Below are 253,035 nucleotides of genomic sequence, written 5' to 3' on the forward strand. Positions count from 1 at the left end.
ACTCCTTTTTGTGCAAAAGCCTTTTGCCCCAAAATGGCCCCTTATTAATTATGCAAATGAAACATGGCCACATTCTACTCCGCACTTCATTTTCATAAGCTTTTGTGGAAGAAGGCTGCAGTATAGATGTAGCCTATGTACTGTGATTTTTAAAAACATTTCTTTTGTGCTGTTAGTTTATACAATACTATAGGGAACATATGTAGGATTTGTTCAGCATATAGGCCTTGACAAACACGTGCTCATCTGCTTATCTTTATTGTGACAAAGGTCCTCCTTATCCCTTCTTAACCTTGGTGGATCCTGCACTTTCAGGACAATTACTTGCCTCACAGGCTCACAGCAGCCCTCAGTTTAGACACCAGCTTGCTGGTTGTTGAGCTGCTCTCATCATTGGCCAAAATAGGGGAAAAGAAGAGAAACTAAACTTCATAGACTTTGTGGCCTTTCCCAGAAGTACAGGGTAGGAAACCCTTGTACTAAAACCAGTCTCTTTCTAATACTAAAATGGGAAGCTCTGAGGGGAGCGGGAAGACCTGGACCCACCCTCTACTCTAGGTTCCAGCCCAAGTATCCTGAAATAGCAACTGTCTGTAATGTTTCTGGTGACAGGTTTCTGTGAAGGCTAGGACTATAACAGCGTTTAAAAGATAACCTCCATGAATTTATCTAGTTAAGTCCATAAATGGCTACTAGCCAGTATGGGTAAGGAATGGTGTCCCTAGCCTCTGTTTGTCAGAGGGTGGGGATAGATGGCAGGAGAGAGATCGCTTGATCATTACCTGTTTGAGTCACTCCCTCTGGGGCACCTGGCATTGGTCACTGTCAGCAGACAGGGTACTGGGCTGGATGGTCCTTTGGTCTGACCCAGTATGGCTGTTCTTATGTTCTCAGGTATAACAACTACAAATCCCTGGGCTACTTCCCCTTAGCCTTCCCCAACATCTTCCTTAGCAGAGGTTCTTCTTCATGGTATCTGCTTCCACTTTTTTCTCACAGGCTCTCAACTACACTTTCATAGAATACTAGGACTGGAAGGGACCTCGAGAGGTCATCGAGTACAGTCCCCTGCCCTCATGGCAGGACCAAATATTGTCTAGACCATCCCTTATAGACATTTATCAAACCTACTCTTAAATATCTCCAGAGATGGGGATTCCACAACCTCCCTGGGTGTTTGTATTTATCTAAGTTATATTTACCTAGTTTACTTTCTCTTAGTAGCTCCCACCTCACACACTGAGCAAATGGATGGGAAGCCTTTCTAAACCAGTCCCAACTGGTTCTTAATTGCACCCCCCCCACCCCAAGGTGTTCTGATTAGTCTGGCTTCCTTGAGTCTGGAAGCCTCCTAATTGATTCCAAGTGTTTTAATTGGCTTGATTGCAGTCTATCAGATTCTAGCTGGTTATGGATCAGCCCTTGTTAGTATACCCTGGGAATTATTTAATCTGGGGCTAATACATTTCTCTTCCACCACTTTCCTGTAGTCTTCTGGCCTGTCCCCAACACTACCCATATTGAAGACACCGTGGACTAAAAGCTAGCAAATTCAAACTAGATATTTGGTGTATATTTTAAACTAAGAGCCCATAATTGTCTATGGGAAAAATAAAAGGGAATGCAGAACATTGACTGACACTTACTAAGAACATGTAATCTGTGATGAAGATATTTAGACTAAAGTTAAAGCTGGGAGGAAAAAATAAGATTATGGTGTTGTACATACACGGGTAACTGGAAAGGCAGAAAAAGTTGAGGAGTATAAAAAGCAGATGGGAGGGTTCCATGCTGGACATTCACTATGGTGAAATTCTGGCTCAGTGGAAAGGGTCCAGGTATCTAGGTGCTGTGTGATAGAGGAAATTGGAGTGAGAGTGAACCTTCTTTACACCTTTGAAAAATGGCAAGGAAGGAACATATTTCATTGGTTTGCAACTGAGTGTTGATAAAAAGGTTAGGTAAGTAAACAAGCAAAATCAAGACTAGTAAAATGTACTCTAGTGAATTAAGTCAAAGCTGTGATTACACAAACTCTAGAGTAAAACTGTAGCCCTGTCAAAGCAAATGAAACTGTTTGATTACTGACTTGAGTGAGACCATGATGTCACTCTCAGTGGTTCCATTACTGAAGCTTGTAAAAATGTATTCTGGACTAAATATTGGTACAAAGATCTCATTCATTCACATGCATATTTCATTTAAAAAATTTAGGAAAATTCCATATTTATCATTTACTACAGCATTTCTATATGACTGATCACTATAATAGCTGTGTTATCTTTTGTATAGAGGGGGAAAATTTGATTTGAATTTTGCTCTCTGACTCTAACAAAGAAAGCCACCCTGAGGAATTTTAAAATAATGTTTACCTATTGATACTGGAACTAATTTTGTCCTTATGGAAGACCAACTCCCATTGAAGTCACTAGAGTTAAACTCTTGCATATTTATTAATGCTTTAGAATCATAGAATCATAGACTCATAGGACTGGAAGAGACCTCGAGAGGTCATTGAGTCCAGCCCCCCGCCCTCAAGGCAGGACCAAGCTCCGTCTACACCATCCCTGACAGATGTCTATCTAACCTGTTCTTAAATATCTCCAGAGAGGGAGATTGCACCACCTCCCTTGGCAATTTATTCCAATATTTGACCACCCTGACAGTTAGGAATTTTTTCCTAATGTCCAATCTAAACCTCCCCTGCTGCACTTTAAGCTCCTTGTCCTGTCCTCAGTAACCAAGAGGAACAAATTTTCTCCTTCCTCCTTGTGACACCCTTTTAGATATTTGAAAACCGCTATCATGTCCCCCCTTAATCTTCTTTTTTCCAAACTAAACAAGCCTAATTCATGAAGCCTGGCTTCATAGGTCATGTTCTCTAAACCTTTAATCATTCTTGTCGCTCTTCTCTGTACCCTTTCCAATTTCTCCACATCTTTCTTGAAATGTGGCGCCCAGAACTGGACACGGTACTCCAGCTGAGGCCTAACTAGTGCAGAGTAGAGCAGCAGAATGACTTCACGAGTTTTGCTTACAACACACCTGTTGATACAACCTAGAATCATATTTGCTTTTTTTGCAACAGCATCACACTGTTGACTCATATTCAACTTGTGGTCCACTATGACCCCTAGATCCCTTTCCGCCATGCTCCTTCCTAGACAGTCGCTTCCCACCTTGTATGTATGGAACTGATTGTTCCTTCCTAAGTGGAGCACTTTGCATTTCTTTTTATTAAACCTCATCCTGTTTACCTCTGACCATTTCTCTAACTTGCTAAGGTCATTTTGAATTATGTCCCTATCCTCCAAAGAAGTTGCAACCCCACCCAGTTTGGTATCATCTGCAAACTTAATAAGCGTACTCTCTATCCCAATATCTACATCATTGATGAAGATATTGAACAGTACGGGTCCCAAAACAGACCCTTGCGGAACTCCACTTGTTATCCCTTTCCAGCAGGATTTAGCACCGTTAACAACAACTCTCTGACTACGGTTATCCAGCCAGTTATGCACTCACCTTATCGTGGCCCTATCTAAGTTATATTTGCCTAGTTTATCAATAAGAATATCATGCGAGACCGTATCAAATGCCTTACTAAAGTCTAGGTATATGACATCCACCGCTTCTCCCTTATCCACAAGGCTCGTTATCCTATCAAAGAAAGCTTTCAGATTAGTTTGGCATGACAAGTTCTTCACAAACCCATGCTGGCTATTCCCTATCACTTTATTACCTTCCAAGTGTTTGCATATGATTTACTTAATTACCTGCTCCATTATCTTCCCTGGGACAGACGTTAAACTGACTGGTCTGTAGTTTCCTGGGTTGTTCTTATTCCCCTTTTTATAGATGGGCACTATATTTGCCCTTTTCCAGTCTTCTGGAATCTCCCCTGTCTTCCATGATTTTTCAAAGATCATAGCTAAAGGCTCAGACACCTCCTCTATCAGCTCCTTGAGTATCCTGGGATGCATTTCATCAGGACCTGGTGACTTGCTGACATCTAACTTGTTTAACTTGTTCTTTGTGTATCCTATCTTCTAAACTTACCCTCTCTCTGCTTATATTCACTACGTTAGGCACACCTACAGACTTCTCGGTGAAGACCGAAACAAAGAAGTCATTGAGCATCTCTGCCATTTCCAAGTTTCCTGTTACTGCTTCTCCCTCCTCACTAAGCAGTGGGCCTACCCTGTCCTTGGTCTTCCTCTTGCTTTTAATGTATTTATAAAAGGTCTTCTTGTTTCCCTTTATGCCTGTAGCTAGTTTGATCTCATTTTGTGCCTTTGCCTTTCTAATCTTGCCCCTGCATTCCCGTGTTGCTTGCCTATATTCATACTTTGTTATTTGTCCTACTTTCCATTTTTTATATGACTCCTTTTTTATTTTGAGATCATGCAAGATCTTCTTGTTAAGCCAAGCTGGTCTTTTGCCATATTTTCTATCTTTCCTACACAGCGGAATAGTTTGCTTTTGGGCCCTTAACAACGTCCCTTTGAAATACTTCCAACTCTCCTCAGTTGTTTTTCCCTTCAGTCTTGCTTCCCATGGGACCTTACCTACAAGTTCTCTGAGCTTATCAAAATCTGCCTTCCTGAAATCCATTACCTCAATTGTACTGGTCTCCCTTCTACCTTTCCTTAAGATCATGAACTCTATTATTTCATGATTACTGTCCCCTATCCTGTCTTCCACTTTAGGAATATTAAAACATTAGTCATTAACATTATCATCTTCTAGATGATACCAAACTGCACAAGATACTTAAGACCAAAGCAGACTATGAAGAACTTCGAAAAGATCTCACCAAACTAAATGATTGGACAACAAAATGGCAAATGAAATTTAATGCTGTTACATGTAAAATAAAGCATATTGGAAAACATAATCCAAACTATATACACACTATGAAGGAGACTAATTTGGCTACAACTACTCAAGAGAGAGATGTTGGAGTCATTGTGGATAATTCTCTGAAAACATCCACTCAGTGTGCAGAGGCAGTCAAAAAAGCAAATAGAATTATTAGGAACAAAAAACAGGATTGTGTAGCACTTTAAAGACTAACAAGATGGTTTAATAGGTGATGAGCTTTCATGGGCAAGACCCACTTCCTCAGATCAAATACTGGAAGAAAATTGTAACAACCATATATACCAAAGGATACAAATAAAAAAAATGAACACATATGAAAAGGACAAATCAAATTTCAGAACAGAAGGGGAATGGAGGGAGGGAAGAGGGGGAGGTAAATGTCTGTGAGCTAATGATATTAGAGGTGATAATTGGGGAAGCTATCTTTGTAATGGGTAAGATAATTAGTGTCTTTATTCAAATTTGAGTGTAAAGTGTTGAATTTAAGCATGAATGACAGTTCAGAGGATTCTCTTTGAAGTGAAGTCTTAAAAGGTCTTTGAAGCAGGATGCAGGTAATTAAGTCGTTGCGACAATGTCCTTTATGGTTGAAATGGCAAGAAACTGTTTTTTTTTGTGATCCTGTCTAATATCTGTTTTGTGGGCATTGATTCTCTGGCAAAGTGTCTGAGATGTTTGTCCAATGTACATAGCAGACGGACACTTTTGTCACATGATTGCATAAATTATTTTTCTGGATGCGCAGGAATATGTGTTATTGATCTTATAACTCACTTGGTTGGGTCCAATAATGGTATCAACAGAGTGAATATGTGGATCATTAGCTCACAGACATTTACCTCCATTTTACTTTCATAGGCGCTACACTAGCGCTCCGTTAGTTCGAATTTAATTCGAACTAACGGAGCGCTTAGTTCGAACTAGGAAAACCTCATTTTACGAGGATTAAGCCTAGTTCGAACTAGCTAGTTCGAATTAAGGGGTGTGTAGCCCCTTAATTCGAACTAGTGGGAGGCTAGTCCTCCCCAGGTTTCCCTGGTGGCCACGCTGGCCAACACCAAGGAAACTCTTCTGCCCTCCTCCCGGCCCCGGAACCCTTAAAGGGGCACGGGCTGACTACGGTGCCCGTGCCAGGTGCAAGCCTGCCAGCACCCAGCCAGCAGACCCTGCACCTGGCATGGATCGAGCCACCTACCCGATGCACCCCAGCCGTCCCCCTCTTCCCGGGACCAAGCTGGCGGCTCCCGGGAGCTTGCCCGGGACCGCAAGAGGCGGGCACCTGCCTGGTCTAGTGCGGACATCGTGGACCTCGTCCACGATCTCCGCACTAGGCACAGGAAAGTGGCCGTCTAGGGCAGAATAGCTGCCAGCCTGGCCACCCAGGAGCAGGTGTGCAAGAGAATCAAGGGGGTCCAGTGAGACCCCCGACCCTGATCCCTGAGCTTACAATGGCCGTCCTGGGTCAGACCAAAGGTCCATCTAGCCCAGTAGCCTGTCTGCCGACAGTGGCCAACCCTAGAGACCCTGGAGGGGATGGACCGAAGACAGTGACCAAGCCATTTGTCTCGTGCCATCCCTCTCCAGCCTTCCAGAAACCTTGGGCAGGGACACCACTCCTACCCCCTGGCTAATACCACTCCATGGACCCAGCCTCCATGAATTGATCTCACTTCCCTTTAAACTCTGTTCTAGTTCTAGCCTTCACAGCCTCCTGCAGGAAGGAGTTCCACAGGTTGACTCTTTGCTTTGTGAAGAAGAACTTTCTGTTATTAGTTTGAAGCCTGCTACCCATTCCTTTCCTTTGGTGTCCTCTAGTCCTTCTTTATGGGAACTAATGAAGAACTTTTCTTGATGCACCCTCTCCACCGCACTCCTGCTTTTAGAGACCTCTATCCTGTCCCCCCTCCGTCTCCTCTTTTCTAAGCTGAGAAGTCCCAGTCTCTTTAGACTCTCTTCATATGGGACCTGTTCCCAACCCCTGATCATTGTAGTTGCCCTCCCCTCTCCCAGCCTCTCTCTTCCCCTCTCCCACCTCCTTTTCCCAGTCTCCCCCAGTTTTGTTCAATAACGACAGATTCCATTTTTTAACACAATTGTCCTTTATTTTGTACATCAAGAAAAGGGGCTAGGGAAGGGTAAGTGGAAGGAGGTGAGGGAGGAATGGGGTACGAGCCCCCGATGGGGAGGACTGGGCTGGCTCTGCGGGCTTCTGGGGGTGGAACCTCTCCTGCAGCCCCCCAATTGCCCCCTCTCCCCAGATGGCAGCCGGTCTGATGGCCGAGTGCTGTGATGTGCCCAGTGTGGGCACTCAGGGCACTCCAAGCCAGGACTGCTTTGAGAACTGTCTTTCCGGGGTGGGGGTCGGGTCCCTTTAAGCACAGCTCTCGGCTAGCCTGAGGCAGCAGCTCCACGCTCTAAGTCCTCATCTGATGACCTGCCGGCACTGCTTCCGGCCATCCTTAACCCCGGTTCAGGGTCCACTTAACGTGGACATGCTAGTTCGAATTAGCAAAACGCTAATTCGAACTAGTTTTTTAGTCTGGATGCGTTAGTTCGAATTAGCTTAGTTAGTTCGAATTAGCGCTGTAGTGTAGACATACCCTCAGATATTCCTTATCCTTTCTAGGATCTGACCTGGAATTATGCACTGAGGATTTGATAAGGCTTATCAGGTCGCTGCAGGTTTGCTAGAGGGCTGTGTCTAGACTGGCCAGTTTTTCTGGAAAATCAGCCGCTTTTCCGGAAAAAATTTGCCAGCTGTCTATATTGGCCGCTTGAATTTCTGCAAAAGCACTGATGATCTCATGTAAGAAATCAGTGCTTTTTGCAGAAATACTATGCTGCTACCATTCGGGCAAAAGTCCCTATTGCACAAAACTTTTGCGCAAAAGGGCCAGTGTAGACAGCTCAGATTTGTTTTCCGCAAAAAAAGCCCCGATTGTGAAAATGGCGATCGGGGCTTTTTTGTGGAAAAGTGCGTCTAGATTGGCACGGACGCTTTTCCGCAAAAGCGCATCATTATAACGCGAACTCCGCGCCAATCTAGACGCTCTTTTCCAAAAATGCTTTTAACGGAAAACTTTTCCATTAAAAGCATTTCTGGAAAATCATGCCAGTCTAGACATAGCCGAGTTGTTTAGGGCAAGTCCATCACAATATTTGCACTGCATTATCCTCTTCTATGGGAGAACCTCAAAGTACTTTTACAAACATTTAACTAGGCTTCCCAGAGCTCTTGTGCAGCAAGTATTATTACAGGTGGCTAAAACATAGCCTATGGTTTGCAAAATGTCACATATAAGGGACAGAGTTGGGAACAGAGAAAATGAGCCCTAGCTTTGTTATGTCCAGATAAAACTGACCTGATGCAGCAGGTGCTGATGGAGATGTACAAAGCTTTCCTACCTGCTGGGGAAAATCTGGCCCAAGTCCTATAGAATCTGGCCTAAGAGCACAAATTCATTTTGCAACTGTCAAATACCTCTTTCTATATTTAGCTTGTTGCTACATTTGTTTTAATTTTCTGTTTTTCATAGTCCAGATTATCATAGAGAAAGGAACATGAAGTGAAAATCTTGTCAAGGTACAGATTGCCTCCTTTTAAGTCACAGCTGTTGCAGGGGCTTCCACTTATTTTTGTTACTAATAAGCAGAACCACTTAATATTTTTTATCTATGTTATCTTACCTCCCCAGGTAATCAGAATTAATATTACCAGCTACTTGCTCCAAATCCAATCAGTAGCTCATCTTTTCTGAATAGCTGAGTCTTCCTTTCCCCTTTGTACAATTTTATCTGCCACTCCCCAGATACCTTGTGTTGTTACAAATAGACACTCAGAACAGCAAGTCCACAGCTTTTCTTCCCTAAAGGCAGCTTATTGGTTTTAATTCTGTTGCAGGATGGCGAGGCATGAGCTTCAGCAAACTGAGGATGTACTGCCTGCTTAGCAATACTGCAAGAGCAGTGCGTGGGTAGTATGAAGCAGTGAAAAACAGAAAAGGAAGGCGATTCTCTTATAAAATAACTCCTTGGTAATTTGAGTGAGAGTACAAGCATGTGGGAAAGCAGAGCTCCACATTCTACCTGTCTGTCATATAAAGCTATATAGTTCATGTCCATTTGTATAGACTGTTCTTCTGTGGTATAGCCTGAGCTGGTTTTTTTCCCCTTTGAAAATGTAAAATCCCTTGATTCTGTTTATTACAGCATGTGAATACTCACACTTTGAAATACAGATCTGTTGGGAAAACTCTTGTGGTGAAAGAGGGGAGTGTGTGTACGTGTGTGTGTGTTCTGCTGTTATTTCATAAGCTGTGGTGTTAGAATTGGCATCACTGATGGAATATTCATGGGGGGTATGTCTACACTACCCCGCTAGTTCGAACTAGCGGGGTAATGTAGGCATACTGCCCTTGCAAATGAAGCCCGGGATTTGAATTTCCCTGGCTTCATTTGCATAAGCAGGGCGCCGCCATTTTTAAAACCCCGCTCGTTCGAACCCCGTGCAGCGCGGCTACAAGGGGCACGAACTAGGTGGTTCGAACTAGGCTTCTTAGTTCGAACTACCATTACTCCTCATTCCACGAGGAGTAACGGTAGTTCGAACTAGGAAGCCTAGTTCGAACCACCTAGTTCGTGCCCCGTGTAGCCGCGCTGCACGGGGTTCGAATGAGCGGGGTTTTAAAAATGGCGGCGCCCCGCTTATGCAAATGAAGCCCGGGAAAGTCAAATCCCGGGCTTCATTTGCAAGTGCGGTATGCCTACATTACCCTCCTAGTTCGAACTAGGAGGGTAGTGTAGACATACCCTGGGATATCAGCTGAGCAGTTCATAAGTATTTTAATCAGATGTATGAATATATTCAATACACCCATTAGTTTAAAAAAGGTGCAGCCATCTCAACCCCCAAAGGCTCTTTCTTGATCCGGGATTAAGGCCCAGTCCAGTGCCCACTGAAATCAACAGAAATACTCCTACTGACACCATTAGATAATGGATTGGTTACATTCAGAACCTTCCACCCATTAGCTCTGCATGTCTCCCTGCAATACCAAGTATACCACATACAATAGGGAAAGTAGTGTAGGAAACTGGATAGTGCACTAAATTGGGATTGAGGAGTTCTGATGCAAGTCTCTGTGCCTCAGTTTCCCCATCTCTAAAACAGTCATAGTGACATGTTTTGTAAAATGCTATGAGAGTCACCTATGCAAATTGTTATAAAAGACTTTGTCATGGGGCGGACTCACTGCTGCGGCACCCTCTGCTGGTTGCTCTAGGGAATTAGTTCTTACTCGGCAGGATGTCCCCTCCTGGTGGTCTCTCACCCATCTTCACTCCATACTCTCACTCCAGACCAGGGTTGGACAATAATTTTTTGCCAGGGGCCACTTCAGAAATTGTTTGAAGTGGCCCCGGGCTACTCTGGAAGGGGTAGAGCCTCAAGAGAAAGGGGTGGGACCAGATTACGTCTGGTTTCCCTACTCTCATACCATGATTGGTCTGGAGATGGGAGAGCACCTTTGCCTCCCTCCCAGGTTCCCCCTAGGTGCCAATGCCCCTGGCGTGGAAGGAGACTTCCTGCGCTCCCCACCCCTAGGCCCTGATTGGCCGGGGGTGGGGGAGCAACAAGGCTTCAGTAGGGACTTTGTTCACTGGTAGTGCCCACTACAGTGGTCTCTTGTCCCTCTTCCAGGGATGTATCAGCAGTCCTCAGTTTTGTCTGCCATTATGGCCCCAAAGCCTAGCCCTTCTGATTCAGAGGCAAGCCATAGTCTGTATCAGCCACATCTTGGTGGCAAGGTGTGGTGTAAAGGGAATTGGAGGAGGCTAGTCCCCTACTTCAGTTCCTGACCCAGGGACACTCTGGTGGCATCCTTGTCCTGCTCTCCTTTACTCCCCTTTGCTGCAAGTTCCCTGGGCAATTTCCCCTGTGACCATTTACACCCTCCTGGTCCTTGTAGCTCAGCTAGCAGCCTGGCAGGCATCAGGCTGGAGCCTCCCTCTCTAATCCCCCTGAGCCTGCCCAGTACTGTTCTCCCAAAGGTGCTTCTCTGGGAACCAGGTCGTACACCTTCTCTGGTGAGGGCCTAACTAACTCTCTCTGCCGAGCAGCTCCTAAATACAGGGCTCCCTCCAGCCTGCTTTAACCCCTACCAGCCAGTGTGAGGCAGACACCCCACCACAGGCTTAGATACTATTATTAGTTATAGGCATCTATTCTCACTGGGATTAATCATGAGGTCAGTTAACTCAATGGAAGGGCTTGTGTAAACAGTGAGCATTAGTGTACAAATCTACAATGCACTAGTGTGTTTCACATTAACTGTCCACATGTGGACCTTACTATTCTCTATTAAAAGTTTCCTTGTGCACACTGATCAACTCCCACAGTAGATCAGTGCATACTATATAATTTTTAATTCATGATAGAATGATCCATGTGGCCAGCAGGGACTGGCATTCTGAGATTGATTCACTGGAGGTTGATTTAGTTTGGCTATTGAAGACCTACCAAATTGACTGCAGATCATTGTGCAGTTGATCTCTGTGCTCTACTTGACGAGAAGAGTAAAGTAAGTTGACAGCATTGTTTCTGCCTTTGATTCCCTGCGTGTAGACTCCATGGTAACTTGATCTTAGCAACATTGACTTCAGGTACATTATTCACATAGCTGGAGTTAGAAAGCTTAGGTTGATTTTCCACAAAAAGATAGATATAAGTTTAGTGTGCAGCATGTTAGTGCATTATAGATGCTGTCCACTACCTCCCCGTGTTGTCAAGCCCTCAGTTAAACTTGCTTTCGATATTTTTGGGAATTGGCAGAGTTTTTAAAAAAATATTATTACTCACACAGCTCTGGTTTTCACTTATTTTTTATATTCTATAAACATATTTTGTCCTCAAATTATATTGTTTTCCCCTTCCCTAATGTTTATATTTGGTATATTTGAGTTTCCATAGAATTATATTTTTCAGCAATTTATTCAGTTCCTCATTTTTAATGTTCTGGAGCTCTGTCAGGATCTTTCTTTGCTTTTGAGATTTGTTGACTTGTCCAAAATCAAACAGCTTGTGTCTAATTTTAGCATTTAGGTCTCTCTCTTTCATAATCAAAGTAGAGACTTCTGAATTTTTCTGCTAGCATAGTCTCACTTTAGTCTAATCTCTAAGCACTTTCCAAACAAATGCCTTCTATTTGTGATCAGTATTTTAGCTTAGACACCCTTATTTTGTATTACATCTTTTCTCACCCTAAACAAAAAGTACCCTTCATTGAGAGAAGCTTTTAGGGGGATGGTTCTTAGGAGCTTATCAGTATTGGCCAGTAGAGTTAAGGCTTCTCATAAGTGCTATAAATAAAGTGTATGTGGAGTGGCTATGTAAAGATGTTTGAAGGTGAGGGTACGTCTAAACTATATGGCTCCGTTGACGGAGCCATGTAGATTTGTTTTTTTGGCAAAGGGAAATGAAGCCGCGATTTAAATAATCGCGGCTTCATTTAAATTTACATGGCTGCTGCGCTGAGCCGACAAACAGCTGATCAGCTGTTTGTCGGCTCAGCGTGCTAGTCTGGACGTTCCCCTGCCGACATGAAAGCCTTTTATCGACATTCCCTGTAAACCTCATCCTACGAGGCATAAGCGGGATGTCGATAAAAGGCTTTCAGGTCAGCGCGGAGCGTCCAGACTAGCGCTCTGAGTCGACAAACAGCTGATCAGCTGTTTGTCGGCTCAGCGCAGCAGCCATGTACATTTAAATGAAGCCACGATTATTTAAATAGCGGCTTCATTTCCCTTTGCCTATCTGTCTAATCTACATGCTTCCATCGACGGAGGCATGTAGTCTAGACTCACCTTGAGTGCTAACAGCCTCCTGAAACTACAGGCTGGCCAGAACAGAGCTGGTGTAAAGGCTCTTCACCACTTTTCCCAGGTCTTGGTAAAAAAAAATAGTTTGTAGGAAGAGTACTGTACCTACACTATTGCAGCTCACTTCTTCCCAGGGCCTTGAAGTCGAATGAGGCTGCTCTAACTGAGGTTCTTGCAGAGCTCTGCATATTGATTAAAGGAGGTGAGGTTCCTTCTCTGACCCTTTTTTGCTAGGTAAAACGGCTAACATGGATTAAAAGGATCTTAAAGCCCCATTCTATAAGGGAAGGATTCACCTGGTGCAGACACTTCAGATTTATGAGGACTAGTCTCCCTCAAGCTCTGGTGTAAGGGATGTGCCTCAGGAGTACCTGGAGGTGGGTTTCATGTGTGAGATGTGAGGCCACAGCATTCAGCATATGAAGGTTCTTGGACAGGACAGTGGTTCATACCACGGCCCTATAATTTAGATGGGTTCCTCACAGCTGTAGTTACACCAGCAGCCCTGGATCAACCCAGGACTGGGATTGTACAAAGATTAAAGCCACCTTAAGGTCCCACTCCCTTGGGCTGTTTGTTCTGTGCTGCACCCTTAGAGACACAATATGGAATCTCACCCAAGGACTGCTGCACTCCTTCCTCTGCTTCCTCATGCAAAAAAACAAAACAACTGAGAATCAGGCCCAATATTTATGATAAGCTATTCATCTACAATACAGTGTCTCTGTGTGTTTATGAAAAGGTTTCATGGAACTATGTTGAGTGATAAACAAATTGTGAAAAAGTGTGATTTGTTTGTGCATAACTTATTACCAGAAAGAAATGATTCAATTAATCTAAACTGAGTTTGCAAATATAATTTCAATCAGCTATATTGCTGACATACTATGGCTTCAGTCTCATCTTACTCATACTTCCATTGAAAGTCCTCTGTGCTCATTTAAAAATGTTTACAACTTTCTCAGTCTTTGGCAAGGTTGAATTTGGCTCTGATTCTGAAGCTGAACTTCCCAGCCCATATACAAGGGTATGTCTACACTACAAAGTTAGTTAGTTCGAATTAACTTTGATAGGCGCTACACTAGTGCTCCGCTAGTTCAAACTTAATTCGAACTAGCGGAGCGCTTAGTTCGAACTAGGTAAACCTCATTGTACGAGGACTAAGCCTAGTTCGAACTTACTAGTTCGAATTAAGGGGTGTGTAGCCCCTTAATTCGAACTAGTGGGAGGCTAGCCCTCTCCAGCTTTCCCTGGTGACCACTCTGGCCAACACCAGGGAAACTCTATTGCCCCTCTCCCGGCCCCGGACCCCTTAAAGGGGCACAGGCTGGCTACGGTGCCCGTGCCAGGTGCAAGCCTGCCAGCACCCAGCCAGCAGACCCTGCACCTGGCACGGCTTGAGCCAGCCATCCGATGCCTCCCAGCCCTCCCCCTCTTCCCGGGACCAGGCTGGCGGCTCCCGGGAGCTTGCCCAGGGCCGCAAGAGGTGGGTACCCGCCTGGTCCAGTGCAGACATCGTGGACCTCGTCCACAACCTCCGCACTAGGCACAGGAAAGCAGCCGTTTAGAGCAGGAGAGCTGCCAGCCTGGCCACCCAGGAGCAGGTTTGCATGAAAATCAAGGTGGTCCACTGAGACCCCCAACCCTGAGCCCTGAGCTTAGAATGGCCGTACTGGGTTAGACCAAAGGTCCATCTAGCCCAGTAGCCTGTCTGCCAACAGCGGCCAACCCTAGGGACCCTGGAGGGGATGGACCAAAGAGAGTGACCAAGCCATTTGTCTCGTGCCATCCCTCTCCAGCCTTACACAAACTTCCGGCAGAGACACCACTCCTACCTCCTGGCTCATACCACTCCATGGACCCAACCTCCATGAATTGATCTCACTTCTCTTTAAACTCTGTTCTAGTTCTAGCCTTCACAGCCTCCTGCAGGAAGGAGTTCCACAGGTTGACTATTTGCTTTGTGAAGAAGAACTTTCTGTTATTAGTTTGAAGCCTGCTACCCATTCCTTTCCTTTGGTGTCCTCTAGTCCTTCTATTATGGGAACTAATGAAGAACTTTTCTGTATGCACCCTCTCCACCCCACTCATGCTTTTATAGACCTCTATCATATCCCCCCTCCATCTCCTCTTTTCTAAGCTGAAAAGTCCCAGTCTCTTTAGCCTCTCTTCATATGGGACCTGTTCCAAACCCCTCATCATTGTAGTTGCCCTCCCCTCTCCCACCTCCTTTTCCCAGTCTCCCCCAGTTTTGTTCAATAAAGAGAGATTCTATTTTTGAACACAATTGTCCTTTATTTTGTACTTCAGGAAGGGGGGCTAGGGAAGGGTAAGTGGAAGGAGGTGAGGGAGGAATGGGGTATGAGCCCCCGATGGGGAGGACTGGGCTGGCTCTGCGGGCTTCTGGGTGTGGAACCTCTCCTGCAGCCCCCCAATTGCCCCCTCTCCCCAGATGGCAGCCTGCAGCAAGTGCAGCTGGTCTGATGGCCGAGTGCTGTGATGTGCCCAGTGTGGGTACTCCTGGCAGTCCAAGCCAGGACTGCTTTGCAAGCGGGGCACCCCTGAGAACTGTCTGTCGGGGGTGGGGGTCGGGTCCCTTTAAGCACAGCCCTCGGCTAGCCTGCGACAGCAGCTCCACGCTCTAAGTCCTCATCTGATGCCCTGCCGGCACTGCTTCCGGCCATCTTTAACCCCAGTTCAGAGTCCACTTAATGTGGACATGCTAGTTCGAATTAGCAAAATGCTAATTTGAACTAGTTTTTTTAGTCTGGATGCGTTAGTTCGAATTAGCTTAGTTCGAATTAGCACTGTAGTGTAGACATACCCCAATGTATCTTGAATATGGGAACATGCAGACTATACACCTACCTTTGTATACAGTTCTAAATAGATGCTTATGGGTATAAACTATGACAAGAAGAAATATCTTAACTTCCAGTTCCTGAAAAAAGGAAGGCTACATATATCACATATCACCGGAATTTTGAAGGAATTATGTGAGTAGGATATCATACTTCTTTTCTCAGTATTAGAAGGACTTTTAAAGTTTATCAAAGGAAAGGGGTGTTATGCTTTTACTACAGGGGCAACTTTTGCCTTGTAGAGGGCAGAAAACTTGGCAACCCAAAAACTGACCTCTTTGTCACTCAAACATGTCCCCAGTAAAACTGCACTGAACTGACACTGCTTTGCTTATCACCTGCATTTCTGTGGAAGGAGACTTTAGCCTCAGTAGAAAGTGATTCACTTACAAAAACAAAGTTTGCTCTGTGAATTCCTGATGTTTCAAAATGCCACATGTGACAGGATATTCCCTTATTTAGAAACTTCCCCGATTCATCTGCCTTCAGAACTAAGAAGGCCCTACTATGCAGCTCATGTCATATGGAGTTTGTGTGTCTGTGACAGAAACTACTTACAGATCAGAAGAAAGCAATTAAATATTTGCAATGACTCTCTCCCTTCTCCTAGTTTTTTTCTCTCTTATGCATGGAGCTATTCAGCAGCTGGGTAAGTCTATGTTCTCTCTCTGTTGTATATGAGAATATGAAAGTTCTTCTCTTCTCATGCTTTTCCCAGGTCACTTCAAGGCTCTTTGGTGCAGTGATTATTTTTTTATGTTTTTATTTATAAAATATTAAATTGACTGGTTTATGGAAACAAGATAGGGGTGCAATTCTGTGTAGCTGGGTTGTGAAACACTGTTTTTATAAAGTCTTGTATCTCAACAACATCTTGTCTACTTATCTTTAAATGTCTCACAACTGTTTCCTATAGCTAGAGAGACCAATTCTGACTGAAGAGTCACCTTACATTTACACAGTTGCAATTCCTTTGATTTCAGTGTCATAACTTCTGATTTAAATGAGGAGGAATGAAAGGAGAATCAAAGACTCAGAAATTAGGTTTACAATAAAGGGAATGTGTTTAGAACATTCAGTAGTGCTGCCGTGCTAGAGGCAGGGCACATTGTCTCCTCAGTTTCTGACCTCAACTCTGCAGCCACACAACGCAGGCTGGTCCTACTCCGTGGAACAGGGCAGGACGAGAATTTGACACAATGAGTTTTGAATGTATCAGGAATGTATGGTTCAGCCAGGAAGATTTGACGAGGAATTGATATTTCTGAAAAAGTGAAAGGTTCAGTATGGAGAATTGGAAATACTCTGTGGGAACCATTAAAAAATTACTGAAATAGGCAGTTGATTGGTTTTCACATTATTACAAAAGTAAAATCATGCCTAATGTTGGAAAAACTTCCTCTTTTGGAAGAGCCCTATCCTTACAAAATGAGAAATACAGGGCTTCTGAAAGAATGAGTCCATTTTTTTGGAAACTGTACCAAAAAAGTGGACGTGTTCCCTGGACAAGGCAGAGTTTTTCTGGGATACTGGAGGTATCCCAGAAAAACTCTGTAGTGAAGACATAGCCTGAGTCACACCTGATTTCTTTTTCCTCAGTTATCAGTGCTGCAGAAGAAATTATTTCTTTCTGCATAAGTTTACAAACCCTATAGTTAAGTGGTAAAAGTCTTGCTTCCTTCAGCAGAAAAAAAAATCTATTCTTCTGCTTATAAATCCTTCTGCCCAAAAAATAATTTTTCTCATGTTGTTTTATAGATAGTGGAATATTTTTAATATATAATGAAGACCACAAGCGCTGCGTTCAAGCTCACAGTTCTCGATCAGTCAGAACTGCCATTTGCAACCAGGACAATGAGTCACAGAAATTCAGGTGGGTCTCTGATCACCAGCTTTTGAGCATGTCATTGAAACTATGTTTGGGAGTGCCTTCAAAGAAAGACCAGGTTGCAATTACTCTCTATCCTTGCAACAAGACAAGTGAACTTCAACAGTGGGGATGCAGAAATGAAACCCAGGTTTCACTTGAAGGAGAAGATTTATTTTTTCATTCTGGTAGCCGAGAAGAAGAAAATATCATACTGTCCAAGGAAGCAAGTGTAAAGAGCAAATGGAAGATTTATGGAACCACAGATGATTTGTGCTCCTGGGGCTATGAAGGTAAAGGTCTAATATTAATCCTTTTATTGTTTTTATGAATTTCTTTGTGTATTTATTAGAGCATATGCCCAGATGCACCCATCATGGACTCAGTCAAATGGAGTTTGAATATGGATATATAAGGCCTTAAGTCAAATGATTTTCCAGGTTTGTGGCTAACTTGAGAAAGTTAATGCTATCAAATAAGTGTTGCTAACAACACAAGGACAACTGTGTGATTACTGGATTTGCCTACTTTCTAATTTGCACAAAACTCAACAACCTTGACCTGCTCCCTACCATGCCTCTTATCTGAGGCCCTGCCCCCCACTTACTCCATTCCCTACTGTCGCTTGCTCTCTCACACCCTCATTCACTTATATACTTTCACCGGGCTGGGGCTAGGGATTAGATGCAGGAAGAAGTGAGAGCTCCAAGTGGGGATGTGGACTCTGGGGTGGGGTAAAAATGAGAAGTTCAGGGTGTGGAAGAGGGTTCTAGGCTGAGGCAGGAGATTGGGGTGCAATCTCTGGGGCCAGGGATGAGAGATTTAGGGTGCAAGAGGGGCTCTGGGTTTATGAGTGAAGCTGAGAGGTTCTGAGTATGGTAGAGTTCTCCAGGCTGAGGCAAAGGATTGAGGTGTGGAAGGGAAGCATAAATTCTGGGCTGGGGGTTTGGTTTTCATGGTAAAGCCAGAAATGTGGGTGTCCAGAGTGTCGGTGAGGGTTGGAGTTTGGAATGTGGATTTGGGGATGCAGTTTGTGTGTGTGAAGGGCCTTGGGGCAGGGGTACAGGAGGGAGTGTGGGGTGCAGGCTCTGGATGGGATTTTGGGTCTGGGAGAGGGTTCCAGGATAGAACAGAAATTTGAAGAGTGGAAAGGAGCGTAGGGAGTGGTATCCAGGGGGTGCTTTCCTTTGGGGGATCACTAGATTTGGCAACATGCCACTCAGCTCCCAGGCAGAGGCATGGCCAGGGAGCTCTGCCTGGTGTTCTCTGTCTCAGCCTGCAGGCATCATCTGTACAGCTTCTATTGGCTGTAGTTCCTAGCTAATGGGAGCTGTATAGCTGGAACACAAGGCTGGGGCAGCGTGCAAAGAGCCCCCATGGCCATCCCTCCACCTAGGATCTGAGGGAAATAATAATGCTTCCAGGGACTCACATGGAACCAGGTAGGGAGCCTGCCACCCAGACTTCCAATGGCCCGGTCAGTGGTACTGCCCAACTTCCTTTTCAATCAGACATTCCACTCAAAAATGGGGCATTGGCAAGCCTAGCAATTGCATTGTAGATAGAATGTGTAGGGAATGATGACTGGTACAATAACATGTAGATAAAATTAGCCCTGAGCCCACCTTACACTTCAGATTGTGATTTCCTGCACTGGTGTCTTAGTGGTTGGATCTGCCTTGTTCTTTGACAAAGAAGCATGGAATTACATTGTGTGTAAGTACTGTATATCATCACCACCATATTGTTAGTTTATTCAGCTATTCTTCATGAAAAACCTCTTGCTGCTCACTAACTTACGTTCACTGCTCCCATGAATCTTGGTGGCCCAAAAGGCAATTTTCTCTCATGCTCTCACTGGTTATGAATCTAGATAGAGAGAACACATTGAAAGATTAATTTATATTTTAACCCAGCTCATATGTGGAATAGAAACCCATCTTAAAAGAAATATTTTTAAAAATTGAGTGAGTGTAAACAAGTTATTTCATTTACCTCACATGCCAGAACTCCTGGGGGTTTGGTCTTCAACTGTTATAGCTAGTGATAGTAGTTACTGTGCACCGGGCCCACTGACAGGAGGAGAGAGGGCAAAGGGAGCAACTTCCCCAGGGCCTGGCAATTCAAAAGGGCCCAGGGCTCTCAGCCACTGCCAGGCCCATTAAATCACTGCTGCAGGCCGAGAAAAGACCTTGAGCAAATGTGTAAATAATCCCTACTCGAGAAAAAGCTTGAGCTGGTTTTTAACTCTCGTTAATTCAGTGGGATTTAGGTTTTCACTCAAAAAGGGAGGCACATGTTTTGGTCTGTTGTTCGCTTGAGATGCTTTTGTCAATCAACATTTCTACTGCTCCTGCACTTTCCAGGGTTCTTTTTATAACAATAGGCAACAAAGTGTTGAGAGATTTTGCCTCACATTGCTAGAAAGTTCAATTATGTGGGGTCCAATCTTGCAGTCTTGTCTCAGTCACAGCGCCTACTTGCTGTAAGGGGAGCTTTCTGTCTGTCTGTTAGTTTTAATACCATATTCTTCAACATACAACCTAAACAAAACTGGGAACAGAAATTGCCACACTGGATCACATCCCAAGTCCATCTAGTCCAGTCTTGTGTCTCTGAGGGTATGTCTACACTAGCTACCCTACTTCGAACTAGGGTGGCTAATGTAGTCATTCGTACTTGCAAATGAAGCCCGGGATTAAAATATCCTGGGCTTTATTTGCCTGTTTCCGGGCGCTGCCATTTTTAAATGCCCGGTATTTTGGATTCCCTACCCATGGCTACATGCGGCAAGGGCTAGATAATTCGAACTAAAGCCCCTAATTCGGACTAAAATTACTCCTTCTGCAATGAGCTTCATTTTTTCCCCTGTATTTGTTCAGTGATCATGGTCACTTAGTAGCTGATGATTAGCTGGAAAACTGACTATTTATCACTCAGACTTATATGGTAAGTAAATTAATTAATCATTTTCATTTACTTTAATTTTTTTCCTTATGTGATTTAAGTTTAAACATAAATTTAGTATTTTTAACTATTTATATTTCATTCAAATTTAAATGTATTTCTCCATAAAAAAAGACATACATACACACATATATACATATACAATGAGAAAGAAAGAGTAGTAGTATGATGATGGACAAATAATTTCTTTGGGTGCCCCATAAAATGTAAACATTGATGTTTAAAAGAGCATAATACATCATGCTCTAGGGTTTTACTGATTATTTCTGTCGAAACACAGTTTGTAATAGAAATTTAATTCTGTAAATGTTAAATCAGAAAAGTTTTTATGTCAAAGCTAATATTGTTTTATAAACTAATTAGGCTAATTGAGTCTGAGAACTTGCTGAAGTGCATTTTCAATAGGAGGAAAGAACATTTTGAAAGATGACATCGACTGTAATGCTGTTCAAAATGCATGCTCTAGCAAATGCTATATATAAGGTAGTCCCTGCTTGCATTAATATGTTAATACTTCTGTGTCTTTATCATGTTGCCTCCTTAGATATCTTTACATTGATAGGAAATGCCAATGGAGCTCCCTGCGTTTTCCCTTTCAAGCTTAATGACAAATGGTATAGTGAGTGTACAGATGCTGGCAGGACAGATGGCTGGCTTTGGTGTAGTACAACCACAGACTTTGATGTAGACCAATTGTATGGATTTTGCCCATTAAAATGTAAGTTCTGAATTAATATATTTTTTGCTACAACACAATATTTAACAAACCAGCAGTAGTCATGGTCTTGCTAATGTTGAACAGTCTAGCAGATAAAAGTTCAGTATATGACTCATTTCCACATCCTGTTGTTCTTCACAAAGAACGAATACAAAATGTTGCATATATGAATAAAAAAGGGTGCAATTTAAGAATAAAATAGCATGCACTTCCCCTTCCATAAAGTCTTGCTGAAAAGTATTATATTAGAATGTAACTCAGTTACACCGTGCCCCTGCAATGTGAGAAAAACAATGAGGAGTCCTGTGGCACCTTAGAAACTAACAGATTTATTAGAGCATAAGCTTTTGTTGGTAAAACCCACTTCATCAAATTAAATGGAGTGGAAATTACATACCATCCTGAATTAGTCTCATTAAACTGGTCCTACAATTGATAAGTATTCTCCTTCTTTTATTATACTAGCACATATATATCCCTGCCTTTGTACTTTCCGCTCCAGTCAGTTTTATCGAGAAAAGCTTATGCCCAAATACATTTATTGAATGCTAAACACTCTTTGTTTTTGCAGATACAGACTAACATGCCCATCCCTTCTGAGAAACTGTTATAATGGATATGTGCACAAGAATAGTTGCAGTCAGTGTCGGATGCTTAATTATGAATTTACTGACTCTTGAGAAGTTACTATCTCATGTTGTAATACTATAATTTATATATTTTTCTAACTTCTGTGTGTTTTAATTAAACCCACTATGAGATCCCTTTAGTCTCAGCTTGTCTGAACTATTGCAACCTTCTCCACCCTATCTTCTGCTACCTGTATCCTCTTCCACATATGCAGTCTTAAGTCAACTGTAATGGGATAATAGGGAAGGTCCTCTCATGGATTGGTAACTGGTTAAGAGATAGGAAACAAAGAATAGATATAATTAGTCAGGTTTTAGAATGGAGAGAGATGGTGTCCCCCAGGGTCCTTTATACTGGGACCAATCCTATTGAATATATTAATAAATGATCCGGAAAAAGGGATGACCAGGGAAGTGGCAAAGTTTGTAGATGATATAAAACTGCCCAAATAGGTAAGCCCACAGCAGACTGCAAAGAGCTTGAAAAGGATCTCACAAAATAAGGTGACTGGGAAACAAAATGGCAAATGTAATTCCATGTTTATAAATGTAAAGTAATACATATTGGAAAACATAATCTCAATTGTGCATATGAAATGATGTTTGCTATTGCCCACTTACCCAGGTTAGCTGTTATCACTTAAGAAAGAGATCTTGGAGTCATTGTGGATAGTTCTCTGAAAACATCTACTCAATATGCAGCAGCAGTCAAAAAGAAAAAAACCCAGAATGTTGGGAATCATTAAGAAAGGGATAGATAACAAGACAGAAAATATCTTATTGTTTCTTTATAAATCCATAGTATGCTTGCATCTTGAATACTGTATGCAGATGTGGTCTCTTCCTCGGAAAAAAATGGAATTGGAAAAAGTTCAGAAAGGGCAAGAAAAATTATTAGGGATATGGAATGGCTGCCTTATGAAGAGAGCTTAATAAGACTGGGTCTTTTCATCTTGGAAAAGAAATGACTTAAGGGATATAGGATTGAGGTCTATAAAATGATGATTGGCGTGGAGGAAGTAAGAAAGTGTAAGGGGGCTCACCAAATGAAATTAATAGGCACTCATTTAAAACAAATTCAGTGAAGTATTTCTACACAGAATACACAATTAACTTGTGCATCTCTCTGCCCCAGGATGTTGTAATGGCCAACACTATTACAGGGTCCAAAAAAAAATAGATACATTCATGGAGCATAGCTCCATCAATGACTATTAGTCAGGTTGGGCAGGAATGGTGTCCCTAGGCTTTATTAGTCAGAATCTGGGAATGGGTGATAAGGGATGGATCACTAGATGATTAGCTGCTCTGTTCATTCCCTCTGGGGCACCGGGCATTGGTCACTGTCGGAATGCAGAATACTGGGCTAGATGGACCTTTGGTTTAACCCAATATGGCTGTTCTTATGGTCTTCAAATTGTCTGCTGCTAAAATGTTTCCTCTCATATGGCTCTGCCTACATCAGTCCTTTAAATCCCTTCACTGACTTACCCCAGACTTTTCTATAAACACCAAGTTTCTTCTCTTCACTTTCTCATCCACCACCTTACAGTTCAGGTTTTACTTTCTGTCAGTTCTTCCAAGGTTCTCTTCCATTGTTGTGCCTTCTTCCATTATGCTGCTTATCTTTGAACCTAAGGCCCTCTCCTATGGATTCAAAATGCTTTTATATCATTATTTAAATCACTGATTACGACATACTTGTTCCATTCCCTCATGTGAGTGCTACAAACATGCAGCATAAAATAATTCTTTCCATCTTCATTTGAGCAAACTACAGTATTCCCAGAATTGGTAACTGAGAGTAAAATCCACCACCAAGCCCTTCTTTCAACTTTTCTTTGGACTGGCTTTGTTTACTGTTTGATTTATTTGTTTTTATATTTTCTGAACACTCACAGATTTACAACAGCCCTCTCAAAACAAAAGATCCGAAAGAGGGGTAAATTTACAAATCAGAGACATTACAGTGGTCAGTCTTTTACAGCAGGAAGTTTGACATTTAGATATTCCTTAACCTCATAAAGTGTATTAATTTAGAAAATATTTAGGGTTCAGTTTAGTTTTGGAGGCTGCTCACACAGATTCCATTGCTCTCTGAGGTGGATGTGTGCATAATTCCATTAAGAGACGAACTGATCCCTATATACCTTTTCAGAGATCTGTACTCGGAGGATTCCTTTGCTAATATTCCATGCAAATATGGCACCTTTTGATTCTGTTGATTATATTGCAGTCTGGAGACTGAAGTAATCCGCACTAACCAAGTATTCTTTCCCACTCCATACATGGTAATAATTGCCATAATTGCTGGTGAACTGGCACTACTATCTTGTCTCCTTGACCTGCCTGAAATATTCCCATATTTCCCATGACCCTGGCAAAACAACGTTTTATAAAAATATCAGATTCTACTTGACTCCATAATTAATTTTATCTAGTTAGTAATTACTGCTTGTAACCATTCTGTATCTTTTGTTTCTCAGCAGGTAAAGACATGACCAGATTTTGGAAGAAAGATCCTTCAACAGGTTTCCACTACCAGATAAACTCCCAGTCAGCTCTAACATGGCACCAAGCAAGAAAAAGCTGCCAGCAACAGAATGCAGAATTATTAAGCATCACACAGATTCATGAACAAATGTATCTAAGAGGTAAAGTAACAAACAACTGCAAAGCCCCAACTTGCATTCTGGGAATACTTGGCATAGTATTATAGCTACATCCTTGTATAGACTTTTTGGAGAGGAGGGATGGAGGGAACTTGTCTCATGCCATTTTTAGTCGTTATTACTATTCCCAAGAGTTTATATAAAGGTGATTACTCTTGTATGAATGAATGAATGTGCTGATGGTTCCAATGACGCCAAGAAAATTGATATTTTAGGTTATTTGGAACTTTTGTCTCTGAACAGAAGAGCAGTTCTTACCCTCCAGTTTGGAGCAGGTTAATAATGAAACGACCATTTGTTAATGTATTGTACAAATAGCGTCTAGGCTGAATTTACTCAATGGAATCTTGCTCATGTTCACTTTGCAATTGCTGCCATAAATAAAAGCTTCATAAGAAATATAACTTTCTGTCAAAATCTCGGGGCTAATTAACTTCTTATTAGCAGTCTGAAATCTCAGTATCATATACATTAATAATCTAAAATGTACAATTTTTTACAGATTAGTGCTGTCCAAAAATATAATAGTGCACGTAATTTCTTGTTTAGAGTTAACTGAAAGTATGGGTTCTGCTCTCTGGACTGGACTTAACAGGCTGGATTTGAATAGTGGCTGGCAATGGATTGGAGGCAGTCCTTTCAGATACTTAAACTGGGCTCCAGGTAAGTATAAATCTTCTGACTGCTAAATATTTGAAACCAAAATTCTGTTTTCATATTCCCACGCTGGCTCTCAGTGCTGGTAACTCTTTTTATATATGGGGAAATTTACTGACAGCCAAGGGCAGTAAAAATCATCTGAGATGAGATCCATATAGATCAGAGAATAACATTTTTACCTAATCCGACAAAGCACTTAAGCATTCAATAAGCATCCAATAGTATACATTCAATTTGTCCTGAAGTGTTTTGCTGGGTCAAGACCTTAAAAATGGAAAATAGAAGTTGAAGCCCTGAAAATCTGAAAGAATCTTCTAATTATATTATACTAGCTGGACTTACCTGACATTGCCCGGGAAACCAGACAAACAAAATTTAGAAAAACAGAAGCTGGTCCTGACAACCTCCAGCCAGACCGCAGCTGCCAGTGCCTGACGTCTGGCCATTATGCTTTTCTCCCATTCTTTTCTACTGCTGCCTAAAGCAAAATCTCTGACTCAAAAAAGAGGCATTTGCAATGTTGAGAATAAGAGCTCTTTGCTTGGCAAACTTAGATACAAAAGTCACAATAGAAACTGTGTCTCTGTTTTCTTCCCATGTCATGAGTCTTGGAGCCATTAAAAGCACAGTGGAAGGGAGAGCCCCCAAATCACCCTGGCTTGTTTCTCCACCATTGCTGGAAGCATATAGAGGCCCCTCTTCAATAGTGTAATGTTTTGCTTCCTATCAGATGGTATTTTTGCTAATTATCCTTGCAGAAGCTAATGTTTTTTTGGTAGCGAAGTAGGGGATAGGCATGCTGGGTCTGCAAATTCTCATCCATGAGCTGAGTATAGGGATGTCTCAATCAATGGGGCTGGCCCTACTGAATCTGAGAGATTTCAAGGTGACACTTCATACTCTTCGCCCATCTTTTTTGATGAAACTATGAGTCAACTACCTGAGTCTGCTGGCACCTCTATAGTCCCTCCTCCAGCATCACCCCCTTGACCAGTTGCCCCTCCCATGGACTGCATCTCTCTGCCCCCTCCACCTCCGGATCATCCAGTATCAAACCCAGGACCAGTGCCCAGATTTGAGGGATCCCCTCCTGCCTTGGATTAATTTCTCACCCACCCAGCATCATCCAGTGCTGCCCCTTGGGCCAGTGCCCCTCAAAGGAGACCCTCCCCCTGCCATGGGCATCATTTCTCACTCACTCCCTGCAGGATTGTCCAGCTCCACTTCCTTCATCCCCCTACAATCCTGCCCTCCCCCCATTCACTGTCAACGGTCCAGCCCCCCCCCCCCGGACAAGCCCACCCACCAACAATCCAGCCCCCAATCCAGCCTTCCTCCCACATCCCGCAATGGTGCAGCCCCTCCAATCCTGCCCTCCCCCCATTCATTCCCAGCCCCCCCAGACCAGCCTGCCCCCCAACGATCCAGCCCCCCAATTCTGCCATACCCCCCACTTGTCCCCAGTGGTCCAGCCCCCCCTATTCATACCCTCTCTCCCCCACCCCCGCTCTCACCTCTGGGTCCCCGATGCACCTCCTTCCGGACATTTTTTCAAAGTGGCAGCTGAGCCGTAACACCAGTTCCACCACCTCCACCTAGAGCGAGCCTCAGCAGCAACCCGCCCACCCACTGGTCGGCCGCCGGGCCCCGAGCCAATCGCACTATTGAAGAGGGGCCTCCCTATGATTCCAGCAATGGTGGGGAAGCTGCTTCTCCCCTCACTGCCAAGCTCTGTGCAGCCCCGGGGACAGGCATCGGTCTCTCATCTCTTCCCTCGCACAGTACCTTGAAACCTTCTCTTGGAGGAAAGGTTACCCCATGGAAAGTTTGGCTGCGGTACGTCTTATAGTGTCCAAGTTATTAGAGCACAAACATACAAACATTCTCCTTTATATATTAGATTTTTTTCATGTCTTTGAAAGTATGCTTATTAAGTTTGCAGATGATACCAAGCTGGGAGGGGTTGTGACTGCTCTGGAGGATAGGGTCATAATTCAAAATGATCTGGACAAATTGGAGAAATGGTCTGAGGTAAACAGGATGAAGTTTAATAAAGATAAATGCAAAGTGCTCCACATAGGAAGGAACAATCAGTTTCACACATACAGAATGGCAAGTGACTGTCTAGGAAGGAGTATGGCAGAAAGGGAACTAGGGGTTATAGTGAACCACAAGCTGAATATGAGTCATCAGTGTGATGCTGTTGCAAAAAAAGCAAACATGATTCTGGGATGCATTAACAGGTGTGTTGTGAGCAAGACATGAGAAGTCATTCTTCCGCTCTACTTTACCCTAGTTAGGCCTCAGTTGGAGTATTATGTCCAGTTCTGGGTACCGCATTTCAAGAAAGATGTGGAGAAATTGGAGAGGGTCCAGAGAAGAGCAACAAGAATGATTAAAAGTCTAGAGAACATGACCTATGAAGGAAGACTGAAAGAACTGGGTTTGTTTAGTTTAGAAAAGAGAAGACTGAGGGGGGACATGATAGCCATTTTCAGGTGTCTAAAAGGATGTCATAAGGAGGAGGGAGAAAACTTGTTCATCTTGGCCTCTGAGGATAGAACAAGAAGCAATGGGCTTAAACTGCAGCAAGGGAGGTTTAGGTTGGAAAAAGTTCCTAACTGTCAGGGTAGTCAAACACTGGAATTAACTTCCCAGGGAGGTTGTGGAATCCCCATCTCTGGAAATATTTAAGAGTAGGTTAGATAACTGTCTCTCAGGGATGGTCTAGACAATATTTGATCCTGCCATGAGGGCAGGGGACTGGACTCGATGACCTCTCGAGGTCCCTTCCAGTCCTAGTATTCTATGATCCATCTGTTCCTGAATGCTACTGAGCATCAGACCCTATTGTCTGCTCCCATTGATTCATGTTGTCCTGGAGATCCAGAACAGGAGAACAAAAGGCTTTCAGATATAGTGGGTCTAGTGTAATGTGCACCTCGCCCACTATCCAAGTCCCGTCCCCAAACAAGGATCATTGGTGTCAAGTCCATCTCTTCAGGGAGGCACAAGAGGCATGTAATGCTCAAAGCCTGACTTGGGCTTTACATGGCTTTAGGGATGTAAAATCCTATTTAACCAGTTAACCAGATAAAGTTGTGTTTAACCAGTTAACTGTTAACAGAAATCCTGCAGGCAGTCCAGCCAGTCTGGAGCGGCCCCCTGCCTGTAGTGTAGCAGATGGGGGCTGCTTGGTCCAGGGTGATGCTTACCAGTTAACCAGATACATCCATCCCTACATAGCATCCAGTGAGAGATTGGTGGAAAGTGGAACCTTGAACTAAAAGTGGTGGGAAATGATGATGATAATTGATAATAGCCAGAAAAATAGAGACATAGATATTTGTTTTTATTTAGATGGTTGCATGTGGTCAAGGACAGTTGGTAGAAAGTTATATTGTGTATGTATATTGGAATCTTACATCCTTAATCTTATATTTAATATGTGTTATTGATAAATGAAATCCAGTTTCATTTATTCTGGTTTAAGAAGAATCCATGTTATGTTTTGTTTTTGTGTTTTTTGACAAGTTATATTACTATAGCATTAAATAGCATTTTATCATAGCATACTCCTTTGCCCCCACTCGGCAGCTCTCACCTGCTAAATACATTACACCACCACTGTGATAGATAACTGCTAAATCTTGAAAAACAACAAGTAGCCCTTTGGGACTAACAGACTAACAAAGATATAGGATCATGAGCAAAACCCACTTAATCAGATGAGTTTGAGTAGAAATTTCATAATAAAGATATATATAACAACTAAAACAGTTACCTGTCAATTGTAGGATACATGTTAATGAAGCTAATTAAATAGGCTGGATGTGTCCCATTCATAATTAGTGGTTTTGGGATTAAGTAACCCCCATATTTATTTCTAATAATAGCACAATAATTCTACTCTGAGAGGTCAGTTTAGTGTATTTTAAGTTTTACAGTGAGCAAATGCTTGTTCAAGAATCTATAGATGACTACACTATTCCAGCACTTTACATGTTGAGTATAATTTTTTCCTTTGATTACATGGATGTATGAGAGGGCAGGATCTAGCTCATTAGCTATACTGCTAAACATCATAACAGAATATATTTTGGCTTCTCTTGTAAGCTATATCACTTACATACATTTCTGAAAGGTTTGTATGTGCCAACTGTATTTTTTGTGCCTTTCCCATAAATTCAGTATTTCTTGCTTTTCTGAATCATATTAGGATGGAATTTTTAAGGCCAGAAGGATGATGGCCATGACTGAACCTGTAGTTCAGATGTTATTGCTGTTACAGAATACTACATAGAGATGTTTCTAAGAATGAAAATTTAAGTTTGGCTAGAAACTGGGAAATAAATGAGAATGTCCTGGTTAATATTCATCCAGAATTAAGCTCCCCAGGCGTGATTAGAACTCAAGACGCTACTTGGCATACAGTGATATTCTATTTTTTTGTGTCTTTCTTTCAAAGGAAGTCCCTCTTCAGAGTCTGGAAATATCTGTGCAGCATTAAATCCTGAAAGAAATGCTAAATGGGAAAACAAGGAATGTGACTGGAAACTTGGCTACATATGTAAAAGGGGAACCACAATTTCAGATTCTTTCAGTATTCCCTCAGGTAAGTTGATCAATAAAAATACAGTTTGTTGACCTTAACTGTAGTTTTCCAGTCTACAAAGGTGAGCAGATGCTAAGTTAAAATGCATTTTATTTATATGAAATTATGAATTATTTTCAACTGGCTGGAATTCTTTTCCAAACATACACATATACTATTCAGCTTTGCTGATTTTCATTTTGCAGCTACTCTTCCCTTTACCCATTTTCATTTTGCAACAACCCTTTACCCTGTTTAAACATCATAGGCTGGATATTCAGACCCACTGGCACAATAGTGAAGACAGGGGAGATAAAAACATCCACTCAGTCTGCGGCGGCAGTCAAAAAAGCAAATAGAATGTTAGGAGTAATTAAAAAAGGGATAAAGAATAAGATCGAGAATATCTTATTACCTTTATATAAAAACCATGGTATGCCCACATCTTGAATACTGCATACACATGTGGTCGCCTCATCTCAAAAAAGATATATTGGCATTGGAAAAGATTCAGAAAAGGGCAATAAAAATGATTAGGGGTTTGGAATGGGTCCCATATGAAAAGAGATTAAAAAGACTTGGATTTTTCAGCTTAGGAAAGAGGAGACTAAGGGGAGTATGAGAGAAGTCTATAAAATCATGACTGGTGTGGAAAAAGCGAATAAGGACAAGTTATTTAATTATTTCCACAATATAAGAACTAGAGGTCACCAAATGAAATTTATAGGCAGCAGGTTTAAAACAAACAAAAATAAGTTTTTCTACACTCAGCATACAGTCAACCTGTGCAGCTCCTTGCCAGAGGATGTGGTGAAGGCTAGAACTTTAACAGGGTTCAAAAAAGAGCTAGATAGATTTATGGAGGTTAGGTCCATCAATGGCTGTTAGCCAGGATGGGTAGGAATGGTGTTCCTAGCCTCCGTTTGTCTGGAAATGGGTGACAGGAGAGGGATCACATGAGGATTACCTGTTGTGTTCCCTCCCTCCAGGGCATTTGATATTGGCCACTTTTGGCAGACAGAATACTGGGCTAGATGGACCTTTGGTCTGACCCAGTATGGCCATTCTTATGTTCTTACATAAAAGGAATTTAAAATCTGCCTTTTCCTCAGCATTTTTACTAGTCATATGCTTCACTGAAATATTCACTGTAGTGAACATAAAAAGGTGACAGCTCAGCTAAATCAAATTCAATTATTTTTTTCATAAAGGGCAAGAAAGTAAGAAATGAAAAAGCCAAGGATGAAAACAGTGATACATCACAGGATTGGTGCACAAGTTATTTTATGGGAACGGGCTTTTCCTTGTAATTTTTCCTTTTATCCATATTTGGGAAGTTCAGTTGTCCCCTATATGGTCTGATGTTTCTTAGTGAAAGCATATATTTAAAAAATAATCCAAAGGTATTCACTGTTAGATTACAAATATTTTTGATGATCAGGTAATGATGAATCAGTTATTAAATAATATAGAAAAAGATTATGAGGTCAATATGTACAGATTATTTAGTTATGTAAAGATTTCACATTAAAATACTAGTTATATTCAAATGTGTACATCTTACAAACAATAAAAACACACTCTTTTTAAAGTGTTTTTCAAATGTTCACATTTTAAAATGTCATTTGACTATACTGATATTTTCTTATAGCAGATTGTGCATAAAATATTAGACCTGACCTTCAGAGCTTTGTAATTAAAGAAAATACTGTCTGTTTTATGTATTTTGTTTGGTTTTAAAATTATGCTGATACATTATTGTTTAATTTTAGATGATTTGGGGCCTATTAAATGCCAAGATGGATGGTTGTCATATACCGGTCACTGTTATATGATTCACAGGGAGCCCAAAATATGGAAGGAAGCCTTGACTTCCTGTAGAATGGAGGATGGTGATTTGATCAGTATCCACAATGTTGAAGAACATAGCTTTATAGTGTCTCAGCTTGGGTTCAGTAAGTATTTTTACAGGGAAGTAATTTGCTTATGTTCATATGTATAATGTTCCATTTGGCTGGTTTATGTTAGCATTATTGTTTAAACTAAAATGTTTGCACCCAAAGAACATAGAGATCACAGTTCCCTTTATATATAGAGGGGATATATTTTATTTGATAAATTTAAAGAAAAAGAATAGTTGTAAAATATAATTTAAAAAATGCAAATAACATTTCCTTTCAAGGCGAACAAAACATTTAATTTGAACTAAAATAAAATTCTTTTGCATTTTTGATTTGATGAAAATGTAAAAAAATAAAGTTTTACCTAAAAAATGTTCCTCGATTTTCCAAAATTATCAGTAAACTGAAAATTTGCTATTTGCCTTTCTATTATGAAAGTATATACTGTACTGTGAATACCAATTTTTCCCTGTTTTTTTAAGAGCTGTAGCACAAGGTAAGCAGAGTACATACATACTGTTGAAATATTTTAAAAGTAGAGTTAGGTGAATAACATATTTTTGATCACTGGCAATTGGGAAAATTTGGAAGGAAAAATTAGTTTGTAATTGGATCATTTAAAAAATGTTTTCAGCAAAAAAAAAATGGAATATTATTTCAGATTGAATCAAACATTTCACTTCCGAAAAATATTTTATTTCCATGTTAACAACTTTTATCAGTTTTTGAATTTTTAAAATTAAAAAATGTAAAATTTGAAATGAAGTTTTTTCCAATCAAAACAAAATGTTTTGTTTCAAAAATGTCAAAAATAAATATGTGGGGATTTTTATATGTTTGGTTTTTTCACTAAGTGAACAATTTAGTGAAATCAAATTTCCAAAACACATTGTCTTCACTAAATCTGCATTTTTCACCAAAATAACTTTTTTGGCAACGGAATTTCACTCCACTCTATTTACAGTCTTTGTTAAATGTCTGAGCAATTTTTTTTTCTTGTTGGGTAGGCTCAGTGTATGAAAAAGAGAAAGTATGCTTTTTGAAGATTTTAAAGTAGTTTTATTTGCATTACTTTATCCCAAATATAGTGGCAATGTGTTTGGACCAAAGTCTGGAACCATATTATTGGAACAGATGGGTCCCAATTATTTGTCCAATTGCTGTTGTTCAGGGTTCATCTACACTGCAATGCTATTTTGGTATACTGGAGTATCCCATAGCTATCCTGCATCTTCATATCAAGCCTGATATTTTGGGCTCGCTATTCCAACATCCCTGTAAACTTAATTCTATGAGCAATAAGGGATGTTTTGGAATAGCACTTTATTTCAAAATCTGGCACTGTGTAGACAGAACCAAACAAGGAAATAAGCTATTTTGAAATAGCATTGAAATAAGATATGCAATTTGTGTAGCTCAAGTTGAGTATCTTATTTCACGTTACAGATCAGTGTAGACGACCCTAAGCAACCAAAGTTTTTAATTAAGCAGCAAGAATTCACTTCTTTTTGTCACACATTAAGATTCTTGAAAATAACTTCTTCATTCCAAAGTAAGTTAAACTTTATCCTATAGAAGGATTATTAACACACAAACTGTTTTTATGTGTCAGAGCCAACAGACAAGCTGTGGATTGGGCTTAATGACCTTAAGGTTGAAATGTTTTTTGAATGGAGTGATGGGAGTCCTGTGACATACACCAAATGGCTCCGTGGAGAACCAACCAGAGCAAACAACCAGCATGAAAACTGTGTAGCTGTGAAGGGTCAGGTAACACAATCCAATCAGTATTAACTCTATTAACATTGAAGGTAGCTTTCCAATACACACTTGGTTTAACCCCCTATTTCATTACCTAGCCGGGCCAGATTAACAAGTAGGTACTGCAGGGACATGTTGAGCCCTAGAGTGATACAATTAAATTAGAACTGGAGAAACCATGATACACTAGCTAAATTATTTGAATGGTGGGAGAGATGCTAAGAATTTGCATCTTATTTCTAATAAGGATATATTTTAGCACCATCTTTGGCCATTGTTATGCTTTTGCCTGATAAATTAAAGAGTCTTCTACTACCCAGAAGTTTTTCCTCATGTGGGTACTTACATATTGCCTTTTCTCAGATAAAATAAATACACTAAGGTTTGCTTTATATTTGGTGTAGTGTCTTTCACTAATGTTTGGTGAATTATATAATTATTGTGCTTTATCGTTCATAAGGATAGTACTAGTTAGGCTGGTGGAGGACATGTCTTCCTATTTGTTCAGTGGCACTTCATGCAGACAACACATTTCACCAGCGCTTTGAGAGCTGCCATGGTTGCCAAAGAGCCTATAGGCAGAATTCAAGGTGCTGGTATGGCTGATAAATACCTATTTGGTTTGAGTCCTGCCCACTTGAAAGATTGTCTCTCTTTTCATGTTAAACTATGATGCTTGTAACTGTTGTAGACATTCAAGTTTGCACAGTCTATGTTGTGTCCTTGACTGACTTCCTTCACTGCCCACTTGGACCGGTAAACTAGCTTTGTTGTATTACAGAGCACTCTCTAAGGCCTGCTTATTCACTGGAGGGGGTGGTTGGCCAATGGGGCAGGCATTCTGGTAGAAACAAGTCAAGGAACTTTGTATCAATTAAAATTGAATGAGTTTAACAGCTTTGCTGGTGGTTGAAATATTGTTAATATTTTGTAGGAGCATTGTCTGTCAATGGCAATTTCTGTACAAGTTATATTATGTAAATTAACATTTTAAAAAATTTAAAATTGCACACATCCTTAGATTCAAACCACAGGTTGGGTCTCCCTTGTCCAGCCCCCTTGGGACCTAACCAGTCCTGAATGAGGGGATTTGCTGAACCAGGGGAAGTCTGTCTCCTCATGGTCCATGCTGCCAACAGACTAGGGCTGCCTGACCCAGCTGCCGCCCCAACCCCAGGGCTTTCTAGTTGCCATTGTCCCCATTGCTGCCAGGGCTGGAGTGGCACAGTCAGAGCTCTGTAGCCACTTTGCTCCATGACTGAGGCCAGAGCTCTGCAGCTGCTTGGCTCCATGGCCGGGGCACCGTGTCTGCAGAAGGGGCTGGGGCCAGAGCTCCACGTCTGCTGCTGGAGTTGTAGCTCCCTGGCCACAGCTGGAGCTCCCCAGCTGCTGGAGCTGGAACTCCTGGCCATGCTGCAGCCACCCACCCCCGACACTGGGCTGTTGGAGGCTGCTGGCTGAGTCACCGGTCCCCCCTACTGTGCTCCTGCCCTGCTGCCAGATCTCCCTGTTCCTGGGCTCTCTGGTATGGGAACATCTGTGGTTGTGCCAGACCATGGATGTTGCCAGCCAGACCAGAGAGTCCTGGTTAAGGGAGATACAACCTGTAGTGTAAATATTGAATTAGATTGTTATTACCATAGTGCTTAAGACCCTAGTGGTGGACAAGGCCCCCAGTATGTTCTGTGTTGTACCGACATTGAACAAAGACTGTCCTTGTTCAAAGGAACTTACAAACTAAATATGAGAGAGAACAGAAGGATACGAACAAATCAGTGGGAGAGTACAAGGAAGGAAACCATGGGACAGTATTAGTCACCATAATAGGAAGTGGTCTCAGCACACACACCAGCAGCTAGATAATTGTTCTCTTTCAATACACAAGAAGCTAAATATTGACTATAAGTTTAAAATGACATTTATTTCATACTAATGAATAACAAGAAAGAACAAAGAGAAAACCTTCATAAGTGTGCAAAGTGCTCGTGTCTGCTTTGTAGCAGACTTGTCTGGACCTTCATGAGCTCCTTGCCTGCTGAAAGAACTTTCTGTTTCAAAGTATAGGACAGATAAAGGAAATGAGTAGCTTTCTAAAGACCTTTCTTTCTCCCACTATATTCAGGATGGCTACTGGGCAGACCATCTTTGTGAAAGGAAGTTTGGTTACATCTGTAAAAGGAAACAGTTGTCACAAGTAATTCAAGAAATGGAAAGAACAGAGGCAGGCTGCCAGAAAGTAAGTAGGCAATGAGAGTACCATTAGTTTTCAAAATCAGTGGGAACTTGGCTTGCAAACAACCCAAATTAAATTATATGGATTTCCAGGAAGTTAAATTGTACTGTTAGGTTTCACTCTTGATTACTCTGCCCCTCATTATGTCATCTACAATAACTGTCTTTGAAGGAGCCTAGAAGTTTTGCTGTAAAGAGTTGCAATTTATGCATATTGATTATTTCTAACCTGAAAAAATAACTACTTCAATTAAGACAAATCCGGTCAGAATTCATTTTTTTATTTGTATGCATGTTTCCATACTGATAGCTGGAGCCCTCCTTGGGGGAAAATGGCACCCTGGACAAACTTGTATTTTGGTGCCCTTTCTTTGAATTTGGAAACAGTAATAGGGGGTTCAGGGATCAGCTGGGCTGTTAGAGAGAGGAATTTCTGAGCCCAGGGTCTCCCCTGACCATACCTTCCCTGACAACCTAGCATGAGGAAAACAGCTGTGCAGTTATCACCAATGACTGCAGGAAGGGGAGACACAAGCAGCATTGTTCCACATAGCTGAAAGTTGCCAGAAAAGCTTGAAAAGTCATTAGATAGCACTGTTTAAGTACTCAAAAGGAGTCAAAAATTTGATGAAGCAAGATTTCCAGAGAATTCAACAAATAATTTTATATGTATCTAATACTGAGTGCCTGGGCAAGTATAGTCACAAAATCATTTGCAAGCAGCTCAACAGTTAATAAAATTTATTTGATGGCCTTCTTTCTATAAGTCAATGTCACTGCATCTCAGTTGCGCATGTGCTCAGAAGGAATCACATTCCAGGGCTTCTTAGACTGAGATGACTATACTCAGCTATTAAGGAAAAGAAGTTTGTGTAGACTAATTGAACCAAAATACTAATTACTTATTTGCTACACTTTGTTGAGAGCATCACATTAGTCAGGGCTTGTTTTTAACCCCAACGTGTTCTTCTTGGGTGCTATGTAGAAGATAGCACACCAGGAGATGCAGGGAATGATAGCTAATGCAGTGGGCAGGGTGGGGGAGCCAGGTAAGAGGGCAAGGAGAGAAGCAGAGATGTAAGGTGTGTTGGGCTCTAGCATAGATATGACTTTCTTCTGAAAAAGTCAACAGCAGAACTAGCATTCATGTCCTTTCAGGTCTGTCCCAGTTTGGGAAGCTGTGAACATTTTGCAGCAGAGCAAGCACAGATTGAGATTACTCCGTTTTCGGCATATTGTATTAGGGCAATAGTACTGATGTCATTTTACTCGTGGCTAGGCAGACAGAGAAGACCAACCTAATCAAACATCCCTATAAGTTTGGCTGTAGTGATTCTTCAATTCAGTTTACAAAACTGTTATCCCTAATGAAAATGCTGAGAGTAAGTGCTTAATTAGAATGCTGTGCCTCTGATGATGACATTTTTTCTTTATTCTTTATTATGTGTTAATTTGGCTTTAATAATAAATTCTTAATATATTATTAATATACTTCAAAATGCTTAGAGTTCATTCAGTGTGCAGTATACCACAATTGGTCAAGAACACATGCAGATGCCTGATGGTTATTTTACAGGGCTGGAAAAGATATGGCGCATACTGTTACTCTGTTGGACTGATGCCTGCAACATTTTCAGAAGCAAATAAAATCTGTGAAGGGAATAAGAGTTACCTAGCTTCTATTGAAAATAGGTATGGTAATGACTTTTACTTTTACATTTGTGCTAAGGATGAAAATAACTTTATGCCTTTTCAGCTTTAAACAGCCTAGAACTTCTTTATCAAATCTAATGTGTCAAATAAAAAAGGTCTATTCTGAAAATAAAAAAATCAAGATGAAAGTTAAAGTTACCTGCTCCTTGATTTAATAAAATGTCCTTCTAAGGGAATTAGACATTTTTGTTTTGGGAAAGTGCTTTTCTGCATTACAAAATCACCACCTCATGCCGTAGCTGCATTGCTAATTTTAGTACCTAATGCTCAGTAGAACGCCCCAAAATGGAGGCAAAAGCAAACAAATTTCTGATTTCCTCTTTCCCATCCTATCAATCAGGACTTCATGGTTTAGTGAAAAGCAATAAAGAGGAACTCTGTTGTTATAAATTAAGAATATTACAAAGTCCATATGCTGCCTAAATCATGTTAGTAATTATAGCTTGTTTTGATTAAAAATAATGCTACCATGAAAACAAAACTCAATTTCTCTTTGGTTTATTATCCTTTTTTATAGGTATGAACAAGCCTACCTGATTAGTCTGGTGGGGCTGAGGTCCGAAAAATATTTCTGGATCGGTCTTTCAGATGCAGAGGAACAAGGGACTTTCAAGTGGACTAGTGGTGAAGCAGTTCTGTTCACTCACTGGAACTTAGCAATGCCCGGTATACACTGCAGTGCTGTGTGATGTATTCTCTCTGTATTTAAATATGTTCTTAAAGATTGAATGTTGAATTTCCAATGAGATTTCATTCTCTGTCCCAGGGTTCCTCAAACTTCATTGCACCATGACCTCCTTCTCACAACAAAAATTATTACATGACCCCAGGATAGGGAACTTAAGCCTGGGCCTGACTGAATCCCAACTCCTCAAAGAGGGGAGGCCAAAGCGTATGCACATCAGACCCACATGGGTGGCCTGTAATCTGATCCCCGCTACCGAGGGCTAAAGTCTTTGGGCTTGGGCTTCAACCACAGATGGGGAGGGTTGGGCTTCAGCCTGAGGTCTCAGCAAGCCTATGACCAGTCCTGCAAACCCCGTTAAAATGGGGTTCAACCCACTCTGTGGTCTTGACCCACAGTTGGAGAACTGCTTCTCTATCCCTTTGTAGATTTTACAGTTGTTGACACAACGTGAGGAACATCCACACTGCAAGCATGTTCTTTCAACAGTAAATCAAAAGAACAGAGGGCTTTTTGCACAATTGGTAATCCTCATTCTACAAAGAAGAAGCCTTTTGCGAAAGAGCTCTTTCGTATAAAGGTGTGTGTGGATGGGGAAGAGGGATTTTTTTCAGAAGAAGAGGGAAGTGAAAAAAGCACAGGTGCCCTGGTAGCCATTCTGTCCATAGCAATCACTGCTTATATGCGAGGTAGCATCCAGGCAGTATGGACGCTTTTGAAAAAGTGCATCGCTTTTTCAATGCACTTTTGAAGTGTGGACATTCTCTTGTGCAAGAAGTTTTTTTGGAAGATCTCTTCTGAAAAAAGCTTCTTGCACAAGAAGCCTGTGGTCTAGATGTACTTATGGCCTAATTAAATCTCCCGTCCTCCTGTATGGCCAGACTTTCAGAATCCTTGCCATTTTTATTATAGGCAAGGAACACAGACCACTTCCTAGAGCCTTGTGTCTTGAGTTGGTCTCACATTTATACCTCTAACTTGGGTGATACTTAGCACTGCATAGAAGTAGCCAAAATAGAGAACTAGTAGGTACCGTGTTATGTTCAAAGTTAAACAATTGCATAACTAGAGATTATCATACTTTGGTTGTTACATTTGTATTGCTAGCATGAATATATGGACACTTCCTTGCAAACTAATATCTAGAATAGTTTGTTGGGACTTGATCCAATGGGAAACACTCACAATAGCTTCAATAGATAGCTAATCAGCTAGTTCTTTAAATCATTTTGATACTAAGGATTTTTGGGGTGATTTAATGCTCTTTACTATATAGAGAGATAACATTCTGCAAACCATTTTCATAACCAGAGCAGAACTCTTTATTTACACTCACATTTAAAACCCTTTACACAATTAGAGTAGCAGATGGGCTTAATCCAGTTTTGAATGTCTTTGCAGTAAATTCTCCATCTTTTACCACATCAAATGTATTAATGTAAGTAGAACTTTAATTTCTTTAAGAGTAGAGCCCTAAGCTCAACCAGACTGTGAGCCAATCAGGGCAGGGACTGTCTTCAGTGTTTGGAAGACACCTAAAACATTAGTCCACTGTGTACACATTACAACACTATTTAAACGTGTCAGACGCTACTTAATACATTAATAGTGTTTCCCAACAGTGGCCATGGGCCTACTTTAAGAAATCTTCTAATGGATTGCTCTGGAATTTATTTATAGGCCCCGTAGCCATGGGGCCTTTTGGTTCCCATTGGCTCTGTTTTGCTGTTTCCAGCCAAGGGGAGCTGCAGGAAGCTTTCAGATAAACAAACCAGAGCAGCACATTAGCAGCTTTCTCAAACTGAGCCTGCAGCCCACTTTGAGAAAAACCACATTAATAAGGATAAGTCTATACAGTCACGCATAGCTCCAAATAAGCTATGCAATTTGGGCTACACAAATTGTGTAGCTTATTTCGAGAGAGAATACTATTCCAGTGTCTTCCTTATTCCTCATAGAATGAGGTTTACAGGAAGCCAAAATAAGATGCCTGTTATTTTGAATGTATTTTGAAATAAAAGGTGTGTTGTTAAGGCACGCACAATGCTATTTTGGGATAACGAATGTTACCCTGAAATAGTGCCACTGTGTAGACGTATCCTAATAATAATAATAATTAATAATAAATATTAATTTATTATTTATTATTATTATTTTGTCAACTAGTTTGCACTATTTTATATCTCATTAAGGAAAAAAGCCAGGCTGTGTTGCTATGAGAACTGGAATGGCAGCTGGATTATGGGATGTACTCAGTTGTGACATGGTGGAAACATTTCTCTGTAAACAATCTGCTGAAGGATCAACACCACCTCCTGTTCCTCCAGCAACTTCTTCCCCCACGTGCCCTCCAGATTGGGAACCAAGTGCTCATAGTAGCTCATGCTTCAAAGTAAGTACTAAACTAATCATGGAAGGTGAGAAGCTTCACTCTTGATTTTAAGGAAAGGAGGGAACTCAGTTCTCTGTGAATTACCTGGGACTAGACTAAGCAAAGCAAGCTCACTTCAGATCACTGAACTCAGTCCTGAAGACCCATGCCCACTGAGGAATGGAAGAAGTTCCATGGCCACTGAGGAATGGAAGAAGAGCATGTCCCCAGTAAGGGTGCATCTACACTGCACCGTTATTTCGAGATAACTATGTGAGTGTCTGTATAGCTATTGCATAATTCCAAAATCTGTAAACCTCATTCTACAAGGAATAATGCCTATTCTGAAATAGCTATTTCAAAATAAGGCATGTGTAGACTCTCTGCTATTTCAAAATAGCCCCTCCCCAGGACCATTCTAAGTTATTCCTTCCCAGTGCCTCCGGGGCTCTAAATAGAGATAGCACGTCTATATTAGGGAAGACTGCTTTGGACTAATTTTGAAGCTTCCCTGCAGTGTAGACGTACTATTTCAAAATAAGCTACTTTGGAATAGCTTATTTCAAAATAAGCATGTAGTGTAGACACACCCTAATATATAGGGCTCGCCGAACCATGGTGAGCCCTGCTCGCCAGCCATGCTGTCCGGCGATCTGTGCATGCACAGATCATTCTGCACATGCATAGATCGCCCGAACCTAGCTCTTCAGGGTTACAATCTACTCGCCACGAGCGAGTAGATTGTATTATTTGTCGAGCCCTGCTAATATATTCTGACTTGGGGATACACAAAAAGGCACTTCTTTACATGACGTGTTGGAGAGTTTGAGTGAATATTTCTGTGGAGTGAGTAATGGAGAGTGAGAAAGGAAGCAAGAACTGATGTGGAAGGTGATTTGAAAAGATGGGAGAGATTGAAGGAAAGGAAAGAAGTTAAAGAACACTGACCAGAACAGGAAAAGAAACGAAAGAAGTGGAATGGATTAAGAAAGTAGAAAAAGACAGAAATATTATATACTAGAGGAAAATAAAATTTCAGTAGAAAATCCGGGAGGCTGAAAATGAGTTAAGGAAACTAAAGGGAAAAGGAGAGAATAACAAGAGCAGATCTAATCTTTCTGAAAATTACTTAATAAAAGGGTAGTGACAAAATATTGGATTAAATGATACAACAACAAATTTTGGCGTCAGTGGGATTATTTGAGTCATGCTCACCACTGTTGATAAAGGGTTGCATATTGCACACAGGATGGAGTGTGATATAAGCTGGGCTCTACCACATTCATGTCTATGAAAGACTGATCATGAAATCTGATCTTTTGTTTGCTATACTAGTCCAATTTCATGGGAGGTACAAGAGCTTCTTAATTTGGGGATGTTGACCCAAAACAGAGTTGCAGGAGGTTGCAAGTTTATTTAATGGGGGTTGCAGGATAGCCACCCCTATTTCCCTTCAGAGCTTGGCTCCCAGTCAGCAGCTACTGCTTTCCAACTACCCACCTTGGAAGACACATACAGCGACTCAGAAGTAAGGGTGGAAGTACCAAAACACCCCTCCCCCACTATAGCCATGCAACTCCCCTCCACACACAAACTCTTATTTCAGTCAGGACCTTTACAATTACAACATTGTGAAATTTCAGATTTAAACAACTGAAATCATTAAATTTAATATTTTTGAAATCCTTTGATTGTGAAACTGACCAAAATGGACCATGAATTTGGTAGAGCCCTAGATATAAGGACAAATGACATGTGGTGTGGGAATATACACGTTAAGTTCACCCCAGGCACGAGAGAGTCTAAGGTTTGGCCATTGTTAAGAACAGGACAATGCTCATATTTGGATAAAATCTCTCAAGTATGCTGGTGGGTTAATGTTTAGAAGGAGCTTTGAGTGCCTCAAAAGAAAAGTGCTCAGTGTCAGATGTCTGCTAAAAATACTTTCGTACTTCTTTTGACCTATGAAATGACTTAAGTTAGAAGTGCGGGACTGGTGCGAAGTGTGTCCAACATGCTTTGGGATCCTATAGAATAAAAGGTGTTAAACAAATGTAAGAACAGTTTTTGTTCTAGTGCTAGAGATTAAGGAGACCCTGTTGTGTTTTAGTTCTGTAGTTTTTGTTTTTTTTAAACAAATCAGCCAAAGGTAATTTTGATTCTGATTCCATTATCCCCTTATTGGTCATGTTCTATGCTCACTCACTGCTCAAACCTCTTCTTTTCAGGCCTAAGCCACCCTACTCAACATACCCTGATACTCCTCACACATTCATGTTTCTCATGTCTGACAATTCTCCTTCCTACCGATATCACAAGGTATCCTTGGCACTTTCACAGCTCCTATGAGTTATAAACTGAATTCTTCCCCTCTCTGTTGTTCTAGCAGCTATAGATCCACCCCTTTATTCCTCACTTCTGTGAGTGACAGATCTCCATGCAAAGTGGAACAGGCACATTTACAAATAGCGCACTCTGTAACCCATTACCTGTACATGACATGCTCTTTGACTTGTCTAGCTGTACAAAACCCCATTTTAAGGGGTTTAGATGTTGTGTCTCGATTTTGTAATATAATGTAGTATAGAGGATTGTTTTAAAACTATAGTCTCTTTAGTGCTTTTGTCAGAAAACACAAGAACAAAAGAAAACATGGTTTGAAGCTCGAGATTTTTGCAGAGAAATTGGAGGAAATCTGGCCACGGTCCAGAGCAAGGAGGAAAATCGTATAATAAAAACTGCAATAAAGTAAGTTTCATTATATTCTAATGGTATGTCAAATAATAACAATCTTCTGTGTTGGTAAACATTATCAAATTACTAATATTCTTAGTGGTAACATGTAAAAATAATAACTTGGGTATTCACTGGAACTTCGTAAATCAATTTCGTGATATCATTTGGGAGATTTGTTCAATAAAAAGCTACATTTACAAAAGGAATAGAAAATAGGGCCAATGTGACTCATCTTTAATCAATGAACCATTTTGAAAAAGGAAAAAAAGCAGCTCTGAATTGATATTTTTTTTCTGTAAAGAAGACACGGTACAGAAGAAACACAGGTTCAGATCAGCAACATTTATAGTTTTAGTTCATCAGCTTCTTCTATGGAATCATGTCACAATTCCCTGGTTACTTGTAGCTTCCTTGAGATTACGCTGGTTTAGGTCTCAGGCCTTGAGCCATCACTTTTGTCAGGATGGATCTCATGATCCTCTCACTCTAAACCAGGACCTTAGGCTGCCGTCTCTTGCAATGAACTCAGCAGATCTAAGTTCAGTTAAGCACTTGAAGATCTATTTTCTCAGCAGCAGTGGCAGAGTTATCCAGGGATCATGCAGCTTTCACTAGAGCAAAATATTCTTTATTCAGGACAAGAGTATTACACATAATACACAACTTAAAAACAATAAACCACTTCTACACATGCCTTGCTTATCACATAGAATCACTCATAGGTTTGAATGACTTCTTGTTCTTTTCACAGGGCCTGTCCAGGGCTGGCCTTACCATGAGGCGAACTGAGGTGGCTGCCTCAGATGCCAGAGTGTGGGAGGGTGCCACTGGGACCCAAAATGTAGAAAATTGTGTCTGCTGCTGGTACAGCGAGAGGACATGGGGGCATCATTTGAGCTCTCCATCTCAGGTGCCAAAATGTTATGGGCCGGCCCTGGGCCTGACTGTCTTGTTTCCAATTTCCAGTCTGCCCATTCTTGGATAGAGTGTGAATCAACATCTCCTCTGGTCAAGGCTGATATTTTACATAATTTTGGCACCTTTGTTATGGTGCACTTCTTGAACCAGATCAAACTGGTTTATGCTATTTCCAGAGGAACTAGCAAACACTTGTTACCTGCTTTTTACCCCATTGTCTTAAATTCCTTCAGTAAACATCCTTAATCTTACCCGCTGAGCCAAGGAATAAAGTGACTGACTAGTCATCCCATAAAGAGATTGATGACATTTATAAAGTTAATACAATAGTCTTTGAATACTCTATCATTCCAGGGCATTGCACTGGTCATATCATATACTAGTGAATTTGATCTGAAGATACTGGCAGCTGTAAATAATTTGAACTTGCAAGTTGAAAGCATCAAAATGTCAATCCCTCTGATGGATAGTGAGGTTTTTCCAGAGAGAGTCTGTGAAATCCTATACAGGATCTCGACCCAAAGCTCACTGATGTCAGTGGAATTCCTTCTGCCGCTTAATTGGGCTTAGGATCAGGCCCCATATTCTAAAACATTATATTTTTATTACATAAACTATCCTTATTTCTATATTTATATACTCTTCTCTTCCTGTAATATATCCTAGAAAAGGTGGATCCCTTTATGGTACTTATTGGATTGGTATATTTTCTTTGAATCCTGATGAAGGATTTGCCTGGAGTGATGGCTCTCCGGTGAGTAAATTATTTTTAAGTCATTTTCTGAGTTCATGAGGAATTTTCTATATTCTTATCTCTGTCTGTTCCTCTCTTCTCCTCTTCCTCTCATAGGCCCTGATCCTGCCAACACTTACACTCTTCACTTTAGTCCTCTGAGTAACTCATTGAAATCAATGGTACTTTTGAACACTGATCACTATGAAATCAATGGGATATTCAAGGGAGTAAAATTAAGCATGTGTGTAAGTTTTTTTTCAGGATTGGGGCCACAGAACACTTTACTCTGATTTCAGCATTTACATGAAGAAATGCTTCTTTTATTATCCCCTACTCCAACCGCAGACTTCGTGGTATCTGACATTTATTATAAAATGTACAGTCATCCCCCACTATTGCCAACACTACCTTCCCAGGATATTTACAGTCATACTCCTGGTTAAAGATCCAAAACAAGCAAAAAAAAAAAAAAAAAAAAAAAGAAGAGGATCATGTCTTAAGACAGGCTTCGTTTGACTGCAAAAGGTCTCATATTCTAAAACTGTGAGCCCTCCATTCACAGCACCCTTCTACAACTCCCAGAAAGTCAGCCTTAGGCAATGTGGCAGTGAGGGAGGTCTAGGCTGGATATTAGGAAATACTAGTTCACTAGCAGAGTGGTGAAGCACTGGAATGGGTTGCTTAGGGAGTGGTAGAATCTCCAGCCCTAGAGGTTTTTAAGGCTTGACAAAGCCCTGTCTGGAATTATTTAGTTAGGGTTGGTCCTGCTTTGAGCAGTGATTTGGACTAGATGATCTCCTCTGAGATTTCTTCCAACCCTATGATTCTACGAAAGGCAGCAAGAGAATTGCAGTGCTACAGTAGGGCAGACCACGGTATGGGGTGTCTGAAATGCACATATCCCAAAGAAGTATGGGACATGCCTATTAGTAAAGTATTTATAAAGAATTGCATTCAAGTTGCTAAAATAAAATTGTTTAGGTTGCAAGGTCAAACATTTGAAAGTAAGGAAATGCTAATTTTACAGTGGCCCACACAGCCTTTCACTGTTGCCTTTTCTTATGCACTGCCTGAGACAGGGCTCCTGTGGAAAACATGAAGATATAGTAATTATCCAGTTTCCAGTGTTTGAATTTAAGTTAAATGCCTGTAACATTCTTTTAAGATTATTTTAATATGTTTAATTTCCAAAGGAAAAAAACATTTCTATTATGTGCACCTCTAACAGTGGGGCCCCATTATGCATCCGGTGATTATATATCACCAGCAAGGACTCGGCCCTGAACCTTCAGCATTATTCCACAGTCCTCATTCCCCAAACAAGAAGATGTGAGATAGGATGAATGCTTATGAGAGTCTTAACTTGAAGTGACTATTTCCTGAGCAGGGGCCTCATCCCTGCTTGTTTTAGAGATGCACGTAACTATTCCTCCCCAGGGAGATTTTAACATATCTCATCATTTATGGACCCAGGGAGACGCACTCTGCTGCTGTTATTGTATGCAAAATACAGAATGTGCAGATCAAAAGGAGGGCAGGTAAACATTTTTGAGCCATCCATATTCTGGGCTAGCTGTGGGGTGCTCTAGGTTACAGCAGCCTTACCTGGCTGCCTATAGGCTGTTCTGCATTGTGCAGAATGTCAGTTCATCAGTAGCAATCAGAGCTGTGAAGAGTTCCCTCCCATCGCCACCATGACCCTTATGATGGGGTTTGCATACATTGGGCGGGCACTGCAGCAGTGTGCAAGGGGGACTCTCTACCAGTATGCCTATAGTAGCCATGAGAGAGACAGTTCTATCATGCAAATGGTCAAGTGAAGTTTATGCAATACATACAGAAATGCCACCAATAAGACTGAATGAAATTTGCAGCCAGAGAAGAAAGTACACATCGCTGTTCCTACCCTAACATTGTGTCTGAGGCTCAAACTGTGGATGGAAAAGCTCTTCACAACAAGAAATACTTGATCCCAGGTCATCTTAATCCACCATTGGCTCACTGTGTGATGCATGAAACTACGTTCATCCTCACGAGGACTGTGCAAGTTATTTTCACTACACCCCTGCTCTCCCAATCCCATTGAGTTAGGGTATGTCTACACAGCAAAGTTATTTCGAAATAACAGCCCTTATTTCGAAATAACTTTCCTAGCATCTACACAGCCAAACCACTATTTTGAAATTAAATCGAAATAGTAGAGTGCTTATTTCGAATTCGGTAAACCTCATTCCACAAGGAATAATGCCAAGTTCGAAATAGCTAAATTGAAATAAGTGCTGTGTAGATGCTTATTTCAAAATAGGGGGCCTCCAGCTTTCCCAGGGTACCCTGGTGGCCACTCCAGCCTCAACCAAGGACACTCCACTCCCTCCCCTCTCTCCAGAGCCCTTAAAGGAGTAGACTCTGGCCACAGTGCCTGGGCCAGCTCCAAGCCTGACAGCCCAGAGCCAGCAGTCACTGTCCCTGACCCAGTGGTCCCAAAAAATGAGCCACCAAGCCACTGGCAGCCAGCCCTCCACCAGTCCCAGGAGCAGTCTGCCAGCTCCCAGGAGTCTGCTAGGGCCCAGAGAAGGTGGGATCCTTCCTGATCCAAGGTGGAGATCATGGACCTTATTCAGGTTTGGGGGGATGCCCCCAATGTCCATGATCTCTGCACTAGATGGAGGAATGTGGCCATCTATGGCAGGATATCTGCCAGCCTGGCCACCAAAGGCCACATGAAAACCCAGGAGCAGGTTTGCATGACAATCAAGTTGGTCTGACAAGACCCCCAACCCTGAGCCCTACGTTTCCCCTCCCCCCTTCTTCCCCTTGCTTCCCTCTTCCAGCTCCCTCCTCCCAGGTTTCTTCCTCCCCTCTCTCACCCTCTCTTCTCCCCTCTCCTGCCTCCTTTCCCCAGTTTCACCAGAGTTTCATTCCCTCCCTCCCCCAGATTTGTTAAATAAAGAGAGTTTGTGTTCATGAAAATATGTGTTTATCTGACATCAGGAAGGGGGGTTAGGAAGGGGTAAGTGGAAGAACGTGAGGGAGGAATGAGGCACAAGCCCCCAGTGGGGCAGACGAGGGAGGCTCTTAGTGCTCCTCAGGTTGGAAGTTCTCCCACAGGGCCTCCTGGATACTGACAGCCCCCCAATGGACCTTCCAAATAGCAGCCTGGAAAAAGTGCAGCCAGGCTTGCAGCAACATGTCCAAGAGAAGCACCAGAGTGCCATGGGGCAGCTCTGGCTCCATGTTTCAGAGTGCTCTGGTGTCCCAAATGAGGGCAATCAGAGCACACAGAGACAAAATGCTTTACTGTCCTCATCGAGGTAGACAAGGAAGCAGGGAAACCTGAGAACTGGCTGTCCAGGGGGGGTAACTTTAAACACAGACCTCAGATATCCTCAGGCAGTAGCTCCACACAATAAGTCCTGAACTGGTGTCCTGCCAGAACTGGTTCCGGACAGCCTTAAATGCAATTCAGAGTCCACTCAGTGTGGATGCACTATTTCTAAATGCATTTTGTATGTGGATGCGTTATTTCGAAATATCTTATTTCAAAATAACTATTTTGAAATAAGATATTTTGAAATAACACTGTAGTGTAGACATACCCTAAAAGAGACTAAATCTGTAAAACAAGCCCAGGTTACTCTTAATTGACAACGCAGAAAACACCGTGTCCCCCTTTAAGGCAAAAATAGTAACTAAGCTGTTTTCTACAACAGGTAAGGTACATAGACTGGAGAGAACATTCAACAAATCGGAAAGGAGACACAGACTGTGGAGTACTTAATGGATACAGTTTTTCCTTACATTGGGAGCACGCATCCTGCAACGTTCTGCATGACTGGATTTGTCAGATAAAAAAAGGCAAGATTACTTCCCCCTTTAAATGAGAAAACTCAATACATTTGTTTTTTTAAAAGTCCCTTTGGTGGGCTAATTAAAAGCAAGAGGTGAGATTTTGAAAATTACATTTTTCTTAAGGTAATGTGAAAAAAAGCATGGGCTAGATATCACATCATATTTAAGGCTGGATTTTCAAGTATGCTATTCAACATGCATCTGTGTATGTTCCTAAATAAGATTTATAAATAACTAATGTGTTTGCATAGGCCCTATCAAAAGCAAATTCAGCATGTGACTGGTAAATATTTTTATAGGTTCATGCCATAAAAGGTAATATTTTTAATAATTATGTTCTTTGAAACATTAGTCTTTTATACATAGATATGTCTAACCAAAAAAACAAAACATAAAAAGGAAAGATTTCAGAAATAACCATAGATCGAGTATCCTCTTTTGTGTATGGATAGTTGCATTAAGTGGCACTGGAAGAAACTACAAATAATTTTGGATTAGATCAGAGAGTATGGACTGATCTGCATGGGTGAGATAATTTCTCTGGAATCTTTAGTTCTTTTCTAATTAAAAACCTGCTTGTGGTAACTAGGGTTTTGGGGTTGGTTTTTTGTTTTTGTGTTTTTGGTAACACAAGTATGTCTAGAAATATTGATGAAAATATTTTGTAATAGTTTTGTAATAGTTTTTACATTTTAATTAATTTTCTAGTACAAGATACGCATAATTATAACTTGTATATTTATAGACATTACCTGAAAAATCCACACTTACACATTTTTAAATGTAACAGTTGAGTAGTGTTTTGCAAAATGACGTGAGGGGAGGAAAATAAACTGGTTTCCTTAATTTAAACATAAATGACTAAGAACCCCTTTTGGTTAAAGGGTGTTACACTAATATATCCAAAGTTTTTTTTTTTTTTAAATCTTTACATAGTTAAGTTATCATACTAGAACTTTGTAAAAAGTTCAATGAAACAGTTGAAACCATTCAAAACTGGCCAGATCTCACTTCACACTCAGATCAGAGCAGGAGGTTTGTGTTTGATTTTCCAGGCTTAATGATCTTTTTGCCAGTGTTTGATGGGAAGGTTTCTTTTCTATAAATATTGTATTGAATCTTTAGCAACTCTCTCATTTGGTCATTTTAGATAAGTCTGGTCAGAGAGCTCTTTAGCTAGGAACCCAGGCAGCCTCCCAGGTGGATGTTTGGACAGCTTAGGGAATTAAAAAGCCATTTGTTTGTTAAGCAGGTGAGGTAGCCCAAGGAGCTAAGTAGCTGGGGAATCAGGAAGCTTTAGAGATCAAGAAGCCAGGAGGCCAAAAGATGGGGTGCCCTCATGTCCGCTAGGTGGGCAGCCCTGGGACCTAGCCTGATGGAGAATGGGGTATTCAGGAACCAGTTAACTGGGGGTTTCAGGCAGACAGGGAAGCCAACCAAACAGGAAGCCAAGGAGCCAGCAAGCCTGGGAAAGTTGCTTAGTCACTCAACAAAGTTTCCTATCTACCAGATAGGTAGCCCAGGAGCCTCACAGCCCAGGAGCCCAACAGCCCAGTAGCCCACTAGCAAGGCAGGCATTTTAGGGAGCCAGCAAGGTTGGCAAGAAATCCAGCATCCTTGTCTGGTTCCTATTTAAAGTAACTGTTGGTGGAATAGACACATTCCCTCAGAATCAGCATTAGAGCTATCCCGGCTGAATGGGCACATGACAGTAATGCTCTAAGCTCCCCTCCATTCTTAAATAATAAATCAAGTGCTCCTCAGGAAAGCAATGGCCAAAAGTCATGGCTATCTGATTCTATAGTCAGTGGCTGATGACCCATGTATTCATATCTTAGCAACATTCAGGCACGATGACACTGGAGTAAATGTAAGGAAAACTGTATCTAGATTAAACTTAAAAAACAACAAATGGTCTGTATCAGAGGGGTAGCCGTGTTAATCTGAATCTGCAAAAGCGGCGAGGAGTGCTGTGGCACCTTATAGACTAACCGAAGTGTTGGAGTATAAGCTTTCATGGGCAAAGACCGACTTCGTCAGATGCATGTTTCGTGCATGCATCTGATGAAGTGGGTCTTTGCCCACGAAAGCTTATGCTCCAACACTTTGGTTAGTCTATAAGGTGCCACAGGACTCCTCGTCACTTTAACAAATGGTCCGGTAGCACTTTAAAAACTAACAAAACACATAGATGGTGTCATGAGATTTCGTGGTCACAGCCCACTTCTTCAGATGACCAATAAACAAAAATGTATTGTTTGGTTCTGAACATCCAACACTATGGTCATTTGAAGAAGTGGGCTGTGACCACAAAAGCTCATGATATCATCTATATGTTTTGTTAGACTTTAAAGTGCTACCAGACTATTTGTTATTTTTTAAGTTTATCCTATACAGACTAACTCAGCTATCCCTCTGAAGCTTTTGAATCTAGATTGTGGTGAGCAGGCCCATCTGGATGTTAGATCAATTTTCTGCTGCAGCTGATAGAATTTAAATATGACCTTTGAATGGACCTTCCATGATATTTTTCCAATTGAAAAACATTAACATTGTGATGGTGGCTAAAATAGATTAGTTAACACTACATCACTAGTTACTATACAAAATAAATATTTCTTGAAGAATATGTGTGAAATATATTTCACGTTTAGATTTTCTCTTCTTTTGCAGGAATATCATTAAAACCAGAACCAATTAGCAAGTATGGTAAGCATTTTTTTTAAGTTGTGTGTGCGTGTGCATGCATTAACTCTTAGTAAAACTGCTATTATAGAATACACTTTTTGTGCTACAACTGTAGTAGTTAAGGATGCATTATTTACTTTCCAGAATATGAAATCACTAAAGACGGATGGATTATATATGAAGACAAGCAGTATTTTTTCAACAGAAATGAGTTTCCTATGGAAAAAGCACGAAAGTTCTGCCAGAAGGATTTTGCAGATCTTGCTGTAATTGAGAGTGAAAGCGAAAGAAAGTTTTTATGGAAAACTGTAAGAATAATTGTTTGTTTCAGAAATAAATAATATAGCATGGCAGGAAACAAGAAAAGATACTTCTGACGTTCAGTTTCTGAAACTTTGGAAAATATAGATTGAGATGTGTCTTATTGATAGGAGTGGAGCTGTTAAATTTTTTTGGATGAAATTTGCCTGCTGTTAAATTTTTGAAACTTGTCCAAATGATACCTGATTATTGCGAAAAATGTCACTAGATATGTTTGCATTCCCATCAATGGACCCTTGAGACAGTCCCACATAAGTATATGACAGGAAGCCTGGAGCCCCTCAGTTCTATTGACATCTGTGTATTTGACTAGCAATTTGCACTAACACAGGACTGAACAAACACAACTTCTGTCTCACAACCCACCAAGTAAATGAGTAAATACCACTTTCCCCATTTTATAGTAGTGAAAATTGTGGCTTGAAAGTTATTACAGAACTTTGCAGTATTTAGGCATCTAACTAAAAGTGGTGCTAAATGTCTGCAGTCCCTAGTGACCTTAGATGTCCATGTAAGCTATGGTTACTCAAAGACCTCTCTAAAGCAGCCCATTTAGGTCCTGACTCAGGAAAATACTTAAACATGTGATTAATGCTCCTCTGTTTAGAATAGTATTTCAGTACATGTTTATCTTTAAGTAAATGGTTAAATCCCATTGATTTCAATTGTCTTCTCTTTAGTAATCAGTTGAAAGAAAATTGCTACTAGTTTTGCCTAAAACTTCTTTGTGTCATGTAAAGAAACTATTTAATGAAAATGGCATCTTCTTATCTTAGGGTATCTCCCAGCATGAGTCCAGATCATATTTCATTGGTTTAATAGTGAGTCTTGATAAAAAGTTTAGGTAAGTAAATATGAACATGTACCTTTTCTCTCTCTCTCACACACACACACACTGCCATCAAAAGTTGTGAAGGGTCTATTAATGCTACCATTTTTCAACTCAATTATAGTTAGTTGTGTACTAATCTTACAGAAGACTGTAAGTGGCTGACGAAGTAGAAAGTACTATGGCAATCAACTTGTTTCCTAAGTGAGATATAGTCAAATAACTACCATCTTTTTAGCGGTGCAGAATCCTGTATAACACTGACCTTGATTGTTGGTGGGCCCTCTGATACCTGGTGTATGAGACTCTGTTACGTGAGCTAAAAGGCCCATTCTCTTAGTTAAGGCTGCAACAGACTTATCAATCGAGGGGCTACTAGCAGGGGGACAGAGCTTGTATGAAGCAGACATGGGTTAAACCAGCTCTCCATGATGCTTCATCATGTCACTTCTTTGCAGCTCACTGTGGTATCAAAGCTGCCAAATGTTGTCATCATTTTGACAAACCCTTTTCCTCGTTCCTGACTCCCATTGAAACTCCATGTCTCTCTCGAATCCAGTATAACCCGAATCCTTGAAGGTTTCATGAGTTCCCCCCTGCTGCCATATACAGAGAGAGTTTTTTCCCCAGGCCCATCCTTCCGACTGGAACCATTCTACATATCATATCTCTAAGTTATTGCCATATTTGATAGTCATTATGTGTATTAAAACTGATTGAAAACTATTTCCCAATTTATTTAATGATTTCTATCAATCAACAGAAATGGAAAAATATTTTTTATTTTTTCATTATTTACCAAACTGTAATATTTATGTTTATGTAATTTATCTCAACAAAGGAAAATCAAAGTCAAGAAGTACAAATTCCTGACCTCTGATGTACATGGTTTTAGTCATGTAACTTTATAGCTAGAGGACATCATCCATCTAACATAAAATGTAAAACAGACATAGAAATTACGAATGTACCCTTCTGGATTCTAGACAAATAATGTGTGTAATGGATCTATGTGCCCCTTTCTAAAAGCAATTTGATTAATAACTACTATGACATCTTTTCTCTTAGCTGGCTGGATGGAACCCCAGTGAACTATGTAGCCTGGGCTCCCAATGAACCCAATTTTGCTAATAATGATGAAAATTGTGTGGTCTTATCACCCAACGGTAAGTGATAGGACTAGGATCTTAGATTTTATTTTTGTATGTACAGAATGAAGATTCCTCTGTATTGTTTCTGGCTTGCTGCCACATCATGTGGCCTTTTGGGACTAGTCTTTTAAAGGGCATGTCATCTGAGATAGGACTGATGCTGGATAAGCAGGAAAGGCCTACTGAAAAGCTGCCACACTGCACATTTCATTCCTCAGAATTTTACAAGTTATGTACAAAAAGTATCACTATATGCAGAGCCTTTGGGATGGATGGTAAAAGCCATCCAGTAGGTTAAAAGGCAAGGGCACATATTTGTACAATGATAAGGGGAAATTCCTGATAATAAAATGGTCTATAACATCCACACACAACAAAGAAAGTTTCAGAGTCAAATTTTCCTCTGTTACATCAATGGGGGCTACATCAATGCAAGTGAGATGAGGATCAGACCTTCTGTTTTTAAGATGTGGTCTGAAATCCCCCTGGCACTCAGTTTATTACCTTTACAATTAAGAGACTAGAAAATCCTGTCCCGACTTTAACCTCTGGCTCCACAGAAACTTAACTATTTGAAAACAGTTGGCAGGAAATGACAAAAGTTCCATTTCTAATGTATATTTTCTTTCATTGTCTTTTAATAATCTATCTAAATATGTTCCTGCCACAGATTCTCCTGCCAAACATCCAGCTATTACTTCTCTAGCTGCATCCTTGGCATTTCTCCTGTTTCAGCTCCATGTGAAAGAAAGCAGAATTAAGATTGATACAAACAGTTTATTGTTTTGAGCCGATTCCTTCTCCCTCTTCCCTCCCCCCACTTTCATGTCCATTTTAATTGCCCTGTCATGGTGTACTGGCTAAGTAGCTAAATGAACAGAAGTTCCTGCCAATAAAATCTACCTTTGTAAATACCACATGAGTGGTATGTACATTTCCAAAGTAGCTTAACTGACAATTGATTTTAAGATGAGTCTATATTGTACTTTCACAGGACATACATGCTGTTTTAAACAAAAATAGGAAGTGCCAGATTATCATTCCATTTATCAATATTATTCATTCAGGGTACGTCTAGACTACATGGCTCCGTCGACGGAGCCATGTAGATTTGTTGTTTTGGCAAAGGCAAATGAAGCCGCGATTTAAATGATCGCGGCTTCATTTACATTTACATGGCTGCCGCGCTGAGCCGACAAACATCTGATCAGCTGTTTGTCGGCTTGTGCGCTAGTCTGGACGTTCCCCCTGTCGACATCAAAGCCCTTTGTCGGCAGCCCCGGTAAACCTCATTCCACGAGGAATAATGGGGCTGCCGACAAAGGGCTTTGATGTCGGCAGGGGAGCGTCCAGACTAGCGCGCGAGCCGACAAACAGCTGATCAGCTGTTTGTCGGCTCAGCGCGGCAGCCATGTAAATGTAAATGAAGCCGCGATCATTTAAATCGCGGCTTCATTTGCCTTTGCCTATGTGTCTAATCTACATGCCTCTGCTGACAGAGGCATGTAGTCTAGACACAGCCTCATTTACTTACTATATTTAATTTTTTTCAGGCTTCTGGAATGACATAAATTGTGGATATCCAAGCCGTTTTATCTGTGAAAGGCGCAACAGTACTATTAACACAACATTTGCTCCTGAACCTCTAGGAGGCTGTCCAGAAACTTGGCTTTTGTTTAATAATAAGGTATGTAACACATATTTTCAGTAAATTGTATTTGGCAGAGTTGGTGAACAAAGAACGTCTTTTTATGGTTATAATATTACATTGGACAGTGATTATTTAAATCTGCATGCTGTTTGGAAGGTTGGGACATTTTGGAGATATTATACTAATTTAAACTCTCAAGAAATAAGTCGGTAGGTTGAATTACTTAAGACAAAAGAACTCGTCAGGTTTTTGCTGATATAACTTTTACTTTCTCCGTTCTTCTGCTCCCCTCACCTCTAGTGGTTTATGTCCATTTTAGCAATTGAAATTATCAGTGGTCTACTTGAAAAATAACATAAAACAGTCCTCTTAACCACAGACGGGTGGATGTGTTAGTCTGTACCTGAAAAAACAAAAAGGAGACACATGGCACATGCCGCTCTCAATCCTCCAGGATTTGGGTGAAAGGGTCTAGTGAAGACAGCTATTTTGAACTGACAGGGGCACTCCAATCTATGCTGGTAGTCCTGATTCCATGAGGAGAACGGGAAGTCAAAGGAAGAGTGTTCTCCCTTTGACTTCCTGCAGTGTGGAGTGGACAGTGCCAGAAATCGAGTTAAGGTACTTCAACTTCAGCTATGCAATTAACATAACTGAAGTTGCTTATCTTAATTTGACCTTGTCCCATAGTGTAGCCATACCCTAAGAAACTAACAGATTTATGAGAGCATAAGCTTTTGTGGGTAAAATCCATGAAAACTTATGCCCTTATAAATCTGCCAGGGTATGTCTACACTAGCTCATTAGTTTGAACTAGGTAGGGTAATTAGGGCAAGCGGAGTTGCAAATAAAGCCCGGGATTTAAATATCCCGGGCTTCATTTGCATGTTCCCGGGCGCCGCCATTTTTAAATCCCCCTTAGTCCGAACTCCGTGCCTGCGGCTACACACGGCACGGAGTAGGTAGTTCGAACTAAAGATCCTAATTCGAACTACCGTTACTCCTCATTTGCAACTCCACTTGCCCTAATTACCCTACTTAGCTCGAACTAACGAGCTAGTGTAGACATATCCCCAGTCTCAAAAATGTCATGGGATGCCTCGTTTTGTCCTCTTATCTAGTATAAATTAGAAAAAAATATTTTAATGTTTATATATCTATATCTATATATATAAAATCTCCATGAAGCTTTCCAAATGGCTGGATTCAGAATGAAACAGGAAAAATGCTAGCATGTTTCAGTATAGGTTTATGCATAGCATTGGCTAGAAATTTATCTTTGGTGATTGAGAGAGATTCTTGGGCTGGTGTTCTTTGCTTCTATTTGTACTTCTGAATATTGGTAACAGGAGCAGAATCCCTTGATGATCAATTGTTCTGTTTATTCCCCTCTGGGAGTTGTCCACTATTGGAAGATGGGATACTGCTTTAGATGGACCTTTTGTCTGACTCACTGGCTGTGTCTAAACTGGCATGATTTTGCGCAAAAGTGGCCGCTTTTGTGCAAAATCTTGCTGCTTGGCTACACTGACTTTGTAATGTACAAAATCAGTGGTTCTTGTGCTAATACTCTGATGCTCCTGCTCAGGGATAAGCCCTCTTGCGCACATATTCTTGCGCAAGAGTGCCAGTGTAGACAGCAACGTTAATTTCTTACACAAGAAAGCCCGATGTCTAAAATGGCCATCAGAGCTTTCTTGCACAAGAGAACATCTATACTGGCATGGATGCTTTTGCGCACAAGCAAATCTTTTGCACTAAGGCACATGCCAGTATAGACAATCTCTTGTGCAAATACTTTTAATGGAAAAACTTTTCCGTTAAAAGTATTTGTGCAAAATCATGCCAGTCTAGATGCAGCCACTGTGTCCATTCTTATGTTCTGTTTTCTTTCCACTTAAATACAATTGCTGCTGTTACTTTACAAACCCTGTATTACTCTTGTATTCTGAAAATGTTAGGTGATGAGCTCTGTGAAAATGCAGATAGTTCAGGAGCATGAGTGATCACTAGAAAGAGTCACAAGTGGGAGCATGAGAAACATTTGAGATCAGTGTGTGCAGCTGAATGACTATAACTGTAGAGCAACATATACACCCAATATTTACCACCCATTTTTCTCTTTTCCCAATTTCACTTTCATTGAGGCTGTGTCTAGACTATGGGTTTTTTCGGAAAAACAGCCGTTTTTCTGAAAAAACTTCACTTACGTCCACACTGCTATTGTAGTCTTTTGAAAGAAAATCAAAAGAAAATTGAAAGAACACAGGGGTTTTTCCAACATTGGTAAACCTCATTCTGTGAGGAAGAATGCCTTTTCTGAAAGAGCTCTTTCAGAAAAAGGCATGTGTGGCTGTGGAAAAGGGAGTTTTTTTGAAAGAAGAGGCTTCCAGAAAAAAGCACAGGTGGCCACTTCATCCATAGTAACTACAGTTTAAATGTGAAATAGCATCCATTCAGTGTGGACGCTATCTTTCGAAAAAGCAGATAGCTTTTTCAATGCGCTTTTGCTGTGTAGACGCTGTCTTTCGGAAGAAGTTTTTTCAGAAGAACTCTTAAAAAGCTTCTTTCAAAAGAAGCTTGCAGTCTAGATAAACACTGAGAGTGGTAAAGCCAGGGGAAGGAAATGTGAAAGGGGCAGAAAGATCAAGTAGTGATCATTGTGTTTGATTTTAATTTATTCCATAGTTGTGACACTAGACACTGTCTTATATTTCATAGTGTTTTTGTTGATATTTTATTACCTGACAGGTAGGGAGCAAATAAAGCCAGGATCATGCGTGTTCCACAGTCACACAATTAGTCATGGTATTCACTCCTTGCTCCAAAGAATGAGCTTTCATTTCTACCAGAGTGCCACATAATTTAAAATGGAGATTGAATATGACTGCATTCTAAAGATAAGATAGAACAGATATTAGTTTATCTACTTCCCTCCCCCAACAACATACACATAATTTCCAGTTATTCATGAGGGCTATTAAATAATTACATGGAATTGATGCATTTGGAGGCCAATATTCTTGGCAACAAGACTACAATATTTAGTCTTCTCCTCATAATATTGTACAACAACTAATTATTTTCTCAAAAGCAATAATACATCTCTGACAAGGAATAAAACTACCAATATATGGCTACATCTAGACTGGCAATTTTCCGCAAATGCTTTTAACGGAAACATTTTCCGTTAAAAGCATTTTCGGAAAAAAGCGTCTAGATTAGCACGGACACTTTTCTGCAAAAGCACTTTTTGCGGAAAAGCATCCGTGCCAATCTAGACGCGCTTTACCGCAAAAAAGCCCCGATCGCCATTTTCGTGATCGGAGCTTTTTTGCGGAAAACAAATCTGAGCTGTCTACACTGGCCCTTTTGTACAAAAGGACTTTTGCCCGAACGAGAGCAGCATAGTATTTCTGCAAGAAGCACTGATTTCTTACAGTAGGAAATCAGTGCTTTTGCGGAAATTCAAGCGGCCAGTGTAGACAGCTGGCAAGTTTTTCCAGGAAAGCGGCTGATTTTCTGGAAAAGCTGGCCAGTCTAGTCACAGCCAGCGTGTATTATGCAAGCCATTCCTGCACCATCATCAACCTTATAAAACCCTAGTTCAAGCCACCATCACTAAAAGAAAGAAATTTGGTAATCAATAATCTGAATCATAGACTAATGATTCTAGCTAGAATCAAACACTGCAGTGTTGTGCTGAACATAAATATGGCTATCTAAGTATTGTGGTGGTTGGTCTCACTTCATTTCACTCGTCTCCTAACCCTGCAATCCTTTAGTTCTCCATTTTCTTCATTCTCCCCATTCCTCTTATTCCTGTTCCCTTACTATCTTCCTCTCCTTGACTGTGTCCAGACTCAGGGGTTTTTTCGGGAAAAGTAGCGGCTTTTCTTTCGACGGCGGTAAACCTCATTTCACGAGGAAGAACGCCTTCTTTCGAAAGTGCTTCTTTCGAAAGAAGGCGTTCTTGAATGTAAATAGGGCTTCTTCGAAAAAGAGCATCCAGACTCACTGGGTGCTTTCTTTCGAAAAAGCGGCTTGCTCTTTCGAAAGTTCCGCGTGCAGTCTAGATGCTCTCTTTCGAAAGAGGCTTGCAGTCTAGACATAGCCCTTCAGTTTACTTCTCTTTCCTCATTCCCCTATTTCACATCACCTATCTCTTCTAATCCTCTACCTGCACCCCAAGTATCCTTTCCCCAAAAGTTTCTACATTTCTGTAACTTAAAGTGTCTTGTATATTCCCACTATCAACAAACACAGCGAGACCTAACATAGCACATGCCCATCACCATCATCATTATCTTCATCTGGTTTCCTGGCTTATGCAAATTACTGTGTGAGCAATGGCAGTATGTACACATACACACCTTGCATAGCCCAAATAAAAGCTGCCAGACAAGGGGAATATGGGAAGACACGCTATACCAAGAGAAATACGTGCCATAGAAGAGTACAGGAAATTGCTATCCATCTAGTCAGGGAATGCCACCAATACCTTCCTGTTAATTTAGTTTGTCTAGTAAATATTGTATATTTATGGTTACAAAATACAACCCCCATTGATGCTTTTTTCTAATCTGACTGCCAAAATAAAAACAATTGATAATGGAACTTCTAGCATTTATTAATTGTACTGTTTTAGCTTCAGAATAATTTAAATTTTATAAAACACTACAGGTTGGACCTTGCTGGTCCGGCATTCTCAGGACCTGTCAGGTCCCGAACGAGGGGATTTGCCGGACCAAGGGAGGTCCTCCCCTCCTGGCCCATGCCGTCACCGGGTTAGGGTACCAACCTGCCCCCACTGCTGCCCCATCCCTGTGGGTCTCTCTAGATGCCACCAGCCCTACAGCAGCCGGGGCTAGAGTGCCATGGCTGGGGCAGAGCTCCACAACCACCTGGCTCCATGGCTGGGGCTGCAGCTCCATGGCCCGGGCCGGAGCTCCACAGCCACCTGGATCCACAGCCAGGACGGGAACTCCACAGCAGTCTGGCTCCAAGGCTGGGACTGGAGCTGTGCAGTCAGGGCCGGGGCCGGAGCTCCACAGCTGGGGGCCAGTGCTCCCTGGTTGTCACTGGAGTTGGGGCTGGAGCTCCCTGACCGCTGGAACCAGAATGAGGCTGAGGCGAGAGGTCCATGGCCAGGGTCAGAGCTCCCTGGCTGCTGCTGGGGCTGGAGTTCCATGGCAGCCACTGGGGCCAGAACTTCCTGCAGTGCCGTCTGTCTCCTCCTCCCCCCCCCCACACACTGGGCTCCCAGCTGAGATGCCGGTGCCCCCTATGGTGCTCCTACCCCGCCGCCAGACCTCCCTGTTCCTGGGCTCTGTGATCCAGGAACATCCGTCCATGCCAGACCACAGATGTTGCAGACCAGGGAGTCCTGGTTGAGGGAGGTATAATCTGTAGGATAGAACTATAATGTAACAGAAGAAGGCTTTTAAGATCTGCAGAAATGGATGAGGATTGGCTTCAGTTTCACTAGAACTCACCAGATTTAGGCTTTTCATGTGGAAAAGTAATTAATATCATGTCTGTTTTATTCTATTATATTGTTTTCATACAGTAGATGGAAAGCAATAATTTCTCCTATGAAAAGCACTGTAACAAAATCTGCATATTCTCACTGTAACAAAATCTGTCATAGTGGGACAAGATGTACATTAACAGCAAACCTCTAAGTTGTTACAATTCACAATTTTTCAGCCCATGTTTGGCAAAGTTGAAATTACAGATCCTAAAACTTTGCTAGTCTTCCCATCCTTGCTTTTTTTCTATGGGAAGATGATTAACACACGAATAATTAGTCTGATACACATATAACAACTTCCATTTGGTTTGCAGCCTGGAATGAAATATTCAGTTGATTCTTTTCTTTTCCAGTGTTACAAAATATTTGGCGCCAATGAAAATGAGACATTGATGTGGCATGCTGCACGAATGGCTTGTATCAATTTGGGAGGAAACCTGGCTTCCATACCAAATAAAGAAGTCCAAGGTATAATGTGTGAACCCTTCTACTTAAACATTAACCAATTTCCATTCAACAATTACAAATGAAGGCAAAAATGTAAAACTGTAGTTATACATTCTACTATTTTTGCCCATTGTATAAATGTAACAAAAATTGTAGTTTGATAAGAAATGGACCTTGGGATCCTAGGAACCTAAAAACTGACACATCAGATTAAACCAGTTAATCCTGCGTCCTGTTTCTGAGACTGCCCCAGTATCAGAAACATCAGAGGAAAGTGCCAGAAATCTCACTGTATGGTTACAGAATAATCCTCCCACCAGGAAATCACTTCCTAATCCCATCAATTATCGGTTGGCTTTTCCCTGACGTGAGAGTTTATATCCATTATTACATACAAAAAACAGAAGTTAGGAAATGTCAAAAGTAAGATTGCCTGAATTCAGACTACATGATCATGATATAGATTTAAGATATAGATTTAAATTAAGATCAGTAGATTTCTGAACTTGAAATCTACTGATCTTAATTTGGCTGCCATGTGTGCCTTCATTACGATACAGCCTTTAATAATACATACAGATTAGGGATGTAATAGTGTAGTTGATTAACCAATAAACAAAGCATATCATTTAATGCTATAGACTACACACATTTTCCCCACCCTTTGCCTGTAAATTGTTTAGTAGGCTGACCAATACCTTAGCTCAGTTCCAGCTTGTACTAGATCTGGGAACTATCCTGCAGCAGCTCTGCATTTAAAGTGTATCAGGAGCCAGGTGAGCAGGCAGCCCGGTTCAGTCCTGGCTCACGCCAGGTCAGGGATCTCAGACCCTCCCCCCATTTAGGGCAGGTCTACACTAGAAGTGGGACATTGGCTCAGCTGCACCAATGCAGCTGTGCCACTGTAGAGATTCTGTTGAGGACGCTTTGTGCTGATGGGAGAACTACTCTCCTTTTAGCAAAAATTGTTTCCACCTCTCATGGAGGTAGAGAAATGTCAATGGGACAGTGTTATCTGCCACCTAACCCTGGTGTAGACAGTGCTTAGGTTGCTCTAACTTGTATGGCTCAGGAAGGTGATTTTTCACACCCTTAAGTTGCACAATTTAAATTACTTTAAGTGATAGTGTAGACCTGCCCTTACTTTCAAGCAGGTGGGATTTTTGCAGAGAAATGTTTTTACCATGACCTTAGTTGTGGACAAATGTTCATTTATTCTGTCTGGAGAAAACTGTGCTGAGTTTCTGTTCATTTAAAATACTTGCTTCTTTTTAGCCTTCCTCTTCTACCATTTAAAAGAAGTCATGACTGATACGTGGATTGGATTGAATGATATAAATAGTGAGTTGTCATTTCTATGGACGGATGGAAGTGGTGTCTCTTATACAAACTGGGCCAATGGTGCACCTACCTACAGACGCACCTACTCTCACTATTATTTTGATTATGGTAATCCTGCTGGTGGTGATGAGGATTATCAGGAGGTAAATCATCATTAAGTAGCCATGAATGATTGTAGAAGTGTAACTGTACTATCTTAGAATCATAAAATCATAGAGCTGGAAGAGATCTCAGGAGGTCATCAAGTCCAGCCCCCTGCCAAGGCAGGACCAATCCCAACTAAATCAACCCAGCCAGGGCTTTGTCAAGCCGAGACTTAAAAACCTCTAAGGATGGAGATTCCACCATCTGCCTAGGTAACCCATTCCAGTGCTTCCCCACCCTCCTAGTGAAATAGTTTTTCCTAATATCCAACCTAGACCTCCCCCACTGTAACTTGAGACCATTGCTCCTTGTTCTGCCATCCGTCACTACTGTAAACAGCCTTTCTCCAGCCTCTTTGGAACCTCCCTTCCGGAAGTTGAAGGCTGTTATCAAATCCTCCCTCACTCTTCACTTCTGCAGACAAAAAAACCCCAAATCCCTCAGTCTCTCCTCATAGCTCATGTGCTCCAGCTCCCTAATCATTCTGGTCGCCCTCCCCTGGACCCTCTCCAATCTGTCCACATCATTTTTATAGTGAGGGGCCAAGAACTGGACACAATATTCCAGATGTGGCCTCACCAGAACCAAATAAAGGGGAATAAACACATCTCTAGATCTGTTGGCAGTGCTCCTCCGATTGCAACTTAATATGCCATTAGCCTTTTTGGGTACAGGGACACACTGTTGACTCATATCCAGCTTCTCATCCACTGTCATCCCCAGGTCCTTTTCTGCAGAACTGCTACTTAGCTATTCGGTCCCTAGCCTGTAACAATGCTTGGGATTCTTCCATCCTAAGTGCAGGACTCTACACGTGTCATTGTTGAATCTCATCAGATTTCTTTTGGCCCAATCCTCCAATGTGTCTAGGTCACTCTGGACCCTATCCCTGCTTTCCAGTGTATCTACCTCTCTTAGCTTAGTGTCATCTGCATACTTGCTGAGGGTGCAATCTATCCTCTCATCCAGGTCATTAATAAAGATGTTGAACAAAACCGGTCCTAGAACAGATCCTTCGGGCAATTCGCTAGAAATCGACTGCCAACCTGACATCGAGCCCTTGATCACTACCTGTTGGGCTTGACAGTCTAGCCAGCTTTCTATCCATCTTAAAGTCTATTTATCCAATCCATATTTCCTTAGTTTGCTGGCAAGAATATTGTGGGAGACCATATCAAAAGCTTTGCTAAAGTCAAGATATATCACATCCATTGACTTTCCCATATCCACAGAGCCAGTTACCTCATCATAGAAGCTAAACAGATTGGTCAGGAACGACTTACCCTTTGTGAATCCATGTTGCCTATTTCTGATCACTTTCCCCTCTTTCAAGTGCTTCAGAATGGATTCCTTGAGGATCCCCTCCATGATTTTTCTGGGGACTGAGGTAAAGCTAACTGGTCTGTAGTTCCCTGGATTGTCCTTCTTCTCTTTTTAAAAGATGGACACTACATTTGCCTTTTTCCAATTATCCGGAATCTCTTCCAATCTCCATGAATTTTCAAAGATAATGGGCAAAAGCTCCGCAATGACATTTGCCAACTCCCTCAGTACTCTCGGATGCATTAAATCCAGATCCATGTATTTGTGTATGATTAGCTTTTCTAAATAGTTACTAACTTGTTCTTTCCCCACCAACGGCTGTCCACCTCCTTCTCATACTGCGTTGCCTAGTGCATTTGTCTGGTAGATGACCTTGTCTGTGAAGACAGAGGCAAAGAAAGCATTGAGTACTTCAGCTTTTCCCACTTCATCTGTCACTACATTACCTCCCTCATCTAGTAAGGGCCCCACACACTCCCTGATCACCTTCTTATTGCTAACATGCTTGTAGAAACCTTTCTTTTTATCCTTCACATCCCTTGCTAGCTGCAATTCCAATTGTGCTTTCGCCTGATAATTTCCCTGCATTCTTGAGCAATGTATTTATACTCCTCCCAAGTCATCTGTCCAAGTTTCCACTTCTTGTAAGCTTTCTTTTTGTGTTTAAGCTCACCAAGGATTTCCCTGGTAAGCCAATCTGGTCTCTTACCATATTTGCTTCTCTTGCTGTACTTTGGGATGGTTTCTTCCTGTGTCTTCAGTAAAGGTTCTTTAAAATACTGCCAGCTCTCCTGGACTCCTTTCCCCTTCTTGTAAGCATCCCAAGGAATACTCCCCATCAGTTCTCTGAAGGAGTCAAAATCTGCTTTTCTGAAGTCCAGGGTGTGTATTTTGCTACTCTCCTTTCTTCCTTTGATCAGGATCCTGAAATCTACCAAGTCATGATCACTGCTTCTCAGGTTGTCACCCACCTCTACTTCTCCTACTAGTTCCTCCCTGTTTGTGAGCAGCAGGTCAAGCTAGGCATATTTTTTACCAGGTGCCTCTTCTTGTTCACCCCTCCTCCCATTTTGCAGGTGCCTCTTCTTATTCACCCCTCCTCATTTTAGGAGGAGTAACGGTAGTTTGAATTAAGAGTTAATTCAAACTACCTAGCCCATGCCGCGTGTAGCCGTGGGCAGGTTGTTCGAGCTACTGGGCTTCATTTGCAAGTTCGAATGACTACATTAGCCACCCTAGTTCGAACTAGGGTAGCTAGTGTAGCCATACCACTATTTATTTTCATTCTGGACATCCAACACTCTGGTCATCTGAAGAAGTGGGCTGTGCCCATGAAAGCTCATGATACCATCTACATGTTTTGTTAGTCTTTAAAGTGTTACCAGATTATTTGTTGTTTTTTTAAGTTTACCCTGTACAGACTAACTCAGCTACCCCCTGAAGCTTCTGATTTTATTTTAACATCTAGCATCAGTTCTGGAAACAGTTGATCTGTTCCTGGCTGAATCTTTCCAGAAATACTCAGCCAGAGGCAGACAACCATTATGGAAAATTTCATCCAGAATGGTTAAATTCTGGCAAAGTCATAGAATAGGGTTTTCTAATGAGATGTCAGTGCAACTTAATTATTGGCAAAGCTTTCAGTTATGACTGCAATATGATAACAGCTATACAGCCTGGGGGCACCATAGTGATTTTGTGAACACCTAGTGCAGTTGTACACATTTAACACATCTACAGAATAATATTTTTACTATGTAATTTTACTAAAATAAGTTTCCAACTGTCTTCTCTTTCCTGAAAAGGCATTTTAATGATTTTCTATATAATAAAAAAATTGGAGCTAAATAAACATTCAATAGCTATTCTATCTAGTCTATCACCTTGATCCTTACAGGACTCTTTCCTACTACAGCGGATAGAATTATACTTTACAAATAACACTGTTATTAATTTTCCTCTTTTCTTATGAGTAAGTAATCTGTGAACTAATCATATTAATATTTGTATTTGTAAGTTCTTGCAGTCCACTACTTCTGGCATTAGACAGTTCAGAAGCTGTAAAGAGGTAATGAGTCCATAACCATGCCTCCATAATAGCTAAGAAAGAGGGGCACTCTTAGGAGAAAGATATTTAACGAGTGCGGAACTTTCTGAGGAGATTTAATAATATCTTCATTCCATCTCTATTCTGGCAAGCTGAAAATTAGGAGGACCCCTTCAGTTAAGAGTGGAGAGGAATAGCTGAGGCAAGCAAAGTTAAGTGTGCTGCAGCCATCTGTCTTATACATTAATTGCAGTGGCGAGGAGCTAATATTGCTTCTAAAATAATCAACAGCAGCAGATTCTATATGCCAGGGAACATTGCCTGGGATTCATGAACACGCAAGAGTTTGCAAAAGTTTGGGAAGGTTCCAGCCACAATAGAATTGTGAGGAGCTATAGAAATATTGACATTGCAATACTGAGACTCAAATGTTGGAGTCTTGTAATGCACATGTTTACAGAACATGAGGGAGTAGGAGAATTTGTTTGCTAATAATTTTTTCTTAATTTTGTATCCTTTTTTCCCTTAGAAAGACTGTGTCATTATGACAAAGGAAGAAGGAACATGGACAGATGAAGACTGTGAAAATGACAAAAACTATATATGCCAAATGAATACAAGTGAGTTCTATTTCACCAACTTTCTAAATTAAAAAATAATAATAATTGAAAAGTAATGATGGCTTTTTAGCTTTGCTGATGGGTTCACTTCTGGGCGAAATATCACCAATTGGAAGGTATTCTGACCCTCTGAGGCCTCCTAAATTCCTTCTTTTCAGGTGGTGCAGCTCTGCATCCATGGTAATATAAAGCTTCATGTTAAGGGTGTGACTACACAGTACCCTTACCTCGAAAGAAGCTATTCAATAATTCTTCTTTATTTATGATTGCAAAGAAGCATGAACTCAAATATCCATCTATCCAAATGCATACCCCTGCTATGGCACAGAGCCCCAAACCTTCAGTGAAACTCTTGCTCCATTGAAGGGAACGGAATAATTCACTGGAGCCAAGATTTCACTCTCTAGTTATATCTGTTAAAAATCCTATCATGGTGCCAGTGTAGCACTTCAGTGTAGCTATTCACTACAGCTACAGAAGGGGTTTTCCTGTCATTGCAGTAAGTCATCCTTGCCAAAAAGTGGTATGTAGCTTGACGGAGGAATTCATCTGTGAATCTAGTTCTGTCTATCTTGGAGCTTAGAACAGCTTAACTACATCCCCCAAGGGCATAGGTGCTGACTCTAGGGGGATCTAGATCTGGAGCATCCACAGAAAAAAATGTGAGTGCTTAGCACCACTGGTGAGCCCCATTGATCATCTTTTTCTTCTTCGCCCAGCACTTCTCTGCCACTGACGAGCCCTTCTGACCATTTTCTCCTTCTCCTCCAGGATCAGCCATTCAGCAGCAGGCAGGGGCCTTGAGGAGGAGGAACAGGAGCAAGGACAGGAAGAGACAGAGCAAGGGTGTGGCACACTCAGGAATAGGAGAGGAATAGGGTGAGGGCAGAGTGGGAGCAGAAAGAGGCAGGGGCTGGAAGTGGCAGGAGGAGGTGGGATCTTGGAGGAAGGGATGGAGCGGAGTGAGCCTTAATTTTAACTGATTTTTTTTCATTTATTGTTAAGTGAAATCCATCAACCTGATTTTTGGTTGTTTTTATTTATTTAAAATTATTATAGACCCTGAATTACTTCATTCTGCAACAACAATTCCAGCCTCTGGCTTTATCCACTATGGTGACAGTAGCTATGCAATCACCCATTCCAGAATGACATGGGAAGAGGCAAGAAAAACATGCAAGGACAAATCTTCAGAACTTGCTAGTATTTTAGATCTTCGCAGCCATTTATTCTTATGGTTACAGATGTTAAAGTATGGAGAGCCTGTATGGATTGGGCTTAACAGCAATGTGGTAAGGGTTGGATATTATTGTATTACTATATATAAAATAAGCTTTCGTGTTATTTGCGTAAATATTAGTTGCTTTTATTGTAATGGTGCCATCAGATCAATATTTCTAATTTACCTGACGCATGGACTTCTAGTATTCCTGTGAGAGTGCCTCAAAGACCCCATAAAGCACATGGGATGAATAGGAGGATCCATAGTAAAAGTCCTACTGGGAAACAGTAGATGGAGAGCTATATAAACTTGGAGGGGGGGCCACATTAAAATCTGAAGTTATGGAACGAGGAATTTTGACCCCCAAAATTTCTTAAAATCATAATCTAAAGAAATGATAATTAGCAAGGTTGAATAATCAATAATTGTGTCTCTTGATAACTATCTGAGGAGTGATCCCACATTTACCTCAAGTTCTAACCAAGCTTTGGAAGACACCACTACTTCAATGGGAAAAATAATAATGAATAATTTAATATCATGACACACCATTGAACATAACACTGTTTCCCAGTTTTTAGTTTGTGCTGCTTTAAATAGATCACCTGCCAATGCAAATATCCATGTATAAATCACATTATATATACAATCAAATTATATGATCTATTATCTTGTTACATTCTGTGTGGTGCTTACTTGTTCCTGTACTCTGAAAACTAAAGGAAGTAATGCTCATTGTTCAACTCAGTTCATATGTTGGATTGTGCTGTGCACATTTACAGTGCAAAGTAAATACTGTTAGCTTCCCAAAAACTAAAGAAGTATCACTTTCCTCATGTCTCATGTGTCAGGCATTAATTCACTGTTCTGATATGTGAGGTGTTATAAAAAATACATAGAGTATTTCCAATGAAAAACTCAAATAACTAACTTCAGTGCAAGTCAGACAATATATTAGTTCATTTGAACTGCTATTTATATTATCTTAATTTATATTGGGTTTAGATGGACGGCCATTATAAATGGACTGATAACTGGATAATCAAATTTACTAAATGGGCAACAGGGGAGCCAAAATTAAAAATAGCCTGTGTCTATCTAGACCTTGATGAAACCTGGAAGACAGCATCTTGTAATGAAACCTACTTCTCTGTCTGTAAACAGTATGATGGTAAGCAATTGAACTTAACAATGTAAAGAACTCAAGGCTTACTGCACTTGTCTTCAGTACTAATGTGGCGGTACATTACTTTGAAGACTTTGGCACTTTAAAGCCTCAGTTGGTGTAAATGGGAATAGCTCCATTGGCCTCAGAGGTGTTATGCTTATTTACTCCAGCTGAAGATTTGACCCTTCATTCTTTTCCAGCCTTAAGATATTTTCCTCTTTATGTGGAACATTCTTGGGTCACACTGGTTACATAGGTTATATTGGCACTGGGCACTCATCATGATGAGCCATCCAGTAGCTAATTATGAAAGCTCTAGAGGGAGGTGTCCCCATGGCAGATGGAATGGAACACATGGGAGAGGTTCACCTCAGGGTTATCATCCTGGTGGTTATCATTCTACGAGCTGGTATGCTTTAGGCCACTGTCCCGGACTCAGGAGGGGGAATCCTGTTTGCTGACACCTTAAAAAAAGTTTTATGGGCCTGTAATTTTTCCCTCACAACACTCTTAAGGCTACAAAATATCCCCTCTTCCTGATATGGGTTACAGAATAAATGGCATTGCTTTACAGCAGCTGTTGAGTGATATGCCTGCTTTGATCCACATATGAATAGGCCCACCAATGGAGGGCAGGGCAAAGGGGTCAGTTGCCCCAGGGCCTGGTGATTTAGTTGTCACCACTGCTATTGTGGCCTTTAAATCCACTAGAGCACTAGAGCATTAGGAGGGGACCTGGTATGCTCCTGGTGGTGCTGAGGGCTGGCTGTCCCAGCCCCACCCCTGCCACCTAAGGGCCCAACCCTTCCAGAAATGTTGAGCCGCCCTCCCTCACCTTACCCTGGGTTCCGGCAAGTCTATCGACCTTCCTGCATATGAAACGCACAGTGGTGAGCCCAGCGACATCATCAGGAGTAGCATACATGATTAAGAGCTATATTCAGTATATGGTATTCTGATAACCAGTGCCTAATGTGACTAAATACAGAGCACAAGCAATAATACAGTATGTTGTTGCAGCATTAGCTCAAGGTAATAAAGTGAAAAGGGACATTCCGGATAGATACCAATATATTTAGCTATGACTATAGCAGGGACAGGCAGCATTTTCCTAGCATTATTCTTGGTGAGCGGTAGTTACTTACAGCATGCTAGATGTGCATGCTGCGTAATTTTAAGACTAATTTTGGGTTATTCATAAAAAGAAAGTACTGATTTCAAACCACATGGTTTCTTCCCAGTTGTGGCTCCTCCTGACCCTCCACAGCTGCCTGGCAATTGCCCTGAATCAGAAGAATTCAGATCGTGGGTTCCTTTCCATGGTCATTGCTACTACATTGAATCATCAGCTATGAAAAGCTGGGCCCAAGCATCCCTGGAATGCATTCGATTAGGTGAGTGACTTTCAGTGAGAGAAAAGACATAGTGAAGGGCAGTGTGCCTTTCAGAGTTCCTTACCTGCCAAAAACCTATTTATTAAAATGAGTTATTTTAAGCATACAGCACACTTCTCCCCACTATGCTTTGTGCTTGGTTCTGTTTCTCACTCAGTTGGGGAGATGAGACTAGGCTGATATGTTTGACTTTCTCATGTTTCCACTGTCTGTATTTCATGCATGTGCAAAATGCTATCGTATTTGTGATCCTGATATATACTTGTATTTGTTTAATTTTAAAAATAAAATTACAGAATAAAAAGGCACTTATTGTATGCTATAGGGATTTTCAACAGCCACTGAACATAGGGGGTACACTCTGGTTCCCCTCCAGATCAAACCATTTGTTGAATTAGTGTACTTTCCAACACAGACTCAGATTTTAAAGCCAGAAGGGACCATTATGATCAACTAATACAGCGGATTACAGTGGATGAGAAGCTGGATATGAGTCTACAGTGTATCCTTGTAGCCAAGAAGGCTAATGGCATATTAGGCTGCATTAGGAAGAGCATTGCCATCAGATCTAGAGAAGTGATTATTCCCCTTTATTCAGCACTAGTGAGACCACATCTGGAATATTGTATCCAATTCTGGGGCTCCCCATTGCAGAAACTTTGTGGATGCATTGGAGAGAGTTCGGTGGAGGGCAAAAAAAAAATGATTAGGGGTCTCATGGTTTATGGGGAGAGTTTGAGAGATCTGGGCTTATTTAGTCTGCATTAGAGAAGAGTGAGGGGAGATTTGATAGCTTTCAACTACCTGCAAAGGAGCTCCAAAGAGGATGGAGAGAATCAGAGAATCATAGAATACTAGGACTGGAAGGGACTGGAAGAGAGGTCATCAAGTCCAGTCTCCTGCCCTCATGGCAGGACCAAATACTGTCTAGACCATCGCTCATAGACATTTATCTAACCTACTCATAAATATCTCCACAGATAGAGATTCCACAACCTCCCTGAGCAATTTATTACAGTGTTTGACTACCCTGACAGTTAGGAACTTTTTCCTAATGTCCAACCTAAACCTCCCTTGCTGCAGTTTAAGCCCATTGCTTCTTGTTCTACCCTCAGAGGCCAAGATGAACAAGTTTTCTCCCTCCTCCTTATGACACCCTTTTAGATATCTGAAAACAGCTATCATGTCCCCCCTCAACCTTCTCTTTTCTAAACTAAACAAAACTAATTCCTTCAGCTTTCCCTCATAGGTAATCTTCTCTAGACCTTTAATCATTCTCGTTGTTCTTCTCTGGACCCACTCCAATTTCTCCACATCTTTCTTGAAATGCGGTGCCCAGAACTGAACACAATACTCCAACTGAGGCCTAACCAGCGCAGAGTAGAGTGGAAGAATGACTTCTCGTGTCTTGCTCACAACACACCTGTTAATGTAACCCAGAATCATGTTTGCTTTCTTTGCAACGGCATCACACCGCTGACTCATATTCAACTTGTGGTCCACTATAACCCCTAGATCCCTTTCTGCTGTACTCCTTCCCAGACAGTCTCTTCCCGTTCTGTATGTATGAAACTGATTGTTCCTTCCTAAGTGGAGCACTTTGCATTTGTCTTTATTAAACTTCATCCTATTTACCTCAGACCATTTCTCCAATTTGTCCAGGTCATTTTGAATTATGACTCTATCCTGAAGATTAGTCACAACCCCTCCCAGCTTGGTATCATCTGCAAACTTAATAAGCGTACTTTCTATACCAATATCTAAATCGTTGATGAAGACATTGAACAGAGCTGGTCCCAGAACAGACCCCTGCAGAACTCCACTTGTTATGCCTTTCCAGCAGGATTGTGACCCATTAATAATTACTCTCTGAGTACGGTTATCCAGCCAGTTATGCACCCACCTTATAGTAGCCCCATCTAAATTGTATTTACCTAGTTTATTGATAAGAATATCATGCGAGACCATATTAAACGCTCTAGATATATACCACATCCACCGCTTCTCCCACATCCACAAGACTTGCTATCCTATTAAAGAAAGCTATCAGATTGGTTTTATGTGATTTGTTCTTTACAAATCCATGCTGGCTGTTCCCTATCACCTTGCCACTTTCCAAGTGCTTACAGACGATTTCCTTAATTAATTGCTCCATTATCTTCCCTGGCACAGAAGTTAAACTACCTGGCCTGTATTTTCCTGGGTTGTTCTTATTTCCCTTTTTATAGATGGGCACTATATTTGCCCTTTTTCAGTCCTCTGGAATCTCTCCTGTCTCCCATGATTTTCCAAAGATGATAGCTAGAGGCTCAGATACCTCCTCTATCAGCTCCTTGAGTATTCTAGGATGCATTTTATCAGGCCCTGGTGACTTGCAGGCATCTAACTTTTCTAGGTGATTTTTAACTTGTTCTTTTTTTATTTTATCTTCTAAAACTACCCACTAGCATTCACTATGTTAATTGTTGTTCTCAGTGGTGACAGATGATTGAACAAGGAGCAATGGGCTCAAGTTGCAGTTGGTGAGATCTAGGTTGGATAAAAGGAAAAAACTGTTTCGCTAGGAGGGTGGTGAAACACTGGAATGAATTACTTAGGAAGGTGGTGGAATTTCCTTCCCTAGAGCTTTTGCTGGCTTGACAAAACCCTGGCTGAGATGATTTATTTGGGATTGCTCTTGTTTTTAGTGGGGGTTGGATTTGATTACCTCCCGAGGTGTTTTCCAAAGCTATGATTTTATCCTTGCCCCTGCCCCAGACCCCCACTCTGTCTCCTGAATGTGACTCCAATTAGCTCTTTGGCTTCAATTTAGGCTTCTGACTTAAATTTGGCTCAGGCACTAGCTTTTGACTCCCATATCTTACTTGTGACTTTGCTCCATGTCAACCTGTAGGCCAGACTACTGATTCAGCCATCAGGCTAGATAATCCACAATTTGGTCACTGACATGCAAGGTTATGGGCTCCAGGAGGAGGGAGCATTAGCTATAGCTATATTGAGAAATCTGGTTGTGACTCAGCACATTCAACTGCTGAGGCAGAGGAATGGAGAAGTCAGCCAATCAGAAGGCATTGTGAAAAAGTCTTGAGGATAAATTAATTTCTCTTTGGTTATGTCTAGACTATATGGCTCCGTCGACGGAGCCATGTAGATGAGTTTACTAGATATAGGGAAATGAAATGGCGATTTAACCACTTCATTTACATCAAAATGGCCACCGCACTGTGCCAATCAGCTGTTTGTCTGCACAGCGGGGCAGTCTGGATGCTCCACGGTGGACAATGGAAGCCTTTGTCGACCGCTCCAGTAAACCTCATTCCACAAGGCATAACGGAGCGGTCAACAATGGCTTCCATTGTCGACCGTGGAGCGTCCAGACTGCCCTGCTGTGCCGCCAAACAACTGATCGGCACAGTACGGCGGCCATTTTGATGTAAATGAAGCGGCGATTATTTAAATTGCCGCTTCATTTCCCTATGTCTAGTAAACTCATCATGGTCAGAACATTTGCTTTGAGTTGTGCAAAGGTCATCAAATCATCTGCCTGGTCTAGACATACCCTTATAGTTGTGAAGGGACAGGTCAATATACTAGTTACTCACCTGAATTATGATTATTTGTTTTGTTAATGCTTTCCAGGGGCTACTTTGGTTTCAGTAGAAGATTTGGCTGAATCCAACTTTCTGACACACAGGATACAGGCTCTTGAAAGCAAAACACAAGGGTTTTGGACAGGAATGTACAGAAATGTGGATGGTAATTTTTATTGTCATTTAAATTAATATTTGTCAATAAATGAAATCTGAGGAATTGTTTTTTCCCTTGATGTACTATTCTGGTAATGCTTTAAATAGGACTGCAAATGCTTTTTAGATGTCAGTGGGTTGACCCTAGGCTTCCTTTAGTGACTTTGTCCTAAGAGGCCTCTTGAGTGAGCAGATAACCCACCTGGAATGAAGTGTGAGAGAAGACTTGCTAGACCACAGGAATATAAAGGTAAATCTGATTAACTCCAACCAGTGCTTAAGATATACAAAGGCCCTAAGATATGTCAAGTTTAAGAGGCCTCATAGCATTAGCAAAAAAAATATTTTGGTAATATTTTGGTGTTTTTTTTTATTTAGAGGCCCCTCATACTCTCAGGCCCTAAGTTGTATCTTGCTTAGCTTGTGAGTAAATCCTGCACTGACTCCAACATAGACAACACAAAACCATGGTCAGAACATTTGCTTTGAGTTGTGCATAGGTCATCAAATCATCTGCCTGGTTGCTGGTTCCAGTCCCTCCCATGAAGACAAATTTCTAGATAGTCTGAAAAGGCAATTGCTCATTATTTGGCTACTTTATTCAGGTTTTTTTGTATTAGAACAGTAGTTTGAGTGCAAGTGCAAGGTCTTCACCAGCTGAGTTTGAGTTAGTATTGTTCACTAGTATACTTGAAGTGAGGGAAGAACTTCAGACTTCAAGCTGTGTGTTAGATTTCCTGGCTGGTGAAGGCAAGGAGTGAAGCACCATATTCGATATTGATGGCGATTGTCAGTGTCTGTTAAGGAAAGGAAGCCACCAGATTGAAGAACACCTGCATATACTTTTTGGTCATTAAAATCATTGCTTGAGTTTTACAATTTTACCAGTCATTGGGCAGCTTCCAGCCTTCCTTGTTTGAGTATGGTGACTGAGAAATGTGTGGGAACATACTGTGTCAGATGTTCCTATTTCTTTTATCTCCATTACTTTTTCTTCCTGCTATTCTCTTACATCTATTCAGTTAGCCTATTCTGACATGTCTAAATTCATAATGAAGTCATCATTGTTTCTAAATATTGCTTTTAATGCTGCATTTCTTTTATATTACTTATTCTATTATGTATAGTTGAAAAAGTGAATAGAAATAAAATGGATAAAAGTTCTTTTCTATGTCAAAGGTTGAAATCTTTCAGCCACTGGGATTCTTACCTCTTCTGTTAACAGTTGCTAGTTTGTAGTCAAAGAAACATAATTAGCACATAAAATGCTGAACTATGGTCTGATCTTTCCTGAAGCACCATCCCTCCAAATCCATTTGTAGCATTGTGATGAGGTTTACAGATCCCATATTGAACCAGGCTGAGGAGTAGAGCAATGCTAGGCTAAGAAGGCCTCACCCTTAAACAGGTGCAGGCCCTGCTCCTGAAGGAGGAAGAATCTATAAAGTAACTTGTAATCCCGGAAAAGCAGGGAAGGAGCTGCAGGTTACATCAAGAAGGAAGGCTGGAGTCAAGAGCTGTGATAGGAGTGACTACAGATTTGTTAAGACTGCAATAGCAGAAGGGATCTGTATACTCTACTACCCCCAGGGAAAATGTAACTAGGGGTAGACCAATTGGTGAGCTGACTTAAAATTTTTAAGTCAATAAGGCATTACAATGGACACGCTAATTTTCTTTTAATTGGTTATAATCAATATATTTTTTTGGACTTTAGGCCAGTGGTTGTGGCTAGACAACACTGTAGTGGATTTTGTCAACTGGAATGTAAAGATGCCCACTGAGAGTGAGCACTGTGTTGAAATAGCTACGTCATCTGGGTACTGGAATAATATTCTGTGCTCTTCCGAAAAAGGATTTGTTTGTAAAAAACCAAAGAGTAAGTAATATGATAAGATATACTAGGTTTACGATTTATTTTATAACATTTAGACTGTAAATATATGCTGTGTATTGTCCTATATGTGATATGTCATGTGAGTTTGTATGTAAACCATATTTATAGTATATATGTAACCACTGACACTAAAGTTAGGTCTGCATTGCAATGTAAACAAAGAACTTTGTAGTCTTCATAAAAGGAAGCATTACAAAATTCAGAGTAATGTGTTTAAAGAACTTGTAATTGAGATCTTTTAAAGACAGTTTGAAATTTTACCCTGGAGCAGCATTCCCATTTCTTTATTTTGGAATGTGAATATACGCAGTCCTCTTTGCCCAACCAAAGATGCATGAACTGTTAAGGAGTAAGAAATACCCAGCTTATACATGCTTTGTTAGACTTTAAGGTGCTAGACTATTTGTTGTTTTTGACGTTTTTCCAGTTATAGACTAACTCGGCTACCCCCCTGAAACCAGCCTAAATCTTCACGCAGAAATTGAACTAAACCTTTTTTCCCAAACAGCTAATGGAGGCTTCCTTCTTGCCGCTGAATAGTATGACAGGAACTCTGCTATTATTAAAAATTGCTTTGCTTTTTTAAAGAATCGATAAGGAATCAATGTCCATTGCCCCCGCTGTAAACCTGCACTCAGAGTCATGCACGTAATTGCATAAGAATGCATCTAGTGTAAATCTAGTGATTGCATTGCAAACAATAGAGTATGTTCTATTTAAATACTAGACCTGATTCTCCTTTGCCTTGCATAAAGAAGAGTCATTTATGCTTATTCAATAAAAATGTAAAACTCGGTCATTCCAATTGAAGTTTGAAACCAGGCTTTCATTGTGAGCTCGATTTCAACATCTTCATTTTAAACTGTAGTAACTGATGTGTTTTCAAATTTTGTTGCACAAATATGAAAGGAGAATAACTTTGCTCACCATTTCAAAAGTGAGAATTTGGGAATTAAGAGTATTATTTTCCCTCTTCCCAAATGTTACATATTTTTGGTTCACATTTCCAAAACAGTCATAAAGTGCTGTGGGGGGGAGAGGGGAGAGAGACCCACATCCATACAATGTATAAACTGCCTGTATGGCTCTGAAGGTGTCATGTGGGTCATAGCCACATGCTGACTGGACTGCAAGCAACCCATGGGTTGAGAATCATTGCATCTAAAATATAACTAAGGCACTTGGAATGGGGCAGTTTTAACTAATGGAGCATTTCCTAGTCAAGACATTTTTAAGAATCTCAATCCTTATTGGCTAGAACCAGAGAATCCTGCTAGACAAGCCAATTTCAAAGAAGGTGCTGTGTGAAATCAAGCTTAACTACTATATTTCGTATGTTTAGCAATTTACAGTTAAGCTTCACAGAAAAAAAAAGAAAATATGTTACACCTACAAATCAGTTTGTGTGAATAGTATTTGAATATTAGAAATAAAAGCAAACATTTAAACTAGTCTCAGGAGTAGCTGTGTTAGTTTGTAACTGTGGTACATCTACACTTGCTCCCTATCTTGAGATAGGGATGCAAATGTAGTGTACCGAAATTGCTAATGAAGCGCCAAATTTAAATATCATATTTTATGAGGAGCAACAGTTATTTCGAGAGAAGGGTTTTCTCTCGAAATAATGCCACTACATGGGGCGTTTTATTTCACAATAATGCAATTTCAAAATGGCACCTGGACATGATTATGCTAATTAAGCACGGGATATTTAAATCCCGTGCTTCATTAGCAATTTCGGTAGACTACATTTGCATCCCTATCTCGAGATAGGGAGCAAGTGTAGACATACCTTGTGAAAATAACCATTAGTCCTCTGGCACCTTAGGGCTCATCTACACAGCAGGGCTTAAGTTGAATTAAGCTATGCAACTTCAGCTATGTCAGTTGTGTAGCTGAAGTTGAAATAGCTTAATTTGTTTTTTGGTGCTGTCTACACAGCAAGAAGTCAAAGGAAGTACACTCTTCTTCGACTTCCTTTACTTCTCAGGAAATGAGAGTTACCATAAGTCAGAGTAAGAAGTCTTCCAGTTTGACATTAATTCAAAATAAAGGCTTGTAGTGTAGACGCACGCTATGTTATTTTGCATTGATGTTGCTGTGTAGACATACCCTTATAGATTAACAAAAATATGTAGAATAATAAGCTTTTGAGGGTAAAACCCACTTCACCGATGATCTATCAGCTCATGATTCATGTGATGAAGTGAGTTTTATCCATGAAAGCTCATAATTCTCTATATTTTAACTAGTGTTGTAGTTCAGTTACATTTTAAACTGTTGTCACCCACTTAGCATTCTGTTAATTTCCTTTACCAAACACATTGTACATTATGAAGCTAATTGTAGTCCTTTGTATTTTTCCCAGTATAGATTTTGTAGATGCTAAATAAATGTTTTATTTTTCTCTTTAAAAGTTCTGGAAGTTGAACCAAATGAGAAGCCTCCAAATAAGAAAGGTAAGACTATAAGAAAAATAACAAGAAAGCCAAAATATAGCAGAGATATAAGTGGTTTTGACAATCTCACCCCCTAATTGATAATTGGAGCAGAAGTCGTATTGAAAGTCAGTAGGACATTTACTCCTAAAGAATTTAAGAGCTTTTAAAAACCCCATCTATGGGTGTTCATGGTTGTAAATGTTCTGACATAAACTTGCTATAAAACATGTTTCCAAATAATTAACAGATCCTATCTCATTCATTAAAGGTGTAACTTTGTTAAAATGAAACTTTCTGATTGATCAAATCTGTTGCCTGTGGGCCAAAACCTGGGGTCCGATGATGTCTGGCTCTTAGATAGATACAGGAGTGGATTTTAAAAGTGGTTTTATGAGCTGAGGGCCCCCCCCAAAAAAAGATCTCTGGGCCATCAAACATGCCCCCTTTACCACAGAGCCTTGGGCTACAGACACTAAAGTCCCTGTGTTCTGGCCCTGCCTGGAAGGGGGAAAGGAGGACACAGCTCCACACGCTGCTGTTTCCCCATCCCAGACTGGACTTGCAAGCTTTGAGAAGCTCCATTTACAAGCTTCTCTCACCTGCAGGCTCCACTCTTGCAACTCCCATTGTCTGGTAACTGAATCCAATAGGATCTGTGGGGGCGGGAGGGAGGGGGGGAAACAGTGCCTGCAGATGAGTCAGAGCAGAGCACAGGGCATCTGCCCCCTTTCGTCTCCTGGCCTGCACCACCAAAGGGGAGTTGCTCCGTGTAAATGCTCCACCCCCAACTCCCTGCCCCAGCCCTGAGTCCTTTCCCAAAACCCTAACTCCTGCCCAGACCCTGTACATCCTCCCACCTCCAAATGCCTTGGCTCCAGCATGAAGCCCTTTCTTACACTCCTAATGCCTTATCACCAACTACACCCCATAGCTTGCAATCACAGTCAGAACCCTCACCTCTCACCCCCTTCCTCAACCCACAGTCCCCTCCCAAACTCTGAACAGGGGACCCCAAAAAACATAATTACCCCAATTCTCCAGGAGAGTTAATTTGGTCCTGGATAGGTGTTCTGAAGTAAAGGGGTAGATGGAGTCTTGAATGTCTCATACAAGAGCTAGGAACAAGCACAGACTTTGCACATAGGAGAGCCCAGGGATACACTTTCATCTATATCCTCGGGATGTAAATTGTCCCAAAGACAACTGCAATGAAACAGAGCTGTGGCACCAAACCTCATCTCATTGGCCCACTCAAAAATTACTGAGCACTAGAGAGGCTGAAGAGAAGAATTCCTTCTTAGATAGTGGTCCCCTGGGGAGTGGATTATAACCTTTCCTCCAGGCACAGTCTAGCCCTGATTTTTTATTCAGACTCTGTTCTGTGTATTTTTCCTACTCCCACTAACTAAAAGGTAGTTGAACTGCCATAGGGACTGACTATGGGCATCAGGATTTGGATCTGTGTATTCAGGATAGAGCTGTTCAAAGGATGAGGAAGATGGATTGTATTTGTGATTATATTTGATATGTGGCCAGACTTCTCCCTGTTGCTGTTCATGAAGGCCATGATTCCTGAGTATTTAGAAAACTACCAGGCCATTTATGAAAATGCTCAGAAATCTCCACACTTCCAGGAATTTTTGAACAAAAGAATTTTAGTGGAAAAAATGCATCCCGTTGGGATATTTTTCATTACTTACTTTCCGATATTTGCTGTTGGTTACTGAATACTTATTGTATGCTGTTTGCCTGGTCTAAAAGTTTGTCACTCAACTGGGAACAGAAACAAATACCATGTGACCTAAGCTACCAGTCATGGGGCACAAATAATTGTGAACACATCATAGACAACCCATAAGCTAAAAATGGTTAATTCAAAATATTCAGAGAATTTTTAGGAAAAAATATACATTCCTAATCTCCAAATTTGCTCTTATACCACCTCATTTGCAGGCTACTACACGAATAGGCCTGACAACAGAAGACACAAAGGGGGGCAGTTGCCTTGGGACCCAGTGCTATAGTGGCAATGGCTAGAACGTCAGGCCCCTTTGAATTGTCGCCAGAGCACTGCTCTGTATGCTTCTGAGGGTGGAGGTGAAAGTACTGTATTCTAGGTGGTGCGGATGGCTGGCTGTCCCCAACCTGGCCCTCCTACCTGAAGCTCCAACCCTTCCAGGGTATAGAGCTGTTCCCTTCACCTTGCTCCAGGGCCCGCGGTGGCTGTCAGCCCCATAGTTCACACTTACCTATTGGACAAGAGGCATGGCTACATACCAGCAATCTCTTGACATTGCTCTAAATTACACTAGATCCCTATTGACAGAGAATTGGTTCCCGGTTCAGGATGGGAAGAATATTTTCATCATCAGATGAGCCCAGTACATAATTGGGTACAGCTGAAGATCACATAGTAATAAGGTTTAAGGCCAAAAGGGACCAACAGATCATCTAATCTGACCTCTTGCACATCACAGGCCACTCTAAAACTCCATCCAGTTACCCTTGCATTAGAACCAATAATCTGAATTAGACTAAGTATAGTGCGTGAGAGAGGCAGAGAGTGGGATGTGTCTGACACTACGCAATGGTAGGGAAATGAATCTAGACAGCAAATCTGGTCCATTTGTTGTCCATAGCCAAATGGCTTTCATCTGTTATAATCACTGAGATGCCTAGCAATTGCTCTATGTTCATTTACAGACCAAGAAGAGGCTGTTGTACCTGCTCACATCACAACTTGGATACTAGTGATTCTGGCAATTCTTATTCTCATTGGCGCTGGCCTTGTAGGCTATTTCCTGTACAAGAAAAAGAGACCAAATCAACTGCAAAGAGATGGTCAAGGCACAGACACGTTGTTAAAATGCAGTGATGCTGTTTCAAAAACAAGTGATAGAGAGGATTCTGTACCCACTGTTGAGCACATGGAACAAATTATTCTATAGAGTAATAAAATATGTGCCCAATTTTGGTAATATTAGCCAACTAGAATGGAAGAAATCTTAAATCAAAGCTCATTTTTTCTTGTTTAAATAGTAGTCTCTTTGTATATGTACTTAGCAGAAGCATTTATTCCTATTATAGTCAGGTATCATTCAAGATCTTCTCATATACAAGTAGGTTTTACCAAAAGGAAGATGGAGGGCTATTCAAGTGGGTAAATGGATATAATTAAAACAACTAAAGCAGAGCAAACCAGTGTGAACAAATATTTAGGAAACTATGGTTTCTAGTCAGAACTGGATTGCCATGAGATATAATAAATGGTCAAAGTCTTAGAGGAGTAGTAACGTTAATCTGTATCTTCAAAAACAACAAGGAGTCCTGTGGCATCTTAGGCTATGTCTAGACTACACCTCTCTGTTGACAGAGAAATGTAGATTAGGCACATCAAAACTGCTAATGAAGCAGGGATTTAAATATCCCGTGTTTAATTAGCATAAACATGGACACCGCTTTTTTTTGAAACGGAGCTTTTTTGAAAAAAAACCAGCAGTCTAGATGCGGAAAATAAACCCTTTTTCGACAGATCCTGTAAACCTCATTTTTTGAGGAATACAGGAACTGTCAAAAAAGGGTTTATTTTCAACAGATCCGCATCTAGACTGACATTTTTTCGAAAAAGCTCCATGTTGAAAAAAGTGGTGGCCATGTTTATGCTAATGAAGTGTGGGATATTTAAATCCTTGCTTCATTAGCAATTTCGACATGCCTAATCTACATCTCTCTGTCAACAGAGAGGTGTAGTCTAGACACACCCATAGAGACTAACAGATTTATTAGGGCATTAGCTTTTGTGGGTAAAACCCACTTCATCAGATGACAGCCTATGCTCTAATAAATCTGTTAGTCTTTAAAGTGCCACAGGACTCCTCAATGAATGGTCAGTTTATGCAAGTATTATGTTTGTGGAAATAGCAAAGCACTCAAGAAAACATTTGTCTAAATCCGTTGTAAACCTGAAAATAATCCAAGAAATATAACTCCAACACTTAAGCTCTTTTCTATTGATGGAACTGTACTTTTTCTTCAGTCTTAGTAGTGTTGTATAGTATCACTTTTTAGATAACTTCAGGAGACTTAAGTAGCCTGCTGTTTTCACTTTCTGTTATGTATAAAGAATGAAACCTGTCAGAAATCTCACAGAGGGTTTCATTGTCTGTTTCTGTAAGACTTGGAGCCTCTTTAAATTATGTGAATTAAAATGTCCTCCCAAAAGTTATGCATGGGTGAAAGCAGAATGGAAAGGAGTTTTCCTTCGTTCAATTTAACACATTTTCTTGGCCTGAGGTCCAGATCTAGGCATGAAAATAATACGGTGGGCCATGAATGTAGGGCTGAGATAGGAGTTTGGGGTGGAGGAGTGGGTGTAGGCTCCAGCCCAGTTCTGTTTACCTCAGGCGTCTCTGGAGTGGCTGTGCAGTGGGACTAAGGCATTCCTAGCAATGGCCAGCATGTCTGGCGGCTGCTCCTGGCAGGTGTGGATGACAAGTTGCTCTACAAGCTGCTGCCATTATCAGGTACCAACCTCCCAACTCCCATTGGCCACAGTTCCCTGCTCTCAGCCATTGGGAGCTGTGGGGGCAGAGCCTGCAGGTAGGGGCAGTGTGCAAAGACCCCCCTGCCCCTCTCCTGCATCCTCGTGGGCTGCAGGCACAAGCCAGCTGCTTCTGGGAGATGTGAAAGGTCATGGTCAGGGTAGACAGGGAGCTTGCCTTAGCCCCTCTCCACCCCTGGATTGATAATCCTACAGGCCAGATTAAAAACCGTGATGGGTGTAGTTTGTCTACCCCTGTCCAAGAGACTGTTCCAAAACTATAACCTTAAAACATTTATTTTGGTAAAAACTTTCAAAAAATAACTTCAAAATCAATCATTTGAACTGTTTGACCAGGACTTGTGTTACCTTTCCACATATCTTTTTTCCAGAAAGATAGCAGAGTAGCAAGCTGGGGTATAAAACCATCCGGAACTAGTCTGCCATGCACCAAGGGTCTGCTCACCATGCTGTCATGCACCAGAAGATCATTAGTGTGCTTTAATCTACTTTGGTTTTCGGTATGGGATTTACTAACAGGATTTGCACAAATTAACTATTTGTGTAGACAAGGCCTTATTGATGGCAGATCCTAAATATTTGAGCTTTTATGTATTTGCTTGTCTTAGCTCTCTAGAAACACTTTTGCCAGAGTGTGTTTGTATAAGAAACAGACTTTTTTTCTTTAGTTCCAGCTTCTGCTCCTTCACCCCCCTTTAGTTCTGGATTTTATATAAAAATCATGTAAATAAAGAATTGTTTCCTGAGTTAACTACTGTCTCTTTTGTATCAGATAAATTTGTTATATGTTTGCAGCCATGTTAGAGTTGGTTCAAGATTGCTTAAGTATTCCTTGCTGACAGTAAGGGCAGATCTGCACTAACGCATAAGTTGATCTAATTTATTTTGCTCAGGTATGGAAAAAACTCCACTTCCAAGTGATGCCTGTTTTATGTTATCCATACCAGTGGTATTTCAGTGGAAGATACTTTTGTTTCTTGGCAAGGTGGAGTAATTATACTGACGGGAGAGCACTTTCCTATTGGTATGTACATCTTCACCTGATGTGCTACAGTGGTGCAGCTACACTGGTGCAACTGTTCCAATATATCACTGTAGTGTAGATATGCCCTGAGCTTTCTCATAAGAATACCTGTCAAAAACACACTTCTGTGTTTGATTGGCTAGGAGACCCCACCCCATATTGATGCACAGTGATCTGGTCTTAGTTACACCATCTTTGTCATCTCCCATTTGGACAGCAGTAAACCTACATAAGAACGGCTGTACTGGGTCAGACCAAAGGTCCATCTAGCCCAGTATCATGTCTGCCGACAGTGGCCAGCACCAAGTGCCCCAGAGAGGGTGGACTGAAGACAATGATCAAGCAATTTGTCTCCTGACATCCCTCTCCAGCCTCTGACAAACAGAGGCCAAGGTCACCATTTTATCCCCTGGCTAATAGCCTTTTATGGACCTAACCTCCATGAAATTATCTAGCTTCTCTTTAAACTCTATTATAGTCCTAGCCTTCACAGTCTCCTCTGGCAAGGAGTTCCACAGGTTGACTACATGCTGTGTGAAGAAGAACTTTCTTTTATTAGTTTTAAACCTGCTACCCATTAATTTCATTTGGTGTCCTCTAGTTCTTCTATTTAGGGAACTAATAAGTAACTTTTCTTTATCGGCTCTCTCCATACCACTCATGATTTTATATACCTCTATCATATCCTCCCTCAGTCTCCTCTTTTCTAAACTGAAAACTGGCGGTCAAGCCATCAGCCTTTAGGAAACTCCAGATAGTACAGAACTAAACTCGGTTGAGAATTTACTATCTCAATTGTTTTTAAACACCAAATGCATTTGCCATAAAATCAAAACTTTAATTTTAATTTCTAATTTTGAGTCTGTTGATAGTTTTCCTACTTTTGTTCAGAAAAAACAAAATAATTAATTTCAGTTTGGTTTGACTTGACTTGAAATATTTTGGTTTGTTAAACTGACCTGAAATGTTTTAAGTCAGTTCAATATAAAACTTTTTTTTCAGGGTGGTGGCACATTTCTTCATAGGAGCAATTGTTTGAGAGCATCAGGAATCTACTCTTTTTTCATGGATTGGAGTATGTGGCCAAATTACATTTCCCATGATGTTCTGTAATTTCCTCTCTGAGTGAATGGCATGCTTAATTAATTATAGGAGTTGTGATAGGGTGCAGTCAGAGGCGATCCCTTGGGGGTACCTCCTGACGTGCTGACATGGCCACTGCCACTTGCTCTCTGGGGCCCCTCAAGGCCCAGTCGTGCTGGGCCAGTTCCGCTGGTCCCCCCAGACAAGCCCTGTGCTGAGGTCCCTGCCCCCACCGAGAAGCAGTACAGATACTGAATCTCTTCAGGTACAAGGTGAGTGCAGTTTGGGTCCCAGCTTCCTGGGATAGCACTCCCCAAATGGGATCAGATCCTAAAGAAGTAGGTAAGCCACCTTTAACAGTGAAAGGGGGAATGTACACGGTGGTTGCCCCTCCCCACCAGGTAACAATTACTTACACTGGGTTTGATAGAAAATAAAAGTAATTTTATTAAGTAGAAGCAGTAGGATTTAAGTGCTAATAAGAGAGAACAGGCAGAACAAAGTAGGTTACAAATCAAAAGAAACAAAAACACTTGACTAATTCTACACCAAAACCTTAGTATAAACTTTTCCAGACTCTACTCCCTACCAACTCCTGCTCAGACCTAAGGACAAAAGAGATTATTTAACAGTTGCTCATCATGAGGGTAACGCTCTCCATGTTCCTCATTCACACATTTGAAATCCCCAGAGTATTTCCCACTCCATATGTCTAATTTCACACACAAAAATGATATGCAAGTAAGATGAACAGAACCAGCAGATCATGACATGAAGACTGATGGGTTACATGAAATAATTCGCTCAAAGCACCTTTGAGTTAGGAAAATTCATGTCCATAAGTCTATTCCATAAAGCATGGGGGGGAGGGGATCTGTCACAGGAGTCACATGGTTGCCCATGAATCATGGGATGTACTCCAGCCAGGATGTTCTGCCTAAAGAGGACAATTACAGCATCAGACAACTGAACTACAATTCCCATGAGGCAATGTACCATCATAGCGAGATCCAGTTTGAAGACTGAAATGACTCTCAATAAAATATTTTGGATCATTTCAACAATCTAAAATCAAACATTTTAAGTTGGGAACATCAACATTTTTCATTTTCATCAAAAATGCCAAAATGAAAATATTTTGCCATTTCTGAATGCAGTTATTTCAGAACTCTTAAGAAATAAAGCTATGGAAATATTGGAATTTCATTCAGGACAGAAATTCTATTTTAATTCACCACCATACAGAACACTGCATCATGTCTCCTCAGCAACAGGTGTTACTGCATGCATGTCAAACATGCCTTCTCTCTCTTCATTGACATCCCATTGACAATTATGTCAAGTTTAAAGTTCTTATTTTCAAGGCTCTTGGGAGCCTGCGGGCCTGCATATCTGAAGATCTTAAAGCTCCAGGATAAAGGCCCCTGTGGACAAGTTTACTTCTTAAAAAATGGAAGTTCCTAAAATAAGTGTCTAAAGCTCAGTGGGCCAGGAGACAGAGCTTTCTTGTCAGCCAGTCTAAGACAATGGAATCATTTCCCACCCCACCCACTCCTAGAACTAAGGACCATCACAAACCACCCACTTTCTGTTCCAAGTACAAGTATTGACTTTCTTTAATATAAACCGACTACTAAACAAAACCTTATGCACACCATTCTTCCCATGAGCAGAGGCTGAGACAGAATGAACTACAGGTGACAGTTGCATGATGTGCTATTGGAAGTTGCTCAGATTCTGCAGTGAAGGGAGACCTATAAGAATACAGAGAATAGAATAGATTTTGTTCAATGTTTGAGTCAATTCAAAACTGTCAGTTAAGCAAGGTTAGCAAATAATTTAAAATTAGAGTAGGGACTGACCTCCTTCTGGAATGGAGACTCTTGCTTTCATAACAATTCCCTTTCCGAATGTACACAAGCCTTACATAGCGATCATGACCATGATCAGCCAAGGATTCGTGCACATCCCATCATTATACTTATTTTTTTACCCTGATTTCTTCACCTTGTTCTGTTTTGTGTCAGCCACCTGCTATATCTGATCTAGCATATTGGAATCCAACCTAGTTGTAGTGTTTAGATGTTACACAATATAAATGTTTAATAATTCTACTAATAACAGTAATGTAGTGCATTTCTGTCAATCAGTCACCTATAATTAAAGTCAATGATCACCAGCTTACCTATGTCAGACAAGAATTTTGGCATAACGTTACTTTGGCAAAGTGACAGTCAACAAATATACGTTCAGAAAAGTCTTGTTGAGCTGGTAAATGATCTGGAAGTGCCTGCATCAATCCAAGGAAGTAAATGCATTTATCCTAGGACTAATGCATGTCTGAGTGGAAAAACTTAAAATGAATAGTCTTGCAGTACCTTAGGGTATGTCTAGACTACATGGCTCCATTGATGGAGCCATGTAAACTAGTTTACCCAATGTAGCCAATGAAGCAGAGATTTAAATAATCCCTGCTTCATTAAAATAAAAATGGCTGCTGCGCTGTGCTGACAATCAGCTGATCTGGCACAGTACGGCAATCTAGATGCGACAAGGGAAGCCTTTGTCGACCGCTCCTGTAAACCTTGTTTCACGAGGCATAAGGGAGCGGTTGACAAAGGCTTCCCTTGTCTACCAATCCGCATCTAGACTGCCACGCTGTGCCAGATCAGCTGATTGTCGGCACAGCTCGATGGCCATTTTTATTTTAATGAAGTGGGGATTATTTCAATCCCCACTTCATTGACTATGTCAGGTAAACTAGTTTACATGGCTCCATCGATGGAGCCATGTTGTCTAGATATACTCTTAGGGTATGTCTACACTACCCTGCTATTTCGAACTAGCGGGCTAATGTAGGCATACCGCAATTGCAAATGAAGCCTGGGATTTGAATTTCCCGGGCTTCATTTGCATAAGCCGGGCGCCGCCATTTTTAAATCCCGGCTGGTTCGAACCCCGTGCCGCGCGGCTACACGCGGCACGAACTAGGTAGTTCGAACTAGGCTTCCTAGTTCGAACTACCATTACTCCTCATTCCACGAGGAGTAACGGTAGTTCGAACTAGGAAGCCTAGTTCGAACTACCTTGTTCTTGCCATGTGTGGCCACGCGGCACGAGGTTCGAACCAGCCGGGATTTTAAAATGGTGGCGCCCGGCTTATGCAAATGAAGCCCGGGAAATTCAAATCCTGGGCTTCATTTGCAATTGCGATATGCCTACATTACCCTCCTATTTTGAAATAGGAGGGTAGTGTAGACATACCCTTAGAGACTAACAAAAAATGTAGTTGGTATGGTATCATGAGCTTTCATGGGCATAATCCACTTCTTCAGATGAATGGAGTTTAAGAGGTCCCATTTTCAAATAGATAGCACACGGAGGGCATGGAGGGAAGAGGAGGAAAAGGTGGGGGGAAAGAAATTGTCAATTAGAGTGTCCATGCTAAATGCAGCTGAAAATAATAGTACCACTCTAAGTACCCTTTGTTTGTCTTTCAGCTTAATTTAGCATGGACACTCTAATTGATGACAATTTCTTTCCCCCTTTTACCCTTCTTTTTTCCTCCTCCTTCCTCCTACATCCCATTTCTGTGCTATTTATTTGAAAACTGGACCCTTTGAACTCTATTCGTCTGAAGAAATGGGTTGTGCCCATGAAAGCGCATGATACCATCCGCATTTTTGTTAGTCTCTAAGGTGCTGTAAGACTATTCATTGGGTTTTTTTAAGTTTTTCCAGCTACAGACTAATACAGCTACCTCTCTGAAACTTTCAAGCATGTTTGAGAGGGCAAGGACCAGTATTGCAGGATGATAACATGATGGTAGCAGATACAAAGCAATGTATTCAAATTGGTAGAGTTATTATTCTACTTTACAAGCAGTTTATTGGCACTTGTGGTTTACATGGTTTAAAATTGGACTTACTTGACATTAAAAATGGGAAAAATATTACAAATCCCTCTTCCTTTTTTAAACATTTTAAAAGGTGAAAATCTGGATTATGCATGTTTCTTGCAGAAACATTTTCAGGATGTTCATGAGCCAAACTAGTCTTTACTTTAAATTAAACACTGACCTAGTAATCTATTCCCCTTTCCTTAGAAGACAAACTTTAATGTTAACTACTGAATATTACTCAGAGTCTGTGGTGGGTAGTAATGAGTAGAGCTGGAAACAACAGTAAGACCCTAAATGCATATTTCTTTTCAGTGGTGCAGCTATTCAATAAACTAGAAATATCTTGTACATGTTTGGTTTATATATTTAAAAAGTATTCCCAGGTGTAATTAGAATCCCATAAGAGTCTAATATTTGCTATGCTACAACATACTAAAATGATATTCTGACAATGTGTACATGTATGTAGTTAAGCAAAAACTCTCTTTCCATTAGAAAAAAACCAAGGAGTCCAGTGGCACTTTAAAGTCTAATGAATGTATTAGGTTATTAGAGCATAAGCTTTCATGAACTACAACTCACTTCCTCAGATGCTGAAGGATAAAAGGACACAGAGTGTGACATCAGTACTTATTAAATCAGCGTGGATGTGGCTTATCTCCAATTGTGGTGAGAAGGTGAGTCTACGTCTACACTGCAGGCTTTTTCCACAACAACGTCCGTTCTTGCACAAAAACTTGCAGAGCATCTACACTGCATGCGCGTTCTTGTGCAAGTAAATTTACAGTAAAGCGTCTGAACATAGGGCTTCTTGCGCAAGAGATATTCTTCTCTCCACAAGGAATAAGCCCTCTTGTTCAAGAGCTCTTGAGCTCTTGAGCAAGAAGGTAGAGTAGATGGGCAACAGGAGTTTCTTGTGCAAGAAATCCCTATGGCTAAAATGGCCATCAGAGCTTTCTTGTGCAAGAAAGCATCCACACTGCCATGGACGCTCTTGTGCAAAAGCACATGGCAATGTGGACGCACTATTGCGCAAGAATTATTGCGCAGAAACTCTTGCGCAAAACAGTTCTTGCGCAAGAAGCCTGTAGCGTAGATGTAGCCTGAGAGTACCTGATTAGGAAATTACATATGTGAGAACCACTCCCTGTGTCTGTTTAATCCTTGGTTTAGGGCAGGGGTGGGGAACCCTTTTTTGGGTCAAGGGCTGCAGACCTACAAAAAAGTCAGTCGGGGGCTGAGAGTTAACGGGAGGCGGTGGGGGCTGGAGTGCTAGTTCAGGCTTCCCATTACTGGGGGAGGCCCTAAGCCTTGGGAGCCAGATCCAGGCAACCCAGGGGCCACCCCACCCATGGTTTACGGTATGAAATTTGCATATTAATTCCAGCTCAGAAGTTTCCCACTGCAGTCTGGTTTTGATTTTTTTCACTGCTGAGAACGGCAATTTGCAAGCCCTAAACTGTGTGTCCTGAAAGGTTAAAGTGCTCCCCCAGAGGTTTTGTATGTTGCCCTTCTTAATGTCTGATTTGTGTTCACTTATTCTTTTGAGTAGAGACAGTACAGCTTGTTTAATGCACATGATGGCATATAGTACATTAGTAGATGGACATGTGAATGAGCCTTTGATAATATAGCTGATGTAGGTAGGTCCTGTGATGGTATCACTAGGATGGATATGTGGACAGAGCTGGCAATAGGGTTTGTTGCAGGGATAGGTTCCTGGATTAGTGTTTCTGTTGTTGGGTGTGAAGATGGTGTTGAGTATTTGTCTCAGGTTGCGTGGCTGTCTGTAAGTGAGGTTAATAAATGTGTTAGTCTTTAAAGTGCAACTAGACTCCTTGTTGTTTTTGCTGAAACAGTCTAACTTAGCTACCTCTCTGAAATCTTTCCACTAGCTATGTCTGGAGGATATTATCAATCTTTGTGATTGGAAGCTTCTGGGGCAGAGACGGTCATTTTGTGTACGTGTAAGTTCCTTGCACAGTGGGTCCCAATTCCTTCTACATCTATCAGCAGCAAATGCAATCCCACCTGAGGGAGCTGTCACAGTATAACTATTAAGTAATAATAATTAATAGCAATCAGTGTCTGATTTAATTAAAAAAACTAAACAAGGGAGTTTGGCATGCTGTCATGGTGCAATTTCATGAGCTCCCATCTTAATGAATACAGAGATATTGATTGAAGTTAAACAAATGTTCTTTACGGACAAAACTTTTAACAGAAAGTGAAAAATCTTGGACAAAGCAGATATTCTAGAGAATGCTGGTGACCGTTGTTGAGGGGATGGACAATATTAAATTTGCTTGTTACATTGAGCTATTTTTGTCATCATTTCAAAAGGTGAAATTCTACCAGCTTTGTCTTTAATTTCCAACTCGCTGTATACTGAGCTTCCATAAAATGTTATCATTCAGCAATTTATTCAATTCCTCTTTTTTTTATATTGGTCTTGCAGACTTACTTAAGGAAATGCCTTTCTTTCCCTTTGAATTTTTCGCAGTGTAGCCAAATCAGACAGACTGACTAATTCTTATATTTAAGCCTCTCAATTACAATAATAGCAGAAATTGAGGAGTTTTCCAGCCACTACAGCTTCCCTTCAGTTTCTAAATAAATATATTACTGTACTTGAGATAGTTATTTCACATCTCACATCTTTTATAATTGAATGTGCTAGCCTCTCTTAACTTTAATGAAAGGAAATAAATGGGTTGGGTTTGTCTAGATTGAGGTGGGGAACCATATTCCTATCAGGGGCCACTGACGGCAAGAAAAATCAGTCACAGGCCACACACAGCATTGGGAGGGGAAAGGAGAGCAGATGCTTGCAGTTTCCCCATGGCTTTAGGATTATGGTTGCCAAGTTTCCTCCTGCTGGCCCAGATGCCATTGCCATGAATGGCATGGCATTCGGCTGCAAAAGGTGGCAATCCTATGCTTGTGACAAGGCCAAAAATGAGGGGTTTAGGTGTAGAGGGGCCAGGCTGGGGCAGAGAGTTGAGATGAGGGAGCAGGGACAAAGTCTCTGACTGGTGGTGCTAGCTCTGGGCTGGGGCTTGGATTGAGGGAGTTGGGGTATAGGAGGGAGTTCTCATCTGGGGCCAAGGATTTGGAGCATGGGAGTGGGCTCAGGGATGGTAGGATTGCAGACTCTGGGAGGGAATTGGGGTGCAGGAGGGAACTCAGCGCTGCGGAAGGAGGTTGGGGTACAGAAGGGAATATGGGGCACTTACCTCTGACAGCTCCCAGATTCGGAGGCAGCTCACCTGTTCCTGGAGAAAGGGAGACAGGTGACTCTGTGCACGGCCCTCACCTGCAGATGCCACCCCCACAGCTCCCATTGCCTGCAGTACCCAGCCAATGGGAGCTGTAGAGGCAGTGCCTGCAGGTGAGGGTAGGATGTGAAGCTTCCCAGATTGCAGGTCCAGACCCACAGGGGGAATAAAAAATCTGTGCTTCCAGCCTGTGGTGCGGAGACTTGCCATAGGCTGGATGAAATTACATCTGACTTGTGGGTCAGAGGTTCCCCATCCCTGGTCTAGAAAAAAATTATATATCTGGCATAACTATTCCAGTATAATTATATAGCATCCCATGTGGGTACTGATTCTAGAAGTGTTCCTTTTTCCAATTTAGTTTAATCTGCTTTATACTGAAAATGTGATGTTAATAAATTGCATTGTGTAGACAAGAAAGTAATTTAGTCTGACAAAAGTTTTCAAAGTCTAGTCCTCATACACCTACTATGGTATCAGGGTTGACCTGTACCGTTAGACTCTACTCTTTCTACATCTGTCACCAGCAAATGTAGTGTGAAGAGTCCCTAGTTCAACAATATAACATGCAGAACTGTTGAGTATTTGACTGCAGGGAATTAAATAAATTGTATGACTTTTCCTGAAGAATGCACTTGGAAGTGCTATCTGAGTCCCCACACCGGAAAGCTAGAAATTACCTTTGAAATGCACTGTTTCCAAGAAACCTTTTGGCCAGATACCAAAATGTGTACACTTATGTGAATAAGCTGGCACATTTGACATTCTAATTCAGCAATCTTTTCTTTCACAGTTAAAATTCTGATTGTCCTGCAGGGTGAATTTAACTGCATAATGCCGTAATGTTCATTCCTTACCTTCCCGACAGGTGGAATGTGAGCTACTACCAATTTTCCTGGAATACTGAAATTGTTTTCTCACGATATAGCTAAGGGATAGAACTTAAAAGTAGAAACTGAGCTGGTTTCTGGTTTCTGCTGCAGGCTTGACTCTGTTAGCTCCCTAATATCTATAGAGATTTCATTGGCTTGAAAATACAACACATGATCCTTCTGTAATGCTAACATTCTCCCAAGAACCTGCACTAAATTGTCACAACTTTGTTTATCACCTGCATTTCCATGGGAAAAGACTTTGCTCTCAGTAAAGAGTAATTCACTTTCAAAAGCAAAGTTTGTTCTGTGAATTCCTATTTCAGAATGCCACATGTGACAGGATATTTCCTCATTTAGAGCCCAGGGCTTTCTTCTCATCTATCAGCCTTTCAAAACATAGTAGGATCTACCACCCAGCACTTTACAAAAGGAATTTTGACAGCACGTAATTGTAATTCATCACTTAGTGGAAAGGAAGAAAGGAATGAAACATTTGCCATGATTCCCTCCACGTGGCTTATTGTCCTCTTTCTCCTGCACAGTGCTTTGCAGCTGCTGGGTAAGTTCCCTTTGTGGGTCTCCTCTAAAGAGTAAATATTAACGGTCTTCACTTTGTTGTTAGGCATTTTGATACTCTTTGGTGTAGAGTCTATCTACTCTTTCTTTGTTATTAACCTACAGCTTGCAGGGAAAGTTGCAGATCCACACAGGATGCAGGGAAGGCACAGAGCTTAGTGCAGGGGTGGGGAATTTAATGTCCAGGGGCCAGATGCAGCCCACAATTTGCATGGATCTGGCTCCTTAGACTTGAGGCTCCTCCTCAGCGTTGGGAGGTTGCACTCCGCCCCCCTGTGGGGCTGAAGCACACAAAATCCACTAGCTTGGTCCCACCTGGGCTCTGGTGTGAGAGGGAAATGTCAGGAGTGTTTTTTCTTCTTTTCAGCTGGGAGCCGCATTTGTGAGGGTTCATTTTTTTGCTTCTCATTGTGTGCAGCCCCCAGCTGATTTTTTCTGTGAGTCCAGCAGCTCCTGACCCAAAAAAGGTTTCCCACCCCTGGCATAGTAAGATAGCAGTAACATGTACAGAGAGAGAGAGGACAGGAATTTTAATCCTGAATGTCCAACAACCAGATTATTGATTGTTATGCAAATCACTTTCCCTGTCTTCCCTTGCCATTAAACCTCTAGTGCAGTGATCACCCATAGTACAATTGCTTTGTGGAGCCATTTTTTTCATGGAAGCAGTTATCTAGGTCTCTTTACCCTCTTTGAGGAAGAGACTAAGGGTATGTCTACACCACAGAGTTTTGTTGGAAAAGGAGCCATTTTTCTGACAAAACTTGAAGAACATCCACACTGCAATCATGTTCTTCCACAAGAAAATTGAAAGAACAGAGGGTTTTTTCTGGCATTCTACGAGGAAGAAGCCTTTTTGCGAAAGAGCTTTTTCAGAAAGAGGCATGTGTGGACGGGGAAGAGGGAGTTCTTTCGCAAGAAGAGGAAATAGGAAAAAGCACAGGTGCCCTGGTGACCATCCCGTCCATAACAATCACAGCTTACATGCAAGAGAGTATCTATTCGCTCTGGACGCTCACTTTTCAATGCACTTTTGCAGTATGGACGAAAGAAGCCTACAGTTTAGACATAGCCTACGAGAGCAAGGAGTTGCTCCCTTTTTCTGCCCTGCAACATTAGGCTGGGTTCTCATTTCTGATCTGGTCAATGTGTTTACAGATGAAAGAATAAATGTAGATAATAAAGGGAACATCGACACTGCAATCAGAGATGTGAATTCAGCTTAGGGAGGAAGACAGTGGATGATGGGTGAAATGAGACTGAATGAGGAGCCGGTGGAGAGTGGGACTGGTAGGGCAAGGAAATAGGTAACTTCAGCCAGTTGAAGGAGAAAGGAAGTGCAGGAGGGAATACAGCTCTAACAAAGAGCCGGGATGCATAGAGGATAACTGGGATAGGCTGGCTAACAGCCTGGGATAAGAAGCCAAAGAAGAGGAGGACAATTAGAAAGGACAAGGAGACTGGGGAAGGAGACTGGCTTGGGGAGCCAGCAGGAACAGGGAGCATGGATGAGGATACGTGACTGGAGACTGGCAAGAGATGGGGGATACATCAGAGGGTAGTGGAGGGAACTGGGAAGAGCTGGATAAAGAAATCTGGAGCTTGGGGTTGCCATCTTCCCACCTGGATGGACCAGACATGATTGGCATCCAGTCAGGAAAGTTGGCAACCGTAAGCCTGATGGGGGAGAATTGGACTGGGAGAAACTGGTAGAGAGTGTCTGGAGAGAGAGAACAGGACTTTTACAGCAAGGAGACTAGAACTGGGACCAGTAGGCCTAAGGAGTGGGGGACTGGGCCAGTTAAATGAGGAGAATGGGACTGAATCTAGGCATCAGCATTAGGACATGAGATTCAGGGTTCACGCTGGGGGGCAAAAGACTCTGTGCCCTCTAGAGCACACGCACCTTCAGCGCCTGAAATGGAACTCAAGATCCTTCAACCTGACTGTTTCTCCATTATCAGAGGCAATTGCCTGTGGGCATTGGTGAGCATGAGTGACAGAATCTGCCTAAAAAATGATAGCTCATCTGAAAGTTCAGCCTTCCCCTTTCACCTCTGTTTAAGATTATCTTAGATTTTGTGAGCAAAAAAATGCATTTAAAATATCCACCCTCCCTTACAAAAAATATAAAAAATTTAGAAGGCTATAAAAATATACACTAATAGAATTCAACTCCTGTGATTTTAGTGTTGCCTTTGCTTTAGAATTGATGGGATTTTACATTTGATATCATACTCTGGGAGACTCTAACAGATTTTATATGTTTCTTCCCTTTCCAGGTGACACAGAAAAACTTTGGATTACAGATTCTTTGACAGGTTTCCACTATCAGGTTAACTCCCAGCCACTTGTAACATGGCATCACGCAAGGAAAAGCTGCCAAGAACAGAATGCAGAATTGTTAAGTATCACAGAGATTCAGGAGCAAACATACCTGAGAGGTAAAGTAACAAAATAATCAAGAATAAAAACTCAAGGTGAAATCTTGGCTGCCTTAAAGTTAATGGAAAAACTTGCATTGATGTCAGTGGGGTTTCACTCCCTGTGATCCTTCATTTTTTGTGTCTGATTTAAGTATATCTCAATGGTCTGAAGAACTTTTCCAGTGAGGCAGCAGCATTACATTTCATTTGAAAAGAATGAACTCCCCATTAGCCTGCAACACAGGAAGAGTGACCATAACCCTTTTGGTAAGCATAGGCTATAACATTGGCTATAACAGTTGGCTATAATAGTTGGTGCTATCTTGCATTCCAGAAAAAACAAGAAATGACATTCTGGTTAGATTTTGCATCAGGTCCTGGTGGGAAGGTTGTCTCCACATCCTATGCTTCCTCCAATTCCTGTGCAGGGGTAGCTATTGTCTGATCCACAGGAATTTCCTGTAATCTTTAGGATCCAAAGATTTACTGTAATCTTTAGAACCTATGAAGGTAATTATCCTAACATGGGTGCATTTTCCATGCTTAAACTTCCAATAACACTAATAGAGTTAATGTTTTAAGCTCCTTGAAGAATAGTTATAAAGCCCATGAAAAAAAGCCTTAATTAATCCCTCCCTTTTGGAACTGGACCAAAAGAGTAGAGATGATTCTTTAATGTACTGTGTTTGTAACTTTTTTGCTTGGTTTAAACCATAGACACTCTCACAGGATCATTTTGGAACAGTTCTTACCCTAATAAAGAAGCTTTGGTCATCTTGATCTCATCAACCTTAACCAAGTACTGAAATGAAAAGTTAATTTATTGTTTTTGTTAGCCAGAAATCTCAGTAACCTTGACACAGATATGCTCACGTATATAGTCTGTTCCAATTTTCATCTATATAGTTTAATAATGGAAAAAGTGGTATTTTTATTGACTGGTTCTGTCTGAAGAAATTTAAGTTTCCTATTTTTACTACTTTTTGGTTCAGAGTTTCATTTAATTTCTTTTTTAATTTAGAGATCACTAAAAATATTGATTCTGCTCTTTGGATTGGACTTAACAGTTTGAATCTCAACAGTGGATGGCAGTGGATTGGTAGCAGTCCTCTCCGATATTTGAACTGGGCTCCAGGTAAGTAAATCTATTCATAATAATCAAAATTGATCTTCTGCTAGTGAAAAGTGATATAGCTCCATTGAAATCACTGATTTACACAAATTGATGGTTGGGCCCCATCATTTTTAACAGTAAAATTCTCAGGTGCACATTATATATTTCAACGCCACTATTTTTTATCATTTTAAGCATAGAATTTGTCCATAGAAAATGAATATTATTTGGAGTTAATAATCACCATATAGACCTGATCCTAATTTTTCCTTAAAAATGTAACCCCAAAATGAACAAAAATATAAATCAAAGTTTCCAAGACCAGCAAAATATTTAGGAAATAAATTCATTGTATCTTCTTCACACCTTCTAAATACTATCCATCATTAGAGTCAAGCTGATAATTTATGAAAAGTTTTCAATAAATTTTATTTAGAAAGAAGGGGGCTACTGCATCCTTTCTAGCTTATGCCAGTGTAACTGGAATAATGCAGTAGAAATCAAGCTCTTTGGCGCTTACTAGTCCATTACATGTTTTCTATTTTTTATTTCTAGGGACAATTGCATGAAAACACAATTGTAGCTTATGTGTTCATTTGCTTTTTATCCTTTTCCTTGATTAAATCCATAGTCCAATACTTGTGCTGAGGGATGACTCGGGGCGAGGGGGTTCCAAGCTGCTTCCACGAAAGAAGCTTGCCCATGTGAGCTTCCAAAATAAGAAGCCGCTCGCAATAGATTGTTCAGATGTTTCAAATATGGTCGGTCATGTGAACTGCTAGGCTTCTTCTCAATGGGACTGGACTATACCCATGGGCTCTGCTGGGCTCATTGAGGTTGGGTCCTTCTTGATTAAAGAACAAGAAAAATTAGCAGATCTATCTCCCAAACGCCTCTCACTTGTGGCACCAAAATAAGACAACATTCATAACAGCTTGTGGGGAGAGAGAAGGGTAAATCCACACTTTCTTATATGTCCAATGAAGTCATTAACAATGTTCATTTAAATGATCATTACCGGGTATCTGCAATAACGCCTCACAGAAACAAATGGGGCAGTTGTTACCATTCAGAGCTATTGCTCCAGGCTTTCAGCAGACTCATCTCTCCAGTTTAGGCCAGATCTACACTAAAATTAGGTTAATACAAGCCACAATGAGTTGGTTGTGCATTTGTCTACATTTAAATTTGTGTCCTCCTAATGTAAGTGTCCTGTTATGGCAAGACAAGTACACCATCTCCTAGATGCATCTGAGGAAGTGGGTTTTTGCCCACGAAAGCTTATGCTCCAACACTTCAGTTAGTCTATAAGGTGCTACAGGACTCCTCGCCGCTTTTGCATCTCCTAGAGTGGCATTTGAGCCATGATCAATGTACTGAGATCAACACAGCATGAGTGTGGACATTGCATTTCTTATGTTAATCCTAATATAGTCCTCCAGCAGCTGTCCCACAATGCCCAACACTGAGTGCTTTGGTCACAACTGTGAACACCACTGCTCAGGAGCCATTTTACTGATTGTCCAGCTTGGTGGCCACACCTACCAGCTCCTACTGTTTTGTGTAACTGCCCAGCTGACTATGCCAGCCATATACCCTAGTCATGCTCCAGCTTGTAGTAGACAGGAGATGTTGGATCCCCTGGGCCTCTAGGGAGAAAAGAGGCTGCACAAGCACAGCTATAGACTAGCCATAGAAATGTGGACATCTATGAATACATTGCATGGGAGATGCAGAAGAAGAGGAATGCCAGGAGAAAGCAAAGGACTTGCATCAGGCATATCAGAAGACCATGAAGGCCAACATTTGATCCACTGCCAAGCCACAGACCTGCCACTTTGCCAAAGTGCTGCACGCCATACTTGGCAGAGAACACACCAGCACCCCACGTACTGCCACCAACATTGCCAAGGAGCCCAAGCCATTGGGCTTTGAGGAGAACAGTGTGGAGAAGGAGGAGGAAGAGGAGCAGAGGTTCCAGCGATGCTCTTCACAGAACCTTTTTGAGACTCCACTCCAGTCAGTCCCAGCAGCTGAGCACAGGCAAGCCTGGTGCTGAGGAAAGAATTCAGGGTAAGTATGTAATTGTATTTCTCTTGCAATGGTGTCCTGATGGCAACTCCAACTTAATTGGACACAGCTATTGACTTTTTTCTTCGTTGACTTACACTAGAAGAGGTAGCAATACCACAAAGAGGGTACATCTAGACTACCCCTCTCTGTCAACAGAGAGATGTAGATTAGGTATGTCGAAATTGCTAATGAAGCGGGGATTTAAATATCCCGTGCTTCATTAGCATAAGCATGGCCGCCGCTTTTTTCAAAATGGAGCTTTTTTGAAAAAAAACCCGGCAGTCTAGATGCTGATCTTTTGGAAAATAAACCCTTTTTTGAAAGATGCGCCACAAAATGGACCAGTACAAATTGGCATCTTAAGATAATAAAGAGGATACAAGCCCCCAGGGGTATAAAGATGGGTCCAGCGGCACATTTACTCTGAGTGTCAATCTACTATCTATCTGCTGGTCGGGATTGGTGTTTGACCTCCCGAGGTTCCAAGGGGACACCCACCTTGTATTCGTCTTTCCTAGGAATTGAGGGACCAGCCCTGGCCTGACACGCTGGAGTCAAGAGGCACAGAAGGGGGTAAAAATTGTACCTGGATGTGGTCCTTTGTCTTAAGTGTACACATAGGCCGTGTCCAGACTCAGGGTTTTTTTCGGGAAAAGTAGCCTTTTCCCGAAAAAACTTCCCCTGCATCCAGACTCAAGCCGCGTTCTTTCGAAATTATTTCGAAAGAACGCGGCTTTTCTTTCGATGGCGGTAAACCTCAATTTACAAGGAAGAACGCCTTCTTTCGAAAGTTCCTCTTTCAAAAGAAGGCGTTCTTCAATGTAAAGAGGCCGTCTTCGAAAGAGAGCATCCAGACTCGCTGGGTGCTCTCTTTCGAAAAAGCGGATTTTTCTTTCGAAAGATCCGCCTGCAGTCTAGACGCGATCTTTTGAAAGAGGCTCTTTCGAAAGATGCTTTCGAAAGAGCCTCTTTCGAAAGAAGCCTGCAGTCTAGACATAGCCATGGACTTAGAGCTCTTTAAAGATTAAGCTGTCACTTGGTACCATTGTTTCTATTTTCTATCTTTATTTCTTTGTAACTATTTTTTTTAAATCTATATTTGCTAGCCGTTAAGAAATAGAGTAATAGCCATTGTAACCATAAGATCTGTATTTGCTAGCAGTTAAGAAAGAGAGCAATAGCCATTGTAACCATATGCTTTTATAAGTCTTTTTAATAAACCTATAACTGTTTAAGTTTTTAACCTGACTCCTTCAGTTGCTGTAACAGAACCAAGCACAATTTAAAAGAACTTCAGCCGGTCATAAGGGACAGGTATAGGAAGAGCTTGGGCGTTTGGATTTGTGTCACTCCCAGGTGACAGATCCGTTGGGGCATCTCTCAGTCTTTCCTAGACTGCCTGCTGTGAAGGAATCTTGTATTCTAGCAGCTAAAATCTGAGATGTAATAAGTTTTTTCTATAGGCCCAGGGCATCTGTCAGGACGGGATCCCGGTCCTAGCAGTAAAGTCACGGACATTAAACCTCTTTTCAGCACACACACACACACACACACTGCCCTGACCGTCGGCTGACTGCCACTTCCTGTGGAGGATGGATGCAGAGGGAGCACACTTAAAGCAAGGGCCCGTGAAGTGCATGTGGATTGCACGCAGCATTGTGAGAGCCGTGCAATTCCCTCTGCATCTAATTGAAGCACTGCTCAGTCGGCACACCCCACAACTTCTAGTTATGCAAGCACAGTTAGCAAAACTACCCTATCCTGGGACACCATCTTGATATGACAATCTTGCAGCCCACTGAGATGGAGGGCCAGTCATGAGGCCTACTCACTAGCCTAGGTTGCCCCTTACTGCCCTATATTCATAATGTCATGAAAACAAGCAATTCCTGCCTCATTTCTTTCACTCCTTGTGGCTGAATTCACTATGGCAGGAGCTGTGAGTGGTGCCATGCACAAGACTCACAGCTTAAATATCTTTAAATATTTAAAAATATTTAAACAAAATATTTATATCTTGTTTAAAACTTTGGGGGAGCCAGGGAAGGAGTTCTGAATCTTAACTTTCACTTTCAGTTGTAACTATACAGACAATGGTGTCTCTGTGTGTTTTATCTTCAGCTTATTGCTATTGGGGGGTTCCCCTTTCAAACCTGCAGAATGCCAGAGCCAGATTAGGAAAAAGAAGAGGATTCAGGAAGGCGTACGTCTTCAGTGAGATTCTGAAAGAGAAGACTGCATAGGGGGTGGGCAACTGCTCGAGATCCTGGAAATTCAAAAGGGCACAAGGTCCCTGGCTGCCATCACTGCTACTTTGGCAGTAGCAGCAGTCAAGTCCCTGGGCCCTTTACATTTTGATCAAAGCACCATGGTGCATTCTGAACAGTTCTGATGGCTGCCTTAAGGAGGGAGGGCACGGTGTGCTCTGGATGGAGCTGAGGCCTGGCTGGCCCACCCCTTCCAGGAGCATGGAGTTGGCCTAGCAGCGCCAGCAGCCTTTCTGAGCCCCAGAGCAAGGCAGGTGGGAAAGGCCTGCTCCTCACTCCCAGACGGAGCGAAAGGAGTGGGGATGGAGGCAGCTGGCCCTCAGCACTGCCTAGACTTCAACATGTACCCTCCAGCCCTTAGTGCTACCCAGAGCATGCTGCACAGTGGTCTGGCAGCAAGTTAAAGACTCAGGAGCTCCAATCCCTGTTATATCACTGGGCCCCTGGACAGTTGCTTCCTTTTTCCCTCCAGTGGCAGTCCTGGCTGCCTTCCATCACTTTGCCCAGGGACCTGGCAAGTCTTTGTTCTCCCCTCCTCCCCCCTGCCCGCTCCTGGTGCTGCATCAGACAGGGAACAAGGCGCCTGGGGCAGACAGGAGAAAGGCTCAGAAGCTGGAAAGGGAGATGCACCAGAACTGGGACTTCTCTGGCAGCAAACACAGATGTGGCAGATTCTTGTGAACATGTAGATTCAGCAATTTTAGACTTGCCTCCTTTTGCAAGAGGTGAGAGAAATGCATTATAGCACACCTCTACAAATCCCTCAGCATTCCCTGTGGCATCAGGGACCACATCCCTAACCCTGTTCCTCCACCCAAGGGGACAACCACAGCTCCCATAGCCTGATCTGTGAAAGCCATTCCAGCTCTGTGTAGGTAAATGGTCATGAATGTTTTTTCTTTTTAGGCTCTTTTCCATTATTTTTTAAATTTTTAATGTATTTGCTTTTAAATTGCACAGAAATTCCTTTGTATTGGTTTTATTTCTTAATAAAATTCTATTATTTGGAAAATAATGAATTTTTATTAGTCCCTAAGGGTATGTCTACACTACAAACTTAGTTCGAACTAACAGTCGTTAGTTCGAACTAACTTTCAAAGGCGCTACACTAGCGCTCCGTTAATTCAAATGTAATTCGAACTAACGGAGCGCTTAGTTCGAACTAGGTAATCCTCATTCCACGAGGATTAAGCCTAGTTCGAACTTACTAGTTCGAATTAAGAGCTGTGTAGACCCTTAATTCGAACTAGTGGGAGGCTAGCCCTCCCCAGGTTTCCCTGGTGGCCACTCTGGCCAACACCAGGGAAACTCGTGTGCCCCCCTCCCGGCCCCGGACCCCTTAAAGGGGCACGGGCTGGCTACAGTGCCCGTGCCAGGTGCAAGCCTGCCAGCACCCAGCCAGCAGACCCTGCACCTGGCACGGATCGAGCCACCCACCTGATGCCCCCCAGCCCTCCCCCTCTTCCCGGGACCAGGCTGGCGGCTTCCGGGAGCTTGCCCGAGACCGCAAGAGTCGGGCACCCGCCTGGGCTAGTGCAGACATCGTGGACCTTGTCCATGATCTCCGCACTAGGCACAGGAAGGTGGCCATCTAGGGCAGGAGAGCTGCCAGCCTGGCCACCCAGGAGCAGGTGTGCATGAAAATCAAGGTGGTCCAGTGAGACCCCCGATCCTGAGCCCTGAGCTTACAATGGCCGTCCTGGGTCAGACCAAAGGTCCATCTAGCCCAGTAGCCTGTCTGCCGACAGTGGCCAACCCTAGGGACCCTGGAGGGGATGGACCGAAGACAGTGACCAAGCCATTTCATAGAATCATAGAATAATAGGACTGGAAGGGACCTCGAGAGGTCATCGAGTCCAGCCCCCCGCCCTCAAGGCAGGATCAAGCTCCGTCTACACCATCCCTACACCATGTCTCATGCCATCCATCTCCAGCCTTCCACAAACCTTAGGCAGGGACACCACTCCTACCCCCTGGATAATAGCACTCCATGGACCCAACCTCCATGACTTGATCTCACGTCCCTTTAAACTCTGTTCTAGTTGTAGCCTTCACAGCCTCCTGCAGCAAGGAGTTCCACAGGTTGACTCTTTGCTTTGTGAAGAACAACTTTCTGTTACTAGTTTGAAGCCTGCTACCCATTCCTTTCCTTTGGTGTCCTCTAGTCCTTCTTTATGGGAACTAATGAAGAACTTTTCTGTATGCACCCTCTCCACCCAACTCCTGCTTTTAGAGACCTCTATCCTGTCCCCCCTCCGTCTCCTCTTTTCTAAGCTGAAAAGTCCCAGTCTCTTTAGCCTCTCTTCATATGGGACCTGTTCCCAACCCCTGATCATTTTAGTTGCCCTCCCCTCTCCCAGCCTCTCTCTACCCCTCTCCCACCTCCTTTTCCCAGTCTCCCCCAGTTTTGTTCAATAAAGACAGATTCAATATTTGAACACAATTGTCCTTTATTTTGTACATCAAGAAGAGGGGCTAGGGAAGGGTAAGTGGAAGGAGGTGAGGGAGAAATGGGGTACGAGCCCCCGATGGGGAGGACTGGGCTGGCTCTGCGGGCTTCTGGGGGTGGAAGCTCTCCTGCAGCCCCCCAATTGCTCCCTCTCCTCAGATGGCAGCCTGCGGCAAGTGCAGCCGGTCTGATGGCCGAGTGCTGTGATGTGCCCAGTGTGGGTAGTCCAGGCAGTCCAAGCCAGGACTGCTTTGCAAGCGGGGCACCCCTGAGAACTGTCTGTCCGGGGTGGGGGTCGGGACCCTTTAAGCGCAGCCCTCGGCTAGCCTGAGACAGCATCTCCATGCTCTAAGTCCTCCTCTGATGCCCTGCCGGCACTGCTTCCAGCCATCCTTAACCCCGGTTCAGGGTCCACTTAATGTGGACATGCTAGTTCGAATTAGCAAAACGCTAATTCAAACTAGTTTTTTAGTCTGGATCCGTTAGTTCAAATTAGCTTAGTTTGAATTAACTAATTCGAACTAAGTTAGTTCGAATTAACATTGTAGTGTAGACATACCCTAACATATGCGGCAGAGTACTTAGTTCTAAGGGCACCTGCTTACTTGTTGCTGTACAGTGACACAACTCATCGGATTAGTGACAACCACATTGTAACAGTCAGAAATGTATAGCAAGCAGAACAAAATTAATAAGTGCATTAAGAGTGTTACAGATATGCAGCAAACAACACATAGTTCCTAAGAGATCCCAGAACAGCATGGCTAGGGACAGTACCGTATACTACATTGTATGACTCTGGCTCACTGTTAAAGTGCTTTTTCAAAGCTACCCTGAGGCATATAGCTCTATTTTGTTATTTTCTAATAGCCCTTGTGTTTGGCTATTTAAATTAATCAAACAGCTGCTCCACTTCTATCTTCTACCCAGGTGGCAGCTTTTCCTAGTTGGCTTCACAGATATTATGCAGGACATACCAGGCAGCTATAATCACGGAGATGTTTTTTCATTCAGTTTGAAAAAACAATGGGATTTCCTCTTCCAACTACCAAAAATGTACTCTATCATTCTGTACCTGCAGAGCCAGTAGGTAAATATTTCCTAGCCTGGCTGGTGTATAGCTTCATGAGCCAAGAAAACAAGGATTACTTAGGTGTTCCCAGGATCAGTACTGGCATTTCAACATTGTCAAGGGTTATTTGCCAGCCTGGAAAGAAAGTCCCTGCTTGTAGTTTTCTCAACAGTCCATATTTTTAGTGATGTGAGCATCATGCACCTTTTCCCATGGCCGGATTAAGAGGTGGGGCTAGCCAGGCAGTTGCCTGGAGTGCCAACCTATGGGGGGTGCCTGATTGAAGTTGTAAGGGAGGCTGCGTGCCCAGAGGCGGGGTCATGCATGCGCCAGCCGCACGCTGCCCGGGGCGCAACTATGTCTCAGTCCAGCACTGACTGTTCTAGCCAGTCAACCCTGATGTCAGCTGAGCTTTCCTGGTGATTCACTAATGCTTGCTTAACCCTAGAAAATAGCTCTTTCTGTTGATGTACTCTGTGGCAAGGTGGGCTGGTGGCAAAACAAGGATAGAAGTGTCATCTGTTGCTCCACCAAGGTTCGGGAACCCCACTGCTGCAATCCTATCAACCACATCCTATACATTGCTGAAAGTCACAGTCCTGTGTAGTAGAAGATGATGAATGGTCTTGTAACCTTGCATGACAATGGCCCCTGCAGTAGATTTTCCAACTGCATAGTGCTTTCTCTTTGACCTGTAGCCATCCGTCACTGCAAGTTTCCACAGTGAAATTACCATTCACTTCTCAACTGTGAATGCAGTTCTCATGTTGGTGTCCTTTGCTGAATGGCTGGGGTGAGCTTGGCACACAGCCAGGCAGGAATGTGGTCTTGTACATCCAAAAGCTCTTCAGCCATGGCTTATCTCAAGCCTGCACTATGATGCAATCCCATCAGTCGGTACTCATTTCTCAGGTCCAGAAGCAGCACTCCACCATCTACAGCTGCTCTGTGAATGCCACCATCAATTGGCAATTGGTTCCTCCCCTATATTCTACAGCTGACTATCCTCCAAAAAAGCATCATGTTTGCTGCTGATTCAATGGTTCTGCAAATACTGGGGGATCGTGCATGCTGGACTTGCAAAGCTTATGACAATAGTGCAGAGTTGCACGTGCTTTGTGCTTCTGTCAGAGATGGTGGACAGCAAGGAACATCTCATGGGTCTGTGGGATTTTTCAAACAGATGCAAAAGTGTTGACTAAAGGATTAGAAAACTTGCTTTATATTGATACACTCAAGAAGCTCACTCCATTCAGCTTTACTAAGAGAAGGGTAAGATTACCATCTCTATGTATCTACAAGAGGAACAAATATTAATAAAAAGCTCTTTAGCAGAAAAAGTTACTTCGTAATCCCATGGCTGGAAGATGGAGCTAGACAAATTCAGACTGGAAATAAGGAGTAACGGTTTAATGATGAGAATAATTAACCACTGGAGCTGTTTAGAAAGGGTGATGGTAGATTATCACAAAACAGTTTCTAAATCAAGATTGGCTGTTTTTCTAAGAGATCTGCCCTAGAAATCACTTCGGGGAAGTCTATGGCATGTGTTATACCAGAAGTCAGGCTAGATGGTCACAATGGTCCCTAGTGGCCTTGGAATCTATTCATTTTTCCCAGTTTGAATAATCTGTGCAACTGATTGCAACTGATAATCTGTGTCTAGTAAATTTAACAATCATAAAGGCAAGAGAGATCACGATAAATTGTTTCCGCTGGTGACATGATTTTGCACGATTACATGGAGACTCTATTTCATTTGTTTGTTCAAGGAAGCCCCTTTCCAGTCCCAGGTAAACTCTGTGCAGTGCTGAATCCCAGAAGAGCTTCTACATGGGAAAATCAGGCATGTAATGAGAAACATGGCTACATTTGTAAAAGGGAAAATTCCACTTTGGAGTCCCTCAGTATACCCTCAGGTAAGTTTGTCAGTTTAAGATCAGGTCATTTTATGTAAAAATTGCAGTCAGCAAAGATGTGCAAAGGATAAAAATGATATATGTTTTGATAGCTATGAAATTACAGACATTGTTTTTTAGCCAAAAGCAATACTTTTCAAACACCTGTGAGTGTATATACGTGCCTTTGTGCTCAAGCAGGAAGACACATACGATTTTCTATATTGCTTGGTATAAAAGGGCATTATTCTATCCTTATATTAAGTGCCCAGTGAAGAAGTCCATTATTTCATTCATCTAAAGCAGTGTGGCTACATATTACATAACTAAAAGCCATACTAAGAAGGTGACAGGAGCCAGAGACCTAACTGGCATAAATCATAATTATTTAATTTCATTGTCCTAATTTGCAGATTCAGTCTGTGATGACCACAGCATGCAGTGCTTCATAATCATTTGAACAGGATCAGTAGTTTTAATTATCCACATTTCTGTATTAAAGAGCAGCCATGGGCTACATTGTACATTTCCTTGAAGTACATTTGGACTTGATAGATTGGACTTGGTGTCTCTGTTCAAATCTGGCTATTTTACAATATTTAGATGTTTAATTTATAAGGAACCATATTTAACTGATATTCAAGTTTAACATATTTAATATTGATCATATTTCAATTTTACTAGAATGTTCTTGAATTTCTAACCTCAAATTCCACCTATATTCAGCTAAATTGCCTGTATTTTATACACAACAGAAAATGCTGCCAGTCTTATTTACTTTGTTCTCCTTTACATTGCTTAAAATCATTTTATTTTAATTTTAGATCATGCTCAGTCTATTATATGCCCTAAGGGCTGGTTGCCATACACAGGTCACTGTTATATGATTCATAGAGAGCCCAAGTTATGGAAGGAAGCTTTGAAATCATGTAAGATGCAAGATGGAAATTTGGCGAGTATACATAGTATTCCAGAGCACAGCTTTATAGTTTCTCAGCTTGGCTACAGTAAGTATTTCTACAGGCAACTGTTTTGTCCACAGTATTGAGAATGAACAGTACTGCTAAAATATATAGTCAAAGACCAGATCAGACTTTATAGGTACTTTTTACATAGACACAGAAGAATATTTTTGTTTAGTTAATAAGCAAAAATGGTGTAGAGTAGGAAAGGAAAAATCCTTTATCCCCTTATGTGTGCCAACCTACTTTCTTCAGTGCATAAGGGGTGTGAATTTTGTGTCTCCATCTCTAGTCCCATGCATTGCAGCATGACTGGTTCTTCAGTGACCAAGGTCTTCTCAATTACACCTCAATCCAGCAAAATATTAGCTTTAAACACTGCAGGAGTCCCATTAAAACTAATTCATGCTTAAAGTTGAGTATGTACGTAAATATATTGCCCTGGTGAAGCAGCAATTAGGATAAACAGACAACTTTGCCAATTCGTACAAAAAATGGACTATTGTGGTTAGTGTCAGCGTAAGCTATTTTAGTCTGTCTCTCTCTCTCCCTCTCTGTCTGTCTGTCTGAGAAACTACCAAGGTTGCCCTTCCATTTGTTTCATGAATCTGCAGGAGCTGGTCATGACAGAAATATTTCCAAAGAGTTTCTGGCCTGTTAACATTTTGCAAATGTATTTTTGCTTGTGGAGCCTAATGAGGAACATATATTTTTTTCTGAAGAGAAGTAGGAAAGGTGAACAACTTCACTGAATATGTGAAAGACCAACCACTAGCACCACCAGTGCTGGATTATGGGAAAGCACGGGGGTAGCTGGCCTGGTCCTGTAGTTTTTCAGTCAAGGGCAGCCCTCTATTGTTGAGAGGAATGCTATTGCTCAATTCCAGCATCTCTAAGGCTAGAAGGGTATGTCTACACTACAAAGTTAATTCAAACTAACAGCCGTTAGTTCGAATTAACTTTCATAGGCCCTACACATACAAACCACTAATTTGAACTTAATTCGAACTAGTGGGAATCTAGCCCTTCCCAGCTTTCCCTGGTGGCCACTCTGGGCACCACGAAGGAAACTCTTCTGCCCCCCTCCTGGCCCCGGAGCCCTTAAAGGGGCACGGTCTGGCTACGGTGCCCATGCCAAGTGCAAGCCTGCCAGCACCCAGCCAGCAGACCCTGCACTGCACGGCACGAGCCAGCCATCCGCTGCCACCCAGCCCTCCGCCTCTTCCCAGGACAAGGCTGGCGGCTCCCAGGAGCCTGCCCAGGGCCACAAGAGGCGGGCACCCGCCTGGTCTAGTGCGGAGATCGTGGACCTCATCCAGGTTTGGAGGGAAGTCTCCAATGTCCACGATCTCCGCACTAGGCACAGGAAAGTGGCCGTCTAGGGCAGAATAGCTACCAGCCTGGCCACCCAGGAGCAGGTCTGCATGAAAATCAAGGTGGTCCAGTGAGACCCCCGACCCTGAGCCCTGAGCTTAGAACAGAAAAACATAAGAACGGCCGTACTGGGTCAGACCAAAGGTCCATCTAGTCCAGTAGCCTGTCTGCCGACAGCGGCCCACACTAGGTACCCTGGAAGGGATGGACCGAAGACAATGACCAAGCCATTTGTCTCGTGCCATCCATCTCCAGCCTTCCACAAACAGAGGCCAGGGACACAATTTCTACCCCCTGGCTAATAGCACTCCATGGACCCAACCTCCATGAATTTATGTAATTTCTCTTTAAACTCTGTTATAGTTCTAGCCTCCACAGCCTCCTGCAACAAGGAGTTCCACAGGTTGACTATTTGCTTTGTGAAGAAGAACTTTCTGTTATTAGTTTGAAGCCTGCTACCCATTCATTTCATTTGGTGTCCTCTAGTCCTTCTATTATGGGAACTAATGAAGAACTTTTCTTTATGCACCCTCTCCACACCACTCATGCTTTTATAGACCTCTATCCTATCCCCCTTCAGTCTCCTCTTTTCTAAGCTGAAAAGTCCCAGTCTCTCTAGCCTCTCTTCATATGGAACCTGTTCCAAACCCCTGATAATTTTAGTTGCCCTTTTCTGAATATTTTCCAAGGCCAAAATATCTTTTCTGGGGTGAGGAGATCACATCTGTACACAGTACTGAAGATATGGCGTACCATAGTTTGATACTTCCCCTCCTCCTTCTTCCCCTGGCTTCCCCCTTCCAGCTCCCTCCTCCCAGGTTTCCTCCTCCCCTCTCCCACCCTCTCTCTTCCCCTCTCACACCTCCTTTTCCCAGTCTCCCTGAGTTTTGTTCAATAAAGAGAGTTTCTATTTTTGAACACACTTGTCCTTTATTTTGTACATCAGGAAGGGGGGCTAGGGAGGGGTAAGTGGAAGGAGGTGAGGGAGGAATGGGATACAATGGGGAGGACTGGGGTGGCTCTGCGGGCTCCTCGGGGTGGAAGCCTCCCGATCGATCACCCCCCTCAGATGGCTGCCTGCGGCAAGTGCAGCCGGGCTGATGGCCAAGTGCTGTGATGTGCCGAGTGTGGGCACTCAGAGCATTCCAAGACAGGACTGCTTTGCTTTCCCTCATCAAGGTAGACAAGCAAGCAGGGAACCCCTGAGAACTGTCTGTCCGGGGTGGGGGTCGGGTCCCTTTAAGCACAGCCCTCAGCTAGCCTGAGACAGCAGCTCCATGCTCTAAGTCCTAATCTGATGCCCTGCCGGCATTGCTTCCGGCCAGCCTTAACCTCAGTGCAGGGTCCACTCAATGTGGACATGCTAGTTCGAATTAGCAAAATGCTAATTCGAACTAGTTTTTCGGTCTAAATGCACTAGTTCGAATTAGCTTAGTTCGAATTATCTAATTAAATTAAGTTAGTTCGAATTAGTGCTGTAGTGTAGACATACCCCTACTGACAGAGAAGAGAGTCTGGGGAAAAAACACCATATTCCTGCCTTTATTTTATTGCTTTACATTATCAATAACGTTTGTCAAAAATTGTTTGTATCCATCTTCTGCCATCTGCAAAAATTTAAATGCAAGATTTTTGAAGAAAGTCTAAGATTTAGTCATGTTAAAATGTAGGTCAGGTTACCTCTCACAGCAGAGAGGGAAATGAAAGAACAACCTGGATTTTCGCTAAAGTAGAAAGACAGCGCTCTGGGTATTATAACTCAACTTTCATGATGGCAACCTCACTCCAGGCATGAAAATACACAGTTACTGTACAAACATCATTAACACACCAACCATTTTTACCTTAGAGCCAACTGAAGAGCTGTGGATTGGACTGAATGCCCTTAAGATTCAACTGTATTTTGAATGGAGTGATGGGACACCTGTGACATATATCAAATGGCTACGCAATCAACCCAGCTATACAAAGAGGCAAGAAGACTGTGTTGTTATGAAGGGACAGGTAAAATAATCCAAATATTTTTCATAGAGCTATAGGCTGGAAAGCAGGAAGAGACCACTGTAGTCATCTAATCTGATTGTCCTGTATAACACAGCCATAGAACTTCTCCCAAATCATTCTAGACAAACATCCAATCTTGATATTAAAATGTCAGTAATGGAGAATCCAGGACAACCATTGGTAAACTGTTTCAAGGCTTTATTAACTCTCACTGTTAAGAATTTATGCCTCACAATGATGCTTTTCAGTACATAATTCAGGGTCAAACTGCCATTCGTTATCAGCCTGATTCTGAAATGCACACCCAATGAAATGTACACAAAACCACTTGAAATTTCACATCCCAGATTTCATCCTAAAATAAATGTTCATATTAGTTTGGGGCCAATCAGACAGGGCATTCAGAAGATGTATGAGATCAAAAGTGAAAACATAATGTTTTTCTAAAGTCTCCTAAAGATCTTGAACTGGAAATTCTAAATTTGTTTTGTTGTCATGGTCATAGCAAGAAATGGAGCCTTTTGGAGGCTCATGGTGCTTTATTCAATTCTACATGTGTACTGCATACTTGGTTTTCTAATCCACCAGACCATACTCTAGGGAAATGACAGCTTCTGAGATTATTCCCCATCTGTAAACCTGAGATATCTATATACCCGCTTAAGGCTGTGGACATTTTAAAGTCTACAGTGCTTCTGACTGCCTGATTGTGCTACCTTAAATATTTTTTAATATGGGATAGGATTATTTTATTTTGCTTTGTATGTATAATTTCCTAGGTTTAAAAAAACCCCAGACTCAAAAGATATACATTTTAGGCTATGGAGTATAATGGATTCTGCCTTCCAACCAGAATGGGTTGGAACCACTAGTTCTAGAGCACAGGCCACAGTCAGTTGAGCGTATCAAACAACTGGTAGCAGTAACAGGCTCTTATTCTTTATGTGAAGAAGACACACGAGAGGGATGAGACCCACACTTTGTTACCTGGGGTGAATAGCCATTTGCTAACAGCAGAGGAATGTTGAAACTGTGATTCCTGGAGGATTCTGCAAGGGAGTGTTCTCTACCAGTTACAAATCCCTATTGCTCAATCTCTGTGTGCCAATCAGTCCCTGCAGCCCCTCTCTGGAGCATGCCAAGTCCAAATGGAGAAAATAGATGCCAAATACTAATGAGTCTGTATTAATCATGTGAGTACTTACAGTTTTCTAAAGCTTAACACTTTGCCAAATTTGATAAGCTTTCGTAATGATAGCAAATGGCACATACCAGGGCATCGGCTGACAAATTACAAGTCCCTGCTTGGCAACTCTTGTGATTTTATCACAAGCATTGTTACACTCAATGTTTTTCTTAAAGCCCCAAATTCTGGTATTAAAAGGGTATATTAAAATAGTAGCTTTTGTATGGAAACACCCCCGTCCTCCCCGACCACCACCACCACTGTTATGATTCTGGCTCTCCTGGTTTCAGAGAAAAATTGATAGTACGAAGAGAGTGGACCATACTGGAAGCCAAAAGGCCAATAAAAGGGGCACAACATTTTTGGTGATTTTTTAAAAAACTCATGATTTTTAAACCACTCTCATAATTTGGGGTGCCTCATTCATGATTAATGAGCATTTCGGATTGGCAGTACTCCACAGCATGAAGCCTTTGGATTAAAAGACCATATGAATTGTTTTAATATTGACAAAATAACATCCTTTTTCCCCCTAATCCTATTGTGAGAAACAGCTGAACTTTTTTTCCTGAAACTTGAAAAAAAATCAGCTTGAGGCAAACACTTATCAGGGAAATACTGAAGAACACAGAAATGAAGTAGTTTACCTAGTGTGCCCTGTGGTTTGTGAATTAAATATGGACCATCAAATCTCCATTTTAATCCTGGTTCTGACACTGGCTCGCTGAATAACATTGTGGGATGAATTGAGCTTCTGGGTTCAGCATCTGTAAAAGGCCTCAAGTAGGTGCTGAGGAAGTGGGTTTTGCCTAGGAAAGCTTATGATCCTATAACTGTAACGGAGCCCCAAATCCTCTCATCTTTCTCTCTTGCTCAGGGTTCCACTTACTCTTCTTGCTTTAGCCTGAGTAGCTCTTCTGAGGGAGGGTATGTCTACACTACAAAGTTAGTTCGAACTAACAGACGTTAGGTCGAACTAACTTTCCTAGGCGCCACACTAGCGCTCCGCTAGTTCGAATTTGAATCGAACTAGCGGAGCGCTTAGTTCGAACTAGGTAAACCTCATTTTACGAGGACTAACACCTAGTTCGAACTAGCTAGTTCGAACTAAGGGCTGTGTAGCCCTTTAGTTCGAACTAGTGGGAGGCTAGCCCTCCCCAGGTTTCCCTGGTGGCCACTCTGGCCAACACCAGGGAAACTCGTCTGCCCCCCTCCCGGCCCCGGACCCCTTAAAGGGGCACGGGCTGGCTACGGTGCCTGTGCCAGGTGCAAGCCTGCCAGCACCCAGCTAGCAGACCCTGCACCTGGCATGGCACAGAGCCACCCACCCGATGCCCCCCAGCCCACCCCCTCTTGCCGGGACCAGGCTGGCGGCTCCCGGGAGCTTGCCCTGGACCGCAAGAGGCAGGCACCTTCCTGGGCTAGTGCGCACATCGTGGACCTCGTCCACGATCTCCGCACTAGGCACAGGAAAGTGGCCGGCTAGGGCAGGAGAGCTGCCAGCCTGGCCACCCAGGAGCAGGTGTGCATGAAAATCAAGGGGGTCCACTGAGACCCCCGACCCTGAGCCCTGAGCTTACAATGGCCGTCCTGGGTCAGACCAAAGGTCCATCTAGCCCAGTAGCCTGTCTGCTGACAGCGGCCAACCCTAGGGACCCTGGAGGGGATGGACTGAAGACAGTGACCAAGCCATTTGTCTCGTGCCATCCCTCTCCAGCCTTCCACAAACTTTGGGCAGGGACACCACTCCTACCCCCTGGCTAATACCACTCCATGGACCCAACCTCCATGACTTGATCTCACTTCCCTTTAAACTCTGTTCTAGTTGTAGCCTTCACAGCCTCCTGCAGCAAGGAGTTCCGCAGGTTAACTATTTGCTTTGTCAAGAAGAACAACTTTCTCTTACTAGTTTCAAGCCTGCTACCCATTCCTTTCCTTTGGTGTCCTCTAGTCCTTCTTTATGGGAACTCAGGAAGAACTTTTCTGTATGCACCCTCTCCACCCAACCCCTGCTTTTAGAGACCTCTATCCTGTCCCCCCTCCGTCTCCTCTTTTCTAAGCTGAACAGTCCCAGTCTCTGTAGCCTTTCTTCATCTGGGACCTGTTCCCAACCCCTGATCATGTTAGTTGCCCTCCCTTCTCCCAGCCTTTCTCTTCCCCTCTCCCACCTCCTTTTCCCAGTCTCCCCCAGTTTTTTTCAATAAAGACAGAGTCAATGTTGGAAGAAACGTTATCTTTATTTTGTACATCAATAAGAAGGGGGGCTAGGGAAGGGTAAGTGGAAGGAGGTGAGGGAGGAATGAGGTACGAGCCCCCGATGGGGAGGACTGGGCTGGCTCTGCGGGCTTCTGGGGGTGGAAGCTCTCCTGCAGCCCCCCAATTGCCCCCTCTCCCCAGATGGCAGCCTGCGGCAAGTGCAGCCAGGCTGATGGCCGAGTGGTGTGATGTGCCCAGTGTGGGTACTCCGGGCACTCCAAGCCAGAACTTCTTTGCAAGCGGGGCACCCCTTAGAACTGTGTGTCCGGGGTGGGGGTCGGGACCCTTTAAGCGCAGCCCTTGGCTAGCCTGAGACAGCATCTCCATGCTCTAAGTCCTCCTCTGATGCCCTGCCGGCACTGCTTCTGGCCATCCTTAAGCCCTGTTCAGAGTCCACTCAATGTGGACTTGCTAGTTTGAATTAGCAAAATGCTAATTCGAACTAGTTTTTAGTTCTAGACGCGTTAGTTCGAATTAGCTTAGTTCGAATTAACTAATTCAAACTAAGTTAGTTCGAACTAGCGCTGTAGTGTAGACGTACCCAGAGAGGTTTGTTTGCTTGCTTGCTTGCTTGCTAGCTAAAAATATTTTACCCTCCCTCTCTCTTTAAAATATTTGAGCCTGCTTACAAAATTTTAAAATACATATATATAATAAAATCGAAGACCCCGATGGGGAGCATAAAACTTGCTAAGACACCTTTAGAGGAGGGACACACACACACAACCTGAAGCAACAATAAAAGCACGGGTAAAAAGGGTGGCTTTAGCCTGGCATTGAAACTATATCAGCGTTAGTGCCAGGCAAATGTTCTTGGGGAGAGAATTCCATAGCCTAGGAGCAAAGGCAGAGTAAACCGTGCTCCACATAGATGTTAGCCTTATCTCTATAAGTGGAGGAACACAGAGCAGAGCCTCCCCAGATTACCTTAATTTCTGGGCAGGTTCATACAGGAGGAGATGACCATTCAAATACCCATGTCTCAACCCTTTTAGGGGTTTATAGGTCATTACCAGGACCTTGAATTGTGCCTGGAAACATACCAGAAGCCAGTTCAGCTGCCGGTGCACTGGCATAATGTGCTCCAAATAGCAAGTGTTGGTTAAAACTCAAGCCACCACATTCTGAACCAGTTGTAATTTCTAAAGACTTCAAAGGCAGCCCCATGTAGAATGCATTGCAATAGTCCAATTGCGATGTGATAAGAGCATGAATCACCATAACCAGATGATTCTTACTCAGAAGATGTGGCAGAGGCTGAGGAGGGAGCTATGGCTTCACCTACATCTTGTTTCTTTCAGCTTTCTCATTCGTGCTAGTTTAATTCGTGTAGCTTGATAAAAAAAATGCAAGATAATAAAGCACCCCAAACACTACAAATAAATACAAAAGTCATTTCAAGTGGACTATTTTTCAGAAAAGATCAAATGGTTGCCAGTTCTTAGGTCTCCTTCATAAACATACCAAAAGAAAATTAATCCAATTAATTACCAAACAATGTAATAAATGGTTAAAATGTAACATCTAACATCAACATTCATACAGATTATAATTTCTTTTCAGTGTGTTTTTCACTTGCTCTCTCACATAATTCGCCAGCTTGCAACAAGTCTCCTGCTCATGAGTATGACATAGTTATACTCATTGGGGCACCTGCAAGGCCGCATTACTCTAGTCCAACTCATTTCACTGGAGTTACAGTAGCATAGAACTGGAGCAATGCTGTGATGAATCTGGTGCATCACTTTTTGATGTGATCTACATTTATCAACCGATTCATGCAACAAACTTATTCATAAATGATCTGGAGAAAGGGGTAAGCAGTGAGGTAGTAAAGTTTGCAGATGATACCAAACTGTTTAGGATAGTCGAGACAGAAGCAGACTGTGAGGGACTCCAAGAAGATCTCACCAAACTGAATGATTGGGCAACAAAATGGCAAATGAAATTTAATGTGGATAAGTGTAAAGTAATGCACATCGGGAAAAATAACCCCAACTATACGTACAGTATGATGGGGGCTAATTTGGCTACGACAAATCAGGAAAGAGATCTTGGCGTTTTCGTGGACAGTTCTCTGAAAACTTCCACACAGTGTGCAGCGGCGGTCAAAAAGGCAAATAGGATGCTAGGAATTATTAGGAAAGGGATAGAAAATAAGACCCAGACCATCTTACTGCCCCTGTATAAAACTATGGTACGCCCACATCTTGAATACTGTGTACAGATGTGGTCTCTTCACCTCAAAAAAGATATTTTGGCCTTGGAAAGGGTTCAGAAAAGGGCAACTAAAATTATTAGGGGTTTGGAACGGGTCCCATATGAGGAGAGGCTAAAGAGACTGGGACTTTTCAGTTTAGAAAAGAGGAGACTGAAGGGGGATAGAATAGAGGTCTATAAAAGCATGAGTGATGTGGAGAGGGTGCATAAAGAAAAGTTCTTCATTAGTTCCCATAATAGAAGGACTAGAGGACACCAAATGAAATGAATGGGTAGCAGGCTTCAAACTAATAACAGAAAGTTCTTCTTCACAAAGCAAATAGTCAACCTGTGGAACTCCTTGTTGCAGGAGGCTGTGGAGGCTAGAACTATAACAGAGTTTAAAGAGAAATTACATAAATTCATGGAGGTTGGGTCCATGGAGTGCTATTAGCCAGGGGGTAGAAATTGTGTCCCTGGCCTCTGTTTGTCAGAGGCTGGAGAGGGATGGCAGGAGACAAATCGCTTGGTCATTGTCTTCGGTCAACCCTCTCTGGGGTACCTGGTGCTGGCCACTGTCGGTAGACAGGATACTGGGCTAGATGGACCTTTGGTCTGACCCAGTACGGCCGTTCTTATGTTCTTATATTCTTATGTTCTAAATTAAAAATGAGCAAGGACACCAGCTTTCTTGGGGTAAGGAAAGAGGAAATCAACAGTTTTCTAAAGATTATAAATCCCTCTTTCTGGACATTCTTTTCTCTCCCCATCATGTTCAGGATGGATATTGGGCAGCCAATGTTTGTGAAAAGAAACTTGGTTATATCTGCAAAAGGACACCCTTAGCCCAAGCTCCCAGAGAAGAGGAGGTAATCCATCCAGGCTGCCAGAGAGTAAGTATGAATTTGATTATATGGGACTCTGTAAAGATCATTTAGCTTATTGAGTTTCATGCTCTTTGAAATACTTTGTCTTTTATGGTGACCTCTTCCTTCTATTTAGTAATTACTTTTGAAGGAGCTTGGTGGTTTTTCCCTGAGTGAGCTGTTGATACACTTATAGTTTTTATTCAGATGCAAATATAGTCTGAATTAATTTTCTATTTATATGAACACTTTCAATTCCTCCATGCCCTCTCCTTTGTAATGGAGTCCAGTTTCCCTTTCAGTATATGGATATACACAGACCCTTTTGCTTAACAAAAGTCATCAGAACATCCTATGTTTATTTTAGGCTCTTAGACCAATTGAAAACCCATAATGCTTAGCAAGTCTCAACTGTCCCAAAATCCGCTTGTTTAATCTATGCCATTTTTGGGTAAACCTCAGTAGTAGACTTAGGAGGAACAAACCTCAGATGGATCACAAGGATCCTTCTCTGCAGTCAGATAGCTTTGGTTATAGGTAAGTAATTTAAATCATTTTTGTAATTCAAGGTTGTGGAGCCTACAGTTCTTGAGCTACATATACCATAAATTACCTCTAAGCAGCACAAAGTCAGCACATTTGTTCCTCTAGGGCTTGTAACCAAGCCTGCAAATCTGTGTAAGGCCACCCTGATCAGGAAAGACAAGATACTCTAGGAGTATCATATTAACGTAAAAGGGCAGAAGGAAAAGTTGGGGCAGGTGACAGCAGCCCCTTGTAGACCTCTCTGCATCATCACCTGAATAATAACAATACTGATCTCCGTAACAAGTTAATAACAGCCCTGCCTATGTGTGGTTAGCACAGTCTCTTTTCTCTATTTTCTCTATGAAATTTTCTCTCTCAATCAATTTCACATCAATATTTAGTTATATGTAAAGGGCAGAACGCAATCAATATGTTAGACTGTCAAGAACTCATGTGATTGCCTGATGTTTGTCACAGGGCTGGACAAGACATGGTTTTCATTGTTATTTGGTTGGACATACATTTGTAACATTCTCAGAAGCAAATAAGACATGTGAAGGAAGCAACGGTTACCTGGCTACTGTTGAAGACAGGTATGAACAATCTTTTTGTTCTTTTAAAGTTGTACTAATGATAGAAAAAGCACTGAGGGTTCTACATTTTAAAATACACCAGAGCTTTCCTAGTGCTGAGCCAAATACAAAGGATCTACATGGGAAAAATGAATGCCTATGTATTTTGGGGTTTTCTACAGGTTTGGTAATGGTATCCGGGTACTTCCCAGGTAAAATTAGATTTGCAGAGATGGTCCCTCATGAGCTAAATGTAGTCTTCAGTTCTTTTCCATTTACTGCTCGTAGGCAGACTTGCCTCCTTCTTTTCTTGCTTCCTTCCATCATCTTCTGAGATTTCATTCTGACTCTTGATGTGCTGTTTCTAATATTAACCACATCCTACAGGTCCATTATCATCTCACTTTCAAAGGAGTCACACTTCTTGGATTTTAACTTTCAAGTGCAAATTTTGATTTGGTTTACTGGTTTTACCATTTTACCTGATCATTCTTTCACGTTGCTTTCATGCCTGCTTCTGCTTCTATGCAACTCCCTACTTTTTTGGATGCTCTATCTGTCATTTCAGAAATCCTCCCTATACTCTTACCAAGGACTTTCAAATACTGTTTTTCTCCTTGTTTTGAGCTTCTCTTCCTTTATCTCTTCTCATTTTTTAATCCAATCATACATAAGCTATGCTTCCTGGTACAGATTTGGCTTATGAGAAAATGGTAGTGCTCATATCTTTCAGTCTTCAACAATGCCAGTCAGAATGTGTGACAAGTGACCAAAATGTAGAACACATTGTGTGTTGTACATTGCGTCAAAATTGACAATTTTAATGTTTTAATTCATAATAGATGGATTCAAATACTTGTAATGGTTTATCATTTTATTTTAATTTTAATTCATAATTGATAGGCTATAATATAAACTGCTTTTTGCCAACAAAGTGCTGAGTCTGCAAAAACGGTGGCCATTTTATGCAAATTAAGCACAGGATATTGAAATCCCCGCTTCATTTCCAATGTCGACCTGCCTAATCTGTATCCCTCTGCTGACAGAGGGATGCAGTCTAGACATACTCAGAATGTCTTATTGTACAAGAGGAGAAGGAATGGTTCCAGATATGCCATAATTATCATGCTTCCTTACTAATATCAGCAGCTGAATTTGTTCAAAGTATAAATTAATAGACTTAAACCAACCATTGTATCAACTTTTAATCACATTTTCCATTCTGAATGATTTCATTACAAAGAAAAACCATGATTAAATCATGGTAGAACATTGTCTTTAAACTTTATTTTCTTTCACAGAAATGAACAAGTCTATCTGATTAGTCTGATTGGGCTGAGGCCTGAAAAATATTTCTGGATCGGTCTTTCAGATGCAGAGGAACAAGGGACTTTCAAGTGGGCCAATGGTGAAGCAGTTCTGTTCACTCACTGGAACTCAGCAATGCCTGGTATGCATTGCAATGCTGCGCAATATGTGCTGTCTGTAGTGATGACTGAATATTCTCCATTGCCTGGTAGGTTAGACAGGATTCAATCAAGGGCTCTCTTTTGTATTCCTTCAGGGGAGTAAAGGGAGTAGTAAGGAGCAGGCTAGCCACAAGAATATCAGTGGGCTGCTACTCCCTGTCCTATGCTGTTGTGTGAGCAGGGACTTTGAAGGTCTGCTACAGGGGTTGACAGGGCCTCAATGTTTTCAAAATTGTATTACAGCATTAATGGCTGACATAGTTCATCACACGGAAGAAATTAGTGCTTGAAATCAGTGGCCAGACAATTAGACTGGTAGAGTGCTTAAGGGAAAAATGAACGAACAGCAAATATGGCGATTAATAGACTAAAAATAGTCTCACGATGGTGGGAAAAATGACTATTAATGTTCACCTTTTGTAAGGTTTCTCACCATTTGGTAGAGATGGGCTCATGGATTAGTTAATGTACCTCTGCTAGTGTTCTTTGTATTAATGAGACGTATGGCATTGAGACCCAGATTTTTAAAAGCACGTAAGCGTTGTTGCACTGTGTCAAAACACCTAACCATTTAGAAGCATAAGACTTGCTTTCAAAAGGGATTGAGGCACTTTGGGCTCTAAATACTATGTGCAGTTAATGGAATTTATTCTTTTAGATGCCTCCTAAGTGCCTTCTCAGTTTTGCGTTGCAATGCTGAGCACAGCAATTCCTATACACCATTAAATACCTGGACCCAAGTGTCTATGCATCTATATTAGAACTTCCATCCTTTGGCTTATTAAAAAAACAACAGATTGGAATGGAAATAGAAGTTTAATTTCTTTAAGAGCAGAGCAGAGTCCCAAGTTCAGAGAAATACATAATTTTCTATTAACCTTTTAAAATGTATTTTATGTATCGTGAAGGAGGAAAGTCAGGCTGTGTTGCCATGGAAACTGGGATTGCAGCTGGATTATGGGATGTTCTTAGTTGTGAGAAAACAGCAACATTTCTCTGCAAGCAGTGGGCTGAGGGTGTGACACATCCTCTGATTCCTTTAACATCTCTTACCCCTACGTGTCCTGAAGGCTGGGATTCAAACAATTATATTAGCTCATGCTTCAAAGTAAGTATTAAACTTTGCCACCTCATTGACTACACACTGTGCGTCCCCTGCATTGGGAGTTGAAACTGGCTCTCAGTCATTCCCTAATCTGCATTGTGTGGCAGAACGTTCACTTTTTGGAGACCCCATTTCACAACACTACTCTCAACCCCAAGGCTACGTCTAGACTGCAGGCTTCTTTCAGAAGAAGCTTTTCCAGAAGAGATCTTCTGAAAAAACTTCTTCCGAAAGAGAGCGTCCACACTGCAAAAGTGCATCAAAAATCGATCTGCTTTTTCGAAATATAGTGTCCATTAAGTGGGATGCTATCTCACATGTAATCTGTGATTACTCTGGATGGAGTGGCTACCAGGGCACCTGTGCTTTTTTCCTCTTTCCTCTTCTTTAGAAAGAATTCCTTCTTCACAGTCCAAACATGCCTTTTTCCGAAAGAGCTCTTTTACAAAAAGGCTTCTTCCTCATAGAAAGAGGTTTACCAATGTCGGGAAAACCCCTCTGTTTTTTTGATTTTTTCGAAAGAACGTGATTGCAGTATGGACATAAGTGAAGTTTTTTTGGAAAAAAGTCTTTTTCTGAAAAAAAAACTCTCTAGTGTAGATATAACCTAAGTGTTTCAAAATTGAATCAGGATACCAGGAAATCATGATGTTGGCTTAAAATCAGGAGGTTTTTTTTTTTTAAATATTGGGTTCTTTTTTATATTGTTTTCAAGCTTTTTCTCTCTACCACCAGGGCTTGAAACATACTTATTGCTTTTTAAATGAGAGCACTGATTCTCAACCAGGGGCCTGACAGAATTGCTTCTGGAAGGAGTAGGGCCTTGAGCATGAGGGAGAGGGCTTGAGAAGCCAGCCTCAGAGCCAACTGGAGCTTACCTCCTAGGACTCTGGAGCATGCCATGTGGGGCTATGGCAGTGATTTAAAGGACCCAAAGTTCTGGCAGCTGGGAATCCGAGCTCTTTTGAATTGTTTGGCAACAGTGTCTCTGTACGATAACGTTATTCATAAGTAGACATAGCAACCTGGCATCATTCTAAACTTTTTTGCACAAAGCAACATGTAGTAAACAAACCCAGTGTTACATTTGGTATCTGGTGGCACCCAGGTAAATTTGAAAGTGAAAGTATAAACTAGAAAATTTCCCATGAATGAAGAGAATATACACATGAAAGAAAAATAATTTACAGAAGCAAAAGTGAATCAGTGACTTCATAGCCCGAGTTTCCAAGTCTTGAGTAACCATAAAAAGGAAATAAATACAAGGTTAATCTCTTAGGGCTCGTCTACATTGGCCCCTTTTCCGGAAGGGGCATGCTAATTTTTCAGATCGTAATAGGGAAATCCGCGGGGAATTTAAATATCCCCCGCGGCATTTAAATAAAAATGTCCGCCGCTTTTTTACGGCTTTTAGAAAAGCCGGAAAAGAGCGTCTACACTGGCCCCGATCCGGCCTGATCCTCCGGAAAAAAGCCCTTTTCCGGAGGATCTCTTATTCCTACTTCAAAGTAGGAATAAAAAAAGCCCTTTTCCGAAGGATCTCTTATTCCTACTTCAAAGTAGGAATAAGAGATCCTCCGGAAAAGGGCTTTTTTCCGGCGGATTGGGCCGGATCGGGGCCAGTGTAGATGCTCTTTTCCGGCTTTTCTAAAAGCCGTAAAAAAGCGGCGGACATTTTTATTTAAATGCCGCGGGGGATATTTAAATCCCCCGCGGATTTCCCTATTACGATCTGAAAAATTAGCATGCCCCTTCCGGAAAAGGGGCCAATGTAGACGTAGCCTTAGGGTATGTCTACACTACCACCCTAGTTCGAATTAGGGTGGTTAATGTAGGTTAGTGTAGCCGCGGGCATGGAGTCCGAACTAGCGGTCATTTAAAAATGGCGGCGCCCGGCAACATGCAAATGAAGCCCGGGAAATTCAAATCCCGGGCTTCATTTGCAACTCCGGTTGCCTACATTAACCACCCTAGTTCGAACTAGGGTGGTAGTGTAGACATACCCTTACACTTCAGTGACTGTATAATTCTCCTATATCACACCACACTTAAACTATTATTACTGATTTATTTGTATTACCATTTATCAGATCAAATACTTTCCTGCTCCTCAGACATCTTCCTCTAGACTTGAACAACCGTGAGTATGGGCTCAGTCCTGTAGAGCATTTTGGGCCCGCAATCCAGCAAGGCACATAAATATGTGCTTAAAGTTAACCACATGCCTAATTTCTTTGCTAAGTCAGGCCCAGAGCACTCAGAATCTTTCAGGACTGAGCTCTACACCCATATCTCCCTCTCTCTCCCATTACTTTGTGTTTGGATCCATTCATTTCTCAGTAATCTCCTGATTTTTCACACCCTTCCTGCTTACCCCTTTCTGTTTAGATATAACCACTCTATTTTTCTTCACTTCATTCAGTGGCCTATGAAATTATACAGACTAGCTTTTTCACTCTGAATTATGGCAATTATGAGACTTCCCAGTCCTCTACATGTTTTTAGTCAAACAAAGTGAAACTATGGACTCGAAGAATTATGCATTCTGTAATCCATATTTCAGGTGTTATTTTCCTTCTGGGTACCCTTTGGGTTGGTTAGCTGAAATATATGAAATCCCATGACTGAGAAAGTAACTGCCCAGGGCTTGTTTGCTTTTATTACATAGGAAGGATATAATAAAATAACAGATTATTGTGAAATATATCCTCATTAGATTTTTGTGAGAGAAGGAAACCAAAAGAAATCATGGTTTGAAGCTGAAGAATTTTGTAGAGAAATAGGAGGACACTTGATCACTATCAGCAGAAAAGAAGTAAAGCATACAATATGGCAGGTGCTTCTGTGAGTATTTACAAAATATTTATTAATTCACTTTAATGATAGGTATGTATTAGAAGAATAACAATACTCTTGTATTCTTTCTGAAAGTGTTAATTTCAAGTAAGAAATCTGTTCATTTTATCTTTCACCTAATGTATTTTTCAATCACCATATTTAAATTAAATTTTAAATTTGGGCAAAATATGAGACTCGAAAGTCAGGAACTCGATGTCTAAGTGCATGATCTAGGTGCAGGAGATTGGAGTAGATCAGCCCTCAAGGTCTTTCCAGTCCTATGATTCTATGATTGCTCCAGCAAATCAGGTAGTCAGACCTCTAACCACTAGCATGTACAGGTGTGAAATTGTGTGCACAAAAATTGAGGTTGTGATGAAACTTCTTTCAAAATCAGGCCACTGAAGTGTGGCTTTATTCTGAAAAGTAGCTATACGAACTACACAAAGTCTCAATATCTGGTTTTCAACTGATTTAATAATGATTTACAAGTCAAAGGGAAACTTTCTGCCACTTTGTCCATATTAGTTTTATATATACTATATATGTAGGATATATCTGTTTTCAAATTTGCTTTTTATTTTGCTTGGTTAGCTATCTACCAAAAGATAGACTAGGGATTCAGATGTTGTCTACCCTTTTTTCCTAGAAGAATCTATCGCTTAGTGTGGCTATTAGGTTTTTGGGCCAGGAACTGTTCCCTGTGATGGGTTTATGCAATATCGGGTACAAAGAGGTCTTGTTCTCAGTCTGGGACTGAATGTGGTACTGCACCAGAAATAATAATGAGTATCATGAAAGTGAAACCTAAGCACCAAAAAAGAGAATTTTAGTTACTATTTAGCTACTAAATTGATTTGCAGTTCTTTGTTTCATTTTACCTCCCTGCCACTTCTCTGGTCTTGGAAGTTGTTCTCCATCAAACACTAGGATGGCAAATATTTATATTCCTAGTAGGCCTTATGATCTTCTGCAGTTAAGATCTAGTTGGTGTGGTACACAGGAAGCATCACAAGTGCTAATTGTGGCACGCTGATCCCTGGGTCATTTCTGTGGTGGCTACTCATGGCTCTTCTAAACTCTACCAGCTGGCAACCGTTCACAAGGAGCTGTCTTATCAGCTCAGAATTGTGAGAGACCAGCATGCCTTGACCAAACCCCTCATCTGGGAACTGGGACAGGTTTAAAATAGGAGCTGGTTTTATGTCCCCCAGAGAGATGGGGCTGTTTTTCTCCTATTGGAGTAGCATAAACAGAGTAGAATACAGGCCAATATATCTATGTAGGGGAAAAAAGGAGAAAACACTTTTCTGAGAGAAATACATCCTAGTACATCATGAAGAAGTACAACTAAAACAAGGGATTTTTTCTTTGAGAGTTCCTTTTATGAGTTAATTTTATAGAAATTTCAATTTTTTTTGAACTATTATAAGTTTTAAAACACCTTTTGTATAAACAGTTTATATCATTGTCCTATTGTATACCATCACAGATGTATATCATATCATATATTTTAGGGAAAAGGGATTTCTCTTTCAGCGTTTCTGGATTGGTTTGATTTACTTGAATCCTGATGAAGGATACACCTGGACTGATGGCTCTTCAGTGAGTATGATTAGTAGTTGGGCTGACTTTTATAATTTTATTGTAATCTTTTCTGAGCCTTTTCTTATACCCTTTCCATTCCCTCCTAAGTGTTCATATGCAGTTCACCAGAAGCACTTCCTCTATTACACTAAACATGTCCAATCGTTTAGGCTATGCCTAAATTGCAAAGCTTTTCTGGGAAATCCCAGAAAAGTTCTGCTGTGTCCAAGGAATGTGTCCGCTTTTTCAGAAGAGTTTCCGAAAAAGTGGACATGTTTTTTCGGAAACCCTGTATTCCTCTCAGGGTACATCTAGACTACAGGCATTTGTTGACAGAGGCTTTGTCGACAAAGAGCATCTAGACTACATGGGAGTGTAGACACAAAGGACAGTGTAGATGCAATAATGCCTTCTGTCAACATAGCTCTGTCGACAAAAGGCACTATTCCTCATAGAATTATGTCAACAGGAAGTCAGCAGTAATGTAGCTGCAGGTGTAGTTTTGTCGACAAAAGTCCACTTTTGTTGATAAAACCCTGTAGTCTAGACACATCCTCAGTGAGAGGAATAAGGAATGTTCCGAAAGAAGAGTTTTTTCCAAAATTTTGCCCTGTGTAGATGGGCCACATTTCGGAAAAGCCTCTTTCAGAAAAAAAAAAAGGAAAAAGGTACACAAATTGTGGTTTGCAATTTATGTATCTTTTCCCAACTTTTCTCAGCAGTGTAGACATAATGTTAGTCTTCACCGAGGCTATGATGGCAGAAAAGACTCATTTCATGCCTCCCACCACAGCCACATAACCATAAAACAGGGAGCATGTGCAACGCAGTATGAATCCCACAATATATTCAAACTGGAAAATATCCTCCTTCAGTGATGCTCTAGCGGCTTTTCTCATTACTTAGTATTATGTGACCACAGATATCAACCTGGATGGAATATGTGGGGAAGGCAATCTGGATGGTTAATAGGTTGATACAATGTCCCATTAAATCAGCATCACCATTCAGAACAATAGGGACTATTCATGACTGAGGCTGGACTATCAAAACTAGTCTGCCACCTCATGGCAATGAGAACAGGCCCTGACATCAGCCTGGAGATGATAAAACTGACTTTGGCATAAGAGAAATAAAGTACTTATAGAGGGATGTACTATACTTCCTCCAATTTTACACCATTTACAGCAGTGGTCCCCAACCTTTAGAGGCTCCCGGGCGTCCGGGGGCAGGGCCACTCACACGCCAGGCACCCGGGGACGGGGCCACGCATCCTGGGGCACGCCACGGGTGGGGATGCCCTTGCACCCGGCACCGGCATGTGCCCCGGGGCTGGGGCCGCTCGAGCGCCTTGTGCCGTGGACCCAGGGCCAGCGCCGCCTCTCGAGCCGCGCGCCCGCATGTGCCCCGGGGCTGGGGCCGCCCGAGCGCCGTGCACCAGGTGCCGGTGCGTGTCGTGCACCTGGGGCCGGCACCTCCAGTGCGCCATGTGCCGGGGGTGGGGCTGGCCCAGGTTGTCGGCGGGCGCACACAAATGCCCCAGCGGGCACCATGGCGCCCGCGGGCACCGCGTTGGGGACCACTGATTTACAGCCACATCTCTACATCCCTGAGTCGTACCTACCAGCTAGTTGAGGAGGAGGAGGAGGAAGCGAAGATACAATTTCTTCAGCTCCTCAAGGTTACCCCTTTCATATAATACAAGGTGCTTATCTCCCTCTGTACAAAAGGGGAGCTTATTGGTTCCACACCACCTCTTACTCTGATTGGTCTCAGAAATGAAACACTTGAAAGGACCAACTCCAGAGGCTGTTTGACAGTGCAGATCACAACTGTTTCCCTCATATAGAAGAAACTGGTAATAGAGCTGTGTTTCCACCATAGGTGATTTATGAAAACTGGGGTGAAGGAGAACCCAACAATGACAAAGGAATTGAACATTGTGGGATGTTTGAGGGAAATTCAAAAATGCAGTGGAATGACTTGTATTGTGAACATTTACTTAATTGGATTTGTGAAATAAAAAAAGGTAAGACTCCTATTCTATTTAATCAGAGCTATGTAAGCAGTACAATCAGTTTGCTAGACTAACTAAAATTAAAAATAGGTATGACACTGAGAATCACTTTTTGTTTGAAAGCATAGGAAGGGTCATGAATTCTGATCTCTTAACTAAATGCAGGGACACAGGTCAAAAAGCTCTCTGGTATTTTATCTGCGGCCTTACTTCATTGTCTCATACAATTAACAGATAACTTCTTTTGCTGTTATATATACCCTGGATTTTGTAATTTCCACTCCAACTCACCTGATGAACTGGGATTTTACTTATGAAAGCTCATGACCTAGTAGATCTAAGGCTATGTCTACACTGCCAAGCTATTTCAAAATAATAATTCCCAAAATAACTATTTCAAAATAAGCCTATTCTTCTTCACAAGCAGGAATTATTAGTTCAAAATAACAAGCCCATTATTCTGAAATAACTGGCTTGATAGTGTAGATGCTCACTTTGTTATTTTGAAATAAGTGGAGTTATTTTGAAATAACTACCCAGTGTAGACTTGCCCTTAAGTGCCACAGGACCCCTCATTGTTATCCCATATATTGAAAAGATTTGCAGTGCAAGGATGCTTATCTCTTTAGGAGGAGTTTCTCTCTTTCTTATCTCCTCCCTTTATCTGGATCTGTTTTGTCCAAAAGAGAGCTGGAAGGCAGGAATTTCAAGTTCTTTGACCAAAAGTAGCTCTGTTTTAAGTTGTCTGAAAATATAATACAAGTGAATTGACTCAGTGTCAGGGATGTTTCCTACTCTGGCACTTGGAGTGCAGAAGATGGAGGCCCTGAAGAGACCTTAAATACTTTGCCTCTGTAGGCTTTGCTTACAGAAACTCCCCAGAGTCACAGCTGCACTGGCTCTGAGGGGGAAAAAAAGCTGCCACCATCAAGTGATTTAACCCTGGAAAAAAAAACTCCAGGAGGGAACACTTGAATTCCTTCCCCAGGCATACCCCCAAGCTCTTTTGCCCCAAAAAAGCTTGAAAAAAAAAAAGAGAAAAACAAGCTGCAGTCTCCTTCAAAGAAAGCAGGTAAGATATCTACATACAATTCAAATTTCAGCACTATATCCTCAATGGGTCTTCTGGCCAGCCTTGCTAGCCACCTGAGTTTAACCCCTTAGTCACCAGGTGCTAGCCAGCACTCCTCGTATCCAAAACACGCAATGGAATGTAAAAAAATAACCTGCTCAGGCAAGGAGTAAAAAATAGAAGTTGATTTAGCTTTACACCAATGTTGTCCAAAGGGCAGGGCTCTCAGCAGTAGAAAATATGCAAAAGGTCATTGTGGAACACAATACACCCCAATACCACTTCCTCGCAGTGCTCACAGGATGCTCCACTATCACCACACTCTCTTACAACTCAGAAATGAGAGGCACCAGGAGGTGCTAGGTCCCTGGGAATGCAGTGATTCAGAGAAATAAGGGCTGTAGGAATAATTGACCAACATTGAAATACTGAATAAAATAAATATTTAGCTCATTTATGGTATGTCTACACTACAGCACTAATTCGAACTAACTTAATTTGAATTAGTTAATTTGAACTAAGCTAATTCGAACTAGTGCATCTAGACCTAAAAACTAATTTGAATTAGCGTTTTTCTAATTCTAACTAGCATGTCCACATTGAGTGGACCCTGAACCAAAGTTAAGGTTGGCCGGAACAGGTGCCGGCAGGGCATCAGGTTACAATTTAGAGCGTGGTGCTGCTGCCTCAGGCTAGCCGAGGGCTGTGCTTAAAAGGATCCAACCCCCACCCCAGACAGACAGTTCTCGTGGTTCCCCGCTTGCTTATCTACCTCGATGAGGGACAGCAAAGCAGTCCTGTCTTGAAGTACCCTGAGTGCTCGCACTCGGCACATCACAGCACTCGGCCATCAGCCCGGCTGTACTTGCCGCAGGCTGCCATCTGGGGGGGGGACAATCGGGGGACAGTCAGGATCCAGGAGACCCTGCAGGAGACCTTCCACCCCGAGGATTCCGCAGAGCCACCCCAGTCCTCCCCATCGGGGGCTCGTACCCCATTCCTCACTCACCTCCTTCCACTTACCCTTCCCTAGACTCCCTTCCTGATGTAAAAAATAAAGGACACGTGTTCAAAAATAGAAACTCTCTTTATTTAACAAAACTGGGGAGTGGGGAGGATTAACCTCTGGGAAGACTGGAAAAAGGAGGTGGGAGAGGGGAAGAGAGAGGGTGGAAGAGGGGAAGGGGGAAACCTGGGAGGAAGGAGTTGGAAGGGGGAAGCCAGGGGAAGAAGGAGGAGGGGAAGTATCAAACTATGGTACGCCATATCTTCAGTACTGTGTACAGATGTGGTCTCCTCACCTCAAAAGAGATGTTATGGCCTTGGAAAGGGTTCAGAAAAGGGCAACTAAAATGATTAGGGGTTGGGAACAGGTCCCATATGAAGAGAGGCTAAAGAGACTGGGACTTTTCAGCTTAGAAAAGAGGAGACTGAGGGGGGATATGATAGAGGTCTATAAAATCATGAGTGGTGTGGAGAGGGTGCATAAAGAAAAGTTCTTCATTAGTTCCCATAACAGAAGGACTAGAGGACATCAAATGAAATGAATGGGTAGCAGGCTTCAAACTAATAAAAGAAAGTTCTTCTTTAGAAAGCAAATAGTCAACCTGTGGAACTCCTTGCCATAGGAGGCTGTGAAGGCTAGAACTATAACAGAGTTTAAAGAGAAGTTAGATAAATACATGGAGGTTGGGTCCATTGAGTGCTATTAGCCAGGGGGTAGGAACGGTGTCTATGGCCTCTGTTCGTGGAAGGCTGGAGATGGATGGCACGAGACAAATGGCTTGGTCATTGTCTTCGGTCCATCCCCTCCGGGGTAGCTGGCGTTGGCCGCTGTTGGCAGACAGGCTACTGGGCTAGATGGACCTTTGGTCTGACCCAGTACGGCCATTCTTATGTTCTTATGTTCTAAGCTCAGGGCTCAGGGTCGGGGGTCTCACTGGACTACCTTGATTTTCATGCAAACCTGCTCCTGGGTTCGCATGTGGCCTTTGGTGGCCATGCTGGCAGCTATCCTGGCCTAGACGGCCACTTTCCTGTGCCTAGTGCGGAGGTCGTGGACGTTGGAGGCCTCCCCCCAAACCTTGATGAGGTCCACGATCTCCGCACTAGAGCAGGCAGGCGCCTGCCTCTTGCGGCCCCGGGCAGGCTCCTGGGAGCCGCCAGCCTGGTCCCAGGAAGAGGTGGAGGGCTGGGTGGCAGCGGGTGGCTGGCTCATTCCGTGCCAGGTGCAGGGTCTGCTGGCTAGGTGCTGACAGGCTTGCACCTGGCACAAGCACCATAGCCAGACCGTGCCCCTTTAAGGGGTCCGGGGCCGGGAGGAGGGCAGAAGAGTTTCCCTGGTTTGGCGCAGAGTGGCCACCAGGGCAAGCTGGGAAGGGCTAGCCTCCCACTAGTTCTAATTAAGTGGCTATATAGCCCTTAATTCGACTACTTAATTCGAACTAGGTGTTAGTCCTCGTAGTATGAGGTTTACCTTGTTCGAATTAAGTGCTCCGCTAGTTCAATTTAAGTTCGAACTAGCGGTTTGTATGTGTAGTGCCTATGAACGTTAATTCGAACTAACAGCTATTAGTTTGAATTAACTTTGTAATGTAGACATACCCTTAGAGTCTCTGTCTAATTTTCCTTTTTTTTCTTTCCTGGTTGTGGGTAGAATTTCTGCCCCTTCTCCCAGTTGAGTATTTGAATCTATAACCAGAGGGCACAGGCACCAGAACCTGTCTAAAAGAAGAGAGGGGACAATGTCATCTGTGGTACAGAGATATCTCTGAGGCAAGTTTGATAGCAGCTACTATCCACATCCCTAAAATGAAAGGAAAGCCCAGAGCACACAAGAAACAGAGGTTGAGGTAAAGAAGGCAACAGCAACTGCCAAATAGGCAATGAAACTGCTGAACCCTTGAGGTTCATCCTGACACAAGCAATTCTGGAATATCAAGAGGTGTTTTGTACTTGCATTTTAAAAACCATTTGGTGAATGACAAGGATAGCATCAGAATATTGGCTTCGGTGCACTGAGCAAGCACATCCTGTGCAGTTCCTTTTTAGCATTCTGAACACTATGTTTTGGGTGGCATATGTGTGTCACTTCTCAAGAAGAATAGTCAGAAGGATTTGTGAAACAGTTTGCGGAAGCTCTAATCAGTTCATCTTCATCTTGGACAAACTTTTAGAAATAGAATGAAAGGAAGTAAACATTATGAGAGAGTATTTTTATTCTATCCTGCTCAGATCGCTGCAGAGAGAAGATTGCAGTTCTTTTATTGTTTCCTAGATTTTTGTTTTTGCTTTTATTTCACCTTGATGTGACCAAGGGACTGACTTTTGTAAGATGCAATATTGCTTATGCAATGTCTTATCATACAGTTCCTTAAGGAAGGGATTGTAAAAGTTTGTAGACTAGTGTATTGATATTATATTTTATAAAATCACCATTATTATTGTATTGCATCACAGCCAGGGGAACTGAAATATAAATGTAGGAGGAGCCCACAAACATCAGAAAAGCTGGGACCCTGGGTCTCAGCAAAGTGCTTTTCTCCGTAACACAGCACGCTAAGCCAATGTCACTTGTGTATTGAGAGCCAGATCCACTAGTATGCTTTAGTGGTTTTGCTATGTGAAGCACATAGAAATGCACCTATATTCATCAGTGACTCTGGTTGCTTTGCCCTAGCCTAGCAAATCACCTTTAAAAGTGAAAAAAACAAAGGAAAAATATTTCAGATTGTTATTACATGTCTTCAACCCAATAGAAATATCACATGCAAATATCTTCTCCAGGTTCCTCGGTTTCTGTTCATATATGAGATTCTGAGTAATTTTTAAAACTAAGAGCAAAACAAAAAACAAAACAAAAACCTGTAGGCAAAGATGGAGCTAAAGATGAGAGAGCTTCAGAGTAATCTAGAAACTAGATTTCAGGGGTATTGCCATTGTCTTCAAACCATTCACTACAAATCTAGGAAATTCAGAATTCTGGTTACACTATAAAGAAATCTGAATATGATCAGGTTGGAAAATGCAGTTAAGACACCTACACAACCTTAACTCTGCCCTGAAATGTCACAATGTGGGGGGGAATTTGAAAAAAACCTAAAATCTTTATAAATCACTTTTATCTTTATCAGGGACCATATACGCTAAATAATCCAGTTTTTATTATATGCCATCACTACAGAGCAAACAAGGTTATTTGACTGTTAAAACCTAAACTGAAGCAATAACCTAAAGACTTTCTGTTCCTCATTCATACTCTTTCATAAAATCTGTGTCTCAATCAAAATCAGAGAAACAATGGCCTTTGCACAACCACAACCATAACCACCCCCACCCCTCACACACACACACAGGAAGAAGTTTTCTAGAATGCCAGACTTGAGGCAAACGGCAGGCTGGTGCCAGACTTGAGGCAAGGGGCAGGCTGGTTTCCTCCTCATTCCCTATTTAGAAAGTAGGTAGTTAGAATTGATCAAAGTGTGAGAATTTATGCTAGGACAAGGCTTTGGGGCTCTATGTAAATCTAGCCCTTGTGTCCCTTGTGGCCAGTGCTTAATTTTTTCCAGGGACTTGCCTGGACTGAGCCCTGGCACCTTTAGACTTGGCAGCTCATTGCCCTAGCACCGCTAGCTTGCTGCATCAATTATGAACATAAAAAATTTGCTTAAGCCCTGGCAATTCTTTCATTACAAATTAAGCACTGCTTACAATCTATCCTCCTGTGTCAGGCCTTGCATCAACTCCACCAGTGTTCCCACCTTGTCTGACTCTTTTGCTTTCTCAGTCACTCACCTTCATAGTTTCTTACACTTTGTCCTTTCTGCTTGGTTTGACTTCTGTGTACACATCTGCAAAGCTTCTCTCAAAAACCCACTTTTCAAACACAAACAGAACCATCAAGAAAGCACGAGTCAGTGAGGACACAGAAAATTACTTGTAATATTTGTGAAACAAATATTTGTGAAAAATCACTGTCAAGCTTTGAATCCTTTAAGATCTTTAGGCTATTGCTGTTGCACTGATGTACTTGGTGGCATTACTAGTGACCAAGGCCTGCAATGGCCTGCTCTGACCCCTATTATATCAAAGAATATTAATGAAAAAATTTAATTCTGTCTACATAGTATATTTTTGGATTTCAAAATATATTTGAAGCATATTTAAAAGTTGTGTACACAGTGTGTAATTATTGCAACCTAGTGCTTTCTAAGGACATGTGTGTTTTATTCAAATTTAAGTATTCTGTGATATTCTAAATGTTAAATATATTTTAAATTCATTTTGTGAAATTCATGTGAAAAACCTGTACAGTGCATAAGTCATTGTCATTAGCTACTGCACAAAATAAATGTATTTGTGTGAACATTCATGAGACATAGTTCATGCTGATATTTTCTTTTACAGGTACACCATCAAAACCTGAACCAAGTACCACATTTGGTAGGTTTTTTTTCCCCCTCAAGCCACAAAAATAATATAACTTAATGATAAGAACTTGTGCAGTACAGATACAAATACGGCATATATAACTACTTTATCTTCAGATTATAAGGTCACTGATGATGGATGGGTTATCTATGAAGACCAGCAGTACTACTTCAGCACGGAAAATGTCCATATGGAGAAAGCTTGGGATATTTGCAAGAAGAAGTCTGCAAATCTTGTTGTCATTGACAGTGAAAGTGAACGCAAATTTCTTTGGAGATATGTAAGAACCAGACATATTGATTAAAAAATGCATTCAACATAGCCATGATAGATGCCTCATGCTCAGCTTCTGAAACTTTGGGGAGAATAGAATGGATCCCTTCAGACCTGCACCACATCTCATCAGGAGTTAATTGTACAATTGACCAGCCTGGTTAATGCATTACATTTAAATATATAACTGGGACATAAAATTAGCTTCTTAACTAACGAATTACAGTGCAAAATAATAACTTCCAAAGTCTGTTGCTGTTTTGCTGGTTAGGTTCAAAAGTCCCAAGTATAATGGGCTTTGGACTGAATCGGGAATGTATGGTTGGGCCCTAACAACATAATGCAACCCCATTTGATGTTGATGTGAGTGCTTCAGGCATGAGATGCAGCAAAGCCGTTGACAAAATAAAGGCAGTGATGCAGAGAAAAAAACACAGGCCCACAATCTTATTATAGGATTTTATTTACTTTTGGTGGGTAGAGAGAAAGTATGTGAAGGCTGAGGAGGTAGAGATGGGAGAAACTGCCCCAGGCTGTATTATCCTTTCTGTCTGAGCTTTGCAGGGCCGGGGAGCAAGGAGATAATGTTTACTCTTGTCCTGCCCTACACATTCCTCCTACCTTCACTCTCCCTGGCTTTACTTCCTATCCACAGCATGGAAGGTGGAGCCATGCTCTATGTCCTCTGGGATCCAAAGAAAGGGAAAACAGCACCACAAAGGTGGATGGGCCTTTCTAGTTTTCTACTCAGAATAAAAGATACATTGTTTTATCTCTTCATGTTTTAGATTTACACTAAAAACAGAATGAATTCATATTTCATTGGTCTAATGGTCAGCTTTGATCAAAAATTTAGGTAAGTAAAGAAGCAACTTTTTAAACTTGTTTTGAACAATGAATGGCTGCTTTATTTGAGACTATTAAGTATTCCATGTCCAAGTTTGTTAACACTCTTGCAAAAAAATTATTCTAGACCTAGTCTGCATGAAAATGTAGTTTTCCAGTGTTATACAAACAACATTTTTTCTTTTTCAATTCCTGAATTCTGGGAGAAATGTGAGCAAGCCATATGCATGTGAAAAAGGTCATGAGTTTCTTTGTATTTTGTAAAGTTGTTCCTTCAAAAATTGTCCAGCTCTGCACATTCTCATTCTTGGGGATTGTGCCCCTGCTGTGGACACACTTATTGCGGTAAGTGTGGTTTCCTTTTTTCCAAAAAGCTCAAATGTGCTGTCTACATGTGCTCTTCATTTCATCACCCTCTCCCATCCAGTCAGCAGGAAACAAGGGCAGCTTGCAACATGGGACCAGATAGTTCTCTGAGGATCATCAGTGGGCCACAGTTTGAGAATTACTGTTTTAGAAGCATGCTTGCAGGGGTGACTGATGTCTTCGGGGGGGGGGGGGGGAGATGCAGGGAGGTGGCACATGGAGTCACCCTATTTAGTAATTAAAATGTTGGTACTGTCATGGGGGTTAGTGCACCTCCTGAGTGCTAGCACAAATCACCTGTCCATGGTTTGAAAGGGCTTTTGGTGGAGAAGGGGCAGGCACTGCCAATGCTAGTTTCCCTAGGGAGCATTAAGAGAAAGAGAAGTCAAATGAGGTGTTAGAAACAAGTTAATTTTTCCACACCAGCATGTCACGTAAAAAGAAAGCAAATGCAGACCATGCGTGCAGTGACACCCAGCATGAAAAAATATTGAGGTAACAAAGGGGTGACTAGGACACTGCTGGGAGCTTGAGGTTTCAAGGTTTCTCAGCTTTTGGGGAAGGACCTGACTTTTCTATGTGTCTGTACTAGTAACAATAAAACTGTGGTCTGAAGATGCTAGGATTATACAAACAATAAATGATAGCAATAGTAATGAATAAAGACTATATCAGCTATGTGATGTGCAGGGCTTTTACTGTGTAACTGCCACTATTACGAATGGTATTTCTCTTCAATGTTTTGCCAAACAATTCCTGTAATGCTAAAGCAATTATGAGGCTAGATGTCCAGTAGCTGCTGTCATATTGTTTCTTTTAGCTGGCTGGATGGAACCCCAGTAAACTATGTAGCCTGGGCCCCAAATGAACCCAACTTTGCAAATAATGATGAAAACTGTGTGGTCATGAACAAAGATTTTGGTAAGTAATGGGACAATAGTTATGGAATAGATATTTATGTTAATAAGGTGCCAAATTTGTGTAAAAATCCCTCCTCTTCTAATATTAAGAAATAAACAGATATATAGCATACAGTGATAGATTTTAATTACAAATGTGTAGGAAGTAAGACAATCGTAAGCCTCAATCCTTTGGGAAGGACAAATGTGAAGGAATGAGTTCTGATGGGCGTGGGGTAAAGTTGTTGCTCTCTATGGGTGTGTCTAGACTACAGAGTTCTGTCGACAGAAGGTGTTATTGCATCTAGGGTTGTGTCTAGACTACAGGGTTTTGTCGACAAAGCAGCTCGCTTTGTCGACAGAACTGAATGTAGTCTAGACGCTCTTTGTTGACAGAAGCTTTGTTGACATTATCTGTCGACAAAACTTCCGTCGACAAAAGCCTGTAGTCTAGACGTACCCTATGTCTCCAATGAAATCTCAATTCTGTTTAAGTGACAAGGTCAGAGGCTCACCGTTCTGAGGGTGATACTAAAAATGTCAGTCTGAGAAACTGATTTTCTCTGTTTAACTTAATTTCAGGCTATTGGAATGACATAAGCTGTGGTATTCGAAATGCCTTTATCTGTGAAAGGCACAACCATTCTACTCATTCAGATTTTGCTCCAACAGCACGTTCTCCTCTGGGAGGATGCCCTGAAAACTGGCTTTTGTTTAATAATAAGGTACAGAGACAAACATCTACAGTATTTTGGGGGGATATTAAATATGGAACAAAGTAATTATTATTTTCTTATACATCTTTCTATGCAGCTTTAGACATGTTTCATTTTAAGTTGCATTTTTATAAGCTGGTTGGGGCCATTTTGGTGATGTCATACACATATTTAAACCTTTAATGAATTAATTTGGGCATTTTAAGTACCTTTAATAGTGGAGTTTTTTGTTTTTGTTTTTGCTTTTGTTGTTTTTTGGTTGTTGTTGTTTTGTTAGGCCTAAACCAGTTACCCTTCCTTTTTCTGCAATTTGTGTTTGTTTTATACAAGTTTAATGAATGAAAATACCAACTGTTCTTTTGCACAGAAAGCATAAACAATTTTCTGAATGAGGTTTAACTGGAAAAATACATTAGATCCACATTAAGTAAATAGCAGGACATCTAAAGTTGTCATCTTAAATATAATCAAACTGACTTGCTCAAGAGGTAAACAAATATTAAACCTTTTGGGGAAATAACTACATTGTTTCTTTGCTATGGTAAATTGAAATACACATGACCACAAGAACATGAAAAAAGGAACTACTCCTCCTATACAAAGGCAGAAAAAGAGGGAAGTGGCTAGTTTCATTAATAAAAATATACCTCTCTAGTCAATCAGCTCTCAGATAAATCAGGATAATTTTTTGTACCAACATTATGAAAAGAGAATCATATCTTCTTGGTTCTATATATATAATCGCTGATTGAAAAACCTTCTCAATTTCTGTCCACCTAGGTCACTGCTCAAACTATGCCTGGTTAGGGAGTTTAGTTATTCATTAAACTTTATAAAAGATTGATTACCCAGTGGGTCAGAGCCTCAGCAAATGTAAATTGATACCACACCTTTCACTTCAAAGCAGGTATCTATTTGACACTAGCAGAAATTTTCACGAGAATCAGAGATCTGGAAAAGCAGAAATGGCAACAATGAATACAACTGAGTAGTCCTGTGGCGCCTTAAAGACTAGAGTCTAGGAACTAGGATTTTTTTTCTGAAATAGACTTATACAGCTACCCCTCTGAAACACACTGTAGATGAAGTTTGCTCCAGAGCAGACCACTTTCTCATCCCTAAAACAAACCTGCTAGAAATACTCAAAGGTAAAATTCTCTGCTTATTCTTTTGCTACTCCAAACAGTACTTAGGTAATAATATTTTCAGGAAATCACTAGCATTTATAAATGTACCGTGTAAGTAACTTCAGTTTGGCTAACATTCAGAAAAAGAATGAACAGGAAAATGTCTTCAATAAGGAAGCAAACTATATGTTTCCTTTATTACAAGCTCCATTTGAACTGACCACAAAGCCTTTGTCTACACTTGCGACAGTGGTGTGCAGGGTACATGTGGCTATTTACCACAGTGGAAAGCAGGCTACAGCCACACTGCAGCATGTAGCTCACTGTGGCAATGAAAGGCTCTGGCAGAGGGGATTCTGGCAAGGGGAAGATGGGGGGAAATGCTGTGTCAGAAAGGAGGTGCTGCTGTTGGAGACACTCCCTGTGGCAGGGAACAGCTTCGTTGTCAGGAAAGCAGAGGGACAAAGGATACTACACTGGTATTTTTTTAAAGGCAGGTATTGATATGGGAGGCAGTGCTCAGGCAACCGGCTAGAGAGATGTGTGTTGTATATGCCATAAGGTTCTGGTGCATCCGTACTTACATAAGCAGCGCCTGACCCGCTGCACTGCTGTTTGATACCCGTGAGATGCCAAGAGTCTGCTTTCTACACACCACTTGTCAGGGCAGACATAGCCAAAATGACTCCAGCAGACAACACATTCTTAGACCTTAAAGTACATATTAAAAACTCCAGCATTTTACATCATCAACAATATCGATAAATATCTAACTCTTAGGCTATGTCTAGACTATGTAGAATTTTAGAAAGAGAATATGCAAATTCCCCAGGAATTTGCATATCTTCTTCTGATTGAGGATCTTTCAAAAGTGAAAGTAGTCTGGATGCAGGTTTTTTCGGAAAAAAAAACCCTTTTTCGAAAAAAACGCGTAAACCTCCTTTTTTAAAGAATGGGTTTTTTTCTGAAAAAATGCATCCAGACTACTTTCACTAAAGATCCTCTTTTGAAAATTCTATGTAGTCTAGACATAGCCTAGGAGTTAGATATTTATCGATGATGATGTAGAAAGCAAATTCTTGGCATCGCTTGGGTATCAATTGCAGTGCAGCGGGTGAGACGCTGCTTAAGTAAGTATGGATGAACCAGAACCTTATGGCATATACCACACACAGCTCTCTAGCCAGTTGCCTGAGCACTGCCTCCCATATCAAAACCTGCCTTTAAAAAAATACCAGTGTAGTGTCCCTTGTCCCTCTGCTTTCGTGACAACGAAGCCTCTCTCGAAAGTGAGATTGGAAGAAATCCTCTTTCAAAAAGAAATGTAGTTTAGACATGCCCCTATATAGCTGTTTTCTTCAGTAGATCTCAAAACACATTAAAAAGGAAGTTAGTATCATCATCCCCATTATTACAGGTCAGAAAACTAAGGCCCAGAGAGATGAAATGATTTGCCCAAGGTCAACTAGCAAGCTAGGGGCAGAGCCAGGAATAGGACGTAGGGTTTTTAAATCCCTGTTCAATATTCTGTCCATTAGATCACAACTCCTTCTCAACTGACAAAAGAAAACCAGTAGGGTGCTGCCAAAACAAGTGGATTTAACTCAGTCTGCATCATGTTGTTTAGCTCCTTCTTTTCCTTTGGACACCGATTATTAAATTTCATCTTATTCTAAAATTATTGCCTAAACTCACTAATGAAGCTGGACCAGATATCATTAATCCAGGACAGTTCAGGCTTGGACATTCTGAGCCTGAGTCTACACTAGGGAGTTATTTTGAAATAACAAGCAGAGCGTCCACATTACCAAGCCCATTATTTTGAAATAAGGGGCTGGTTATTTGAAATAATAACTCCTGCTTTCCTTGGGGAATAAGCTTATTTTCAAATAGTTATTTCTGGAATTATAAATTATTTCAAATAAACTTATTTAATAAGTTATTTCAAAATAATTGCCTAGTATAGACATGCCAATTAGGAATTCATCCCTTCTAGCTCACCACTGAAATCAACATCCTTTATCAATAGACCTTCTATCATACATTCTTCTCCAAAACCCATCCTGGTTGGAAGTACTGCACACCCTGACACCTGTACCCCTTCTTATCTGGCATTTCAAACATTCGCCTAGCATGTGCTGTACGTCTAGACTACATGCCTCTGTCGCCAGAGGCATGTAGATTAGGCTACCAGGCATAGGAAAATGAAGCGGCGATTTAAATAATCGCTGTTTCATTTAAATTTACATGACTTACATTTTCTTTGGTATTTAATAGTAAAATGTCTTTCTAATCCATTTCCTCCCACAGTGTTATAAAATATTTGGGTCCGGTGAAACAGAGAGACTGTCTTGGCATGCTGCCCGAAGCACTTGCATAAAATTAGGAGGAAACCTAGCTTCAATACATAATGAACAAGTGCAAGGTATAATATCTGGTATCTTAACTACTAGATGAGACGTCAAGTCATTTGTAACTCATTTCTAAACGTGGGCGAAAACTATAATAAAACTCCAGTAAAGCATGCTATTTTTGTCACTAATAATTTATATATAAAAAGTAATTAAAATGACTTTGAGAAAAATACATCATATCTACCTAACTTAAAGTTCTGTTCTAGTATGCATTACCATAGTACTTGACTGCCTTGCTTAACACACTATGCATAGGGTGCTGAACTCCTCGGGGATGGGAGATACATATTACCTATGTTGTTGCTGTATTATTATTGTAGGCTCTCCGAAGGAGCTGTGATTAGAGTTTTTATACTAAAAATCTTGACTTGTATTATTCTTAACTGAATCCTCCTAACTCTTTTACGTTACTATTTGTGTATCAGACATTTCTTTCAATATCACCATCAGACACTAAATTTTGAGTTATAAAATGTGGAATTTGCAAGGTTTTTAAAATTCAATATTTGAGCAAGAATTTCATGTTCATTATTATTTTTCCCTGGGTCCAAGTTTTGGACATGCTGGCAGGGAATCCCCTTTTGTAAAACATGTACCTCTGGGGTTTTTTTGCAGCCTTCCTCACCTTCCATTTAAAGGATGTCATGGCTGAAACCTGGATTGGACTGAATGATATTAAGGAGGAGCACCATTATCTTTGGACAGATGGGAGTTTATTTGACTATTCAAAGTGGGCCACAAATTTCCCATTTAGAGATCGTTATACGGTTGTGGAGTGGACATATATTACATTGGAGGTAAACAGAACAAATATGATGAAACCACAGTTACTTGTGGAGCAGAGTCAAGCTTTATGCAAACTGTTCAACTTCCTTCTTATTTAAGACCCTTTCATTCAACGTAAACACCAAGTGCTGTGAAAGGCGATACTGCAAGAAGAGGGTTCAGATTTTTTATATTGTGTCTGTGTACCAGCAGTTCTGATTAAAAATCTTTTTTTTTCAGAAATCAAGAACTATACAAGCATGATACTTTGAGAGTATTTTTTTAAACTTTGCATTATTGTATCTTATGCTAAAGGATACATGGTAATAGCATAATAGTCTGGGTGCATTGTAAGGGCTTTGTAGCACTTGACAAATGCTTTTGAACCAATCAAATTCAAGTCCTGAAGTACAATTTGCTTGTTAAAAAAAATTATATTTAACCTGCCTTCGCCCAAAATTGTAAATACTTGTTTCCTTTTCTTAAGAAAATAATTTTATGTGCAATATGTTACTGGATCAAAAATTAGTGCAGAAAAAGACTTATTAGACCTGGTTATTAATAAATGACCTCTGTGGGAGTTTTGCCATAATTTTCTTTCACTTTACTAATTCATATATCCTGTGTCTCTAGACTGACTGTATTGCAATGATGAAGAAATCTATAGAAGAGGAAGGGTACTGGGGAAACAATGACTGTCAGCAGAACAATAGTTATATATGCCAGATGGACAGCAGTGAGTTTATTTTATCAGCCTGCTAAGTTAAAGCAATGTAATAACCCTTCTGAGTCCTAGAGTTCCTTGTTTACGTAGATTCAGTAGCTGCCAGTACCTCAAGCATCTGGTGCCAAGAAGCTGCATCTTCTGTCAGAAGCGTGTAACATTTTTGGGTATCCATCTTGAGACCCCTCAAAAGGATGTGATTTTGACTGGGGTTGTTGTCAGCACTTTCTGAAAATCAGAACCATTGAAGAGGTCTCAAGTTGAACACCCTAAAACTGAAGGATTTACAATCACCTCTGAAAAGCTTGTCCTGGGAAAATAGGCCAAAAGGCTTAACTATAATAAAAGCTAATAAGCAATTACTGGTTTCATAATATTGAAATGCCATACCATTGGTTATGACACTGTTGGACTTGTGTGTTGCAATTACAAAAAAATTGCTGCATTTTAACTGGTACTACATGGCAAGGTACAATGTCTAGGGGATTGTCTTTATTACCAGAAAGATGGATGCTGCTGCAATCAATGTGGTGGGTGTTGATTTAGTGGGTCTAGTGAAGAAATGCTAAATTGATGGCAGAGTCTGGTCAACTCCAGTCCTCCAGCTCCCTGAGAAGAGTGGGGTAAGTTGACTAGAGAGCATCTCCCATTGAAACAGTGCAGTGCAGACACTTAGGTAAATCGACCTAAGCTATGCCAACTCCAGCTACATTATTCATATAGCTGGAGTGACATAACATATGTCAGCTTACCCCAGTAAAGTAGATAAGTCCTCGTAACTTCTCTAGAAAACTCTACTTCTGTATCTCATGTCCGCAGTTGTTTTTTGTTTCCTTGTTTTTTTCTAGTCTTGAGCCTCTCATGAGCTGATATATGCACTTGTACATAATTCTGTGGTGGATTTCTATGCACTTATTTAATTTAAAAGAACATCATAAATACCTCTGGGTATGTCTACACTAGAAAGTTAGTTCGAACTAACGGACGTTAGTTCGAACTAACTTTCCTATGCGCTACACTAGCGCTCCGCTAGTTCGAATTTGAATCGAACTAGCGGAGCGCTTAGTTCGAACTAGGTAAACCTCATTTTACGAGGACTAACGCCTAGTTCGAACTAGCTAGTTCGAACTAAGGGCTGTGTAGCCCTTTAGTTCGAACTAGTGGGAGGCTAGCCCTCCCCAGGTTTCCCTGGTGGCCACTCTGGCCAACACCAGGGAAACTCTATGCCCCCCTCCCGGCCCCGGACCCCTTAAAGGGGCACGGGCTGGCTACGGTGCCCGTGCCAGGTGCAAGCCTGCCAGCACCCAGCTAGCAGACCCTGCACCTGGCACGGCACAGAGCCACCCACCCGATGCCCCCCAGCCCACCCCCTCTTGCCGGGACCAGGCTGGCGGCTCCCGGGAGCTTGCCCTGGACCGCAAGAGGCGGGCACCTTCCTGGGCTAGTGCGGACATCGTGGACCTCGTCCACGATCTCCGCACTAGGCACAGGAAAGTGGCCGTCTAGGGCAGGAGAGCTACCAGCCTGGCCACCCAGGACCAGGTGTGCATGAAAATCAAGGGGGTCCACTGAGACCCCCGACACTGAGCCCTGAGCTTACAATGGCCGTCCTGGGTCAGACCAAAGGTCCATCTAGCCCAGTAGCCTGTCTGCCCACAGCGGCCAACCCTAGGGACCCTGGAGGGGATGGACCGAAGACAATGACCAAGCCATTTGTCTCGTGCCATCCCTCTCCAGCCTTCCACAAACTTTGGGCAGGGACACCACTCCTACCCTCTGGCTAATACCACTCCATGGACCCAACGTCCATGACTTGATCTCACTTCCCTTTCAACTCTGTTCTAGTTCTAGCCTTCACAGCCTCCTGCAGCAAGGAGTTCCACAGGTTAACTATTTGCTTTGTCAACAACAACAACAACTTTCTCTTACTAGTTTCAAGCCTGCTACCCATTCCTTTCCTTTGGTGTCCTCTAGTCCTTCTTTAGGGGAACTCAGGAAGAACTTTTCTGAATGCACCCTCTCCACCCAACCCCTGCTTTTAGAGACCTCTATCCTGTCCCCCCTCCGTCTCCTCTTTTCTAAGCTGAACAGTCCCAGTCTCTGTAGCCTTTCTTCATCTGGGACCTGTTCCCAACCCCTGATCATGTTAGTTGCCCTCCCCTCTCCCAGCCTTTCTCTTCCCCTCTCCCACCTCCTTTTCCCAGTCTCCCCCAGTTTTTTTTCAATAAAGACAGAGTCAATGTTGGAAGAAACGTTATCTTTATTTTGTACATCAATAAGAAGGGGGGCTAAGGAAGGGTAAGTGGAAGGAGGTGAGGGAGGAATGGGGTACGAGCCCCCGATGGGGAGGACTGGGCTGGCTCTGCGGGCTTCTGGGGGTGGAAGCTCTCCTGCAGCCCCCCAATTACTCCTTCTCCCCAGATGGCAGCCTGCGGCAAGTGCAGCCGGGCTGATGGCCGAGTGGTGTGATGTGCCCAGTGTGGGCACTCAGGGCAATCCAAGCCAGAACTTCTTTGCAAGCGGGGCACCCCTTAGAACTGTGTGTCCGGGGTGGGGGTCGGGACCCTTTAAGCGCAGCCCTCGGCTAGCCTGAGACAGCATCTCCATGCTCTAAGTCCTCCTTTTATGCCCTGCCGGCACTGCTTCCGGCCATCCTTAAGCCCTGTTCAGAGTCCACTCAATGTGGACTTGCTAGTTCGAACTAGCAAAACGCTAGTTCGAACTAGTTTTTAGTTCTAGATGCGTTAGTTCGAACTAGCTTAGTTCGAATTAACTAATTCGAACTAAGTTAGTTCGAACTAGCGCTGTAGTGTAGACATACCCTCTCTCAGCCTCTACAATGCTGGCTAATATATAAAAAAACAAGTCCAACAATAACTTCCACAATATAGAGAATAACTAACAAAACTGATCCCCTTAAGAATCATTACTAGAGAAAAAGTGACTATTGGGGATCAAGTTAAGGACATGATAATAAATTATTCTACTCATCTAGGTCTGTGAGGACTTCATGCAATTTGGCTATCATTACCCAATAGGGCAAAGCTCACCACCCAATTTTCCTCCACTTCTGTGGAGTAGCAAGTGGATGGAGAACAGTTGCACCAAATCTCATTTATGCTTAGAGAGTCCAGAGGAAAAGGAAATGTGTGGATAGTAGTGCAGGAAATGCTAGTCACAGCTTAATAGAAGCCTGGGTGCCACAGCTGGTACTACTGGAAGAACAGAAGTTTGGATCAGATCCACTGCTCCCATGGCAGGGAATCTCTGGCGGGCATAAAGCATTCCCCAGTTGTTGTTAAAACTGTGTAAGCACAAAGACAGCAGCTTTAAGCCATTTTTGCCCTATCTTTTCAGACCTGCCCTGAGCACAGCTTAGCCAAGGTATTTGTGTATTATTTCTGTATACATACCATCTGAGGAAGAACACTGGTTTGGTTTTGTTTGTACCTCAGACTTCTTCAATGATATTAAACTCAGGAAAGTGAAAAATGAATATTTTCTTGTTTGTTTTGCACATTGTTAGGCAGCAATATTCTCCCCCCAACTGTAATAATATTTTGAGGATTTAAGTGCTGTCTGTTCAGGGTGAATTTCTCAGTTGGTTAGAGAGACTGTGACAAGCACCCACCTCATTTTCACTTGTGACCTGTGCGAGGCATGGATTCATAGTTCTAGATTTGACAAGCAAACATGATTCAGTGTCCCACTAATCATTCAAACACAAGGTTTATAGTTCATTGGGTTGCATGTGAGGAATGATTTTTAGACATGTTGGTGTCTTCAGACATTGGCTGTCCCACTTAATTTGTAATGCTGATTTTATTCATGGTGCAATGGTACAACTAACCAGGCATGCCAACTTTTTCTTTGCTTTTTTTTTCTTCCAAAACAGACCCTGATTTATTTCGTTCCCCAGCAATTCCAGCCTCAGACATAATTCATTATGGTAACTGTAGCTATTCAATCATCCACTCCAAAATGAATTGGGAAGAGGCACGAAACAACTGCAAGAAAAAATCTTTAGAACTTGCTAGCATTTTGGATCACTATAGTGCTTTATTCCTGTGGTTATACGTGTTGCAGTTTGGAGAGCCAGCATGGATTGGTCTCAACAGCAATGTGGTAAGAACACAAAACAGAAGGGAGGTTTGAATAGTAAGCTGCTACTCCAAACAGAGCTTGAACTTTCTATTCAATTTTGACCTCATCCACTTTATAGGGCTTTGATGGTCTTAAACTGAGCATCAGTTTGTGTAGGAAACTTTTCATTGACAATGTCCTTCAAAGGTATTCTGAGGTGCACTTAGAGGAGTGGGGAGGTCACAGTAGGAGACACAAGTAGTAATTGGAGAAAAGGAGCAATGGAGATGGGGTAAGGAAAGCTGATCAGCAGTTGGAGGGGAAGTCTAGGAAAGGGTGTTCAGACAGTACAGGGAAAACTGTTGCAAATGGAAGAAGAACATTATTTTCTGTTTCTGAGGAGGCTGCTATTTGATCGATATTTCACTGCTTGATGGTTGTTTATCCCAGCAATTGTAGCTGTGGTGGGTGTAAATTCTGCTGGCAAAGACATACATGTTCACTGTGGATCGGCAGAGGGTACGTGGTGCTTGTGGAACATTTTTCTTCTCTTTGATTTTCAGTCTGTGGCAGTTTTTTCAACAACAGGGTTTGGGAATATTAAGTATGGAAACTTTCTGTATCCTTAATTAAATCTTGAGTTTACTAGTATTGACTAGACCTTTTCCTCCTGATTTTATCCTTCCCTGGAATCCTTCTAAATTCTGTTTAGTTCCCTTTTCCATGCTTTCAATTTCCCTCATGCTCTTAATCAACGTAATTTCTTTGCAGAAACCGCCAGCACCCTGCACTTTTCCTGTCAGTGCCCCATCCTAAACCAAAACTTCCCAGATCCCTGAAGTGAGAGCTACCTTCCAGGTTTTGTCTCTAGCTGGTTGACCTCTAGCTAAGTCATATACAGTTTTGGTAGTCATATCATGTCTCGTAGTCATTTATCTTGCAACCTGCTCTTCCATAACGGGCTGAATCACATTAACACGCAGGTGGCCTACCTTTCCGTTAAAGACAGCAAGGTATTTTAATGTTTAAGCAGCTTTGGAATGACCTCAGTAGAAAAGACTTAGATGAAGCAGACCATGCTTGCATAGATACAGATACTGTGCCTAAGTGACCAATTTTGGATAGTTTTGGGTTGGAAATCACTTCAGTATTAAATGCACGGGGAGTGAAATGTTATTATCCATATTGTATGAATAAAGGGCAGCAGAGCAGCACTTAGTATGCCCTGATGTAGAGAGTCACCCTAAATTAAATCTCATTGGCTAAGCAGGAGGTAAGGATCCCAAATACTAATGAGGATGCACATTGCTGAGGACAGGTGTTCTAGATGGCAATATGAGCTCTATCCACATACCATTTCATCTTCCCCTCTCCAGCACTTAAAGACAGAGCTGATTACACTCAAATGACAATCCGTTTTTGTTGCTTGGTGATTCCATGAGCTGACATTACTGCTGAACAGATCTAAGGGCTACACTTTAGATGCTGTGTGGAGACAGTCTTGTAGTAAAAGACAACTCAGAAACTGCACTATCAGTGAGGTTCCCCACTCACTGCTAAAATCACTAAAAGATAGGTTACAGAGTTTGATAGCAGAGATGCAACCATGGTAGGCAGACAGTGGTGGCCAGTGGTAATAGATAGCAGTGGTCAGTGTCAGCAGACAGAGACTGCAGCAGCAAAGACGTTGCTTAAAACCTCCACCAGTCCCCAAAGCACCTTAGAACTCTGGGTCTTTGCAATCCAGAGACTGCCAGCTGTGAATGGGGGGGGGGGGGGGCACCCAGATGGACAGGGGAGAGGTACATTAAGAGCAGTGCTTACTTTGTGTTGGGTTTTGCCATGGCTGAGCCCCGCACCTCAAAGCTTGGCCGTTCATGGCCCCAGCATCTCTAGGCTTGCTCCATCTCTTACGAATGTAAAAAAATTGCTTGAGCATCTCTTCCATTACAATCAAGCACTGGATAAGGGATATTTGTTTGCCCTACTTTCACACCACCAGGGGAGAGACTAAAGGACACAGCCCAACAGTCAGTGAGGTGGGTGTTGGTTTAGGGTCATGTACTTTTGAATCATAATTGAGGTGTTCTCCCAAATTAATGCTTTCCTTTCCTTTTTAATACAAACTTTATTTTATTGTACATGGAGTCAGCGTTTGCATGTGATGCAGGCTGCAGACAGCCATTTCAAGCCCTAGGGCAGAACTGTCAATGCTCCCTCATCCTGGCATGAACAAGCTGCACTCCGTGGACCTGGTCCACCTGACATTTAAGTAGCGCTGCACTTGTGCTGGCTGGCATCCAGTGAGCTGCCAGCTGTACAATTGGGTCCACTCTGCTGGCATGGCCAGGGCTTCCATGAGTTCCCCCCACCCCCCGGTAGAGTTGCCAACTGTCTCACTGCATGACCCCAAAGACCCTTACTATGCCCCTGCCACACCCCTTCCCTGATGCCCCTCTTCCACCCTTTCTCCAAGACTCTGGTCCCACTCAGTCCAACCCCCTCTCTCCGCCCCTCTCTCGTCTCCACCCTTACTAGCTTTCCCCAGAAGAAGGTCTGGGGTGAGGCTCTGGGAAGGACTTGGGGTCTGGAAAGGGTGCAGCATTGGGGTCTGGAGAGGAGTTTGTGTGTGGAACAGGGGTGTGGGGTTGGGCCCTGGGAGGGAATTTGGATGCAAAAGAATTGCAAGGACAGGCTCTGGGTAGAAGTTTGAGTGCAGGCTCTAGGCTAGGGCAAGGCTTGGGGTGCAAGATGAGATCAGGGAACAGAACTTACCTCAGGCAATTCCAGAAAATAACCAGCACACCCTTTTGGCACCAACTCTTAAGTGAGGGGCTAGAGGGTCTCCACATATAGTTGCCCACAGGTACCACCCCCTTCCATTGGCTGCATGTCCAGGCCAGTAGGAGCCGCAAAGACACCCCCATCCTGGGAACCCAAGGACAGTGCTGGACACTTCCAGGAGCGGCATGGATTGAGGGGTGGGCAGGAACCCTCCCTTAGCCTGGGTGGTGGCAGGGCCTGGCACCCTTGAGCCCTTTTAAATTGTCTAGGTCCCTGGGGCATTGCCCCTTTTCCTCTCCGCCCCACTCACAGGCCTGGAGTGGGGAAGTGTTACCTTTGAGAGGTTCCCCTGGGCAGTATTTAGTTTCCCAGATTACTGTGCTCAATCCAGTTCTACTTTGTGTAGTTAAGAGAAACCTTTAGACACTGAACCTAGTCCTTGTTGGTGCTGACTCCCCCTGGCAGAAGGGTTGCATGCATTAGGCATGTTCTATTTCTTCCCCCAGTAATTTCATATTTGTTCCCTTCTAAATGGTGCTACATATATCACAAGGGGATATATATTCCCTGATCTGAAACAGGAGGCTAGAGTGTAAACACAGAATATCACGTTTGTGTCTATGAGCTACTGTTTGTTAATTCAGGTTATTTGGGTTTTTAGACTGATGGCTATTACAGATGGACTGATCACAGGAAAATCAAATATTCTAACTGGGCTAGAAGGGAACCAAAACAGGAAATAGCTTGTGTCTATCTAGACCTTGATGGAACCTGGAAGACAGCATCCTGTGATGAAAATTATTTCTCTGTCTGCAAACAGTCTGATGGTAATCAATTAAACGTAACAGTTTTAATTTGTTGCTCAGGAATTTGAAAGCCTGCACTAGAGCTTGGATTTGGTTTTACGACAATATATACTATTTAACATATTAACGGAGAGAGAACCCATCAAATACATAACTCTATTTTACATTAATTACATTTTTCAAACAAGTACTTATTGTTACAGATGGTTGCTTCTTTTAGGGACTCAGGAGATAACCAATGAGTAATATACAATTTCAAAGTTATCCCCAAAAGCCAAACTGAACATGTGTATTACTAGAATATGTGTCAGTACTTTAAAAGTCTTAACATAGAGTCTCTTTATCCAGTTGAATGGATACATAGGAATTTAGGGGAGTTGGCACTGATCAATAAAGTCCAATGGAAAACAACCAATTTGTATACAGTAGCACAAATGCCGGTGCTCTGGCCAATAAGGCCACTACACTGCAACAATTGGAAAGTAGCCTGGATTGTTATAGATGGTTACTCTAGTTAGCTATGGAAACAATGACATAGGTTACATCTAGGCTGCATCTAGACTGGTAAGTTTTTTGCTTTTGCGGAAAAACTTACCAACTGTCTACACTGGCCACTTGAATTTCCACAAGAACACTGACTTCCTACTGTCTGAAATCAGTGCTTCTTGTGGAAATGCTATGCTGCTCCCGTTTGGGCAAAAACCCTCTTGCGCAAATGCTTTTGCGCAAGAGGGCCAGTGTAGACAACACGGTATTGTTTTGCGCAAAACAGCCTGATCGTGAAAATGGCAATCGGAGTTTTCTTGCGCAAAACCGTGTCTAGATTGGCATGGTCGCTTTTCCGCAAAAAGTGCCTTTGCGGAAAAGTGTCCGTGCCAATCTAGATGCTCTTTTCCGCAAATGCTTTTAACGGAAAACTTTTCCGTTAAAAGCATTTGCAGAAAATCATGCCAGTCTAGACGTAGCCCTCGACTTCAGGCTTCTTGTGCAAGAAGCTTTTTTTGGAAGAGATCTTGTGAAAAAACTTCTTGTGAAAGAGAGCATCCACACTGGAAAAGTGCATTGAAAAAGCAATCTGCTTTTTTGAAAGAGAGTGTCCAGACTGCCTGGACGCTCTCTCGCATGTAAGCAGTGATTGCGATGGACAGAATGGCCACCAGGGCACCTGTGCTTTTTCCTCTTCCCTCTTCTTCCAAAAAAACCTCCCTCTTCTCCATCCATACACGACTTTTTCCGAAACAGTTCTTTCGCAAAAAGGCTTCTTCCTCGTAGAATGAGAATTGTAAAAAATCCCTCTGTTCTTTCAATTTACTTGCAAGAGAATGCACTTGCAGTGTGGACATAACTCACATTTTGTTGGAAAAACAGCCATTTTTCTGACAAAACTCTGTAGTGTAGACATACCTTAAAGGCTACATCTACACTGGCGTGATCTTGCACAAGAACTCTTTTGCGGAAGAGTTCTTGTGCAAAAACTCTTCCAGAAGAGAGTGTCTACACTGGCATGTGTGTTTGCACAAGAGATGTGCTTTTGTACAAAAGCATCTATGCCAGTGTAGATGCTCTCTTCTGCAAGAAAGCTCTGATGGCCATTTTAACCATAGGGCTTTCTTGCTCAAGAAATTCATGTTGTGTGTCTACACTGGCCTCTTGCGCAGGAACAGTTGCACAAGAGGACTTATTTCTGAGCGGGAGCATCAGAGTTCTTGCGCAAGAAGCACTGATTTCATACATTAGAACGTCAGTGTACTTGCGCAAGAACTCACAGCCAGTGTAGACATGCAGCAAGTTTAGGCTTTTGCACAAGATGGCACCAATGTAGACACAGCCTAACTGTTGGCTAATATGCTATAGGAGGCAAAAAAAAAAAAAAAATCACTGGTGGACAAGTTGAAATATCAAACCTATCACAGCCAATGACTAAAACATATCCAGCCATCATCTGGGAGAGAATGCAGCCTCTTCTGCTTCAGAAAATCTGACCCTTTGTGCTACAGCTGGGCTGCATCTAGACTGGCAAGTTTTTCCGCAACTTGCCAGCTGTCTGCACTGTCCGCTTAAATTTGCACAAGAACACGGACGATCTCATGTAAGATTGTCAGTGTTCTTGAGGAAATACTATGCTGCTCCCATTCGGGCAAAAGCCCTCTTGCTCAAATGCTTTTGTGCAAGAGGGCCAGTGTAGACAACGTGGTATTATTTTGCGCAAAAAAGCCCTGATCGCGAAAATGGCGATTGGGGCTTTCTTGCGCAAAAGCTCATCTAGATTGGCACGGACGCTTTTCCGCAAAAAGTGCTTTTTTCCACAAATGCTTTTAACGGAAAAACTTTTCCGTTAAAAGCATTTGTGGAAAATCATGCCAGTCTAGACATAGCCCAGGGGAATTACTGTTAGCTATAGTGACAGGAAGCTTAAAAGTAAGTAGAACATTTTTGGCTGACCTGAGTCAAAATAAGCTTATGCAAGCTCATATGAGTTTGCATCCCAAAAGTTTAATTTAAATTTTAGATTTAATCCGAAAATACTATTGAAGTTTTCACTTCTGCTTCTTGTCCCTTTGTGGGCCATATGATAGAAGCACATATATCACTCACCTGGGCTACGTCTAGACTGGCATGATCGTCAGTGTTCATGCGGAAAGTCAAGCGGCCAGTGTAGACAGCTGGCAAGTTTTTCTGCAAAAGCAGCTGATATTGCGGAAAAACTGGCCAGTCTAGACACAGCCCTGGAGTTTTAGTAGTTCTGATTTTACATCTTGTAGTTAGCTGTAGCCTTTGCAAGCTGCTAATACTGTGAGCATAGCCAGATTGTGCTGTACTCCATCCAGTCCTTCTCCCCAGGCTTCTGCACCAGATCATAGAAGCAGTTGATTTGTGTTACTGATTATTGGTGTGACTTGATTAATTGCAGAAAATGCTGCATAACAAGAGGCTGCAACACTAATATTTCACCAGTGTAAGATTGTCCCATGCAATGCAATAATTGGAACTGGCTAGAAATGTCCTGCTTGTAATTTTTACTTTAGAAAATTATTCCATTTTGAATAATTCAATTAATCAATCTGATTCAATTAATCTATACCTCCTACAGAGCCCTCCTGTCTTTTCACTTGTCTCAGGGGCCCACAGCAGTCCTCAGTCTGGTCTCTTACACCAGAGGCAAACTGAAGTCTATCCTGGGCACTTTCATCACTTGAAAATTTGCTCAGGCTTGAGAGGAGGGGTCAGGCCCACCCACTATTCTGGGCCCTGACTCAGGATCTTTTTAGCAGCAGCACCTCACTGCCTCTCCTCCAACTCTACCATCTCCCGCTTCCCTGGGACACTTCCCTGCAGCCCCAGCACCTTCGGCTTCCATCCCGAGTACTTTGAGCCTTCCAGGCTTTGCTAGGCCATTCCTGGTGCTAGCTGTGCAGCACTCTTGGAAGCCAGCCTCTTGCCTCTGGCTCCATACAGCAGACTCCCCCAGCATGCTCTGCAGCTTCCTTTTTATCAGAGTCAGCTGTGCCCTAAGTATCTGCAGTTGCACCTGTGGCTAGTGGTACTGGTTCCATGCTCCTGGAAGGGCATCAGTAGCCTACAGGCTGCCTTTTGAATCGCTAGGCCCTGGGGCAATTGGCCTTTTTGCCTCCTGCCATGAGCTTTTGATGTTAGGTATCCTTATTGAGCTAGTAGTGATTACTTACAATAACATGCTTAACAGCATTTTAAAGTAACTTTTAAGAACTGTATTTGTTTTAAGTTATTAAAGTCAATAGCAAAATTCCCAATGACTTCAGTTTTTAACTGTTCCCTAACAGTCATAGCTCCTACTGAACCTCCACAACTCCCTGGAAAATGTCCTAAATCAAGAAACCAGGTATCTTGGATTCCTTTTCGTGGCCATTGTTACTTTTTTAATGCCCACGGTACCAGCTGGGGTGAATCTGCTACTGAATGCATTCGATTAGGTGAGTGTACTCCTGTATTAAGTGGTCAGACTTTAAAGTTCATGTAAGATTCACATTTTAAAATCCTTAATTGTACTCCTGACATAGCAAAAGCTTTGTGTGTCAAAACAAAGAATTGTAACATTTAATTTATTTTTCACTATTAATGCTGTTTGCTTGGTTTTGCATTTCGCTCACCTAAGCTGCTCAGTTTCCCTTGTCACTTATAGCTCTTTTAGGGTTTTTTTTTCTATAATTATGTCATTCATTTAAAAAAATAATACATTCAATCCCCAATTTTTGGCCAAAACCATTGGACAGTGTCTTTATAAATTTAGAAATAGGAGCATGCACAACTATGTCCAAACTGAGGTTATATCATAGTATGTGTCAGCAGCTGGGGCATAGTCCAAAAGGGGGTTGCACCCATTGCCAGAAAGCTGCAAAATTCATCATAATAGGATTCACCAATAACCTAGAGAGGGAAAGTAAGAAGCAACTATCTCCTTCCCTTCTCGTGATGCTGTTGCTTTTGGCTTGTTCCTTCCCCACTCACCCATTACCAATCCAAGAGCAGCTCCTCATCCCCCATATCACTCCATTCCAGTGTCGCTTTAAGGGGTGGTAGAATCAGCTGCACAAAGCTTCCCCAACGCCCAGAGCTGCAGGCTCATTTGTGGAGAGAGGAGAGAGAAGTTACCCCAGTCCAGGGGAATGAGCCCTTTATCAGGGCCTTCTTTACCCCAAAAAAGTGGACAGCTGTCAGTGTATATTGTCCATAAAAATGCATTTCTCCAATAGTCTCAAAAGAATGCTCTGTTTGTGTGATGTAACTTAAAGTTTTCAAATTATGTTTGTGGTGAAATCCACATTTCTTTATTGCAGATTTCATCAATTAGGACCCACACTTTCCCTGCACCTCTTGCAGTCTTTATTTATACATTCACTTACACCTTATTAACCTACCCACCTGCCTGGGCTTTTATTACACAACCTTGTATTGCATCAGAAGCCATAACCTGTGACTGGTTTCTATGGCAGGATACAGCTTATTTGTTTTCTCATGTGTTGCAGGTGCTACTTTGGTTTCAATAGAAGATTTAGATGAATCTAAATTTCTAGCAGACACCATTGAGCCACATCAAGGAAAGATAAGTGGGTTTTGGACAGGAATGTACAGAAATGTTGACGGTAATTATTTTAGATTTTCTATTTAATCATACATATTCTGCATTAAATAGACTGAAAGCTGATTAAAATATATCATTACATCTGGCTGTGGTGCATAGAAAATAGAAATTCACCTAAAAAGAGTACTAAGCAGCTATAAAAATGCATTAGAGGGTTATGTGATCTGAATATGAAAATCTCACTTGGAGGCATTGATTTCATCTTGCAAAAGTAAGTCCCATGAACTATTGTAAAAGAGAGAAATTGTGTACAAGGAGAGAAATTGTAAAAGAGAGAAGCTTAACGGGTCAGATTTTCTTACATCTCATGAGGATCATAACACAGTAGGTGTAGATCCTAGGAAGAACAGACAAAACTGCCTTTGTGTTGCCCATATTCTTGGCTTCCTGGGGGCCAAAATGACCCTGGCCTAAATTTGAGCTGCCCATAGAAGTCTCCCACAGATATTATGAACTGCACTACAGTCCAGAATTCACACAGCACCAAGAGCTGTATGGCATGCTCTCTCCTGTCTCTTTGAATATCCTCTTCCTATCTCATCACTACTGCTGGCCTGCAAGAGGAGACTGGGGGACGGGGAGCAAAGCAGAGCAAAGCCGCGGAGCACGCGGCCAGCTGACAGCAGCATATCACATCTTGAATTAGCCCTACACTGCACTTGTGCCAGAGCGAGTCTCCCTAACTTCTTGCAGCTACTTTACAGTCCTTTTACACTTCACTTGCATGGTGCATAAGGTACAAAGCCAGGGCCAAATTTGGCCCCAAAGACTCTTTCTTTGCAGTTCTAACTTGTACCTACATTTAGAATGCAATGAGAACCTGGCTAGAGAATGTCTTGTTTCCACAGCTACTGAATAGTTAATCAGTAGACTTGTGGTTAGCAGGAAAATAGGGTTTTTGGAGAACAAATAAAGAGAATGTTGAAATGGAAGGGACCAAACTAGCCTCAATCTAATGTCAACCAGAAGGTTTTCTTCTCCTCCCGTCTCCCAATATTTTCAGTATCTATAATATCCTTTCAAAACTATGATCAAAATTTTCAAAGCAAGGTTCCTAAAGTGTGTAAGTCTATATTTCAGCATTTCAGCAAAATAATCATGCTTTTTCAGTGACAACTGCCTACATATGATGTTAGGTGCTTAAATAAATATATCCCATCTTTATGGATTTGGATGCCTAATATGCAAGTTTGAAATTTTTGTCCACCGTATACTGAGAAATATGGGCATATATCATGGAAAAGTAGGGAAGTGTAATTCTCCATTGTGGAGAATCATAATTTGCAAAGCTAAAGACAACATTTCCTTGGGAAAAGAATAAAGGGAAGTAAAAATCTGTTTGTAAAAATCATGAAATAAGGAGATTTAAGGAGTTAAGAAAATTTAATATAAATTAAGACTGACACATATTAATCAGATCATCCATAGTGAGTTATTTCTACCCTATTAAATCATTTTGTTATTAGGGCGATGGTTATGGCTAGACAAAAGTGCAGTAGATTTTGTCAATTGGCAAAAAGAAGAGCCTTCGAGTAAGCTTTTTGAGTATTGTGTGGAAATGGCTGCATCATCTGGGTACTGGAATACCATTCTCTGCTCTTACCAAAAGGGGTCCATTTGCAAGAAACCAAAAAGTAAGTCATATGTTTAGTTACACAATTTGATATTGATGGTTTTATTTTAGTAGTAATTCCATAGTATCTATACTACAAAACACACACGCTTTGTGCTATGTGCAATACAATGTGTCCAGAATGCTCCTTGTTATAACATATAGCCAAAAATGTCTGAACATTCACATATGGTAAACACCACAGATTAAAGTCCCCATTCAGAATATAATCCGTAAATATAACCGACAGCCAGTTTTTCTGCATTTCACACTGAAATATCAAAAGCCACAGCACATGCTATGTGACTCTGGCCATACTTAAAGCAAATAATACCATTGAAATCTAACATGCTAGGGTGAGGTATTAACTGGGAGGGAAAACAAAACTTAAGAAAGAGCAAGTAACAAAATGTATATGAGACTTTTAAAGAATCCTAAATTTTACAAAACTCAATGGACCAGAATATGCCTCTCCAATCAATTCTTGTGCAAATGTAATGTATGCCTCGGATGGCTTACCGATAACTAAGGCTACATCTCCACTGCAGGCTTTTTGTGCAAGAACAGCTGTTCTTGCGCAAAAACTTGCCGGGTGCCTACACTGCACACTCGTTCTTGCACAAGTAAATTTACAGTGTAGCGTCAGAAAACAGAGCTTCTTCCAGAAGAGTTATTCCTCTCCCCATGAGGAATAAGCCCTTTTGCACAAGAGCTCTTCCACAAGAAGGCAGTGTAGACAGGCAACATGATTTTCTTGTTCAAGAAAGCCCTATGGCTAAAATGGCCATCAGAGCTTTCTTGCGCAAGAGAGCATCCACACCGCCATGGGCGCTCTTGTACAAAAGGAAAATAACCTGCAGTGTAGACGTAGCCTAACAGTATGTAACTTCACTGGTTTTCCTTCCAGGTTTTCCTTCTACCTACTGCTATAGATTTTGTATTGCATACAGATTTGTACTTTCCTGCATAGTTGCACTCTGTGAGCACAAACAAAAGAATGTTCAAGTAATAATTCAGGGTGTTACTGAATTTGGAAATTCTTTAAATATTTCCGTGGGGTTTTTTTTCCTTTCCTTTCCTTTTCCAGACTTATTTATTTATTTTATTTTATTTTATTTTAATCTTTGGAGATCAAGAAGTGCTTTTAAAGGATTCTCATTTCTTCCTTTTGCCATGTGAAGGTACATGGTGTACTGTATTCCTGTGTCTAGAGAGGAAGGGCAATTCCAGTTAAGCAATAACTAAATTGGATCTTCATGCAGAACTCAAAGAGAAATCTTTCAAAAGTTAGAAAAAGGAGTTTGGTTAGCATTTATCTTATTTCTGTGCAACTCAGCACCAGCTGCCTTTGTCAGGAAGCAGATATTTCAAAAAATCATGAGCTGTGCTACTCTTGTGGTATTCCTGACTCAGTTCAAATAGGATATAAAGGCTTGATTTCCCATCCAATTTTGCAACCCACACAGATTGGAATAAGTCCTACTATTATTAGTCTCTTTTTTTCTATAAGGGTACAGTTGTGTCAGACAGCAGCTTTTCATGCAAGTGGTACCATCAGGGCCTTCCAGATTTGTGTGTGTCTGATTTGAGGCATTTGAGCTGTATCTTATACCACGAGCTCAAACATAAAAAACATATTTTTTGTTGCCAAGTTCATTGGAAATACTCAGTCACTGTTGACACTTTGTTAGTGCTTGTGGGACTGATTGTCTCTAGCTCCTACGAGGGAAACACAATGTTGGGTGAACAAGCAAGAAGCCTTCCCATCCTTTTGTTTCCTGAAATGGAGCCCAGTCATAACTAAGACAGAAAGAGAGCATGGCTATGGTCACATGATGGTATAGTTGGCACATTCCTTCTGCTCTCCTGTCTGCACTGGCAGGCTCTGCGTCTCCCTCCAGCTAATGTTTTGGGGTGCTCCAATTAGGGCTGTTCTGGTCCTCTTCTGGACTGTGTCTGAAAGAGACAATCTGCCTTTTAATAGCAGTGAAATCCCACTGCCCTTATTCAAAATCTTCACTTGAATTCAAAATCATTCAGTTGCCATTTAAGTATTGGGGAGTGGTGGTAATTTTAAAAGCCTTGTAAATAGCACCCTCATTATACAGCACAGGGAAATTGCATATTAGACAATGGAGTGATTGAGAAATGAGCCCTGCAGATGCAAAATTCATGAGCGACAAATGCTGACACATGTTAAACTAAAACCTAATACTGCATATCTTGAATAGTCTGTGTATATTACAGGGCATTTTTTCATGATTTGAACATGCTAGGTAAGAGTAAAACATTTAGGGCCATCAGTTAGGGCAGGGCTGAGTGGGCAGTTGGGATAGGAGCCAGCTCTGGAGGCTTTCCATCAAAAGAGCCCTGCCATAGAAAGAATTCTCAACGAGGAAGCTGTGGCCGGATCTGGTATCTTTGCACTACTTGAGAGGTACGACAGGGAAAGTAGTCGCAATGGTGATCCCAGGCAGTGGAGGAGGAAGGAAGACTCCAGCCATTCTTTGTGAATTAGCATTAAATGAGCTAAAACAAAACACATGGTTTTAGTAATTCCCAACACTTTCTGGAAGAATAACTATTGCAGTGATATACCAAGCAGTCCTGTAGCATGTGAGGGTACGTCTATACTACCACCCTAGTTCGAACTAGGGTGGTTAATGTAGGCAACCAGAGTTGCAAATGAAGCCCGGGATTTGAATTTCCCGGGCTTCATTTGCATGTTGCCGGGCGCCGCCATTTTTAAATGTCCGCTAGTTCAGACTCTGTGCCTGCGGCTACATGCGGCACGAACTAGGTAGTTCAGATTAGGCTTCCTATTCCGAACTACCGTTACTCCTTGTGGAACGAGGTGTAACAGTAGTTCGGACTAGGAAGCCTAATCCGAACTACCTAGTTCGTGCCGCATGTAGCCGCGGGCACGGAGTCCGAACTAGCGGACATTTAAAAATGGCGGCGCCCAGCAACATGCAAATGAAGCCCGGGAAATTCAAATCCCGGGCTTCATTTGCAACTCCGGTTGCCTACATTAACCACCCTAGTTCGAACTAGGGTGGTAGTGTAGACATACCCTTAGAGACTAAAACTTCATCAGATGAGTTATTATCTGTGCAAATATCTGTATTCATAAAACTTCATCAGATGAGTTATTATCTGTGCAAATATCTGTATTCATAGAAACAAGATCATTAGGCACATGTTCAACTCTGAGCCCATGAGTAATGCCATTCAATTCAGTGCAACTATTCACATGCTTAAGTACCTTCATGAAGCAGGGTCTCACTGAGCTTGGATGTTATTTGATTATTAATCAAGAAGCAGGTTGATGTTATTTGATCATTAATCAAGAGACCTTTATTACTAAAGTGTTTGGGTTCTGCTATAATGAACGTCATGATAAAGTGTAAGCAAATGGTCTGGTAGCACTTTATAGACTAACAAAACATGTAGCTGGTATCATGAGGTTTCGTGGGCACAGCCCACTTCTTCAGATGACCGGAGTTATGATTAGAGGATAAGGAAACTCAAAATAAATAGAAGAGAAGGGGGGGAGGAGATATTATGTGGCCCACCCCCCTACCTCTCTGCATAAAGTATCAGGAGAAAGGGTGTTAAACCTGAGTAGATAAAGATCAAAGTCAGTGGATGGATAAGGCAGGAAGGATACCATTCAGAAAGTAGTTACACACTTTATCATAGGTGCTATCATAATCTTCATCTTTGTTAGTTTCATTTAGCAAATGCATCTACAATAAATGTATGAAACAGTATGACTAAAACAGCAATTGTTTATATAGAGTGTGCTTTAATCATACATAACAGTAAAATGTAGATGTTTGCAAATTTTGACTAAATGCGGATTTTTTTTGTTTTGTTTTATGCAAGTGATTGACACTGAACCAAGTGAGAATCTGATCATTAAGAAAGGTAGGACTATTTTCTCATAAATAACTTCAAAGATGTATCCTCTGAAATTAATAACTATTATTTATAGTATTTTCTGGCATAATTAGTATCAAATGCATTTCAGTGTATTAAAATATTCACATATCTTGTTGAAGCTTAGGGGCAGAATTCTCCCTCCATAGATGGAGTCAGTTATGAATAACATTAGCGGGTAGGACTGTTCTTTCATCATGTTCTCCTTTGTGTGGTGTCACTTCTTTACTGTCAAACTACCTTTGCAAACTGCAAAATAACTACAGGTATAAAATGCTGCCTTCCACTCCCCTAATCCTGGGCCAGCCCAGGGCAAAATGACCCCAGATTACCTTTAAGTACAAACTCCTATAAGGACTGTGGCACAGACTGGGGACAAAGGAGAGTGCTATATTCCCTTTCCATACACCCCTACGCGGAGGCCTCACAGGTGTAAATCACATGGTGACCCCATGGTGCTGTTGTGATATCTCAGTATATCTGAGGTGTATTGGCACCCTTATTGTTTCCTCTGTATTTCCATTCTCAGGACCAGGAGGGGATTAACATAGAGTCAGTATGCTAGGCTGAGGAAATTCTTGTCTGGGGAACTCATCAGTAGACTGGCTGAGCTAGATTTCTGGCTTTGTTTTGCTGCCTGAAGAGTGCACAGGAGTCATAGGATGGTTGAGGGTATTTTAAAAGAAATACTGCCTAATGTCTATCATAACAATTGTCTCGCTAATAGTTATTTTGCATTTATTTTCAGAAGCATCTGCCCACAGCACAACTTGGATTCTAATTATTCTGGTCCTTATCCTAGCAGGAGTGGGCCTCACAGCCTGTTTCTTATTCAGGAAAAAAAGACAAAATAAATTACAAACAGATGCCAGCATCAGTAACGTGCTATTAGAACATAGAGATACTGTAAGTAGAGTGAGGGATGCAAAGGAATCTATGGATAAGAAAGAGCAAAATGAACAGACTGTCATATAGTGTGATAAAATCACTGAATTATGTAACTGGAGCAAATGAAATCTTAAGCAAATTAGCATTCTTTAGTATATACGCTGTTCTATGCTCTGACTATTTTTGTACACCTACTAGCAGACACAATTATTGTTTTTGCACTCTTGGAAAAAGTCCTAAAACAATTTCACGGGGGGGAAACATTTGCACATATATAGTGTGGCTAACTGACGAGTATGGCAAGTAGATCACTGAAGAAAACTAAAATGAAACACACAGCAGTGTGAAAGAGGCTTCTTTGATTTTTAGTCTTGTATTGCCATTACCCATACAGAATGTGAAGACAGCTATGTGTTCACTCTAGAAAGCCAGCTATTTAGACTATATATCAGTTCAACATTTTAAAAAACTGTAGTATTATTTCAGTCAAGATTTTATAGATAGATAGGAACAAAAAAATCTTATTTTACACAAAATGTTTTGCACATTCTATTAGTTCAGGATTACACTCTTATCAAATTATCAAGTGTGTATTAATTTTTTTCTCACAATATAGGAATAGATGAAAGTCAAATGTCAATGGTTTTCTCTCGTTCATACTTATACTTTGTGTCTGTAAAATAAATAAGGCTGTTTATTTTGCTACTGGCTTGCATTTTTATAATATTCTATTAATGCAATTTTTTTATCAGCTTCAACTTAACATAAAATATGCAGACAAAAGAATCTGTTACTTAGATAAGTAATGATGAGGTTAGCATGCAGAGATGCTGATGAAGAGATACATTTACTTGTGAGATGGAAGAATAAAATATGTCCAAAATATACCCATCTAAAAAAGAAAAATAAACAATAGTGCAGATTCAAAAATAAAGCTGCCTGTGTCCATTTTTATTTCAGTTTTACTTGGGTTGAATGTTTCATTATGGTGCTCTCAATGACTTTCTTTGGAAATTGTAACAATGCTTGAATTGAGTTGCTATGGACCAGTACAACATACCAACATTTCTTGGTAGCACTCCACCTGACAGCCATACTGCACTGCTTTGCCTTTCTGTAAATTTTAGGACATCTGTGCCAGATTGCAGAAAGACCTTTCTTCAAGGAACAGGGGGAGAGCCAGAGCATCAAGTTTCTGAGGAAAAAAACCTGCAAAACTGAACCCTCCTCAAAGCAGAGCCACAGCTCTGCAAACCCTCTAACCCAATGTCTGGCTACTTTTAAAATATGATATATCATACACCTTTATTATTTGGCTTTTTTCCAACTATTTACAATTTAATTAGGGTCTTTTATTTTTTGGGTGGCTGAGGAGGGAGTTTCAATCTCTTTAAGGACCCCCTGTGAAAAAGTGTTTTTTATATTCTTTTGTGGGGGCCATATCTGGGTGACATAGAGGTAGGCTTCCAAGTAATTGTAAAGACTGGTTTTTACATTTAAAACCTGGGTAGTTATGTTTTTGAGGTGAAAGAACCCCAAGATTTTTAATCTGGGGTTTCTATAGCAAGCAAAGTCAAAGGCTAAATCATCATGTCGCCAGGGTTTAAATCCCCTTCCTCTTGTTTAAAGTTGGCTTATTTCACAGAGTTTTGAACCAGATACATGAACAAAACAAAGACAAAGGTAGTCACAAAGACCTAAATAGTTTAAAAATGAAGCAACAGTAACTTGCACAAGAAATAGAGAAAGAGGAAGCAGCAATTTTAAGATCTTCTGTAAATTTATAATACAGAGGGATGCTGACAAGACTGGTCAAAATGGGAACTAGAAATACAGACCATCTGTTTCCCTTAAAAACCAATAATGATAAAAATGGTTTCTAACAAACAATAGAAAACCAAAATTTGTAGTTCAAGTCATAAAGTTCATAAGGCGAAACAACTCTGTACAATTTAGGCTATGTATACACAGCAGAAATCATGGGCTTTTTACTCTAACTCCTGTAATCCTCATTATATGAGGAGTAAGGGAAGTCAGGGGAGGAGTGCTCTATTTCAAAATAACTGCTGTGTAGACAGCACCAAAAGTCAAAATAAGCTATTTCAACTTACGTTATGCAATTAGCATAGCTCAAGTTGCGTAGCTTATTTTGAGTTTAGCCCTGCTATGTAGACGTACCCATTGGCTGTGTCTAGACTGGCAAGTTTTTCTGCAAAAGCAATTGCTTTTGCGGAAAAACTTGCCAGCTCTCTACACTGGCTGCTTGAATTTCTGCAAGAACACTGACTTCCTACTGTCTGAAATCAGTGCTTCATACGGAAATACTATGCTGCTCCTGTTCGGGCAAAAGTCCCTTTTGCGCAAAGCTTTTGTGCAAAAGGGCCAGTGTAGACAGCTCAGATTTGTTTTGCGCAAAAATGTCCCGATCGCGAAAATGGCGATCAGGGCTTTTTTGCGCAAAAGTGTGTCTAGATTGGCACGGATGCTTTTCCGCAAATGCTTTTAACGAAAAACTTTTCTGTTAAAAGCATTTGTGGAAAATCGTGCCAGTGTAGACGTAGCCTTTGAGTAAGAGGATCTCTTGTTACTTCTTCGTTTCTGGCCTCAAACCCATTCCTTTTGTCATAGTCATGTACTTGGTAACCAATTCTGAGATGGCCATCGCTTCACTTTGGACTCAAGGTTTGCAAAATGCATTTTTACATCAGATGCTTTCCATTGCATCTTGCAAGAAATGACTTTATAATGGAATGGCTGAAAATATAATGAACATTTTTTCATGCCATTTTTAGAAAAAAATGGCCTACTCCTCAAAAGAATTTAGAATTCAAAACATTGTAATCATTGTCAATTTCATAGTTAATGCCCTTAATATGGAAATTAAATTAATTTGTTGAGTATGAATAACACAATATATCTAGGGCCCCCGCTCCTGCCCCACATACACAATGTATTTAGCACCACTTATTTTTTGAGTGAAGAATTAATTTACTGAGGATTTAATTTAATAAGTGTTCCCTTTAAGAAATCAACGCTGTTTGTTGTTGAAATCAGTGGGTTTCTTGCTGTTCTTTCTCATAAGCCATACAATAGACTTCCTAGTTTGGAACAGGAAGGGGGAATAAAGGGTTCCCCATTTAGCAATTAAAATGCTAGCAGAGGTATGGGGAGCACAGTGCACCTCCTGAGTGCAGCACGAATTGCCTATGTAGGCAACTTCCTGCTTAGCTCTTCTAGTGTTGTAAAAAAGGTCTCAACTCAGAGGATTCCTAGGGAACTTTATAAAAACAGCTCCCTTTGAAAGCTGAAAGGGAATGAGCATCTCGGAGGTGAACCACAGGTCTCCCTTACATTTTAAATGCTAAAATGTGACTCCCTTAACCTGTTCCACTGAGACAACAGGCTCTTCTTCCAGTACCTGAAAGGTCTATAGTTCCAGAAATTATGAATCCAGCAGTATCTGATTCAGGTGCAGGTCAGTTGTGTCTGGCCTTCAGTGTTCTATCAAAGTATTGGATTGTGGCTATGTTCACAGTCACTGTCGACCATACCTTCCCACTGCCTGGCTCAATAATTGGGCAACAGTGGCTCTTTCACTGCTACCTCCTGGAGTCCCTTTCACCTTGAACACAGGTCATGCAACCATATCTGACTTCATGCCTCTGAAGTTATCAAAGCTAGTACTGGTACACTATTTGCATTTGTGCATGGGGAATCCTATGACACCTAACTGCATTTTGTCTTCTCATGGCAGAGGGAGTGAGTGTGTCTCATGCCATGTAGGGTTGCCAGCAGCGTTCCCTGTAAGCTGTGCAGCACCACAGCTTCACAGGTGATTAATCAGGCCCACCCAGTCATTGAGCTCTGTGCACAGAGCCCTGAGTTTCTGACTGGGCGGGACTGATTAATCATCTGTGAAGCTGTGCTGCCAGGCAGCTTAGAGGGAACACTGGTTGCCAGGCATCTAGATTTTCACCAGAACACCTCGAAAACAGACCCTGACAGCTCTTGTCAGCCCTGCCAGCCAGGCGTTAAAAGAGCAGTAATGGCACAGCAAGGGCCCAGGAGCCTTACCTTCCTTGGCTCTGCATGGCTCCCAGAAGCAGCCACCAGGTCCCTCCAATGGCTTCCCTGAAGGAAGGGTACATCTGCATGCTGCCTTCATGCCTGCAGGTTCACCCCCACAGATCCCATTGGTTGTGGTTTCTGGCCAATGAGAGCTGCAAAGTTGTCACTCAGGGGCAGGAGCAGTGCATAGAGTTCTAGCTCTGTAATTCCCATTGGCCAGGAACTATGATGGAAGTTGTGGGACCAGTGCATGGATGGAGGTCTAAAGATGGAGATCTCACCACCACCCTCTCAGCCCTGAGTCCCCTCATGCATCCCAAACCACTGATCTCCAGCCCCATCCCAAAGCCTGCACCCCTTGCCAGAGTCCTCACCTCCCTCCCTTCAACCTCCTTCCTCTGCTAGGTGAAAATGAATGAGTGTGGGGGGATAACAAGTAATGGAGGGAGGTAAGGTGGAGTGAGCAGGGATGGGGCCTTCAAGAAGGGGCAGGGCAGGGCTAGGCTGGAGAAGGGCTTTAGAGAAGGGCGGGGCAAGGGATGGAAAAATGTATTTGGTTTTGTGGGATTAGAAAGTTGTCAACTCTAATTAATGTCTATTGTCAGTTAGAATATCGAGGTGGGAGGGCTTGAACCAGCACACAGAGGACATGCTAGAGAATCAGTAGGCCTTGATTGAAAAACTGTATGGTAGACAGGAAACAGGCAATACCTTATACTCTGTAGCTATTTTGTTTATCAGCAATTCTTTTATATTTCAGCATCTTATCCATTTTGCAGAATTCCTCAAGGATTTTCCTTCCCCCTTGAGTTTATGTTGACCTACTATATCAGGGTACATCTAGCCTGGCATTTTTTTCATTCCGGAAAACCTCTTCCACGTCCAGGAAACACATTTGCTCTTCTGCTTTTTTTTGTAGAAGAGCAAACATGCTCTTTTGGGGAGCCCTGTATACCTCGTTCTCAACAGGACCAATTGACGGAAAAGCTTCTTCTGGAAAAGCAAACAGAAGAAGATACGTAAATTGCTCTTTCGAAAAAAGGCGCTATGTAATACAAACTGTGCTTTTTCGAAAGAGAGCATCAAGATTGCCTAAGCACTCTCTTTCAAAAAAGCGTCTTGTGTTTTCGAAAGTACTGGCTGTAGTCTAGGCGCTCTTTTACGAAAGAGGCTTTTTCTAAACTATCTTTCGAAAAAGCCTCTTTCAAAAGAGGCTTGCAGTCTAGCTGTAGCCATGTGTCATGCAGAACAAAAACATTTTCAATGACATAATTGTGAAATAATTTAACTGTTTAATTCTGAAAATATTATAATGGGACATGCTTCTGAAATAAAATTCCAAGTTGATCCCATTTTTCAAATCATGTAATTTTTTGTTAAATATATTTCAAAGTTTCTCCAGTCAGCTCTTCTGTATAATTCTTGCATTTGGAGCTCGACATTTCATTATTTCTGGACAGGTAAATCTGATTTGGGGCTTTAATTCATGAGCACACAAATACCTACAGATACCTACTCACCTTTAATTGAAATTACAACTTCTCTCATCCTTCCAAGTATATAAGGAAGTATAACTATGCAGATTAATTGTTGATTCAAAATTCTTCTGGCATATATGCAGATCTATAATGACCTAAGTAGGGCTGTCTCTAGACTGTATCCCTTTTCCGTAAAAGGGTTGCAAATTAGACATATCGCAATTGCAAATGAAGCGGGGATTTAAATTGCAAATGAAGCGTCGACGGAGGCATGTAGTTTAGACGTACCCTATGTGATAAACTAGGTCAATCTTAACCAGATGTATCATGCTGACTTGGCCTAGCTTAGTTCATAATACAGCTATAATGCCTTATCTTGTAGATAAGATTTTTATCTTCACTCCGTTTTTAACCTCTGTATGTCTGATACATGTTAGTTTATCTATCTATCTATCTATCTATCTATCTATCTATCTATCTATCTATCTATCTATCTATCTATCTATCTATCTATCTATCTATCTATCTAAAGATAAAACCTAAGTATCACAAAACCTGTTTGCTATTCTCTGTTCCACCACTGCTTTGCCAAGTATGTTTTCGTGAATTAAACATTCATTTTTGAAGGAGAGGGAACAGCTTTGAACTCTTACTCTGTTTGCTCCCTGATATCTTCACTAGAGAGTTGATTGACCTGACAATGTCTGTCAAACTAACATAAATCCAGAAAAACTGTATTGACCTGTGGTTACCCTGTTGCCTGTACTTCTGTGGAAGGAAACTTTGGACTTAGGAGCAAAGTTTACACTAGGAGTTTGTGTTATTTTAAAGAGCCACATGTGACCGGATATTTCCTTATTTAGAGCCTAGAGCTTTCCCCTGATCTATCAGCCTTTTGAAACTGAGGAGGACCTGCCACCTAGCTTGTTTGAGAAGGATTGTATTGACAGCAACTAATTACGGCTCATCTCTTGATGGAAAGGAGTTAAGCATTTGTGATGATTCTCTCCATGTTGTTGGTTTTTCTCTCCCTCATTCACAGTGCTTTGCAGCTACTGGGTAAGTCCCCGTTTTGTCTCTGCTATAAAACTGGATATGAAAGTGCTTCTCTTTTTCATGCTTTTCCTTTGGTGATCTGGTGCAATCTGATTATTTCACATTTCTTATTAATTCTAATTTGAGAGGTTTAAAGAAATGGGATAAAGATCCTTATCCAGATGTGTTAGACTTTTGTCAGAAGGTGTATATCTACAGAAGCAGCAGAAGAGTAGAAGTAACAGCAGATGGAGACGCACTTACATATAGTATTAAAGATGCTTGTGTGAGCTGATTTAATCAGCAATATATGTCTATTTTAAAAAGCAAACTACTGTATTGGAGCTGTACCTTCTTCCACTTTTGATGAGTTTGTAAAAGATATGATGTGACTAGCAAATGAATAATTGGTTATGGAGTGGAGATAAGAGATTGTTGTTAGAAATATATAAGCTTGAATGTAAGAAAGTATCGAGGATGTAGGTAAAAACTGGTTGTTGGCATTAGCACTGGGCAGAGTTATGTTGTTTGTGGCTATTTAACTCAGAATAAGAACTGCTGGACTAGATCATGGTAGAGCGTACATTGATGGGAACAGGATGCAACCAGCCTTCCCCTGTCTTTCAGTGAAAGGATCACACAACACAACTGCTAAGTAAAGCTACCGCTCCCTGTTAGCACTGCAAAAAACATTAGCCATCCAAAAGAGGACTTAAGTGAGCATAGAGCCTGGTCTTCACTCTGTTCTTCATCAGCCACTAGAATCCATTTGAAAGGATTGCACAGCTGCAGCTGAAGTGGGAACTTTACTGGTATCCCACAAGGAACTATTCTTATTATACTTATTATTAGTACTAACTTGCACTTAGAGGCACTAACTGGCACTGGGGCCACTAGGTTAAGCACTTCTTTATAAATACAGTAGCAGCTGTACTCAGCATTGTTCAGGACTTTAACTGAAGTAATTTTTTTAAATACATGAAAAATTTACATGCTTGATTTCAATTAGAAAAATTAGAGAAAATGAGTGTTCAGGGGATGAAAATGGTGGGCAGGCTGAGAATTGAACCCAAGTCCTCTGATATCAGTCCAGTGCCTGAGTAACAATATTACCTTTTTTCATGGTGGCTCAGGGAGTTCCAGATTCTTCTCCAACATGTCTTCAACTCTGTGCATCACAAAGCTGTGATGTTACAACACAAATTCTAGCCCTTAGGAGTGGGCGTCACAGGGAGCTATGAGTGCTCTGGTTCTCTGAAAATGAGTCTAATTCTATTTAGATACTTAAATATTGATTTAGAACCTTAAATTTGGACATCCAAGTTTGGTATATTTAGAGATAGTATGGAATAATTCCCTTTCCATCTTAAACTGTACCTAATAAAGTATTTGGAATCAATACATGTCTATAAAATTCTGTTTGATAAGATATTCTGTAATCCTACTAAAACTGTAACATGGGCTGGAGACAACTTCACTGCGCCCTGGGCAATACGGGGAGGGGATTGGCTCTGGGCCTCCTGGAATGAGCAGGAACTTCGGTGCAAGGAGTGTGGCCTCAGGTGGAAGAGATGGAGCTAGAGGCTAGCCTCCCCTAGCCAGCCCTCAATTCTACCCTGGTCTCCAGCAACGATTTCAAGGGCCTGGAGCTCCATCAACAATTTCAATGGCTGCTGCCACAAAAGAGGCAGCTAGGAGCCCTGGGTGCTTTTAAATCTCTGGGCCCTGGGACAATTGTTGGCAGCCCTGATTGCAGCATGGAATTGTGGGTAATGGATTGTTTAAAATTACTGATCAGAAGCAGAACTGAAGCAGTCCTGGGCCTACATATGAAAGAGGTTTTTTTAACTTAAAAATTCCATAAAAGATAGAGTTGCTTGACTTAGAAAAGTTAATGTAGCAAGATATATGTAATATTGCACTAGGTGAGTCGGCTATTGGCCCCTTTGCAGCCTCCATCATTAATTTTTTATTATCTTTTAACCATTTAATCAAGTTTTTCTTCTTAGTATCCACTGGGACAAATGAGGCAAGCGTCTCCTGGCACTCACCACCCATGCATATACATTGACAACAAATGAAAAAGAAGGATTCCTGTTTATGTGAACTGTGATGTTGCTTAACGATACTTTTACATACTGTGTTTTGTTATTGTAGTTGGAATTTGCCTATCATCTGACTGTATTTGTTACATTTAGGGAGGTCAAGAGAGTAAAAAATTAATTGCAATTAATTACACTGTTAATAATAGAATATCATTTACTTCAATAATTTTTGATATTTTCTACATTTTCAAATATATTGATTTTAATTACAACACAGAGTAAAAGAGTACATTGCACATTTTATTTTTGGTTACAAATATTTACACTATAAAAAATAAAATAAATAGAATTTTTCAGTTTACCTAATACAAAAACTGTAGTAAATTCTCTTTATCATGAAAGTTTAACTTACAAAAGAAGAAAAATGTATTAAAAGTAGCTGCTTTCAAAAATAAAACAATCGAAAACTTTAGAGTCACCAAGTCTACTCAATCCTGTTTTCTGTTCAGTCAATTGCTCAAAGAAACATGTTTGTTTATATTTGAAGAAGATAATATGCCCACTTCTTATTTACCATGTCACCTGAAAGTAAAAACAGGCATTTGTGTGGCAGACAACCTCCAAAGATTCACATGTCCCTTCAGTCTTCAACCATCATTCCAGAAGATTCCATGCTGATGACAGGTTCTGTTTGATAATCATCCAAAGCAGGGAGGACTGATACATGTTCATATTCATCATCTGAGTCAAAGGACACCAGCAGAAGGTTGATTTTTTTCAATAGTTCTGGTTCTGTTGTTTCCACGTTAGGGTGTTACTCTTTTAAGACCTCTTAAAGCATGCTCCACGCCTCATGCCTCTCAGATTTTGGAAGACATTTGAGATTCTTAAATCTTTGGTCCAGTACTTTAGTTATCCTTAGATATCTCACATTGGTACCTCCTTTGCATTTTGTCAAATCTTCAGGGAAAGTATTCTTAAAGTGAAAATGTGCTAGGTCATCATCTGAATCTGCTATAACATGAAATATATGGCAGATTGCAGGTAAAACAGAGCAGGAGACATATAATTCCCCTCCAAGCAGTTCAGTCACAAATTTAATTAATACATTATTTTTAATGGGTGTCATCAGCATGGAAGCATCTTCTGGAATGGTGAACAAAGCATGAAGGGAAATACAAATGTTAAGTATATCTGGCATGTCAAATGCATGACGTTGCAAGGTCATACAAAAGTCCCCTGTGAATGCTTGTTCTCACTTTTTGTTGACATTGTAAATAAGAAGTGGGCAGTGGAACAAGAAGTAGGACTGAGTGGTCTTCTAGGTGCTAAAGTTTTCCTTTGTGTGTTTTCTTTATGTAACAAAAAATCTGTATTTGTAAGTTACACTTTCATGATAAAAAGACTGCACTACAGTACTTCGAGTGAACTGAAAAATATTGTTTCATATATGGTTTCTTTTGTCTATCATTTTTACTGTACAAATTTTTGTTATAAAAATAATAACATAAAGTGAGTAATGTATACTTTTCATTCTATGTTGTAATTGAAATCAATATATTTGAAAAGGTAGAAAAATATCCAAAACCAGTACATTTCAATTGGTATTCTATTGTTTAACAATGCGATTCAAATGCAATACATTTATTATTTTTTTAAATCAAGCCTGATTTATTTGAGTTAATCACATGAGTTAACTGTGATCAGTCAACAGTACTTGTATTAGATTCTTACTTTGTGCTAGTGATAGGGCGTAGGAAATTGTGCAGGATAACATGCTACTGTTTTTGTATACGATGTAGTTGTAGACATATCAATGTCAGGATATTAGAGAGACAAGGTGGGTGAGATCATGTCTTTTGTTGGACCCTTTCTACTGGTGGGAGATACAGGCTTTTGATCCATACCAAGGTCTTCTTTAGGTCTGGAAAAAGTACAGCAAAATGCAAAGGGGAACAGATTGTTCAGCATAAGTAATTAGCACATATGGTAAGGAACCATTCAAGGCAGAATTAATGCCTCTGCAGTCATAGGACAAAAAGAGAGGGTTGGTGAGTTACAGAGTGTTGTAATCAGCCCTAAATCCAATTGCTCTGTTCAGACTACGATTGCTAGTGTCTCGCAGAGTTATGAATTTAAGGTCCCAGTTGTTTTTAAGAAGTTCTGTACAGGTTTCCTTTGAAGATGAGGCCTGATAAATCAGACATAGAGTGATTGCTTTGTGAAAAGTGTTCACCCTAGGTGATAGGATAGTTTTGTTTTTTATCATTTTCCTGGGTGAGTTCATTCAAGAGTGCCATAATTGTCTGGTTTCACCCACCTAGTTGTTATCGGGGCATTTAGTGCATCCAGAAATGTTTCTTGGAAGAAGTGTGTTTTGGAACAAAGTTAAAGGAAAAAAGAAAGTTTCATTACAATTATTGCCTTGTTAAAATGTGATATAAAATAAATGGTTACATTTCTTGTTAGCTTGATTGTCTCCCTGTGTTATATATTCACAATTCACATCTGATTTATTTTTTTGACTACTTACTTACTAGGGCACCTGAAGATACTGCCTCCATCACTATGTGGGACTTGAACCCACAACCATTTGCCATGGATAAAAGGCTCATCCTTGATTCAACAAAACAACACCTCACACCTACTTACTGCTTTCCCCTCACACTTTCTTGAACCCAAACACATTAAGTATTCACATTTTGTTTTGCAGATAATGAAATATTTTTAATCTATAATGAAGACCTCAAGCACTGTGTGCAAGCTCACAGTTCTAGATCTGTCACAACTGCCTCTTGCAACCAGGACACTGAGTCACAAAAATTCAGGTGGGTGTCTGACCACCAGCTGATGAGTGTAGCATTACGGCTATGTTTGGGAGTGCCTTCAAAGAAAGACCAGGTGATGGTTACTCTGTATCCTTGTAATAAAACAAGTGAACTCCAACAGTGGGAATGCAGAAATGAGACCCTTCTTGCAATCAAAGGAGAAGATTTTTTTTTTAACTCTGGCAGCAGAGAAAAAGGAAATATGATGCTACAGAAGGAACCAAGTGTGACGAGTAAGTGGAAGATCTATGGAGCCATGGATGATTTGTGTTCTCAGGGCTATGAAGGTAAAGTCTGAAATTTAAACTCTTTATTCTCCTGAACTAACTTTTGAGTCTGTGTCAGAGTACCTAGATTTATATTCATCTAATCATAGAATGAGCCATGCTCAGTTCTCGTATGAGACTCTGGTAGAGCATGACTTGCCTTATGCATTCCAGCCCTGCAAACACACTCTTCACTTTACACACACGTCATATCCTGATATGATTTGTTCAGCACCTTCAAGGAAACAAACCTCTAATACTTGTTGTCTTATTTGTAAAATTAAAATGGAATTATATTATTTCTAATTATTAAATGTAACTATAGCTATTCAACTGCTATGTATATTAGGTTGGAAATTAGGAAAAACCTCCTAATAGTCTGGGTGGCTAAACACTAAAATAAATTGCCTAGGGAGGTTGTGGAATCTCAATCACTGGAGATATTTAAGAGCAGATTGGATAGGCATCTATAAGGGATAATATAGATGGTGCTTGGTCCTGCCGTGAGGTCAGGGGACTGGGCTTGATGATCTCTCGAGATCCCTTCTTGTTCTAGTATTCTATTATTCTATATGTGCAGATAAATTACATTGTACTTACTGGATAAGAGGCACAAATTTATCTCTACTTACTTCACACTTCAACTTTAATTAACTGGTTAATTAAATCATTAATATCAGAAAAGAAAATCAATTCTATATACAACTCCATATGCTGTAAGTGACTTTAGAAGATGAAAAGTCCTTTTAATGGTGAATTGAAAATATATTTAGTTAAAATGTACAATTACTAAAAATGAAGCTATAAGAGGAATGTAATTTCTTCCATTCAAAAAACTTATCATGGAATTAATTTAGTGAAAATAACTAGCTGCATGCACCAGCTCATGAGCATGAATTCTGAAGGTTCAGTTTCCAGCTGTAACTGCTAACTATAACGCTGAACAAATGTATAAGGGCAGGTCTATACTATGTTGATCTAAGCTATGCAATTTGAGTCACATTAAAAGTGTACCTCAAGTCAACCTACCTTAGATTTACTTTCTGTATAATCCACACCATGCTAGGTCAACAGGGAAAACTCTCCTATCAACTCATTCACCTCACTTTGTTCTACTGGAGCACTGGTGTTGACATTCAAGCAATTGGCAGTTGAATGACTGGGTCTTCACTAGACCCACTAAATCTATCCCTGGTAGATTGATCACCACAGCATCAATCCACTCAGTAGTGGAGATGAGCCTTAAGTCACACATGCTCCAGTGCTTCCTTTTCTATCTTTTGCTGCTCTGAGAGTACCAGTGGCCCACCAGTGACCCTTCATGCAGTGCCCTCCTGCATGTGATACAGAGGATTAGAGAGGAGGGTACCTCAAATGTCCTTAGTGTTATACTACACTATTTCTATACTGAATTTTATCATTTTGTATCCTCAGATTTATTTACACTGCTAGGAAATGCCAATGGGGCACCCTGCGTCTTCCCTTTCAAGCTGAGTGGCAAATGGTATGCTGAGTGTACAGATGCTGCAAGGTCAGATGGCTGGCTTTGGTGTGCAACAACAGCAGACTTTGACACAGACCAATTGTATGGATTTTGCCCATTAAAATGTAAGTTCTGAATGTTGACATAAAAGCATGTAGTTAGGAACTAGACTGTTGAAATATCACTTACGGTGTTGTGTTCATAAGGCAAAAACTTGAACTGATATATTTTACCTCATCTTCTGTCTTCACCTTATAAAAGTTTTTACAGGGCAATATCTAAATTTTAATACAGTATAAGGCAGCCAAAAAATGTTACCCACGTACATCTATATTAATAGAAAAGAAGCTCTGGCGATTTCCATATGGCAACCAGTGCCTTGGTCAGTGTTATCAAATGCAGAGCTTTGATCGCCATCTCTAGGCAATTCTAATCCTACTACAATCAGTGTAAAGCCACTAGTGAATCAGGGAGCCATTATCAGCTGCCTAAAGAGCTACTTGCCTCTGCACCTCTCACAGTCCCTTATGTTGGAGTTACAGGTAGTGTGATGTAGGATTTGGCTGTGCTAGGTATCTATAGTCTTCTGTGTTGTGCAAAGAGAAGAGAATGGAACCACAGAATCTGTCCCAGTGTGAGTAAGGGTGTAGAATCAGGCCATTAAAATCTTCCTAGAGAGTCGCATATGCAGTTAAGTATCAGAGGGGTAGCCATGTTGGTCTGAATCTGCAAAAGCGGCAAGGAGTCCTGCGGCACCTTATAGACTAACTGAAGTGTAGGAGCATAAGCTTTCGTGGGCAAAGACCCACTTCATCAGATGCATGCATGAAAGCTTATGCTCCTACACTTCAGTTAGTCTATAAGGTGCCACAGGACTCCTCGCCGCATATGCAGTTAGTAGCCATAAGTGGGGTCAGGAAGGAATTTTCCCACAGGTCAGATTGTGATCAGTGGATACAGGTCATACACCAGATTATCTGAGTATATCTCACTTAATCATTCCCATTACACAGGTCTCTAGCACTCAGTCCTCTTTATTCTCAGCCTGTAGTGCATACTAGACTAGTCTCCTATGAAATGCAATACTTTGATTTAATATCAGTTAATTTAATATCAGCTTAGTGTGTGGGTGCTGCATGCTGTGATTTACAGGAGGTCAGACTAGATGATTTAATGGTCCCTTCTGGACTTAAAATCGATGACTCTGAGACCCTATTAAAATGGATACACTTGAGGTCAGAGTGAAGGTCTCACTAAGAAGTTTAACTCTCAATTTCCAGAAGATAATATAAATGCAATCTCAACCTTAATATTGCATCAGTGTTGCCATTTGCTGTTAATTTCCTTGCTTTTTCAGAAAAGAAGTCAAAGGCCAGATTCACCAGTGTGCTCTGACTGTATCGTGCCTCTCCTGTGATGAAAAGCAACTGTGAATCTGCCTTAATTAGCCAATGAAGATGTTTGTAATTGTAGTTCAGCCAGCCATAGCGCTGAAACTAGAGATAAAACTAGAAATATATAACTCATTCCTGAGGGCACAATGACTGTTGAGTCAACTCTAATCTTTCCTAGACTTGTCTGATGCCATCTCCCAAATACAGTGTCATGGGAAGGTGCACAGAGATACCCCAGAGATGTGCTTTATAATTGTGTAGATAAGAACATAAGAATGTCCATTCTGGGTCAGACCAATAGTCCATCCAGGCCAGAATCCTGTCTGCCAACAGTGGCCAATACTAAATGCCCCAGAGGAAGGGAACACAACAGGTAATCCTCACGTAATCTCTCCCCTGTCACCCACTCCAGAGAAACAGAGGTTAGGAACACCATTCCTACCCATCCTGGCTAATAGCCATCGATGAACCTAACCTCCGTGAATCTATCTAGCTCTTTCTTGAACCCTGTTAAAGTCCTAACCTTCACTACATTCTGTGGCAAGGAGTTCCACATGTTGACTGTGTGCTGAGTGAAAAAAAAAACTTTCTTTTGTTTGTTTTAAACCTGCTGCCTATTAATTTTATTTGGTGACCCCTAGTTCTTATATTGTGGGAATAAATAAATAACTTTTCCTTATTCATTTTTTCCGTACCAGTCATGGTTTTAAAGACCTCTATCATATCCCCCCTTACTCTCTTATTTTCTAAGATGAAAAGTCCAAGTCTTTTTAATCTCTCTTCAGACAAGACCTGTTCCAAACCCCTAATAATTTTTGTTGCTCTTTTCTGAACCTTTTCTAATGCCAATATGTGTTTTTTGAGATGAGGCAACCACATCTGTACCAGTATTCAAGATGTGGGCATACTATTGTTTTATATAGAGGCAATAAGATATTTTCTGTTTTATTCTCTATTCCTTTTTTAATGATCCTTTGGACATAAACCACAAATTCTCACCTACCCCTCTACTGCTTACTATGGAAACGTGCGAAATCTGTTATGATTGCGGCCTTCTAGTATCATGGAGAAAAAAAACAGGATTTTCCACCATTGCCTTTCTTTCTTTCTTTCTTTCTTTCTTTCTTTCTTTCTTTCTTTCTTTCTTTCTTTCTTTCTTTCTTTCTTTCTTTCTTTCTTTCTTTCTTTCTTTCTAGTTTGATGTTTGAGCTATGAAACTGACTAGAATCCCGTTTTTAAGCAAAGGAATCTGTTTTCTCTGTTGGAACAGTGTGGTTTTACAAGTACACTTAGTTAAATGGTATTATTTATTTTATATGCATTGAGTAAAATGAACAGCAACATTGTATCTCATTTCTCTCATGCAGCTAATGAAACTAGCAGATTCTGGACTACGGACCCCTTGACAGGCATTCACTACCAGATAAACTTCCAATCAGCTCTAACATGGCACCAAGCACGGAAGAGCTGCCAGCAACAGAACGCAGAATTATTAAGTATTACAGAGATACATGAGCAAATGTATCTAAGAGGTAATTTATGAAAGCAATCCTGAGTGAAAACATGAGTTTATTTTTTTTTATGTTGGATCACTAACTTTTGAGTGGTTTAATCATACATAGTAATTATTGAGATCATTGACTATTGGCATTGTGCTAATCCATAGGAAAAAAACCTAAACACAGAAACTTGTTTTTTAAACAAAATGTGGAACTTCCATACAAATAACTTATGAAGAATTGATTCTGTTCCCTTTAAAGTAAATAGAAAATTGACTTAGGTGGGAGTTGGATTAACCTCAAAGGAAAGTATTTTACGAAAATGTCTTTAGCATGATAACACAGAAGGAAGACCTTTTCGGTGCATAGTACAATGGATACTGACCTTATAGTATAGGAAAATCAACTGTTCCACCTATAGAAATTCCAACACAGACAACATTGTAAGAATTTCCTTTTTTATAAAGCACGTATCTGGATTAACCCTGTTTGTAACTCACATAAATATTGTGCACATATGTAGAGGTTCTGTCCGAATGAGCCTTTGAATCATTTTGTATCAAAACTTAATGTGAATTTAGTGATACAAATATTATTTTCAGTACTTAATACCTTTCATTTCCAAAGTTTATTGCAGACATTAAATACTGTGGTTAATGACAGCAACTTCAAATAAAATAATGTGTAACTTGTATTTTTGTCATCCTCTGATCATCTATGACCAAAAACTAAATTGTTACTAAATTAACACTTATATTTTAAATAGTATATTTTAATAACAATATAGTGTATTTTCTACGAGTAAACACAAAAAACATGTTGGCTTTCAGAAACCACTATAAGCAGAAAGCTAATAGCCTCTTGGAAATATTGCGGCTGTAAAATATTTTACAACAGAGGTATGATAATTATTTTCATTTCTTTGGTTTCTTAGATTTGATTGGCAAGATGAGGTCTGCTCTCTGGATTGGACTTAACAGTCTGAATTTCAACAGTGGATGGCAATGGAGTGGTGGCAGCCCTTTTAGATATCTAAACTGGGCTCCAGGTAGGGGTAATTTTTAGAATGTTTTTTAGGATGAAAATTTGCAGCTAGAATGTTGAATGGGATCTCAGTCACAATCTTGCACTATCCCACAAAAATGCACTAAACTATATGATTAGAACTTTGCTGAAGCTGAGTTCCACTTTACAGATCCAACAGTAGAGGGGGGTTTAAAATACATAATCTGAAAATAATAAAACAGAAATAATAATCTTAAAGAAACCAAGTTCATTAGGAAAGAAAGGAAAAATCCTGTATCTCAAGTAAAATGTAATAAAATCCTATTTAGCTTCTGTCCAGGTAACAGCTGGATTATATAAGGCATTTATTTTATGTTAATTGAGACAGCTGTCATTCCCTTTGTGTCCCCTTAAAACTCACAATCTCAGTTTGATTGTGTCTCCAAGTGTTAGCTCTCAGTGGCAGAGGGCTTCATTTTTAACACAATTTCTTTTGCTTCAATATAAAAAAAACCAATGAAATGCAGAGTCCCTAATCAATACATGTGAAAAGTATAAATATTCTAGCTGAAGTTACCCGGTGTTACTTGGGAAACAGGAGGAACAAAATGAAGAAAAACAGTAGTCCATTATCTTTTTTTGAATGGTAGAAAAGTTGCACTGATTTCTATAGAGATTACAATATAGTTCTGCATCATTCCTAGGGTGGGGGGAGGTTACATGCGGGAAGGGCACCCTAGCTTGCTCTCGGGACTGCAGGTGCCACGGAGGACAGAGCAGGTGCTCGAGCCATTGTGCATGTGGGGGTCGGGGCACTGTGTGCTGGCACGGGAACAGGGGGAAAGGGTTGCTTATGTAACCTCGCGGGCGGGAGGGGGTAAGTCCTGGATGGTGCTGGGGGCTGCAGGCAGCGGGCACGGGACCTAGTGTGGGAGGGGTGGCTGAAACAAAAGCAATTCTTTCAGCCTTCCTTCATAGGTCATGTTCTCTAGACCTTTAATCATTCTCCTTGCTCTTCTCTGGACCCTCTCCAATTTCTGCACATCTTTCTTGAAATGCGGTGCCCAGAACTGGACACATTACTCCAACTGAGGCCTAACTAGGGCATAGTAGAGCTGAAGAATGACTTCTCATGTCTTGCTCACAACACACCTGTTAATGCATCCCAGAATCATATTTGCTTTTTTTGCAACAGCATCACACTGTTGACTCATATTCATCTTGTGGTCCACTATAACCCCTAGATCCCTTTCTGCCATATTCCTTCCTAGACAGTCACTTCTCATTCTGTATGTGTGAAACTGATTGTTCCTTCCTAAGTGGAGCACTTTACATTTGTCTTTATTAAACTTCATCCTGTTTACCTCAGACCATTTCTCTAATTTGTCCAGATCATTTTGAATTATGACCCTATCCTCCAGAGCAGTTGCAACCCCTCCCAGCTTGGTATCATCTGCAAACTTAATAAGCTTACTTTCTATGCCAATATCTAAATCATTGATGAAGATATTGAACAGAGCTGGACCCAAAACAGACCCCTGCGGAAATCCACTAGTTATACCTTTCCAGCAGGATTGTGAACCTTAAAACCTTCTGGATGAAAGGGTATTCCATGCAAAGTGGTAGCTCTTATAGTGTCCAAGTTATTAGCAAACAAACTTACGAACGTTCTACTTTATATATTAGATTGTTCCGTTACCTAATGGCATGAGAATTTGCACTGCCAATAAGGAAATTTACTGGTTTTGAATTCATTTATTGAAGGAAGCCCTTCTCTGGAGTCTGAGAAAATCTGTGCAGTACTAAATCCTAGAAGAGATGCTAAATGGGAAAACCGTGAATGTGATCAGAAAGTTGGCTATATTTGTAAAAAGGAAAACTCCACTTTGAATTCTTCCATTCTTCCTTCAGGTTGGTCAGTCAATAAAAATTAGCATTAAAGCTTTTTCTTTAAATCATATGGATTTAGTCTGCAAAGATGTACAATAGAAAAGCATTTTTATTTATATGAAATTGCAAACTCGTTTCATCCAAGAATAATCCTTTTTAAAACACACACAAAATCACTGTTCCATTTTATTTCCATTTTCCAGTGACACAGAACTAACCATTCCCCCCATTTCCCTGTTTTAGATGCTCTAAGAAGAATACTGTTATTTCATTTATCTAAAGTAGGATGACTAAACTTTGACTACTATTCTAGAACTCAAAGCATGCCTAAGTTTTTGGGTTTTTTAAAATTTATAAAACCATAGGTGACCATAAAAACCATGGACATCCAGATGTAATTTAACTTCTCTAAAAAGTACAGTGGATTGTACTTCCCCACATAAAGCCAATAGGAATTCAAGATGTTTAAGCAGCAGGGTGATCGCTGGAAGTCCTGTAAAGACTGCAGTATGTATTCAGAGCACCTCCTGATAAAGTCACATGGAATGCATCCTACAGTCTTAGATCCAGATTAGATTAGAAAGACAGACTTCTTTTCTCTGTCAAACTATTTAATGTGATGATGTGGAAAGTAAACATAATCAGAGAGGCAATTATTACTGTTTCAATAATATGCAAAGCACAAGAATGCATTCTGTGAAAATATTACATCTGGAATTATAAATGTTCATTTTGTCCAAATGTGGAACTTTACAATGTTGATATGTTCAAACTGTGAAGTCCATTTTGCACTGATCCCATTTTTTTCTCTTGTTTGAATGGGTTTATATTTTCTACACTGACGTCTGAGTATCATAGCAAATAGATCTAATAGCCTCATATATTTGTATGCAGAATGATAAAAATACTTCCAGTATCTTAACTCTGCTTTTCTTTTTAATTAATTATATAATTAATTTCAAATGTTAATCAAGCTTACTCTGTGCTCTAATTTGAATTGTTCTGAAATATTTTTATTTATTTTAGAGCTCTCTGCTTCTAGTAAATGCCCAGAAGGTTGGTTACCATACACAGATTACTGTTATGTGATCCATAGGGATCCCAAAGTGTGGAAAGAAGCCTTGACTTCCTGTAGAAAGGAGGGTGGTGATCTGGCCAGTATCCACAACATTGAAGAGCACAGCTTTATAGCTTCTCAACTTGGGTACAGTGAGTATTGCTATAGGGCAGTAATTTGTACACATGGATAATTTAAAAATTAGAAATAGCTTTTTAATGGCTTATATTTAATTTATATGGATATTTATAGGTAAGCACACACATACATATGCATAAACTATCCTGGATGATTTATACTAACTTACCATCACTGTTAACTTATAACATACCTTTTGAAGGAAAACACAGCACCAGTTACTGTAACACTGGGTAACTGTGTGGTTATAAAAGGAGCAGCAAATACCACTGCTATGTAGACTAATTTGCTTACCAGGTGGCATTTCCTATCTCTTCTTGAATGAAGGAAGAACAATGAAATAGACATCAAAATGAACATCATTGCCAATGTATCTGTAATGGCTTCATAATGCAATGTAACAATTTCAGCTCATCTTCATAGCATCCTGCTCCTGCAGACTATTACAACGTAGATAAAAATGTAGCTGAATTTATGTTCTCAGAGCCAACTGATGAGCTGTGGATTGGTTTAAATGACCTCGGGATTCAAATGTATTTTGAATGGAGTGATAAGATGCCTGTGACATACACCAAGTGGCTCCAGGGAGAACCAACCTATGCAAACAGCAGACAAGAAGATTGTGTTGTTATAAAAGGACAGGTAAAATAGTGCAATTATATTGATGAAATAACATCCTATATTTTCTGGTTTTTAAAGTTTTCAGTTAGATATTGAAAAACTGGATAACTTGTTTTAGGATAATACCATATGATAATATCTCTAGTTGCTCAATAAAGTTTATGGTTTAAATTTTAGATCAGTATTCAGATATGATGATTTACATCTCTAGCATATCCAGAAATCCTTGTAACTCTGCACCCAACTCTTCAGGTCAACTCAACTACTGCTGTATTTTCTTTGTAATTCATGCTCCAAAATCCTGGGGAAATAATAAGCACATTTCTTTTTACTTTTAAAGGAATTCTTTTTTTATAAAAAACATAAGCAGTTCTCTGAAGAATTTTAGTTCCTTTTAACTGATAATCTTTTCTCCAAACTGCCTTCAGGATGGATACTGGGCAGACAATGTTTGTGATAAGAAATGTGGATACCTTTGCAAAAAAAATCTATTGCAAGACACTCCTAGAACAGCGGAGCACATTGATCCTGGCTGCCAGAAAGTAAGGACAAAATAAATTCTGTTTAGATCCTTGAAGTAATTTGGTATTTTTTACTTCCAAGTTGCTAGTTTGTTTGCTAATGATTTTCAAAATGAAAAAAATGTGGTCCTTCATTGAAATGAAATATTATTTGAATTCTCCCCTTCCTCCCCCCTGTATGTACTTATATATAGTGCTATGTTTTCTCTCAGTACAATGTCTGAATGAGACAGAAACTGGTATTGTAGTTTGGGGCATATATGATTCATGTTGGTGTAGATATATTTCAACTTGGGCTGTAGATTAATTACAGTTAATTCACACAATTAACTCAGAAATTAACCATGATTAAAAATAATCTCAATGGCAGTTTTAATCACACTGTTAAACAATAGAAATTTATTACGTATTTTGGATGTTTTTCTACATTTTCAAATATATTGATTTAAATCATAATACAGAATGCAAAGTGTACAGTGCTCACTTTATTTTTTTATTTCAAATCATTAATTGGATTATAGATTTAGTGTGAATTACTTTTGTAACTTTATTATTGGGTGTCAAATTAATATATCATTTTATAAGGGTAGAGTTATACAATATTGCAGTCTGTTACTGATTCCTGGTCATTCCTGATTGATGTTGACAGGGCTGGAAAAGGCATGGTTTTTACTGTTACTTGATTGGACATGCATTTGTAACATTTTCAGAGGCAAAGAAAACCTGTGAAAGGAGCAAAGGCTATCTAACAACTGTTAAAGACAGGTATGAAAAAAAAATAAATTTAATCTTAAAACTTTTCAAAATATTTAAGAACTTTTCTAAAAGCTTGTAGTGTTAAAATAGATAAATCAATATTTTAAAATAGTTTGAATTAAAACAAAAAATATTCTATATTGTGAAAAATTACTCAGAAAATACTTCTTTTCAAACTAAATATTATATTTTGACATGTTCTCTTTTGACAGTTCTCTAGGCAGATAGAAAGTAAAACTATGCATATGTGAAACAAAAGTCAGAACTATATTTGGCAGAAAAAAAGTTTGTTTTAGAAATATCACATTTCTGTTCTACCAGCAATCACCCCATGCCATGGCTTTGTCTACTTTATAAGTGCTAGTGTAACCTACACACCTAGTATGGTTACTGAATAATTCAAGTGGTACCTAGACCGCAGCAACAGTTAAGACCAAGATACCTCTACAGCATGGGTTGGGAGCCAGCTGGCTTTTAGTTCAGAGGGTAGAGGCTCTTAAACTCTGCTTCAGAGGTCCCAGATTCAAATCCACCTGGTGGTGGTTACATTAGCAGAATATAACAAGTGGTATAGCATAATTACTCCTACTACAAGCTCAGAGAGGCATTTCCATGTAAAAACAAATGTTATTGAAACTAAATTTTGTAAATGTATTACAATAGTTTGGGGTGCTAGGAAAAAGAGCAATAATAGGAGGATTTTTCAGATCCAAAACAAAAATCCAAATTCAAGTCTCTATAGCAAATCGAAGCCTAGGAGAGTGTCTGCTTTTAGAGTGGTGTCAGCAGGAAATGATGGTATGAGAATGAAGACAAGGTGGGGGGAAATAAGCAGAAAGAGGACAGACAGAAAAAAGAATGAGCTCTTTAAGCAAATGAAGGACCTGCCTCAGGGAGACTGGTGATCCTATGTATGAAAGAGAGGGCTCAAAGGGCATAGTTTGAAAGGGTCTAGGTGAAAACCTGGAGCTGGGGATTGGGAGAACGGAGAAAAGAAAAGAGGGCTATACAATGGCTGCAGGGCATTGCAGACTGGAACACAGTTAATGCAGATAAAGAGAGAGTATGGTGCCTCACAGCAGAGAGGAAATATAACTATGCAGCACTTGATCAGCTTTTGAAATTCTAGTATTTTGAGGACATAACAAATTATGAGAAAATCAGGTTTGATCTCAGTTGGCCACTTCCTCTCTTGACAGGTATGAGCAAGCCTATCTGACTAGTCTGATTGGGCTGAGGCCTGAAAAATATTTCTGGATCGGTCTTTCAGATGTAGAGAAACAAGGGACTTTCAAGTGGAGCGACGGTGAAGCAGTTCTCTACACTCACTGGAGTCCAGCAATGCCAGGTATGCTTTGTCATAGGCACTTTGTGTGGTGTTGTCTATATGGTACAGTAATACACTCACAGGTTTGTAAATCCTAATGCACACTGCAACTTCCTGAGCAGTCCGTCTTGGCCAGTGTGCCCACTGTAATGGCCTCCTCTTGTTCTCCCCCTACAGGGCACTTATAGACTCCCCAGAATCTTTCTTACAAGTCTTACCTCCCATTTCCAAGCGCTGGTTTAATGCCCACAAACAGTTCAGGCCATTAGGTCTTATCACTGCAGACTGAAAAGTCACACTTATCTCTGGATCTTGCACCATCCACACAGAGATCTTGTTCTGCCAATACTTGCTGTTCACTGAGTCACTTCTCATAGCTGTCTCTCCCTGGAGTTCAGCCTTGTGGATCTGGCTTCTCTTGCCAGGCAGTCAATCTAACTGGCTGGAAGAGAAGAGAGCCTGTTCCATCCTACATTCCTGGGCTCCTTATTACTGAGCCCTTAAACGGACAGTATCCTATATTTCTCCCTACGAGGAACTCCTTATTGCCTGGGCTGCTTCCTCCCTTCCACTACCAGAACATTTCCTGAGACTATGTTCATTCCAAGTCCCTGGAACAGGGTCTTTTAGATCCCCTATACTCTTAAAGGACCAATACACCCTGTTACACACAGCAATACGAGGCACTCTAAGGCTGTGTCCAGACTCAGGGGTTTTTTCAGGAAAAGTAGCCTTTTTCCGAAAAAACTTCACCTGCGTCTAGACTGCAGCCGCGTTCTTTCGAAATTAAATTGAAAGAACGCGGCTTTTCTTTCGACGGCGGTAAACCTCATTTCACGAGGAAGAACGCCTTCTTTCGAAAGTGCTTCTTTCGAAAGAAGGCGTTCTTGAATGTAAATAGGGCTTCTTCGAAAGAGAGCATCCAGACTCACTGGGTGCTTTCTTTCGAAAAAGCGGCTTGCTCTTTCGAAAGTTCCGCGTACAGTCTAGACGCTCTCTATCGAAAGAGGCTCTTTCGAAAGTATCTTTCGAAAGAGGCTTGCAGGCTAGACATAGCCTAAGACATAGTCTAGACTGCAAAGCTTCTTTTGAAAAAAGCTTTTTTGGAAGAGATCTTCTTAAAAATCTTCTTTAGAAAGTGAACATCCATACTTCAAAAGCACAAAAAAGTGATCTGCTTTTTTGAAAGACAGCATCCACACTCATTGTACGCTCTCTCGCATGTAAGTTGTAATTACTATAGGCGGAATGGCCACCAGTGCACCTGTGCCTTTTCCTTTTTCCTCTTCTTTCGAAAAAGCTCCCTCTTCTGCATCCACACGTACCTTTTTCTGACAGAGCTCTTTCAGAACAGTCGTTCTTCCTCGTAGAATGAGGTTTACCAATGTTGGAAAAAGCCCTGCATTCTTTAGATTTTCTTTCGAAAGAATGCAATTGCAGCATGGATGCAGGTGAAGTTTTTTTTGAAAAACAACCATTTTTCTGAAAAAACCCTGTAGTCTAGATACACCCTAAGTGGCTTTTGTAGACCTTACTGGCATGTGCTGAATGGTTCTTATCATGCGTTGGTGCAGTCCTGTTTCAAAGTTATCATGTTAATGTGTGCTAGCGAACTTTTAGTGCATGCCAGCCAGCAGGATCTACATGGGCTGGGTGAATCCATGTTTACAAGGCTGCCAGTGAAATTTCAGTCTTTAGCAGAGGTGATGAATAGAGTGGTTAACAATTCTCAAATCCATCTTCAGTGAGGGACTCAGCAAGACTGAATATTGTAAATAAGGTCAAAGGTATTTGTAGCTCGTCTTTCACACACTTTATAAGTATAAAAAACCACATTGTATAGAAAATGAAAGGAGGGTGGATTGAATAGGGGGAAAAAGCACTGCAGAAAACTGCCTGAAAGAATGTTGGCTAGTTTGCAGGCAAGGGTTTTGTTTGTTTGCTGCCCTCAGGTGGTTTCTGAATCTGCTTTCCTTGTTCCTATCTGTTCATCCATTTTGTTCAGCTTACCTCTTACTTTATTACTGGATTAGATACCTTGCATTAAGAGTTTTTAAAATAATACATCAAATATGATAAACAGAACCATAGCAAAGTTTGACAAAACTGGCCACTTTATGGAGGTGCTCTACGGAATATCGTTCCAGATGGCTTTCAGATTCTGAGACCACAAACTGCCAAATAATGAATGTGAATGTCTCATAAGTATATGGGTATGTGAGCATTTCAGATGGTATTTGTAGGATCTTAATCATTCCAGCTACTTGCATTGTCACAGAAAAGACAAAGGCAGAGTGTCCTTTAGATACCAAAGGTTGCTCGTGCATTTGAGATTTAAAATTTTTGGAGAAGGAGTTAAGATACAGGACAGCTCCGATATCACCCTTTCAGTTTACTCACTTTGTAAAGTCTTAGAGGGATAGCCATGCTAGTCTGAATCTTCAAAAACACTTAGGAGTCCTGTGGCAACTTAAAGATGAACAGATTTATTATAAGCGTCTGTAGGTAAAAACCACTTTGTCAGATCCTTGCATCAGATGAAGTGTTTTTTACCCATAAAAGCTTATTCTCAAATAAATCTGTTAGTCTGGAAAGTGTCCCAGCATGGGTGGCAGGTAATGTAGGCATAGTAAGGCATTGCCTTTCTAAAACTGCAGCAGCCCAGCTTCCTAAAGGCTAGAAAGTGCAGGGCCCGCAGTGCAGTAGCATGGCTCCCTGGTGGCCGGGGAGGGCTGGGCCCATGGCACAGAAGCCCTGGCCTTCAGCTGGGTTTGATGGAGTTGTTGAAAGAGTGTGGTCTTGGGGGAAGGGATGTGGCTTCAGGTGGAAGGGGGGGGTTGACTTGCTTTCTCCAACTGGGCCTTCAGCCGTCGACTATGTGGCCCAGGACTCCTAGATGTTTTCACTTTGAAAAACTCCTTATTTGAGCAGCCAGATAACCATGACCCAACTCTAGTACAGATTTCACTCTCATAAAACATAAAATGAGTTACAAAAGTTACAGTGGGAGCAAAAAGGAAAAAAAACTGTACATTTTAATTTTATTTATATATTATAAATATATAAGGGAGAAAGCCAGGATGTGTGGCAATGACAACCGGAAGTGAAGCTGGATTATGGCATGTTCAGGAGTGTGAAGAAAAGGCAAAATTTCTCTGCAAACAACCAGTTGACGGAACGACCCTACAGCATCCTATTCCAGAAAAAATGTCTGATTCTAAATGCCCTACAGGTTGGCATTCAAACAATAACATCAGTTCATGTTTCAAAGTAAGTATTAAATGTCCAAAGGAATAGTGCATTGCATATAATAATACATGCAGACAGATACAAAGAAAGTTTAAACTTGAGAGATACCCAGACTATTGTGCAAATGTAACAAGCTAGTGTATAGACAATTTATGGGTCTTGAGTCAACTGTCAATTATCAATGAAATTGCAGATTATAATCTGAAGAGGGATTTCTGTATTCCATGTTAAATACGTTTACTTTTATGTAAGATTAGCTATTTGATTTCTCATATTGTCTTAAATTGTCATAGAGGAAAATAGATAAAATGGGAGGTTTTTTATAATGGAAAGAGCATAAGGCACAGTGTTTAATTGTAAAATATATCATTAGCTTTTTGTAAGAGAAGGAAACAAAAAGAAACCATGGCTTGAAGCTCGAGATTTTTGTAGAGCAATAGGAGGCGATCTGGCTGCCATCACTAGTGAAGAAGAAGAAGAAGTGATACAGCGTTCAATAATGTAAGTATAGGCATTGAAATTCATCTTTCAGTGTAACAATATTGACATATAACATGTTGTATAGAAATCTAAAAATTCTCTTGGATCCTTCCTGAGATAGTCAGTTGAAAATCTATGAATATGTATAATCAGGTGTATTAGAAAAAGTGTTGAGTCAATACAAAAACTTTACAAGTTAAATAGAATTTTCATGTACTAATTTCTAAGTGTGGTTTGAGAGTTTCTAAAATTGGTTTATATTGTACAAAAAACTTAAGAATAATGGGGAAAAAAGAATGGATGTTTCCATTTAGAACTAATTTCCACTTACATTTCATCAAAATATTGGACAGAAAGAGATCACAAGAGATCATCCATTTTCCCTTATTGAGACCAGACCAAAGTATCTATCTAGAGGCCTAGACTAGGGGTCCAGACTGTTATGCCCTTTTTAAGCATTTGATTTGTCTTGTATGCCACAAGTTTCACTTCACTTTAAAACAACTTGCTTATAAAATTGGACCTAAAAATAAAAATGTGTGTCAGCAAACTATTACTGAAAAATTACTTACTTTCTCATTTGTATTATTTAATTATAAAATAAATCAATATAAATAAAGGAATATAAATATTATACTTACATTTCAGTATATAGCTAACAGACCTGTATAAACAAGTGAGTGTCTAAATAAAATTTTCATTTGTACTGATATTACTATGGCTTTTTATGTCGATTTCTGTTAAGTTAGGCAAATATCTAGAGGAATTGATGTATTCCCTGGAAGACCTCTGTGGACCCCCAGGGATAGGTGTACCAATCCCCTCAGTTAGCCTGTTCTTAAAAACCTCCAGTAACTGTGATTTCACAACTGTTTTGCCCATCTATACGAGTACTTAACAAACATATTTAGAATGTTTTCCCTTACATCTAACCTAAATGTCCTTTGCTTCAGATTAAGCCAATTATTTCTTGTCCTAACTTTAGTGGATATAGAGAATAATTTGATTCCCAAGCTCCTTATAATGGCACTTAAGATATTTGCAGACTGTTACCAGCTTCTCCCTCAGTCTTATTTTCTCAAGGATAAACATGTCCATATTTTAATCTTTCCTAACACTGAGGTATCCTAAACCATTAATCATTTTATCATCTGCGTGGACACTTTTCCTAAAAGAAGGCAACAATGAAACACCAAAAAAAAACAACAATTTAGCAACTTTTAAATTATCATTTGTCACACAATACATTTGTCACACAATACTTTGCATTGCTCTGATGATTATGAAAGTTAGACACATAACTGCAACTGTCTGGTTTTGAAAATCTCCACTGAAGTTAGTTGCCAACAATTAATTCAGTGAAGACCTCTCCTATACAGAGGTCAACACTTCACTGCCATGTACTTCTGCAGAATATTTATCTTCTGATCCTTTCACAATTAATTTAAATTATTAGGTTTAAAGTTCTGAATAGTCCTTTAAGCCTCCAGCAGACAAAAGAGAGATTTGTATAGAGAGCTTTCAAATGTACTTCTCTGTGGTAAGTACTAGAACTGACTGTGTATAATGATGCCCTGTTACATTTACATACTGTTCTATTTCCATCATACATTTTAGGGACAAAGGACTGTCTTTTCGTCCTTTCTGGATTGGTTTAATTTGCCTGGATCCTGATGAGGGCTTTCGCTGGAGCAATGACTCTCCAGTGAGTGATTTAGTTTTTAACTGTATAGCTGTCTTTCTCATATCAACATCCTTGGAGTGACTGGGGCCAGTTCAGTAATGGACCTGTATTTCAGATGACTAGAATCTTCTAGTAGGTCAAAAGCTCACTAGTGAAATGACTGGACAACAATCCCCTCAGAGTGTTCTGGATTCCCACAGGGCCCATCAGTCTTTGAGGTTTTGCCATCAAGATACATGTTCGTAGGGACTATTGAAAGGCACTGACTACTAGCTTGGACTTAATTATCTTATTGCGACGAAGATATAATACAGTCTCTCCCATATGTATTTTGTTACTGCATGAAACTATATAATATAATTCACTTAATTTTAACTCTATTGGGTATGTCTACACTACAAAGTTAATTCGAACTAACAGTCGTTAGTTCGAATTAACTTTGATAGGCGCTACACAGGCAAACCGATAGTTCGAACTTAATTTGAACTAGCGGAGCGCTTAATTCGAACTAGGTAAACGTAATTCCGCGAGGACTAACGCCTAGTTCGAATTAACTAGTTCGAATTAAGGGCTGTGTAGCCACTTAATTCGAACTAGTGGGAGGCTAGCCCTCCCCAACTTTCCCTGGTGGCCACTCTGGGCACCACCAGGGAAACTTTTCTGCCCCCTCCCAGCCCCGGAGCCCTTAAAGGGGCACGGTCTGGCTACGGTGCTCGTGCCAGGTGCAAGCCTGCCAGCACCCAGCCAGCAGACCCTGCACCTGGCACGGCTCGAGCCGGCCACCTGCTGCCACCCAGCCCTCCGCCTCTTCCCGGGACCAGGCTGGCGGCTCCCAGGAGCCTGCCCGGGGCCACAAGAGGCGGGTGCCCGCCTGGTCTAGTGCAGACATTGTGGACCTCATCCACGAGCTCTGCACTAGGCACAGGAAAGTGGCCGTCTAGGGCAGGATAGCTGCCAGCCTGGCCACCCAGGAGCAGGTGTGCATGAAAATCAAGGGGGTCCAGTGAGACCCCCGACCCTGAGCCCTGAGCTTAGAACAGCCGTACTGGGTCAGACCAAAGGTCCATCTAGCCCAGTAGCCTGTCTGCCGACAGCGGCCAACACGAGCAACCCCGGAGGTGAGGGAGGAATGGGGTATGAGCCCCCGATGGGGAGGACTGGGGTGGCTCTGTGGGCTCCTCTCCTGCAGCCCCCCGATTGACACCCCCCACGGATGGCAGCCTGCGTCAAGTGCAGCTGGGCTGATGGCCGAGTGCTGTGATGTGCCGAGTGTGGGCATTCAGGGCACTCCAAGAGAGGACTGCTTTGCTGTCCCTCATCAAGTTAGACAAGCGAGCAGGGAACCCCTGAGAACTGTGTGTCTGGGGTGGAGTTCGGGACCCTTTAAGCACAGCCCTCGGCTAGCCTGAGACAGCATCTCCACGCTCTAAATCCTAATCTGATGCCCTGCCGGCACTGCTTCCGGCCATCCTTAACCTCGGTTCAGGGTCCACTCAATGTGGACATGCTAGTTCGAATTAGCAAAACGCTAATTCGAACTAGTTTTTAGGTCTAGATGCGTTAGTTCGAATTAGCTTAGTTCAAATTAACTAATTCGAATTAAGTTAGTTCGAATTAGTGCTGTAGTGTAGACATACCCTCAGATATCTCTTCTTACAAAGGCTAAATATGGTGCTCTTATAACATCTCCATCTGGTGTTGGCAAAAGAACAAGAGCTTGCTTGAAATTAAACCTGTGTGTTCTCTCTTTGCTTGCTGGTGCAGAGCATAATTTTTGTCCCTCTTTAAGAAAATTAACCAGAAGTATGTTTCTGTTATAGATGAGATACACAAATTGGTATAATGCTGAACCTAGTGATGAGCATGGAAATGAACACTGTGGAACAGTCAATGAAGAGTTTTCCATGAATTGGATTAACACCCACTGTGAACATTTTAATGATTGGATTTGTCAAATAGAGAAAGGTAGGTTAAGTTCCATTTATATCAGAATATTAAACAAAAAAAATGACCAGATAGCTGAACTAATTAATGGTTTCTTTAAACTTGAAGCCTTGAGATATATTTTGCTGAATGAAAAAATCCTTTAATATCATGAACACACATATAAATATAAGAAATTAATTTATCCTTTCCTTTACAGGTACACCATTGAAACCAGAACAAACAAGCTCTTCTGCCAGTAAGCTCTTGTCTATTTTCTCTTACCTGGAGAATAGTGATCTATAAGAAATGTTGCATAACTTAATGAACACCAGGAACAGAACATGTGCTTTCCTTATTTACCTTGCAGTGTATGAAGTGACTGAAGATGGGTGGATTGTATATGGGGACAAGCAGTATTTTTTCAGTGCCGAAAGTTTCCCTTTAGAAAAAGCTAGAGAGTTCTGCAAGAAGAATTTTGGAGACCTTGTTGTAATTGAGAGCAATAGTGAAAGAAAGTTTCTATGGAAATATGTAAGCAAACATTTTATTATTTAATTTAGCATATACACTCTGCTACATAATGCTTATGAAATACATAAGAATGTGCATTTTACTTCATTTCTTCACTGCATGATCTGTAATAGATTTGAAAATTAATTGGAAACAGACATATATAAAGCAGCTTCATAAAAGAAAATTAAATGTTTAAAATAGTAGCCATGGGTATGTCTACACTACAAAGTTAGTTCGAACTAACAGATGTTAGTTCGAACTAACTTTCATAGGCGCTACACTAGCGCTCTGTTAGTTCGAATTTAATTCGAACTAACGGAGCGCTTAGTTCGAACTAGGTAAACCTCATTCCACGAGGATTAAGCCTAGTTTGAACTTACTAGTTCGAATTAAGGGCTGTGTAGACCCTTAATTCGAACTAGTGGGAGGCTAGCCCTCCCCAGCTTTCCCTGGTGGCCACTCTGGGCACCACCAGGGAAACTTTTCTGCCCCCCTCCCTGCCCCGGAGCCCTTAAAGGGGCACGGTTTGGCTACGGTGCTCAGCACCCTGCACCTGGCACGGCTCGAGCCAGCCACCCGCTGCCACCCAGCCCTCCGCCTCTTCCCGGGACCAGGCTGGCGGCTCCCAGGAGCCTGCCTGGGGCCACAAGAGGCGGGTGCCCGCCTGGTCTAGTGCGGACATTGTGGACCTCATCCATGAGCTCCGCACTAAGCACAGGAAAGTGGCCATCTAGGGCAGGATAGCTGCCAGCCTGGCCACCCAGGAGCAGGTGTGCATGAAAATCAAGGGGGTCCACTGAGACCCCCGACCCTGAGCCCTGAGCTTACAATGGCCGTCCTGGGTCAGACCACAGGTCCATCTAGCCCAGTAGCCTGTCTGCCGACAGCGGCCAACCCTAGGGACTCTGGAGGGGATTTACCGAAGACAGTGACCAAGCCATTTGTCTCGTGCCATCCCTCTCCAGCCTTCCACAAACCTTGGGCAGGGACACCACTCCTACCCCCTGGCTAATACCACTCCATGGACCCAACCTCCATGACTTGATCTCACTTCCCTTTAAACTCTGTTCTAGTTCTAGCCTTCACAGCCTCCTGCAGCAAGGAGTTACACAGGTTGACTCTGTGCTTTGTGAAGAACAACTTTCTGTTACTAGTTTGAAGCCTGCTACCCATTCCTTTCCTTTGGTGTCCTCTAGTCCTTCTTTATGAGAACTAATGAAGAACTTTTCTGTATGCAACCTTTCCACCCAACTCATGCTTTTAGAGACCGCTATCCTGTCCCCCCTCCGTCTCCTCTTTTCTAAGCTGAGAAGTCCCAGTCTCTTTAGCCTCTCTTCATATACCCCTGATCATGTTAGTTGCCCTCCCCTCTCCCAGCCTCTCTCTTCCCCTCTCCCACCTCCTTTTCCCAGTCTCCCCCAGTTTTGTTCAATAAAGACAGATTCCATTTTTGAACACAATTGTCCTTTATTTTGTACATCAAGAAAAGGGGCTTGGGAAGGGTAAGTGGAAGGAGGTGAGGGAGGAATGGGGTACACACCCCCGATGGGGAGGACTGGGCTGTTTCTGTGGGCTTCTGGGGGTGGAACCTCTCCTGCAGCCCCCCGATTGTCCCCTCTCCCCAGATGGCAGCCTGCGGCAAGTGCAGCCAGTCTGATGGCCGAGTGCTGTGATGTGCCCAGTGTGGGTACTCCGGGCATTCCAAGCCAGGACTGCTTTGCAAGCGGGGAACCCCTGAGAACTGTCTGTCCGGGGTGGGGGTCGGGACCCTTTAAGCACAGCCCTCGGCTAGCCTGAGACAGCATCTCCACGCTCTAAGTCCTCCTCTGATGCCCTGCCGGCACTGCTTCCAGCCATCCTTAAGCCCGGTTCAGGGTCCACTTAATGTGGACATGCTAGTTTGAATTAGCAAAACGCTAATTCGAACTAGTTTTTTAGTCTAAATCCGTTAGTTCGAATTAACGTTGTAGTGTAGACATACCCTAACAGAGCATGGTGCTACTCCATTTATTAGGCTCAAAAGTCAACTATACCTAGTCTCAGTCATTATACTCCTCGGAATCCAGTGGGTGTTGTCCTTGAGTCAGATGTTGCACAGTTAGACCCTTGAAACTTTTAAACCACTGCAAATGTGGGAACTAACAGAGCTGCTAAAATCATAAAGTCTCTACTCCAATAAAAAATCACTGCATTGGGCTGGTGCTTTTGGTGTGGAGAAAGCAGAGAAGGGAGATTTTGAGGCCCCATTAATTAATGGATTGGTCTAAAATAAAACATTTAGGTTCTTTTTCACTCTTAACTTAAATAAATTAGATTCTTCCTAAAATTAAGGAAGGAATGCTTAGCCTTGGTCTCAGTCTCTCCAAGAAAACAAGCTCCTTCCTGGGAAATACTACCCAGTGCTAGATACAGTACCCACCTTCTCTTAAAATTGAGAATATGTTTTTTCCAGGCTGGTTAGCATAAAATTCCTAGTGTTTTGATTACAGCAGTATGGCAGCCAGAACTAGCTGGAATGCATTTGGGAGAATGAGGCAAAAGTTTATATTCTTGCAGATGTGATCCATATTTCCAGAGTCTCAGTCTTGTCAGCTGTACACACTGTCCACTAGATTATTTCAATGCAAATAATATTTAAAAGAATCTACCTTTTAGATCAAAGAGCTTTGTAATATACATGGCAGTATTAAATTAAAATCAAATCTTTGTGTTCAGATTTTAAGAAACGGCAAAAAGGAGTCATATTTCATTGGTTTAATTCTGAGTGTTGATCAACAGTTTATGTAAGTAAGCAAGCAATATCTAATTTTATTCCACGGAGTATTTAACATCTCATATTTAGTGCATTGATTCATAAAAGGGCTCAGTATGGTGCACACTCACTGTCAATATATCCTCTTATATCCTGGCCACCTGTTGCACTGGTTTTAGTCTCCAGCAACCATGATTGCTTCTGTGTGCAATTAAGCTCCCTGGCTGAGATGTATTTAAGTTAGAACACTTTCAGGGTATGTCTATACTAGCCCCCTAGTTCGAACTAGGGAGGCTAATAAGGGCGACTGAAATTGCAAATGAAGCGCGGGATTTAAATATCTCGAGCTTCATTAGCATGTTCCCGGGCAGTCGCCATTTTGGAAATTGACTAGCCCAGAAGAACTGCCCACATCTACACGCAGCAGAGAAAGGCAATTCCAAAATAAACCCCTTACTTCGAATTTAATTATGGTTTAAACAAATTACATCTTAATGAAGGAGGTTTTTTAATTGGAACGTAAATGCTATGAATACAGAGATAATTGCCATGCAAAATAAAATGCATATAGAATTCCTGAGCTTAAGAGCTTAAGCTCAAGGCTTTAGTTATGTTTAAACCTAATGGACGTTGAGCTCAAAGTCACACATGGAAAGCAGTGAATGTACTTGTACACTTGCGGCATTCCTATCAAATTATTTCTGCAATAAAACAAATGGGTTTACATAGCGTCTTTTGTGAAAATGGTTTTGCCAGTAATTGTGTTGGTTTTTCAGTTGGATGGATGGAAGCCCAGTGCACTATGTAGCTTGGGCAAAGAATGAGCCAAACTATGCGAATGCTGAAGAAAATTGTGTGGCCATGCATACAAATTTTGGTGAGCTATATACAACTTTTTGACGTGTGTGTGTATACATGTTTCTCTGGCTATATCTTTTCTCCATATGTTTTTTAATTGGACTCCCATATTGGAGAAAAATAATGTACTTATAAGAAAAGATCCTCAGTCTTGGAGATGATATCCCACCCAAGGCAAATACAATGTTGGGCAAAAGCGTAATCTAAAATGTGCTGAATGGAACTGGGCAAGCAGGGGAATCCAGTCCACTTTCAAAAATATTATTGCTCTGCAGATAACAAGGGTGAAATCCTGCTCCCACAGAAGCTGATGGAATTTATACCATTGACTTAATAGAAGCCAGGTTTTCACCCCCTTTTGATAACCAGAGTTAGTCTAGCCAAAGAATGGAAAACATAGGTAAGTGCATAATATGCATGTTGAGGTTTGTGTTAAATCCTGTTTTTATCTCAGACAAAGTCATACACAGCCTCTCTTTTAATTTGAGCTCTTGAAAATCGGGAAATGGTAGCTCCCAAAATTGAAACTGTCTCAGAATACTAGATGACAGTACAATAATTGCTTTCTGTACATCTTCCCCACATAACCTCTGTTCTCACTTACACTGGAGTCCCGACACCTATATTGAGCACTACCCAAGAACTGGCAGGCTCGCAAAGCCTTTTTGCAAGCTGAGCAGGTGGGATGTTGTTTATAAACTTTCCAAGGACAGAAACTTGTGACAGTTGGCTTGCCACATGGTCAGTGGCATTCCCAGAGGAAATAAAAAGATGGGGAGGTGATAGATTTTCACCAGAAATGTCAAGCTCATCCAATGGCTTATTTTCTATATTTAAACTGCTTTCAGGTTTATGGAATGATGTCAACTGTGGCCATTCAAATGCCTTTATCTGTGAAAGGCATGGTAATACTATAAACTCAACAGTTGCACCTGCTCCTCTCGGAGGGTGTCCTGAAACATGGCATTTATTTAAAAATAAGGTATGATACCAAACGTATTGCATTGATTATAAGAACAAGGGAAATACAGAACTTGGACAATATGTATTATAGTATACACAGTTCAGTTAGTTTCTGTTTTCTTTACTTATTAAGTAAATATCTGACTTTCCCCTCCAGTGTTACAAAGTTTTTGGCTCTAGAAATGAAGATAGAGTAATGTGGATTCCTGCTCGTAGAACTTGTGTAAAGTTTGGTGGAAACCTGGCTAGCATACCTGATGAAAAAGTGCAAGGTACAGTAAATAGATCCATTTTTCAATAAAAAGATCCATTAGGGATTAGATGGGATAGCAATCAATTCCAGCAAAGAAAAGAATAGCAGAAAAGAGGTGTGTGCATTATATTATCTCTTCCTGTTATTCTCCTGGTGAAACTGTTAATGAACCTTCCTTCTAAGGCTGTGTCTACACTACAAAGAAAAGTCGGAAAAAGGCACGCAAATTGCGAAATGCAATTTGCATATAATTTTCTGCTTTTCTTCCAAAAGAGGCTTTTCTGACATTTGGCCCATCTATACACGGCCAAATGTCAGGAAAAAAAACCCTTTCAGAACATCCCTGCTTCCTCATAAAACGATGTTTACAGGGATGCCAAAAAAACACGTCTGCTTTTCCAAAACTTTTTTTGGAAAAGCAGATGCATTCCTTGGACATGGCAAAGCCTTTCCAGGATTCCTCCAGTATCCCAGAACAGCACTGTAGTCTAGACATACTCTAAGAAATATATGTTTTGTTAACACCTAAAAGTCCTTCATTATACCTGCCAAGCTTACCCCATATTCTCATACCACACCAAATGGGATGTGGTTTAGTCTAGTGGTAGACTAGTAAAAAAAAGGCAGGTAAATTAACTGAAACTAAACTTAGGCTATATTGCCACTGCCACTTATATTGATATATTGTATTTCATTCAGAGGTGTGAATAAGCAAACCCCTTCCCCACCTAGTAACATAAGTTACACCTACCTAAGCAAGGGTATGTCTATACTACAGCACTAATTCGAACTAACTTAATTTGAATTAGTTAATTCGAACTAAGCTAATTTGAACTAGTCCATCTAGACCTAAAAACTAGTTCGAATTAGCATTTTGCTAATTCGAACTAGCATGTCCACATTGAGTGGACCCTGAACCTAAGTTAAGGATGGCCAGAAGCAGTGCCGGCAGGGCATCAGATTAGGACTTAGAGCGTGGAGCTGCTGTCTCAGGCTAGCCGAGGGCTGTGCTTAAAGGCACCCGACCCCCACCCCGGACAGACAGTTCTCAGTTCTCAGTTCTCCCCGCTTGCAAGCAGTCCTAGCTTGGAGTGCCCTGAGTGCCCACACTTGGCACATCACTGCACTCGACCATCAGCCCGGCTGCACTTGCCGCAGGCTGCCATCCGGGGGGTGTCTATCGGGGCGCTGCAGGAGAGCTTCCACCCCGAGGAGCCCACAGAGCCACCCCAGTCCTCCCCATTGGGGGCTCGTATCCCATTCCTCCCTCACCTCCTTCCACTTACCCCTCCCTAGCCCCGCTTCCTGATGTACAAAATAAAGGACACGTGTGTTCAAAAATAGAAACTCTCTTTATTGAACAAAACTCGGGGAAACTGGGAAAAGGAGGTGGGAGAGGGGAAGAGAGAGGGTGGGAGAGGGGAGGGCAACTAAAATGATCAGGGGTTTGGAACAGGTCCCATATGAAGAGAGGCTAAAGAGACTGGGACTTTTCAGCTTAGAAAAGAGGAGATTGAGGGGGGATATGATAGAGGTCTATAAAAGCATGAGTGGTGTGGAGAGGGTGCATAAAGAAAAGTTCTTCATTAGTTCCCATAATAGAAGGACTAGAGGACACCAAATGAAATGAATGGGTAGCAGGCTTCAACTAATAAAAGAAAGTTCTTCTTCACAAAGCAAATAGTCAACCTGTAGAACTCCTTGCTGCAGTAGGCTGTGAAGGCTAGAACTATAACAGAGTTTAAAGAGAAGTTAGATAAATTCATGGAGCCTGGATCCATGGAGTGCTATTAGCCAGGAGGTAGAAATGGTGTCCCTGGCCTCTGTTTGTGGAAGGCTGGAGATGGATGGCACGAGACAAATGGCTTGGTCATTGTTTCGGTCCATCCCCTCCAGGGTCCCTAGTGTTGGCCACTGTCGGCAGACAGGCTACTGGGCTAGATGGACCTTTGGTCTGACCCAGTACAGACATTCTAAGCTCAGGGCTCAGGGTCGGGGATCTCACTGGACCACCCTGATTTTCTTGCAAACCTGCTCCTAGGTGGCCAGGCTGGCAGCTATCCTGCCCTAGACGGCCACGTTCCTGTGCCTAGTGTGGAGGTCATGGATGTGGTCCACAATGTCCGTACTAGACCAGGTGGGCGCCCGCCTCTTGCAGAGCCGGGCAGGCTCCCTTGGAGCCGCCAGCCTGGTCCCGGGAAGAGGCGGAGGGCTGGGTGGCAGCGGGTGGCTGGCTCGAGCCATGCCAGGTGCAGGGTCTGCTGGCTGGGTGCTGGCAGGCTTGCACCTGGCAAGGGCACCGTAGCCAGCACGTGCCCCTTTAAGTGCTCCGGGGCCGGGAGGGGGCAGAAGAGTTTCCCTGGTGGTGCCCAGAGTGGCCACCAGGGAAAGCTGGAGAGGGCTAGCCTCCCACTAGTTCGAATTAAGTGGCTACACAGCCCTTAATTCGAACTACTTAATTCGAACTAGGCGTTAGTCCTCGTGGAATGAGGTTTACCTAGTTCGAATTAAGCGCTCAGCTAGTTCAAATTAATTTCGAACTAGCGGTTTGCCTGTATAGCGCCTATCAAAGTTAATTCGAACTAACGTCTGTTAGTTCGAATTAACTTTGTAGTGTAGACATACCCCAATAGTGTGAACAACACTATATTGGCAGAAGAGCTTTTTCCTCTGACACAGTTGCTATTGCTCATTGAAGGTAGATTAACTGAGGCTACATCTAGACTACAGCAGAAAGTCATTTTAATCAATGCACCTCCAGGTATGTGTATAAAGAAGCAGGAGTCAATGTATCTTAAGTCACGTTACTATGGGTTTTAAACCATGTGGGGAAGAGGTTGATGGGGAAGAAAAAACTTTCCTGTTAACTTTCATTAATCTTCTTTTCCATTGTGGAGTTAGAAGGTCTATCAGAGAACAATATGCTATCAATTTGGCAGGTCTTCACTAGACCCACTGGATTGACTGCCAGTGGATTGATATCAGAGCATTGATCTGGGCTGTAGTGTAGATGTAGCCTCAGTCAAAAGCAGCTACCCTGGAGACCTTACAGGAGCTCAGCTTCATCTAGTGTAGCCATAGTTTGAGAGAGACAAGGTGGGTAGGGTAATTACTTTTATTAAACCAATTTCTCCTGCTGAAAGAGACAAACTTTTGAGTTTCACAAAGCTCCTCTGGTGATTTAGTAAAATATATTAACTCTACATACTGCTATTTTAGAAGGTGTTAATAGTTGCCATCAAGTGGATGTTTGATCTGTAGACAGTTACAGATATGTTTAAAGTGGATGGCTGTGCTAAGCATCCTCCTTTCAGACTCAGTGAAAGGAACATTTACACCACCTTAATGGTGGAAACAATAAGATCCTACTATCCAAGACACTGGGCAACAGGGTAAATCCTGGGACTGGAAAATGTAAAATGTTGCATTTACAAGATTATTTAAAAATAAATAGTTAAGCAGGTTTTGTTTGCTGGTTTTTTGTTGTGTGTTTTTTTTTTTTTTGTACCTGTGCCCTAATTCTGGACATACTAGCATCTTTCTTGATCAGTGGAAAGATATGTATGTGCAAGGTTTCCTTTCCTTCCTCCCTCATGCATCTTCCTTTCTTGTAAAAAAATGTTGGCTTTATTCCAGCTTTCCTCACTTACCACTTAAAAGATGCCCGTACTGATACCTGGATTGGATTGAATGATATAAATTCCGAGCTCCATTTTGTTTGGACCGATGGGAGTGGGGTTTATTACACAAACTGGATTACAGGTTCACCAATAGTTGGAGAAATCACCCTATACGATTCTTTGCGACCAGAGACTGGTCACAATCTGCTTCAGGTAAGCAATAATTAGAGATTTCCAATAACTTAATTAGAGAAAGCAATCAGACTTTAAATAACCTGCTCAATTTACTTCTTACATAGGCCTCTTTGTTTCCCCAGTGTTCATGTCTGTTGCATTTGGGAATAATGTTGTAATATTGCATGGTTCAGGGCTTCTGTTGATGTAAGTGGAGTGTTTAAATGGTGGCCTTCATCACTCCCCTATTTCTCAAGCAAGAACAAAGTGCAATTTTACAAGGATTTTCTATAGCATTATAGGAGAGACTGGCTGGCTTCGGTCACAAAGATATGAGAGAACTATTTGCTATTTGGATGGCAAAGATTTTTGAATGCATTACTGACATAAAAAGAGATAACTTCTATTTAGGAAAAGCTTGTGGGTAACCAAAAGAGAGGACGTGCACAAGGAGCTGGGAAGAAACCACATGTTCCACTTTACCCCCTAATTTTTTTTAAAGAAAATTTAGCTTGAAGATATTTCAAAAAGTCAATTGACCTTACAGGAGCTCAGCTTCATCTAGTGTAGCCATAGTTTGAGAGAGACAAGGTGGGTAGGGTAATAACTTTTATTAAACCAATTTCTCCTTCTGAAAGAGACAAACTTTTGAGTTTCACAAAGCTCCTCTGGTGATTTAGTAAAAGATATTAATTCTACATACTGCTATGTTCTTCTGAAGTAGCACTGGAAGAAATGAGAAACTGGTAATCAGGCTCATTGCTCTATGATGAGTTAGCACCTGGGAAAATCTTCATGCATCACTACCAACATTTGAAACAACAATTAGCATATGATAATTAACACAATTGTGCATACATTTGCACAACTATACATTGATTTGCATTATTGCTTATTTACCCACTTACTTCCATTCCTTACATTCAGTACTTACATTTCACACCCCCACAATTCCCCCTCTTTTCCCCAGTGTTGGGACACTAGTTTACCTCAGGTGGCTCCCAGTCACCATTGCCAGAAGTGCCTATCCTAGCTCAAGTGCTGCACTCTGGAAACAACCAGCATTTTTCGCTCACAGACAGAGGGACCAGGAGGCGCTGCACACTGTTCTCACCCAGAGGCACTGCCTACAAAGTTCCCATTGATAGTGGTTCCCATTGCCACTGACCAGACTTTTAACAGGGCATTGCTAAGGTCCCTTTATGACTGGGCATTGCAATTCAAAAGTGGATGGCTGGCAACCCTAGCGATGCAGGATCACGTTTCTCCCACCCTGTGATTTGCTGCTTGGCTTGTACTGAACATGCTCATGTGAACAGAGCATGCTCAATGACACTGCTGAAGCCAGCTGCCTTCACATTGATATGGTCATCTATGCTGTTGATTTTTCACATTCCTGACTGACACCATTATGCCAATGTAAATTGTAGTGCAGATCTGGCGTACCATTAATTCCCCAAAGAAGATATTTCTGATCTCTGATCATCCTTTCTTTCTGCCACATCTCTTCATCTTCCTTTCACACCTTACCAGTACTTTCCTTCACAATAAGATAGATTAACTGCTTATTTAAAACATTCCCTTGCCATCTTTGTCATTCCTTAAAATTAACTCTGAAATGTAATTGGTAACAAGTAAAGCTGATGGTGTGACAGAATGTTTATAGTCTTATTTTAGTACATTTGCTTTTTGTATTTAGTGCTCTTCCCAAGAATAATATGATCTCTCCAGTATATCCATAATAATAAACTTATGAAACTGATAAGCAGGCAGTGGGTAGATCTGCACTAACACAGCCTATAGGAATAGCAGCTTGTTGCAAAGGAATTCCTAGGCAAAAAGTGTTGTTGGACATACATTACACACCAAATACCAGCTGAATTTAAATGTAGAAGAATACAGAGACTGAAACTGGCCACAAAGAGGAAAAGGTTTTCTTCTTTGTTGCTGACATTTTTTTAATAATTCATATATGCTTTTTCCCTCTAGTTTGATTGTGTTGCTATGAAAACGCATCCTATTGATAAGATAGGGCAATGGAAGGATGAACCGTGTTATGAAGACAGAGGATTTATATGCCAGATGGACAGTGGTGAGATTGTTTCACTAGTTTTTGCATACTAAAACACTTAAACAATTGTGAAAAGAGTTTTTAATGGATTAAATGTGGTTTGTAAAGTACAGCAATCCTCTTATAAAGGAAATACATTTCTGTGCCTGAACAATGAACTTTATAAAACAGCAAACTTTATAAAAATAAATAAATAGGGTAACATATTCCACTCTTTCCTGTGGTACCACTGGAATGGAAGCAAGGTGCATGAGTGCTGCAGTTTCTTATTATTCACCCTTTCTCCAAACACTTGGTACCATGAGTACACATGAATGTGGCTTCAATAATCACGCCTTTGACTTTAACACTGAGGCTACGTCTAGACTGCAAGCCTCTTTTGAAAGGGCATCTAGACTACAACCAGTACTTTCGAAAAATCAAGTCTCTTTTTCAAAAGAGAGCACCCAGGCAGTCTGGATGTACTCTTTCGAAAAAGCACAGTTTGCATTACATAGTGCCTTTTTTCAATAGAGCACTTTCGAAAAAATGTGTTCTTCCTCATAAAACGAGGTTTTCCACAGTTGAAAAAACTGCTGCGTTCTTTCAATTTACTTTCAAAAGCACTTGGAAGCAGTCTAGATGCAGGGGAAGTTTTTTTGAAAAAAGGCCACTTTTTCGAAAAGACCGTGTAGTCTAGACACACCCTGGGAATGTTTTGTGTTTGCATCCCTAAGGGTACATCTACACAGCAGGGCTAAACTCAAAATAAACTACGCAACCTGAGCTAGGCTAATTGCATAAACTCAAAATAAACTACGCAACGTGAGCTAGGCTAATTGCATAACTTAAGTCAAAATAGCTTATTTCAAAATTGGAAGCATATACACAGCACTAACTTTGAAATAGAGCACTCTTTCTCCAACTTCCCTTACTCCTCATACAATGAGGATTATAGGAGTCAGAGTAAGAAGTCCTCCAGCTTGACAGTATTTCAACATTATTTCAAAATAACTGCCTGCTGTGTAGATGCAGACTAAGTTATTTTGAAATAATACTAGTTATTTCGAAATAATGTTGCTGTGTAGAAATACTCTCAGGCTATGTCTACACTGCAGGGAGAAGGGGGTTTTGGAAAAAGATACGCAAATTGCGAAACTCAACTTGCATACCTTTTTCTGCTTGTTTTTCGGAAGAGGCTTTTCCAAATTTTGGCCAGTCTGCACAGAGTCAAATGTGGGAAAAAACTTATCTTTCGGAAGATTGCTTATTCCTCATAAAGTGAGGAGCACAGGGATGACAAAAGAAAGTGTCCACTTTTTCGAAAACGGTTCAAAAAAAGCAGACGCGTTCTCTGGATGTGGCAGAGTTTTTCTGGGATACCAGAAGTTCCCCCAAAAAACCTCTGCAGTCTAGACATAGCCTAAGAGAGGATTTGCATAGGCAATACATACTCTAAGAATTACCTTAGAGGTGCAACCGTGTTAGTCTGTAACTTTAAAAACAACGAGCAATCTTGTGACACCTTAGAAACTAACAAAAATATATAGAATCGTGAGTTTCTATAGATAAAGCACACTTCATCAGATGAATTGGAGTGGAAATAATAGAAACCAAGATATGTATATACCATTTAATGTCTTTGTTCAAGCCTAGGGTAAAAATGTCAAATCTGTAGATGAATTTTAGTTCTGCAGACTCTCTTTCTCTAATTGGTCAGTGAAATGCCTTTGTAGAAGAATGGCTACTTTTAAATCTATGACTGAGTGACCAGGCAGGTTAAAATGTTCCTCTATAGGTTTATGAGTGTTACCATTCCTGATGTCTAATTCGTGTCCCTTTATCCTTTGTTGTAGAAATTGCCTGGTTTAGCCAATATTCATGGCAGAGGGGCATTGCTGGCATATATCACATTAGAAATGTGCAGTTGTATGAGCTGCTGATATTGTGGCTTATGTGGTTAGGTCCTGTGATAGTGTTGCTTGTATAGATGTGTGGACAGAGTTGGCAACGGAGTTTGTTGTATGGGTAGGTTCCTGGGTAAGTGCAACTGAGGTGCACAGCAATGATTCAAATGAAGCATGTACATTTACATTTTATTTTCCAAATAACAATAATTAATTGAGTTAAGGACCCAAGCAACACCAGGTAAATCTTCTAGTTATATCTAATTTAGTTGTAGATCTCTATTGGGAATAAATTATTTCTAGGGACTAGGAAAGCTGTACCAAATTCATTTTTACTTCTATGAATTCATAACTCTAGACATAAACAAGTACTGCATTACTACACTCTACTCATGACACCACCACCCCAATGTAGAGATTTCTGTCAGAAATGTTGACTGCTATTTTGAAAATATAAATTTCTCATGAATGTTCATCAAGAAAGGTTTTTAATTAACAATTAAAGCTACACTAAACTTCTGAAGACTGAAGATGTTTGTTGTTCACTGGCACAAGATAAACTTTGGGTGCATAGATTTATCTTCACTTGTTTTGTTTTGTTTTTTGTTTTGTGCTACAGACCCTAAACTGCCTCATTCCCCAACAAGTCCAGCCTCTAACTTTACCCGTTGTGGTGATAGTAGCTATTTAGTCATCCGTTCCAAAATGAAATGGGAAGAGGCACGACAAAACTGCAAAGACAAATCCTCAGAACTTGCCAGTATTTTAGATCCCTACAGCCAATCATTTCTGTGGCTCCAAGTGTTAGAATATGGAGAACCTGTATGGATTGGTCTTAATAGCAATGTGGTAAGAAAAACAAATATATTGCTGCTTCTCCAGGTAATATTAGAGCTCTTGCATTCCCTTTTTAAATGGTAGGAGTATCTATTATCACAAAGCTATTTTAGTTGTACCACCTGGGGTCTCACACTGAGCAGGTGAAACCTATGTCAAATCCTGTCAGAATCCAAGAGTGAGACCAGCAAGAGATGAAGGCAAGGGAGACTACAGAAGATGTTGGAGGAGACAAGCAAAAGGCAGCTATGAGTACAAGGTATGGTAGAAAGACAGAAAGCCATGGAAATGAGAGAAGGGGGAAACACAGAGGACAGCTGAGCAGAGAAGCAATACCCTTGAAAGACTTAGTAGGTAAAGAATCAGAGTATGAAAAAGGAAAACCCTCAAAATTGGAGGTGGGACCTAAAGATGAGCAGGAAGTAGAAGAGGTGATTTTTCTTTAACCAGTTTTTAAACATAGCAAAGTATTTAAACCCTTCCTTCTTTGTTGTGTGTTTATCCCAGTGGGTACCTCTGCAATGACACCACATCTGTGGTTTCCTAGCTGTCACTTAAAAATATTCCCTCTAAAGATTCTTTTGGATTTTTTCTTAAATATACAATGTATCAGTTTCCTAAAGGATTTCAGCGATAAGAGTGCCATTGTTTGTATTCTTTTATAACCTAATTTATTATTCTAACTTCTTGTTCAGTAAACTTCACCCATTGTACAATGCCAAAGTCATGTAGGCTAATTAATTATTAATATTAATATGAAAGTTAATAATAATAATGTAATGTTATTATTCTTATGATGATGACAAGAAGTGTTCACTAGTACATTCAAATTTTAAATTATAGATACTACATTATTATAATACTCTATAATGCTTTAATTATGCTATAAACCGCCCTTGAATTGATTTTGCTTCTAGACCAACCGCAATTACCAATGGATTGATAAATGGAGAATGGAATATTCTAAGTGGGCCAGTCATGAGCCAAAGCAGACAATAGCCTGTGTCTATCTAGACCTTGATGGAGCCTGGAAGACAGCATCTTGTGATCAAAACTACTTCTCTGTCTGTAAACAGTCTGATGGTAAGCAATAAAATTTAATAATTTGCATTGGGGAGTGTAGGTTCATTTAAGTTCTCTCACAAGTTATGTTATAAGCTTTTGGAAAAGATACTTATGTTATGGTTCAGGACTGAGTTCTTTGAAGAGAGAAAAACAAGATTTTAGTAAAAAGAACTAAAATATCTTTGGGAAAAAGGGATTTTTTTGGTATTCCCAACTTCTCTCCACTTTTTACTGTTTTCTCCCACTGAATAGGTGAAAGGAAAAGTAAAAAATGTGAGAGAAAAAGTGACACTTTCATTTTAAAATCTTATTATAAAATTTTTAACAGTAACACTTGCAATTTTTAAACTAAAGATTATTTTTCCAGTGGAAATTTAAAAAAAAAATAGTTTTCCCCAGTTAGTTTCTTTAAAAAAAACAAAAAACAAAACAAAAACAAAATTTTTACTCTCTCCTCCTCCCACAAAAAAACCCTATCAAATCAAAAACCTTTGAAGAACAAACCAACCAAACAAAACCAAAAACAATATATACATTTTCTAGTTTCTTTTCTCATCTGTCTGAACAATCACTTCCAAATATACCTGGCCTGTTTAATCACTCTGCAAAATAAATTAATGGCAATAAAATAAGTTTGAATTGATCCAATTATCCTTTGCAATAGGAAAATACATTTGTTTAGGTAAGTAAGTTTTATTGCATTTTCAGGATTTCAAACTTCATGTAAAATAATTACAATCTCCCCTAAAAAGCTTGGGAAGTTGGACTAAACAGTATGGCTGTGTCTACACTGGCATGAATTTCCGGAACTGCTTAAAACGGAATACTATTCCGTTTTCAGTTTTTCCGGAAAAGGAGCATCTACATTGGCAGGCTGCTTTTCCGGAAAAGCGTGTGTGGCCAATGTAGACGCGCTTTTCTGGAAAAGAGCCCCGATCGCCATTTTCGCGATCGGGGCTTTTTTCCGGAAAAGACTACTGGGCTGTCTACACTGGCCCTTTTCCGGAACAGTGTTCCGGAATAAGGACTTATGCCCGAGCGGGAGCAGAATAGTTTTTCCGAAATAGCGGCTGATTTTGTACAGTAGAGCGTCATTGCTTTTCCGGAAATTCAAGGGCCAGTGTAGACAGCTCGCAGCTTATTCCGGAAAAGGGGCTGATTTTCCGGAATAAGTGGCCCAGTGCAGACACAGCCAAAAGTTTTATGCCATTAGTATAATATAATGGGAATGTCAGGGTGCTTGTGGTTTTATAAAATTTTGTCAGTCCATTGGTAAAAGTAATATAGTTCCTGTGGCTCTTCATCTCCCACAATCTTATATATCTTGGCCGCTTGCTTTTGATTCTCTGAAGTTCATGGAAGCAGATCATTGTTTTGGTGCCATGTGGTCTGTGTATGCCCCCCTGCACTTGCTTACTGTCAGTTTCTCTACCTCCTCTGCAACAAACAGCAGCTGTTTCTTTTGCCCTTGCCCTTATTCCTTCCATTTTAATTCTTCTTCCCAAGCACTGGGGCGCAGTGTTCTCACTCCTTGGATCAGTTAACCCTTATGGGGGTTTAATTTCCTTGAGCTCTGCTACAGCATCTCCTTGCAAGCTCCTCTTCCCTTATAGACACGACAGAGCAGCCAAGGAAGCACTGGGTCAAATCCAAGTAGTGGTCTCTGTGGGAGGCAGCTTTTCAAGGGTTCAGTAGATGATGAGTGTTGCCCAGCATGCAATTAGCCTTTCATCCCTAACTCTGTTAAGTGCCAGGGCTGTGAATTGGACAGGGAGGTGGGGTCTCCTACCCACCAAGGCAGCCATGTCTCCAGATGGGGAGAAATATAACAGGAGCTTCCATGCAAAGCAAGGAGAGGTCCTAAACTTAAGGAGGCCTCTGACCATTCAGCAGAGAAGTAAGTCCTAGGAGACCCTGCAGAGCAAAGAAAGCTGGCTTGTGGAGCCATAATTCCTCCTCTCTCAGGTCTTCAAGTGGGTCCTGAGAAATATGACACAGTGATGTTGGATTCTGAGTCAGACATGTCAGGACAGCTCCAAACCCTAAGGAAGGCAAGCCACAAAAGGCACCCCAAAGTTTCTAAAGATCTAAAAAGGCTAAACAGAAAAAGAAAAAACACATGCATAAAATCCAGTTGATATAAGGTCTCTGGCTCCTCTCCCTCCTCCCTTCCTCCACTAAGGAAAGCAAGTTGTCAGGCTCTGAAACCTGAGTAGGCTCCTGTGAATAAGACAGAGCTAATTTTTCCATTCAAATTTCTTCCCCGAGGATGCAATACTCCTTGGGTATGTCTACACTACCCTCCTAGTTCGAACTAGGAGGGTAATGTATGCATACCGCACTTGCTAATGAAGCCCGGGATTTGAATTTCCCGGGCTTCATTAGCATAAGCGGGGAGCCGCCATTTTTAAATCCCCGCTGCTTCGAACCCCGTGTAGCGCGGCTACACGGGGCTCGAACTAGGTAGTTCGGACTAGGGTGCCTATTCCGAACTACCGGTACACCTCGTTTCACGAGGAGTACCGGTAGTTCGGAATAGGACCCTAGTCCGAACTACCTAGTTCGAGCCCCGTGTAGCCGCGCTACACGGGGTTCGAAGCAGCGGGGATTTAAAAATGGCGGCTCCCCGCTTATGCTAATGAAGCCCGGGAAATTCAAATCCCGGGCTTCATTAGCAAGTGCGGTATGCATACATTACCCCGCTAGTTCGAACTAGCGGGGTAGTGTAGACATACCCCTTCACTCCTCCTTGAAAACTGAATAGGGATGAATGGAACAAGCCAGATAAGGGCAAGTGAATTAACAAGAGCAACCTCTGTCTCTGAAACACTCAAGAACAAAAGGGCTCTATTGCTGAGCAGCAGTGTAGCCACAGATGGACCTGAGTGAGCCAGAGCCCACCCACTAATTATCCAGGCCCACTCACCCCTGCTTTGCTGCTACCCCAGCACCTGCCCTGCTCAGCCAGCCTGGCCTCCTGCCTGCTGGAAAGCAGGGTAAGGCTGTGGGAGCTTGCTCAGCTCTAACACTCTATCTCAGGAGAGAGGATTGGACTGTGGGAAGTTGTCCTGCTCTGCCCGCCCTATGCTATTGCTGGGGAGCAGGCTTGGAGAATGGGGGCTTGCAGAATTACCAGGTGGGTGGAGTGTGTGAGCCCCTGTGTCCCGATGCCCCTCCCGGTAGAAGCACCAGGCAGGCAGAGTTGGTTAGGCCCTGTGGTCCAACCCTTTCTCTTGCACTGGAGCTGGGCAGTTTAGGGCAAGCCCCCAATCCCACTCCCTGGCTGTAGGGCCAGGTTGGGGGGATAGCCCAAGGGCACTTTTCTTCACCCCCTCTTGCTCTCCAGAGTGCTGGAAATGAGGAGAGGCAGCCCTGAAGGCTCCTGCCCTGCTCTGCCTTTCTGCCATTGCCCACCCACTGTAAGTCGGGGTCCACCCAAGAGTCTGAGTCTGCCTACACCACTGTTGCTGAGACACTAAACAACTATAGCATCCCTCACAAGGGATAGGAAGATGGAGGCCACTTACCAAATGTCTCTGATGTCTCTTCTCCCACCCTCCAAGCATCCCTGGCCACTATCTTCTTCACAAGAGTATCTCTTTATTGGCTGGAAAATCTCAAAGCCCTGAAGGACAGAGGTCAGCTTGACTTTGGCTCCATTTTAATAGAAGTTTCCCTAGCAACAGCCTTTGTAGCTGAGGCCTCAAGGAATGCAAGGTTGAGCCATAGCTTCCAGTACAGTAGACAGGCACCACCTATAGTTCTGCCCCTGAAAGGTGGATATTTACTTCCTGTAGGTCCTGTGCTCAACCAAGTTTCCAGGCTACCTCCTTTTTGAAGAAAAGCTGGATGAAGTGGTGGCATACTATGCAGCAAAACCCAGTCTCTCCTTTCCCTGCTAAGCACTCTCAAGATAGAATATAGACTGGTGGTCAGTCAGAAGCACTCTTTATACTCCTCATTCTCACAGATGTACCTGGGGACAAAAGATTTCCCCAGGGAACATACTAGAATTGAGGCTTGGGGAACAGTCCAGAAGGACATTAGTGCCCCCCGCCTCCAATTCACTTAATGACAGAGCTTGTGAAGGTCTCTTCAGAGCTGAAGCTGTGGGACAGGATTTTCTATTTCATAGAAGAATGGTTTTCATTGAGCATAGAGGGGAAAATGGTGATCCAGGGATATTTCCATGAGCTAATATTCCCACATTCCAGCATCTCCAGAGATCCTGCAAAACACAGTCTAATCCAGAAGGAAAGTATATCATCTTCTGGATATTGGAGAGATTATTGCATTCTCTGAAAAAAATTCTCTGGTTTGTAGTCCATCATCTTCCTCATTGTACAGAAACTCACAGGGAGTTTCATGACCATTCTCAACCCCCAAAGGCTGAAGAAATGGATGAAGAAGCCGATGAAGACATCTATCAGTGATGATCTAGAATTAGTGCTTGGTCCTGCTGTGAGGGCAGGGGATTAGATTTGATGATCTCTCAAGTTCCCTTCCAGTTCTAGTATTCTATAATTCTAAGATGATAGTCATCATAACAGCCAGACAAAGAAATCACTTGTACCCCTTCCTGAACAACTTCTTGATCAGAGATCCTGTACAATCAGCAGCACAAATTAACGCAGCTAATATGCTGAATCACCTCCTGGCACAAGGCTTCATCATCAATGCCAAGAAAAGTCAGTCCAGAAATGTATTGTCTTATTCTAGAACCATAGGAGGCCTACTATAGTACTATACCTCTAACTGACAGGGCTTCTAATATCATGTATTATGGAAACCTACAAGTCACTTGTAATCTTGTCCCAGAAAAGATCAAAGCACACTCCACAAGATCTATTGCATGGTCTGAACTACAAACAAATTAGGAAATTTGCATAGTGGTCACTTGGTCTAAAACAAATACCTTCATTTTGTACTATATTGTCGATTATCCAACATCTACAAAGGCCTCCTTTGGCAAGAAGGTGATGCAGATGGTAGCCCTGAAATAATACAGACCTCACAAAAAAGGGGATATTTCTTTCCTACCAAGCTTTCACTGTTCACTACTTTCCAGACATTCAGAAATATGGGAGATGCTAGGCTGCATAACAGGAAAAGTCTTAACTGATCATTTCCTTTCTGCTAGAGCTGTTCCCCATGATAGGTATTTTGTTACTTCTGGAATATGTGTTAATAATGCTGTTGTGCAAGTTTTACAGCTCTGGAATAATTTATTGGGCAGCAAGGACCAGCAGAGGGGTTATGGTCAGATAATGAAGCACCAAATCGCTGATCGCTAGGAGCTACAGAGAGGAGAGCAGGCCAGATATTAAGAATTGTGTGAGACACTGCTAGAAGGATGGAAAAATTATTACCAGTAATTTCCTTTCTTAACAGTTATGGCTCCTACTGATTCTCCACAACTCTCTGGAAAATGCCCTGAATCAGAGGAGCACAGATCTTGGGTTCATTTCCGCAGTCATTGCTATTACATTGAGTCCTCATATACAAGAAACTGGGCCCAGGCTTCCCAAGAATGTACTCAATTAGGTGAGTAACATTTTTTAAGAGTGAAGACTTTATTAGACATATATAAAATAATATTTTTCAATAAATAGAAAACAAACTTTAGAACATTAAGAAACCAAATAGACTTTTTCAGTGTTGTTCTTTGTATTTATTATATAGATTTCACACTCACTGGACAACAAAACTAGTTCACTGTCTACTTTTCATGAACTAAAAATGGCAGAGTTGTTAAGTCACCCATAACAGGGGGAAGACTCTCAATTTTCTGCACCTCCTCTCAACCTGGTGAGCTTCTGCAGAAAAGCAGGGAGGAAGAAAATCATTCCGATCTTCCTCTCTGTGGGTAAATCTGGCAGAACTTCTCTAGAATAATAAATCATAGAGACTTTGCTTAGAATCTGGTAATGACTAACCCTTCCCTCACTCCCATGTTTCCTTAATTGTTCCAGTATATTTCTGCCTTCTCACCAGATTTTACAACAGTTTAAATATCAGACACTGTGGCTGTGTTTAAACTGGCCAGTTTTTCCAGAAAATCAGCTGCTTTTCCGGAAAAACTTGCCAGGTGTCTACACTGGCAGCTTGAATTTCCACAAAAGCACTGACTTCCTACTGTAAGAAATCAGTGCTTCTTGTGGAAATACTATGCTGCTCCCGTTCAGGCAAAAGTCCCTTTTGCGCAAAGCTTTTGCACAAAAGGGCCAGTGTAGACAGCTCAGATTTGTTTTCCGCAAAAAAGCCCCGATTGCAAAAATCGTGATCAGGGCTTTTTTGCGGAAAAGCACGTCTAGATTGGCACGGATGCTTTTCCGCAAAAAGTGCTTTTGCGGAAAAGCATCCATGCCAATCTAGATGCTCTGTTCCAAAAGTGCTTTTAACGGAAAACTTTTCCGTTAAAAGCATTTCCGGAAAATCATGCCAATCTAGACGCAGCCTATATTTCTGAGATGTTAACACTTTAATCTCAAAAGTGGATTTCCAGTATCTAGTCATCTGAGAAGCAATTGCACTGTTGTGCAAATAGAAAAAACCCCACAGTATACCAAGGCATTTTAATCTGCACAGGTGCTACAAATAAAACACTAGAATAATTTACACACTGAGGGTATGTCTACACTACCCTCCTAGTTCGAACTAGGAGGGTAATGTATGCATACCGCACTTGCTAATGAAGCCCGGGATTTGAATTTCCCGGGCTTCATTAGCATAAGCGGGGAGCCGCCATTTTTAAATCCCCGCTGCTTCGAACCCCGTGTAGCGCGGCTACACGGGGCTCGAACTAGGTAGTTCGGACTAGGGTGCCTATTCCGAACTACCGGTACACCTTGTTTCACGAGGAGTACCGGTAGTTCGGAATAGGACCCTAGTCCGAACTACCTAGTTCGAGCCCCGTGTAGCCGCGCTACACGGGGTTCGAAGCAGCGGGGATTTAAAAATGGCGGCTCCCCGCTTATGCTAATGAAGCCCGGGAAATTCAAATCCCGGGCTTCATTAGCAAGTGCGGTATGCATACATTACCCCGCTAGTTCGAACTAGCGGGGTAGTGTAGACATACCCATATAGACAATTTAGTGATGAGGATAAGGATACATTTACACTATTAAGGAAAATACAAGAAGAGCTGCATTCTATCATTATTCGACATGCAAAATTTCTATTTACTGCAGTGGATGTTTTGTACAAAAATTAGTGATATGACAGAGTCTCCAGAATTAATTGCTTTCAGCTGTTCAGAAAACTTAGAAAATAAACTTTTCTCCCAGAAAAGGTAGATTGTTTTTTCAATGATAAAACCTATGTTGTGTATTTTTAATGCTTTTCAGGTGCTACATTGACTTCTATAGAAGACCATGCTGAATCCAACTTCCTTTCACATAGTTTAAAGCCGCTTAAAAATAAAATACAAAGCTTTTGGACAGGAATGACCAAAAATGTGAATGGTAATTTTTTTTGCTTTTAATATTCAGTAATATCAGTGGACAAATGTGGTGTCATACTTCATATCTTAGGAAGATATAACATATAAAACTGATATTAAGATGCAGTCTTACATATTTTATAGCATATACAGTTTGAACCTCTCTAATCCGGCACTAGCTGATCAGGCAACATCTGTGGTCTGGCATGATCTTAGTTAGCCATATGTCCACTTCTCATGGGTGTGGCCATGTTTCCCGCAGTCCCACAAAGTTTGTTTGTACTGAAGGTATTAGCCAATACAAATATTTAACTCTGATCTGACCTTTCCTATAACACATAATTCCCTGAAGCCAAAAGCTCTGGGTAAAATGACTCATTATGGATGCAGACTATAAAAGGAGAAAGGCAGCCTGCTAATACATTTGATCCACTAGGAATAGTCTTGGTTTAGGGATTAAATCAAAATTCAAAATATCATGTGGTGCCTGACAAGTTTAAAATCAGAATGTAGGAGTCTTTGACAAACTCTGGGACTTAACCTATGATACTTTTAGTCTGACATTTTAAATACTTCTAAACCTTTCACCATGGTCTTCTTGTTTAAACAGCTGATCCTTTATTTCTTTTTAATATTAGGTCAATGGTTATGGAAAGACAACATTGCAGTGGATTTTGTCAACTGGAATGAGGATGAGCCTTCAGAATATAACAATGAAAATTGTGTTGAAATGTATGCATCATCTGGTTACTGGAATGATGCTCAATGTTCTTACAAAAGAGGATATATTTGTAAAAAGTCAGAGAGTAAGTGGTATTTGAAATATATTGGGATTATGGTGAATAATGTGTGTAGTAGATGTATATTATAAAATGTGTGCTGCATAGTATTATAGCAGAGCACAAGCTCTGCTATTGTCAATATGTACAAATTACAGGCGTGTTTGTATATGCGTAGAAATTATGTACATAGAAAGTATAGTCAAAGGTCACTTACACAACCATTGACTTCAATGAGGTCAGGATTTCACCAAAAATATCAAACACACACCTGTGCTTAGAAATAACAAGTTTCATTACACATCTTAAAATATATATGCAAATTATTGTTGTGATGGATGCAGTAAAAAGTCTCTCATTAATTTATGCTAGAATTGGAATTCCATTATTCACCAGAATCCTACCATGCTGATGGATTGTGAATCACATTTGTAGCACTTCGCAACTCCTGTCTGCAAAGGCATTGATAAATAAGGTTTATTTTTAATGTTTGCAATTCCTTGGTATTAAAATAGTTTGGGGGGGAATACGTGGATGATTGAACAAATTCAGATTACAGTAGAGAAAAACATCTGGAAAACTCTCTTCAGAATATAAATTAAATGTGATGTTTTGAGGATTGGAAAAGTGTAGTTAACTTCATATTTTTTATATTTGTGTGCATATTTTCTCTACCTGATGCTGTTAGGGAACTGAGATACCCTAATATTGTAAGCAAAGAAACTTTTGTGGTATTTCTAAGCCAAGGTTTCCATTCAGGACAGCCTCCTATTACAGAAAGCATTCAAGCATATGACCCAGATGCTTAAAGATAAGAATGTGCTTATCAGCAGTTCTCACACTTTGTGATACCGTGACCTCGCTCTAAGTTGCTCGCGACCTCCTAGGGGTCGGGACCCACAGTTTAAGACACACGGGCTTGAATGCTTTTCTGAACTGGAGTCTGATGCAGGAAGTATTGGAAATCCTGCAAGATCCAGATTTCCCACTCAATATCTCAACTGAAGAGAGTCAGATACTTTCCAGAATTAGACAGCCAAACTTTCAGACCTTCACACATTCTTAGCTGCATCTCTTAAGGGAGTTCCACAATACCAAAAGCAGAGTATGTGAAGCCACAACTTTTCATGCTCATGGAATGGCACCATCAGGACTATCCATTTGAGTGCATCTGGAATAAATGTCTCGTTTTATTTCTTTTTGACAGGTATTCAAACAGGTTTGACGGACAAGCCACCAGAAAGGAAAGGTATTACAATTTTCTTTTTTATTAAAGTAACAAGAAACATAATAACAATTAATAGGAACATTTCAAAATAATAAAACCATATGCATTCTTTTCTAAATTACAAAAAAATAATTTTCATTTTTAATTGTGGTATTTAATATAACTTATTATACTTCCTCCATCAATTGTGCTAGCAAAATATCTCCATGAACTTAGAATAAGGGGCTGCGTCTAGACTGGCAAGTTTTTCCACAAAAGCAGTTGCTTTTGCGGAAAAACTTGCCAGCTGTCTACACTGGACGCTTGAATTTCCGCAAGAACACTGACGATCTCATGCAAGATTGTCAGTGTTTTTGCGGAAATGCTATGCTTCTCCCGTTCGTGCAAAAGCCCTCTTGCGCAAATGCTTTTGCGCAACAGGGCCAGTGTAAACAGGTAAAAACTGTTTTGTGGAAAAAAGCCCCAATGGTGAAAATGGCGATCGGGGCTTTCTTGCGCAAAACCACGTCTAGATTGGCACGGACGCTTTTCCGCAAAAAGTGCTTTTGCAGAAAAGCATCTGTGCCAATCTAGACGCTCTTTTCCACAGATGCTTTTAACGGAAAAACTTTTCTGTTAAAAGCATTTGCGGAAAATCATGCCAGTCTAGATGTAGCCTAGGTGTATAACTTGTTTTATAAAATTGTCATAAGCAAGATCACCTTCCACTGCCACATTCCTGGAATTTCTTCTATCCCTCAGATGTCTAGTAATTGCTTTGTGTTTATTTACAGGAGAGAAAAAGGATGAAGAGGTGTCTGGATCACCGACCAGCATCACTTGGCTTATAATAATTTTGGTCATTCTGATTCTAGTAGGATCTGGATCTACAGCCTATTTCTATGTCAGGAAAAAAAAACGAAACCACTTCCCTATTGTAACTAGACTGAGTGATACAAAAGAAACTGTGGATGATCAGGAGCAAGATGAGCCCACTGTTGCCTAATAGAATAAAATAATTGAATAATATGTCTAATTGTATAACTGACATAAATGAAATCTTAGGCCAACATTGCTTTACCTTATCAAAATAGTTGTATATATAATGTATATAAATATATTCTTTAGAGTCCTGTAAATTTTTTAGGTTTACACATTTAAATGTCAAATAAAACATATTTCTCAAGTGGGCAGGTGCATAAATTTCAGAAATCCAAAATGAACTACACAGCAAGGTGAGCTAGCATTCAAGTATTTCCAGGTTTTAAAGAAATCTGATCTCTCTTAATTTGTAAAGGACAGCCCATGCATACAAACAGTGAGAATGCCCTCTGCAAAGTACCCTGCCAACTTCAGCTCAAAGAACCAGCAATTTCCTTTTAGCTTTTAGGACTATGTATCAGCTCTATGTACAAAAAACTGTGAATGAAATCCTGACCCCATTGAAGTCAATGACAAAACTCCCATTGGGAGTTAATTGGGGTCAGGATTTTGCCCTATGCAGTTCTTTCAGTTACAATATTTTTGGGATACCATATCTATATCTCTAGAGAAAAGTAATACAGTAATGTTGCCTTCATGTTAATTTTCATTCACTCTTTTAGTTCAGCATCATCTGCAATGTGCAAAGGAACATTTCAGAAATCTTAGCTTTACAATTTAAGTTGTATATAAATCAGATTTTAAAATCATATCAAATTCAGCCATGCGAATTAAAATATTCAATACAGAAATAAATGAGAGAAAGCAAAATGTATATGTTCCTTCACTCATGTTTTCAACTTGTGCTCTTTAAAATGAGATTGTGCAATTTTCTATAACTTTGCATTTGTTTAACAGTCTGTGAATGTGAAAATGTTCCCATGAACTTCAAATTAACAAAGAAAATTGTTAAGAAAATATTGTGTCCATTAGACAATAATATTTGGGAATGGAGTTTAGAATGCTGAGATGCCATATTTCTATGATCTAGCAATGTATTCATTTGTGGCTTTGGCCTGGTGCAGGTCTCTAAATTAGGGAAATAAAAGATTCACAAATACTTTTTAACTAAAGAGTTTCCATTTCTGTTTCCATGTGACTTGTTTGTGTATTTCAGGATAGACCCCTCTATAACTTTCCAATCAATTAAATGCTATAGAAATGCTGGGCTTGAGATGGTATGGATGTGTGTGGCATACCAGCACTTTGTTGTAGTGAGCTTGTCCTTGGTTTATTTTATCTTTCTGTAGATTCTAGGAGTTCTGTTCTCTATGGCAAATTGTAGACTGACCTTTCTCTAAGTAACAGGAGGGGAGCTGAGCATCCAGGGGCCTGAGAGAAAATTCTGCAAACCAGGGGAAGCAGGAATAATATGGGAAGCAGGTGCACATCAAAATACAGCTGTAGTGGGGAATAAGCTCTCTTTTATGCCACCTTATGGATATTGTAATTATTCAGAATATTTGCTTTGCTCCATTAGTAAGTGCCAATGCAACTCTGAGAGAGAATCCTTTGCTCTGGTAATCCTTTCCTCTGCAGTTCATGTCTGGTCACTTTTTCAGATATAGTAATACAGCTTAGTTGACTTTTCTTAAATAATGGTAATTTTATTAGGCATCTTTATTTTTTGGTAGCTTAAGGGAACTTGGTGTAGAAATTGTGTGCTTTATTAATATTGCTCAGAGAACATACAATACATACATTTCTTTCTTGATCTTTTGGTTTCTTCCCTGTTTCTTCCCTGTATTTAGCCACTGCAGTCCTTTGCACCTTAGTGGAGAAGACACGTATCTATTCCCTTTTGTCTAAGGCCAACTGGGAGGTTAAGATCCAATTACTACAGTGCTGGAGGATTTATAGGCTCCATTAAGACACTAGAAGATGAAGGATGTTGTTCTATTCTAGTATTTTCTGCATGACATTTTTCAGCTACAGTTCATGAGTCATATTAATTTTATAAACAAGTTTCATTAAAAAATAGAGAGAAAAATACAGTAAAATAAAAGACACTATTTGCATAACTTGTCTAATCTGCATATTTTGCAAAGCCCATTGTGGTAGGCTCCTATTATGTACAAAGGAAAAAGGAACTTCTTCCAGCCCTAGAAAGCAAGTGGCTTAGTTGATGTTTCCATGGTTAACCTGAAAATATCTGGACTCTATATCCAGAGGTCTCCCTGCTTTTATACCCAAAGTACTTATCAAGTTGACAGTGTTAGCATTGGGTATAGGAGGGAGCTCTGGGTAGGAGGCTGGGGTGCAAGAGGGGATGTGGAGACCAGTAGGCAGTCTAGGTGTAGGAGCAGATTCTGACCTTGGGTAAGAGGGGGCCTTTGCATGCTGCATGCACCTGCAGGCACAACCCAGACAGCTCCTATTGGCCAGTTTCCTACCCATGGGAGCTGCAAAGATTGTGCTAGAGGTGGGAACAGCATGCAGAGATACCCCTCAAGGGTCATGCACCATGCAGAGACACACATGATGGCTCCAGCAGCCCGCCATTTTGCACTAAGTGTGGAGGACTGGCAGGCAGGGAGCCTGTCCAAGGGTCCCACTGCACCTCAGGACACTGGTGGCCTTTTCTGGCAGGCTGAATCCAGCCCATGGGCCAAATTTTGCCTGCCCCTGAACCACACACATGCCTGAAACAAAAACCAAAGGACCTGCAAACACTTCAGTTACTTTAACTTTGTAAAAAGAAGAGTAACTTCCATTACCAATAGAGAAAGGGAAACGGATCTTTCTCACATAAATTAATAAAAAAGGAGAAATCTAAACAGAGTGAGTGAAAACCAGAACCAGAGAAACACCATCTGTTTCCCAAATGCTGATACAACGGTTTCTTAGGAAACATGGAAAGCAAATAAGAGAAGTTAAGATAATGAAATGCATACACTCAGATATTTGCCCACGACTTGACCTCTGAGGTCTGGACTATACTAGACCATGCAGATCAGTCTAAGGTATGCCATCCAGCTAAACAAAATGCATAGCTGGAATCAACTTACCTTAAGCAGAACCACTGCAGCATCTACACTGTGTGAGGTCGACAGGAGCACACGCTCCTGTTGCCTTCCCTTAATCCTCACAGAGTGAAGAGTATTGGATGCCAGCAGAGGCTGCCCTCAGCATTTGATTTGGGGGTCTACACAAGTCCTGCAAAATCAAACACTAGAAGATTGATCTCTGGGGGAATGGATCTTCTCCATTGTGTAGACATACTCAGAGGGACCCTAGACTTCTTCAGGTTTGTGGCTCTGGCCTGTCCCTTTTGTGATTGTCATAAAATCAAGAGGTCATCAAGTCCAGCCCAATACACTGAACCAGGACCAAGTAAATATAAACCATCCTTGACAAGTGTTTATCTAACCTGTTCTTAAAAACCTCCAGTGGTGGGGATGCTAGACCTATTCCAGATCTTAACTACCCTTATAATTAGAAAAGTTTTCCTAATCTCTAACCTAATCTCCCGTGCTGCAGAGTAAGCACATTACTTCTTGTCCTGCTTTCACTAGGCATGAACAACAATTGATTTCAGTCCTCTTTATAACAGGCCTGTTATCAAGTACTCCCTTAGCCTTCTTTTTCTTAGCTTAAACATGCCCAGTTTTTTTCATCTTTCCTTACATATCAGGTTGTCTAAACCTTTTATCATTTTTGTTACTATCGTCTGGATTATAAGAACATAAGCATGGCCACAACAGGTCACACCAAAGGTCTGGGTAGCTTAGGATCCTGCCTAGCTTGGCAAATAGTAATTGATGAACCTTTCCTCCATGAATTTATCTCGTTCTTTTTTGAACCCTGCTATAGTCCTGACCTTCAAAACATCAGCGAACAGGTGAGTGCTATCAGGGAGTTTAGAGAGGGAGTTCTCCAAGTAAAGGAGAAGCAGATACAGGACTCTTGACAGAAGTGTGTGTTGTTATTGGGTCTTTCTTACAGTGTGCTGAGCTTGTGTTTGTGAGTGAGGGTTGGTGTGTGGTGGTTGGTTTTTTTTTCTCTGTGTTTGTGAGTAGTGAGGCTTTAGAGAGGGAGTTGTCCAGGTAGAGGAGAAGCAGATACAGGACTCTTGATGGAAGTGTGTGTTGTGTTTGGGGCTTTCTTGCTGTGTGCTAAGTTTGTGTTTGTGAATGAAGGTTGGAGTGTGTGGTTTTTTTGTTTTTGTTTTTGTTTGTTTTTTCCCCTGTGTTTGTAAGTGAGGCTTTTTTTCCCCCTCCACTTCCCCTTTTCCCTCCCCCTTCCCATTCATGGAGGGCTCGTCTACACTGGCCCCTTTTCCGAAAGGGGCATGTTAATTTCACAGGTCGTAATAGGGAAATCCGCGGGGGATTTAAATATCCCCTGCGGCATTTAAATAAAAATGTCCGCCGCTTTTTTCCGGCTTTTAAAAAAGCCGGAAAAGAGCGTCTACACTGGCCCCGATCCTCCGGAAAAAAGCCCTTTTCTGGAGGATCTCTTATTCCTACTTTGAATAGCGCCAGGGGGTGGGGACACATGCACGCCTGGGGGGCGGACGGCCCCCCCCATAGCTGCGTGCTCGGGGCGCCGCCCCCCCGCAAGCGCCGGGGGCCAGCGCCCCCTCCAAATGCCGCACGCCTGGGGCCGGTGCCCCCTCCTCCCCCAAGCGCTGCACGCCCGGGCCAGCGCTCCTCCTAAGCGCCGCTCGCCCAGGCTGGCGCTCCCCCCAAGCACCACGTGCCCAGCGCCTCCCTCCTCCCAAGTGCCGCGCGCCCGGGCCGGTGCTCCCCCCAAGTGCCAAGCGCCCAGCGCCCCCCCCAAGCGCCGCGTGCACGGGGCCGGCGCTCTCCTCCCCCCAAGCGCCGCGCGCCCGGGGCCGGCGCCCGGGGCACAAGCAGCCAATTGGCGGCGCTCTCAGGGCAGCGCTTACCATGCACCCCGGGCTGGTTCCGGCACACAAATGGCCGAGCGGGTGCACACAAATGGTGTGTTGGGGACCACTGCCCTTGGGTATGTCTGCCCTTGGGTATGTCTACACGAGTAACGGTAGTTCGAATTAGAAAGCCTAATTCGAACTACCTACTCCGCACCGCGCGTAGCCGCGGGCACGGAGTCCGCACTACCGGGGATTTAAAAATGGCGGCGCCCGGCAAGATGCAAATGAAGCCCGGGATATTTAAATCCCGGGCTTCATTTGCAACTTCGAATGACTACATTAACCACCCTAGTTCGAACTAGGGTGGTAGTGTGGACATATCCCTTGAGGGTAGAGATAGGGTCCAGAATGACTTAGACAAATTGGAGGATTGAACTACAAGAAATCTGATGAGGTTCAACAAGGCAAGTGCTGAGTCCTGCACTTGGGATGGAAGAATCCCAGGCATTGTTACAGGCTGGGGACCAACCAGCTAAGTAATAGTTCTGCAGAAAAGGACCTGGGGGTTACAGTGGATGAGAAGTTGGATATAAGTCAACAGTGTGCCCTTGTAGCCAAGAAGGCTAATGGCATATTAGGTTGCATTAAAAGGAGCATTGCCAGCAGATCCAGAGATGTCATTATTCCCCTTTATTCAGCTCTGGTGAGGCCACATCTGTAATATTGTGTCCAGTTCTGGGCCCCCCACTACAAAAAGGATGTGGACGTATTGGAGAGGGTCCAGTGGAGGGCAACCAAAATGATTAGGGGGCTGAAGCATGTGACCTATGAGGAGAGGCTGAGGAGTTGGGTCTGTTTAGTCTGCACAAGTGAAGAGTGAGTGGGGATTTAATAGCAGCCTTCAACTTCCTGAAAGGAGGTTCCAAAGAGGATGGAGAAAGGCTTTTCTCAGTAGTGACAGATGGCAGAACAAGGAGCAATGGTCTCAAGTTGTGGTGGGAGAGGTCCAGGTTGGATATTAGGAAAAACTATTTCACTAGGAGGGTCATGAAGAACTGGAATGGATTACCTAGGGAAGTAGTGAAGTCTCCATCCCTAGAGGTGTTTAAGTCTTGGCTTGACAAAACCCTGGCTGGGTTGATTTAGTTGGGATTGGTCCTGCCTATAGCAGGGGGCTGGACTTGATGACCTTCTGAGGTCTCTTCCAGCTCTATGGTTCTATGATTCTATGATCCTTTGGCAAAGAGTTCCACAGGTTGACTGTGCACTGTGTGAGGAAATATGTTTGTTTGTTTGTTTGTTTTTGTTGTTTTAAACCTGCTGCCCATTCATTTCAGCTGGTGATCCCTAGTCCTTGTGTTACGAGGAGGAGTAAACAGCAATTCCCTATCTACTTTCTCTAACCTACTCATGATTTTATAGATCTCAATCATACCCCCCTTAGTCATCAATTTTCCAAGCTAAAACGTCCCAGTATTATTAATGTCACTGCATACAAAAGCCACTCCATATCCCTAAATGGGGTGACCACAACTGCATGTAGTAGTCAAGATATGGGTGTACCATGGATTTATATAGAGGCAATAAGATACTTTTATCTTATTATCTGTCTCTTTTTTAATGATTCCCAACATTTCATTGGCTTTATTGGACAGCTACTGCACATGAAGTGCATATTTTCAGAGCACTATCCATAAGAACTCTTCCTTGAGTGACAACAGCTAATTTAGACCCGATCATTGTACAGGAGGCCCCCGCTTTATGACGGCCCAATTTATAATACCCCCCCCCCCAGTACTTACAACCTTTTCCGTAAGTGTGGAAGGGGCCAAAATCCCTTGACTTACGTCCTTGGCCCCGCATTTACGATGGCGTATGATGCCTGTTGTAAATACGAGCTTGACTTACAGCGCCCCCAACTTGTGACACTATCCCTAGAACCGATCACATCACAAGTTGGAGGCGGCCTGTATGCATATCATTGGAATTATATTTTCCAACGTGCATTACTTTGCATTTTTCAACGTTGAATTGCATTTGCCATTTTGTTGCCCAGTCTCCCAGTTGTGAGAAATCTCTTTGTAACTCTTTGCAGTTTGCTTTAGACATAACTATCTTTAATCTTTTGTATCACCTGCAAATTTTCTTATCAGACTAGTCCAGATCATTTATAAATACGTTGAATAGGACTGGTCTTAGGATTGGTTTCCATTGTGAAAGCTTACCATTTATTCTTACCCGTTTTTCCCTACCTTTAAACCAGTTACCAATCCATGACAGGACCTTCCCTCTCAATTTGGAATTTATCCTCATCTTTCCTAAAATGTGGCACCCAAAACTGGACACAGTGCTCCAGCTGATGCTTCAGCCAGTGTTGAGTAGACCAGGAAAATTACCTCCTGTGTCTTACATATGATATTCCTGCTAATACACCCCAGAATTATATTGGGCTTTTCCACAAGTGCATCACATTGTTGGTTCATATTGAATTTTGAATCCAGTATAGCCCCTTGATCCTTTTCATCTACACTGTCACTTAGCTGGAATTCTCCACTTTGTAGTTTACATTTGATTTTTCTTTAAGTGTGGTACTTTGCACTTATCTTCAGTGAATTTCATGTTGTTGATTTCAAAGTGGCTCCAGCTCCTCCTCACCATGGATAAGTTTGTGAGCTGCTCCCACTTACCACCATCACAGTGCTTGTGGGAGGACACCCCCTACATATACAAGTCTTGGATCACGGGCCTGCGAGCAGAGCAGAGACGAAGAGAACTGCCCTGCAAGGACTAGGGGGAATAGTACAGCTCCTGGCTCAGCATGGCTAAAGAATTAGGAGCACCATTGAGAGATGGGGGCTCTTGCTCCCAAATCTTGGTACCAGAGTGCTCCAACCCCAGGCAGAGCTTTTAACTGCAATTTCTAAAGTCATATCCCCTGCTCCTATAGCTCCCATCCACAATCAGTTTCTTCTGTTAAGAGCAGCTTGTGTGGCTTCAGTGCAGACATATGGCAAAGGCGATGAGCAGCCTGAGCGTGGAATGTAATGAGTTCTAGGTCAGGGAGTCAGTATTTTGTTTATAAACAAAGGCAGAGTGATTAAGACAAGAAAAGAATTGTAATTAAACTAAATTAAGGTTCTGGAAGCCATTAGATGAGCCAAACACTCCAGTTTCTAGATATGTCAAACAGGAATCACTCTGCATGGGGGGTTTTGAAGAGAGACTGCATGAGATGAGTTGTGTAATCAGTGTAGAAGAAATACAGCTAAGGTTGCATTCAGAAAAAGTAATGCTCTGCTCTCTCCCCACATCTTCCTACCCCTGTTCCATCCACACTCCGCCCACTTTCCCCAACATATTATCCTGAGCGACACAACCCAGGGGACTAGCAGGATGCCTGGCACCAGCAGTAAGGGTTGCACCATCCCCAGGAGTGGTCTGAGTGATTGGCGCCCCTGCCTGCACAGCCGTCAATGGCCACGATGTCATCATCGGGTGCCCCGGGCCGGCAGTGCCCTAGGCAACCACCTAGTCTGCCTAGGCTCATGGGCTGCCCCTGACCTTCCCCCATACTCACTGGTGGTGGTGATAGGAAGTGGAGTGACATGGCCCAGCCCGCTCCACTTCCCACTGCTAGTGACTGCAGGGTTCCATCCATTTGCCCAAGCCCATTCTCCCAGCAATGCAGCTCATAGTCAGAGGAGTGGAGTAGGCTGGAACCAGATCTTTATGCTTCCCACCATTACCAGGCACTTACTACCAGTGCCAGGTCCCGCAGGCCTCCCTGACCTCCACAGAGCTTCCCAAAGTATGGGGCCCAGAATGGTTGCCTCTGGATGGGAGACTGCTGGCTTTTTGCCTCTGCCCCCTCTGCATTTGGAGGGAACTGCTTTGGGAACAGTCTGGTATATCTGGATTTTAGTAAGGCTTTTGATATAGTCTCACTTGACCTTCCCATTAACAAACTGGGAAATATAACCCAGATGGAGCTGCTATAAGGTGGATGCATCATCAGAGAATAATTTCCAAAAAGTAGTTATCTATGTCTCATAGTCATGCTGGGCCTGGTTCTGTTCAACATCTTCATCGGTGATATTGATAATGGCACAAAGAGCGCACTTATAAAGTTTGTGGATGATACCTAGCTGGGAGGGGTTGCAAGTGCTTTGGAGGATATGGTAATAATTCAAAATGATCTGGTTAAGCTGGAGAAGTGGTCTGAGGTAAACAGGATGAAATTAAATAAGGATAAATGCAAAGTTCTCCATTTATGAAGGAATAACCAGTTGCACATACACAAAATGGGAAATGTCTGCAGAAAGGTATCTAGGGGGCATAGGGTACCACAAGCCAAACATGAGTCAATAGTGTAACACTGTTGCAAAAAACAAACGAACAAACCCCCCAAATATCATTCTGGGCTGTATGAGGAGTGTTGTAAGTAAGAAACAAGAAGTAATTCTTCAACACTGTTCCATGCTAACTGGGCCTCAACTGGAGAACTGGGTCCAGTTCTGGGCACCACATTTCAGGAAAGATGAGGACAAATTGGAAAAAGTCCAGAGAACAGCAATAAAATGATTAAAGGTCTAGAAAACATGACTGTTGGGAAGCGACCCCGGGACTCACCCCGACAAAGGGGTGGTTACGACATGGGATGACTCACGTTTTACTCTAGCCCTGTGGCAGGGACAGTGCCGGAACAGCAGGGCCAATGCCCCCTTCCCTTGTCTCTATGCTGCAGGGCAAACTTCCCCCTATTGGGATTACCTCAGTTGCCCTCTGTGGACCCCTCACACAATCCCAGGGTCCACCATCTACTACGATCACCTGTCCTTACCCCTTGGCTGCCTTTGGCCACCCTCAGGGTTCTCATAGTTCAGCCCTATGAATTGTACATGTGCAGTAATTAGTCAATTGGTTATCAGTTCCGCCCATCTCTGTAGACTCTGTCTCACTGCTGGGTGGAGGGTAGGGGTACCTGGGCCCTCCAGCTCCTCCAGGTCCTGGCCCAGAGCCCTAAAGGTAGGGGCAGCTGCTGCTACCTGGCTGACAGGGGCATCCAGATGGCTGGAATAGCTCCTGGGGCAGGCGCTCGCACCTCTGGCCCTCCTCTGGGCCTGGACCCTTCAGGGCTGACCGCAACCTGATCGGCCGCAGTTTCAGAGGGTGAGACGCTCCCATCCTCTGTCGGGCAAGTCTGTGTCCTCCCAGTCGGTGGCCCAACTCCTCCTCCTTCCTTCCTGCACCGCCAGTGTTTAAAACGCCAGTATTTAAAATGTGGCTTGAGCATACGCTGCAGCGGCATGGGGTTGGCTGGCCACAGCACTCCGCTGCAGCTCTGACCCAGTGGCGGGGTCATTGCGCCCTGTCACAAACACACCCCTTTAAATTTCTCCCTTCAGTCTGTACTCTCTCGTCCTCTTCACTTACTATCCGTGAAAAAAAATCTGCATTTCCATGCGTCTTACCTGGGCAGTGGGCCACATCAAAGCTGTATGGTTGCAGAGAGAGGTACCACGCATAATTCGCGCATTCGTCTCCTTCATCGAATTCAACCACTGCAGCGGTGCATGGTCTGTGACTAAACAGAAGAGTGTTCCTAACAGGTAGCAGCAGAGCGTGTTGATTGCCCATTTTATGGTCAAGGCCTCTTTCTTGATCGTCGAGTACTTCTTCTCCCTGTCAAACAACTTCTAGTTTAAATATAAAATTGGTTGCTCACCTTCCTGTCAGCCAGTGGCCGGGGTAGTGTATGGTCTGTGAGCCCTATTAAACACCCAAGTCTTCAACTGCTAGGACAGGGTCCCTTCGCAGCGGGCAGCCAGGAAGGCTGATGGGTGTCCCAAGTTGGTGCAGAGAGAGAGCTTATTACAACCGAGTCTTTAGCTGCTAGGACAGGGTCCTTTCGCAGCGGGCAGCCATGGGAGGCTGATGGGTGCCCCAAGGGTCTGCCCCATGAAGGCAGCAGAACCCCTATACCCAGCTCTTACTGCATCTAGCCCTAACCAGCTAGTTCTTTTAATTGTGTCTGGTTCTGTTACAGCAACAGAAGGAGTCAGATTAAAGCTTAAACAGTTACAGGTTTATTAAAGAGACTTATAAAGCATACGATTACAGTGGCTACTTCTTAACTGCTAGCAAATACAGGTCTTAAAATGGTTATGAAGGAAAATAATGGTACCAAGTGACAGCTTAATCTTTAAGGAGTTCTAATTCTATGCATTCACTAAGACAAAAGGACACATACAGGTACAATTTTTAGCCCATTCTGCATCTCTTGATTCCAAGGTGTCAGGTCAGGATCAGTCACTCAATTCCTCGGAAAGACAAATACGAGGCTGAGCATCCCCGTGTGGACTTTGGGAGGCCCTGCATCGCTTCCTACCCACGCCAAGGCTCACCATTCTTCATCCCTTCCATGGGCTGATCTCTCCATGGACAGTTGCACCTGGTGGCATCCACAGGCCCTCCAGGCATCCAGATGGCTGGGATAGCTCCTGGGGTGGGCGCTCGTACCTCTGGCCCTCCTCCGGGCCTAGCTCCCTCAGGGCCATCCACAATCTGCTCAGCCACAGTTTTGGAGGATGGGCAGAGGGGGACCGACTCCTCCTACCTCCTTCCTGCTCTCCACGCTGCCAGTGTTTAAAATGCCTGGCATGCAGCTTGAGCACACCCCACTCCGCTGTGGCTCTGACCCAGTGGTGGGGTCATTGCTCCCCGTCACAATGACCTATGAGGGAAGATTGAAAGAACTGTGTTTGTTTAATCTAGAAAAAACAAGACCAAGAGGAGACATAATAGTTTTCAAGTACCTAATATAGACAATATAGACAATATTGTAGGAAGAAAAGCCTGTCATGTCAGCCTTTCAATCCATTAATATGTATGAGGGGTTTGTTTTGGAGTGATGGCTCTCCAGTGAGTAACTTAGGTTTTATTTCACCATAGCTGTCTTTCTAAATTTAGTATCCTTGTGGCAATCTTTTCTTTGTATACTTCTGCTTTCCTTCCCTTGTCAATTACCCCACTTGAGTTCTTTAACAACATTCATATTAAGGAATATGTATCTCACTCATAGTTGCAAGTTTCTTTAGTGAAATGTAATCAGTGTTTACAGCTGTTCTCAACTGCACACTTCCATATTTATTGTGGTAGTTAGATGTTACCAATGTGTTGATTTGATAGGTTTTTTTCTTCATTAATGATTATAACCATTTGGTTGCATGCTTTTTCCGAATGTTGTATTGACTGTGCACAAATAGTTGACATAGCAGAGAAAGAGCCCCAAAGACAACAAAATTAGATAAGGATTGAAGGCACGCATCCAGGTTTATTGTTAAACGAAGTACAATAACAGTTGTTACTAGACTTTACCAAACCATTATTCATATGTACCCCCTAGCAGTGAACCAACTTAGTTAATGGCAGAATTTTTGTTTCCCCTTAGACTAGACAAAGACAGCTCCCTTGGGGTGCATTTTTATATATAGGTACAAAGAAGTTACCTTACTTTTGACTTATTAGGTTGCCACTCTTTAACATTACCTAATTACCACCCATCATCTTGTACATGGGAGTTTAATTACCATTCATTATACTGTTAGTTTAAACCCTGTTCTAAACCTGGATTGGTATATTCCTATTATTTGTGGAGTGTGTGTTGGTACCAAAATACTTTTTTCACACGGTGTTTTGTTACAACTCCTTTAAAATGTGCTTATGGCCTGTGCTTAGTACCTTTTGGCTACATCTACACTGGCATGATTTTCCGGAAATACTTTTAACGGAAAAGTTTTCCCGTTAAAAGCATTTTCGGAAAAGTGCGTCTAGATTGGCAGGACGCTTTTCCGCAAAAGCACTTTTTGTGGAAAAGCGTCCGTGGCCAATCTAGACGCGCTTTTCCGCAAAAAAGCCCCGATCGCCATATTCGCGATCGGGGCCATATTGCAGAAAACAAATCTCTGCTGTCTACATTGGCCCTTTTGCGCAAAAGTTTTTCGGAAAAAGACTTTTGCCCAAACAAGAGCAGCATAGTATTTCCACAAAAGCACTGACAATCTTACATGAGATCGTCAGTGCTTTTGCGGAAATTCAAGCGGCCAGTGTAGACAGCTGGCAAGTTTTTCCGGAAAAGCAAATGCTTTTCCGGAAAAAGTGGCCAGTCTAGACACAGCCTTTAGGTATAAGTGTTTTTGTAAGATTAGTCCTGTTTTAGCCAACTTTTGTAAGTTGTGCTTACCTTTTATTTACAGCTTCACTTTGCTTTATATTAGCAAAGTTTTCACCCATTGTGCCTAGGCCTCAGGCCTTACACCTGTAATACATGGGCTTATGCTTTAGGCCCTCATTTTTCTACATTTAGTAATAGTTTTTATGTCTAGAAGGGATCAGTGTGATCATCTAGCTTTTATATATAAAGGGTATTATACTGTTTGGAATTCTGTGTAGTGCACAGTGACACCTAGTGATATAATAAAATACTGCGAGTACATATAATGACAGAGAGTACTATTGTCCTGTAACAAGAGACAAGAGTTAAAGTTGTGTTTATACCATAGATGAAGGATAAAAATGGTCAAAATACCCCCAGTCTTGGGAACCAAAATAAATTCTGAGGAGAGATCAGTATTCCATAAAATGGGACGGTATGTCACATGGATATTTTCTTAACTGGATTTGTCAAAAGTTACTTGCTATTTTAAATTTAAATCAATTAGCTGGACTAATTCAAACTGAAATAGGTAGGATCCTGACAGTCACTTTTTCCCCACAATGCAAAGGGAACAAAACTTAATAGGGCAGCTGATGTAGTGAGAGTTGATTCAGTCATCATAATTAACTTCTGAGATTATGAACAAAGGGGCATCTTGCTATTATATTTCTTTCTGTAGCCTGGTGAGAAATTAGAATCTTTTTTTCCAAATGCTCCATTTATGAATATAGTGAGTTTAACAAAACAGGAATCTTCATCCTGTGCTGCTTGTTAATTTTTTGTCTATCAGATTAAGAGAATAATCATTCAAACATCCCTCATCAGGTTGCTATTTGCATATCATATGTACAATTAATGGTGGTGTGCAAAACGCAACTTTTCCCCAAAGGTGAGTAATGGGGAATCCTCTGACAGTTGATTTGCTAAGTGACATTGGGCAAGCCTCAAACACCAGGGGCTCCAGTTTTCGCTCTCTAATGCAATGATAGAACATTTATTTCAGAGATGAATCGTGAAGCTAATTAACTGTTGGTAAATTGCTTTCAAATTCTTAAATTACAAGACTTGCAGAAGTACAAGTGTGCAATATGTTGTTATAAATTATGTGGGACAGGCAGGAATCTTCCTCGCTAGATTTCTAAACTTTATATACAAGCTGTCTCATCCCTTCTGAGGACATTTAATGGCTTCCAACTCCCACACTGTTGTGTTGCCTAGTATTGAGAGAATGAGTTCCTGGGTGTCCCTGATGCTACTTTGCCAAAGCAAAACTGGTGCACCATTCACTAATTCTCCATTATTCAATTTTTATTCCTTTTCTTTACTTCCACTTTCCCCCATGCATTCTTTTCCAAAAGATGCAATGATACTGTGTCTTATGAGGCAGGCTCCTTACACCATTTTAATGTAGCTGCTGAAAATGTCCTTCCCCCTGCTCTGGTTTCTCCTAAAACGTAATGCCTATTTATATCATAGTATTTTTACTATTTTATTAGGTCTATTTTTCCCTCCCCTTAATTCTTCAAGATATCAGTATATAGAAAAAGTTAGTGAGTGGGGTTTTAAAGTATCACCCCTGTGGTATCCAGCTATCTTTACTGGATTCTCACAGAAATCCCAGATCCTCTGTTCCCAAAGGAATAATGAACTACAGTTTACCAGTTTTATATTAGACCTGTGACTTTCAAACTTTTTCTCCATTTATGGACCCGTAAGAAATGGAGGCAAGGCCCCCTTTAGAAATATTAGACAGTTAGCGGACAACATGCTTAAAACCACTGTTCTGTGATCACAGCCTTTTGCAGATCCCTTAGATATTGTCTTCAGACCCCCATGAGTCAATGGACCACACGTTGAAAACCACTGCCTTAGATCACTGCCTTTTTATTACACAAAGCACTTGAGTTCACTCATAAAACAAAAGGGAATTTAAGATAAATCTCCTCTAGCAGTTAGTTGTAGTAGACTTTGCCGTAAAAAAACAAATCAGATGTGCTACTTGCTAAAAAACAAGACTAACAAACATTTGAACATGTCTGATTCTATCCAACAGAGGCCAGCGGTGTCACATACCATAGCATATGAATAATATAAAAATCTATTTTTTTGTTTAAAGAAAGATCATAACATTAAAAATAGATAAATGTAAGGGGACTGTTACCCCTTACTAAAACTCTGTGGGAGTTTTTTGGTTTACCAGCTTCAGAAGGGGAAGGGTTCATGAGACTGACAGACCCCAGAGACAATGGAAAGCAGTCAACACTCCAGCTCAGCCTGACTGACAGGTTGTAAGTGGGGATTGTTCTGGCTCTCTCTCTGAGCAAACAGGGAGCTGAAAGAGCAGAGCGAGCTGTGTGCAGGAGAGGTCCTGCAAAGACAGAGATCTGAAAGAGGAGTACAAGAAGAAGTCCTGCAGCGACAGAACCAGACACAGACAGGCCAAGCAGTGCAGACCCTGTGTTGAGCAGCAGACTGGCAGTGCTCAGAAAGCCAAAAGGAACAGAGAAGCAACACAAGGAGCTGGAACTGGCCAAGCAGCACAGCCTGCAGCTGGATGTGGTGAGCTACTGGGACCTGCAAAGTGTGGGGAAAGGCTCTGGACTGGGAGAGGGGTCTGGCCACTTAGAGACTGAGGCTGTGTGGTCACTGCCAGTGCAAGCGTGTCCAGCCTGCAGCCCCTTGCAGCACATCCAGGGCTTCTAAGGAAGAGACTGTGAACTGTCCTTACACTCTGCAGACTGCTGTGTTGATGTCCCTGTGCTACAGAGCAGGGCTGTGTGTTCTCATTTAACCATTCTCATTGTTTCTTATTCTATTCTCTTTAATCAGTTGATGTTTAATAAATTGTATTTGCTTTGAACCTTATGAAGTGATCACTGGGCCAAGAAGGCCTGCAGTGTAAAGAGAGCACCTCGGAGTGGGGACACCCTAACTCCTGCCCCTAGTGACTACAAGGTCAGGGATTAAGCCCCAGGAAACCTGGGCCCAGCCTTGTTGGGGTTTCAAGGGCTCTGCTACTCAGGAGAGTGGAGGGGGAGCCCTCAGGATCAGGGAGCCGTGGGGTAAAGGAAGTGGGAGCGGGGACTCAGATCCTTTCGCTGGTTCATTTCACCGGGGTGTATAGAAGCCAGGAAAGTTCCCCACAAGAGCGGGACCATTCCCCCGCTTACATAAAGAAATAAAAAAGATATCCCAATTTATTATCTTTTATTCTTGCTTTCACTCCAACAGGTTTTCATCAAACTGGACTCCAGTTGCAAACTACTTATATTTAGCTTTTGTTTCACAGAATCAAAATTTCTCTATTAAGGTTTAGGATGATCCCAAACTAATCTTATTTGCACACTATAGCTATGGAACTAAACGTGCACCTTCTATTCCAACACCCTTGTTGTTACAAATAAAATGTAACAAGATTCTGAAATAGATCTAATTTTGATTCTAGTCTTTCCTGAATAAAGAGGCTTTCCTGACTTAGGGCCTTGAGCTAATGAATTATAAGAGTTGCAGATGCATATTATTACAGTTTGCATTTTATCCCATGAAACTGTATAGCCCTCAGTCGCTGAAATCTGCTTACACTGACATGAAGGTGAACTGAAAAAGTATTGTAAATTTTAAAAGAAGGAAATTATTTTACAGTTAACTTGTGTGACAGGGTCAGGCCAGGGAGCTGCTGCAGAGAGGAGAAAAGGCAGCCCAAAAGGGAAAAACTCCTGTTAGAAAAGCAGAGAACTGCAGCACAATTAGGTGCAGCTGGGAGAGAGCTGGCTCAGGCAAATTGGGGCCAGCTGACTTCTCTGCTGTCTCTCTGAGGGCCTTTAAAAGCCTCATCAGTTGGAGGCTGGAGAGAGGAGGGAGAGGACAAAAGGAAGGTGGTGGAGAGGCAGAGAGGAAGAAAAGGAGAGAACAAGTTGGACCAGCATTAGGTAAAGGCAGCAAGGGAGGGAGCCTGTGGGCCCCTGGCTTGGGCTCCCTACCACTGAGACCCGCTGCAAAACCCCTGTAGTGGCTTGGAGAAGAGGGGCCCTTGCCACACGTGGTGCCAGGAGTGGGATCTTGGCTGTGAGGCCTCACAGCAACCCAAATCTAGCTAAGTTGGCCCCTCGCAAAGCAAAGTACCCATGGAGGACCTGGTAAAAGCACTGGTGCAGGCCACGGCAGCTCAACAAGAGGCTACTCGGGTGCAAGCAGCTGCCCAGCAGGAGTCGGTGCGGCTCCAACAAGAAACCAACCAGCTGTTGATGAGCCAAGTAGCCCAGGACAGGGCCACCCTGCAGGAGGTGGTGACCCAGCTGAAAGCCCTGACAGTCCAGGTACGTGATCAAGATGGGGTTCGACCCTTGCGGGCCAATTTCTACTTACAGAAAATGACAAAAGATGATGAGGTCGAGGCCTACCTCTTGGCCTTCGAAAGGACAGCTTTGCGGGAGGCCTGGCCTCAAGCTCAGTGGGCCAGCATTTTAGCCCCTTTTCTGAGCGGGGAGGCCCAGAAGGCATACCTTGACATGGCAGAGGAAGCTGCATCCGACTACCCCCAGCTGAAAGCAGAGATCCTGGCACGGGCTGGGGTCACGGTCGCAGTGAGAGCCCAGAGATTTCACAATTGGCGATATCGAGATGACCAGGGCCCCAGAACTCAGTTGTTTGATCTGGTTCATCTGGCCCGGAAGTGGCTGCGGCCCGACATCCACAACCCCGACAAGATTATCGAGGTGATCGTTCTTGATCGGTACATGAGGGGTTTACCCCCAGACCTTCGGGAATGGGTGGGCCAGAATGACCCCACGACATTTGATGAACTGGTGGCTCTCGTTGAGAGGCGATTGACAGCTAAGGGACTTTCCCGCAGCCCCAGAGTCGAGGTGCAGCAGAGCAGAAGGTCCACCTTCCCCCCAAGGACCCGTGCCCCTGAAGTTTCCGACCGAGTCCAGACAGGAAGAAAAGAGGCGGAAGAGAGGCCGGGACGGGCAAGAGACCTTGGGGTCTGGACAGGAGAGGGCCAGGGATCAAGACCCAACAGCCCAAAACGAAAGGGGCTGTCCCGCCCAGGTTATAGGTGTTATGCCTGCGGGGAGATAGGGCATATTGCGGTTCAGTGCCCTAACGTAGACGAACCTATGCAATGTGACCTGGGGAACCTACAAAGTGTTCTAGTTAACCTCGTAGGGGTAGCAGTGGGCCCTCATCAGTATACCCAGCCCGTGAAAATGAATGGGGTAGAAACCACTGCCTTAGTAGATTCCGGGAGTGCGGTTACATTGGTCTCAGGGAAGCTAGTGGGGCAAAATCAGCTGACTCGAGCCAAGTACACGGGAGTATCTTGTGTACATGGGGATACTAGTTATTACCCCACCATCCCTGTGGAAATAGAAGTACAAGGGCGGGTTACAGAGGTAACCGTGGGGGTGGTCCCAAGGCTCCCCTACCCGGTGGTCATTGGGCGAGACTTCCCCAGGTTTAGTGACCTACTACCTCGGGACTGGGAGGAGGAGGATAGCTCCCTCCCAGCCTTCCATGAGTTCTCCCAGGACCTGTTCTCGGTGCCTGGGGAGCCCCGGAAAACCCGACGGGAGAGGAGGGCCTCAAAGAAATTGGGGACCATGATCTTGACCCAAGGTCGGAAACAGACACGGGTAGAAGGGGAGGCCTACCCAACTACTAGAGCTGAAGCCCCAGGACAGGATGAGCCTGAAGCAGGGCCCAGCTCATCAAGGGAGGAAAGGGGGCTAGGTTCCCTGGAGCCTGAGCAGGTGAAATCCCCAAGGGAGACCTTTGGGCAGGACCAAGCCAATGATCCACTGTATCAGAATATCCGTAAGGAGGTGGTTGAAGTTAATGGGGTCCCAGTGGAGGGGAGGAACAAGGGCACGGGGCCCTTCTATATAATCAAGGGGGACCTTCTTTATAGGGTAGTTCATAGACAGGGCCAAGAGGTGGAGCAACTCTTGGTACCCCGGAAGCACCAGAGGGCAATACTGGAATTGGCACACAGTCATCTATTTGGAGGACATCTAGGGGTGGATAAGACCCTGGACCGCATTCTTCGGAGGTTTTTTTGGCCTGGGATCTATGTAGAAGTCCAGAGGTATTGCGCTTCCTGCCCAGAGTGCCAACTACATGGGCCCCGGCCACACCTGAGGGCCCCGTTAGTACCCCTACCAATAATTGAAATCCCCTTTGAACGGATCGCTATGGACATAGTTGGCCCACTAGAGAAGTCTGCCCGGGGCCATCAGAGCATACTAGTTGTAGTGGACTATGCTACTCGATACCCAGAGGCAGTGCCCCTACGCAACACCCTATCCAAGACCATCGCTAAGGAACTAATTCAAATCTTTTCTAGGGTAGGGATTCCTAAAGAAATCCTAACGGACCAAGGGACCCCCTTTGTGTCCAAGCTTATGAAAGACTTGTGTACCTTGCTCCGCATACGGGCCCTGCGGACCTCGGTATACCATCCTCAAACCGACGGTCTAGTTGAACGGTTTAACAGGACACTAAAAAGTATGCTCAAGAAGGTGGTAAGCCGGGATGGCAAAGATTGGGATATGCTACTACCCTACCTCATGTTCGCGGTAAGGGAGGTTCCCCAAGCGTCGACTGGCTTCTCCCCGTTTGAACTTTTGTATGGGCGTAATCCACAGGGCATACTAGACCTTGCTAAGGAAGCCTGGGAGGAACAGCCTAACCTGGGGAGAAATGTAGTTGATCATGTGCTCCAAATGAGGGACAGGATAGCCAGAGTCACCCCCATAGTGCGGGAGCACCTAGAAAAGGCACAGGAATCCCAACAGGTCTATTACAACCGGCGAGCAACCGCCCGGAAGTTCCAGGTGGGAGACCGGGTGATGGTGCTAGTGCCGACAGCGGAGAGTAAGCTCCTAGCCCAATGGCAGGGGCCATATGAAATAATAGAAGCAGTGGGAGAGGTAAACTATAAGGTTCGCCAGCCTGGCCGGCGAAAGCCTGAGCAGGTATATCATGTCAACCTGCTAAAACCCTGGCGAGACAGAGAAGTGGCCTTGGTTGTGCTGGGGCCACCACCCCAAGGGGAAAACCCACCAAGGCAGGTGGGAATATCTCCCGAACTGACCCCAGACCAACAGGCCGAAGCAGCCGACATGATTGAGAGGAATCAGGATGTGTTTTCGACAGAACCAGGTAGAACTACGGAGGTTTACCATGACATCATCACAGACCCCGGGGTGAAGGTGCACGTTAAGCCATACCGGATACCTGAGGCAAAACGAAAAGAGGTCCAAGCTGAAGTGGAGAAAATGCTGAAGCTCGGAGTCATTGAAGAGTCCCATAGCCAGTGGTCTAGCCCTATTGTTATGGTGCCCAAGCCAGATGGAAGCCAGCGCTTTTGCAATGACTTTCGAAAATTAAACGAAGTATCCAAATTTGATGCCTATCCCATGCCAAGGGTGGATGAACTCATTGACCAACTGGGCAAGGCCCGATTTCTGTCCACCCTCGATTTGACCAAGGGTTACTGGCAGATCCCCTTAGCACCAGGGGCCAAAGAAAAGACAGCCTTTTCAACTCCGGAGGGTCTCTTTCAATACACGGTCCTCCCTTTTGGTTTGCATGGGGCTCCTGCAACGTTTCAAAGGCTCATGGACAAGCTGTTGCGGCCTCATGCCAAGTACGCAGCTGCCTATTTGGACGATGTTGTGGTCCACAGTCCTAACTGGGACACACACATTGAAAAAGTAGAGGCAGTATTGGAGACATTAAGAAGAGCAGGACTTACGGCGAACCCCGCAAAGTGTACAATTGGACTGGCTGAGGCCAAATATCTCGGGTATATTGTGGGAAGGGGGGTAGTGAGGCCCCAGCTCAACAAAGTGGATGCAATACAGAATTGGCCCCGACCAACCCGGAAAAAGCAGGTCAGGGCATTCTTAGGGCTGGTTGGGTATTACCGCAGGTTCATCCCCAACTTTGCCTCCAGGGCCTGCCCTCTGACCAACCTGACTAGAGCACGTGGTCCCGACATTGTAAAGTGGACCATGGAAACGGAAGAAGCTTTTAAAGATCTCAAGAATGCCCTCTGTGGCAATCCAGTTCTCATAGCCCCTGATTTTAAGAAGGAGTTTATCTTGCAGACGGATGCCTCCGAAGTAGGACTGGGAGCTGTATTGTCTCAAATGGTGGGAGAAGAGGAGCACCCAATCCTGTACCTCAGCAGGAAGCTTCTGCCGAGGGAACAAAACTATGCCGTGGTAGAAAGAGAATGTCTTGCAGTAAAGTGGGCCATGGAAAGCCTTCGTTACTACCTTCTCGGGCGGAAGTTTACCCTGGTCACCGATCATGCGCCTCTGCAGTGGATGCACCGAAACAAGGACAGAAATGCGAGGGTTACCCGATGGTTCCTGTCCCTGCAGCCTTTCCACTTCCGTGTGCAACACAGATCAGGGACCCAGCATGGGAATGCAGACGGGTTGTCAAGGGTGCATTGTTGTCCGACCCAAGTAACCCAACCCCATGGGGTTGAGCAGAGGGGGGGGATGTGTGACAGGGTCAGGCCAGGGAGCTGCTGCAGAGAGGAGAAAAGGCAGCCCAAAAGGGAAAAACTCCTGTTAGAAAAGCAGAGAACTGCAGCACAATTAGGTGCAGCTGGGAGAGAGCTGGCTCAGGCAAATTGGGGCCAGCTGACTTCTCTGCTGTCTCTCTGAGGGCCTTTAAAAGCCTCATCAGTTGGAGGCTGGAGAGAGGAGGGAGAGGACAAAAGGAAGGTGGTGGAGAGGCAGAGAGGAAGAAAAGGAGAGAACAAGTTGGACCAGCATTAGGTAAAGGCAGCAAGGGAGGGAGCCTGTGGGCCCCTGGCTTGGGCTCCCTACCACTGAGACCCGCTGCAAAACCCCTGTAGTGGCTTGGAGAAGAGGGGCCCTTGCCACACGTGGTGCCAGGAGTGGGATCTTGGCTGTGAGGCCTCACAGCAACCCAAATCTAGCTAAGTTGGCCCCTCGCAAAGCAAAGTACCCATGGAGGACCTGGTAAAAGCACTGGTGCAGGCCACGGCAGCTCAACAAGAGGCTACTCGGGTGCAAGCAGCTGCCCAGCAGGAGTCGGTGCGGCTCCAACAAGAAACCAACCAGCTGTTGATGAGCCAAGTAGCCCAGGACAGGGCCACCCTGCAGGAGGTGGTGACCCAGCTGAAAGCCCTGACAGTCCAGGTACGTGATCAAGATGGGGTTCGACCCTTGCGGGCCAATTTCTACTTACAGAAAATGACAAAAGATGATGAGGTCGAGGCCTACCTCTTGGCCTTCGAAAGGACAGCTTTGCGGGAGGCCTGGCCTCAAGCTCAGTGGGCCAGCATTTTAGCCCCTTTTCTGAGCGGGGAGGCCCAGAAGGCATACCTTGACATGGCAGAGGAAGCTGCATCCGACTACCCCCAGCTGAAAGCAGAGATCCTGGCACGGGCTGGGGTCACGGTCGCAGTGAGAGCCCAGAGATTTCACAATTGGCGATATCGAGATGACCAGGGCCCCAGAACTCAGTTGTTTGATCTGGTTCATCTGGCCCGGAAGTGGCTGCGGCCCGACATCCACAACCCCGACAAGATTATCGAGGTGATCGTTCTTGATCGGTACATGAGGGGTTTACCCCCAGACCTTCGGGAATGGGTGGGCCAGAATGACCCCACGACATTTGATGAACTGGTGGCTCTCGTTGAGAGGTGATTGACAGCTAAGGGACTTTCCCGCAGCCCCAGAGTCGAGGTGCAGCAGAGCAGAAGGTCCACCTTCCCCCCAAGGACCCGTGCCCCTGAAGTTTCCGACCGAGTCCAGACAGGAAGAAAAGAGGCGGAAGAGAGGCCGGGACGGGCAAGAGACCTTGGGGTCTGGACAGGAGAGGGCCAGGGATCAAGACCCAACAGCCCAAAACGAAAGGGGCTGTCCCGCCCAGGTTATAGGTGTTATGCCTGCGGGGAGATAGGGCATATTGCGGTTCAGTGCCCTAACGTAGACGAACCTATGCAATGTGACCTGGGGAACCTACAAAGTGTTCTAGTTAACCTCGTAGGGGTAGCAGTGGGCCCTCATCAGTATACCCAGCCCGTGAAAATGAATGGGGTAGAAACCACTGCCTTAGTAGATTCCGGGAGTGCGGTTACATTGGTCTCAGGGAAGCTAGTGGGGCAAAATCAGCTGACTCGAGCCAAGTACACGGGAGTATCTTGTGTACATGGGGATACTAGTTATTACCCCACCATCCCTGTGGAAATAGAAGTACAAGGGCGGGTTACAGAGGTAACCGTGGGGGTGGTCCCAAGGCTCCCCTACCCGGTGGTCATTGGGCGAGACTTCCCCAGGTTTAGTGACCTACTACCTCGGGACTGGGAGGAGGAGGATAGCTCCCTCCCAGCCTTCCATGAGTTCTCCCAGGACCTGTTCTCGGTGCCTGGGGAGCCCCGGAAAACCCGACGGGAGAGGAGGGCCTCAAAGAAATTGGGGACCATGATCTTGACCCAAGGTCGGAAACAGACACGGGTAGAAGGGGAGGCCTACCCAACTACTAGAGCTGAAGCCCCAGGACAGGATGAGCCTGAAGCAGGGCCCAGCTCATCAAGGGAGGAAAGGGGGCTAGGTTCCCTGGAGCCTGAGCAGGTGAAATCCCCAAGGGAGACCTTTGGGCAGGACCAAGCCAATGATCCACTGTATCAGAATATCCGTAAGGAGGTGGTTGAAGTTAATGGGGTCCCAGTGGAGGGGAGGAACAAGGGCACGGGGCCCTTCTATATAATCAAGGGGGACCTTCTTTATAGGGTAGTTCATAGACAGGGCCAAGAGGTGGAGCAACTCTTGGTACCCCGGAAGCACCAGAGGGCAATACTGGAATTGGCACACAGTCATCTATTTGGAGGACATCTAGGGGTGGATAAGACCCTGGACCGCATTCTTCGGAGGTTTTTTTGGCCTGGGATCTATGTAGAAGTCCAGAGGTATTGCGCTTCCTGCCCAGAGTGCCAACTACATGGGCCCCGGCCACACCTGAGGGCCCCGTTAGTACCCCTACCAATAATTGAAATCCCCTTTGAACGGATCGCTATGGACATAGTTGGCCCACTAGAGAAGTCTGCCCGGGGCCATCAGAGCATACTAGTTGTAGTGGACTATGCTACTCGATACCCAGAGGCAGTGCCCCTACGCAACACCCTATCCAAGACCATCGCTAAGGAACTAATTCAAATCTTTTCTAGGGTAGGGATTCCTAAAGAAATCCTAACGGACCAAGGGACCCCCTTTGTGTCCAAGCTTATGAAAGACTTGTGTACCTTGCTCCGCATACGGGCCCTGCGGACCTCGGTATACCATCCTCAAACCGACGGTCTAGTTGAACGGTTTAACAGGACACTAAAAAGTATGCTCAAGAAGGTGGTAAGCCGGGATGGCAAAGATTGGGATATGCTACTACCCTACCTCATGTTCGCGGTAAGGGAGGTTCCCCAAGCGTCGACTGGCTTCTCCCCGTTTGAACTTTTGTATGGGCGTAATCCACAGGGCATACTAGACCTTGCTAAGGAAGCCTGGGAGGAACAGCCTAACCTGGGGAGAAATGTAGTTGATCATGTGCTCCAAATGAGGGACAGGATAGCCAGAGTCACCCCCATAGTGCGGGAGCACCTAGAAAAGGCACAGGAATCCCAACAGGTCTATTACAACCGGCGAGCAACCGCCCGGAAGTTCCAGGTGGGAGACCGGGTGATGGTGCTAGTGCCGACAGCGGAGAGTAAGCTCCTAGCCCAATGGCAGGGGCCATATGAAATAATAGAAGCAGTGGGAGAGGTAAACTATAAGGTTCGCCAGCCTGGCCGGCGAAAGCCTGAGCAGGTATATCATGTCAACCTGCTAAAACCCTGGCGAGACAGAGAAGTGGCCTTGGTTGTGCTGGGGCCACCACCCCAAGGGGAAAACCCACCAAGGCAGGTGGGAATATCTCCCGAACTGACCCCAGACCAACAGGCCGAAGCAGCCGACATGATTGAGAGGAATCAGGATGTGTTTTCGACAGAACCAGGTAGAACTACGGAGGTTTACCATGACATCATCACAGACCCCGGGGTGAAGGTGCACGTTAAGCCATACCGGATACCTGAGGCAAAACGAAAAGAGGTCCAAGCTGAAGTGGAGAAAATGCTGAAGCTCGGAGTCATTGAAGAGTCCCATAGCCAGTGGTCTAGCCCTATTGTTATGGTGCCCAAGCCAGATGGAAGCCAGCGCTTTTGCAATGACTTTCGAAAATTAAACGAAGTATCCAAATTTGATGCCTATCCCATGCCAAGGGTGGATGAACTCATTGACCAACTGGGCAAGGCCCGATTTCTGTCCACCCTCGATTTGACCAAGGGTTACTGGCAGATCCCCTTAGCACCAGGGGCCAAAGAAAAGACAGCCTTTTCAACTCCGGAGGGTCTCTTTCAATACACGGTCCTCCCTTTTGGTTTGCATGGGGCTCCTGCAACGTTTCAAAGGCTCATGGACAAGCTGTTGCGGCCTCATGCCAAGTACGCAGCTGCCTATTTGGACGATGTTGTGGTCCACAGTCCTAACTGGGACACACACATTGAAAAAGTAGAGGCAGTATTGGAGACATTAAGAAGAGCAGGACTTACGGCGAACCCCGCAAAGTGTACAATTGGACTGGCTGAGGCCAAATATCTCGGGTATATTGTGGGAAGGGGGGTAGTGAGGCCCCAGCTCAACAAAGTGGATGCAATACAGAATTGGCCCCGACCAACCCGGAAAAAGCAGGTCAGGGCATTCTTAGGGCTGGTTGGGTATTACCGCAGGTTCATCCCCAACTTTGCCTCCAGGGCCTGCCCTCTGACCAACCTGACTAGAGCACGTGGTCCCGACATTGTAAAGTGGACCATGGAAACGGAAGAAGCTTTTAAAGATCTCAAGAATGCCCTCTGTGGCAATCCAGTTCTCATAGCCCCTGATTTTAAGAAGGAGTTTATCTTGCAGACGGATGCCTCCGAAGTAGGACTGGGAGCTGTATTGTCTCAAATGGTGGGAGAAGAGGAGCACCCAATCCTGTACCTCAGCAGGAAGCTTCTGCCGAGGGAACAAAACTATGCCGTGGTAGAAAGAGAATGTCTTGCAGTAAAGTGGGCCATGGAAAGCCTTCGTTACTACCTTCTCGGGCGGAAGTTTACCCTGGTCACCGATCATGCGCCTCTGCAGTGGATGCACCGAAACAAGGACAGAAATGCGAGGGTTACCCGATGGTTCCTGTCCCTGCAGCCTTTCCACTTCCGTGTGCAACACAGATCAGGGACCCAGCATGGGAATGCAGACGGGTTGTCAAGGGTGCATTGTTGTCCGACCCAAGTAACCCAACCCCATGGGGTTGAGCAGAGGGGGGGGATGTGTGACAGGGTCAGGCCAGGGAGCTGCTGCAGAGAGGAGAAAAGGCAGCCCAAAAGGGAAAAACTCCTGTTAGAAAAGCAGAGAACTGCAGCACAATTAGGTGCAGCTGGGAGAGAGCTGGCTCAGGCAAATTGGGGCCAGCTGACTTCTCTGCTGTCTCTCTGAGGGCCTTTAAAAGCCTCATCAGTTGGAGGCTGGAGAGAGGAGGGAGAGGACAAAAGGAAGGTGGTGGAGAGGCAGAGAGGAAGAAAAGGAGAGAACAAGTTGGACCAGCATTAGGTAAAGGCAGCAAGGGAGGGAGCCTGTGGGCCCCTGGCTTGGGCTCCCTACCACTGAGACCCGCTGCAAAACCCCTGTAGTGGCTTGGAGAAGAGGGGCCCTTGCCACACTTGGAAAAGAGAAATAATCAAGATTGTGCCCTTTGTCCTATATAAAGAAGGCATGGAAATTTTTTTTTCAAGAACAAAACAAAACTGTGAGACTAATCAGGATGTTCAAAACCCACACAGAAACGACTTAACCATTTCACTCCAGGCAGTATAAGGGATAAATCAATATGAACACAGAAATTTCCGTCTAATCAAGGAGTAATTCAAGTAAGCATTCTCTTGTCTAAAGCTGCAGTTAATTAGATTTAAGCACACACACAGACATATGAAATATGTTTAAAACATCACCGATATTTACCTAACATCTGGAATTTATTGAGTAATTAACAGCATGTTCACAGAGGCTAATTGCTCACCCACTGGGGAAAAAAGTGTCCGGAAAAATGTTTCTCAAGATGGCTTGAGAGGACTGCTCCAAAGTAGATCTTATTAGTTGATCTTTCATAACCAACTTCTACAAAACACCTAGCTCATAATGACTCCTACTGTATCATCACTTTTCTAACTTTCAATATTTTTTTAATATCAGCGGTATCTAGATCCAAGGTTGTCGAACCGCCAAGGTTTTCAAACTCAGTTGTTGATTCGTCTGTCCTTTCCTCCCATTTTGATTAGCAGAAACTGCCAACTAGATTTGTCATTGTCTCTAAAAGCTTAGCTCCAAATTAACCCTTAACTATGTGGTGTTCTAATTCATTCATTCATAGTGGCTGAATGCACACAATTTGTTTGCGGTTAACTTGACCACATTTTGGGATAAATAGACCCCTTAAACCCAGGGCAACATGGCGTGATTCCACTCACAGCTGCAGTGCCTCCTGCTGCCTGTTTTGGAGATTAATTCTGCATGCCAGTGTGCCCTCTAGTGATAACATCACTTCTGCTCCTGGGTAGCATGTCATTCCCAGGTCTGCAGGGTTCTCTTCGTGACACAGCCCTCGGCTCTGACACACTCTGTGTTCCCCTTTCCAGGGGACAGTATAGCAGGGATTTTTAGGGTCTTTTTACACTTCCCTAGTCCTTCTGCTAATCTAACGGGACTGGAACAGAGTAAGAGTCTCACTTCAGGCTTCTATCACAGTAATTAGGTAGTGATGCTATTGTAAAGTGTTATTGCCTGCTACCTTTATCAATTTGCTCTGATAGTTACTACCTACTAGGGGAGCTCTCTACTGTTGGTGTGTGTTGCACTGATTTTTCCAAGAGGTCAATTAATAAAGGAATTGAATTTTAATTCCAATTTAATGTCTATAGCTCCTACTAATCCTGGAAAGTGGACTGAAACCGAGAGATGCAGGTCTTATGTTCCTTTCCATGGTCATTGGTGCTATATTGAGTCCTCAGCTAAGTGTTCTCTGGAATGCATTCAATTACATGTCACCTAATATTATAAAAGGAATCCCTAACTACATCGCTAATAAAAAGTCACTGCCTGAAAAATGTAATTTTGTTTTTGCCATTAATGCTATTCACTTACGTTTTGAATTTCAATCACCTTGGACAGACAGACAAGATTCAAGAGTTCATTCTGGTTTTTGTTCATTATCAAAAGCCTGATTTACTATTTCAGGGCCCCTTAAGAATGAGTTTTGTAAACAAAATCTAAATTTTGGTGTATGTCAATAACGTCCTCTTAGCCCCCAACATAGCAGTAAGCTGTGCTATATACATTGTTTAGTATGCTTGAACAGATAAAGTTCCAACACTGTACATCCTGTAAACAATATTCTGTGTATGATAGCTCCCTGATATTTTCTCACTGATAGATTGCAAAAATGTTTATTGCGCATGTACATTTATTGTGGTATAATTGACTGTAATACAGGTGAAAATGCAACAGATGAATTGACTGTGTAACACAGCGTGCTAGTGCACTGTACTGTCTGTCTTTATTTTATACTAGCAGAAATACCTGGCGTTGTCCAGGGAAAATATAGTAAAAGGTGTGATGAATGAACTACGTCAATGACATTAACATAGCATATTTTATTGGAGATACTTTTCTCTTATATATAACTTTAAGAAATTAACATAGCTAGTGATGTGCTTATAAAACAACAGATCCCATAGGGTCTCTTTTCTCAATCCCCACAAATCAGGAAGGCTCATCTTCCCTTAAAGACTCTATGCAAAGCAATATCTGCAGGCTCCTTGCCAGAAGTCCTGAGAAATGGAGGGGATGGCTCCTGGGCTCTGCAGCAGCAGCAAATCACTGCTCCCCAAGTAGCCACTCCCAGAGTGCCTTCAGTGCACACTCCACAGGGCAATCTGAATGGACTTCCTAGCAACAGCTGGACCAGTTGCATTGATCAGACCGAAAAGCGAAAGACCTTCAGACCAGGTGCAGTTAGTGATATCTAGATGATCAGAACATGCAGCACCTGAACGTACCTGTTCTAATGAGAATAGGCTGTTCTGAGTGCACCGTGTCCTCCTCAGGCTCCGCGGTGCTTAAAACCTTGTTCTCCTACCCACCTCCTCTTAGTACTGTGAGCTGCATCCTGCAAAGTGCATAATGCCCGTGGCACTTGCTGATAATGCACACAGCCCTGCCAGGAGAACGCACGCAGCCCAAAGGAGGGCGAATGGTGGGTTGGCTCGTTTGGGTGTTGGGGGAGGGAAGCAACTTTAATTTTCAGAAGGGATTCAGTCGAAGCCCGGCTGCGTGAAGATGTTGAGAGGCTATGATAGCTGGAGGCTTCTCCCAGCCACAATTAGCAAGGCTAGTCCCCAGCCAGCATCAGCCATATTTGGGTCTGTCCTGGAGACCTGCTGTTGCCCTAGTATAGGGGAGGTTGCTGATTCTCTGCCCCACTGCAGCCTCTCTCCCATGGGCTTTCCCTGGATGGTGCTGCAGGTGTCCACATGTTTTATCCTCTAGGATCTCGTAGTTGCAGTTTATGTGACAAGCTTAACAGAAGAGTCCAGCAAATGCCTATCACCAGGCGCTACTAAAAGCTAATTATCAGTGGGGCCAATTGGGGCTCTGGGGAACCGTTTTTGAGATATAACCAATCCAGTGATTTAAGTTAGGAAATCAGGGTATCCGTACAAAATGTTGTGTTTCTAGCTCTTAACGTTTCGGAGATCTTTCGGAATTATCAGTGGGCCCAACTGGGGCTCTTGGGAAACTAGGGGAAACTGATTTCAAGATATAACCAATCTAGTTATTTAAGCTGGGAAATCAGTAGTATCCATTCAAATTTTGGTGTTTCTAGCTCTTATCATTTCAGAGATCTTTCAGAACAAAGAAACAAACAAAGAAACAAAAAAAACTTTCAGAAATATTTATAAGAAGATTAAATTAGTCAGTATTCCCACTGTCCTTTAGTCTAAACTGGCTCCCTCATATAGGCTATGTCTAGACTGCAGGCTTCTTTTGGAAGAAACTTTTCTGAAAGAGATCTTCCGAAAAAACTTCTTCCAAAAGAGAGCATCCACACTGCAAGAGCACATTGAAAAAGCCATCTGCTTTTTCGAAAGAGAGCGTCCATACTGAATGGACGCTATCTCGCATTTAAGCTGTATTTACTATGGACAGAGTGGCCACCAGGGCACGTGGGCTTTTTCCTCTTTTTTCTTCTTTCGAAAAAACTCCCCCTTCCCCGTCCACACACACCTTTTTCTGAAAGAGCTCTTTCAGAAAAAAAACTTCCTCCTTGTAGAATGAGGTTTACCAATGTCGGGAAAACCCCTCTGTGCTTTTGATTTTCTTTGAAGTTTTTTGGAAAAACATACGTTTTTGCAAAAAACTCTGTAGTGTAGACATACTTGTTTAAAGTTAAGAAAGGGGTTTGTCAGCCAATGGTCAGGGCAGTGTGTGTGTTTCCGAGAAAAGGTTTACCATCCGTGTCTTTACTGCTAGGACCGGGGTTCCGTCACAGAGTGTGGCCAGCAGGCCAACAGATGCCCCGTTATATAGGAAGAGCTTATTACACTTTAGATTTTAGCTGCTAGAACACAGGGGTTCCTTTGCAGCGGGCAGCCTAGGAAAGGCTGAAAAGGTGCCCCAACGGATCTTGTCACCTGGGAGTGACACAGATCCAAACACCCAAGCTCTCCCTATGTCTGTCTCTTTATGACCGGCTGAAGTTCTTTTAAATTGTGCTTGGTTCTATTACAGCAACTGAAAGAGTCAGGTTAAAGCTTAAACAGTTACAGGTTTATTAAAAGACTTATAAAAGCATATGGTTACAATGGCTATTGCTCTATTGCTCTATTTCTTAACTGCTAGCAAATATAGATTTAAAAAAAATAGTTACAAAGAAAATAAAGATAGAAAATAGAAATAATGGTACCAAGTGACAGCTTAATCTTTAAAGAGCTCTAAGTCTATGTGTACACTTAAGACAAAGGACCACATCTAGGTACAATTTTTACCTTTTTTTTTTGCCTCTCGACTCCAGCGTGTCAGGCCAGGGCCAGTCTCTCAATTCCTAGGAAAGACGACTGCGAGGTGGGCATCCCCTTGGAACCTCGGGAGATCAAACACCTAACCCGACCAGCAGATAGATGGTAGATTGACACTCAGAGAAAATGTGCTGCTGGACTCATCTATATACCCCTGGGGGCCTGTATCCTCTTTCTTATCTAAGATGCCGAATTGTACTGGTCTGTTTTGTGGCGCCAGTTCTTACAAGCAAGTTTCAACTTAATTTACACTTGCAAGAGAGATAACTAAATTGTGAGTACTAGACATTTTTTTACTGGGCGAGAGATTCCTCCCCCCGCGGACGGCTGTGTGTTCGTATCAATATGGGTTAAGTCAAGGACACTCCTTGGCAGCCTCTTGGTCAACAATTGGCGTATCTCTGTTTATAGCCATTCACGGTCACACAGCCTGGGTCTTCTGCTCTGTGTGCCCTGCATGCTCCAGGCAAGCAAAAATGGATGTTGCAAGGGGGGTTCCTGTCTGGCTACAGGGTTTCCTAGATTGTGGCCACAGCGCTCAGCAATGCACCTTGCAGGTTTTGAGCCCTTAATGTTTGGCTGATAAGTTTCAGCTGAAGCAAAAGCTGAGAATGTATTTTCTAATTTCCTATAAAAACTGAAACGTATTTTAACTTTCATTTTCCATTATTTATTTTTCAGGAAAAGAGCAACTACACACTTTGTCTAAAAGACTGAATTTAGATGAATGGAAATGTGTCACAATGACTGGTAATAGTGAAGTAGTTTAGAAAAGATGTCAGACACAAAAAGACTGCTTTAATTTAAATAAATCTGGTCTTAGGATGCCACCAAGGAGTATGTTAAGATTATGACAAGTAAACAAGAAGAGGAGGGGACCAGAAATTAATGGGCCAAAATTGGTGCTTCAGAAACTTGGCCTTTTTGGTGGACAAAATAAGAGGAAGAACTATTCTACCAACACCCCTTTTGGAATCCTTATAAAGAAACTGTGATTGGGAGCTATTGTTACTAATGCAGCTGCAATGGTATGATTTTCACTGTGATGTCCAGATCGTGGCACACCAATGGGGATGCTTGGCTATCACCACTGCACCAGTGAGGATGCCCAGATTGATAGATGTGAGATCATGTTCTGTCCTCCTCTCCATCTTGTCCCCTTTTTATCCTCTTCTATTTTTCTCCTGGTCTAGCTCTCAGATTTTCACCTCACTCTAAAATCAACTGCACCAGCAGGCCTGGTATTAGCGCAAGGAGAGCAAGGTGGTTGCCTTGGGCCCCACACCTTCAGGGCCCTGCACTGCCCGGCACCCACCCGCCCAGCTGCTTGCTCACTGCCCTGGCAGGGAGCTGCCCAGCCATGAGGTGCAGCCAACCACAACATGCTGCCTTGGGTCCTGCAGACTCTTTGGCCGGGCCTGTGCACCAGCATGATGAAATGAGATAGCTCCCTGTGTTCAGTTAATCCTGAGAGAAGGATGATCAAACCAACCAGATGATATCCCTGACCAGCAAGACAACCTGCGGCCCAGAGCCAAACCGGCATGTTTAGCAGATTTTCCCTTTTTCACACGTTTCAAATGAAAGTTGCAGCTAATGATATTTAAGGTGGGAAAAGATGCTGATATTTATAGTTGATGTTTCATAAAGGGTATTCTTCACCACTATTGCTTCTTCATATAGATTGGGTCCAGGTTGCTGAGTAAGAGGACTTTTCCCATTTAACTTCTCATTTTAGTTATTATTTTCCATAGTCTGCTGAATAGTCTTTAACATAAAGCACTGCTGTGAAGGATTAAACATCTGGATTTTACAAGTTTTGAAAGCACAGACTATCTTTCCTGGCCCTTTACTTGGTCATTCACATGAGATATTTTATGACAAAATTCAGCAGTTTTCATAGTGCTCATATTCAGTAAGTGCATCATGGATTTGATCATTGTTAAATCTGGAAAGCACAGAATCCATTTGTTGCTCACTAGTCACATCAGGAAATTGACTGATTTCTCCTATACATCATGGAAAGATGCTGGCAAATGACTTAACAGAAGCCAGATTCTTAAGTACAAGGTCTTGTAAAGGTGTTCCCTCTTTCATGTAATCAAGGACTCTGCAAAAAAAAATTGCACAGCTTCAATCAAGAATATTTTATATACTCCTCGTATTGCTCATGTTTTTCCTTGATGCACAGTTATATGTTACAAAGCCAATAAGCACTTCAGAGCACTTCAGAGGTCAGTAACTGCACAGAAGTGTGTAATTTATTTCCATAGCATTTTGGCTTACAGCTATCAAAGAAGGCTGCACAGATTTAAAAAGAATACCTTTGCAGTGTTGGATGCAAAATGTTTGGAGGAGTAAGCAGAACTCTTTGAACATAGGCAGCACTGCATTCAAAACCAATAAATATACCTCTATCAAAGGCTTTTGAAGCTCAGATGTATTCTTAGTTCCCATAGTCCAGCAGCTTCTCTTTGCTCTTCTTCATCCAAGCTACTGACAAAGAAATAATTTAGTCCATCCCAAATAGCCAAAGTACATTCATTATCTCTGAAAACATCCACTTTGTTGTCACAGGCTTCACGATTTCCTTCACACTGGCATCATTCAGTGATGCCTCTCCTTCGACATGTCTCTGAAAGTTGCAATCAATGTCAGTGATCAAATCCACAACATTCATCTGCAGCGTTTCAATGAATGCTTTGCCATTAAGCACGGTAGTAGGGACACCCCCTATATACATTTCCTAGTTTGTGGTTTGCTTTCTTTTAATTCAAGACAACATACCACTGTGCTTTGCCAGCATGGCTGCAGCACTATCGCCCAAGCATTTATTCCCTCCAATACTGTGTTTTAATAACCCATAAGAACATACGAATGGCCATACTGGGTCAGACCAATGGTCCATGTAGCCTAGTATCCTGTCTGCCAATAGTGGCCAATTCCAGATGTCCCAGAGGGAGGGATCACAACAGGTAATCCTCATGTGATTCCTCCCCTGTCACCCATTTCCAGAGAAACAGAGGCTAGGGATACCATTTCTACCCATCCTGGCTAATAGCCATTGATGGACCTAACCTCCATGAATCTATCTAGCTCTTTTTTGAACCCAGCTTAAGTCCTAGCCTTCACCATTTATTACTTGCATCAAACTTCTGAAATGCTTTCAGCAAGGAAGAAATCACATCTAAAAATCAGTTCCTGGGTAGCCATATGTAACCAAAACACTTCTCAATCTCATCCGAACTAGCAGCCAGTGCCAAACCTAAATATTGTTCATAGCCTTCAGTCACATTGTGTATGTTTTCAAGTGCTTTTAGGTGTGATTGCCCTTTTATAATGCAGGTTGTTTTTGTAGAAGCACACACATAGCTCTCTGCAATTTTGGAGTTTGGGAACATTTCTCAGAATAAAGGTCTAACATGATCACTGCTACCAAGAGGAATGTTATGCTCCAAAATACATCCTGTCAATAAAACTTATGATCACTCATTTTTGCTCCAAAGAAGTGGAGGCAAGATGCCAGTGCTTTGACTGTGTTACAGTCTTGGCACAGCTGGCTTGTTTCTACATAACAATGTGTCTTGAAATATCCTTGTATCCACCCAAACTAACAGAAAAATCAGCT

General features: G+C 42.0%; 3 protein-coding genes across 5 annotated transcripts; all 3 read left to right on the forward strand.

Annotated features, from left to right (window-relative positions):
- The first annotated feature begins 16,090 nt into the window (after positions 1–16,090).
- On the forward strand, positions 16,091–83,904 carry LOC102456704 (macrophage mannose receptor 1-like). 3 transcript variants are annotated; one of them, XM_075922471.1, is made up of 30 exons: positions 16,091–16,269; positions 17,379–17,780; positions 20,999–21,172; positions 24,288–24,455; positions 25,023–25,136; positions 29,602–29,748; positions 31,500–31,682; positions 33,241–33,398; positions 35,512–35,625; positions 37,198–37,313; positions 37,852–38,000; positions 40,212–40,411; positions 43,008–43,138; positions 44,711–44,798; positions 48,491–48,635; positions 51,303–51,338; positions 51,462–51,625; positions 52,415–52,482; positions 53,536–53,633; positions 55,172–55,305; positions 61,156–61,270; positions 62,525–62,733; positions 66,634–66,724; positions 67,784–68,016; positions 68,952–69,117; positions 70,356–70,508; positions 74,148–74,264; positions 75,972–76,133; positions 78,569–78,610; positions 81,296–83,904. In XM_075922471.1, the coding sequence occupies exons 1-30, from the start codon at positions 16,209–16,211 to the stop codon at positions 81,538–81,540; spliced, it is 4,383 nt and encodes a 1,460-aa protein (XP_075778586.1). In that variant the 5' UTR covers positions 16,091–16,208; the 3' UTR covers positions 81,541–83,904. The 3 variants fall into 3 exon arrangements, with proteins under 3 accessions (XP_075778586.1, XP_075778588.1, XP_075778587.1); XM_075922473.1 differs by having other exon boundaries at positions 33,250–33,398; XM_075922472.1 differs by having other exon boundaries at positions 24,291–24,455.
- A 9,688-nt stretch (positions 83,905–93,592) lies between these two features.
- LOC102445414 (macrophage mannose receptor 1-like) lies at positions 93,593–162,952 on the forward strand. The gene is made up of 28 exons (XM_006119500.4): positions 93,593–93,873; positions 96,173–96,334; positions 97,338–97,451; positions 107,064–107,210; positions 108,014–108,196; positions 111,375–111,529; positions 117,950–118,063; positions 119,042–119,157; positions 120,438–120,586; positions 121,514–121,713; positions 124,427–124,554; positions 126,066–126,153; positions 128,020–128,164; positions 134,631–134,666; positions 134,771–134,934; positions 135,716–135,783; positions 136,960–137,060; positions 137,621–137,763; positions 141,192–141,306; positions 141,911–142,092; positions 142,694–142,796; positions 146,680–146,909; positions 150,313–150,478; positions 154,258–154,407; positions 155,461–155,577; positions 157,043–157,210; positions 161,077–161,118; positions 161,879–162,952. Exons 1-28 carry the CDS (start codon positions 93,813–93,815, stop codon positions 162,103–162,105), a joined length of 3,774 nt encoding a protein of 1,257 aa, XP_006119562.2. The 5' UTR covers positions 93,593–93,812; the 3' UTR covers positions 162,106–162,952.
- Positions 162,953–168,415: 5,463 nt separating this feature from the next.
- LOC102456945 (macrophage mannose receptor 1) lies at positions 168,416–219,241 on the forward strand. Its single transcript, XM_075922477.1, has 30 exons — positions 168,416–168,623; positions 173,358–173,759; positions 175,173–175,346; positions 177,983–178,147; positions 179,049–179,162; positions 180,884–181,030; positions 182,036–182,218; positions 182,689–182,846; positions 183,254–183,367; positions 183,996–184,111; positions 185,302–185,450; positions 188,497–188,699; positions 189,052–189,179; positions 190,776–190,863; positions 192,663–192,807; positions 192,986–193,024; positions 193,136–193,299; positions 195,997–196,064; positions 196,810–196,910; positions 197,740–197,873; positions 198,012–198,126; positions 201,744–201,940; positions 203,891–203,993; positions 206,478–206,707; positions 207,613–207,778; positions 213,152–213,304; positions 215,107–215,223; positions 215,840–216,007; positions 217,188–217,229; positions 217,982–219,241. Exons 1-30 carry the CDS (start codon positions 168,563–168,565, stop codon positions 218,191–218,193), a joined length of 4,356 nt encoding a protein of 1,451 aa, XP_075778592.1. The 5' UTR covers positions 168,416–168,562; the 3' UTR covers positions 218,194–219,241.
- Positions 219,242–253,035: the final 33,794 nt, after the last annotated feature.

Source organism: Pelodiscus sinensis, chromosome 2 (genome assembly GCF_049634645.1).
Source record: "Pelodiscus sinensis isolate JC-2024 chromosome 2, ASM4963464v1, whole genome shotgun sequence".
Classification (NCBI taxonomy): Eukaryota; Metazoa; Chordata; order Testudines; family Trionychidae; genus Pelodiscus; species Pelodiscus sinensis.

Coding starts and splice junctions, on each gene's coding strand:
- LOC102456704 (XM_075922471.1), top strand. CDS start 16,209: ATGACTCTCTCCCTTCTCCTAGTTTTTTTCTCTCTTATGCATGGAGCT. Junction 43,139..44,710: donor ATAATAAAAACTGCAATAAA/GTAAGTTTCATT, acceptor AATATATCCTAG/AAAAGGTGGATCCCTTTATG. Junction 69,118..70,355: donor TGTCTGTAAACAGTATGATG/GTAAGCAATTGA, acceptor GTTTCTTCCCAG/TTGTGGCTCCTCCTGACCCT.
- LOC102445414 (XM_006119500.4), top strand. CDS start 93,813: ATGATTCCCTCCACGTGGCTTATTGTCCTCTTTCTCCTGCACAGTGCT. Junction 107,211..108,013: donor GTCCCTCAGTATACCCTCAG/GTAAGTTTGTCA, acceptor TTTTAATTTTAG/ATCATGCTCAGTCTATTATA. Junction 121,714..124,426: donor ATATTAGCTCATGCTTCAAA/GTAAGTATTAAA, acceptor TATCCTCATTAG/ATTTTTGTGAGAGAAGGAAA.
- LOC102456945 (XM_075922477.1), top strand. CDS start 168,563: ATGATTCTCTCCATGTTGTTGGTTTTTCTCTCCCTCATTCACAGTGCT. Junction 183,368..183,995: donor TTGATCCTGGCTGCCAGAAA/GTAAGGACAAAA, acceptor TGATGTTGACAG/GGCTGGAAAAGGCATGGTTT. Junction 198,127..201,743: donor ACCTGATGAAAAAGTGCAAG/GTACAGTAAATA, acceptor GCTTTATTCCAG/CTTTCCTCACTTACCACTTA.